Source organism: Chaetodon auriga, chromosome 7 (assembly GCF_051107435.1).
Source record: "Chaetodon auriga isolate fChaAug3 chromosome 7, fChaAug3.hap1, whole genome shotgun sequence".
NCBI lineage: Eukaryota > Metazoa > Chordata > Actinopteri > Chaetodontiformes > Chaetodontidae > Chaetodon > Chaetodon auriga.
This window is the reverse complement of record NC_135080.1, coordinates 12,736,641-12,980,409: the sequence shown is the minus strand read 5'-3', so window position 1 is coordinate 12,980,409 and position 243,769 is coordinate 12,736,641. Positions and strand designations below refer to the sequence as shown.

The window sequence follows — 243,769 nt, the reverse complement described above, 5'->3', positions numbered from 1 at the left end:
CTGGTGCTGCTGCATTTCCTCGGATGAAAGACAAGAAAATCTCTCTTATCCTAACTATTAGAAGACATAAAGATCTCAAAGTGAGTTCTGCTATATTTCCTGATCTTGATGCGGTATATTGAGGAGGGTCCCACTGCTCTGTCCAGATGTTATGTTGCACATCCACGAAGTGATGCATTTGATCATATTAGCACACAGCAAATCTAGATCTAGTTAAGAGCAGGAGGAACAAGGGGAACCTAGAGTCCCCATGCAGGTTTTATCCATAATTTGGTCAAGTATGAGTTGTGAGCAGGCCACTGCTGTATTCCTGTCAATGAGCAGTGTGAAGGTGACTGACAGGAGCTGATGACATCTGTCCAACTTGTCAAATATCACTTCAGTCAAAGCAATATTTGCTTGAGGTTTTGACAACAGTTTTGTGATACTTTGTGCCTCTACTCAGCTATTGTTCCTATTTTATCTTCCAGTGCAAAAAACTGTCTACAAAAACACATTTCAAAGAGGAGTTTGTAAAAAGCGATTTGTCGCATTTGGCTTTCCGTAGCGCCACGCTTAGTGGGTGGAGAAGTGCAACGCAAAGGCAAAGAGGTCAAGAGGAGGGGAGGAGAAAACCACGTGTGATCACCACCATGTACAGCACTGTCCTTCCTCGGTAGACTTGTTTTTGTAAGCTTGTACCCTTCGCATGTAGCCAGCTAGCCTGCGTTAGCCGAAGAAGCAGATTTTTTGTATTTCTTTTACAGACTCGCATATTCAAGCAAAACTGCTGGGGGATTTCTTTTGCCACACTGACTGCCGACCATGGTGAGCAAGACAGATGACATCCCGGCGTCAGTGCCCAACTGTAATCCGGTTGATCTTGCGGAAGCCGGGGATGGAGCCCAGGACAGCAAAGACACCAGCAAGACAAGTCTGAAGGACTCCTGCGGTTGTGGTAAGACTCTGCAGCAGCCTGACCCATTCATGTCTGCTGTTAAAAAACCTAAAGTGCATAATAAATACACCGATTACACCTACCATACATTCAGTAGCAGCACAGCTTCATGTAACCAGCATCACTGTGCATTTACTGTTTTCAGTGTGGTTTATTGAATGTTTTGTTGTCTTCGTCTCTGCATAGCATCCACTAACATTTATCTTCATGCCTCTTTAAGTGCCTAAAAAGTCCTCAGACCCAAGGTGGTGGTCTGTCTGTGGAGTTTACCCCCTCCTCCTCCCTACCATCTCCTTGGTAGCCTCTGCAAGTCTAGTGAGTCCCCCTGGCAGCATCTGCTAAATAAATTAGCTGTCCGGGGTTAATGATGGGATGTATCTTGACTCATCTAAGCTAATTAGCACGCTGGCAACCTCCACGTGATCAGATCAATGTCTACATCCATGCAGAGTTAGAATGGCCATAACTTTCAGCATGTAGCTCAACTTGACACTGCAGGCACACAAGGCTAACCCAAACAGCCGGTATGCTAACATTAGCCACCTCAGCGAGTGTGCAGCTAGTTAGCTCTGTGCTAAATCAGCTAACTAGCAAGTAGCCGGCGTGTCATGCCCACAAGACGAGCACGATAAACGGATTTTTGTAAGTAAAGCATAAGCCAGATATGTAGCACATGATTTGTTCATTTAGTACACTGCAGCAGGTTGTATTGTGCTCACTCGTATTGACGCACATGTTCGGTAACAGCATGTCAGAGGACTGAACTGAAGGTCACCTTCAGTGGAGGCGCACACTGCTCATATGAACACAGGGGGGTTCGCACACATGGTGTACTTTATAACGAAAGGACATATGTCCGACAAGCTATGTGAAATACGCGTTACCTCGTTTTTACGTTTTTAAAATGAACTTTTGAGATGATAATTGAATGAAGTGCCCGGCGGTCGGTGATAACACTCCAAGCGGTCCTCCTCTTCCTCCCCGCCGCGGAAGATTACATCGAATGTCCCTACTCGACCGGGAAGCGGAAGCGGGTTGTCGTAGAAAAAGTCATGATGGTGCGTGCACTGTGAGAGGGAAGGTTACGCTAATAATACATGAACAGACCTGTAAGCTGGTGAGTATACTGTGAGATAAAAGAAGTGGTTGCGGCTCGCAGTGGACTGTTTTCGGCGGAGGAGGATTAAACAGAGACGTGGACTGTCAGCCGGTGAAATTAACGTTACACAATTTAGAGAGCACCAAAAGTCACTGCTGCAGCCCGTCTCTGTGCCACATGTGGGACCTTGAATTGTCTCTGCCTGTGTCATTTCATCAGGAAACTCAGGAGAGAGTGCTGACTGCTGTAGCTGTCAGGGGATGAACTTACGCAGCTTTATGGATGGCCCTCTGTGCTGGTTGCATGCTTATTCCTCCGGTTATTTGGCTGGATGATGACTTGGGCATGTGCTGTCCAGTCTTTCAGCTCTTCCACGAGCCCACATGGAGCAGTGGATTCTGCATTTTAGAGCTGAAACAGTGATTAGCACCTATTTGGATAATTGCAAAGTCACATTATGTGGTTCCTGCTTGTCTTTGTCTTTATTTGTTCTGTATTTGTTGTCTTTGTTCTGAGCTGCATGTCAGCTCATGTGTTACAACATTGAAATGAATGAAAAAACAGCCTAGATCCTGGTACATGAACAGACCTTTGGCTAATAAAGCCAATCATGATTCTTCTGAGTAGTTAACGCCTGAGGAGAATAAACTGCAGACCTTTAGAAGAAAAAAGTTGGAGAAGAGACTGAAAAATATAAATGAATGTAGAGGAATTTTGTTTTTCTTGTTCCCTTTTCATGTAATCATCTCTTATTTTTTTAGTCTTAAAAATGTCCGTCACAAATTCCTACATTCCAAGATGTAATCTTAGAATGGCTCCTTTTGTTTGATTAGCAGGTGAAAACTCAAAGACATTTAATCGCCACTGATGTGAAACTGAGCAAGGGAGCAGGTGATCATATTTGAGAAGCTGAAACTAGAGGATGTGTGGCTTTTTTATCTGAACGCTTTGAATTAATCAATCAATCAAGTTTTCATTTTCATTTGGATGAACTTAAATGTATTTTACCTCTAAATTGTGCAATAAAGCTGTAGCCTCGCATGCTCTCATTTTATGTCGAGCTGAGGAATGTTTTTGTTATTCATTGCTGGCCAGTATTGATTCATTGATATTGTTCAGTCAGACGCATGTCTCAGGGTCTGTCTGTCCATCAGGAGGTTCCCTCCTTGTGCTGCAGCAAACCCGATTACAGACAGACCTTGTCTGTTGTTGTTGTTGTTGTTATTTTCAGGGTTGTCTGGCTGGTTAGTGTTGCCATGGTAGCAGCCAGTGTCCCACCGAGTGGGACTGGCTGGCAGCTGGATTTATTATTTTGTTGTTATCAAGAGAAGTGGGCTGAGGTAACAAACTGAAAGAGATCTTCTGAACTATCACCATGAGTTTGCGGTTTGACTCAGAGAGAGGTTGAGTGGGTCAGTTACAGTGTAAACCTGGTGTAAAGCTGACACAAGTGTTTCTTTGGGTCTGTTTTTGGGCTCTCTCCTGTCTTTATTTGACTGGTGTCCTTGTTTCAGTGATTCCTTGCATCACCTCATGCCCTGGAGGTAACTGTGCAGCCCTGTGTGTGTGTGTGGGGTCGTGACAGTGTTCGCCTCACGGTTTAATGATTCTGGTTAAAGAGTCTCTCAGATCTGTTGTTTTGTGTAAAGTTTTTAACTCTTGTCAACACTTGTGGTTTCAGACGTGAGGTACTAACAGGGAGTTAATCTCTTGGTCTCTCAATAATTTCCATCAGCCCGATACAACCGAATGTTACGGGAGGTGCCACCTCAGTAGAAACTGTATGTAAAATCTCTAAATTGTTCCTTAAAAAATCTAGATTTACACCTTTTAATAAAAAACAAGACAAATAACTACAGGAAATGAAGTCTTTGGTTGTCTAGCCCATCATGTCTTTAATTGGTTACCGTGAATGTTTCCTTATGATTACGCTAACTAGAAACGTCACATCTTGGGCAATCCTGCTTCTCCCATCAGATGAGATTAACTGCTGTGTCATCCCGTCATTCACCACCATCAAATCATTACGTCTCACCTCCATATCTCATTTCAACAGGAAGCGCATGGAGGAAAAATCTCAGTGCTTCTTTATATCCACTTCCTTCCCCTTTAAACAATAGCAGACGTGAGATTTGTCCCGTTTGCTGTTTAACTGTAGCCTCTCCTCTCTCCTCACCCCCATTCCCTTCTGAACTTTCTGAGCCTCCATTACTGAGGGACAAATTGGGTCAGTTTTGCAACACATGGGCTGCTGGATTGCCTCATCAATCACAGTGCTCCTGGTACTTTGTCCTCCTGCTTCTGAATGAATGAACGCTGCGAGCTGACAACTTAAAGCCGCTTTACTTGATATTCCTCATTAAATAGCACCTCCCCACTTTATTGCTTTATAACTGATTATAACTGCAGTTTGTTGGAATTAAAAGAGAGTTAAACTAAAAAGACCGTCTCGAAAGATCACTGAAGAATGGCAGTTTAGTGTTTGCCTGTTGAAGTGGCTATAATCAGTATTTCATTGGTTTGCTGTTTTGAAGCCATGTTGAATTTTTGGAGCCAGAAGTGACCATATTTGGACCAGAGGGTGGAGCTGGGGACGATATGCTTTGCTATGCTCCAATCCAGATGGGATCTGACTGACAACATGAGGACAGGCTGCGGTAGCGACTTGTCAATAACAAGGCAGCCACGCCCTAACACGTACCCTGATTTATTGTCTGGTTTGTCTCCAAATGAGACCATAATTTACAAAACAAACATCCTGCTGTGTTGAAGAAGACTTGAAACAAGTGATTGAGATCGTAAACTCATTAAGGGACTGTTTACTGAGGCCATAAATCAAGTGAGAAATAGGGTCATTTTCTCATAAGCTTACACACAATCAGACTTCTTTTTGCAGCCAGTGGAGTCGCCCCCAGCTGGTCATTAGAAAAACTGCAGGTTTTAAGCTCCTTTGACATTGGCTTCCCTTTCAGACCTGCAGGCTCTGACTCCAAATGACTGATAATGTTTGTCTCTAACTTCTGTATTATGTAAATAAGCTGACAAGTTAAAAGGTGACATGTTAGTGTTGCGTTAGTCAAAAAAAATTCAGGTATTGCAGGTTTAAGAAGGAGAATTACTGAAGTAGCTGTTGACATTGTCTCAATCTGTCAGACATTCAGAGCTCAGATCTGATAAGAAAGGACACGTTTCTTTACTGATGCTGAAAACAAAGGCACTTAACACAGAGCCCGTATTGTGTTCTGGGGTGTAACATATCAACTTGCATGTCTGCTGTGGAGCCGCTGTTTGTTGTTCAGAGCGTGGCCCCTCTCTCCTCCCCCGCTCCTCCACCATTTCAGTGCGTTCCTTCCCACCCGGGGCCGGTTATGAGGCCCCACCCCTCCCTTTGGCCCCTTCTCTTCAGTAACCCTCACACTGTTTACCCTTGACAGTGAGCAAGGACGCGCTGGCTGGCGGCAGTTGTGTCCCAGCGAGAGAAAACAGGTGTCGGACATCCACGTACTCAACCCGGCTCCCTTGAATCGAAGCACCCGAGAGCTTAATTTTTATTCATGTCGTTCCTCCTCACCTTCACTGTCGCCTTCTCGAGGAAAAGTGGGAAATGTAACGCCTGCATAGTTTGTATAATGAGTCCAGTTCTCATCTAGCCGGCCCCTCGTTCATGAACTCAGATTTTACACATCATGTTTACTTTATTACAATAATGAGTAACTGTCATTTCTGAGAGTTTGAATGTTATAAAAGAGTTAAGAGCAGCTGGTGAATGGTTACTAGCTAACTTTGCAGATGTTATTTGCCACAATCAGTCCTGAAAGTGGGCAATAATTCCCTCTTGTGAAGGCTGAAATCGTTCCTAATCAGCCCCTCAAGGCTTCTTGGCTGAACTCCCTCCAGTGTTGCAACAGTGTTGGTTTCAGCAGGTTGGTGTTGGAAATAAGATGCTTTTTGTCCAGACTAGCTGAAAAGAACTGCTGGTTACTCATTGTTTAATGTCTTGGTACAATAATTTGTACAATCATTGTAGTTTCAGCTTTCTTCTGACAGCTTGTCCAGTTGATTATTGATGAAGGTCATCAGCCTCTCGCTCATATTCTGTTTGTGTTGAATTCTTTTATATTTGACTCAAACCACCACGGCGCAAGCGGTACTGTACTGTATCTGAGCTCTGCTCACCCGTTCATAAATGTTTCATGGTAAGGTCATCCAGCCTGTGGGTCTGTGTGCTTTGTTGATGACCTGGCTGTCTGGCAGTGTCTATATGTTTTCATATGGTCGAAGACAGTCTGCTGTTTGTGTTGTCAGGATGACTTACTCTGCATGGCTGACTGTCTGGACCTGGACAGTAGCTTTCCTTGAACTTTAAATATAATTCAAAAGAAAAACCGAAAAAATCCAATGTTAATAATAATAATAGTAAGACTTATTTAATAGAGTATGCATTTTTTTTCTTTTTTCCTTTCTATATAAAATGTGTGAAGCGATTGCTGAAATGCGACTGTCATCCTTTTTGAATGCTTCGTTCAGAGTTGTCAGATCCTCCATCCCTACATGCTTAGCAGACCGATGACCTCTGTGTCTCATCCATCACAGGGCACAGTGCAGATACAGCCATGGTGAATGGTGACGGGGCTCACGGTCACACGGAGGAGGCAGAGTCAAAGCAGGATGGCAACGGCGAGGCGGACGGAGGAGAGGAGTCTAACGAACAGGAAGTGATCGTGATCCAGGACACAGGCTTCACCGTTAAGATCCAGGCACCTGGAACAGAGCCATTTGACTTGCAGGTAAGGATTGGCGCTTCACAAGCAGGAGCTCATTGGGACAGGTGTTGGGACGGACGATGGCACCGCCTGAAAGAACTAAACTGTATATTTCTGCCATTTACCCTGTGACTGTCACTGGATCTAACACTGAAACTGACCTTCGTGGATCATGTGACATGGGAACGGGTGCTGCTCCAGGGCTGTTTTTAGTCGGAACACTGTGTTACACCGCAGTATGAGCATGAAAGTGTTTTTGAAGCTGTTCTTGGCTTCATCACGTCCTCTCCCTCCCTCCCCGTCTGCACCAGGTGTCTCCCCAGGAAATGGTACAGGAGATCCATCAGGTGCTGATGGACCGCGAGGACACCTGCCACCGCACCTGCTTCTCCCTGCAGCTAGATGGAAACGTGCTGGACAACTTCGCTGAGCTCAAGTCCATCGAGGGCCTGCAGGAGGGCTCGCTGCTCAAAGTGGTGGAAGGTCAGGCCCAGAGGCTTTTCTTCACACTTTGTCTCGCAGCTCTTGTGGTGCGAAGAGGCAATGTGTTGCAGCTTATTTCACAGTTAACAGAGAGCTGGATGAATTGATAGTGTACTAAACTTCAAATAAGTAATGTCAAAAGGCTGCAGATTGTAACCTTCTACACACTGAAGCAAAGGTGAAGTGTTGCATTTCACTTCATCCTTGCTGGTGTGCAATGAAAATGTCTTTGACTAACCAGGTTGTGCGAAGGCAAATATACCTTTTAATGAAGCCTAGACGGCATTGGCAGGTGAAACCCGCGAAACCTGAACATTTCTCAACATCGGCCACATGTAGCTGCAGGCAGCGGCTAAAGCAAACGGAGTTATAGTTCATTTCAAGCATCCATTAGCCTCATCTGTTACTTGTCAAACCACTAATTGCCTGCTGATCGTTTATTTTCTTTCTCTCCAGAGCCCTACACAGTGCGCGAGGCCCGCATCCATGTGCGTCACATCAGAGACCTCCTGAAAAGCCTGGACCCCTCAGACGCCTACAATGGAGTGGACTGCAACTCCCTCTCCTTCCTCAGCATCTTTACTGACGGAGACCTCGGAGGTACGGCACTGTGTGAGACCTATAGGTTGCCTGTGTGCTGTGTGTTCAGCCGTCTGAAACGTGCATTTCAGTGTGTGTTTGTTTGTGCGTGAATGCAGCGACATGCAGGTGGACCGCAGACTTTCACCACGCTTGTTTTTGTGTGACTGCAGATAGCGGGAAGCGGAAGAAGAAGGGCAGCGAGCTGGAGCAGATTGACTGCACCCCCCCAGAGCACATCCTGCCCGGCAGCAAAGAGCGCCCCCTGGTGCCCCTCCAGCCACAGAACAAGGACTGGAAGGTGAGGAGCTGGAGACCATTTATAAATAACATTTATAAAGAAAGCCAAACTCAACATGAAAGCAGTCGAATGAGAGGATGGATTTTAAAATTCTTTCCTTTGGCTTATTCAACACCCCCAACAGCCCATGCAGTGCCTGAAGGTTCTGACCATGAGCGGCTGGAACCCTCCGCCTGGAAACAGGAAGATGCACGGTGACCTCATGTACCTGTACATTGTGACTGTGGAGGAGCGCCATGTCAGCGTCACTGCCTCTACACGCGGCTTCTACCTCAACCAGTCAGTCAACATCCATCTCATATCCATGTTGTCACTGCAGGGACTTCTCTGACATTAAGCTCCATAATCTCTTGATGTTTGTACAGTTTTTACACAAGACGAGACAAGAAGTGCAAGAGTGCAAACTATTCAAACATTTCAATATAACAGACATACTTCTAGTTTGACTCTCTGCATTAAAATACTTATGAGTACCCGGATGTCTGGAAAATCTGGGATTTTATCCAAGTTGTGTTACATTTGGTCACCTGTCTGTGGCAATATGCTGAATGAAACTTCAGAGAGAGAGGGGGGAAGGAAGTCGGTGAATGTGACTAAACGTTGATAAAACTTTAAATCTTTACCTCCTTCGTGAACTTTTCTGCATAACGTTAGTGGTTCCTTGCCTAGGAAGACAACAACTCCCATGATTCCACGCTACTTGAAGTGTTGATAGAGATGCAGGCACAAGCAGTGGTGTATTAATAGTCTCAGGATCCTGATTTTGGATTTGTTTTGGATGCCAGCGGGGACTTAACAGTCAAATTAATGAGCTGTAATTGGATTGCATTGGAAAGTGGAATTGGTCTGTGGAGCAGGTTTATCTTTCTGTTTCTAACAACTTGATCACAGCCGTTTGAAGTTCCTCTCATGTTGTACTGTCTTGTTGTTTCTAGTTGGACATTTGTTGGAGAAATTTGGGAGAGCTACAGGAAAAGTAGTTCCTATCCAGATTTAAGTAGTCGTTAAGGTTTGAAGTTAGTAGACAACTTCCTCCCCTCTCTGTTTTCATTGACATGAACACTTATTTGTCACAAAAAGCCTTTATAACTAGCCATAATAATTTGAATAATAATGGTGATGTGTGTGTTCCAGATCTACTACCTACACCTTCAACCCTAAGCCAGCCAACCCCAGCTTCCTGAGCCATTCACTGGTGGAGCTGCTGAGCCAGATCAGCCCTGCCTTCAAGAAGAACTTCACTGCCCTGCAAAAGAAAAGGTACAAACGTCTCTTTCCCTCCACTTTAGCTCATGTTTCCCTACCCTTCATACTCAGTGACTTTGTGCTTTAGCATTCATCGTCCATCGTCTGTGTTTTTGCTGCAGGGTCCAGAGACACCCGTTTGAGAGGATAGCCACGCCTTTCCAGGTGTACAGCTGGACAGCTCCGCAGGTAGACCACGCCATGGACTGCGTTCGAGCTGAGGACGCCTACACCTCCCGTCTGGGTTATGAGGAGCACATACCTGGACAGGTGAGCACAGCTGAAGACAGCAGCCCATCAGGCAGATGGATATTGTGGCATTTTTCCAATTTTAATAAGTGTTTTTGTGCTGATTTGTCTTCAGACCAGAGATTGGAACGAGGAGCTGCAGACCACCAGAGAGCTGCCCAGGAAGAACCTGCCTGAACGCCTGCTGAGGGAGAGGGCCATATTCAAGGTACTGCCATCTGGTCTTTGTGTCCCCTTGTGTGAATCAGGTCACAGCGGCTTGATGTGTTAAAACAGATGAGTCACAGTAGAGTGCAGATGATACAGAATCATTTCTTGTCCTGCAGGTCCACAGTGACTTTGCAGCAGCTGCCACTCGAGGCGCCATGGCCGTCATCGATGGCAACGTCATGGCCATCAACCCCGGTGAGGAGACACGCATGCAGATGTTCATCTGGAACAACATCTTCTTTAGCCTGGGCTTCGATGTGCGGGACCACTATCGTGAGCTGGGTGGGGATGCTGCTGCCCACGCCGCGCCCACCAATGACTTGAACGGGGTACGGGCTTACGGGGCAGTGGACGTGGAGGGTCTGTACACTCTGGGAACAGTAGTGGTGGACTACAGAGGCTACCGTGTCACCGCTCAGTCCATAATCCCTGGTATCCTGGAGCGTGAGCAGGAGCAGAGCGTCATCTATGGCTCCATTGACTTTGGAAAGACAGTTGTGTCTCACAGCAAATACCTGGAGCTGCTGGAGAAGACCAGCAGGCCACTGAAGGTCAGTAACACCAGTATTGTCTCTACTCAAGGTATTATTTAACTTCACTTACTGCACAGTGCAAACCTTTTGTCTTATTTGATAAGTCTGGTGATGTTCATGATTTTTCTTATGGTCAATAACTTTCATGAACAGACCAAATCCAATAATGGATTGATCCCACTAGTAAAAATTTCCCGTGTAACCAAAGTCTGATATAGCTTACCCCTCTGTGACCTCCATTCATATCCAAAAACAGTTAAGTCTATAACTTTAAACTGGGTGACATAATACTCTACAGCGTCCATGTTCATGAGTCAATCCCACATACCTATCATGCTGCAGTAAATACTCACTAGAGCACTAAATGTGTATTAATAGATACTGTGTATTCTGATCCTTTGTCTCTTAACATTTCCATGTACTGGATGCTGGTTGCAGGTCCAGAGGCACAACGTGCTGAACGAGAAAAACGAGACGGTGGAGCTGTGCTCCTCCGTCGAGTGTAAGGGCATCATTGGAAATGATGGCAGACACTATATTCTGGACCTTCTTCGCACCTTCCCTCCTGACCTCAACTTCCTGCCTGTGGATGGAGAGGAGCTGCCTCCAGAGAGTCAGCGCCAAGGCTTCCCCCGCCAGCACCGCCACCGCCTGGCTTGTCTACGCCAAGAGCTCATCGAGGCCTTTGTTGAGCACAGGTGTGTGTTTGTGTGCGTGTTTGTGTAGTCGCATTCCCATCATCAGGAGAGTTTCTACATGTGTTAACCTGACTGTGTCCCTCCCCTCAGATATCTTCTCTTCATGAAGATGGCAGCATTACAGCTCATGCAGCAGAAAGCAAACAAGGACACTAAAACTGACGCACTTGCCATCACAGAAACCTCTGAAACCCCTTCAGAGAGCAATGCTGACACAACGCAGACACAGACCACTGCATCAGAGTCTTCCAGTGCAACAGAGGTCTCCACGGACAACACAAGCCAGACAGACAACAGCACCTCTGCTGCCTCACAGGCAGAGACTGACGGTGAAGAGAGCTCCTCGAAGCCCACCACAAACGGGCCTCTTGACCTCACAACCACCCAGAACGGGGAATGCAAGAGCCCACTGGAGGGTAAGGAGCTTGAGGAAAGTATTCCAGGATTAGCTCAGGCCAAAGAGCTGGCGGAGACCTTAGTTGCCGAAGACGGATCTTGTATTGGTATGTCCAAACAATACCCCAAAGCAATATGGCCAGGGCGGCGCGGGGGGGCTACTCTGGTGGCTAGTGGTGTAGAAAAAGTAGTGTTTATTAGAGCACTAGTATTTAACCAAAAATAGTTGTCTTAATGTCAGAGAAAGAGTGTGTGTGTGTGTATGTGTCCATAGCATTACAGCAGTCGCTTTCTCGTTTGTCGTGGCTTCTTCCCACCAGACTAGCTGCCCCTGCTCAGCCCCCAGTCAGCCCGCCTCTCACTGTCCCAGCCTGTGGTGCCTTTGCTGTGGGATTTGACCCAATAAAGGGACTAATCATTTGCTTTGTCCATTAATCCAAATGTGTTTTAGAATGCAGAAATAATCCCATGTTGGTTGATTTGTGTGATGCTCCATTGATCCTAAATCAATCGGTAATCTGCTTGTCAAACAGACTGAGCTAATCTGTGGTGTTTGGAGCCGTTTATCTGCAGCTTTGAAATGATGGTGGTGTACTCGATTCAGGCCATGTCTACAATAAGCTCATCCGACCACTATTTTATGACTGAAGCTGTCTGGAATTACAACATCAGTGATATGGTCTGTGCTGTGTGATCAGCTGTATTGACTCATTGACTCTTACTGTGAATGTGCTCGGTCTCTGTCAAACAAGACAAATAAGAAATTGAATAAGTGACGACACAGTTCACCCCAAACAGACTAATAAGAGCAGTTTTGAACAGCAGTTTTTGGGAGGACTCTGGCTTAATGTGGACATGGTTTAAAGTGCCAAACATGACACGTCTGTCGTCAGTCTTTAACATTTTTGCATCTACATTCTCATCAAAAACAGACCCCAAAAGCCGTGAAGTGGTCCTCAATGCCTGCAAGGCGGTGGGCTCCATCAGCAACACATCTTTTGACATTCGATTCAACCCAGACATCTTCTCCCCTGGTAAGCACGGCGAGGACGATTCATCGTATGTGGAAGCTTGACAGTCGCTTTGTAATGTGTGTGATCAATGGAAGCTATATATAACCAACGATTTTACTGATATTGAAATGAGCTGTAGCCAGAAAAGAGGAGGCATTCAAGAACCCTCATAGGTTTAGGATATTTGGATTCTTATTCTTCTCAGGCATGAAACCTAAAAAGCAAAAGCAAAAACACTCATTTTCACTCACTCCCTGAACTGTCGGTGCCTACTTTCCTTCTTGACTGTAATTATTTTTAGCGCATTTGGCTCCAGATTATTTTTGTTGGAAAGTATAAGCTCAGAAATGACTCTGTGTGTGTGTGTGTGTGTGTGTGTGTGTGTGTGTGTGTGTGTGTGTGTGTGTTGTTGAACCAGGAGTACGGTTCCCAGACGACAGCACAGATGACGTCCAGAAGCAGAAGCAGCTTCTCAAAGATGCTGCAGCCTTCCTGGTGTCCTGTCAGATCCCATCACTGGTGAGTGACACAGAACCAGATCACGCAGGGGTTGAATTTTCTGGTTGTGCATCTGAGTTTAAAGCCATGTATGTGTGTTTGTTTCGTGACCAGGTTAAAGACTGTTTGGACCACAGTGCGCTGCCCATGGATGGAGCCACACTGACCGAGGCCTTGCACCAGAGAGGCATCAATGTCCGCTATTTAGGCTCCGTTCTGGAGTTTGTGGACAAGACCCCTGCCAAAGCCCAGCTGGAGCACTTCTATGTGAGCCATGACTCCAACCACCACCATCACATACTTTTGCGTCATGTGTTTTGTCATTTTAATATTTTCTTTTCCGTACCTTTAGAGAATAGGAATCAGTGAGCTGATCACCAGATGCGCTAAACATATCTTCAAGACATACCTCCAGGTTGGTAACATTCAACATGCATCTTCTAGCCTGTTTAAAAGAAAAACCTAATTTATTTCGATGTTCACGCCTTAAGTTGAAGTACACATATTCAGCATTGACTAGCTGCTTGTTAGCATGCATATTAGTAGCATATTGGTTCTTGATTAGTCATTATAAAGCACTTATTAACGCTTTATTCTGGGGGTGAAGGCTATTAAGGGTTAGGTTATTAAGATCTTAATTCATGTACAGCAAGTAATTAGGAGGTTATTCAGGGGAAACTCTTAGTTAATGACTTAGTAGTTGGAGAATATGGCATTATTACTTGCTTTCTAATGACTGACAAAGAGCCAATATGCTGCTATTATGCATGCTAATAAGCAGCTACTTATTGCGAATATGTGTACCGTAGTATAAAAGTGTTTGCATTTTGATTTTGTATTTTCTGATCTCCGTAGGGTGTGGAGTTGTCTGCCCTGTCTGCTGCTGTAAGCCATTTCCTAAACTGCTTCCTGAGCTCCTTCCCCGATGCTGTTGCCCACCTGCCTCCAGACGAGCTGGTGTCGCGCCGCAAAAGCCGTAAACGTCGCAACAGGGTCCCCGGCGGCGGTGACAACACGGCGTGGGCCAGCCTGACGCCCAATGAGTTGTGGAAGAACATCGCCTCAGAGGCCCAGAGCTATTATCACTTCACCATACAGTGGTGAGGGCCCCCATCTGTTAGTGTGAAACAAGTGTTCAGGCTCTTTTTTTTTCCCATTTTGTGTGTTTATTTGTTCAAATATCCTGTCTTGAAATGTTTTATTGTGCAGTGAAAGTGTGGACCAGGTGGTGGAGAAATACGGCCTCCAGAAAACCACACTGCTCAGAGAAATTTCAATCAAAACTGGCATCCAGGTAAGGCTCATTTAGCCTATTGTGACTTCCCAACACCTCTAAACCAAATGGCCTTTATGATTTTTCCTTTATACTTTTCATTTGCCTTCTAGATCCTGATAAAGGAGTATAACTTTGACAGCCGCCACAAGCCTGCCTTCACGGAGGAGGACATCCTGAATATTTTCCCTGTTGTAAAGCATGTGAACCCCAAAGCCTCAGATGCCTTCCACTTCTTCCAGAGTGGACAGGCCAAAGTGCAGCAAGGTGAGAGGTGTCACATAAATATTTACGGACCTGAACACGTGAAGGTTTTGGAATGAAAATCTTCAGTTTCAGACCTCTTATCGCTGGCTTTGATTAAATGTATCCATCTGCTCTTCCTTTTCATCTCCAGGTTTCCTGAAGGAGGGCTGTGAGCTGATCAACGAGGCTCTAAACCTCTTCAACAATGTGTACGGAGCCATGCATGTAGAGATCTGTGCCTGCTTACGCCTGCTGGCACGCCTTAATTACATCATGGGAGATCACCCTGAGGTAGGCAGAAATATGGCAATTCCTACTTTAATTTGTACTCAAGCACCATATTGATTATTTTGTGGTTGTTGCTGAATGATATTTGTTCCCACAGGCTCTCAGCAACCAACAAAAGGCAGTTCTGATGAGTGAAAGAGTCCTTGGCATCGAGCACCCCAACACAATTCAAGAATATGTAAGTGACCACACCAGATGTGGGAAGTGTTTAACTCGAGCTAAAGATTTTTAATGTCCTTCTGACCTGTTGTCCCCTTCACTTCTCAGATGCACTTGGCTCTCTACTGCTTTGCCAATGGCCAGCTGTCGACCGCCCTGAAGCTGCTTTATCGTGCCCGTTACCTCATGTTGTTGGTTAGCGGGGAAGACCATCCAGAGATGGCACTGCTAGATGTGAGTGCCGTCTTTACTGGAGCATCGATTTAAGTCTTTGGTAAAACCCGACCTGCTGTGGGAACAAAGACGTTTTGGCGTACAGTGCTGCTGACTGCTTGGCTCTCTTTCCACAGAGTAACATCGGGCTGGTGCTGCACGGAGTGATGGAGTATGATTTATCGCTGAGATTCCTGGAGAACGCCTTGACCATCAACACAAAGTACCATGGACCGCGGTCCCTCAAAGTGGCCCTCAGGTGGAGAGAGCGTCTTCATCCATATGCATATAGCAGATATATTACCAGTGACATGATGATTTACGTTATGCCTTTTTTTTCTCCAGCCATCATTTGGTAGCGAGAGTTTACGAGAGCAAGGCCGAGTTCCGCTCCGCACTGCAGCATGAGAAGGAGGGTTACACCATTTATAAGAACCAGGTGGGCCCCGAGGGACTGATGGGAACTGGCACACTTTTCTACGTCAGTAGAAGTGATATCCTCAATATTTCTTTTCTCTCCTCAGATGGGTGAGGCACACGAGAAAACCAAGGAGAGCTCAGAGTACCTGAAGTATCTCACCCAACAGGCTGTAGCTCTGCAGAGAACCATGAATGAAATCTACAAGAACGGCTCCAACGCCAGCATCATGCCCCTCAAGGTGACTGCTCCGAGTCAAGACACGTTGTTGTCCGTCCATCTGTTTCATCTCCACCGTTCAGCAGTGATGCTATGTTCTTATTTCCTCCTGTATTTCAGTTCACTGCTCCCAGCATGGCCAGTGTCCTGGAGCAGCTCAACATTATCAACGGCATCATCTTTATCCCACTCAGGTAAAGTTAGACGCCTGCAGGTTGTTTGGAACACTTTGACGGACACTGCAGGCTTCAAATGGAAGCTGTAACAAGGCTGCCTCCTCCTGGTTCTGGACAGCTTCCAGCACTGCATGTTTTTCATCTCACGGCTTTGCACCTTATTAGAGATTGAGATAATTAGAGATTGATTCACATAACACCTGATCCAGGTAACTGGGTGTGGACAGAGCATGCAAAGATGAGAAACATGCAGTGCAGGGGCTCTTCAGGGCCAGGAGTGGGCAATTTTTTTGGCAACAGCATCTTTGAATGAGGAAATAAGTAAAAGAGAGGTCAGGCTGTACCGTAAATTTATTCTACAGGAAGTCACGTTTTCATTTTATTTTATGTCATTTATTTATTTGTTTGTTTGTTATTTCGCTTCTAGCCAAAAGGATCTGGAGAACCTGAAGGCAGAGGTGCAGAGGCGGCAGCAGCTGCAGGAGCTGGGAAAGAGTGAGGAGCCCACTGAGGACAGCCCACTGGAACTAGAAGACAAAATTCCCATTGATTAATGTCTGAAGGCCCTCAACACAGCTACTGTCTGCTACTGGGGGGTAGGGAGAGGCTGTGACACAACAGCCATGTCACTAAGCCTGTGGGACCTGAGAACCGAGCAATTGACCGAGCATTGAAATAAACAGGGGGAGGGATGGGTCAGGGCAGTCCAGAGAACAAACTGTATGAACTGTAGGACAAAGGAATACAGAGCGACAGTTTCCTACAAGGTAGGAAGGGAGGGAGGAGAAAGTACAAATAACATAGAGTCACTGTAATGTGCAATCTGAAAAATCCCCGGCCCAAGAACCTGGTGATGGAGGTGTTAGCTGCTTAGAAGTGTGACTGCATATGAAAGAGTGGTTGCAGCCTGGGGAGGGGAGACCAAGGATGACCATGACATTGTAAACCAGAGCCTTATCCACTGTACCATAGTCCCCCAGTAATGCTTCTTCTCAGCTCAAACTTCCCTCAGCACTATTAGCCCAGGACCATACTTTTTCCCCACCATTCCCTAAAGAGCCTCGAAGACCCCCGGACACGTAGCCCCCCTCCTCCCCTCCCCAATGGTGCTCGAAATGATAAAGCACCGACCCTGTCCTAGAACTCAGGGGTACTTTCTACTGTGCACTAAGACCAGGATACAGTCACTAAATTTGAGATTTTTCACGTGGGGCTTCAGAATGTAAATCCCCTTCTTTGCGGCTTCTTTGAGCCACCTTGCAGCAGTCACCCATCATCCTTCCGCAGCCTCCATGGTTAATTAATGCAATCGTTTGTATCGTTTGTACTTACGACATCCCAGGTGGGTGCCTGCTGTGTCCTATGGTTCCTGTTTCTCCAAGCAAGCAAACAATACAGTGACACATGAGTGATATTTCAACCGGTTTGATTTCAATTGCTGGATTTTTATTTTATTTTTATTTTTTTTTTGTAGTAAATAAGATGGATTTTGTAAAAGTGCACAGCAGAATTAAGAAGGAATTTTAGGCCTCTTGATCATCAATTAATTTAAGCCATGTCTGTTTTATAGAAAATGTATAGAAGTGGAAAAAGATGTATAAATCTATCAGATTTAGACAGATACTTGATTGATGTTAATGGCAAAACGCAGATTTGAAACGTCCACCTTTAAGCAGTAGATTTATCTATCTATATACTAGCTGTGTTCAATCTTCTATTTTTACACATTGAAAGAATATGTGCATGTATGTTTGTATGTGTGACAGTGTGTGTGTCTTTGTGTAGTCCAACCGAAAATCTATTGGCCAGGGCTGTTGCTGCTTTTGCTGCTGCGTAGTTTGAATAGAGGCTATGCGAACATTGGCTTTCCAAATGTTTTATTTTTCTACTCATGGTAAACCTGTTGGATGGCTGATGCCTCTTTTCTTAAAACATTCATGGCCACCAATGTTGTAAATCTGTTTATGTGTGAATTGGTACTGAAATGAAGCTCCTCTCAAAGTTGGACAGGTGCTCAGCATTGGCAGTAGTGAATGATTTTTCTTTTTCCATTACTGGTTCATCGTTTCATATGTAACCGAGACAAAACCCAGGCAGGAGCGTCTGTTCATTGAGCAGTGTTTAGTGCACTTTCTCGTGCTGTTTTGGATGTGTGAGCATGTTCACAGCACAATCAAAAGTGGACAAAAGAAGGGCTGCGTCAATGTGATGTACCAAAAAAGACTGATAAAAGGTTTGTTTGCGCTTGTATACATGCAATGTATCCCTCCCATGGCAATTTGTTACTTAATTGTTGCCGTGTCTAAATGTATGTGATTAAAGCAATAGAGAGATGGTGCTGGAACTGATTGTTTTTCAAAAATGCTGTTTTTACTCGGCACAAGATGTGCAAGATGGACTGCTTACTGTACTGCCTGAATTGTCTGAAAATAAGGAAGCTGTGTAGAGGAAAAAAAAAAAACTAAAGGTGAGCTCTTCAGACTGAGTGATTCAGTTATTGCAGTGATTTTTCCTTATTGTGCTCCTAAAACTTGTTGCCATAACATCAATAGCAGAGCGTGGTGTGAATTGTGCCTCTTATTTATGCTTCTGAATGGAACCAGGGTGATAACAGGTAATGACTTTACGATTTCTAAAGGGTTAAGCTATGCTTCTTTATACTCTTTTTCTGGGTTTCATGTATCATATTTTCCCCCTTTCTTCATCCCCCTCCTCCTGAAGTCTTGCTCAACAGTAGTACCAACAGTGTCCATAAGGTGGCACACCAACATTTGTCTTATTGTGAGGGATTTACATTGCCCTGAATGACAGAAGATGTTGCAGAGGAAGTGCACACAAACACATGCCTCATTTGACTTGGACAAATGTAAATGAGGGAGATTTCATTTCTAGCGTTTTTCTAATAGAACATTAGTCCTGTGCTCCAAAATTTCAAGGACTGCTACCTGTTGAACGCGTTCTGAACCTGTTGAAATCCCCACAGTAAGTATTGTTGGGGTATTTTCATAGTTTATGGTCTAGAATAAACTCACTGAGAACTGTTTGAATGCGCAGATACTCTATGTTGCTCTTTTATGCTCTTTTAACAGTGCTTCCGTTAAGTTGGAGGCAATAATCTCACTCCATTAGAGTTCAGTGTAACATTTCTGTTTTGAATAGTTCAGCTGTGCTTGATATGTCATCTCATCTTATTAGATGTTAGCATCAGAAGAGGGGAAAAAAAGAAGGCATGGTGTAAAACTAAGAGCAAAGCGTATTCTCTCACACATCATTTGCACATATACCATTTGCAATTATTTTGCAATTTAAATGTTTAACATGCAAAATGTGGTGTGTGTGTGTGTGTGGAATATGAATATTAATGGAATTACCTATACGTACAGACAAAGGTCAAATATTCATTTAATTTTTGGATATGGATCCTGTGCAAAATAACTATTAAAGGTATGAAAAAAGTAATATCTACCCCAAAGTATGCATTTTGCTGTTCACTAGTCATTTTGCATTTTCTGTCTGTGTGTCACCTGAAATGATGATTGACTGAGGATTTTGTGTTTTCTCAGCTGATGAAATTTCTTCTGCACAAAGGCTTCTTATGCCAAATGTTTGGGTCTGCTTCCCCGATGATGTGTGGTATTTGTGTGTTGCTCTTTGCAAAATAACAACCTAATTATATTTTGGTCTGAGTATGCTTTTTTTTACATTAAAATGAATAAAATTAAACTATTACAAAGTTTTGTTTGCAGTTTTGATAACTCATTCAAGTAGCCAGTGGCGAAACAAGTATTTAGATCCTTTGCTTAAGTAAAAGTAGTAATACCAGTCTATAAAAATACTTAAATTCAAAGTTGGAATTATAAAGTATAGCCATAAAATTTACTTAAAGTATTAAAAGTAAAAGTACGCATGCAAAAGTATGCTTTATATTATTATTGATGCATTATTGTATAAGCAACACATGTGCAACCTATTCATATGTAAAGTAGCTGTCAGATTAATGTAAAGGATTAAAAAGTACAACCTTTACTTCAAAAATGAAGTGGAGTTGCAGTATTAAGTGTTATGAAATGGGAAAACTCAAGTGATATACAAGTAACCACCACTACAAATTCCGTTCAGCATAGTGTGTATTTTCATTGTAAAATCCGTAACTCATTTCTTTTTGTTTTTTGTTTCAGACGGCATTTCATTACGTCGTATTTAATTTCTGCAGTTCAAAATGAACGGTGCTCAGAAGTCATGTAACAGTTAATACTCCAAAAACGTATTAAACAACTAGAAGGGGTTTTTTTTTTTCCCGATTTTGCTATGAAGGGCGTGCGCGCTCCCGCCAGAGCGTGAACGCGAGCTTCGTGCGCGCGCCCGACTGAAGGCGAATGCGGTAGGCTACGAAAAAACAAGCAGGCAGCGCTGGAGAGGCAAGAAGGGCACAGTTTACCTCCACATCACAAGATCATAGTTTGGAGCGGAAATTTCACGCCCTGTCGGGTCGTGTTACCGTTGGAGACGGCTGAGGATATTCACGGGCTTAAACAAAAGGGTGAGTGGAAGAAGTTTTCAGTGGCGAAGCCGGTCAGGGTCGAAGGAATCAGGCGTTAGGTGGGGAAAATGACGATGTGGCTGTAATTTGTGCACCTCCTTTTTATGTCTCAAAATGGCGGACAGGCCGCTTGGACCGGAGCAGCAGGTACCTTGTCAGCGGAGTTTATCCTTGTGTCCAGATTAGCAATCTTGTGCATTTACAAATTTTCCAGCCGACCACCTTTAGCTGGCTGTGTAAGTTAATTGTGGCTAATTAAGCTTGACTGTATATTATGAGCCAGTAGTTTTCAGTGAGGTGAACATACGAGCTAACTTTCTGACTGCATCGCCGGGAAGCTAACTTAGCTAACGTTAACTTTAGCTAACATTAGCAACTGGGCATAGATAACGTTAAGCCACCGGCTGGCACCGTCGTCAAGTCGACCAAAACCATTAGCGACCATCGCCAGGAAAACATGTCAGTGTGTGGGGTATGACAAGGCCATCGTCAATTACAGATGCATTCAGCCTCTAGCCCAAGTTAGTAATAACCAGTAATTAGCATAGTTTGAAGCAGCGTCGATGCAGACACTGTGCTTGCATGTACAAGGAAAAAGCTCGACAACAAAATCAAATGTAGGCCAGACGACGTTACCGCTGACATCTAATGTCAGCTCTGTTTGTGTTGACTCGCTTGATCAGTTCATTGCTATCACCGTGTGGATATATTTTTTTCACAAATTGGCGCAAGCGCTGCAGCTTCGCGTCATTGCTGTATCCAGTGTTAGCATTTTGAAAGGGCGTAAAGGGATATTCGTCATTTGGCTTGCGTTGTGTATTTGTTGTGCAGATATCATTACAATGGAACACGAGACAGCCTTCTTGCAGCTCTCTAACACGACGCGCTCCTGGTAGTATTTCCTCTGCTGTTTGTCGCTGTCATGCTGGTGGATGCTGCCATGCTCAGCTTAAGTCCTCATCATCTCCACGACTCTCTGTGCTTCATGCGGTTTGTTGGCACAGTGTTAGAAAATCAGGGTGGAGCACATCGGAGGCAGTGAGTTTGTATGTACTGCGTCGACACAGTGCTCAAGTGTCTGCCTTGTTTTCTACGTTTTCTCTCTCATTATGTGGATGTGTGATTGAGCGGTTGGTGTAGGGAATTGGTGGACCGAGGATTAACATTGGGATGAGCGCAAATCACGGCTATGGTGGCTCACAAGGTTGTGCACTGAGTCCGACAAGTTAGTCCCTTGTCATTTTGAGCAACATTGTCGTGATATAAAATATCGGCTAAAGCCGGGATCTTTGGCTGTATTAACATTTCCAGCCACGCCTATAAGGACCGCGTTGCAGCTCATCAGCTGGAGTTATGGGATATTGGTGATTTTTCTTTCTTTTTTATTTTTTGAAAACGTGTTCGTCTTCAAACAGAAAGTTGCTCGTGTGCTTTCCTGTCAGGTAAGGGTGTTAGTATGTTTTGGTCTGTGACTGACTCAAATGCAACCATTTTGAAAAGGGGTGTGATCCGTGCTTCATCCTGTAGATATTTTGGCAGATCCTGGGGCTTTTGTGAATCTACTGTGCAATCATAAACACAACTATCCCTTAAACAGATTAGCTACTTAATTGATTGTACTGAAATGGCAGTGATACAGGCTTGACTTTTAAAATTTTGGTTAAATGAAAATGCTGTACAGTTTGAGTAGACATGGTAATCAGGGTCTGTTCTGTAGCACTGTTTGACAGTATTTCATGTTAGAAAAGCCAGATTTACAGGCTGACCATGATGTTGAAATGACTGAAAGTTAGCATGTACAGCACATGAGACAGGCTCAAATTTTGTTTCCAGGTCCAGTTTCTGTGTTGAACTACTTGGAAAACATGACAAGATCATCTCTCTTTCTTATAAAACACAGACATGCTTCATTTCTCTAACAGTAACAGGAGGAGCCAGTGGATGTAGTCTGCCGTTTTTACTTGAAAGCGTTCTTAGTCAGTCCTGAGTTTTATCAGAAGTTGATTTGAATAAGTGCATCCCAGCAGCCAGGCTCTATTCAGCGCCGTCAGCAATGGAAATACAGCAACCTCGATTGTACAAGCTTCGGCCATTACAAGTACTGCTCTGCTGGCACTTGTTGCCTGTTCAACAACAGTAAAGCAAAGGACAGTCACAGATCCTGTAGGGCGGCCACTCCTCTCTAATGACATTTGTAGTAGAAGTGAAGGCGGAAGTATTGAAAAGAGCAAAATGTACAGTTTTGCCAAGGGGGCCTCTTTATTTTGTGTCAACAGACGATGAAAGTGAGAAGCTGTTCGTCTTTGTGATGGTGCCAAGCTCAAGGGCAGATACCCATATTACTCTCCTTCCCTGAGCTGACAGTAGCACAGAGGTTGACCCTCTGGACAGGCTGCCCACCAGCTGGCCGACTTGTCATTACTGACCTGCTGCCAGCAGCAACTGCCTGTCAACCTACACATGACCGCTTTGACACTGTTTGGACAACTACATTTCATAAATTGTGATCAACCGTCTGACAATGTTGGCATGAAACTAACAGCACTGTCAACAAGCTCCAGAGGCTGTTGAATGTAATTTTAGCAAACAGTTATGGTTGTTGCCAAAGTAGCTTGGAGAATTGAAAGGTTTGATTAAACACGTTTGGCAACAGCAACGGATGTTCACAGCATACACCTCCAGCCTGAATTTTTATCATAATATCAACTGGTAATGTGTTAGCATTAAGTGCATGTCCTGGAAACATTCAAATCTGCCAGAGTTGAATAAGCATCTAATGGCTGCCAAGTGTAACTTTGCTTGTAATGTGCAGTTAATTCAAACATGTATTGAGGAAGGAGGCTATGTTGTGCTCACCTGTGTGAGCAGGTTGGCTTAGGCATGTGATTGATTTGTTGTTTCTGTGAGCTCCCTGCCTCCTCAGTCTCTTTGCCCTCTGTGTGGGCTTCCTTAGTGGAGCTGGGCTCTGATCTGCTAATCAGGCCTTGTCCATCAGGTAACACAAGTGTTAATGGACTGGCAATTTGATTGGCAACATACAGTTGTTGGTATGAGAGATAAGTGGTTTTTCCATTTGTTGACAATCGTGTTAGGAGGATAAAACAGCCAAGGCTGATGAAACTGGGTTTTGGTGTTCGACAGAATAACTTACATCTGCTGCTGTATTTGTTAATAGATGCTCCTTTTATTAGCCACTGAAGGAAGGGTTCACTAGCTGTGTAATTTAATAATGTTGGCTGATTGTTACCAACCCGCATAGCTGACACAGGCACCTTGTGGGTTGTAAAGGCTGCAGATTGAAAGCTGAGCCAGATGTTCACTCAGTTTCATCATCAGTTAGCGATAAAGCTCTTTGGATGAATTCTGTCTGAGTGCTTTACCAAGAACAACCATTCATTGAAATGAGCTGATTTACAGAATAAGAAGACTTTCAGTAAATGATCCCAGTTCAGACTGTTTCAGTTGTCTGTTTTGTTTTTTATGTTGTTGTTTTGTTTTGTTGCTTCTTCTTGTTTTTTATAAGAATAGGTACAATTAGTGATGAACTGGCTTCTACACAGGTCATTGACAGAGCTGCACCTGCTTTAGTGCTTGACAGAATAAATTATCCATGTTTCTCTAGATGATACAGCACAGTGATGCACTCTTGGTTGGTTCACTACTATGTGTGTAGCTCTCCTCTAATGGATAGGTTATGCCAAATGATCTTTTGTTGTAATAGTCTTATTGTCAGTGCTGAAACTGTGATGTTAAATTACTGACTAAGAATAATCTCATGCCACATTTCAGTACAGTTAATGATCTCCACTCATCTGCTTGTATCAGTTGTGCATTGGTCAGATTACATGACTGCTTTTGCTTTTGTTTTGGTTAGTAAGTTTATGATATGTCAGTGGGACGGCCGAAAGATAAAACCACCAAATAAACAGAAAATTGCATTGCTGTTGACCAAGTCTGAGCTGAATAGTCCCCCAGTGGTGATTACGAAACAGATCTTTGATTCTGACTAAAAGTTCAGTTTGGGTTCTCGCTGCTTAAAAGTCCTGGAAACTGCTGAAATGTCAGTGGAATAGTTTTACATCCTCTTCAACATGGTAACAAACAAGCAGTGTTATGTTCTTAAAAACCCACATCACAAATGTTAAGAGAAGAGTTTGAGCCAAAGAAGAAAAAAACTGAAGCAACTACTGCACAGCAATAGTTATTTCCTCACCCTAATTCAAAATACTGTCACCGTACAGAAGACTTTTGTCTCCCTGTTGTATTAACCTGAAGTGTTTGTATTATGTGTGAACATGCAGATAATACTTTGATGTCCACATAGTAGAATCATTGTCCTGAAACACACATGGAACCACCCTTTGCTATTAATTTCAAAGCAGTTTTGCAGTCAGGGTGATACTGAAGCATTCTGAGGACACAGGTGGTACGAAGGTGAAGTCATTGACAGAAAATGAAGTTGCTCCAGATTCCAGCTGTTTGAGAAGACACTTTTGAAAGATGGTGACATAATGACGCGAGCAGAAGTCTGTGACAGTGAGGTGATAACTGTCAGCATTGCTGTGATGGTATGTTTTGCAATGAACTGCACCAGCAGTGAGACTCAACCTTAGACTCTGGTTTTTTATTTTCCTCCTCCTGCACTACATACCACGGGGGCGTGTTGCCTTGTCCAGATTGTCAAAAATGTTGTACACATACCTCATCTTGCACACATACCTCTTCTGTCATGGGCAGAAAGTTGGTTGTAATGTAGTAGAGCAGTGAATGGGAGATCAGGTGCAGTCCTTAGTTTATAATGAACAGTGTTTGCAATGTGCTGTGCTGAAGACTTGTAATAGCTCTTGAGGCTTTCCACTGTAAGGAACACCAGACACTGCCAGCTGGGTCACAACAGTACCGGGCTCCTTGCACACTGCTGACAGCCCTGCTTCACCAAGACCATCCTCTTTGTAGTGGCAGGTGGTGTGATGCAAAGCTGTTGACTTTGCACTGCTGTCTGATAATGTATGTTCCATTTTGACCAGATACCTAATTTGTTTGGATATTTACAATCCTCAGAAACAGTCAGCTTCAGTGTTGTCACATTTACATTTACCATAAATTGATTTTTAAGATATTGTCTCTTGTAAAGTGCTGTAGTAGTTAACAGCTTTTTTTTTGGACCAACCTCTTTGATAAATTAGCTGGCAAATTGCTCTGTATTCTAACATGGTTTTCCATGTATTAGTGGCTTGGTTTGATCTGAGTCTTTTGACTCAAATCTTGTATCATCGTTTTAAAAATTTAGAGTCCATAAGCCTGATATAGAAAAACAGATTTTGTGCACAGGGAGTAATACAGTGGGTGTGGTTCATTACAGTGTCGACTTGGCACTTGGTTGTTGCATTCTGAAAAAGACGGACGGACCATGTTTTTCTATTATTCAGTAAAAGTGGGGTTTTCACTAAAGCTGTCAGCTGTTTCCTCCTCTAAGCTATTGTTATTATATTGGCCTTTATAAATCCACTCTTGGTCGACCTCTAATTTTAACAACAGATGACCTGTTAGGACTCATCAGGAAATTAAGCATCATCTCTCAAAGCAGTCAGCACCATGGCTGCAAGGGGCCCGTCACTGTGCAGTTTGAGCTGCTACGCAAAGACAAGAGAATCAATGGGAGGAAGGCACATAACCATTATTAACCGTCATGGAGCAGATTTATGGATGCACTGTGGCTCTAGTCCATTCCCCCTTCCAACAAGACACAACCACATTTTGTGCTGAAGCAATTAGCCTGATTACATGATTGTGCAAACATTTTGCTCAATACAGATGCCGCAAATGAGGTTTGCAGAGTGGGGAGTCTCGCACATTAATGGATACACACAGTGATGACAGCTGCCAACAGCAGAGAGGGAGGTATCAATATATAGTAGATGACCTCGTTTCACACACTACCACGGTTGCACAGGTTGATGTGGTGGGCACTTGCCTTTTAATGCATGTTTTGCATGTTGAGTTTTAGCAGGAGCCATTTTTAGCTTCAGTGCAAGTGCCTTATTGTCTTGTTGTACTGCTGTGACCCTGAACCATAGCAGAGTTGTTGGGCAACAGCCAGAACCTCCCTGTGCGGTGTAATCCTCACACGGTCAGAGGTAAGCAGACATTTTGACTGCTATCAGGTAATGACATCATGGTCCAGAGGTTAGCTGTTGGCTGCGTTTGGTTGCTTTCTGTTCAGCATTTTTTCTACAATGTCAAGGTGTCTAGTTAGCAAGTAAGTAAGCAAATACCACAGTTTAACTATAAATTTGGCAGAATGGACTCCAGGTAGGTCAGTCTTCTTCACGCTTCATGTTTGAATATACATATTAGGTCCCTGTGCTGCTGTGCTCGTTTTCTGAAAACAAATGCAGGAGTAAAAAGGAAGAATTTCCCTTGTGGTAATGTCACTCTTGCATCAACAGCTGAAATGAGGAATGTGTGAATCTTCCTTCATTGCAGCTTCCTGGGTTGTTTCCAGTCCTCATGCCTACTCCAGACGCATCAGTGTTTCCTTCACCGCTCCTTTGCCATGCAGCAAACCTCATGTCTGACACACAGTGTCTCCTGTACATGGCTCTGGACATCTGTGCCTTGTTGTGGTTTTGTCCGTTTGTTGCAGGTCTCTAGGAGGAGGTAAATTGGCTTTGTTTGTTCCTTTGTTTACTGGTCTGGCAAAGATTTAGTCAGGCTCGTCCCAGTAGACTAAGAGGCTTATTGTGGCTCCCAGTTGGTATTCTAGTGGGTACCTGCTTTTGGTAAAGTGCTTTTCAAGACTTGGATGCAGTGTAAAAATCGACTTCATTACAGTATTGTTAGCTGTAGTGCATTTTGTTGACATTTATTGTTCCTCACATGAATACACAACTCCTGACAGTAAATTATTTTTCACACTAACACTAATAAATGTTTTGGTGGCACAAACGGTCATAGTGCTTTCAGCTTGCTATCAGTCAGGCCAGACTGAGGTATCATAATGAGGCGATAGGGTTGGTGAGTTTGATAGGGAACACTGCCGTTGCTCGAGTCCGCTCGGCTGTGTCCTGTTTTTTTTTTTTTCTTTTCTGTTGGCAACCTGGGAGTACGTTGCTTGGAGAATGTGGGTCAGCTCTTGTATGTTCATGGAGAAAGGAATTTGCTGCAAGAGCAAACCAGACTGGTGACGTGACAGACAAATTATAAAGGTACATCGGAGCGGAGTTAAAAAGCAAATAGAGGAGTGGGGTATGGAAAGGAGGTTGTTTTTCTGACAAGTCTGATTAACAGGTTTATACTGTCAAAGCTTTGCTATGGGAGTTATGTTCTCTTTCTGGTAGAAAATAACTGTACGTATTTTGTGCTTCTGTTATTTTTTGCATTGTTGACAGATCCTTCAGCCATTTTACTTGCGTCTAAACTGGTGAAGATGTTGATGCAGTACTCCTCTGGCCTACAAACATTTTCATCCCCACCCACTTGTCATGTTATCTGTCATGCATACCTAATGTTGACTTTCCCCTCTCTCCCTCTCCTCTCCAGATGCAGTGTAGACTTGGCTGGTGACTGGTCTGCAGGCTCTCACTTCTCTTGTCCCTGGAGTCAGGCAGCTGGGGGGCAGATTCCTGCGTTCCCCTTCTCTCAGTCTGAGTCTTTTTGTCTGGACAAAACCAACTGCCTGCCATTGGAGTACACAGCTCATCCTCGCCCGTGTTGCTTGGATCAGCACAGCTCATCTCCTGACTGAGGAGAGCGCAGCAGCTGCACAAGATTCACCTTCTACCAACTGATCCCTCCCGGCCCCGCCCACACTACCCCATCACCATGGTGCTGTCACAACGGCAACGAGATGAGCTGTAAGTTGCAAACACACCTTTCATAACGTAGCCGAGATGAAGATGTCAGATTTTAGATATATGGATTTATACACTGTGGTTGAAATGTTGCACGTCTGTTGCATCATGGGATGAGACATGTTTCATTTCACCTTCATGCTACATTCACTTTTATATAGTCACACGCACACACTGGCGCTTGCACAGCTGCCCAGTGCAACTACGTTCTTCTGATGTTACTGTGCAGCTTTGAAGGATTGAGCGTGGTTTTCTCAAAGGTACTTTGAAGGTGTTTTTCCAAGGAAGGAAGAACATTATTCATTTCAGGGCTGCAAATAAGAATTATTTTTGTCATCAGTTAATCTACTGAGTATTTTCTTTATTAGTAAAATAATTGTTGGAGCTACAAGATGTCAGGAAATGATGAAACGTGCCCAGCACCGTTTCCTAAAATCTAAAATAATGTCAAATTGCTTATTTTGTCTGACCAAACGTGCAAATTCTCCAAAGTTATTCAGTTTTCTATCACATAAGACTCATAGCAAATCCTCACAAATGAGAACCTCGAACTGGGCAAAGTTTTGCATTTGTTCTTGAAAATGATGATGATGATGATGCAACAACTTTGAAAATAGCTGCTGATTTCTTTTCTAAACCGGACTGTCAGCTGAGTAGAACGCCCAAGATATCAGCAGTCATTTTTGTGTAAGAAAACAAAAATGTTGGTTGAAACAACAATTAAGGTTACATGTATGTTGCCCCTTAATCAGAGATAAAATCATTGGCTAGTGAATAATGCTTTGATTTAAATATTTTGGGTGGAAATTTTTACCATTGTGTTAGATAGGAGACAGGGGAGAGATAAGGGAACTACGTACAGCCCCTGCCAGGTACAAACTTCTGCCTCATTGTCTGCTTCTGCTTGCTTACATTATTATTGACACGTTGTGGCTCGGCATATTATTCTGACTCATCTTATTGGATGTGAGGGTCAAAGGAGCTAAAGCTGAATCTGGTGTTTTTTGAAGCTGCCCAGTGACATGGTTGCCAATTACAGTATCAGATAGCACTGTAAATACAGCAGCTTAATGTGGGCCTGCTCCATTGAGCCTTATTTGTATACCTATAAGCGAAAGAGACTATTCTGTGAACTACTGATGTTTTGTCAATTGTCTTGAAAACCTAAAAAGAAACACCACCTGTTTGAATTGTCCTTCTTATGACACTACAGTGTTTGTATCCAGGCAAGAATGCATATTGGTTACTAGAATCAGTTTAAATGGGGAAATATTGTTGTTTTTTTTCTCCTTGGTACCCCTCAGGAAGAATCAATGACTTCTTAAAGGTTCCTGAGCTCCCCTGAGGTCTTGTAGGACAAATGCACTGATCCTCCACCTACACTACCCACTCATGAAAATGTTAAGTATTCACCATTTGCCCCATGTGGCCTTAGTAAAAGCTTAAAATGTCACCATTGCCCACAAAATAAATGCAATGATGAAAAAACAGGGGTCCAACGTGTTGTACCAAGCTGTATGCACTCACTGTGTGCACACTGTCAGCACACAGTGATTCCTTAGGGAAACTATGTGTCCAAAATGTCTGAAATCTGCCCACAAATTGTCTGGCACAGGCACAGAAATGGCATACAGACAAAGAAATATCTGCACATGTGCGTTTAGTGTATTTTAAGCAAGTGGGAAAAGTGAGAGATAATGGGGGAACTGTAATTTGGCCCTGCTGAGTCTGTGGGTTTGGTAATTAACCCCTGAGGCGGAGGATAAAAAGTTAAGGCAGCTCGATGGCAGATACAAGGTCATGAGAAAGAGATGAGATGATATTTCTGAGCTTTAGTCCGTAAGAATTCCTCTTCACTTAAGAAGTATGTTAAAACGGCATATTTTAAAAAGGATATGAAAGAGATATTTGGCCCTGAGTTGAAATGAGATGAGGACCCTTTTGATTGGAGCAGAAATGAATAGTCAGGTTATTGATTGGTCAAAAGAAAGTCAGTCACCAACTATTCTGATAGTTTCGTTTCAATTATTTTTCAAATATTATGTTATATATAAACTATTATATATGTAATATATATAAATACAGATTCTTAAATGTAAAGATTTTCTGCTTTTCTTTGTCTTTGTCACTTATATAGATACTTTGACAAATTAATCGGTAGATTAATTGAGAATGAAAATAATCGTTTGTCCCCCCCCCCCCCCCCCCCCCCCCAAATCTTGCGCTCTGTCAGTGAGAAATGCAGCAGCGTTCACATGACAAGGCTCTTAACATTCCCAACTATGTTTCTGTGTTTTTAGAATTAGCGCTGTGGGAGGGGTCTGTTGGTATGGAGAGATCTATTGGAATGCTAATCTTTCAAGCTATTTGCTATTCAGAGGAAGCTGCCAAGGCCCCCCCACCCCCCATCCCTCTTTTCTCCTCTGTTGCACAAGTCTCTGGCCCTGTAGCTTACAGGAAACTGGTGCGGGACCATCACACCATTTGAGTTCCATTCAAGCATCTGTTGTATTCTTCCCATTGGAGATGTCGCTTGGCTCAGTTGGCACTCTCATTGAGTTTGTCGGCTATGAAGTGGCCCCAAGATCTTATTTCCTAACTGGCAGCCTCATTTTGGGAAGCCTACTTGGAAACCCAGTGGCCGTTTTTTAGTCAGGCATAATAGCAGAGAGGGGGAAATGGGAGCAGTGACCGGTTGACTGTCTGCTATTCACGCTAATTTTTCATTGGGCCCCCTCCTTTCTTTGTCACAGCCTTGTTTACCATCAGGCTGCAAACAGAATGATTTTGTTCCCATTGCATTCAGGCCTCCTCTTCCATGTTTTTAAGCTCAGCTGTCAGAAGCAATCAAATAACTGCAGGGATAGTGTCAAATCTGCACTAATTTGTTGTGTGTTCCATCAGTGGCTTTTTTTTTTTTTTTACATGACAAATTTTCCAAATTTACAAAATAATGAAAACAGTAAACAAGAGAGGGCTCTTTTTTGTCTTTCCAGTTGACATTGACCTGCTCTTTGACATAGGCCACAAAGACAGCAAAACAGTTTTATTGCACTGGTGTGGAAGAACATGTTCTAAAAAGTAATCTTTGTCCCCTAAACTGGTGCTATTGTGTCAGCACTGCAGTCAGATGCTGTGATTGCGTAGCATCTTCACAACAACTGTATTTTTATGAGCATAGCCAATGAAAAGCACATTTGTGTTTCTTTCCAGGGTCAGGGGACTCGTTCCTGCTGGCGGGTAGTAAAAATAGATAAAGAACACAAATTGTCTGCTCCCCTGAAAGACCTGGAGGCACCCATGTGCAGATGTGTCTTTGTAAAACAAAAACAGAGTTGAAAAGCAAAGTAAATCCTCTCATCCTTCTCCATGTCTTGGGCTACAAGATACTTCATGTGATTTTTGTCCTTTTTCCTTCAGCCTTTGGCTGTAATTGTGGTGACATAACAGATCAAATGCAGAGACTTCTGCCAATAAGAAGACATAAAGGTGACTTGAACGAGATACAGTAAAAGACTGCAGTATAGAAGGCACTCAGTCAAAGCCCCGGCATGAGGAATATAATGTTTAGTTAAATGTTTGTTTAATGTTTAATCCTGAAACTCTTTCATTCTCAGTCTCAGAGAGACAAACAGATATTGTGTGTATCATCTTCATTTGAATGATATGCTGTTTACATGGACATTTACCAGTCCTCTAATATTCCTGTGATCATGCACATGCAAATTGGTACATTTATCTAAAGCTCTACCTCCCTCTTCTGTCTTTTGGTCTTTCTACATCCACCTGTGCACATGTGATGGTTCTGTAACTGGGAATGTAGTGTTAACATGTCGTGATTGAAATATAACCGTGCAAGCAAAATCAGATATTGATATTGTGTCTTTTGAAAGCAGTCGGCCAATTTCAGTTGCGCATACCTTTTTTCCTGGCATGGGATTAACTAAGTTGTATCTCATCTTGAAACCATGATTGCGTGGTCAGTTTTGAGTGTCAGCGAGCAGATTTATGGATAAAAGGTTAAAGCTTACACCTTTTTCATTATTTGCACTGATTGCATTGATTATTCGCTGGGTCAGTCCAGAGATGCAGTGTTTCAAACAGTTGTTATGAATCTGGAAGCGCTTTACTGGTTTGGTATGACAGGAGCCTCCAGAGGGGGATTGCACACACATTTGTTGGTGGCACACACAGACACTGTTCCTGAGCCTCACTATTGGAGCTCAGTGTACTGAACATGGCCGGGTGCATCTGCAGGGGGTCCATCAGCAATACGGATCTGATTTTGCCTCGAGACACAGATGGATTGGCATGGTAACAGTCTCTGTGGTCTTGACCGATCATCCCATGTCAATCATGCACTGACACCAGTGTAAAATGAACTTTGTTTAAGGAAGAGGACCAGTCTACAGGATGTACAAACTTTAATCCACTGCACATTTGAGTTTCTGGTGGTTGCCTGATCAAAGTGATCTGACTTGATTCACCCTGATTCATGATCTAAGAAAGTGCATTTGACTCTTTAAAGCTCTGGCTTCAGCTCAACCAACAAAGCTCCAGCATCAACATGTCACAGAAAATATGTGAATGCTTCACACACCCCCACTATAGAAAAAGAGTGTGACTTCTTTCCGTAATTTGGTGTGAAGCCCAGATACGTAGCATTTCAGCTCAATGCTCCTTTTTGTTCTGCAACTATACTGCACACTCTCACCTTCTTTGTGGTTGTGTTAAGTCTGAATTCAATAAAAAGACAGTCCTGCATGGACCTTTCTTCCTCTGTGAAAGGGAGTTCCCCCCTTTGAAGCCTTCCTCTGGCTTGAGCACTGCAGTGCTCGTAACTTATTGGAAAGACAGGTGCTTTTTTCCTCTTCACAGTCTACTTGTTTCACATTTGAAATTAGCAACATTATGATAATCTGCCCTCTAAGAGGCTTTGAGATGATTGAGATTTGGGAATCAGCTAAGACGTATAAACTTTTATAGATAAAGCAACTGCTTTGTCATTTTTCCCTCTGAAATCATGTGGTGGATTAACTCTGTGGTTAATCTATGTAGAGATTGTCTTCAAGTGATATGCTTCATGTCTCCAGTAACCATTAGCTTGAGCTCTTCCTCATCAGTCAAGCAAGAGAAAATTTCTGGTGGTTGATTGGTTACATTTTTCATGGAGATCCAATTGTAACATGACTGTTAAGTAACCCTGTCATATGATTTTTGTGGAATGTTTCTGCTAACAAGTTCCCCTTGAGAAGTTATCAGCTGTTCAGTGCTCAGCTGTTAAGACGGAAGAATAAGCTTAACTTTTCAGCTCCCTATGGGCCTCCTTCTCTTTACACAACTTATGCTTAGCTAAACATTTCTCTTGTGACTTGGACACATTGCACTTTTAAGGAGAAGTAGTAGATTACACTCTATAAATGTTGTTTTTACCCATCTGACTGTCCTGGACATTTGACATAAGGCTTGAGGTACCCGGTAATAAGGTACCAGCTTTTTTTTCCTACTGTTAATGTATTACTGACATGGTTCTTTCACATGTCAAGCTTGAAAAATGCTCACCTTAGTAGTTTCTAGACTTTCCATCAACTCCAAACAAATTAGTGGCTTAGGTAAATTGCCAGTCACACCAATTATACAAAAGATTCCCTGATTGTTAGGTCTTAAAAGGAAGAATTAAGGGAGTGTTGCACCTGTTCACACATGAATGAAACATTAAAAAAATCTGGAAAGTACCTGTAGATGTAGTTTTATTTTAGTCCTGAAGGGAACTCCCTCACTTGCCAAGTTAGCACAGTCTTTAACTTGAAGGTGGGGGTAAGAGAAACATGAAATTCACCATGAAGGCTTTTTTTTCTTTGTCAGTACTTGTATAGATCCTGGCCTTGTCGCTTGAATATGTGTACTAAGGCCAGTGCTATGTGGTGATGTAACCACTGCCTCTGCTGCCATCCACTGATGTTTGCTCAGTGGTTATCATCTCAGAGAACAGCCACTGGGTACAACCTTTGTAAGCTTTATGAAACACAGTCAGGACCACCAGAAAACTGTCAGCCTCATGCCAGTGCAGTGGTTTTCAGGCAGTTCATGTCTATGGGTGTGGAAGAGTAGAGAAGTGTAGAGCGTAGAGAACAATGCAGCTGCGATTGACATTCGTCAGTATTTTTCACATTTTTTAGTCTTGATAGTTGACTAATGAAAAATATGCATTGATACTTTGGAAGTGATTGTTAGTGGCTGCAACAGACACCTGTGTTGGGCAAGCTACTCAGTAAATGTGGTGAGCTAAGCTACGTATGTAAATAAAGCCTCACAACGCCGAAGCTACCCCCAGAGAAATGTTTGGAATCTTTTTGAGTTCTTGCAGCCAACAGCTGAGAAATTAGCGAAGACTCTGTGACTCTGGTTCTATGAGTACAGCCACAGTAAAGCACATTATTTTTCATAAGCTGAAACTTTTGTCATGGTAATGACGTTATTGCAAAATCCTTGTCGTGGCATCCGGTATCAGTTGATGGTGATGAAAACGGCGTATCGCCCACCCCTACCATTAAGTCACTATTGCAGAAAACTGTTCTTTGAACTTGCAGTATTATTCTAGTAATACTCAACTGTGCTGTTCATGCCAACAAAGCACAAACATGAGTTAATGTTGGATCATAATCCAATAATCATTGAAACAGAATGGCCCAGCCACCACTAGGCACAGTTTATCCTGTTTTTGCACTACATGAGGTGTGCTTGACATATTATGCAGCTCACTTCACAGCTTAACATAGTTGAATGTTTTAGATACTTAAAATGGTCACATTTGTATTATGTACACTGAATGTAGTGAAATCTAGGAAAAGTTGGAGGTTTTTAGGAAGTGTTGCTCATCTCTAAATTGTTGTGAAAGTGAATGATCATGTAGCAGGAATTGGGAGGAAGTGATGTCACTGGCAGACATGCTGGATGGCTGACTCACCTCTCTTCTCAGAAGGATGAGGTCATGCATCTCTCCCTCATTTCAGCCCCGTCCCTGTTTGTGTCACTGGCTGCTCTTTCCATTTCCCTCTGTTGAAGGTTTATAGTCCGTGAGAGAGCGGCTCTGTATCAGGTCTGACTGACCGCAACATTGATATAACCCATGGGAGACACCCTAATCTTTACTGAATGACACAAGATTGCGTGCACTTTTAAAAAGGGGCTACTGTTGTAGTTGAATAGTGGTTCATACGGATTTCATTCATGATGTCTTCAGAGAAAGCTTCTCAATCTCACTGAAGAGACCAAGTTTAGCGTTACGATATGGGCTTTAAAGGCTTTCTATTGTTCTTTCCCCCGTACTATCTGTCCTTTCTGGCCACGTACTCGCCCTGCCCTCTTTATCACTATCTCCCCATCACGTCATGTAGCTGTGGGCTGCTAGTAACCATGGAAACCAGCCGGTTTGCTCTCCTTCTGTCGACATTAGTACACATCTTTTCCCCCGTTTTCTTGCCCTTTCCCCACAGTGTTTGGGGTTTCGACATGTTCAAAACTGCCCGTTAGTCTGTGGTTTGTTTTTATTTATTATTTTTGCCATATATGGGGTGACAGGGGGGGTCAGGAGAGCAGTGGGGACTTTGTCTTCATGTCATTACTGAGGCACTTTGACAGCTGTCTACTCTCAGTATTGTACACTGCTGCTTAGCTATGCTTTTAAGTGCATATATTTGACAGTATGCATTGAAAAACAGAAACAGGAGGTGTCGATATAGCGTGTGCTCTATTGTTCTCGCAACATGCAAAAACACTCAAAACACATTGAATATGATTCATGATTACCAACTCATTCCCTGGAGCTACATGAACTGACTACTCCACCGTGTGGTTTGCTACAGCACCATGCAACATAGAAGTGAAGCATAAACCTTACATCAAAGTGACTTTTCTCTGCTACCATGTGCTCTCTTTGCCAACATTAGAATAATATTACTGTGTCCCATTGCTGTTCCTTTGTTGTTCATGCAGATGGCTCAAGAGTGTTTTCTCCATTTCGCTTTTTTTTGTCTCTGTCTCACGCTCTGCTTTGTGGTTACAGGCTGTTCTCAACCCTACTGTAATAAATGCATATTACACTGTTGCAAACTACCTGTTTCTTGCAGTGATACGAGACGAAGAGGAGACTAAAATAGAGTTCAATAATTCCCAGTTTGCTTACATTCTCCGTAGAGATACACATGATTCGTCAAATTGCAGCGAAGTGATTTGATTTTGTTCCTTTTTCTTGTTCTAAAGATTCAGCTAATGTAGAACCATCGCACAATTTCAGACAATTGTTGTCGTATTGGCACCTCAGAGTGTGGTCTTCCTGGTACTCCCATCCTCTGAATTGGATTGTAAAAACTGGTGTGACATGGAGTCAGTGGGTTTGGTGGAAACACACCTTCTCACACTCACTGACACACCCACACTACACCACATCAAAGCTTCCTCTGTGCCGCAGCTCCCCTCACCTGCAGCTTCACTCAGCTACTTATACACTTTCTCAGACATGCTAGCACACCCCCGCCCTCTCCTCTAGTTTTCTAGACTTATGGCAGGCAGGCTGTCAGAGGAGTAGATCACCTCCTGCTAACCTTGAGCTGTAATAAGGCCTGCTCCTGTTGTCATGGGGATTCAGGTGGGCAGAGGCAGACGAGGGTTTCAGTGCTCAACACTGACCGAGAGGGCGCAGGGGGCACAGACTGGGCCGACAGATTGTACCCCCCACCCCTTTCATATTGGCACCTCAAAGCCTTGCCTGCCTGACAGCTTGTCTAGCTTCTCCTGGCATTAATGGTGGGGTTTGTTATGTGCAAACACAGGAGGGCTGGAATCACGGAAATATTGTATTATCATCAGAGAAAAATAGCATTTTATCAGACATTCATGAATTCAGTGTCTTTTTCGTGTCTTTATTAAGTCTGTTTTTGCCACGTCTGGTGTGTAATAGTAATACTGAAAGCATAAGTAGGAAATAAAGAAGAAAAACAAATCCAAAACCAACCCTGTGTTCACATGAGTTACATGGTTAAGATTTTCTTTTCATGAAGGGGTATTCCAGTGTTTTATTGCTGCATGTTAATGAAGCCGTGTGGTCACAAGAGATCAATTAACATTTTTTTTTTTAAAAAGTAAGAAGACATTTATACAGCTGTATTCACAGACCAAACACTACTCCCTCCCTGTGAACACTGTAAAAGAATTCAGTTTCCTTTTTAAGGGTGACTTTAAATTAGTATTTTTATTTAATACAGTATAACACATACAGATCAAAAACTCATAAAGTTTGAGGTTCACCTGGGGAGTTTTAGTAGTGTGTCTTCTGTTGAATATTAGCGCAATCATGCTAATCAGCTTAGCACAGCCTGAAGAGTTAGGCTGGTATTGCAAACACAAATGAGTAGCAAGAGTATGAACATGTGTTTGGCAGCAATATTGAAAAACTGCCCAGCCCTGAATCAAAGCATTGCTTTCCTCTACTTAGAATATAATTACAAGATTGTATGAGCTAAGTGGAACATTTTGGATAAAAAAAGGAAGTAAAATAAATTACTTTACAGCACCCTCATGAGAATGTAATTAGATGGAGAATAAAAGCTTGAACCATTGAGACTAACTGACTTGAAGCTCATTAATAACTGGTGGTATATTGAACTGCTGCTGAGGCGACAGTCATAAACCAAACCTGTGTGTGTATGTGGGTGTGTGAATGTCTATGTTAGCTGTGTGTGTGTTGTAAGTGTATGGGTGGCCTCCTTTCTCCTCACTTTCAGCTCTGCCTGTGTAGTCTATTGTCTGTCTATCTGGACATCTCTCCTCACATATTTGAAATAGTAAGACAGCTACGCACCTCTGCTACCATCCTCACCACCTTTGTGACAGCTCCCTTTAAGGTCTGGTTGGTGTCTTTGAATATCAACTTGTGTTTGTCTAAAATTTATGCATGAAAAGGAGATGACCTGGAGTAAAAGTAAAGTGTACAGATCCTTCTCCGTGACTTGTCTGTCTTCTCTTTTTATATGGAGGTGATGGTGGGATGCACACTGACTCTCATTTTCCCCATATCTACACCATGGGGAGTCATCCCTTCCCATTATTTGCCCACAGCAACAAGAGCTCATTATAGAAGCCAGACAGATGTGTTCTCAATTTGTGTCAAATGGGCGGAGAGGGTTTTGTGTGTATGTGAGAGAGTAGGAGACTGTCTGTGTGTATTGTTAGAGGTAGTTCTAAGTGTTAGACTGCATTTATGCATGGCAAGCATTTTTATTATATAGCTAGAAGCATGATAACAGTCTGAATGTGTGAAAAGCTTGTAAAATGTACATCTTTGTCTGACAGGTTTCCTGAACATGCTTATTTTCTCTCTTTGTTTTACAGCGGTGAATACAACTCCATTAATCGCGTTGTGTCCCGCGGTATTTAACAACTATCTTGTCTGCTAATCAGGAGAACTAATTATGGGTCCTCTTTGTCTGTTTCAGAAATCGAGCGATAGCCGATTATCTACGTTCCAATGGATATGAAGAGGCATATTCCACTTTCAAGAAGGAGGCGGAATTAGATAATGTGAGTAGATTAAGGGTGGACACATACATCCGCACAGCCAATCAGACCAATTTACACAAACAATATGCCTTGATTTCCACTTCATTTGTCATTTTAGTCAACATGTTCACAAGTGTGACTGGGAGCACCTGCACCCAATTATGTTGATCTGGCTGATTAGGGGTCTGTGCTACATGCTCATGCTAACTAATGTTGAGAAAAGCCTTTATTCACTTGGAAAAGTTGTTTGTGATATATATACTGTTTTTAATTTTACATTATTTGCTTTACCTTCTGATAAATTTGTATTGCTAAAGCTAGTAGCACAGGAATGGCAGAATAAGCGCAGCCAAAATTTCCCAATACCAACATGCCCCGAAAATGTCGAGAAAGGAAATATCCTTGTACCTGTTGTTAGCTGTTTTATTGAGTTGCCCATTTGTGAAATGTTCCCAACAACTTTAACCTCCCATTGGTAAGCAGTTGTACAGTGTATATGTCAAGGGCTTTTCATCCTGTGCACACCTTCACTCACCCTTAAAGATGGAAGTCAGCACTTAAACCTCATAGACATTGTAGTATTTCAAATGTTCTGGAGTAAAGAGTCAAAATGTGAATGAAAATGTTCTGTTGTCTGTGCCCCTTTAAAATCAACCTTAAGTATTTTAACCAATCGTGCTCCTAAAAAGTTGATTCCTTCGAACGTTTCAGGAGCTCCAGTGTTCATGTTAACTCACAGCCCTGCTCGTAATGTCATTTCTGATTCATCTCCTTTTCATCTCACTCCTCTTTTTATCCTCTCTGCCTCTCTGGAGCACCTCTTCTCTCACCTTGTGTTCACATGACACCCCACCCCCTTCTCCTCTGTGCCTTTATTCGCTCGTCTTCCAGACGTTTTCTCTGTGGCAGCCCTATGGAAGCAGACTGAATAATAGATGAATGGCACAGAGGGATAGGTGCACCCTGTTGGGTATTACCGCTCAGTCACACACACAACTTGGCAGCACCATGCTAAACAAACCAGCAAAGTATTTTTAGCACAATTTCCCTGAGGCAAAAATGTTTGACTTTGATTAACATGGCATTTTTTTAATGCCTGTTAAATGTGGTCAGGTTTTATTCAGAGTGAATTTCATGTTTTTGCCTCGGCTCTTTGTGGCTACTCGAATAACAGTTTAAGGTTAATGCTATTCAAGATGGTGTGCAGTAGCAGGTTTTCAGAGTAGGAATAATTAATAAGCTTCATGCTTTAGTTTTTCTGTTTGCCTCATTAAAGAAATATATATACCTGCACGTACACACAAACACACACATACATGGATACTACCCACTGTCAAGAGACTGGCAGGCTGCAGTGAAGTCTGGCACAGTGTGTGCGCGCATATTGCATTGGTGTGTACGTGTGTTTGTGTGTGTGTGTCTGTGTTGGTGTAATGGGCAGAGTCTCCAGGCAGATGGCAGATTAGATGATGGCAGACTTGTCCATACTGGCTCCCCTGCTCTCCCTCCATGTTTTCTTTCTCCTCCATTTCTCCACAGTGCCTCAGTTCACGTCTTTGTCTTCGTACACATCACACTGTTAGTCTGACGAGAATCACCTCTTGCCATTGAGAAGTGTTAAATACAGCCGATTCTGATGCCTGCAACTCTCCACACCTCGAGGATGTCTGCTTTTGTTTCCAGCCTAGGCTGAGGAGCTCGCTGTGAAATTGGAAAGCAACGCTAATTTTCTCCCTCACTGACACTCGTAGCTGTCTGTCAATGTGGTTTTTTGATGCTTTGGTAGTTAGTAACAGCCTCAAGGTATCGTCACACACAGTGGCACCAAAATGGTTTGTGTTAGGTGTATAGAATAATATTAACAAAACCAAGCTTCACTCTTCAGTTTTTCTGTTTTATTGAGAGCTGAAACTGCTAATGATTACAGAAAAGCCTCTGGGTGATGGTGTCGGATTTTCCTTGGACTGAATGATTACTTCATTAATAAATAATAATTCTTAGGTTGATTATAATAAAAATAATCATTATTTGCTGCCCCAGTTTTATTTTTAGTCTGTATGAAACAACAGAAAACATCCCACCACTCTATGTTGTTCCTTTCTTGGCAGTAAGAAACAGACTGTATGTGCCATGAAGTCTGTTATGTAAAAGGTAGTGGCCAGCTCGTGGTATTAGCCTGCAGGTGGAATCAGGCTGCCGTCTGCCAGCACTGCCACAAGTTAACTTCCACCGCTGCCTCCAGTACCGGGTGTGTGGCTGTAAGCTGCCTAAGCCTTTCTTGTCTGCAGGAGATTAGCCTGTGTGAGAAGGATTAAGACTAGGGTGTGTGTTTATATGTGTGTAGTATGTATGTGTTTGTGTGTGTGTTGTACAGTAGGTTGGCAGTGTCTGGCAGTCACTGTTGGCCTGTGAGGGGTGTGTAAATAATTCCCTGTTCTTTCTTACTATAGCCAAAGACCTCAGCATGCTACCCCAGCTGGCCCCCCTCCCACAGGCCTCACAGATTATGCTGAGCCCATGACTTTGATTGGCTTTCTTCGCATGTTTGTCTGATACCCTTTTTTTTGTGTTCCTCTTTTCTCCACAGAATGAAGAGTTGGATAAGAAGTACGCCGGCCTTTTGGAAAAGAAATGGACCTCAGTCATCAGATTACAAAAGAAGGTTTGTGGGTTTTTTCCTCCTCAAAGAATGCTTGTGGGGATTGAAGTCTTGTGAAAGGTTCATGACATTACTGCTGAATCCACTGATAACACTGAAAGGAAGGAGTAAAAAGCATTGATTCAGCTCTTAATATATTAATCATTTGTTTAAATCACACACTTGAGCAAACTTGCCACAATTAAAAGCCTGTTTTATGAATCTTTCTGTTCCCTCTTCGGTATAATTGTCTAGATGTGTGCATATTTCTACATACTTGACTTTCTGCCTCTATATTGTGAACTTGTACCTGTGGACAGGTGATGGAACTTGAATCCAAACTGAATGAAGCTAAGGAGGAGATCACACTGGGTGGGCCCGTAAGTCAGAAACGTGACCCCAAAGAGTGGATCCCACGCCCACCAGAAAGGTATGCGCTGAGTGGCCACCGCAGTCCAGTCACCCGCGTCATCTTCCACCCAGTCTTCAGTGTCATGGTGTCAGCTTCGGAGGACGCAACAATAAAGGTCAGTCATGCTGGATGGTGGGATTGATGGTTTGGCAACATTTTTTTTACCTTACACCTCTTGGCGATACAGCTGTTTTTCAGGATTGTCAAACCATGTTCTGCTCAGAGTCTGTAGGTTTTCCAAATAAAAGCTTTGGTTTCACTAATTCGTTCATCATCTTTGGGCTGAAGGTGTGCACATCAGCAAAATTGCTGCTGAGGTCTCTAATGAAAACCTGCAGGTTTTTTGTTTCCCCCTTTGCACATGATCGGATCACTCTGATCTGTTGCATGCATCTATTGATGTTTGTTTCCAGTTCAACACAACCATGTCTTTTATGTACTGTATGTACATACACTTCAGCACATGTCGAGCTTTTCCAAAGCCACAGTAGCTTTTATAAGTCTTATGATGACCATGAGACATTACACGTTTCCAGGCATGAAAAGCTGCTATGCTGATCTGACATTTTTTGCATGAGACTAATTTATAATTCACTAAAAAAAACTGTCAGCAAATATGCTGTCGCACATAACTGATGAAATGAGAACAGTATTTTTGAGATCACAAATGCCATCCTGTGTTGCAGAGCTGGCTCTAGAATGAGGCTGTTTATTAACCAGTGTAAACTGAGAGTATAGATGATTATGGTAAGGCTGTCTTACACATCTGGTGGTAGACTGGATTAACGATCAGAAAAGATGAGATAAAACTTAATTGATCGCACATTGTGGAAATGAAGTTGTTACAGCCAGCAAAGTATGACACGATAGGCAAAAGCAGTGGCATCAAAGGATCAAGATAAAAAGTCAACTATGTTTACGTACAGATTATAAAAGGACATTTTTATGTGATGGATGCATAGATGAGTTTTCAAAAGAGTTAGCAGGCAAACTGACTTAAAGGCCTTTCTTTCACTTTCCCCTCTCTGTGAATCTTTTCCTTGAATCTCCACTTTTCTACCTAAGAGGATGAACTGACCACCTTCTCCCTCTGTTTCGTCTCTTCTCTATTAATTCAATGTGTGCTGCCATTTCTTTCAGGAGATATAAACAAAACTCAGCTGTGCTGAATGTCCAGTTACTATAGTAGCAACTGAACTATAAATACAATACTGTCAGTATTAAAGAGTCACATTGTCACGTGACTCTTTAATTTAAGTATAAATAGAGCAGTGCACAACACTTATAGTAGTCACCAAGACAAGATTTGCTCAAACCATTATTCAGTGCATGATGCCCTCCAGCTGCACACACTCAGCTTGCGCAGATAGCACAGCTGTGGATCTGTATGGGTATTATTTGACTATGCTAATGTTTTCATTGAAGATGTTTGGACTGAAGCAGAAAAAAATACTTCATAAAGATTTATCTGTCGTGTGATTCTGGAGCTTCCTCAGTTCATCTTTTTAGATGTTTGCATAGGATTCAGGTTTTTACTATTATTATTTTTTTAATGTAGTGCCAGCTTGATTGCAGCTCTACTGCACACAGCTCTTGCTCAGTATGTTGAATGGTGCTCCTTTCTCTTCCTCCTTTCCTTTTCCATTTATTATGCCACCCCTCTAGACACGCCCTGGATTACACTCTCTCTATTGTCTATGTATCCCTGGATTCCATATATAAACTCCATGGTCTGTCTCTGGGCTATTTTTGCAATAGCAGCCCTCCCTTGCCTCACTGAACAATGCCAATACTCTGTTGAGCTGTTTGTTCTGCATATTTTATTCATGAGACAATAAGAGACACATGTACATCTCCTCAGCTAAACCCACGCAGTAGGGATTCCTCTCTCCGTTTTGGCATCTTCTTCCTTTTCCTTCCCCACCCGTCACTCCCACTGCAGCCTCACCTCCCAGCATCCTGCCTCATTTATCTTTCACTTAAAGCATCAGCAGCCCCGCCATGACTGCCCACCATCCCTCAGGAGGAAATCTAAAATTCAGCCCTGCTTTCTTGCACCTTCTCTTCTGGCCGCCTCATCTCTCAGTGGCCTGGCCTCGCTCCCCCTGTGTCCTACTTTTCTCCTCCTGAACAGCTCTGTTAAATTTTTAACTGGGGAGGAGACCTTGTGCTCTTTATTCTCTGTCACTAACTGAGAGACGCATCGGCTTTCCACTTCATAGCAGTGAGCCTGCCTAGCCTCATGATCAGATTGAGCTGCTGCTTCCTTCAATTTCAGTCATTCAGCCTGATACTGTGCTCATGATAGCCTATTTCTTGTTGAGAGGAGAGGTACTTTTGTTTTGTTTTGCTCAAAATCAGTTAGTATTGAGTGACATATCCATCCTGTCAATGTAATTTACAGGTAATACAGAGGTTGCAGGGATAGCTAGGATCTACCTGGAAAGAGTTTGAGTTTTTAAACCAGTGGTGTGGAAACTGACAACGTTTCATCTGGTCTGTGGGGCAAATCATAAATACAAAAAAGCAATTACTTTTCATCAGCAGTAAAAGAAAATAACATAAAATAGTAGATTGGATTTGTGAAGGAAGGTGTTGTTGCTGCTGCAGAGCTGCTTGGTTGTTTGAAATGGTCCTGGTCCTCCTCCACCTCTTTCTTTCCTCATCCTCTCTTTTCTACCAATGTGGCAGATCTTTGCATGACAAGATGTAACCTTGAGTTCAGCTCTAACCTTTCACAGTATGTAAATCATCAGGTGCTGGGTGTAGCCCTGTGCTCACTCAGACATGTCAACCAGAGGTTAGGTTAATTTAAACAAAGGCGAAGAGCTTACATTTCAGCTTACTTATTGCTTCATACATGGCATACACAAAGACAGTCTTTGTATTATTATTGTTCTTTGAATGACAGATTGGAGGCGTTTCCCTGAAAGAATGTAAACTGTTAATCAGGAAATGGGGCAAGTGTTTTGGTTTTCTGCTCTAACAGTGCCCTAGAGGCACGCCGGTAGGACTCAATGGTGACACAGCACTGAGTTGCAGGTAGCTAAATGGATTAATCATGCTTCAGATGCTGCTGCTAAATACTGTTTTATGTGTATAGACTATTAAACCTGGTGTACCTCCAAACACATTAACTGCATTGATCTTCTCCAGGATAACCCCCCACCCCCGCACTTTGTACCTCGCGGCCATCTGTAGCTTCCTTTGGGGAGGCAGAAGGACCAGAGGGAGGGGGGGAGGAGAGCGGGGGTCTCCTGTCACCGTCTGCCCAAAATCCCCCACCCCAAGAGGGGAACCAAGGAGGGTTTATCCCTCCGTGACAAACCGTCTGTCTGCTTGAAAGCCAGAGACATATAACAGCTTTCTCAAGCTAGAAAATCAGGCTTACTGCTGTCCCACTCCATATTCTGTCTGTACTCCAACTGGCAGTGCCATGCTGGATGCAATAAACTGTCTCTCTGTTTTTATCAGGCCTAACTGTAACCCTAATCGGCATCCTGGCACATGCAACCCTGCCAATAGCAACAGTAATGTGCCACAGATTCTGTAATTCAATATACATAGTGTGTGGTGTCTGCAAACAGAGGCCCGTAATGAACTCTTAGATGAGTGTCATTGCAGTACAGTAATTTTTAATCACTCTGCCATCAGCATGTCTTGTTCTTTGGACCGTAGTTTGACTTCTCTGGACAGCTCGGCTCTCTCTTCTCAGCTTGTTTTGGCTGCTGAACTGTTGCTGCTGAGAAACGAGGTGATACAGGGCCACAGATGATGTGACATTTGGGGGCTTTGTTGGAATTTATAAAGGGATTCAGTTTGAGCAGCATAAGTGTGTTTCCCAGTGATATACAGGTAAATATATTGACTATGCATGTTCTCTTCTGCAGGTCTGGGACTATGAGACAGGAGACTTTGAACGCACACTGAAGGGCCACACAGATTCGGTGCAGGACATCTCTTTCGACCAGACTGGCAAACTGCTAGCATCTTGCTCTGCAGACATGACTATCAAGCTGTGGGATTTTCAAGGCTTTGAGTGCATCAGGACCATGCATGGTAAGAAGATAACATTGCTTTGTATTCCCACCTTTTTTGGCAAGAAAGGGAAAAAATTGGCAAGGATTTGCAGCTATGCATCACAGCTGGTACCATTTGTGTTCTCTGTGTGAACTTGTTCTATAATGGTTGCCACATCACTGCTGTATGACTGCAGCTTGTGACTGTACGAAGGGCTCAGGTGGTGCAGATGCTGTTCGTTATCACATTTGATGCTGTTGATGACTCTCAATCTGCTCCAATTCACAACACCTTACGCTGAGATTCAGGACTAGCTCTGACAAAAGGACTGTTTTAGCTATCTTGTCTCTCTTAGTACCCACACTACTCACCACCATCCATCCAGCTCTTCTTTAAATATAATCATTTACAGTCATTGAAATTGGTTCAGCTTTTTTTTCTTAGTCTATCTACATTCTTTTTTACTGATGTGAGAATCTACTATGCCATTGGTCATGTCATCACGGAAGCAGCAGCATACACCCCCTCTTTTACACCCTAATTGCCAAGTAAATGATGGCAGCGGAGTCTACATGTTCCCTCAGGCCCTGCTGATTTTAAGAACCAGTATTTGAATAATTTTTTTCCCCTTGTTGGAATTGTGAGAAGGCCCCCCATCAACCAGCCAGCAGCAGCCCAAAGAATATGAAGCCTCAGCATTTCTCATTTTGTTCTCCTCTTCATACGTATGCTAGAAGTGCCCGTTATTGTCTGACTGGGCGGGAGACATGAATGAATATCCATGGAATAAATAAGCCTGCTTGGCGCACACACAAGAAATGCTCTGGCATTCTTCAATTTATGCTGGAGTTGTAAATCCTGCATTTTGTGCAAGTGAGCAACAGATTTCACTGGCTGCCAATCGTTTTTTTTGTAAATGAGGGTGTGAGCTCCTGGCACACTTCCTCTAGCAGATGAGCTGTGTTCACACTGTGCAGAAAAACATTTAAGTGCAGAGATCACAATCTAAAACCATCTATTAAACAGCCTGCTGTCGAGTTTTCCTCCCCTCCATTTCCTCTCCATCCTTCTTTTTACTACTCAATTCACTTTTTTCATCCACTCCTCCTTTTTTCACATCTTAGAAAAAAAAACATAAGGCCGACTGGTGAAGTAGATTAGTGCCGATTTGGGCAGCGGTTTAATTATCCTCTTCAGCACCAGATAGCACTTTTATGCGTAGCTGCCACCCATTATTATAGCCTGATGGCATGTGTATGTGCGCACACACACACACACACACACACACAGTTAAGCTGGCCTTTTAGAGTGTACTTACTGTTGTCTTCATCTGTTTAGCAGCTTAAATATGGCCCAGCATCTAGGTAATTAGGCATCTCTTATTCTCCATGGAACAAAGTAAGCCCCAGCAAATTGGCTGCCTCGCTTGTCATTTAATTGGCTAACCCATCGTTTTTTGGTGCTGTTGGTGGCGGGAAACGTGTCTTCAAAAAAATAAAAAATATCATTGCTGAATTTTGATTCCTGTAATACCTTCCTCTGTTTAAAGGAGGATAGATTAAAGGGATCTTGTGTGGCCGTTACACTGGCTTGAAGTATTGCATTGGGCTGCTCAGAAAGCTTTATGATGGTTCCTTGCTCCATTTTGAGATCTTGTTTTTGTCTCTTGTCCAGGACATGACCACAATGTTTCGTCTGTAGCCATCATGCCCAATGGAGACCACATTGTTTCTGCCTCAAGGGACAAAACCATAAAAATGTGGGAGGTGGCAACTGGGTACGCAGCCGTCTCACACATTCTTGAAACCACTGTGTTTTTTAAGTATGATATTCTGTTTGATTGTTCACATTCACATCCACCATGACAACTCCTTATTGTTTTCTGTGCATAGCTACTGTGTGAAGACCTTCACAGGCCACAGGGAGTGGGTCCGTATGGTGCGGCCAAACCAGGACGGCACACTGATTGCCAGCTGCTCCAATGACCAAACGGTGCGCGTGTGGGTCGTGGCCTCCAAAGAGTGCAAGGCTGAGCTGCGGGAGCATGAACATGTTGTGGAGTGCATCTCCTGGGCACCAGAGAGCGCCTACCCCATCATCCTAGATGCCACAGGCTCTGAGGTAAAGGATCACTCAGACCTTTTCCTGTTTTTCCCAAAACATCCTCAGACCTTGACGGTTCAGATCATATCTCTAGATAAATCTCTTCAGCTCTGCAAGTCTTTTAGTTCACACCAACTAAAGTATATTCTTGTGTGGACCAGTAGCACATCAGTTGAAGTGTGCTCACACAAAGAGGAAGGGCAAGAGGCTGTTTCCACTGCAGAAATATTCCTGAAGACCTCTCTCCATCTTTCTTTTGGAAATGGCAAAGGCAACTGGATTTGTTTCTTCTTCTTCTTCTTCTTCTTCTTTGAGGTTTACAGACACGTTTGTTTCCAGCTTGTTATATTTACTCCTTCTGCTTGTCACAACCATGCATAGCATAGCCTATACCACCACCTTCTAATGAAACTATGCTTTGTGTAGCCAACTTCATTTGCGCCAAAACAGTTGTTCCAAACGCACCTAATTGATATTAATCTTTTCTTTTTTTTCTTATCCCTTGCGGTATTTTAAAAGTTTGTGCTTCAAATTCGCATGGCAATTAGATGGAAACACGGCTAGTGAGTCTCCTACGTCACTGCTCAGACTCACAGCCATGTGAACGGACCAGCTTGAAATGAAGAGTGTGTGCATGCTTACACAGATGGAATATCAGCATGGCCTCGAGTCAGCCCCGACTCCCTCCTCTTGCCTTGTGATCTCAAGTGTATCCAATTGTAGCCTTGTCAGATTAAAACAATATTTGCCCCACAGCAGTTGTCCCAGTCTAACCAAAGTGAAAAACAAATATTCCATTTTCAAAGAAACTGTTTTTTTCTGTAGTTTTTGTTTCTTGATTCATGCATAGAAGTTGTAAATTACTGCTGGATAAATGGACTGATGGACACTTGATGCTAGAGAGGCAGCTGCTGTCACACAGATGCACAGTGTTTGCCTGCTTTTTTTAAAATTCTTGCTTTTAAATAAATCGTTTTTGCTTGATTTATTCCATTAATGCCTCCATGCTGGCACCAGCTGTGGTACAGTATTATGTTTTTGGGTTGTCTGTCCATCCCATTGTTGTGAGCGCCTTCAGAGAATGTCTTCAAAGTTTGCCCAAAAAGCTCAAAGATTAAAGGTCAACCTCACAAAACACCTTTTTGGCCCTCGCTCAAGGATCCATATGCATATTATGAGAAAATTTCACACAAATGTCTCATAGTATAAAATGATGAAGTTATGACATTTTATATCCCAAAGGTCAGCTTCACTGTGACATCATAAAGTTCTGGAGAATCACAGTTTCTGGCCAGTATTCAACACCATAACTCAGGAACAGAAGGGCAGATTGTGACCATATTTCACATTTCAGATACTGAATTGACGACACTAATCTTGAGTGTCCACCTTGAAACTCTGGTGATTGTATAGATCTTCTGTGCTGCCTCACTGAAGATGCATGTGAAGCATCCATGTTTCATAATATGTCACTTTTATACTGCAGAATCCACATTGAAGCATTGTAGTCCACCACAAGCTCATTGGTTCTGCTGATATTGAGCTTCAGGTGATTGTTGTTGCACCATGTGATGAAGCTCTCTATCAGTCCTCTGTCCTCCTCTGTAAAAATAGTCTCTAAGTGAAGACAACATGTTTCTCACTGGATGATTCTCTGGAATCGTACATGTTAATATAGTGATCACTTCCATATCACCAAAAAAGACACATAATGCATTTTATCTTAAGTCTTCACTACATATATTATATGAGTCGGGACAGACGTGGATGTAGATGCAAATTGACTGGTTCGCAGAGGCATACAACCATGAGGCCAACTTAAATAAGTTATCCAGCTTACTAATCAAGTTAAGCCCTCTGTAGAATTATCAAAACATTACATTAAAACTTATGGTCACCCATGCAACCATTTTGGTGATAATGTAGACCCTGGCAAGAAGTATTTTTTAAAAAACTGATCAATGAAATACAGCCACTTTGCAAAATTGTAAACATCCAGCTTTAAGTCATCTGACATGTCCGCTGTGTCTGAAATTCAACACAAAACAAGGTTACGTTTGGAAGAAACTTGAGAAATCTGGCTTTGTGAATGTGATGTTTGCCCAAGAGACAGAGCAGTTCTCAAATGATCAATGTCATCGTTGTCTCATTTCTGTTTACAACTCAAACACCAAAGCAGTTAAAAACGCAGCTTCATTGATCCTCTGGTTTGTGCTTAGATGCACCTGCCAGCCTGTTTGAACACAGTCTCCACTCATGCAGTTGAAACTATTAGGCATGTAATGACTGTAATGACTGTTAGTTCCGGTGTGCCTGACACAGCCTTTAAGTGTCTTTGTTATTGTGTTAGCGGTACTTTGTGGTAAATGTAGCAGGTAATTAATTAATTTAAGCTAATCTCTTTCCCCATGGTGACAGAGGATGCATGGATTTCACGTGTGCTTTACTTCCTGTTTTTTTTTTTTTACTCTAGGGAAACAGAAACTAACAAACAAAGCCACAGTACAGTTCCTTAAAATTACGTTACTTTTTCAAATAATTTGTAGTATTTGGTCTTTGATTTGACTTTTGAAATATTTTAGGGGAACACTGTTAAGATGGTTGTAAAAAAGGCTTGTATTCAGAATTTCAGAAGTATTAATAATGAATTACACGTGTTGTATTGTGTGTAGGTTTGCACCATTTTTCGCCATACTTCATGTTTTCCCTCTTTGTGCCTAACCAGACCAAGAAGAGTGGTAAGCCAGGCCCTTTCCTGTTGTCTGGCTCCAGAGACAAAACCATCAAGATGTGGGATGTTAGCATTGGCATGTGCCTTATGACACTGGTGAGGACCATCTTAGGCTAATAACCTTAAAGTAAACCATTTTATAATGTGTATGTATGTCTTGATATTTGGGTAAAATTTCTCGAATGAAAGCATTTTGCTTCATATGTGTAACTGGTGACTTGAGCAGCCTCTGTTTGATCACAGGTTGGCCATGACAACTGGGTGCGTGGTATCCTCTTCCACCCTGGAGGCAAGTTTATTGTGACCTGTGCAGATGACAAGACCTTAAGGATCTGGGACTACAAGAACAAGCGCTGCATGAAAACCCTGTGTGCCCACGAACACTTTGTTACCTCTCTGGGTAAGCAGCCCCTCACCTCCTGAAAAAAATACTATCCTTGTTATTGCTTGACCAGTCGGTCTCCTGAGGCCTTTATTCCATCCTCATTGGACAGTGGAGCTGGTTTCACAAATATCTGCTTTAGCCAAGAGTTGAATAATTGTAAAGGAGCCCAGATTCTCCACCGGCAGTGTGTGGAGCGTCCTGAGGGTTGCTGGCAGCTGGGGTTTAAGAGGTAGACAAGTGCTCGAGGATTTTCCCGCCTCCCCCTCCTTGTATCTGCAGCTTTTCAGCAGATCAAGGCTTGAGAACTCTCTTGAGGAGCTCTTCCGCCAACTTTTCCTTGGCAAGCCGTTTGAAACCCAGTCCTCTTAAATCCTGCTTCAACCAAAGAGGATATCGCTGTGAGCTATTGATGTGATGAAAAGACAAAGCACCTTTGTTTGAAATCACAGGAGGAGAAAAAAAAGTATTATTTTCACCCATTTTCTAAAAAAAAGTATTGTCCTGTCTGTTCGCCCAATATAGTACCAAGTACGTTTCTTCAAAATTGTTTGTGTTCTGCTTTTAAAGGACCAGTGTGTAGGATTTAGTGGTATCTAGTGGCGAGGCTACATATTGCAAGCCACTTAATACCCTTTGCCTCCTCCTCCCTCCCTTTCTGAGCACGTACGAGAACCTGTGGTGGCTGCGAAAACATGAAAATGAAATGGAAACATCATTATGAATGTTATATTCCATTCCTGACAATAGATACCCCTAAATCCTACATGCTGGTCCTTTAAATAGCCTGATCATTAACATTTGGACATTCAGTAATGAGTGATGTATCAACGCTGCCAGCGTCACTTTCAAGAGCTCAAAGGAACAAATGCTGCAATTACATTTTAAGCATCTTGGCCAACCAGACGCCCCCACTAAGGCGACTTGCACATTGCTCCAGTAATCTCATGCACACTTCTCTCTTTTAGGCAATCTTTCTGACATTATTTTCAATTAGTGCAATTATTTCTCTGGCTCTGGAACAGGAAAATGATTCTTAATCCCACCGACAAAGCTCTGATCGGTCTCATTCTCTCCAGCCATCAGAAACAGTTGTCAATGACTGCTGTTTAAATAGCTGGAAAAATCTGAGATGGCCAGTATGCTTCTCACATTGCCTGGAAACACTGTTTAGCGTGTGCAGTGCCCGTGTTGCATTAATACTTCAGTAACTCTCATCTTAAGGAGAGCGTATGTCCTCTCTGTGTCTTTGTTCTGATGATCTTTTGTCTCTTCCACAGATTTCCACAAGGCTGCTCCCTACGTGGTCACTGGGAGTGTAGATCAAACAGTAAAAGTGTGGGAGTGCCGCTGATTTGGACCTTTGGAGGATTGGACCACCACCCCAATTACCCAGGCGCTCCTCTGGATCCCACCTCCCCTCCTGCCACCCCACCTCCCCCTTCATCCCCCCCCCTCCCCCTCACCTAACCTAAAGCTCACCCACACATCATCATCTCCTCCGGCTGCACTTACCACCATGGTTATTTACCCATCATTCTCTCTGGTCCAATAACTATTGTCCTTCTATGTAAATTATTCCTGGATGTAGATCGAGCTATTAAATGTTACACAAAAAAGTATTCTTGCATGGTAATCCAAAATTGTATACTGTAAATTTACATAACGTCTAGAAGTACCATAGGTTTACCACGGGGCTGACCGTCTGTCACGCAGCCTTACCGACCAACTGAAGGCAGATGTTTTTGACTGGGTGTAAAATGTAGGGCACTAAAAACCGATAATTTAAGAAATGACAGTGTCTTTATGTGTAAGATTTATTTTTGTCTATTTTTTTATTTAGGATTTTTTTTTCTCTGTTATTTCTCTCCTTCACTGTCGTAGTCTGTTGGTGCCTAGCTTGGTGAAACTTTCGAGAGATAAGGCAGGAAAAGCATATATGATGCGATAAGATATGATTGTCTGTGGGGCGTTGTTATTGAAATAATCTGTAGCTTTATAACATCACTTCTCAAGTGTGCATACCATTTCTCTTCATGTGGAACTAGGTAATATTTTAATGGCTGTATATACGAATGTTTCAAACTGTTGTCCTTGGACCTCGGGGGCTTAAAAACAGCTTTGTACTCTTGTCATGGTGGCAGATGAACCACTGCTAGGCTTTAGATAAATTATCCCATTTAATGAATCTGCAGAGAAGAATAAAAAGTTGAAATGTTTCAAAGTGGCTTTGTGAGAAACCGCAGAGATTTTCCACAAGAAGCCCAAATGTAGAGAGCAGGTTTGTTTGGTTTTCGCTGTCAGTGAGCGCCCTGGGTCACACTAACGCTTGAGCAGAGTTCAGGGGTTACGCCTGTTTAATCTCTAGCACTTGATAAAGACCTTGGGTGTGTCTCCCTTTAGGAGACAATTTCCTGTGACCTTGATGTCAGACTTCTATTGAACGGAAACCTCTGTCCACTTGTAGACCCCTGACCAGTCAGTCTTGGCAGGGTTTGGTGTACCATAGGAATTATGTAAAGTCAGAAGATGCTCAGTTGTCCCATGGGCGCTTCCGAAGACTACAAACAAGCCTTGTGTGAAATAAAACCGCCGAAGAGACGACATAAAGGCACGATGAGGAGTCAAAGTGAGCCCCCCTGGGTTTGATATCTGGGATGTGCAAAGATCTCTAATTTCTGAGGGGTGAAAATATGGTCTGCTTAATAAAAATGCTTTTAAGTAAAAAAAAAAAGAAGAAAAAAAGTTTTCTGTGAAAATATGAAATGTAAATTTAGCTTGTTATTAAGAGATTTGGCAATTTTGTATTATCGCACTAAAGGATGAACTGGATGGGAATGTAGGATTAGGGAGGAAATGCTAGCAGCAGACATGCTAAGTGAGCTGTTGGTGCTGTTATGTCTGTGGAGGGGTCTGATGCTGAGGGGGCTTTTTGTCCTAAAGAGCTCTTCACTGTAAAAAGAGGCAGTGGCAGCTCCTGGATCAGACACGGAGGGGAGTGCTGAAGCCTGAGCATCTCCACAAACAAACCCCACAGACCACTTCATACAGTATGTGCTGAGTGGCTTTCCTCGAACTGTAAAACAGGAAGATTTTTTTGGAAAGACTGGAAAATAACCAAACCAGTCCACGCTGTAGAAACAACCATTCCACTCCCCTTGGAGGACAAAAAAAAAATGAAACATCTTGCTTCTAACTGTAGCTGACAAGGTGATTCATTAATCTTGCACATCCCTGTTTTCACTAAATCTTCGGTCGTTTAATGATGATCAAAGACAACATTGAAAATTTAATGATGTTGATAAATGCATAAACCTATAATTTCTGATTAGCCTTTTCATTCCAATGCATACTTGGCTAATAAAGAATTCCACTGCTTAACTGATCTTCTTATCTTCGCTTCTTTGCCACGTTTTTCCTCTTCCTGTGTGTACTGGATGTGGTGATCTGCTGCTCAAGCTCCTGCTAGTGGCTACTGTGAGCCTACCGTGACCTGTTGATGTAGCATTGCTGCATGTAAACCTGCACCAGCAGCGGAGCTGTCAGAACAGTCGTCTTTAAATCTTAAACACAGGAGCCCTTTCATCAGAGATCAATTGGTTTGAACAATGAGAGATAGTGTCCCTGTGCACTTAAAAGTAGATCGACATGTGGGGAAATACGCTTATTTGCCTTCTTGCTGAGAGCCGAATGAGAGTATTGATATCACTCATTTGTATTGGAAATATGAAGCTACAGCTAGCAGCCACTTTTAGCTTATCATAAATGCTAGAAATGGGGAGGAACAGCTAGCCTAGCTCTCTGCAGTCTACCAGCAGCTGTAAAACTGAGAATTACCATATTGAATCTCATTTGTTTCAGCCGTACAAAAGGTTTAAACAGTACATGCCGTTTTCTGGGGGGATTCTGTGCCGGTCCTCGGTTATTTTTCAACCGCAACAGTTGATTTGTTCGAGTCCGCAAGCGGTTGCCGGAAAACCAATTTACGACTATGTCTCTGATTGGTTTACTATGATACATTTACGCTAAGTCTAGCCAATCATCACTCATGCCTACACCTGACTAGCCCAACCATTGAAGGCAGCCAATCAGAGGCAGAGATGGGACGGGTCATGCCGTAGAATTGTAGAAGTGCAATTTGTGAAGATGCTGGTTTTAATGGATGTTTGATCAGAAGGACACGTTCACAGCCTGCTAAGCTAAGCTAAGCTAAGCTAAGCTAACTGGCTGCTGGTGTCAGCTACACATTTATCATACAAACATCACTGAACAGTCTTCTCATCTTAACTCCACAAGAAAGCCAGAGAGCGTAATTCCCCATGTGTTCAACTGTTCCTTCTACATTGGTGTGTCTTTGGTTGGCTTGCCTGGTGAGTTCAGACAGCTCTGTTCACTGGTTGTAGAAAGGCTGGTTTTGTTGTGTGTGCGATGCTATTTGAAGGAGGTTTGCCTCCTCTTCTGTAAATGCATTGGGATTGTGGCAGACTAGGATGTCCCAAAGGAGAAACCCTCTTTTTCAGGGAATAGTACTCACGTCTCCCTTTGGTGTGTGCCCCCTTTACAAAGGTCATATTTTTGTCTACAAGCTGTTTTCTCTCACAAAAAACTCTGGGTGGAGAATCAGCTAATTTTGTAGTACAATTTGGCATGGCTAATGAAATGCCAATGTGTTAAATGTTCTAGCTGAAGCCAAAAAATAGAGACATTTGTCAGTACAATCTGGTTTATCTTGATAAATCAGCCTCCTTTTGTTGGTCCAACACAATGTGATCAACTTCTGAAAATGATGCTAGTCTCTACAGGATCACGCTATGACATGCCAGACCATTAAATGTAAATCAAAAACTTTTCCCCTTCCTTGGTTTCACTCAAGGAAGGTGGTCAATCAAAGGTCAGGACGATGTGTGTTCTGTTTCTTTTGTGAGAATCAGTGCGGAAAGCTACAACACAGTTGCTGGTGTTGTCTGCAAGTGTGTGCCCTGTTGAAGAAAATCCCCTTTTGCCATTCACAGGTCCCAAGCAATCCCTGTGCTGCTCTGGTCTGGTGTGTGAAGGGACTGACAGACAGAGTTTTGACTGTCTGTGGGTCGTTTCTTCCTGCCTCAAGTCCACCTGTCCTCTGTAATCTGCCCGTGAACCAATCAGAGGGCTTCAGACTGCACAACAGGCTCCTACAGGAGAGCTCATGATGTTTTTCGCCACTATGGTCTCAGTCTTCACTCAACAAACTGTTAACAATATACCTGGATGTCATTATTGTTTGCAATATAATAAAATAAGAAAATCTGCATCTGTGTTGTCCTGCTTATTTGTTTAGAGCTGTTAGTTATTATACTGAAGACCAGTGTATCTTAAACACCACTTTATTTGAACAAACTATAACCAAACTTCAACGTGGAGTGACAGATCATTTAAAGTTAGGTCAATAAAATTATGGTTAACAGTTGACAGACACACCTAGAGGCTGATTTTACTGATGCATTTAAGTTCATTTGATTGTATTATTTCTCAAAACTTTGTTGGATCAAAACATGCTTTCCATTCATTGGAAACATGTTAATGTAAGAGCCAGGTGCAATCAAAGTTTGTATCTGTAAATGAAATTAAACAAAAATATAAGCAACAAGAACAGTAAAGAAAAATAATATTTAAACAGTGGGAGGTGGATTTTAAAATGTGTAATATTTAATTACACTATTTTTTGTAACATGGATATTATAATGGAAAAACTAATGAGGAATTCCCACTAAAAGCACGAAATATTTTCAATAAAATTCATCTTTGTTCTTTACATTCAAAATACGACATCTAAACAGAAAAAAAAAATTGTTACTGTAAACGAGATGAGTGAGTGAATTTGCTTATTTTATTCTGAAGAGTTAAATTCATAATCAAACTGTATACATGGATTTCTTAATGACGTCAACACGCTAGGACGTAGACGGTGACGTCGCGGGCAACCAGGAAGAGAGTTGCAGAAACTGGACAACGTTTGGACAACGTGAGACGCGCCAGCGCTTTCTTCACAGTTGTTTAGTCCGTTAAAGTGTTCACCAGCCGGGAAATATTAACAGGCTTCATTACAACACGGAACACCGCACTGAAGGTAGGCACACACAGGCACTGGCGACACGTTAGCTTAAAATGTTAGCTCCAAAATGAGCGAGTCCGCTAGTTTTCACTCCGGTTTGACCAATCAAAATAAGTTCTTCCCCACATTAAAGTCCAACAAAATCCAGTCATTTAAAACACAGAAACCAGAAACAGCAGAAAGGTGCCAACAGAAGTTAAACTAGGTCCCTGTGTTGAAGAACAAGTTTCATGTCAGTGCATAACGCCCATAATTTCACCCAAAGTCAAACTCTCTGCTCTTATCAAAATGATTTATTATCATTATTTCTTTGTGCCTGTTGTTGCAGCTTCATGTCTATGTCTGTCTCTTCCTCAGAGCTCCGGTCATGGCTCTGAATAAGTCCATGCATCCTCGGAACCGTTACAAAGACAAACCGCCGGACTTTGGTTACCTGGCCTCCAAATATCCTGACTTCCAGCAGCACGTGCACACCAGCCTCACCGGAAGACCTGTGTAAGTACCTGAGAGCGTCCTGAGAGTGCATGTGAAGAAAGTAGTCTGCAGTCTGTCTTATTGATTGTTTGTCCGTGATCTTAAATCTCTCTCCATTATCATCATCATCACATAGCAGCCCTGGTATCCTGTGGCTTCTGCTTTATTACACTATATAGTTCCTGTGTGTGTACTTTTGGATCCCTTCATCTTTGATTTTTGTATGGTTTGTATTGATTGAAATGGAAGAAACCATAAAGAAATGTTGTTCTGAGTGTGGTGGTGAAGAACCTGAGTGGGCGACATGGCTCTCGCCTCAACCCCGTCCAACACTTTTGGGATGAATTGCAATTTGAGTTATGAGGTTTGATTTGAGGTATCAGCACAGATATTGAGAAGAAAAACAAAGGTTGGATGCATCTCTAACAGTTGTGACAGGGGTAATCAGATGCCAGTCAGTATGCCAGAGTTTTGCCCTGAGGATCCCATTCATGCCTCAGCTGACTCTTTACTGCTAGTTCAGCTTCTGGCAATAGCAAAGAAGAAGAAACCTGGACAAATGATTAATGGACCCAACATCAAAAGACTTTTTTTTTTTCTTTTTCACTTCATCCTCTGTATGCTGTTCTCTTTTCATTAGAGAGACTTCACAAAGTATGTGTGTTCAAAACCAACTCCCAATTTAAAAAATAGTTTGGTCTGTCAATCACTGCCCTGCCAGGTTCCTGTGTTTCACCTTCTTCTGATGCTGGAACCAAATTATGGGACTGAAACACTGCATTTATGTGTGTGCTCCTCCCAGTGAGGTGCTGCTGATCAAGTCATGATGGTGAAAAACTCCATGCAGGAGAACAAAGGAAGAATATGTCTGCTGGGATTAGTGGCGTTGATGGGGAGCAGTGTGAGCTCCCGGTTGCTTTTTTTTGTTCTGTACAGGCGGATGTGGGGCTGCGAGTGGAGGGTCTTAGTGGGTCCCCTCTCCCTGTCGTTCACTTATTTCCAGTTTAACTTAAAGATGAACACTCATGTGAATCTAAGTGGATGTTTGGACTTCTAGAGTGGCAGGAGATGAGTTAGAGGAGGGTGTTTAACCACGAGGCAACAACCTGAATCGGGTCCATGAATAAGTTCCTGGTGTTTTTAATGTTAATTACAGTTAATTGACATCTTTGTGTCTGTCTTAATCTTTATATGATTAATAATGCTGTTTTACTTGTAAGTGTTCCTTGTGGTAAAAATAGGTTTGGTATCAGCTCTAAAACTCAGGTACTATAATGCACCGAGATCTAAAAATACCAAACAGTAACCAGCCTTAATTTTTGAATGGCATTCACAGTTTATGTTGGTTAAGTAGGTTCTAGTGCTCTCAGCGAGACATGTCAGTTTGTCAGCTTTGATTTTAATTATTCAGTTTTTTTGAAGTCTCCTCAATTGATACAAATGTCCGTCAAAACAAAGCAAACTCCCAACGAATGTTAGAGCTGACAGTTATTGTTGGACTTGTATTTGAAGTCTGCTGTTCGTCTGTCAGGACCGAGACACTCTCCTCCCTCTTTGTTTGTGTTTTTCTGAAACAGGTACCACGTCTGCTCAGCGAGGAAATCACTTGTTATTGTCTGTGTTGTGCAGATGAATGCAGACGTGGTTTCACTGCAGCCTGTCTTAACATCTGCATGTGACTGTGAACATATTGGTGTGGGCTGATCCTTTGTGGTTGTGAGGTGGCCAGTCAATCATCTTATGGCGGAGCGAGCGTGCATGTGTGGGCACGCTGTAAAGCTCGACTTGATGTCCGTCTGTGACAGGTGTTAATTATCAGTTTGTAATGTCTGATTGTCTGTCTGCGGCTCACCAACAGACAGGCAGATGACAAACGATGGGCTGGTAGCGTCAGGGCTGGACATCCTATGTGGAAATTGAATTTAGACAATGGGGAAATTGGACAACTCGCCAATTGTTATGTGTGACATTTTTGTATAAAACAAAAAATGTGAAAAAACACAGAAATTAACGTTGGTACGTTGGTTGATAGCAATAAAGCAGGCCGCATTGTGCTTTAATTGAACACGAGTCTATTTAATGATGGAACATTAATAGATTTCAGTGGATTAATGACAGAAAATTATTGGATTAACAATTTTGATTGATTAATTAAGTTATGAAAGAGTTACAGTTCATCCTGAGGGGGGCATGGACGTCTTCTCAAAATGTCATGACAATCCATAGTTTTTAAGATATTTCAGTCTGGACCAAAAGTGATGGATTGTCATTCCCATCCCAAGAGCCATGCAGGTACCATGGCAAGAAATGTTCATTGGGATCACCTCACATGGATTGTGAACAGTCTTCGTTTCTTAGGACAATAGTTCTCAGCAGCACAGTGATCAGACATTGACTCAGACTGGAGTCAGTTGCCAGTTTTTCTCTTTGCCTGCTACATGAACGGCTGTCCAGGATTTGCGTCTCACTTTGTGCGTGGCACCAGCTCTGGTTAGCCGTCTGCAGAAATTTGGCTCCCCTTCCCCATCAGTCTGTCATTCCATCAGTGGAGGGATTAGGCTGGTTTTGTATTTCCCAATGAATTCATCTACTGGGTTTTTAAGTATTTAAGCACTGGGTCGGGGATGAGAGTAATCTTGGGGAGACACTCACTCAATCCTCAGGGGAGATATGTCTCCCTTCATTTAGGGATCGTCAGTGGAGAGGACTGATAGCAGCGGGCCGAGAGTCGGGCTCAGACCAGAGGCAGCAGGAAAAGAATTAGGGGGGATGTGATTGGAATTGAAGTGTGGAAGAGATAAACCCCAAAATAGTCTGAGTGTTGGTTTGTTTCAGTTTTTGGGGAAGGGGGGCTCAGATCAGGCAGATAGAGGGGTGGGATTAGGAGGCATGAATGGGTATTAAAAATGCAACAGCCTGGGTGACATTTAATTTGGTAGTCATATTTTTTTTGGCTGCGAGACCATCATCTGTGGAAGGATTTTCACTTCTGTAATTAATGACATGTTACATTTTCACACCGTTTTTTTTTTTCTCAGATATATATTATTAAGCATGTTCTTAGCAACAGAGGAGAAATGAATCAGTAATTATAACCTCTGGTGCCAAATTTTCAATTGATAAATGTCAACCTACCAACAGCACGTCCCCAACTGGCAATCTCAGCAGAGCTATTACCATACAGATATTTTTTATTACCTGATTGGAGAGAGAGATAAGGGAAACTCACTGCCTCAGGTAGGGTATTATTTTTACATATTTCATTTACTAAATCTGTGATGAGGCTGGCGTCTGCTGTGTGGCTTCAGTGCCATGCTCTTAATAACCAGGCGCAACCATTATCCTGCTCCAAATCGTTTATCTGAAAGCTGTTTGTAATGAATTATAATTTGGGTTGTGTTGGGGCTGGCCACAGGGTTTCCAAGAAGCAGCTCCAATAAGCTTTCTTTAGCTGCCTTCTTCTTTCAATACTTAGGTCCCAGTGTACCTAAACTCATGTGTAATGAAGTGAAAATGTGTATGTGTCCGTGTTAAACTGGCAGTCTGATCCCAGGTTGTCTGTTGGTGCCTTATGTTATTATTTTGTGGCTTTTGTTCACTATTACATTTAAAGTAATAATAGAATCCATTTTAAAACAAAATGAACAATGGAGGAAAAAATAGATTTTAACCTAAATAATCATAATAATCATCCTGATCTAGAAACATAATCATTGCAGCCTGTTGGGTTTTTTTTTGTTTTACAGCATCAGCATGTCTGTAGAACTGCAGAATGTCAGTCAATGAGCTCAGAGATATTCAGAGAGTCAGTTTAGCTTTAAATCTAAAAAGAGTCATAAGTGATGCACTTGTTTCTGCTCTTGTGTGGACTCAAAATGGACTTTTCCCAATGTGTAAAACAAAAAAAAAACAAACAAACCACGAGGTAAGACATTGCTGCTAATCAGCAAAAAAAATGTCTCCCAGCACATTCAGAGTGAAGTAGATGTACCTTGAAGGTCAAATCTCTGTGACCAGAGATTACTAGTGTGTGTGTGTGTGTGTGTGTGTGTGTGTGTGTGTGTGTGTGTGTGTGTGTGTGTGTGTGCGCGTGTGTGTGTGCTTTCAGCTGATCATGTAGCGTGGAGGTGAGCGTGAGCAGTGTCTCAGCAGTAAACTCCCCTCCAATCTAATGATGTCGTCCTCTTCATCCACATGGACACTTTTCTGCTCCTCAGCACTTAAATCTCCTCTTCTTCACCTGCAGAGTCTCGCTGTACACTTTTTATTCGCTCCTTCTCACCTGGGCCCGTTGTTTTACCTGAACGTGAGCTGGCATCAAGCCTGGAGTTGTATCTGACTCCTGCTAACTTTTCTTGTCTACACAGTGTATTTAGTCCCATCCCGGCTTTCGTTCAGGTTTGTCCCACGCTGTATCCCGTCAGCCACTTTAATGTCGTAAGCACGCAGTGGTGCACCTACGTGGCAGCAGACGCGTAAATCGCGGGCGCGCTCACGCTCCGTCTGGCATCAGCCATTGCTCCAGCGTGGCCGGATTTGCGTGCTCCCCTCATCTGTTCAGTCGGTGGGGTTGCCATGGAGATGTGGCATTCGCAGTGCTGCTGATGGGAGTGATCGGTCTGCACTGCACACACACACACACACACACACACACACACACACGCTACCATACACACACTCATCAGAGGCTAAAAATAGAGGGCTGGCCTGAGCAGCCTCCCTCTCTGAATATTGATCCTTATCTAATGGTGCCTCTGAGGAGAAATGAAAGAGAGGGCAGAATATTTGAGAGCCGGACAGATGCGAGAGGCAGAGCTTTCATTTTGGATGAGAGTGAGCGTAATGCTGATGTATCACTTCTCCCTCATTAGCCCGATTCCTCCCCAAAGCTCAGGCCATTTTTAAAGTGCAAATTTCTTCAGTGGCTCGTCTTCTGAAAACATTTTGCTCGTCCTCGAAGGAGCCAGGTGTTTCTCCAAGAGGTCACAGTCCTTCAGCCGCTGATTAACCTGGACCATTAACCTAATTTGTTCATTAGGTGGGGAGACACTGGGTAAGATTGATGTTAGACTCTACAGGTAAATCACTCCTCATTTGTATCCATCTCACACCTGGCTGCTGGAGGGTCATTTGTCTTTGTTATCGCTCCTGTATGAAGATGCAGAGTTAAGTGATCAGAGTCACCTCTGCGGCAGGGTTTGTCCTCTGTTTTGCTCTCAGTCTTACTTCTGACTAGAAAATCAGGGGATAGTAAGTTTTAATTTGACACCAGACAGTAGAGAGACTGTTGGAAATGAGGGGAGAGAGAAAGGGAGAATTACCTGCAACAAGGATGTCCAGGCAGATGTGAGTCAGTGGAGATTGTGGCCCTAAAACCACAAATCCAATAAAGTTGACATATACTCAAATGGAAACAGTACAAACACAATATATGTAATGTTTTTCCTCATTATCTTCATTATTTTCTATAAATATCTGCTTATTCTGAATTTGATGGAGCAACACGTTTCAAACAAGTTGGGATAGGAGCAACTACAGACTGGGAAAGATGTGGAATGCTCCAAAAACACCTGTTTGGAACATTTCATAGGTAAACAGGTTCACTGGTAACAGGTGATAGAATCATGATGGAGTATGAAAGGTGCATCCTGGAAAGACTCAGTCGCTCACAAGCAAGGATGGAGCGAGGTTCACCACTTTGTGAACGCATGATTGTAGAATGGATATTACTACATGGGCTCAGGAACACTTTGCAAAACTGTTGTCAGTAAACAGTTCATGTGTACATTGACTGCATTCTGTTTTTATTTACGTTTTACACAGCGTCCCAACTTGTCAGGGCTGTAACTTGCTTTCACATCTGTTGTTCGTTCTAGTCCGTGTGGACTAAAGACACAACCCTCCTTTCACTCTGAATGATAAAGAAAATCCTTGTACTTGTGTCCTGACCTGATACATGTTGCGGTCGAATGACCAACCATGGCTAAAATAACATGTACTGTCATTAAATCTGTGCTTGGTCTCCTTTGCTTTAACACCACAAACGACCTGCTCCAGAGTCCCATTGGAACCAGACTGAGACGCTATTAGACCCTCAACACATGTTCATCCAACTCAATTTGAGTCAAGTATTTCTACACTTCTGGATCAGTTATTTTGTGATTACTTGATTAAACACAAATAGGTTTAAGGATATGCACTCATGTGATTAAAATATCTGGAATAGCTGGAAAAATTAAAGTCATTAATACTATGTTTTGACACAGAACCCCTCACAATGAAACAGGTACTTAATATCAGGTATAATTGCTGAATCTACCTGAGGGCTCCGACTATTTCAGCTTTTAATTGTGCTTTAACTGGTGCTCAAACTGACTTTGGCCCTAACACGATATCCTCCAGCATGATGCTGATAAAATGATCGCTGTCATGATAACTTTACAGAGTGAAATCCTCTTGGTTGTACTTGTTTTTGTTGTGAAGTATCACCGACAAGGAGCTGAATACTGAGAGAGAAAAGCATTTATTGCTCACGTGTAATTGATTTGTGAGATTAAACAATGAAAATTAAAAAAATAAAATAAAATAAAGTAGGTCAGCTGCCCTGGATCTCAGAGTTGTATCTCCATCTCTGCCAGCAGCAGACTGAAAATATGCTCGCACAAAACTCGTGAGGTGCCAGACGCTCCCATCACCAGGATGTGTCTAATTACATCTGCCAAGGTGCGAAAGCACTCGGCAAAGCTTTAATTATACGTATCTCGCCCACTCGTTTTGTCTGCCACACTCGTGCCGCTTGTGTGACAGCTGCAATCATGAAACACGTCGAGAGGAAAAGACGGGAGAGCCGAACGGGCTGGACTGAGGATTGGGAGTAAAAAGTGGGAGGTTTTCACAATGCTGTAGATGTGAATTTCATTGTCATTAGCAGTGGATTGTGAATTGATGGGTTGCTTATCTCCCTATTGTCCTGTGTGCACGTGTGTGTGTGTGTGTGTGTGTGTGCGGGCGTGCGTGCGTGCGTGTAATGTGAAGTAATGAGGTTGAGTGCAGAGAGCTGCAGAGGGTTAATGAAGAGCTGCATTAAGAGCAGTTTGGTAAATTGCTGTCGGGTCGCCTCATTGGTAAAACAAAGAGGCTGAGCAAGCTGGTAAATTGAAATCATACTTAAAGGAAAATTCTGGTTTCATACTTGGTTTTAGTTTTGTAGCTTTATCGGCCATTCCTATCAGTGATAATAACATCGTATTCACCAAGTCTACAACTAACTGATTTGGTTTCTAGTCATTTTTGTTGGGAAAGCTGAAGTTATCAACATTCCTCATATTACATAGCTGTCTATGAGGAAGGAGGACAATTCATGATCAGTTTTCACTCCTTTCAAATACCACAGCTCTCTCCATCTGTTCAATGACTGTCCAAGGTTTTTGCTGATCCAGCCCCAGTATCTGTCATAACCACAAAATGTAACAGAAAGTGAGTTATCCTAAAGAAAAATCTCCTCCTGCTTCCTGATAACTGGCTAATGCGCTTCTCACTTTGAAACTTTGTCTGAGAAAATGTAAACTGCTGTCATGAACTCATTCAGCCATGTCTGTTTCTCCTCTAGAGTGAATTTCAAAGAGCCGGAGGCAGTGCGGGCGCTGACCTGCACCCTGCTGAAGGAGGACTTCAACCTGACCATAGACATCCCTCTGGAGCGCCTCATACCCACCGTCCCCCTCCGCCTCAACTACATCCACTGGGTGGAGGACCTCATCGATGGCCAGAAGCAACCACGAAGAGGCATTGACATCGGTACCACCACCGCTATTTCTGTCAAATGCTGCACATCTTACAGTGTGTGCCATAGGTATCACTTTCATCGTCACTTGGTGAGGATGCTCTGGATAGATTGAGATGACATTACCTTTCATGAAAGTGATTCTCTCTGCAATTTTCTATATTTGAAAATCAGTGTAGAAACAAAAAAACCAAACAAAAAAACCAAAAACATGTTGAGAGTTCAAGTGAGCGGCCCCGGGTTAATTAGACTTTGAGATCCGTGCTCTTGTTTATTCTTGATGTGGCTGCCAGCAGCTCAGAGCAGCACACGAAATGTCAGTTGTTGCTTCCAGCTGGTACACATGAGCCCAGTCATTCCCAGTGTTCCCAGTACTTACTAACCAAATCCCCATCCACATGTCACAGCTTGTTTGCTATTCTGTCTGTCAAAGAAAAAAGGGTGTGTGTGTGTGTGTGTGTGTGTGTGTGTGTGTGTGTGTGTGTGTGTGTGTGTGTGTGTGTGTGTGTGTGTCCTCAGGTCACTGATTGGTGGCCCTGAATCTTTCTGTAAGCAGATTGAAGCTGTCTGCGCTCTGATGGATCACCACTGGGTGTTTCCTTTACAAACGAGTGCCGCCTCTGTCTGAGCCGTGACTGAATTATGCAGCCTGTCATATGTGAATGATTCAATAACGGCTGTTGGAGCTGACATTTATCGTCCATTATGGCCACTAAGTTAAAGAAGATGCAGTCCATTTGCCGTTCATTTTAAACAGCATCACAGTGTCTTTACACATTGTTGAATGAAAGTGTGTGTGTGTGTGTGTGTGTTCAGGCACTGGGGCGTCTTGTATCTACCCCTTGCTGGGAGCCACAATGAACGGCTGGTACTTTCTGGCTACAGAGGTGGACGACATCTGTTTTGACTATGCTACGAAAAACGTGGAGCAGAACAACCTGTCTGACCTCATTAAAGGTATGTGCGGTTGAAGAACAGTGTTTCTCCAGACATTAGACTGCTCCAGTGTAGTGTTCGTACATTGTCTCACCTCATGTGTCTTAAAGGGAAGCTGTGTAAGTTTGACTGAACTGTGGCTACAAGTACTTATAATAGTAGTTTATAGATCAAGCAATTAATTGATTAATTGAGAATATATTCAGAAGATTAATCAGTGATAAAGATTTGTAGTTGTTATTTGCAGCAGTCGACTGAATGGTAGTTGAATTGTAGCTCTAGAGGTAAAACAAAGGCTTCTTGCTTAGTGTTGCATCAGTCAGCGCGTCTGTGTCATGTCGTACCATATTTTGATTGGTCACAGATGTCATATTGTCTGTCTTTGGTCAGCAGTTTTAAATTGCATAGTGTCTCACAGTGTGATCCAAGGCCACGGTTTTGGACTGAGAATCAAAGATTTGACCACGTTTCTGTCATGAACTTTTTTCTTTGTTTGTTTCTTTTTGGAACAGCCTGAAGTCGCACATTGTCTTTAGCTTTGTTTTGTTCTTTTCAAGAGCTAAAACATCCAACTTACAAATCCCTGGCTCATCTCTATCCCAGTTGTCAAAGTCCCTCAGAAGACTCTGCTGATGGACGCCTTGAAGGAGGAGACAGGAATAGTGTACGACTTCTGCATGTGCAACCCTCCTTTTTTTGCCAACCAGCTGGAAGCAAAGGTAAGAGTTTCCCTGCCTTTGACATTTTACTGGTGTTCTGTCTGAACATTTATATCATAAAAGGATAGTCTTCTTTGAACATACTGTTTGGCTTGTGGAGAGCAAACACACTTGTTGAAGGGCCAGAGCGAGCCTGACATGAAACACTATTTGTTTACACGATAGTAACTGGCTTCTAATAGGATTTCATCTTAATCTCTGTCTGTCCCCTGTCCAGGGGGTAAACTCCAGGAACTCACGGCGACCTCCTCCCAGTTCAGTGAACACGGGCGGGGTGACAGAGATCATGGCGGAGGGCGGGGAACTGGAGTTTGTCAAGAGGATCATTCACGACAGCCTGCAGCTCAAGAAACGCTTGCGGTGAGAAAAAACAGCAGGACAGAATGAATCAAACTCGATGTTTATCCCCCTGGTTGCAGGTGTATTTTTTTGTGAGCCTAAACCAGATTTATCAAGCCCAGTCAGAGACAGACGCTGTAAGTATTCGTGGTTACACAGCAACATAATGGATGAACCAGAGTGCTGCAGTTTTGTCCTCTTTGGAGAGGCTTGGAGAGGCTTAAATGGCCGCTGAGAGCACCAGTGGAGGGGAGACACTGAGAGGTGAAATGGGCAGACGGGTTGCTGCACATAGATGGAGCTGTCATCCAGAGTTGGTTTAATGATTTTGGCGCACGCTCACCCTGTGCTGTATCCGGGAGCCCACAGGGAACAGCTGTGTTTGGCTGGGTAGGTGGGGGTGTCTCCAGTGGCCGTCACTTTACCCTCCCCAGTTAACCAGGGCTGTCACCGGGGCAGCAGAGTGAGACACAGATAGAGGGAGCTGCAGAGTGGTGCTATTAAGACTGATTAGACATGCCACACCTGCTTGGCCTACAGGGGAGCACAGTGTGTGTGTGTTTGTGTGTGCGCGTGCACACTGCGTGCAGTGGTGTGTGTTTGCATAATGCGTCACTTGAAAGACGAGTGGCCCTAAGAGGGACGTGATCTTAACACCTGCCTGCTCTTGTGCGGCTCTGTGTTTCACTCGTGTAGCGAAGACAGGAAGTGCGAACGAACCCAGTCTTATTGAGCAGGTTTGAGGCTCGGGCCAAACCAACTGGAGCCGGCTGTCACTCCCAAACGCATGCTGGGACACCACAGCCACCAGGTGTCCATGGAAACGCTGCCAACTTCACCGATTGGTCCTTTGAGACGCCCCACACCACCCCGCCTTGCTCCTCTCTCCCTCTCCTTTCCACTGAAGTGTAATTACTGTCAAACAGGGGCAAGCAATCTTAGTTCCCAGTATAACACATCCAAATGGCCAAAATCCACAGTCAGAATGAGGTAATACTCCTCATTTATCATGCCATTGATATGAAAATTACCATCTCTGGTAATAAGATTGTAATCATGCGCCTGTGCTTCAACATGTGAAGAGAGACAGATGAATATGGATGCTAATGCAGCTGCACACTTCGGGATGTTTGAAAAGCCGCTGGTGGAGGAGGGAAGCCGGGGAGCCGCTCTGGGTGTTCCTCCCCACTGAGACCAAAAGTGGAGGAACATCTGTGAATATTAGAGCTGCTCAATATTTCATTCTGTCTGCTGAGGCTGACATGTTGCTCTCTCCTCCCTGTCACCCCTCTGGGCATCTTCATACCTCCCTAACCTCATTCCAATCATCGTCCTTTCTCACCGTCATTCACACGTTAAAACGGCTTTTTAAGGTGCGATTTCATCTGCAGGAGTTTGGTGAGACTGTAGCTTTGCACATTCAGGGATGTGGCTATTTACAAGGGCTCAGCTTTGAACGCAAGTCAGAGGTCCTTCCTACACTTGTTAACATCTATATAAATCTACCAGAAACCATGCTTTACATAAAAATGTTAGTATATGTAAATTACTGTGCTATTAATTTATTAACCCAACTGAAAATCACATGTCCTTGATAGAAACCTGATGTTTAAAGATTATGTTGCGTTTACATCTTAAGCACAAAGAGCACTGTCCCTTATCCTTGACTGAGCTTCAAGTCTACAGTTTTTTTTAGGAATATATTAACTAGAGCTGCATCTGTTTTATCGTCAATTAATCTGTCAGTTTTTTCTTAATTAATTTATGAGTCCTTTAGTTTATAAAACGCAACACAGATGCCAATCAAAAGTTTCCAGAGCTCAAGGCCATGTCTGAAGCTGCAACCACAGACATTTTTTCTTGATAAATGATTTATTATAAAGATTGTTGCTGATTAATTTTCCGTCAACTGATTATTTTCCCCAATAATTATGCAAAGGAGGTTGCAGTGCTTTGTTTAAGCCTGAGTTGAGCCTGCAGTCTTCCCTACAGGCTGCACACGACACCAGTAACCTCAACCAACAAGTGGAAAAAGTTTGACCCGAGAGGCAAAATGCCGGGCAAGAAAAACAGCCTGAAAATTCCTTGTTGCCACTCCAAAAGCTCATTGCTGTGACGGGACATTTGAAGGCAACTCAGACGAGTTTATCAACATTTTGATCAACTCAGAGCGTCTCAGAGTTTTGGACAGTCAGAGGACAGTCAAGATATATTATCACTTGATATAACGTGTAGTGAAAGCTACGCTAACCCTGACTGGGTGCCTTGGCCAGGCCTCCTTCCAGACTGACTCCCTGATGTGTTCATCACCTCCATCTTCCCCAACTGGACTCTACTGCTTATTGATCAAGACCAACCTCATCTCTTTATTGCACAGCCGAGATTATTGATCAGGCCTCCACCACGGGGCGACTTCAAAACAGCTTTTTTTTCCCCCGCCTTGGACAAAACTCACCCGGATATTTTTCCTGTCTCTCATGTGTTGCTTCCCAAAGCTCACCTTGGCTCGTTTGATCTCTGCTTGGCAGCTCACGCCCGCGCCGTCAGCCACCAAAACGCAGCTGGTTAATATGGATTCTTCTTTCTGCAGGTGGTACAGCTGCATGTTGGGGAAGAAATGTAGCTTGGCACCTTTGAAAGAGGAGCTGAGGAAGCAAGGGGTGAGTACCCAGAAAGGCAGACGCACAAATACATCCTGCATCCACATCTTTTGATCTCAGTGTGTTCATGCAGGCATGAACCCCTCCTGTGCATGGTCAGATAGTAGCTTGTTAAAACAATCTTTGCCTCCCCTCTCAAACCGGCGCTCTTGTGGGACTGCGTATTGACGTTAGAAACAGATGGTTGTCAATGACAGGGCAGCAGATACCCAGAGAAATATAACACATCAGCTCTTTCTGATATATGCCAGCTAAGCAGCATCACAAATGAGCCGTGAATGAGCTGGTTTCTGTTTGCAGTGCATGACTGGATCACATGGCACTCTGTAGCTAACGTGCATTAGCTTAACTAATAATCCGGCACATGACTCCTGACTGCTGCTGGCCTCTGGTCCTGTGCCACTCACTTCCCTCACATGCACACACACAAAAAAAAGAAGCTTCAGCACGCCCTCCACGTCTGCACCTGCCATCTCTCAAACCTCCTCCAGAGGTTTTAGGGTGCTGTCGATGCTCATCACAGTGAGTACAGCTTTGGCTGGCGTCCAGAGAGGAGACTGCAGCCCCATTTTAAAGTGTGTGTAAACAGAAACCTCACCTGGTTAATATGCTAATGCTTTTATCACCCATTACTTGATCTTCTCTCCAGTGCCTCCTCATCTCTCTCTTTGCCTCATCTCTCTCTTTGTGTTTTTTAATTTAGCAAATGTGCGTGTTGGGTACTGTCTCAGATACAGAGCTCTTTGACCTCCGGCCTTTTTTGTCTTTGTGACCCTCCTCCTCCTGTTTACTGAAGCAGTTAAAGTGCTCTGTTAGCACAAAGGTTTCCACGCCACATGTGTATCTTTTTCACATTATGGATCTTTGTTGTCTCTCCCACAATTAGAGATGCTCACAGCAGGAGAACTGAGTTTAAATTAGACTGTAGTTCATTCAGCTTCAGCAGACCTGCAGACTGAGTGTGCCCAGTTCACTTTGCATCACGATGTCAAAGGTCATCATGTCGAGGATTCATTGAGCGTTTTGGAGGATGATGCTTCAGAGTCAATTCTGTTGAAAGGGTTGTGGTTATGTTGAGCTGTTTTATCACATCTACGTATCGTAATGTCAGATCTCTGCCTCACTCAGAGCAGCCAGCTGCTTCAGTGGCTCCAGCTGTTTGATAGTTTAATGATGGAATATAGTTTTATGTTGTTTTTATCTATCGCTTTATTCTATGGCTAATACTTTTGTTATCAGCGTTAATTTGTACCGGCATGAAATGACCCTTAATAGGGAGGCAACCATATTTCTTCCAACAGATGTAAAGTATTTAAGATAATTAGAGGAAGAAGGGGAATTGTGTTTTTGCAGTAATTTCCATAGTATTCAGTGTTTTTGTACTGTAGAAGTTTTCGTTGTGCAGTCATCTGCTGCATGTAGCTCCTGTGACTGTTATCTGTTTTGTTTTTTTTTTTATATTCTTTTTTCCTCAGGTGCCCAAAGTGACACACACAGAGTTCTGCCAGGGTCGGACCATGCGGTGGGCGCTGGCCTGGAGTTTCTATTATGATGTGATTGTTCCGGTGAGTCTGTGCAGGTTTCATTTCTGTCCCATATACACTCCTGCTGCACTCTTGAGACCCAGCAGATTGTTTTTTGGTCATTACAGCTGAGTAATGAAATTCATTGTACCATCCAATAAGCTTTGACACTTTAGAATATTGAAAAGTAGACTTTGGTACCTTAAATCAATGCACAGGTAAGTAATCTCAGCAGTCATTTTGTTGCTTGAGCTGCTCCGCTGCTGCTGGATGTTTCCAAAACCCCAAAACCTCCACCTCAATAATGCACCGCCTCTGTCCCGCTCCATCCTCTCTCTCCTCACCAGACTGTATTCTCTTTCCCTCCAGCCCCTGTTCCATTAGAAGCACTTATTCCTCCCTCGGGGGAGATGTTTATGTGATTTTTAACATGCTGTATCCAGGCAACAGTCACCAGGGCAGGACTGTGTGCATACAACACCGAAGCATTGTCTTTGTCTGGACAGTGAGAGAGTTGGAGAGACAGTGAAATAGCCAGAACAGTTGAAGGACTGAGACTGTGTTGGAGTGATGACAGGTTGAAAATGAAGTGTGGTGGGAGGCGGTCAGCAGGTGCAGCAGAGGCTGTGTAATGAGGACTGTTTGTGTTTTGCTGGACTCGTCTCTGTTTTGGCCTTTTCAGCAGAAATGCAGTTGAGCAGAATGATTGGCCTACATTTCCTCCTTCAACACTCCTCCTCCTCCTCTTCCTCCTCCTCCTCCTCCTCCACCATAATTTACACTCACGAGCTGCTCGCCATCATTACAAGGCACACCCCTCAAGCATGTGTGTTTACTGTGGATGTGTGCGCGCATGCTTGTGTCGACAGAAGTTTCCGCATGTGTAGTTCCTTGCATGGTTGACTACCTAATTCTGCCTCATGCGTGCGTTCCTATGGCCGTCTGGTATATATGTATGCACAGTATATGTGCATGGGGGTGCTCATTAATGTTACATATAGACTTTAACGTATGTGACATGTATGCAGCCGTGACCTACTTAACCCTCTTATTACCAGGTCAGCCTGCAAACTACTATTACTTCCATGACTTCACATCTTCTCGCTCTTCCCCTGGTCTATTAAAACTTTATTTATCTGTGGAGTCACAATGTTAACCTATATCTCATGTAGGGAGCTGCTCCCAGTCAGTAGTGTTTGATGTAGATGGTCTGAAGCATAAACATTTTACAATGAATCATGGAAATGATCAACTTTTTTGGAACCAGCAGTGACCATATTTGGATGAGAGGGTGGAGCTTGGGAGTCTACACATTGCTATGCCTCTATCGTGATTGGATCTGAGTGACAACCCCAGGAGACGCTGTAAACACCTGAGCCACGCCCTAAAGCATACCCGCCTTTATCGTCTTATTTTACTTGAAATGGACCCGTGAATGAAGAAATGAACAACTGAGACCATAAACTCGTTAGGAAAATGTTTAGTGGGGAAATAAATCACGTAAGCTCATTTTCTCATAAACTTGCATATAATCGTTTTCTTTTGAGAACCAGTGTCGCCCCCTGCTGATCTTAAGAAGGAGTGCAGTTTTTAGGCATTTCCGCATTGGCTTGACTTTCCATACTAAGAAGCTCTGTCCAGTCATTATACTGTCTATGATCCACAACCAAATCTCTGAGTGAACTGTCGGCAGTGGAGTTTCTTTATGGCTAATGTAGACACCAGGTTTAACAATGAAGGAGATGTGTGGAGCGAAAAGGATATCTGTGGTCCTGCTACATCGATTTTGATCTTGAACTGTCCATTGGGAGTCTGACAGTGTTATCGGAGTTCCGTGCTAAATAATTGGTGTACTATTTAAAATCAATATCTCGTTATAGCTTTTTTTTTGTCTGTATCTGTCACTTCCTTGTGCAGCCTCCTCCGTGTTCCCTTGGCACATGACAGCACAGTTGTTTGGCGTGACATTATGTCATTACGTCCCATAATGTCTGTTATGGTTGGTGTTTCCCAGAGAAGCTTTTGTTTAGTGCAGCTCCAGAAGGCATGAATGTGGTTTGACCTCCAGGTCACCACAGAGCCTCCAACACTACTACTCCAGCTGTTGAGTACTTCGATTTTGATCTGGGTTTCATGAAGAAATGGAAACAGAATTCTGCTTTTTAAAGGTGTAATAATATACATGAGGTCCTGATTTTCAAGGTAAAGATGCAGAGGATGGATTAAAGGGAGAGAACGGATGGACTGCATTAAAGAAAACAAGATGCTGATTTTTTTTTAAAAATCCATAAAAAACAGACAAAAGGATGGAGACTGTGGACTGTGAGATTAGAGCACATGCAGACAGAATAAAAGGGCTGGTAGATAGAATAGACTGCTCAAGGCTGCCAGGCTTTATCTGAGCCCCGGGGTGTGTTGTTGATGCTCATACAGGCCTCTGACAGGAAGGGGGTTCAGGAAGGTCCAGAGGTCAGGAGTCCATGCAGGGGTTTGGGGAAATGGGGGTGGGAAGGAGACGGGTGATCAGAGTTTACAATGTTTGCCTGAAGGTGAAATCTGCAGTGTTTTGTTTCTCCTTTGTGTGTGTGTGTGTGTGTGTGTGTGTGTGTGTGTGTGTGTGTGTGTGTGTGTGTGTACACTCAGGAGGTCAAGATGGATGATTGGATGACATTATATCTAGAGAGAACAGCTCTTATTGAACTTGTAGGCTTTTACCGTGCCTGGTTTTCAAAATTGGACCGGGCTTGGATTGTGAAGTTGTGATTTACCCATATTGTGTGTGTTGGTGTGTATATGTGTATGTGTGTGAAAGTGGGAGGGAGATGAGAGTCGGTAAGTGGGATTAATAATGGAGCAAAAGAGCAGCAGAGTCAGGAGAGGATGGGATTCAGTGGAGAGGTGTGTATGTACAACTGTACACGTGGATTTCTTACTTTTTGTGAAGCTGTGTTTGTGTCTGTGCACGTTGACTCTGTGCGTACGTGCGTGCGTGTTTGTGTGTGTGTTTGAATCTGTGTCAAGGATGCTCCATAGAAAAAGATTTGTTTGGCTTGATGGATTTTATTGATTTCCATTCCTCGTACAATGAGTGAGCTGCAGGGTTGGCAGAGTGTGGAGGAAACGGGGGGAGAGACGTCTGTGAGAAACAACAAGAGATAAAGGAGATCTAATAAGCAGCCACACAGGGCAGCGTCCATTGTCAACCCATTAATTATGCCTTCTAAACATGCATCTACATGGACCATAATTTTAACTGAAATCAGTCAATCAATCAATAGATGTTCAATCAAGATTGAAAAACCTTTTACTGAAAGTGAAGCTTTTTTTTTCATGAAATTGAAGCAGATGCAGGGAAGACATGTCAATGTATTTATTATGCTTAAACTATTAAATAAAGAGAAAACATATATTATGAACTACAATTAAAAAAAAAAAGACTGCAGAGTCTTTGGATGCACTAAATTGAATGAGTAATCCAAACTTGACTCTCAGATCAGTGTAGCAGTGTGAAGGTCACAGCCTGCTCCTTCCCTCCGCTGTTTGTAGGTCAGTCGGCCATGCTGTCTGCTCCGTCACAGTACAGTGCAGCTGCAGACCCCTGCTGTCTCCCCACTTTCAGTCAGCCTGCAGTGACTTTGCTAGTGCAGCGATGACATATTGGCTGCAGTGGAAGCGTCGGGGACGGTCGCTGCAGAGCGTCTGTTGTGCTCAGACACGGCTGGGTAATGACCTCCACCGCCATCACAGCGTGACATTAGAGGGGATTAGAAATAAGGAGCAGTGTTTAATTCGCAGCCGGTTCAGGAGGAGCTCGTGTGGTTGGAGTGCCCTCTTGTGGTGCGTAGTGAACATGCATTGATGCTCATCACAGCTTGTAAGGTGTAACGATGTGTGTCTCTTGCTGAGCTACAGTTAACTGGGTTCATTATTCATTACATTTGAACTTAATACAGAAAAAGGAGAAAGCTTTTCATGTACAATGTACTTCAAAGAGATAATAGCAAGATGAATGTATAGTCAGAAAACATTGCAATCCAGGTTAGTAACTGGATGGCATGTCATAAGATAATAAGGTAATTATAGGTTGTAACTACCGTAGATGTAATCCAGCAGTGAAAAATAAACAGTAAAAGGATCAAATGCAGACAGCCATGACTTTTTAATGCCAAGCTGTTGAGAATTAAGGAAAATCTTAACTTGACATAACTTGACAGCAGCTTTGCTTTCAAAAAGAGAGACAACACTCAGATAAACGCCACACAGTTTACAAGTTCATGCATGTGTCCTGTGGAATTAAAATCACAGCTAACTGTGGTTTGGACTCGAGTGATAGATATGTGACAGTATTGAAGTTAACAGTGTGCAGCAAGAGTGTATCTAAAGTATGACATGAATGAAGTGGACAAAGTCAAAAACGCAAGAGCTGTAAATATTTCCAAGTGACGGGGGCAGATATCAGTGGTATCTAATCTTCAGGATGTGATACTGTGTTTTCTTTGGCTGGAACATAAATTCCCCTCTATTATCATTTGTAATGTTGACTATCTTATTGATCTCAAATCTATGTTTTCATGCATATTTCAGAATGAATCATGTGCTTATCAGTCTTGTTGGCCGTGGTACCACAGGTATCTTAAACAGTGTTGACTCGTGCCTATGGTTCTTCTGTCTGACCCTCTGTTTCTCTATTAAAATACACCACTTGGAGCTGTTTTAATTTGTGTCCTTTGTATTTTACATGTCCAGAATACTCTCTGTTACAGACTGTCGTTTAATTTTCTCCTGATCTCCCTCTTTTATCTCAGTCTCCTCCCAGTAAGAAGCGTAAACTGGAAAGGGCACGTAAACCCCTGTCATTCACACTTCCAGAGGCAGGACTGAAGGCGCTCCAGGCCAAGGCCTCGGCTTTAGGCTTTACTGCACACAGCCCTGTGGACAGCATCGCTGCTCTGCTGGAGAAAACGCTCACTGACCTGCGGGTAAGCTTTAGGGCTGCTCTGGCACCGTTAGGAGAGGATTATCCCAGTCTCACCCTTGCTGAAGTGGTAGATCTGGGGGACATTACTGGTGCTTAAATATTCTATCAGGATCTGCTTCATGACCTCGTAACACTGAACGTTTGCTTCAGTAAAAACAATGGATGAGTTTAATACATCAGACTTCTTAAATAAACCTCATCGTCTTCTGTATGTGGCTCTGCAGGTGCTGCACAAACGTGTCCCATGCAGGGAGCAGGAGCATAGCCTCTTTCTAACGGCTGTGGAGAACACTTGGATCCACGGACGTCAGAAGAGGCGTGAAGGTGCGCGTCAGTTGCGAGAGCTTCCCAGAGCACCTCACTGTACTGGAACCAGCTCTCAAACCACTGTGGCCACATCTGCTCCTGCCACAACCCCAGCAACGCAAAACCCATCTGCCTCTGTACAAGACAGCAACACTCAGGGTGACAGTGCTCAAAACAACACTGTGTCTGCACAGGAGCTAGCTGGTCAGCTGCAGCCTGCAGAGCAGGTGGGCAATGGTGCCTCTTCAACTGAGACAAGTAAAGATGTAATGCACAACCCAGCTGGAGAGCAAACAGAGGACTTGAAAGCTGTATCGGAGCAAGATGTGGACATGGAGTCCTCTACCTCCAAAGAAACAAGGCAGGAAACTGGCCCAAAGGAAGCACCTGCTGCGGCAAGTGAGCCACCCCCAAAGCAACCCCTGAGCCGTGGTGCAGTGGAACACTTCCTGTTAAAGTGTCTGCTGAATGTGATGCTCGAGGACAGCAACGTAGTGATTGAGATGCACTGGGTCGAGGGTCAGAATAAAGACCTGATGAACCAGCTCTGCACATACCTGAAGAACACACTTTTAAGGTCTGTCGCAAAATCCTAAATGAGAAAAACGGATCCTTTTCTTTTTAAATAGCGAGATGTGAAAATACAGCGGCTAAAATTTCACAAATTATTTTTAGAGATGATTATTGACTGTGCCTGTTTCTTTTTGAGCAGTTAAAAATGAATATAATGTACAAAGCTGTATACAGCTTTTGAGAAGTTTGGAAAGCATCGCGTTAACTGTGATTTCTGGACGTTTATTCCAGTAAATAATCACAATGACATGTTGTTCGTTAATCTAAGTTTCTTGTACAGTTGACCTAACTGTTACCTAGTACATACTTATACTTTGGTATTTTTTGCTCAAACATTTGCAATAAATTTCCATTTTTCTAACATGTTTGTTGCTTCATGATGCATCCTTTATGCTATGTCATACATTTTTGGTGTGTCATGATTTTTTTAATGATGCAGTATCCTAAACTGACCACAAGGGGGCAGTATGGATGTCTTCGATAAGCCCCTAGTCTTGTCAGGATATTTTCTATTAAGATTAAATCCTTTAATTGCTGCTTTATGTGACATCATCTTTATGAATGGCCTTGGAATGACACACTGAACCCAACGCTGCTTGATAGTTGGCACACCTTAAATTTACACGCAGCCTGTGTAATACAGGATGTTCCTGGAGTCCCTCAGTCTTTCCTGTGCCTGGAGAACCTTTAGATTTGTGATCCATTATTATCACTCTGTTGTTGCTGACATACTTCCTGCCTGGAGCTGAGTGAATAACAGGAAAGGAGGCCTAAATATCCAGGGTCATGTGCATGCACGTGCACATTCATTGGTGTGTTGCAAGCAAAAACACAGTTCCCATTTGTACTACATGTCCCTTGGTTTTGGCAGGACTTTGACTCCAGCAGCCCCTGTGTGTGTGTGTGTGTGTGTGTGTGTGTGTGTGTGTGTGTGTGTGTGTGTGTGTGTGTGTGTGTGTGTGTAAGTGTGAGGGTCATATGAGAGCAACATCAATGTTAAAAACAGGCACTTGTCCTATTGTTTGATTAAGTTACTGATGATAACAATAATAAAATAATAATAATATGATGCAATTTGAATGCTGTTTTCAAACAAAGGTTACGATAACACGCGTTTAATCTGTACTTATTTGTTCATGGTTAGATGTGCTGCGGTGTAAAGAGGAAATTAGTCTGGTTATTCCTGGAATTGGTCTAATGTAATAGTAATTACATGAATAAGTCAACTAGAGCTGAAATGATTATCTGATTAATCAACTAAGTGACAGAAAATTAATGAGAAAGAAGTTTGATCATTTATTTAGTTTGCGTTATTAATCAAACATGCCAAACATTTGCTGGCTCCAGCCTGTTTAAGAAAGTAATTTGAAAACGTCACCTTGGCCTCCGGGAAATTGTGAGTATCTGTCCCAATTTTCTGATATTTTAGAGAATAAATGATTAATCATTCACTGAAAGATTTATTTAAAAAATTGATTAATAATTGTTAATTGTGACCTTAAAATGAGCAAATACCAATGAAATGTGTTGTGTGGGCAGGTTTCCTGCGCATCATATGTCTACCTATCTATATTTGAATCCCCCCTCCAAGTAAATCTGCTTGGTTTACAATAAATATTAACAGTTCGTGAAGTTAGAGCCCTCATTTGTTGTCCTGTGTGCAGCAGTGGAAGAAATACTATGATCTTTTGAGTAAAAGAAGCAATACCAAAGTGTCGAGATGCTCTGTTTCAAGTAAGTCCTGCATTGAAATGTTACTTCAGTAAAAGTACAAAATTAACATTAAAACATTAAAATTAACATTAAAATTTACATCAAAAGTAAAAATACTCATCATGCAGAATGGCCCGTTTCAAAACATTATATTACTGGATTATAATTATTGATGCATGAACATTATATAATCAATAGATAAATTCTGTACATAAATACAGCATTTATGTATTATATTTTTTATTATTAATCAGAATCTGCAAAATAACTGTCAAATAAATGTAATAGAGTAAAAATTACCATATCTCCCTCTAAGATGTGATGTGGTAATATAAGTACGGGAGCAGAAAACAAAATGCTTGAGTAGTATTTAGGATGCAGGTCTTGAGTACTTGCTGCCTCCGTGCTTGTAATGGAAACGTAATGCAGTGAAGAATGCAGGTCAGCACTCATACTTCACACTACAGCCCCTCCCACAGCTCACACTGTTTAATTTGGTTTCATTTTGAGCCTCACTGACTGGCATCATTATCAAGACCACCTCTGACTTATCTTTAATGTGCTCTGCGCTGCTTGCGTCTGACGCTCTCTGGAGCTCTCAAAGCTCGGACGCGGGAGAGAAAGCATTACAACGCTTGTTTCCATGTGTGCCGACGCCATACCTTGTTGTTCTTCACGCTGATTGGTGCTTGAACAATACATTAACCAGATGTAAATTTACTGCAGTCATGGTCACTTGTAAATTGCGGAGAGTCGAGGCGCTGCTAAACAAGCGTTGTATTTTAATACATTGAATAAACATTGGCGCTAGCTTAGTGTTTCCAGAGTGAATTTTCATGAACAAGCCACAAGTAGGCATTTGATTTTAACGCAAGAGAGTGTAAGAAGAAAATATAAGTTGTGTAACAATCCCTCGATCTTTAGAAATCCTGACCGTCACTAAACGTGTCTGTCGTGCCATGTAACGCTGGGCTATAGAAGGCTGTTTACTTGACTAGCTCAAGTGGTTACTAAGTGACGCATTAGGGACAACAGCTAGCACTTAGCTAGCCGCTAACAGTTTTTGGCAACATTTTGTTGCGTTTTCGTAAAAACACATATTAAAGTTAGCGCTCAGGCGAGTGTTGGATCAGTTAAACAACTGTAACGGACGCGACTCCGCCGTTTATAACACAGTTGTTACTCGCATCCGATTCATTTTCCGTGTTTTGTCATTTTCTCTCCGATGTGCACGGGAGGGAGTGTGTCTTGTCGGTGGGCGGTTACAAACGGTGCGTGATTCACAAACCTTATTTGTTCCCACTACTTTGAGCGCCATCTTGTTTGTAACTCTCCTACGTAAGTGGTAGAGTTTCTACTGAGGGGGTATCCGATTACCCTTTTTCCAGCTTTTGACTGGGAACCTCTCTCCCTGTTGTGCCCAGGCGCGTATTGCATTTGCTTTATCGCCTTTCTCTTGAAAAATCGAGCCACAGTCTTTGCTACTGGACAGAAATGAGCATCGAAACGCTTCTGGAAGCAGCCAAGTTTTTGGAATTGCAAGCCCAGCAACAACAGAAAGCACGTGGTAAGTTTGTATTTTATTAGAAATATTCTTTATGTTTTTCAAACATTGGCAACTGGGAAATATTAAAGGCCAAATAGTCAACGATTCAGTGAAACGTGTTTCTGAAAGATTTATTTCCTGAGTTAAAGTCAAATCCTGTTTATGGTTGATTTATCGGCGCCATTCATTAGCTAATTCCAGTATAAAAATCACCGTTTTGTTGCTTTTAAATAAAAATACGACTGCCTACGGAGACGAATGTGTTTCAGTCGCTGTGTGACATTTTACTTTTACTTTCATATTCGTTTTTTTATGTGAAGACGCGTTGCAGGATTTGATTAATTCCTTAATTAAGTGCGGCTTTGGTTCATCTGTGTTTGCCTGTGTCCTAAATCAAAGCTGCCAACAACGGCTAATAAACATACACGGGCTGCTGCGGTATCAGGGGTTACTGCATTGAAACCTGCTGCATTGACGGGCTTGTTGAAGTGGGAGGCTGCACGGTAGCATCACTGTAAAGTTCGCACATCCTTTCTCTTTCTGCCTTTTCTTGTCACTATATGTGAGACTGACTGCGCGCACTGCTGCGAGACATTTAAAATCAAAAAACCAAAACACGGGGCGATAAAGGGCGGTGGCGCAGGGAATGCCAAGCTCGCTTTACATAATGACCTGACGGGGGATCAAGTGACTCAGGCTTTCAGGCTTCCCCTTCATGCATCTGTGCTCTTCAATCATTACTGCGGCTTCAAAAATACAGTGTGTTGTGGTGTTGAAACAGCGCGTATCTGCATGCTTCATGTCTGCTTGTCTCGTTAAAAAAAAAAAAATAAGAAAAAAAATCTCCCTCGCCTTTCAGACGCTCGTAGAGAGCTTTGAATGTCTGTCGATGACGTGTGCCAACCAACCACGCCTCCATATGTTAGCAGCAGGTGGGGGGTGGTCCCGCCCCTTTCACCACGTGCGTGCTGGGCAACCCCTCCCAAAGATTGTTTATGAAGAAGATGAGTCACTACAGCACGCAATCTGGAGAAAAACGAATTGTGAAATGGTCCGTGTCTCAGTGGCTAAACCCAAGACATGTTGTGGGTTTACACTAATTGTAGTATGTGCTGTATTGAAAGTCTACTACAACATGTTATTACCAATTCAGTTTCACAAATGTTTTTTCCAAAGATTGAATACCTTTTGTTTTGTGTCTGGCTACTTCAGGCTGTATTCCTCAATGTGGCACCAACTGAAACATAATGCAATTCATAATTGCAGAAATGCAAATCGTCTTATGATAACCAATTTCCAGAATTTAAACAGGTGTCTTATTGTGTAAGGAAATTGAAGGAAATTACTAAAAAAGAAAGCTGAGGTGTGTTTAATCAGTAAAGCATGTCCTTGAACCAGCACATGTAGAGCAGAGTTTCCACAACCATAAACTCATTAAGCACCTATCACACCTGGACATGTTGCTGTCTGCCAATTGGCCGACTTAGGCAGTAGGAACATTTTTAGGTTGTGTTTTAGGGTTAAACTGCTTTCATGATTGAAATTGGTTCAAGGGAGAAGAAGAAATCTGCCCTCCCTAAATGACCCCCCCCCCCCCCCCTTGTTTTATTCCTATTATTTTGCTGAGGTGAACTCTATCCAAATCCCCATCAAAACTTGTCATTTTCAGCGTGTTGGTTGCCAGCACAGACATTGTCATTGTTGCAAAGCTGAAGCAGAAGTAGAGGAAATACTGACTGAAATAGTCAGCCAAAGGTAGGCTTATACCACCAGCCTACTTCCTGTGAGTTGGACTGTGTTGCAGTAAACAAGCTCACCTTGCACACCGTGCTTGCTTTGGTGTTCAAGTATATTTGCTCTGTCTGTAAAGGCTGTGAAGCAGACCTGTGCGACTTCATTAGCAAACGGACGAGTCCAGCGACTTTACAAACTCTGAAATGTGAAGCTTTCCAACCTTAAGCATTTGTGAACGTTGGAAAAGCTCAGAGTGAGAGCTCTTGCATCTTTCCACTCCCAGCTCCTCCAGCCATGCTGCATTGGGAGAGCAGAGTCCTCCTCCCTCCTCCCCCCTCCTCCTCCTTCCCTGCTACTGTAGAGCAGGTCACTGTGTGGAGAAAAGTAGGCCAGTGTTTCCAATGTGCTGCTGCAGTTATATAATGTCTGTAGAAAACCCTTTTGTTTTTATAAGTGTTTCTTAGGGTTTCTCTCAGAAAAGGCAGTCCTCGGCCTGGTGTGTCAACACCACACTACAAAGTTATCAGTCTCTCATAACATGCCGTCAAATGTCTTCTGAAAGCTGGTTTGCACACAGTACAGAACATCTTGTTCTTTTCTTTCTTTTTTCTTTTTTTCTTTTTACTTTGAAGAAACATTTTATCAGTAACAACCAACACACTTGACTGTTGAATATGATACTGTTAAATTGATCTCCAGAGTTATTTGGAGCTAGACATGTCCCTTCCTCTTCCACATGACGTTTACAATGCGTTTGTGTGTATCTGCTTCACATAATATCTGATTTGCTGCTTTGTTTTGTCAGAGTTGGGCAAAGCTTCAGTGAAAGGTTTGTTTGTGTGTGTATAAGGAGGGTTATAATGTTCCTAAACTTTGAACTCTAAACTGCTGGACAAATACAACGCTGGCAGGTTGAAATCTGTGGATGACTTGCTATTCACAGGAGAAAATATTAGTAGTATCCATCACATCAAAAAGTTTGCTTTTGTAAAGAGTTCATCGTAAGCTTAATGACCAGCACTGAGTACTGACTTTTCAATATTCCAGATATTCAAACGACTTTAAATGTGCATTTGAATTATGTTGCATTATACTGACAGGTGTTTCTATTGTTTTGTCCACCCCATTCATATCAGTAAATGATAAACTGTCAACTGAGCATAAATGCTAGCTACAGGTCTGCAGTGATGAGACATGTTCCCCATAAAACGATAATACAGTGCCATCATGCACCATTCATCTTTATATTTCATATTGTGTCTAAGTGTTTTTAGTTTGATAGTTTTGTGCTGGTTATAATCCTTAACATCTGTATTATCATGTTTTCAGTGGTTTGTAAAAGGCTTGTGTTGTAATATAATTAAGTCCACTCTGCCACTGAATCTTAAGTTGTGCAGTAAAGGGACCAGTATGCAGGGATGTTTGGACTCTGATTGGACAATACAACAAGGCTGATGAATCTCTTTGATTCCAGCTCCTCTTTCATCACCGAAATACTGCAATATTTCACCTATTGTGAAGCTTGTCACTTTTTTCCATACTTAAATGTACCTAATCTCGAGATCTGTTTTGCATATCCGCCACAGACAGAACTCTTAAATGTAGGTGCTGCTGTTACTGAATGGTAATAGCTGTGTCAACCACGTTTGCAGCTTGACATCATACGTAATGCGACACAGTCAGCAAAGGAACACAAAGTTGCCTTTAAATGTCGTTATACCTCCACCCTCCTTACCTATATTGTACACTTACTTCCAGATTGACAAGTTTTCCTCTGCTCTGTTTGCTTTCACCGTCACTTTGCTGCAGCTCACACGCTCTTATTCGCTCAACTTCGCGCTCTTAGCACACACTTTATACACTGGCCTATTCCGTAAAGGTCCAGACTGTAGGATTTCATCATTAGGTTTTCATTCGTGTGTAATCATCTGAAGATAAGAATTGTTTCTAGCTACAGAGGGAGCAGGTCTTTCGTGTTGTTAGCAGGAAGTATTGGGGATGGTGGGGTGAGGGGTTTTCAGCTGGTTGTAATGTGCAACCTCACAGCTAGATGCCACTAAATTGTTCACACTGGACCTGTAAAGCGTCAAATGTTTTGTGTTCTTTCTTCTCGATGTGTGGCTGTTTAGACGGAATCAAGAAAAGGCTGCAAGCAGCGAGACAAAAAAACTGCTGAAAAAACAGGGGATTTGGAAAGTCCTACATCAGAGTGCAGACGACGATACAGCTTTGCTTACTCTGATTCTTTCTAACCGATCAATGGACTGCAGTGTTTGTAGCTCCATCTTTAAGTCCCAGATCAGTGTGCTTGGTGCCTCAACAGAGGGGTAACGAAAAAACAGGATGGAAAGGAATGACTCTCTTGGTACCATTCACAACTTTTGTCGATGCAAACGCAAAAGTAATTGTTCCATTGTGTAACAAACCGAACTGAACCAGGCTGCTTGGTGGAAACACGGCTTCACTCAGACTTTGATTTCTCCCCAATTGCTCATATTGCATTCTGGTAATGGTTATGCTCACTGCTTGACCACAGAAAGTCATCATATGAAAACTGACCATCTGCCAGTGATTGAGCGCTCACTGCTGTTGCTAGAAGATGTTTGTCCTTATCTTTTTGGTACCATTTATTTGGCATTACTGCTGTTTTGAGACACAGAAATCTGCTGTGAGCTCCTGACATGTTACATGAGTTTTGGGTGATGAGGGTCAGTGTTTTCTGTGTGGATATACCTGCAGCTTTAAATCTTAAACACTTTAATCTGTTAACCTTTTTACTATAATTAGGATAATCAGGATGAATGTGTCGAGTTGTAGGCCTTGGTTTGTGTGTTTTATGTAGATTACCAAGGACTGATTTTAATGTTTTGTATGCATTGTAAGCATGTGGCAATCCATCAGGACAGTCGAAATTGAAAATAGGCCTGTTTTATGTCCCATCACATACTATCCCAGATATCTTAATCAAGGTCATATTTCTAATAGTGATGTTTCTCTATCATTGAGCGAGTATGAAGGGTATTCATATTTTGTTGTGTGATCTATAGTACTAGTCTCTATAGGAGGAAACAGTTATTTATTCTGTTAACTTCCTTCTTTCTTCCACAGAGGATGAGCTAAAGGAAAAGCAGCGTCTGGAGCAGCTGACAGAGCAGAAGCACTCTGATGTGAACTATAACTCAACAATCCACATTAACAATGTCTCTAAAGCAGAGGAGCTCCGCACCGAGCGCCACTCGGTGCCCATACCACCCTCTCTGCCTCCCCCCTCCATGCCCATTACTGTCATCCCCATCCCAGTGGTCACCCCCAACCCCACAGGCTCACCGACTCTCCCTGTCGCCACGCTCTCCCCTCCAGCTGCTCCACCACCTGCCGCTACTCTGCCACGCTCTCCACAACCCAAACCTGACCCCCCGAGCTCTGTGCTGACGGCCAACCACAAGCAGCTGATACAGAACCACCACCATCACCCACAGCTCATCGCCCAAACTAACAGTACTAAGCTACAGCAGCAGACACACCAGCAGCTGGTTCAGCGCTATCCTGGTTCCATCGTCTCACCCCCCCAGCAACAGGCCTTACTCCCTCAGTCGGGCCCTGTGCCCCAGCAGGCTCCTCTACAGAACGGCCCCATCAGCCGGGGGAGCCCTCCTGATGACGGCCGCCACCTAGACAAGAAGAGGCCTGGAGGGTAAGTCTAAACTGATGAACTTGTTTACATTATAATTGAAATAGGGTTGCAGCTGAGTATTATTTTTAATTGATCTGTTAATTTTTGTCAGTCAGTACTTAAGTCTATTAAATGTCCTTAATCACTTTAGAGCTGCAGACTCCTAAAACCCCTCAAAGAGTTTATTTTTTTTGAATGATTTAAATAGAGAAAAACAAGCAACAGTTTGCATTTGCTGTTACCTTATGAGTATATCACTGCTAAAATACTCTGGTTCTGCTTTGAATCTGACACGCACAACTGAATATTACCACTAAATTATCAGCTTGCAACAAAGCAAGAAAACCCTACTTTGGTTGATTTTGATTATTCTTGTCACGTTGCCCTTTTGGACACCAAATTCTTACTGTGCTCTCATTTGTGCTCTTACAGGGCAGGCACAAGAGAGGTGCATAACAAGCTTGAGAAAAACAGGTGGGTTCAACCTGTCTACCATAGGGAGCTCCTTAAAGAAAGAGAGATCTGAGGTTATCATCGTTACATCATCTGTGTTTTTTTCCCCAATGGCTTCTGTTCTATAGATTTAAGTTTTCCTGCTTTGTCTATTTGTCGCCGTTTAATTTGAATGCTAAGCTTGATCTTTTTTAGTCAAGAGCACCAATTGAAAATGTTGTTGTGTAATCTAAAATAGAACTGAGTGTGGCTCTACCATTTCTGCTGTCTCAAACCCCCTCTCCGTGTCTTGTGTCTGTCAGACGAGCACACTTGAAGGAGTGCTTTGAGACGCTGAAGAAGAACATCCCCAACATAGACGAGAAGAAGACGTCCAATCTGAGCGTGCTGAGAAGCGCGCTGAGATACATTCAGGTGAGCTGCTGGTTCCTGAGGTCTGATTCGAGCCTTACTGCAAAATGTGTGAATTTAATGAGTGATTGAAAATGTAGTGGGTGTGTGTGTACTGCAAGATCATATAATGTTTTACCAAGAGGTCATATCAGGGGCATCTGGTCATATTATGAATAGCTCTGACGTTTTTACTTGGAGGAGAAGTAGGTCAATGCTTGCCCTCTGCATGCCCTCTTTTTAAATTGTTTTATTGCGGCTTAATGGTGGTGTAAACTAGAGTTGCGACAGATCCAATCCAATGTATGTATCGGATGCCAATTCCGTCTGTAAGTCACTCACTGGAAATGGGACTGACATCGCCAATCCAGATTCTGTCTGATGATCTTGTGAATTATATATTGTGGTAAGCGTGTGGAAGGAGAGACAGGAGCAGCTTTCAGCGTTGTCAACCTTGTAAAACCCAGTCAACACAGCGGACAAGATCTCATAAAAACATTAGTTAAATGCAGCAGGGGTCAGGCAATGGAAGAGCCACCTCACAATTTTTCAGCCTCAGAGACTTGGCATGTCCCAGGGCGGCAAACTGCAACAGCAACAACATGAAGATATCTGCAGATATCCAAATTCTGGTATCAGAATCAGATTGGTACTCAGAAATATGCATCAGTGCATCTCTAGTGTAAACTCCAGTCTAGTTTGCTGATACAAGTGTTGGGCAAGGACCTATAGCTAAACAGCTATACTATACTGTACCAGAGCTTAAACGCTCGAGTTTAGTTTATTGTGTCCATGGTTGAACAAAATATTCTAGCAACTAGCAATTATCAGCCTGTAAGATTCAGCCTGTGGACTGCATTTCTCAGATGTTTGTGAGTCTGGTTAAAACTTGTTTGTACAAGTTTGTTGACACTCATGATTACTACTGAACAATGGATCCTCCATTCTTTTGGAGCCATGTGAGCTGAGGTGTTCGGCACAAGAGGAGGGGCGTTTGTTACAAAGAACAGACGAACAAAGAAAGCATGTTCCTTTGTAGTAGCGTGATCACGTATGAGGGTGTGCCATGGTTGTTCTTTACCTGATGTAGTCCTGTTTCACCCAAAAACATTGTAGGAAAAAGTGCAGTGATTTTTTTTTAAGGGCTAAAATTGATTTTTAAGGACATAAAGTATAAGATGGATGTTGGATTGACTTATCATCGTCTGTCTCGGATAAACAGTTATCACCAATAGTCAGACTGAAAAGGTTTGAGAATATTTTCAGCTTCCTGTTTGCTAACCATCACTCGTATTACTTTTGCTTCTTCTTGCATTTCCTGTCTCCCTGTGTTTAGATCCTTCTTTGCTGGAGAATATCTATCACTTCCCCCTTTTGTACCATTTTTTTTTAAGTAACTCTGTTTTTAATATTTGGAATGTGTGCAATGCCCACAAGTGACTCACCGTGTGTTTGAGTCAGGCACTCCCTCCAGAGTATCCTGGTTGTAAACAGCTGGTGCAAAAGTCCACCACTGGCCTAGTTTAACTCTTTCAGACTGTGACTGTGAACTGTCCAGCACGTCAGAGTTTGACTTTTTTCTCCCATAGATAGGTACTGTAGGGTGACATGTTTAAATCTCAGAGTTCACCCGTGGGCGTCAGGTGTTGCAGGTTAAGACCAGCTCTCATATTTCTGTGTGTGTGTTTGTGCTGTAATTATTCTAGTTACCTGATCCAGGTGTAAGATGCACCCAGTGTTCTTGTGGTAATGTTATTGTATTTCCATTTGCTTAGTTATGATTGGGGTTTGATGTTAGGCCTACATAATAATTGGGTACTTATGCCAGTTGATAACCCTGCTTGCTTGTGAGCTTTTAAGGCCTCTGTGAAAGAACCAACCCTGTAGTTGTTCCCATCCCATATTGCTAGATAGCTGTAGTGCAGGTTTAGTCATGTACATTTTGTGCGTGCTGCTGATTTGATACTCAAAGTAGCAGCAGTTTGGTTATTCCACTCTGCGCATGGATACTGAGGGAAACTAGGACAGCGTGGGTGCAGAGCTCGTCACCCAGTCTCCCTCCCTCTGCCCCCTCCTCTGTGCGATTAAGCAACGCACTGTTCAGTGTGTTGTGTTCAACTGGCAGACTGACCTGCCTTTCTTTTGCTCCTGTCAACGGCCGAGCGGGACGAGAGAGGTGTTTAAAGCAAACAGACTGAGGAGAAAAATCACAACTGTTACACTTTCTGCAAAAACGTACCGTCTCATCACGTGTAGCTACGCAGACGCAGCTGTTGACGTGTCTTATTAAGCTATTTTTTGACAAGCTCATGAACTGTGTCATCAGAGCCGGACAACTCTGCATCAAATTGAAAATGAATTTCTGAGAAGTGACACACACAGCCTGGTGCTGTAACAGTTAATCTGTTGTAGGTCAGAACAGTTTACTCGTGTCTCTTTGTTACAAGGTGGAGGGAGGGGTGGGATGAAAGAAGGGAACTTAAGGTGATGGGAGGCCAGAAAAAAAAACAAACCAAAAAAAAAAAACAACACGTGTACACACTGTCATCTTCGAATGGGTGGTGCAGACGCGTGTCCTGCCTGCATACGTCTCTCTCCCTGAATGCTCCCTCCCTCCCCACCCCTGTCCTTGCCCTCCTCTCGTCAGCAGCCCGCACACAAAAACACAGAGCTCAGGAGAGGTTCAAATAAGAGGCTTTAGGCTGGGCATCACATTTTGTTTGATTTATCTCAAGTGTGAACTTGAAAATGAGTGCCCAGTCGATACTTAGGTCAAGTTCCACTTCCTCATTTCATTTAAAGTGCAAATGATTGCAGATACGACCAGGAACCTCCCTGCAAACTGTTGATTTTCCTTCTTTGATTGTGTCAGTGTTTTGACAGAGCTATACATGGGCTCAGATTTTACTTCAAACATATTACATCTTGTTCCTGAAGGCTTTTCCCTGAGCCTGTAGTGGCGCTGCTAAAGCCAAGGCTGTAAAATAAGCCCCAGTGCATCAGAGCTCCGCCTCTCGACTCCCTCTCCCTCCATCCTGCTTCTCTGAGCTTTTAAGGCCACATGAGCAGCAAGCACATGGCTAGCCTGAGCCGCGTGACGTCAGCCCCCCGTGCTGGGCCCCCGCCCAGCACTGCAACAGGCAGGACTCGCTGTGCCACCAGGCTTAGCTGCCAGCAGCAGGGAGGGAACATGGAGCGGTAAACACAAGGCTCGGTTTACTCCACTCGTGCTGAATTTCCCCCTCAAAGCTGACTGAACCTGTTCCTCCTCGCTTTTGCCCAAATACCAGTCTGAAACGTGTTGTGCCATCTGGTGGGGAAATAGAGGGTACAGAGGTGGAGGAAGGTGGATATGTGTTAAAATATTTTTAGCATTCAAAGTAAATGACATTTCATTGTGCACATAATGGCATATTTCCTTGGAAGGCTTGCCTTAAAACAAAATTGCACTGATTGCTTTGACATTTTGGTATTCATTCAGCCTTGAACATTAAAAATAATCAGCCTCTCTTGGCAGTCGAGGTCACTGCTCTTTAATATTTCAAGGTTTTTAAGGGTTCGGCTTATTCTGTGTGAAAGTCTCTGTGATAGTCAGAATCTTCTTTTGTGGTTTTGAGTCAAGATGACGGTCAAACTCATCGACTGTTACATTTGCTATGGGTACATACTGCAAGTGTGTAGTATCTTTCTGCAGGAAAACTATTTTTCTGCAGGAAAAAGGACAAAAATCTTTATCAGAAGGGTTGTTTCCAGCCCAGGTGTTCTGCATGAAAAGAACAGCTATATTACAGACTGCCACAACACACCTACGCACAGTCAGCGCAGTACACGTACTGAAGCATGGTCTGGACTATCAACCAGTCCTAAGACACGATGAGGTAATGAGGTCAGGTATGACCAGCACAAGCTTGCACACAAGGAACGGTGTGCAGAGATAAGGAGTTATTTTCACAGACAAGCCTTTTATTGTTGAAGTCAGGCACCACGTGGAGGTCTCTGTTCCAGCTCGAAGGCACAGTAAGACAAGGGTTTATGGTTACCACACTGTCACAAGACCTCTGTGCAGAAGCGTGATCAGTCAGCCAGGCTGAGCGGCATGTCTGCAACGTGGCCCCCGGTGCTCCTGGCCCTTTAAGAAAACCCAGCCTTGTGCAGTCTGCTGCAAAAGTGAGTCAGTGAGTACAGCTTGTATTGCTCTCTCTCAATCCCCCGCTATCTGCCGCCCTCCCCCTCCCATTCTCTGTGGGGCCATGTGCTTGGCACTCGCATTGCTTGTGACAACGCTTGAGCACTGTTTACCTTCCACATACACACACACACACACACACACACACACACACACACACACACACACACACACACACATAATGCAGCCTATCCCTGCACTGATCTAGATTTTCACATACAGACAAGGCCAAGGTGGAGCCTCGTCCCTCTGGAAGGAGGAGGTCTGGAGGCTCAAGGGGTGCGGCCATGTGCATAGAACCAACAAGGTACTTGGCACCTTGTGTCCAACCAACCTGGTGACATTATTAACGTGGTGGTGAAGTCATGTGGGATCCATCCGCGGCAGACTCTCTCATCAGGTTTACATAGTTAATCTCAGGCTAGCTGTTTCTGCAGAGACAAGCGCAGTGTTTGCTCTGTCCGCCATCAGCTCTGCATCAGAGAGAGTTCAGTGGGTCTCGGTGTTTGTGGAGCGTTTTCTCTCTCCATGAGTCATAGTATGTGGCATGCACAGTTGTGGCGCCACTCACGTAAGGCTGCTTGCTAATACATGAGTGTAAAAGAGAAGCAGCCAGCCCTTTTCGGTCCACGTGTCACATATTTTGCACACTCTCTAATTTAACTATTTCACTCTGCCACACTGATGATCCTGTTGGATAAGCACTCAGTATTTGTATCAGAAAATCGATTCTACGAGGTGGTGAATGATCGTTTTCATCCCTACAGCCAGGCTGAGTTTTAAAAGAAACACGCTCTGGGAAAACTAAGGAGCACCTTCGGCACATGATGTGGTGTGTGTGGTCTTTTAGGTCACCTTAAGGAGGGTTTCAGCTGTTTCCATGACAACCAAAGATGGGGGCATTTCAGTACATTATGTGTTGAGGCCGAGGATATCGTTAACGTTTTCATACTGAACAGCTGCTTGACAGATCAGCGGCTCTTCTGGCTGACAGTGGCTGTTGATGGCTGGTCACGAGTTGCACATGTGTGTCCAGATTTTGTTATTCATTACTCAGTGGAGTGTGTGATTAGCCCTACTCTGTGTGCTTCAAAAGACAATTACAATACAATAACTTCATGTTTCTGACTGAGAAATGGTGCAGTGCTCGAAGTCTTTTGGTCTTCCCGAAGCAGCAGGCGACAGTGTGTCCTCCTTGTTTGTCTTTAGCAGTACTGAGTGAAAGCCATTGTGATTCTGCTGCAGACTGATTAATCCACCAGGCTAACATTAGCTTAGCCTCCTGCAGTATATTGGTGCTGCTGTATATGTCAGTATTGTCTTATAGTTTAAAGTTCTTCACCTTCCGTGATAACAAAATGAAATGGCTTGTTTATGTGGATTTAATTGGTCTTGATTGTGTTCTTGTTGCATCCTCCATCTGCCAAACCGATGCGTGAACAGGACTTCCTCTGAGTTTGTGTTTGTGTGTGTGAGTGACTGAAAACACACCCAGTAGGATGCAGTCCAAGCGCAGACTGCTTGACCCGTGCATTTCTAATCCTGGATAAGGACTAGAGACAGGTGCTGAGGGCCCGCCTTTTGTCCCCCTTTGCTATTTATGTACATGTATGTATATATTGTACTGTAGATGCACACACACTGACCGCACTGATACAAGTCTCTCTACATCCAGCTACAGTAAGATACACACAACACTTCAGTCTTACATACAGATGCACTTCTCTCAGTCCCACACTCTCACACATGTCTGGCACATGTACACACACACACACACACACACACACACACACAAACACACACATACAGATATCTCTCACACACAGATCCAGGGTGGCATGACTAACAGGAAGTCCACCCTTTGGGGAAATGGCTTTATGGTCCTGAGTCATGAGGTTGCTGGCAACAGATTTCACACATAGTCATTTCCCTGAGCTTCTGCCACCGAGTCCAGAGTCTGTGTTAGATAGTTTCACCAAGCTGAACTTGACATATGATAAATTATATAAGGTGTTTGATGTCAAAGCACTAATCCCCAGCAGAATAACATGTTGCCTTGGCCAGGGAATAAGTTCTTAATGGTTTATATATTGTTTGACGTTTCTTCATTATTCTAGCACAGTGTGCTGCTGTTTGTTTTAGTTTTCATCCATTTTTGAACCTTTTCCTCGTGGTGCTGTGTACAGGGAGGTCCAGCTCAGTTTGTTTGGTTTTGCCTTGTGTCAGCTGACAGGTTAAGGGAAATTGGGTCACAGAAAGCCACTGCCTGGAAGCACCTCCTCCTTTCCATACTTGTCGCCTCCACCTCCTCCTTCCCTCCTGCTTCTGTGGCTCTTTTATTTTGCTCCCTGCACACAGGCTCTGGTTTCAGGTTTATTTTTAAATTATTATTTGATGACAAATTCCTTATTAATCAACGACAAAGACGGCACGGACATTCATGCAGATGTTCTTACTGAGGTTTATTGGAGGGTTGTGCTTTTGTTTTTGGACATTCTGTAGGAATCCATGGGTTGTTGGTGGAGGCTTAACTAACACGACTAATACATACATTAATTAGACAATCTCCTGACTGAAGCGTAATGTCTATAATTACTATAATTGGATGGAAAAAAAGAATCTGGAAAAATTAAAATGGATTTCATGGGATCCTATGATTCTGATAAATGATGAAATGTGCATCCCATGAATGCTTGCTAACCCTCTCGATATGCCTGCCCCCATTCTCCTGAAGTTTCATGATGAAATATACCAGCTGATCCAGAAACATATACAAAACTTTACCGTATAAATTCATGAGGTTATTATAAAAACTGCAGAATCGCTTGGTGACTGGTCCGGAGAAATGTGCTTCTGGTTTGATCAGGCAAGCTGCTGCTCGCCTGAGAATTGACCTGTTGTGGTACTTTAGCCCCCGTGTGTCCCCGGTGTTATGCCTCTAATAGTGTGTCAAACCCCCTTTGAGGTGAACATAATTCAGGATGTCACAGTCTAATTCAAAACCACCAACTAAGGCTTCAAACATTTATATTGAGTTGAATCAACACTTCTCTGACACTGTGTCAACAAAAGCAAAGCTTCACAAAGACAGGATTAATTGTGGGGTTGTTGCATTGGATTATTGCATTACACTGTACTCCTGAACCTAACAAACCGGTAACAAGGTGTCCATTCACAGGCAGCAGCTCACACTGTCATGGAGTCACTCTGTTCAATGATTTGAGGGTTTCACCGACTTCCGCTTTCTCCTTTCAGACGTTGAAGCGGAAAGAGAAGGAGTACGAGCACGACATGGAGCGACTGGCCAGAGAGAAGATAGCCACGCAGCAGCGATTAGCAGAGCTCAAGAATGACCTGAGCCAGTGGATGGATGTGATTGAGATCGACCGCGTCCTCCGGCAGACAGTGCAGCCAGAGGAGGACCAGGCCTCGACCTCCACTGCCTCAGGTAGGCTGATGGTCAGGGTGGGATTACAGGAGGCATACTGGTCTGCCCCTGCATAAACATCAAGTAAATATTCAAAGTAATGTTAATCCAAAATACATTTTAATGCTCCAACCTGCAGAATGCCCCATCAACTATAGCACCAAACCACCTTTTTTTTTTTTTTTTTTAAATCTGAATGTTAGTAATATGAATACTGTGAAATCACATTGCCTCTCATGACAGTTCATTCTCTCCTCTGCTGATGTTGCAGAAGGCGAAGACATTATGGATGACGACCTCGAAGATGACACTGCGCCGAGAGCACAGACTGCCTTACCCACCGTGCCTCAAACCATGAAATCTGAGCTGCACAAGACTGCTACACCCACTCAGACACCAACCCTGACACCCACCACCACCACCACTACCTCCTTCATCACCCAACACATCTCCATCCAGCAAAAAGCCCCCCTCCACCAGCCTCAGCTCCAGCCACTGCCAGTGACTCCTCCACAGCCGGTGTCCAAGCCTGCAGCCCCACTAACACTCACAGCCACAACATCCAGCGCTCCCACCACCCTCAGTCAGCCCCTGATCCCCACCCAGACACAGATGGTCACCATGCCCAACCTACACCCCACAGTTATTGCCCATGCATCAGTATCACACCCGTCAGTCATCCAAGCAGTCAACCATGTCATCCAGGGGGGTGGTCCCAAACATATTACCCACCTGGCTCCCTCCACCACCACCAGCTCTGTCCAGTTAGCCCCCAGCCATCAACCCATCAGCCACATCACCGTGCACCCTGTGGCTCACCTGAGCCAGCATCTACCTGGCCTCTATCCCCAGCCTGTGGCTGTCACACAGCCAACTGTTGTGGGTCACATCACCCACACCATAAACCACGCCCACCCTCAGATGAATGGCACTACACCTAGCCAACCAGCCGCCACCATTGTCGGCAAGCAGACAGCAGTGAGCACCCAAATGGTGACCCATCACCCGCAGCTGGTGGGTCAGACAGTGCTCAACCCTGTGACAATGGTGACCATGCCCTCCTTCCCCATCAGCACTCTGAAGCTGGCCTGAACACCGCCAACAGGACCAGCAGGCTGGAGGACAGAGACGCCCCTTGCCAGGGGAGAACCTCAGACCAGGCCATCAAGGAGGCCACAGTGAGGGCAGGAGAGCTGCCGGACACTTCGCTGATCCACAGAGTTTCAGTATCATTCAGAAGCATTGCAGCTGATCTAAAGCCGGGAACATTCCTAAGACAAAACGCAAACCTCTTTCAATACTAGACTGCCAGTGTCCTGAAATCTTGATCCTGAATTTAGGATGTGCCAGGCTGCATGTGGTTGATAGTCATCCTGTTGAGTGTATGTGGCGGTGTACAGTGGACAGATGTGTCATTTTAGACTCTCACTTGGCATCTGTTAATGGAGCAGTTATCAATGTCACATGAGCTTTATGGCTTCAAACTGGGAAATGTGCTGCACCAGCACAGTGTCCATGACAGCACCCTGTTACAGTGTTCATGTAGGTTCTGGCTGGTAGTTAGATTCCTTGCCATCACTGTGACTGCTGTGGATTAACCAGTAGTTGATCATTGAGTGAGGGGCTACATTGAGTTTTGAGGGCTGTGTCAGTTAAGGATCAGAGTGCTCAACCCGCCATAACCACCAGCACATTGGGAATGTGATCAGGAGGAGCTTCTCCTCTCTGGCAGAGGCACATGCTGCAGGGCTGGAGCACAATCATGGACTGAACTACAGCTCCTGAACTGGAGCTGCAGTCCTCAGTGATAGCGCATACAACAATAGCTCCCCCTGCTGGCTGATTATGGTCAATATAATACTGCTGCTGCCCCTGCCACAATGAAGAGTATGTTGCTGATGGATGTCATTCAGACAGCGGCCACATAAATTAGAAAAATACACAGATTTTTCAGGGTTTGGTTGTTAGTGTTGGAATTAAATGACTCAGTTGTTACTTCGCTAGTACTTGTCCTTCAAACATACTGGCAAGTGTACACTGAGAACAAGTACAAGATAGTGTTTTATGATCATGTTATGTTTTTGTCACAGCTGCTAATATATTTTAAAATATTTTTGCCGAATAGGATCACGTGTACATCCACTTGCCCACTAAGTGTCAGTGTCACAACAGACAGTGGAGTGTTTAAATACTAAACCTGCAGCATCTGACCAAATGTCAGTCCGATGCTACAAAGTGAGGGAGTTGACTGTTCAGAGATTTTGAATGTGAATACCTAAAAGGTCCATAAAATATAGAAATAGAAGAATAAAGTGTGTTTCTGTGTCGTCTTGCAAGGCAAGTGGTGGTAGGATGTGTGTTTGCATGCCGTGAATGCATTCATGCCTGCTAATTTAGTGATTGTGTTTGAAAGCGAGGACCCACAGCAGCGCTGCCATCTTTGACATGTTGCAAGATTTTTGACACAGAATTGAAGCTCTATCGCCGACAATTTTGGGTTGGGATCACTATGAAGTGGTTTCAGCAGTTGACATGAATCCAATCAGTATATGTCTTTTTCCAAAGCGAGCACTGTGAATATTTCTTTTCGTCTCAATGAGCAGCAAAACTGCAGTTTAGCATAGCACTTGCTAAAATAGCAACATGCTGTGCTCTCCTAATTTAATCTGAATGTACTGGCCTATGAAAGCCTATGGAGTAGCGCACTTATCAGAATCTAAGCCCTTTTTTTTTTTTTTTTTTAAAGAAAACGTAATTACTTTATTAAAGTATCATGTGTATGTAAAGTGTAACATTTAAAACTGACTTTGTGTTTTAAGATTTACTGTTGCTTGTTTCATGTGGAGAATAACTTCTCCTGTTCAGTGTAAATTTGATGATATAGTTTGTTTGTTTTTTTCTGGGACCATGTACAGTGACGTACATCAGGGGGTGACGACTACACAGACCTCTTCCCATGTTCATATCACATTCAGCCACTTTGGAAAGTATTCGGCCCTGAATGTTTTTGCATTTTGCTCTGATACAGTGTGATTTCAACAGGGAGCAACTCCTTAAGTGCAAAGATAAATAAGCCCTTTCTTCACCTTCAGATTATATGCAAATGATCCAGATCAAATGCATTTTGAAATCATATTGCACCACAGCAAAATGTGTCAGAAATTACAGGGATTCAGATACTTGAAGAAGCAACAATACACTTGTGTGTTTTCCCTATGGAGAAAGTTTAAGTTGTATATAGCCTGTAAATGTTGGGCTGCATTTAGATCTAACTGTATTATGTAAAAAGATGGGGAAAATATGTAAAATTCAAAATTTATAAAAAAAAAAAAAAAAAAAAACTTAATAAATTGTATTATGTTTACAAATGTCCAGTGCCACTTTTTTGTTGCCTCAATATAACACCATACAGCTCCACAACCTAAAGCTTCCAACATGAAAATGATAGTTGTCTTGAAAAGTGAGGGACAAAACTACGACCTATGGCGGCGGTGGGAAATGAGAAGCTCATTCGGGAGGTGGTTCGTCGAGGTTCTAGCTTAGCAAGTCACTGGATCAGCTCTTGGCTCAGCTGGTCTTCACCTCCTATGATGTCATCACCTACCTATCCTCAAGACCTTGTATCAATAAAGTCAGATGACATCAGGAGGCTTGGCTGCCACCCTTAAAAGCATCCAGGCCAACACCTTCCTTCACTTGCCTCATCAGAGACCTGCAGGTACGATGTGTGTGTGTTTGGGACTCTACTATTAACAATCTATCACTGTGGTGCAGGTGCTTTGTGTACCTGAGAACTGTACGTGGTTTTTCTCTTTCTGTGTTTAGACAGCAGAGTGTTAACAGGCAGTTTATGTGAGCTTTGTCTGAATTCAGTCACAATGTCAGCGCCTCTCACCCCTCACAGGGTGATGAAAACTCCAGCTCTCCTGGACCAATTCAGCCTTGGCAGGCAGTTAGAGATGATCTGGTTTCAGAGGATGTTGAGCATTTTTTTCAGCCGCTGAGGCTGTTGTTCCTTTGGGCCTACACAGGGCTGAAAACCCTCAACCTCCACCGAGGTGGGACAGACACACGAAACTTTGGTTGACACATAGATGTCTTCAAGCTTGACAGGGTGGAGGGACATGGTGCTCTTGCTCCAGGGAATCCCTCTCAGGAGCATTCCATGGTGAAGGACGGGTATGGGAGCAGCCTGATAAGGCAGGATGGTGGAAAACCACTTGGGCTGATGATCACATCCATCTTGCAACTGAGAGCAGTTCACCTTGGTAACTCGCATGCTGAGGCTGGTAGCTTGCACCAAGCAGCAACCTCTAGGGCTGAAAAATGAAAGTAGCAAAAACTGCAGTTCCTCGAATGGCCACTTGAGGCTGGCTCTAAAAGCGAGTCAATCCCATAGAACCCATTATTAAAATGCCCACCTTACAAGCAGATATAAACATGTTTACACTCTGGTACAAAAACAGTTATTTTATTTTAATTTTTTTTTTTTTTTTAAAATATACATATATAGGTTTTATTTTTTTGACAGTGCATGTGTGACATTGCTTCTTAGAATGTGCATGTGCACAAAAATAACTTGACTTCAAATATGTTGTTGTTGGCTGCTCTCCATTTAAGACCATATACTGCCAAGAAAAAGTTATATTTAGACTGTAAGCCTTTACACTGTTGAATAATTTTATCTATTAGATTTATTTTAGCGAGACTGGATTGTTCATCTGAGCAATTATTTAACTGATATTAAACTGGCATTTATATTGCACATTTGCATCTATTTCAACATTCAATTATTAGTTACACTGTAGTTATTTAGTGTAGTGTGATGCACATTTTTTTCAATTTTCTTTATATATTGTGGTATAATGCAAATATTTTTACATACTTTTTTTCTTACTTTCTATTTTCTTTTTGTTTTAATCTCTATGCTGTTACATGTTGTACGCCTGTGTGGTTTCTTTTTAGCCCGTTTGTGAATGTAGTATTTTCCAAACAATAGTCTTTTACAATTAATATCATTCTTATCTTAAAAAAAAAAAAAAAAAAATGTGTTAAGAGGAAAAAGTGCAATCTGAAAAAACTGCGCGTGCAGCGCCATTCTCACGCAGTTGAGTGGCGCGAGCTGTGAAAACGGGTCAGTAAGATACTACTTCCGGTTCAAACACCGTTTGTTGTTGTGGTGCGATTCATTCAATTAATAGGTAAATATTAAAAAGTGGTATTTTCATAACACATTTTCCTTTATTAACTTCTCACAATATCAACATCATATTTTAAGTAACATCTGTTTAAATCGTTTGCTTTGGTAGTTTCGTGTTTGTTTGTTAGCTAACCGTGGACCGAAGCTAATGTTAGCTTAGTCAGCTTCAACATCAGTTAACTTCTGACATAATGTCGTGTTCAAAACTTTAAATTTACGACATGTGCTCTAAGGTGTGTTAATATGTTGTGGAGATTAGCCAGCAGCTACAAAAGTTACACCATCAATTAGTACTGAAGTAATTTTTGGTGTCACTTGGTAACTTTAGCGGAGTTGCAGAAGTAATGTGAAGTATCAAGACGTGCTACTAGCTTGTTGTTGTTGCTAACAAAACGAGTCATCTTGTAATTTGTTGGCTTCTGTATTTTGACAGGTTTCCTTGAGAAATTCGAGTACATGTCTCCCAAGACCCCACCTGAGACACCAGCACTGATGTAAGCTCTAGGTAAATGTCTGTTATTATTTAAAAACATTTGTGTTAAGCAGAGTGGTCTTTAACTCCAAACAACAACGTTTAGTCTTACCCCAATTTAACTGGAGTGAAATACTTATTTGGACTGGTTTGAATCGTATACTGTTATAATATTAAGTTTTATCACTCAAGTCTGTCTGCAAATTATTAATTATTATCAAGCACCAGCATTCAATCCCACTTAAATTTCCACAACATAAAGTAAGACCCGGTGTCTGATGGAGATGTGAAATTATATTCATATTTATTACAATATTAGAATTTGTACATATTGCCCTCCCCATCCGCAGTTCATTTATAAATTTATTACATAAATATACTCCAAAAAAGTAGAATAACAAAAGACAAATTTAATATAAAAAAAATTCAAAAACTAAAAGTAATACCTGACTCTGGGACTGAAGCTCAAGGAATGTCATTTTTGTTTTTTACATAACAAAGGTCACACAATAAGGCAGAGTCATTTAATATAAAGAAACAGGGGCTTGTACTTGGAACACAGAAACACTTTGCAAGAGAATCAAGTTCATTCAATCATTTCGATCATAACTCTTGGCTTTGATTAGTTTTTCAAAACAATATTCTTCTTGTCAAAACAAAGTTCACACAAATTCCCAAATTTTGGACATTTAAGTTTGTCATTGTTGGCTTTCGTGATTAAGGTTACATACACATCCAACTTATAAGTTCCCTTGAAATGAGGATATAATTATAACCAACAACAACAAAAACTCCTCAGTATATTTCCCCCAACAATTGAGTAGCTACATATTTTTATTGCCCATAAATAACCTTAAGATCACTTAGTTGATCTGAAATCTGAGTAACCTTCACAATAACATGCAAAAATAAATACACTGCATGGCCTTTGATGCAGCCCTTCCTTTGGATACTTGCCTCATGCAAATTAAGGGTCTTGTCTTAACAAAGTCCTAATCATCTCTAACAGCTAACAGGTGTCATGTCATCAGCTCTCACATGTGAACCATTGATGGTCATGATCAGCTCCCATGAGACGAACTGACTTTGAAATTACTCTGTTTTGGGGAATTCTCCAAATAATAATGGACGCCTTTGTCATGTAAAAAGTTGGATTATTGTTAAATGCCGATATGGCAGTAAGCATTGTAGTGAGTTAAGACTGGCCAACACTGAGCAGAGCCACAAACATCCACGCTGTCAGGCAGCAGAGGTGGCGACTACGCTATGATAAACATGCAGAGCCTGATAAAACAAATTTTAATGGAAACAATCCTTTCATAAAGATGAAACCAAATGAACCAACAGGAACATGAGCTGAAGGGAAATCTACATCAAACAATCAACCATACATAATGTAAAGTAGTGTAGCGGAGTGGAGTTAAATAAAACCAGGAACACATCATAGATGAATAACAATATAATGTAAAATAGAAAATTAAATTATTACAGTATATATGCATGTTGACCTTTTAAAGATAGTAAAAATAAACGCTTGCACCAGAAAAGTGTGCTTAACAAAATCTGAGCAGGCCACCACATTTAAAAAAAAAAAAAAAAAAAAAATCATAGTAAAACAACAACCCTGTGATCATGTGGCTAAATAAAGTTCAGATAGTTGGAAAAATCACTGTCCTTAGCATTAAAGTCGACTAAACAAACCCCCAAACTAGAGAAGAATGCAACAAACCTGCTTTTGAAAAAATGTATTTTAAACTTTCGACAGAGCTGAGAGGGTTGAGTGGAGGGCCGAGTGTTTTGCAGCAGTGGTGTCGTAATGTCAGAGACTCTAGAGAAGGTAAAGGGAGTAGTTGAGCTGCAAATGTCAGAGCATCTTACCACCACCTCGCAGGTCCCTGCTCCGCGTGAAACGTGCTGTTGATGAGGTCGAGTGGTGGTTTGGTGAACACGTAGGGATGTCAGTGTTCTAGAGAGGAATAAAGGTTTCCTGGGTGTTTTTTTTTTTTCTTTTCATATCCCAGTTAAAGAGAGTGTGACTGTGGTCCTGTGTTAATAGGCGTCTTTCTGAGTGTGCATCTGATCCTGGATCCTCTCCAGCATCTCCTGCATCCGCCGCAACTGTGAGGAAAGATGAGACAAGTGCTGGTTAGTGCCCAGTGCAGCTAATTATTTGCACATGACTGCACAGACAACAAATCAATAACACTCGGGAGATCAGTCCGTTCTTTCTAGATCACGTGACCTGTAATGACCAACTGCAGGGAACCACTGGCACCTGCAGCCACCGCTTCACCTCCACTACAGAGTATTTTATATTACAAAAACAGAATTTCACGGCATGAAAATCTACTTGTATAAGTTTGCTGGTTAACCAGTTAATGACACTGAGTTCACATTTAGTTTTAGGGAACTCAAAAGACTTGTTGGAAACTAGCAAAACTGCCGTTGTTTCAAACAAAGCACTCACTGGCAAAATATTTGACCTTCTTCTATCTTTCCAACATGCAGTGAGATTGTATAGTGTCAGAGTTAAGATTATTTAGTTATTTTAAGATTATTTTCTTCACAGATGAATCAGATTTTTTTTTTTCAATTAATACTCCTTTGGTCTACACAGCTTCAGGAAACAGTGAGAAAATACAGTACTCATTGCAGTTTCCTATAGCCCACAATGACATCATCAAGTACCTAATATGTTCATTTTGATATAATTTAATACAAGGACAAGCAACAAAGTAATAATAATAATAATAATAATAATAATAATAATAATAATAATAATAACAATAATATTTAATGGATGGATCAGCAAATTGTTGCAGCTCTATTGTCATGTCCAACCATGTTGTAAATGTTGGCTACACACACACACACAAAAAAAAAAAAAAACAGCTGAAGAGAAATGATCCCTTTATTTGGTAAAATAAATAGTTTTAGTGGGAAGAAGGAGGGAAGCATGATGGCTGTGATCATTCACCATGAACAGATGAATTTCTGCCTGCTCAGTTCATATTAACTGAGAAGGTTTCACCATGACAGGACTCGTACTGTATGTGACCAATTTAAATATTAGGAACCTAAAAGAAATATTTCATCTAATGGTATTTCCTCACCCTTGAATATGATTGTTGGCGTACTGAAAATTATTGTTGAATTCTAACAATATTAGTACCTTCGTTTGGTGTTTGCAACCGCACTGGCAGCGTTGAACCTTAGTAAACCTAAACTCTATGAGTATGTGCATGTACAAAATAAACAAATCATGCCTATGTGCATAGTCTTTATGTGGAAAGCTCTTTTCCTACCCACAGTTCAAAGGTCCAAAGGACTTGAGAGGACAGGGGGTTGGGGTTTGAATGTATAATTGCACCAGTTCATGTTTTGTGAGGCTACTCATTGTCAGCGCCATAAAACATGACTCGTGCATTTCAAAGAAAGCTTATGGATAAACAACTCAGAGGGCTTCATCGCCTTTATAATCTGATTGTGTCTCTGGGTTGGGTCGAGGGTCTGAGTGCTCGTGGTGGTCAGAATTGTGTTCAGGCTCGTGCTTGTGGTCGTGATCATGGTGGTGTGAGTCCGGTTCGTAGTCGGCGTGCCGTACCTCCTCGTCTTTCTCTCGGATGAGCTTTTCTGTCTCGCTGTCAGCCACTCCGGGCGCCACAGGGATAGGGAAGTCTGTGCCGCTTTCCCTGGTTAGTTTACTGCAGAGAGATGTACATTGTAGGGAAGCTCAACATTTAATATTTAAAGTTTGTTTTTGGAAAGCAAAAATGAATGAAGTTGATGAGAGAACACTTTAAATATATTGTCTTTGTATTGTTTTCAATTGAATATGTGTCAAAAAGGATTAGAAAATGATTGAGTTCTGTTTTATCTATGTTTTACATAACGCTCTGTTTGGGAATCAGGGTTGTACCTGAGCACGCACCTGGTCAAGTCTGCTTTTCTCAATCATCATCACAAACTCAAAAACTGTCATCTGCACAACATGCAACCTAACTCTTTTGTGCCTTTGGCTCTGTGTAATTAGTTGCTCTACGTTGTCTGCCTAATGGTGTTGACAGACCTCATTAACACTTTACAGCACTTTACCTGTGAGGGCAAATATAGGAAAAAACTCAACCTATTCAATACACTGAAAAATACCAAAGTTCCAGTTATGTAAATCTGAATGTCTTAAACGTGAGTAAAGCAAGTAATGTCTATATTTTCTATAGTTCTTATCTCTTGATATTTAATAGGTATGCACGCATTTAATATATTCATCTCTTGCTTCAGTGTAAGCATACTTGCGGTTGCGTTCCTTCACCACCATGCGGGTCATGCTCTGGATGCAGTGGGCCCTGTAGTTCTCGTAGTGAGTCTCCCGGGTCACGTCCTTCAGATCTTGCATATGTGTGCGAACGAGCATGTTCCTCAGCTTCACGAAATCACAATGAGCCGAGTTCTCCACTGCAAACCACGGTGTGATGATCAGTTTCAACACGTCGATACAACATGTAAATGCGACAATTAAATTGGACAAAGAGAACGGGCCTACCCTCTACGATGCCCCACGGGTAGAGACGGCCTCGTACCCGCTTCCCTTTGGCCTCCACCACTGTGTTGCTGCCAATTACTGCAAAGGGAATGCTTTCCTTGTTGGGAGAACAGAAATGATCATAAAATGAAAGCAGTGTTTGGCAGGGTGGAGATGAGTTGGCTGTTAAGGATGAACCAGTGGGTGGTGCAGTGCAGATGTGTTTATTGTCCACATTTGTCTCCTCAGTACCATCTTTCCTTTTCGTTCTCATTTCACTTACTCTCATTTGAACCAAAACTCCACATTTATGTTACTTCTTATTTCTAATCATTCAGCCTTTATTTAACTTGAGGTAGAGATCTAATTTCCAAAATAGCTGAATTAAAAACAGACAGGTCCTAGACAACAAGAAATGCAAATATGAAGGTTATTTAAAAATGGTGATTCAAAAGTAAAAGTAATAAAAATCCAAATCAATAAAAAAATAAAATCTTTGCAATAAATAAATTAAAATGTAAAGCAGGTGAATTAACTAAACCAAGAACAAGTGGAAGTGAGATGAGATTAAAGATTGAAACTGCACTCAGGATAAAAATGAGGTAAGATGGATTAATGTAATCAGAAGAAACCCTTCCCATTCAATATTTAAATTCCTCCATCTTTCACTCCCATTTTTCCTTTCTCTGCTTCAGTTATCATAATCACAGGCTACTCAAGGACAGAGGCAAAGAGAGATGTACTGGCACACTGACTGTCCTCACTGCCAGCTTATGATGCCAGAGGAGCAAAGAACGGTTGACTCATCAAGACTGCAGTTAGTAGTGAATTGACAGCCAAGGTCTTCTGTTACACAGTCTGTATATTCACTTTAACGTGTCTTCACTCTATTAAGCAGATAATTATCTGTGATGTGATCAGAAAAATGAAAATGTATCATGATATATCTGCTATTAGTGCATATCTTTTCTTGAATGGCTTTCAAGCATTAATATCTGATATGCTGTGTGTTGCAGTGCTGACTGCAGCCTGCACACCCCAAATGTGGAAAAGAAATAGGAAGTAAATTTCTCACCTTCAGCTCACTGTCCTGCTGTTTAAAATCCTCATCTTCGTCAGAGTCACAGTCAGGGAACTGGTATATCTTGATCCCATACTGCTCAATCTCCTCTCTGATCTGTAAGGAGAAAGAGCAGAGTGAAAACCTGGATTCCAACACATGTACATATTGACAGTTTATTGACAGATCAGTCTTGCCTTGATTTTCTTTTTCTTGACTTCACTGGGGGTGAGTGTGTCTGCTTTGGCCAAAATGGGGACGATGTTAACCTTCTCATGCAGAGCTTTCATAAACTCCACATCCAAAGGCCGGAGTCTGGAAGAAACCCACCACATAAATACACATGTAGTACACAGTGCCCTCAAAGGAACACCTAGAGTGTTTTTGAAATTCATTAATCATTTAATTATCTGTATCACTATTGCAGATGAAGTCTATAACTTACACTAACAGTGTGTTTTTCTCCTAATGAACATGTTTGTTTTTAGCACACTGATAACACTGATATGACATAAGATTTAAGACTATGAGGAGGAGGAGGAGGTGGAGGAGGCTTGCTCTCCAAGGGACCTCTAGGTGTGGAGTGATGACAGAAGCTCATCAACAGAGGGCACCGTTTCTCTATCACAACGACTTTAAAAATGCACTGCAGCATTACATGAGGTTTATGGTATATCTGTTCTTTAACGAGCACGGTGATGTGGAACAGTGCATGTGCACAGATGCACTGAAAAGCGCCACATCAGCGCTCAGCACAAACAATTGATTAGAATGAAAGCACTGCAGCACGATGTGATTTCACCTGAAGGCAGCGGAGAACTGCTTTAACTCTCAGCAGGAGCCCCACTGCATTAACAATTTATGGGGCTGAATGCACTGTGAGTAGAATACTGCTGTCCGAGATATTTACGATAAGATACTCAGGTGGCTGTGTGTGCGCTGCACAAAAAAGCTGTGCATGAGCAGGCAAGTTGCTGTGATGTAATTTAGGCAAAGTAAAAGCAGTCACTGATCTGATTAGGATGCCAGCACAGACATTACATGCTACAGTAGAAAGGGGTTAATAGTCCCTATTATTAGGACTGATAAAAGAGAGCGAGAGGCTAACTAATCCCTATGAGGGCACTGCAGATTTGTCATACCCATGACCAAAGGGAGAGATGAAATAGAGGCAGCAGTGAACGCGGTTGTCCTGGATGTTCTTGCGGTTGAGGCCACTCTCGTCCCTGAAGTACTGCTCAAACTGCTGGTCGATGTAGTCAGCCACTGACTTCCAGCTAGAGCAGAAACACACAGGGACGTTCAGTCTCTGAGGCAATGCAGACCTACTGCACAGGAGTTTTTGAACACAGCAGGGCTAACCACTTTGTTTTTTTTGTTCAGGTTCTTATACTAATGAAAGATGTTTAACATTTACCATTCAGTGTTGTTTACAGCATCCCCAAACCCAGGGGTGTCCACGATGGTGAGCTTCAGTTTGACACCTTTCTCTTCTATATCCACTGTGTGTTTAGTAATTTCTACTGTTTGTGTGATTCGCTCTAGGGAGAGGATGCAAACAGACCGGTTTTTAATACTGTAGGACAAATATTTAAACAAAACAAAAAAAATGTATATATATTAAAAGCTGTGGCTTCCTCACCTTCAGCATTGAGCAGCTTCCTATCTTTGTAAAGGTCTGTGAGAAAGAGACTGTTGACCAGGGTGGACTTTCCCAGGCCGGACTCCCCTTCAAACAAAGAACAAACAAGAGAGGTTCAAGATTTTGGGATTAGCTGTCTCTTCAAAGTAATAGGTGGGCTTATGATCACACGTCTACCAGTGTGAAAACAAGGATTTACCTGCCACCATGAGTGTGAAGTCAAATCCCTTCTTGACTGACTTGCGGTGCACCTGGTTTGGCAGTGTCGCAAAACCCACATATTCTTTGTCCTGGTCCTAAAAAAGGGAAATAATACATCAGGGAAGCACACATTACCATGCATATATATGACCGTGTAAAACCCATGTTTCAGTTATGAACAACTCAAAAATTCACAGTATTTTAACTTTCCCACAAAAGGTGTCAGTTAAGTAAACAACACAACAAAAGCAACACTACCACCACAGAACCAATCACAACCTGTTCAACCAACGGACCAGAGGAAAATAAGCACAAATCAACCTTTTCTTCTCATCAAATGAAGCAACATATTAGTTTTAGACTTTTTCACAATCTTACACAAGCTCTATCACATCCTATGAACTCTCCTCATCAGTCTGAAGACAAACACATTACAGCACACACACAGCATTGCCTTGATAGCAGAACTAAACCACTCGGATGTTGTTTCTCCTTGCTGGGTTTTTTGGCTGGGCTTCCCACAGTTACCTCATTATTGTTGTACGGATCAAAGAGACCCCAGGGACTCTTGGGCCTGGAGGGACTGACGGGGGATGACATGTCAAACTCCACACTTCTGCTCTGCGGTAAACTGGGGTCTGAACCTGAATCTGACTGCGCCCTACCAGCCACAGGGGGCCGCAAATATGACGGGGTGTGGGGGCGGTCTTCGCCCTCAGCGTCCCTGTCTGCATCATGAGGCTCATGGCCATGATGGTGGTGGTGCTTGTGGTCATGGTGGTGGTGGTCATGCCCTCCTGGGTGGTGAGGGTCTTGCATAATGTTCTCCACCTCTGAGTCGTCTGAAGCTTGGCCTGAATGCTAGAGAGACGCCATGGTTGAAGGGGGCGGATGAGGAAAAAATAGAAGGTGAAGGCAAAGATAGGAAGAGAGGTCATGTGTGGATGTAGAAGGGAGGGGGATGGAGATCCAGAGGGCAGAAGATTCACACCTTTAGAAACAGTTGTCTCATTTTACGCTGATGGAATATAATGTCTTACTGAGACACGTTACGATGATGAATACGCATTGCAGAAGTCAAACAAGAAGGAATTTTTTTCTGACAGAAAGTTTTCTATAATGTGATTATAATATGATCTCAACCAGTATAGCATGTAGTCTCATAACTATTAACCTTCTGAATGTCGACTTTACTAATACTGATACTTTAAGGCAATGAACCTGTTTAATTAATTATAATACATGCTTATGAGCCTTTAAACTGCAGTTCCAAATAGACACTGGTCCATGTAAGGTTCAGTCCAGCTGGTAATCACTTTCATTCATGAAGTTGGATCATGTTTGAGGTTAACAATAATACTGTGTATCTAATCTGACATTCATTTTTCCTATATCATGGATTAGAAATCTCCTTACCACTAGAGCTAATGTGAGGCAAAAGGCAAATCTTTATGGTTGTTATTAAAGGACTACCTTAGGCACTAGGTACATAGTTCATTCTTCATTCCCAGATTTCCAGGGGTAACACAAAGCTGCCACAAAGCTAAAATAAAAAATGGCAAAGTGTGGCTTCTCTTGTAAGAGGATCCACAGTTGAAGCGTAGGCTGCTATGCATATTCTGGACTCCAGTTACCACCCAGCCCCACAGACTATAGTCTTCCTGCTAGTCGAGCACAAAGATAAATAATGCAGTGGCCCTCAGAAAGCAATGAGGCCATTTAAATTCAGTACGGGAGACGTACTGTGACTCATGTTTATGCACTATACGTTAGCTGAGGGGTAAAAGCGGAGCGGGCTGCTCACATGGCAGGACACATGAAGCACCAAGGTAGAACTTTTGGCCTGAGTGAAAAGTACACTTAGAGAAAGAGACAGTTGAGGTTCAATGGGTAAAGTTATGTTGACCATAACTTCTAACTGTACAGTATGTTTGTTGTGGCCAAATCAGTCAAAGACTGTGACTAGAGGGGGAGTTAAATAAAGAATTCAGGAGTTTTGAGGGGTACCTGTTCAGCATCATGGTCCCTGCTGTGATTAGGGGAGGCATGACAGGAGTCCTGCTCATCTGATGAAGAGTGAACCTCGTGGTCACTGTCCTCCATTGCGATGGGGGCTACAGTGCACTCTGCAATCTCCAACCAGAAGGGAGCACACACGTGGAGAGGTTTTATCAGGGTAAAGAACGGGGGGGTCATGTAAGGAAAGGATGGAGCAGGACCCCCAAGAGTCCGCCATGAGGAAATGAGGTGCACGTGGTTCAAGAGGCAGCATGGTGCGAGAAGAGGAGTGGATGTGTTCAGGCAAGGCAGATGAAGACAAGAAAGAAGATGAAAAAAATCAAATGATTAAATAAAACCAGACTAAGGAGATATGAAACAAAAACATACCATTTACCACAGGAAATGGTATGATTGCAGAGCAGATAAGACGACCGTTTGGTTGAGTAACCAGAGAGATGGTTGGGTGATGAATAATGATATTTTGAGGGCAGTTGTTTCCACAGTCTTCCCATATAATGTTGGCCTCCTGCCATTACAGCACTGCCTCATGTTATTAGTTCCTCTGATATGCCCTGGTCAGTGTTTCAGGCACCAGCAAAAATGCACCAGGTCCAGCTGATGTCAGTGCCAGCAGATAAGATTATCTGTGCCAGCTGCAGTTACATAATGCAGGGAGTCATTGAAAGTTTGATGAAAATTCAAAGTAAAACGCACTGAGACACACTTGCCCAAAGATTTCATTTAAAGTTTAGAGCCACTCTGGATTTGTTTTATCCCCTTAAACGTTAATATCCCCACTGGATAGGACTTTATGTCTGATGCTAATTCTTTCCAATTTTATGTTTGATATCCCTCCATCACTGTCAGAGTTAAAAAAGCTTGTCATGTAATCCCTACATGGTTTATGTCCTCCATCCATGACCTACAGTTCTAATTATGCTGGGATTTAGAGCTTTAGGGCAGAGGAGAAATTGATAGTTTCACAGTTTAGGAAATCAGTGACCTGTTTCCTGTGCTACAACCAAAGCACAGAGATCAATGTCCAACATGGACGATCCTGTAACCTACATAGATGAGATGGTCAATTGCAAAGCTTTGGAGTGGAGCAGAAATGCCAAAAGGTTTACCTCTCAATTTCATACTTTTTGCTTGATTATGGTGTTAAAAAAGATGAGAGAACTATGCCTTCAGCAAACAGACCTAATCTCTTGCTAAAATCAGAGCTACATCGTATACAGAAACATTACAACACAAACACCTTCGGCAGATCATAAAAGTTGCAGCACAAACTCACAAACCAGCCCCACCCTCCGTCCACACAGAGCCTCACCTCCTATCTTGCAGTGCCTCACCTGTGGTACCTTTTATCAGCGCGTGAAGCCTCTTCTCACTTGTGTGTAAACTGCTCCTCATGCCCACTCCAGCAGGCAGCAGGAGGCAGAGACCAGAGGCTCCCACATTTATATGCCTCCATCCCAGAGGACACAGCGTCCTTCAGCCCTATCGAGCCACTCAGCGCCCTAGGGTACTGATCAGCAGCATTGACGAGCCCCACGTCATCATTCACAGGCTACACACTAACCCACATCAAGTATATGCTCTAATGCTGAATCTACTCTGTTGGGGTGTTATCATCACACTCACAAGTTGTAACTGTACAGAGCTCTTTATCAGACATGACAAAAATAATGCCATTCACACCTATGGTTCCCCATCTAATATTAGCTGTGACTGCATCAGACACACTCCTACATACTTGGCTCACTCTAGCAAAGCAAGTCCTAAAGTTATAACCAACAAACAACCTAAACAGAGAGTGAAGGTCATATATCCACCATATTGTAAGACGAGCCACATTAGCTGCCTGATGTCCCATTATAATCACAATTGATATATTAAACATAACCTGCCATGCTAATGAGTTCACTAATTAAGCTAATGAATTAATTTAATAGAAACTATTTATATGCCAGCGTACTTGTCTTCACATACTATAATAAGCTTTAAGCAGCATTCCTCATTATATGCAAATGTATGCAGCAAGTTGCTCCAAAATGTAATCGACTCTACAGACATAAAGCACTCATACACTGATGATAAATGCTTAACAGCTTCACCAGATATAACACACACAGAATAATCTTAGATTTACATGTTCAACCCCAATTTCACACTAGTTGGAACGTTGTTTAAAACAGAAATAAAAACATTGCAGTCATTTCAACAAACGGTGTTTACTGACATTTTTCCAAAGTGTTCCTGAGCTCATGTAGTAATACCCTTTATCCAATCATGTGTTCACAAAGTGGTGAACCTCTCTCCATCCTTGCTTGTGAACGACTGAGCCTTTCCAGGACGCCCCTTTCATACCCAATCATAATACTATCACCTGTTACCAGTGAACCTGTTTACCTGTGGAATGTTCCAAACAGGTGTTTTTGGAGAATTCTACAACTGTCCCAGTCTTTGCTGCTCCTGTCCCAACTTGTTTGAAACGTGTTGCTGCATCACACTCAGAATAAACATATATTTACAAAAATCAATGCTGATGAGGTAAAACTTTAAATATATTGTCTTCGTACTGTTTTTGTCTGAATGGATGTCAAAAAGGATTTTATGTTTTATACAGCGTCCCAGCTTTTTTGGAATGGGGTTGTACATTCCTTCCTTGAGGAGTGTGTCTGTACTGTTCATTAAATTTAGAAGTTTAAGCACTTTTGTTCAGCGGCATTCCTGAATGCTGACCCTACCTTTTGAGCTTTCCTCCCTTAAGGCACACATACTAGATGGTTACGAGGTTATGAGGCAGGTAGTACCTTCACTTTCCAGTCAGCACTCTCAAACCTTTTCCTCTCCCGCTGAGCCAAGCCATCATTTCATGATGTTATTAGTCTTGATATTAAAGGGTTTGTGGAAAAAAAAAAAACCACAGTTACAGCTGAAACTGCTTTACGGCATATGAGAAGGAATTTAACTGTAAATTGGATCTTTATTTTTATACATGCCTGTCTGGCTGCCCAGGTGGCCAAAAACACATAAAAGTTCTCTAAAGGTCCATATTTGATATTATGACAATCAGCTGGGAGAAAAGCACAAAATGTAAAGGATCTCACAAGACAGCAGATGAACAGAGACAAACACAGCTCAACAACAAAAGTGTTTCTAGTCTAATTGATGACATCATGATTTCCAACAGGACAGACTGTCCAGTCAGAGCTACTTGGTGTTTGTGGCATGCGGCTGTGTGAAGTAGGAAAAGATCAAGGTTTGACGTTTGTATTCCCATTCCCTGCTTCAGGAAAAAGGAGATTTATTACGCTTAAGTAATCTTAGAAGTTCAGTTCAGATTTTACTGTGTTCACTTTTTCCACATGCAAACATTTCCACTAGTCCAGATCCTAACATTGAGCCGTTCAAGGGTCTCCTGTCACACAGAAGCAGTAGGACTTGATCCTTTGCTTGAATTTAATGCCACTGAATTGATCTTTTGCATTACTCACTGAACTCCAGTTTTCCACAGATTCACCACAACCCGGGTGGAGGTCTGACTGCATGGTGTTGAACTATAACTAGTCCAAAAATGACACAAAAACTAACATTGGATAAAAAAATTATTTGGTCTGGTTGATATCATCAAAAGAGTCTAACATCCGACAACAACTGTGCATTTGAGATCAGCAAAAACAACCTCTTAGAAGTCTCGTAGGCATCAGTCAGCCTGTTCAAAATGTAAAGCATGGCTATTTCCAGACCATAGCCAATAGAAATCCAGTGTCAGACTTCCATGTGTAAAGCAGATAAATCAATATACGGTGAAACACACGATCGACTAGCAATAAAACATCAATCCAACTCTGATGAGCCATATCAACACACAGAAGCCACACCAAACACAGTAATGGATCACATTACACTCTTCCTTTCAAAATAAGAGCAAAACCCTGCAAGTTAGTTGATTAAAAGTTTCGAAAGAAAACCAACAAAGAAGATGCTCAATGTCTAAGACCCTGACCTGTTTTACAACAAAAAACTGTGGCCTAACTTTGTGTAAGATTAACAGAAGTGTCCCTTCGTCCCTATTCTGCGATATCAGTTATATGATATGAAAACAGTCATCTATAACTAGAATAAAACCTAATGGGTTCTGACATCAATTTCACACATTTTCATTAGGCTACCAAACAGAGTCTCCCACTGGAACGAGTCACAGCTGAGACCTGAACCAATTACAATTTCCATAGCTGGCCGAACTGACATTTCAGTTCCTCTTGAGGGTTGGTTCATCGTGACTAATGGGCAACCTTTATCATTAGTGATGCCATGCAGTGTTTGTCAGCGATGAAACAGAATAAATAAGCCTCAGACCAGGTGAAACCACAGTGTGTCTGGTTCAGGTCCAAAGTGGCAGAGAGCATCTGAGGCCGTGGAGTGAGACACATAACTGGAAATACCTCTGACAAGCTAAAAACACAAAGGCTTAACAACTACAGTGTGACAAATAAGCCTTCAGATATTGTGGGATGACTTTGCTTTAAAGACTTCTTCACATCACTTACAAAAAATGTCACATTCAATCACAAATAAGTGAGACGGGAAATTAAACAAAGGTGTGTGGACAGGAGCATTAACCCTTTGGCAATGACAGCATTTGTTATATTGCACATGTATTGAATTTCCTGTGATACATGTGTTGATGTATGTTAACAGATTCACTTCAGCTTGTAACCAACATAAGATCTCCCCTCTAGAGGAGATGCCAGCCTGGAATGTCCTGTTTATCATGTGAATTGAGTAAAGTGGGGCTAAAGCAACAATTTGACCACAGAGTAAATTACATATACAGTACAGATCAAGGGATCCAATCATTTTCATGAAATTTAATAAGCAGTCTGGGGGGCAAATGGTAAGCTGGAGCACGACTTCAGAAACAAATAATACCCTTTTCAGGTCAAAGCTTATCAAGGGGACCACTGTAAGAAACGTGGCCTCTTGAGTATGCCAGAGAGATTATGATAGGCCTAAAACCTTTATGGCTAGCCCATGTAGTCCCTGAGAACAATTGAAGGACATGAAACCCGATTCAACATGAGCAAGTTGCGTGGTTGACTAGGCTGCTTTGTTACTGTTGGATGGTGGTAGTGGGTTTGGCTGCCACAGCGCTGATGGATGATGATTTGTTACATGAAACACAGCTCTCAGGGGGAAGCCCACTTCAAATTCTCCCTGTATGACATGGGAAATGCAATCAGAAGCTGCCAGAAGTCATACAGAAGCTATATAGCATGTTCTTCTTGACCATCCGTGATGACAGTAGATATCAGCTCTGGAGGAAATACACTCGTTTATAATCGAGCTAAAATAATCACTGCGCTATTATTCAATGAATGTAAAATCATCTTTGCTTGGCAGGCTTCGCCCTTGTTGGCAGGAATGCTTACTTAACTGCATGCTGGTGATGTGTGGGAGAAGCATACAGTGGGGTCGCAGTTTCCAATTTATATGCACTGTAGTCTTAAGCTCCTCTTGAATTTCAGACTGTGTTTCTCGAGAAAAGCATGAATCTAAATGTGGCTATTCAAAGGCACTGAAACAACGCTCTATGTTTATTCCCCTTTAGTGAATGTTGTGGAATTCACAGGCTGAATACCAGTGAGGTTTCCCCTTGTGGCGAGGCCAGTAGCAGGTGGTGAAGTGAGCCATGTGCGCTCTGTGTGAATGCTGTGGTTGTTTGGATAGTTATAGCAGGACTCTGTGTGAAGCTGGCTCAGTACAGAGAGAGAGAGAGAGAGAGGGACAGAAATAGTCCTCCCTCTCACCACACTCTCCTGCAGTTATAGAGCTGATGCAAATTTCCACGTGACCAAAACTCCACATATTCAGTGCTACAGAAAACACAATTAAGATTTAGAGGTTCTCTGTCCTTCACCAGTGTATCTACTTCAAGCCAGAAGAATATAAAAAGATGTCAGTACCTTAGTGCAGGCATCTCTGCCCCAGATGGATTCCTGTCAGTCTGAGCAACAGTGCACACTAAGTGGCTAGGACACCCACTACACTCAATGCATTAAGCTGTCATACCTGATCAATATACCTGTGTTTTAACATCTTAGAGATGGGCAACAAGGAAAAGCTGAGAACCTAATCAACTCCACTGTGTTTTGCAGTCATGTGGAAAACACACATTTGCGCTCCTCTCAGTAGCTTAGCAAAAAAATTGTTCTGACTTGGTGCAAAATCATAGTCTGGTCACATGCGTGTGAATGTCCCAGCTTGTGTGGATAATCTATTCTCTGACACATGTATATGCACAGGGAAATCCTGCAGCCGCAGACAACTATGTTGGAAGGTTAGGAGGAAAACACACAGAGCAAATCCCACACAGAGAGATACACTTAATTGCAGGGTCAGCAAGAGGGAAAGCAACAAGCACATACCTCTGTGTCACTGTTTGTTTCTGCATTTGCTGCCATATTATCCCTTCAGAACCAGTAGTATTCCTTCAGCCAGAGAAGACACAGAAACCAGGAAAAAAAGGCCTTGGAGAGCTCCTCAGAACGAGTATCACTTCTTTAGTTTCAGGGCACCCCGTGTTACATAAGCACACCTATTTCCCCTGCCTCACCAATCAGATGGTATCCAGTTTTTTTTCCAACCCCCCTCCCTCCAACTTGAACTGGAGGAGTCTTTTAAAACAGGTACACCTTCAGTCTCTGCCACTCTGCATCTGGAGCACTTCTATAGCTCCACCCTGTTCTCGAGTTCTGTCCAATCTGCAGCTGAAGTGTCGGCAGCTTGCGTCTGCAGAGCCGTCCTGACTGCAAGAGAGGTGATGCTCTGTGGGGAGCTCAACAACATCTGCCCTGTCGCCTGGCTACAAGCCTCCCGTGCCCTCATTTTTAGAACCACATGTGAGAATTTAACACACAAACAATCACACACACACAAACAAAATCTTTGTCACAAACGTGTGTGCATAATTAAAGAGTGTAGGTGTGTTTCAGATGATTCAGAAATAATTGAAATTAGCTATAACTAGAATAATTAAGATGAAGAAACATAAATCTATTAAATCAGTTTTTAAAAATCAAAGACATGGGATCAAAGGCAGACAACAGCGGTATCCACATAACTTCTTACAATGGCCGTCACATCCAAGTCAGACCTCCCAGCTGGCAGTACCAGGGCCAGAGTGGCACAAGAGGAATCAGTGTGTGTGCGTGTGTGTGCGCGCCCATGATGGGAGGAGTGGTGACTTGTGGCCTACATGCTACAAATAATCTTTTTATCTAATACACACTTTCTCTGTCCCTCTCTCTCTCTCACACACACACACACACTTAAGTGGGCCACAGCACAAAGCTTTTCCATTAATCTCGATAGATCTCTGTGCTTTGCAAGACTTGTAATACTCACTCATTCTTAAGGAATTAAGATTTTGTGATTAAGTTGTTGCTTTGGGTTTTGTACAGAAGTGAATGGGCTCAATGAGGCTACGCTATATGCTGTATGACTTTTTACACTGTGACTTATCATAGCCTGGCACTGTCTGCACCACAAGATGGAGATCTAGTTTGAAATTTGTATTTGGGCTGGGATCTAATCTTCGGCATTTTAGTTTAACATGAGAAAGAAGGGGAGAGCAAAAACAGAGGCAGAATTCAGCTGAGAATTCATTTTCTGCCTATGGGAGGAAGAACTCAACGTAACATGATCCCAATCTTAATAGCTCTCACTGAAGTGTGCCAACTTATACAACAGTAATAACTACCATAAGTAGTAGACAGAGAGTAACACAAATAGTATCAGGTCAACAGACATGCCAGTCTAACAAACCACACAGTAGGCAAATCTCACTAAATCTCCTTTTAATGTGACACATGTACAGGATAGGGCTGAAAAAAACGTAGGCTAACAGACAGGAGACGTTACTTCCTGTAAGGAAAGATGGTGTCTAGGGAGATGACTTCAGGTCTACTTTAATCCTCTCTGGCTGGCCCTCATCATGAGGGTGATTATCATGGACCGTCTGAAAGGGCTGACAGTGCCCAAGGGATGGATGGCTTTAGATATACAATCTCAGGCTGTTCGCGCATGCACACACATACATGCATTGAATTATATGTTGGCCTGCACACACACAAAGGTCAGACACACCAGACATGACAGTAAAGTGCAGTCTATGGTGCTGTGAGGATCATATTCCCGGCTGTAATTAAAACGTCTCTTTGTCCCTGTTTACATTGTGAGGTCGTCTGGCTCAGGTCCAGCAGGGCTGGAACAAATTCCTTGATAAAAGCTACTGCACACAGACCAGCATCAGCGCCAACAAACACTGGTATTCAAAAATGTCCAAGACCCCATCCAACAAACCAGAGAGAAGTCTGATTTACTAATTGCATCTGGACAGAGCATGACTGTGTTATTTGAGTATGGAGCTGTGTAAGTGCAAAATGTCATTTACTTATTGCAGAGGATGCAGTGTTGGCTCTGCGCCCCATGGGGACAGACAGTGGAGGCAGGGCAGTGCCACCTGCTGCTCATGACTGGAAAAAATTCACATCTTCATTTGTGTATCATGCATAGTATTGTATGTGTATGTGTCATTTTGATTTTTAGTAGCAGAAAAGCAGTTAAAAAAAAACAAAAACTTTTGAAATGAAAAAGGTACCTTAAAATTATCTAACTGATGTTTCTTATAATGAAGTGTGTGCCGTTATGCATTAAATCAGAAAAACACTCTCATCACATGTGTAAAACAAAATGTTTCCCTTTATTTTGTTAGCTTTTGGTTTCAGTTTGCTCATTTATATCATCATATTGTCCCAATAAGATTACACATACAATTCAGCCCTTAAACAAAACCCTAGATTATGTTCCATGTCCAACACATATGGCAAGTTGTTCTCTCTGATGAGAGCATCATCCGGCAAATATTTGTAAATCAAATATTGGTTTTGTACTGCAGGCAGATGCATACCATACAAACCAGCTCTGAACATGAGGACAATTTTCATCCCAAGCACAAACAGTCGAGATACTGTCTACAGCAGACAGTTTTAAACACTTGAGGAAAATCCAGTTAAGGGTGAAAACCTGTGTAGTTAGAGGCAGATGGGAACATGCAGAAAATATGAATTGGATATACATTTCCTGAGCGGTCTGAGCAACTGGATGAAATGTCTTCATGGCACAGTAACATGCAGTGGACACTGACGCCTTCTGAAGCAGATATCCACCACCGCTGCAGGAACATAAATATTATTTCACAATAGCGAGGAATGAGGAGACGCTGGATTTGCTGAACTTACACTTCCTAGACTTCCTCCTCCATTCAATTAAGGCCCTTTATCTGACACAGAGAGATTCCTGTTGGAAAGCAGCTAAAGCATTTGGTCACTTTGTTTTTTCCCCCCTTAAAAAGGTGGCAATGGTGCAACAAAGGCTCATGTGGCTCTGGGGGGAGGGAGGGTTCCGCTGGATGGCTTAAAGAAAGGGAGAGGCATTTCCAGATTTCAAGCAAGGAATTCCATTGTTCAATTTAATCAGACCCTATATGACATTCAACAGTAGACTTGGAGGGACATAGTTGGTGTTTACAGTATATTGACATGCTGGATGTATGTGCTGTCTATGGTCAGGGGCTGTCACCTGTGGCTTGTATGTACACTGATCTACATGGACTCACACCATCTCTACCTGCAACAACCAGCTAGCCCAAAATCTGTTTAAAGAGTATTTCAGCATTTTAGATTTTCCTGATAACTCTTGAGAGAGCTACAAAACAAATGCACAAAGAGTCAGAGGGGACAACAGCGGAAAATAAGGCAATTATGGCCACATGAACTGCATTCTCAGTTTTAGGGTGTTTGCACTGTTCTGTCGGTAATCTTTTCCAACAGTTTGAGAGGACTGAACTGCATCATTAACAGACGCATAGTGGTATAATATAACGTGGATAAATTAAGCAAGAATTGTTTAAAATAGCAAGCATACTTAGTTCTTATCAAAAGCATCTGACACAAAGTGCTGAAATTACACTTCAGAAGCCACAATAAAGGGTCTGGTTTCCCCTGAACTCAGTCATTACATTTTATTCCACCACCTTTGGCAGAGATATGGACATCTGAAAGACTGTTTATTCTCAGCCATTATTCAAACTGAAACCAGAAATTATTATGTCTATTGGTTTCCACTGAATTCCAGAGAGCGGAACGGACTGTTGTTGAATCACGAATAAACCACTGAACAAATTGTATGACTTGGATCCAGTCTAGAAACGTGCTGTTAATATTAGGGTTGGTGTGTCGCACCCAAACAGAGAGGAGAAAACACCTGTGAGGCAAAAGGCGACGGCAGACAAAACAATCCCAACATCTGCTGGGTGGTGAACTCTGTTTGCTCTGGTGAAAGGAAGTCAGTGGGTTGTTGTGTGGCCTTGCTTCTACAACACTGAATTCCAGCCCATCTAACTCCCACATTACATGAACACAAAACCACCTTGTGTGATTGTTGGCTCCAGCTCGGCCTTATCGCAATGCTACTGAAGAGGGTGAAGGCTAAAGTAAGTGCTGCTGAAACACTGTTGGCATTGTGTCTCAAACAGATTCAATAAGAGAAATTACATCAGTGTCTGCACTACTTTTCCTGTCTTGCCAAAAGGTGCCAATTGAGTGGAAACAAACACAAAGTAGCTAAATTATTCTCAGATTCATTACTCTTGCAACAGTAGATTAAGAAACTGCAGTCGGCAGCCCCCAGGGCAGGCAGTGTTGGAGGTTGACTGTTCATTACATCATGTGTAACATGCAGAAAAAAGTTTGACTAAAGGATAAGTTTGCACTACAATCCAAACATATGCCTGGGAGATAATCTGTGAAGTTTAGAAACTTGCAGCTTTACGACTACATTCGCAGCACCATTTTGTCAAATTTGAACTTGATCTCCCAAAGCTTTGTTGAATGTCTTAAAATGCAAACATGTGCTCGTATTGTCAGAATTACACCTCAAATTGACCTCAGAGGTCTGTCACAAAAAGCAGAATTTAATGCACAACCAAAACTGTGAATATACTTTTAAGGACCAGTATGTAGGATTTATTGGCATCTAGCTGTGAGGCTGCACATTGCAACCAACTGAATACTGCTCACCTCACCCCTCCCTTTCCAAGCCTGCAGGAGACCCTGCTGTGGCTGCTAAAAACGTGAAACTCGAAAGGCCTCGAAGCCAGTGTTTGGTTTATCCATTCTGGGCTACTATAGAAACATGGAAATGCAACATGGTGGACTCTATGGAAAAGGATTTGCTCCCTCTGTAGATATAAAGAGCTAATTCTAAAGTAACAAAAACATGATTCTTATTTCCAGGTTATTATACACTAATGGAAATAAATATTATAGTCCATATTCTGCCAATATGTCCTCCTAAATCTTACACACTGTTCCTTTGAAATTGTATCCCAGCATCTATGTAACTGGTCTGCATTTCTGCAACTAGAAGCAGCACCTTGAACAACCCCTCTGCCAAGAAATGCGGCTCAGCAGGAAGAGCACATCGCTCACTAATCACAGGGTGGTGGTTCAATTCCCGACTCCTCCTGTCCACATGTTAAGGTGTCCTTGAGCAAAACACTGAACCCCAAATTGCTCCTGATGGTTAGGCCAGTGTCTTGCATGGTAACTCACATGACACTGGTGTTGGGATGAATGACAGGCAAATTGTACAGTGCTTTGGATAACAGCAGTCCTTTAACCATTTAGAAGCTACTGCATGAAAAAGGTTTCTGAAAGGTTAACATTTCTTCTGCGTAGAAGAGAAGGTGTAGTGTCAAAAGATCAAACAAGTCCACCTGGTTTCCCTTGTCTTGACCCTTTACCACACCACAGGCCTCCTGAGGCCATTTCCATTAGCACATTATCTTATAATGTCATTCTAGAGAGCAGATTCAGCTCATGAGTGAAAGTTTTTGATTAATTAGTGTAGTGTGGATAGCCATTGTGTTTAAATGCAACATACTACAGTATAGGACAGACCTGGTTTTTATCTGGTATTTAATTTAGGTCTTATTCATGTCTAACATTTGTCCTGGCTCTGCCACTGGGGCACACAGGATTTACTATGCTGAGCTGACATTGATAAAATTTGCTTGTCAGCAAAAATGTAGAATCACATACTGTATCACTGCACACGTTTTCATTTCATAATGTTCCTGCAACACACACACACACACACACACACACACACACACACACACACATCTGTAATAAATGAAAGAGAGGAGGTGGAAGGATTTACAATGCACATTATTACAGATTACGTTTCTGATACCAGAATGCTCTCTGGTAACATACTGACCAAAGGAGAGGTAACATATCACTGCACAAACAGTCATTTATATTTGATCACATAGCACAAGATAACACACGCACAGACACGTGGCTACACACAACAGGCGGTCAGATGGTCAGTGTACATGTACACTCTTGGTACAGCCATTACACAATAGTTCTCACCATCGCTATACAGTGAAAGTGTTACTTCAAGTGAGAACAAGTCAGATATTTGAAAGTGTTAAATTATAAAGGAGAAAAATACTTGAGTGTGTGTGGGAATAATCCTCAGTACCAACTCCTTTCCAAAGAAAGCACCATTTTAGAAATCTACCACCAATCTACATTTGGTCTGTAGGTATCTAAGGAGATAAATATACAACAGGTTAACATTTCTTTCCCAAATAAACAATTATGATGTTTCAACTGGATCACTGTAATTTAGGGAAGAAAGGGACTGACCAACATCCAAGAGCCTGCTTTTCAGCAGTCATGTGAAATAGGTGGCCTTCATGATGCAAACACTTCCTTCTGGACAAAGGTAATCTTTCTTTCGTCGAGACGTTGTGAAAAGGTACTGCTAATATAAATGGAGTATTTTAAATGGATTTTTTGTACAAAAAAAAAAAAAAATATATATATATACTTGGAAATTCCTTGGAGCATTTGGAGCCATCTCAATGGTGATTGAACTGTTTATCTCATATGTCAAAGACTGTTATACCCCTAACAGCATCACTGAGTGACGAGCAGCGGCCCCCAAACTGAGTGTACAAGAACCTGTGACTGACACTGCAGACACCACACGAGGAGTCCCTGTGCACTCAGGATTATGAAGCTAATAAGCAGGTTAGCAGTTCAAAAATCTCTCTATACACCAGGGCTAAGAGCTGTTATAAAGGTTTGAGGTTGTTTAACAGCCAAGCTGTGCTCGAGGAACATGGCTGTTAAATCTGGGCTTCAACTGTGAATGAGCCAACTAAAGCTGATTTCCCACCATGTCACTGCTCTCCTATGTGTTAAGCCATCTTTAGCCAGATCAGTCTGACGTCTGCAAGTGGGTTAAGAAAGTATTATTATTTTATATTTACATTTAGGTGACATTTAGTAAATGATTTCTGATAATTCTTCATAATGATTTAGAGATATGCATCAATCCTTGACTTGTACCCTCAACAGATGGTGTTGGCGACTTCTGGGGTGGTGCCTGACTGGCCTGGGCTCAAACATGAACTACACATAATTGTCCCTTTCCTGCTTCTCTTTCCATCTGTTCTCCACCCCCCGGATGTAATGCGTTTCTCTAATCTTGATGCCCAAACACACCAAGAGTGACACACATGCACACATACCCACCCACACACACACATGCGTGTACTCCTATCGTTATGACAGCTCTCATGGACATCATGCATTGCCTCAGCAGTTACCCAAACCTTAACCATCACATCTAAATGCCTAACCCTAACCCAAACCAAAACCTGATTCTAACCTTAATTCCTTAACACCAAGTCTTAACCTTCAAACAGCCCTTTGAAGTCATGAGGATTGGCCAAAATGTCTGCACTTTTCCAAAACTGTCCACAAAAGTGTCCTTGGTTCACTAGGTAGTAAGTACAAGTGCACACACGCACACAGAAAAAAGGCTTGGAAACCTCAACACAAGTACCCACACACACACAAATGGGATGCCTTGCCAACTGACTCATTTGTGATGCCAGTGACTTTAGCACATGCAGCTTGAACATACGTTGTGCTAACTAATGTGCAATCAGCATGCACCCCTACATATGGGATTCATACTCATCGGCTACATGGTTGATTTCCCTTACATACTGTACAGCTGGAATGAAACTATAGGAACGTCTGCCTGCCAGGAGCAGTCCCATACAGATGAAAAAGCCCTAGCATTCACTAACATACATCTTTTTGCCTCAGTAACACTGCCACCGGGAAATAATCAAACACAAGGCATGCACATTGCAGATAGAGTAGACAGTCCAGACAGTCATTATTAAAAGCACAGCTTTCCTATGAAGGACTCCTGACTGGTCCAGAGGACACAGGGCTGGGTGAAACTAAGATAAACACATGGTCAGAGCATCAGACTGTAAATATCATTGTCAAAACAAAAGGCTGACTGATGCAAACATCATCAGTCTGCACAGGAGTGGTTGCCTGTGATAGACGGTCTGTGCCATTTAGCCGAACTCACATCTCATCACAATGCAGATGTCACGCTGCACTTACCATTCTGCAGATGGCTAAGACACACACACACAACCCAGTAGAGGACAGCGACCGACCGCGAGCTGCTCCAGGTCTGCACAGACAAAACCTTTTGCGCCTCCAGCTCCAGCAGAGCTACGTGATCTTACAGCCTGACATTAATAACGTAATGCTGCACACAGACAGACACACTCTGCATCCTGGGCTTGACTGGCTAGTGCTACTGCAAAGGGGCTGCGATAGTGGAAAAGGAGAACAGGGAGAGAACTGCTTGAGTGTGAGGGTCTAACAGTGGGGGGAAAGAAAAGCTCTGTGTAGTCCAGGCTTACTGACAAACCTTAAGCAGAAAACAGGTGGGAGCTGGAATATCAAACACAGGGCACAACTGTGGCTTAACTTTCAGAGAACTAGGGTCACTAAACTCTATTAATCTTTATCTTAAAATATATATATAACAGAAAACATGTTCTCACATGTTTGGGATAATCATTTAATCCTAATGTTGTGTTTGGGGTTGTGTAGACCCCAGGCCCTCTGTAACCACTCAACTCATGTAACAACTCATGTTCTTCATGGCATGAATTACAACTTACAAATCAGTTTGAGAAGGCTGCTTTTGTTCCCAGCTGTAAAACATGATTAAATACAATGGACATCCATATTATCTACACCTTTGTACTTTTTAGCACTTCTGTCAAATAATTCATCTCATAATCACAGTACACATTTTTATGGTTTACTGAAAGCAAATAATAAACCCAGGATTACTACTGTGGGATCACTGCTACCAACTTTTACAAGTTCAGATTTACCACAATGGATTCAAATCTGTGGAGGAGGGCTGTCACCTCCAGTTTGTTTAGGTAACTCCTGCCCTGGCTAGAGTGTGTTTGGGTACATCCAGTGGGGCATGATAATATTTATTTAAGCTGTGCATAGCCTGCTCCCTTCACTTACACATGAACAGAACAGTAGCTATGGATGAGTCTGACAGCCTTTGATGGTGCAGTGTCAGAAGTTAGCGCTTCCTCTAAGTTCCAACTTGTCATTTGACTTGTAGGTAAAATACAGTGACGGGTGGGCTGGAACTTTTTTCTCTTTTGCTGATTACGTTCATTTTTGTAACCTCAGTTTTGCAAATATATTCACTGTCACCATTTCTACCAAGCATTCCTGTTCAATTATCTGTGAACCAAAGAAAAGTGCACATCCAAGTTGTGAGAAGAAAACTGCTGCAGATTTCTGGAACGAGCTGCACGATTCTTGAATCTAAATCAAAGAGCATGAAATTTTGTATAACACATGGCGTGCGTCATCAGCACTCACACCTCAAGTGAACGAGGTGCAGAAAGAGTGTCAGAAGGAAATGGCTCAGGCTCAGTGAAACACCTGGCATCCTGCAGGGTCTCACACAGTGTGAGGTTTAACCCAGAACTCAGGGCCAGCAAATGGAACTGAATTATAAATTGCACATTGTGACGATGATGATATTGTCATATAGTTCATTTGTGTTGCTATTTTATATTCATTAGTGTTGTTAACATGTATAACACTGTCTGCTGCAGCACTCTAGTGCGAGGATTCAAGTGCAAGAACAAATATTAAAGTCTAAGTGGTTGCTCAACTGGTGTCCCATTAAAGCTGCCAACTTTTAATTTGGAAATACTGTGTTTCAGCATCAACATTTTGATTTGAGCAGACGGAAATATACTGAGACACTGAGTTTTAAACTGGGATTTTTGCAGATGTGAGAACACTTGAGCAATAAATGTCGGACAGTAGCTAGCGTTATACTATGTGCTCATTGCCCGCCAGTGCTAAGTCAATAACTGTCATGGCATGTGTCTGTGGAAAAAAACAGTCAAAAGCAGAAAACAATTTAAGTTTCCCTCATTCTTAAAAGTGGGTCATTGTAGCACCAGAGAGGTTCTGTGTACAGCTGAGTAGATGTAGGATTTAGTGTAGTAAAAGGCAGGAAATACCTGAGAATGCATGGATAAATATGATAAACTACTGAGACTCTTAAAAATGTATTTGTTGTGAAAATCTATTTCTTCTGATAATGATTGGGAAAAAACATTCAGATTTTTTTTAATACTAAGTTCAATTAGTCTACTTCTGTGCAGTTTACTCTCATTTCCTCAGTTGGAGGTAAACTTTCTTTGCTTTTATTTTGCAGCCAAAGGCCAAACATGCAAACCTGGCAAGTTTGGTGAGAAAGTGAATTTTAACCTGGGAGATAAATAACTTGTCAGTTGGCACCGAGGTAATGATAAATGAGGCAGCATCTCCCGGTGAGACATTTTCAACTCGTCTGGGACTGTAAGAAGCCTGTTTTTAAGGGAGCTGCAGTCAGAAACACTCTGTTCTGTGAGTCAAGCTGACTGGAGTGATGAGCTCCACTGTTTAACAGCCTTGGGGTCTTCATGGCTGCTGGGAACAGCAGGGACCAAGCCACCATGGCACAACATGACAGTGATGTGGAGAGAAGGATGCGGGTGAAGGGCAAGTTTGGGGGAATTAACAACAGTGACAGGAAGATAGGAAGAGGGGGAGTGAAAAAGCTTTGAGCGCAGCAGAGACTGATGCACAAAGATCCAGAGATCAGAGGCCCAGAATCAAATAACATCTCATAACTATCCATGAGGGCTGTTTTTGCTTTTTTTCATTGGCTCTGTTCACTCTATCCTTTGGAGGCATGACCCCAAAAGGACAAAAATAATCAGCTTGTCTGTGAAGTGCCTGCATAAAGTTCACATTCCTGCTTTTCATTCAACTCTGTTCAATTAGAAAAAGTTCAATATGGCTATGATAACCATAAAAATGGGTTAACTGTGCATAGCAAAAGGCATCCTCTGGCATTCTGTTACTGCATCTGCTGCAGAGGCACTCACTGTGGCACTCAAAAAGCCATTTGGCCAGATGTTCATAGTATAATCTCCATAAACCAAAAATAGCAGATTTATGTTACACAAAGTGACGGAAGCACACACTCAAGAACAGAATGGATTGCTGTCACTGATACACAGTCATACACTAAACTAATGGACAACAAACGCTCAGATAATAGTCTCAAAGGTTAACTACTGTCAAAGTGACACTCATGCAGTATTTAATGCTTCAGCTGTGTAGATTTGGAGTGGATTGTAATCTGTGTGGGTCATGATGGACAGACTGGGTGGACAGTCAGTGACATTAATCTTGTCTGGGCTATATTGGGTTCATGCAGACCATCTGTGACTGAGGAATAAGCAGTCCTGTGTTGGTATTTGTTTAAATTAGTGTGTGATAGCTGAGTTAACATGTAAACCCCAGATGTGTGTGACTGTGTTTATATTCACTGACGCTTGTGTGTCTATTTATCTATCCGTGTGTGAGTGGACAGATTGCTGACAAAGCTGCCATCGTCTAGCCAGCAGCTGTGCTGTGCTAATAACAATAATCCTGTCACCCACATCTGTAATGTAAAGACGACCACAGCTGTTTTAGAGGAGAAATAAATGAAATGCTATCTAAACACTAATGTCACATGTGGCCAGTAGAATTACAAGAATGTGATGGTGTCTGTGAACGCTTTTATATCCACTGTTGAAAGAAACGGACATTTACCAGATACGTTTTTCCAGAAGGTGAAAGGACTTAAGGTGAATGTGCACAGCATTTCCACATAATAGAAAATGTAATGAATCATCAGCTTCAGCTTACAGATATTCACAGAGGAGAACATTAGGCCAAATGCCAACTGGGAGTGATATCTAATAGCACTGGCGCAGGGCTGATCTAACTTTTTTCAAGAAATTTCCTTCCTTTCCAGTGGTGTTTGTTAGGAAGTGGTAGTCATGCTGTCAACTTAATTTACCATAAACACAGATGCCCTCAGATAAGCCACTAGTGTTCATCCATTATGTTCATTAATAAGGCTGACAGAGTTAATGGAGTGCACCTGCAACACACACAACCAAAACACAGACGCCTGCCACTTGTTTACATCAGTCATTTGCTTACTTCTTGAAAGCAAACTCATGCTAAAGCAATGAAGGAGGACACGTAGGAGGGACATTTCTCCCACTTTGAAATGTCCACAGTATAACAGCTACAGTGAAGCACATTTCCAGCACACAGGCTAAAAATGTTTCACCTCATAAATTTAAAAAGTGTACTGTAATGTAGTTGAGATGCTGAGGACATGTCCAATGGATAAAGTACTTTACACTGTGTGAATCATATAAAAAGCTTAAAGCAGTGACCAGATGTAGACAGCAGGACACAACAATTGGCACCTTCTGAAGGGAAACCTGCTGCAGCAAGAGTAGATACCTTCAGCTCACAGTATAGACATCCTGCATGAGGGGAAGTTTACATACATGAATAGCAATGTGAAAAATGCATAATTTCTGGGAGGGACTTTTCCTTCTTGTTCCCTTCTACTAGTTGGGAGCAGGAATCTGATTGCTGACCTTAGTCTGAATTCTCAGGCTTGCTCTATTAATAGCCCAGACACCAGCGAGCGCAAGACTCCTAAGTCAGCAGCCAGAGCTTGCTCGCCAGGCCCCACTTTACTCTGACTCTGGATGGATCAGGCAGTTGATTAGAAAGAAAAACAAGGCTCCCGAATCGCCTTCTCAACTCATTCAAGGTAGTCATTCGTCAGTGTTTATGGGAAAAAGTACAATGCAGCTAAAAATATAGCATACAGTCCAAACATGGCAAAGATCATACATTTCTGTCACCGCACATCATGCACATTCTGAGACATCATTATCTGCAACTGCACTGAGAAACCTGTGTCTCTTCGAGCAGAATGGTATGTTTGCAAGATGACAATGCACAAGCTTTCGATAATTTCCCTGTAATGCTAATACCGCAGAGAGGGGGGCACCCCTTTTGGCACACCTCCCAGGGAAACTGGGCAGCGATGCGAGAGAGACACTGCTCATTCAGAGTGGGGAAACTTTTGTCTCCACAAACTCTGAAAACAGAAAGTTATTTAGAGAATATTGGTGTACTGCAGCTCCAACACTAATAAGCACTAGTTGTAAATCACTCAAAAACTTGCCTAAATCCAGCAAGAGATTAACAGCTTCTGACAGGCTTCAGAAATATACTTTTAGACATGCCAAACTTCCGTCATGCTATTAACTATGACTCTGTGTTTTATGGTGACAGAAATGTATTTAAGCGTCTTCGTGCCACGCAGGAATTCCTCCCCATATGTTTGTGTGAGGTTTGCTTTCTTTAAAGCACCGGGGGAATGGTACGCATTGTCTTTGGATGTTATGCAATGCCACGATGTCTTTTTCTCAACCCACTCGTGCTGTAGCTTTCCCAGTGAAAACAAAGTCATAACCAAAGTGGCAAGTGGAAAAGGCCACAAGTGTCATTTTAGATAAACATGGCCTCAGAGCTACATCTCACTGTCCGCCTACGGAGTTTCTCTCTGTTGTCTTAGGACCAAAATGACAAGAAAACTACACTACTTCTGGTGCTCTTTAACTTTGACATCGCCTGAAATATACTCTATTGTCTACTTCATTACCCATAAACAGTCTCAATGTCATGCGACGCCTCTCGAGACCTCATAACTGCTTAAATGAGATGTTACACTGTGCCCCTCACTGGTTACAAGGTCACATCGTTTAAACACCAAATTTTAAATGTCCTCAGTGTGTGTTTTGTAATTTGATCCAATACATCATCAAAGGTTAAACACGTTCCTCCTCCCCCAGGGTGCTCCTAAAATATGTCACATTCCTCATAAACATAAATATCACAAACGGGCGGCTGGCAGTCTACAGTGGTTAACAGGTGGAGTGGAAGAGCAAGGACACTGAGGGCATTTACTTACACTGGTCTAAACTTGACTTTAACTGCGGATGGAAGGGAAACCAAGTAAACACAAGCATCAACTTACTCATGTACCTTCTGTGATAAACAAAAGAGAATCACACTCAGCCTGAGCCAAAATAAATACTAAACACCAGTACAACAAATTGTAGCACTGCAATGAAAAGATAACATCCTGTTCAGTTGGTATATATTATTCTTTTCAGGTGTTTTAATTTACCAGCCCTTTGCAGGTGAGCCAACTGATGCTGCATCAGTAAGTCAGGGAAGGGACCTCCAGTTTAAATATTATGTGCCATCTATTCAATATCTAATCAGAAGCTAAAGTGGGCTTCCACAGCAGTTTCCCCAGCTTCTCTGCCAGCAAGAAGAGAGTTAAGTTTCTGTTCTTTCCCCTGACGCCTCAAGGAAACAGACAGTTCCAGGTCAACTTATCCTCTGGTTGAACAACCTCTTTTGAAGGAATACATGTGCACATACACACACTCAGATGCGCTATGATAATGTCATCTCTGAGGGAAACACGAGTAGAGTTTACAGGAAGCGCACACTAGAAATACTGTGAAGCAGCTCAGCATTAAGTGCATGAAGACAGTGACGGACACTTAGATTTGTTTACAGCTAAAGAAAGCCCAGTCTAGTCCAGCAGGTGGACGTGCACAATGGGTAACAGTACGTGAGCCATTTGGGAGCTTGAAGTCAACTGAAAGTACAGTTGACTTCCAAGAGTAAACATTATTTTGACCTTGGAGGGCTCCAGATTTTATGGGAAATTGATTTGATTAATTTAGCTGGAAAAAATGTGGTCACCCTGAGCAACACAGATATTCTTATGTAATGGTTATTTTAAGATAAACAAATGCTTTTGGCTCTCCGGCCCTTGGTGTCTCTTCGGTTTCTGTTTTTACATCAGTGATTCTTAAAAATATCCCCTAGAGGCAAGTGTGACCCCATTCCTTTGTACAGATATTTTATGGAAGGCTTTGAGTACTGGGATCCACCTGCTGTAAAAAAAAAAACAAAAAAACAAAAAAAAAACCTGTTTCCTGTGTCCTTTGTCAAAATGTTTCATTAAAAAAAAACTGTAAAAACAAACACTATGGATACTCACAAAGAGGTTTGAAAACGCACTGCCAGTGTGTGTCACCCCATAAAGAGTTGCCTGTGGCAACCTGTTAATCTGCTAAAGCTACCGGATGTTTTTCTTGTTTCTTTTCAATGACCAGGACTCTAAAAAGAAGCTGGAAGAGGTTTTCCAACAGTAAAAATAAGGAAGTCATTAGCTGTATGGTGCCTAAACACTAAGGCCAGCTCCATAAAGCAGTCAGTAATGGGCATCCATGCTCTGTGCCCTATTAACCTTTGAAGATCATATGCACTCACACACACCCACCCACACACACATACACATACACACACACACACACACACACACACACACAGAAACAGACACATGATAAGATAGACACCTGTAATTAAAACCACCTCACACAGAGCAACAGTAAATGAGCATGTGGTTTCCTGCCAGTTAGAGGTTTTTGAACACTCTATATTTTAGCAATTTTGGTTAAATCTTAAGAAATATCACTGTAGATTTATTGTGAGCACCCCTAAATTAGGAATTATAAATGGGAGCACAGGCATGAGGGATGAAATATTTGTGACTTTTTATTTTATTGAAAGTTATCAAGACTGAATTACAAACAGTTCATGCCTTCATTAATCTTTTTTTAGGCAGCTGTAGTAAAAAAAAGTTAGGGTTTGGGTTTAAATATAACACAGCCATAATTAGTTGACATTTCCAGCCTTTGATAAGCAGAAAATCAGCATGTTAAGGTCCGTAATGAATAGGTCCAATATAACAAATGCTTAAATACAAGATACAACAGAGAACATGGGCGGTTCATGACAGAAAAAAGTCAAACAAATGTTATTCTTTGTCCTGACAGATTGTCCTTTACATTAACTATTCTGATAATGTTGAATGGCTCTTTCCTAAAAAACCAAAAACTTCAGGTTCAGAAACTCGGTCCTTGGCTTTGAGGGTGGAGACACATGGAGTGAGATGGGTATAAAGAGGGATGCTGGTGTGGTTTGAGCTCCTGGATAATAGGGAGCTCAACATGCCACAAGGTATGTGAGTGTGTTTACATGGAGGTTACAGAGAGAAATCCTGAAAGCCAGAGGGAGTGAATCCTACAAGACAGACTATTTCAGACAGACGGGGGAGCTCCTTTGTACTCCAGAAGAGGAGAAAAACTAGTTTAAAATGAAGGGAGCACTTACAAGGGGAGAAAGGTGAAGGAAAAAAGGGGGAGAAGGTTCAAGGGGTTGAGGGAGGTGGGATGTCTTCTCTTTGATCCTTCAATGAGATGCACATGTTGTGGTTCATATGATCCCAGTTCTTACAGGGGCACGCTTCAGACACTTCCGTCCCAAATCCCAGCACTGGCAACACCACCGTTTCAATCACTGATTCCCCAAAGACTTCGAAAGCATTTACCAGCTACAGAGGAGTCATTCAGATGACCTTACAGTCTGTTGACTCCAGACAACCCACCATGCTCACTGCTGTAATGTCACAGAGCAACATGAAACCAGTCAATACCCAGACAAGTGCCCAAACATGTCACAAGATGATCCAACCAGACAATGATCCTCATGTTGGCCAGATATAATGTTGTTGTAGTAGTAGCAGTAGTTGACACTTTATGCCCCATTTAAATGGGATTGTCTAAAGCAGCTTGAATTTCCTTCCAAGAAGACTTCCAATAGAAGAAAACATCTCAATAGAAAAGCTTAAAGCTGTCAGATTTCAAACACAGTTATGCACACAGACATGCCAAGAAAGATGAAAGAGATTTTAGCGTGTGCGGTAACATCACTATGCAGAAGGAGCAGATCACATCACAACTGAGTCTCAGTGGCGTTTGGATATTTGTACAAAACCTCAAATTCACAAGGAAAATCACCTACAGTCATCTGCAGCACCAAATCTACTAAATCCATATTCAGACTGTTTCCAGATTGAGAAAAAGAGTAGAAAATAATCGCAGTTAGTTTTGACTTATAGAGCTCCACAAACTTTTTGCATGAAACTGCTGAAAGAGTAGTGAATATTTACTGAATGGTGGCGTGCCAGGTCTGTGGTTATTTCAGTGTCTGGTTTCAAAGGGCTGGCTGAGGGGTGATATGGATTAAGCCACACGTGCTCACACACACAACAGACTCAGACTCCAATGTGATGCATGGAGGAAGGAAAAATTCACACATTGTGCTGATGGTCAATAAAAGTGCACCTGGTCTCTGCCTGAACCCCCCTCCCATTTCATTTCTGACACCGTTTACTCACTCTGGCCGAGCAGCTACTCTGCCTGTGTTTGTTTGTGTAGTGCCTATCTATCTGCTGCAGTTGGGGTCTCCTGCTTATGTTGGCTCTAAGGTCCGGGGGGGCTGTTTCTGATTCAAAAGGCCACTCAAATCCACAGCCACAACTGATTAAACAACTGCCTGACTGATTTCGCTCATGCTGATTTCCTCACTCTCTCTCTACCTCTCTCCTAAACCACTTCCTAAATTGCACTTACAGTTACATTCTCTAAATGTTGTGGTTGTGTCTTAAAACTCCCTGCCTCCTCTCTGCTCCATCTATCATCGTGTCACAGCATGCTGACACATTCCATGCTTTACTTACACCCAAGTGTTTATATCTGATACCGTCATCTGTGTAAGTATGTATTTTGTCTGTGGGCCTGCTGGTCGTGTTGATGCGGATAGAAGAATACAAGGATGGGCAAACTGGTTTCTTTACTCCCATGTTGTATTTTAGATATGGATGCTGGATGCCAGTGGGTGTGTTGAGCTGCTTAATTGAGATCTGGTAAGAAGCTGTCCCTGAGCTTGCTTATCTGTTGTCATTTGAGTTTTTACAGCAGTCTATCAACTTTCATGCTTTTCATCACTGCTCGCACTTTCCACATTTCCACATAGTTGTTTTGGGTCAGATCCTGAAGATAAGGGCCTCATTTCCACTGTCAGGCTGCACTGAGATAGAAGTTTTACGCCCTCCAGGGACATTAACCATCCTTTACTACATCCCCTATCCTCAAGATCTCCACCATCTTTCCTGTGCTTCCTTTTGGCTTGCCTGGCATTTCCTCTCACTATCCTGCAGCATGGTGGGTGCATCTGGAAGTGTTTTCTTCAAGGGAACAAAAGGTGCTGCAGCTGAGGACCATGCTGCAGAACTGTCATCTCTATGCACTAGCGCATTTGCACTGGCTCACACACATGCAACAATTTTCATACACAGACTTCTGCACCCATGGCTTCCATCAGAAGATGTCAAACTCATGTAATATTTAAATCTTAGGTCCCAAAAGTAACTAAAAGGCCAAAGGCAATGTCACTGATCTGCTGCTGCTGAAGGGTGGTGGATGTGATGTTGAGTAATTACATTACTTGGCATTTGAAAAACATATAAATGATGGTCCTGAGGGCTCAAAATGTGACCTGGAAAACATTACGTAAATTCCTACATTACACTAGCGGTCATACACAATCTGCTCACTATTTCTGTAGGCGTCACATCACATTTCAGACACGTCAGCTTCTTTTCTTATGACCATTTGTATGATGCCGATCTGATACCAACATTGTAATGATGCCTAACGATAGTGTCCTAATTTGTTATCTGCCTGATGTGTAGCTTGGTCTTCACATTGCCTGCAGTTTAAGTAAACTCCCTGACTTTGCTTGCGGAAGCAAAAGCAAAGAGATTAGATCGAGGCATCTTGGCTCTTGGCCCGGGTAACTGTCCATTCTAACGAACATCAGTCTAGTTGATGCATTGCCTGAGCCTTATAGAGCTTCACTGCAACACATGTAATACGGGAAGTTAGAGTAAGAGAAAAATTCAGAAGGTATACTGTAGTTCAGAGTTTAGACATTCCCTACATTTGCTAAAATGCCTTTCAACAACACTTGCAGAGCAGGCCTATAATCATCACACTGTATGTTTTATATGTATGCAGCAATAGCTGAAAACTGACTGAACAGCAAGTCTGTGAATCTGGGGAAACACTCAGTGTCCTTTATGGAAGGGTTGCCAGTGTCCTTTCTTAAACATGCAGCATGTCTTGAGGATTAATGAGGCTATTGAGTCTGCTGAAGTCTTGTCCAATGAAATACTTTCTACATGCCTGTTGAATGCTGATAAAGAGAGAAAAACCTCAGTTGTTTAACTAATAGCATTTTATGAAGCTTTTTTCTTTATTAAACTGAAATGGAAATGATGTGTCACCTCTTCTACACCAAACCACAAATAAGCATGAATAAGACTAATAAGCCACCATGCCAAATGCTAATATTTGTGCTAATGTTTTAGCTGAGCTATAGTGTATCAGGATGATGCCAAGACACCCTTTATGACATGTCCTGTAGTCACAATACTAAATTATAGCTTAACCAGGCACACATATGCTAAACTATGAGCACATTTTCAATAGGCTGATCCCAGAAGGATTAGACATGACTGCACTCCAAACCACAGATTGAAAAACTGGAGGCATTTGAGAATCGTCCCACAGGGGTTAGAGGTTAGGAATGGATGCTACAAATACTACAATTGCACAATGTGAACATGGAATCTGGGTATGGCGAACAAAAAAAAAAAAAGCAGCCACACTAGAGATGTACATTCAAGCGTAATAACAAACCATGCAACCATTTCCACAGCTACATCACTGATTGTCAACATTGTAGAGGACATGCAGTCCTTAGATGGACAATTCAAGTCTCTCAAACAAACAACAGCTGGAGCACAAAACAAGCTGTAGCACAAATCTATCTGTATACAGAAAGAATCCTTTACTCCCTTTAAACATGGTGGTCAGACGGATTTCATAACCACTGCCATGACCTCAACACCTGCCCCACTTCCAACCAGAAGGCTCGTCATCCCTGGCTTGGTACAACAGGGTGGCACTCTCTCTGGTGTCACCATAGCATTTTATGCATTGCTAGCTGAGTACTGGGACCTCGGTGGGGGCCATGGGAACTGGGCTGAGATTATTTATAGCGGGTGGGGGGGCTTGGCAGGGGCCACTTCTATGAGGCTTTAGAGGAATGTCTAAGGTCGCCCTCTGACCAAAACTTCTGCAGATTGCTGAGGCTGGAGGTTGGAAGGCTAGCTCGGGCTGACGTGGGACATCTGCAGAGATGAAGACACGAGCCAATTAGCTTGAGGGTCTGGTGAGCAGACCCAGCAGGGACAGGAAGGAAGCGGTGAGCATAGGAAGTTTGAATGTCAGAGGAGGACCAAATAGGGCAATTCAGCAAGCCAAAGCTAACCGTTTAAAATGATGAAAAGATTATTACGTCCACCAGCAGTCTCCAAGCAGATATTCAGCAGAGGTTTGCAGAGGAATGCATAGAAGGAGAAGGGACAGCTAGTTTAAATAGCCAAAAATCACATCCTTTCTGTGGTAACCCTACAATTGTGGCACATATACAGTATGTGTAGATAAATATAGAGTGTTTGTTGTGTAAGTAAGCATCAGCTCTGTGATCATTTTAAAGCTGTAAGTGGTGGTGTTGTGTAGATCTTTTTCAGTGAACACAGTAGGAAGAGCACAGGTGTTGTAAATATCATTAACGATGGCTCTGCTCTATCAAAGTGTCCCACTGCACAAAGGCTCAATGGAACTCAGCCATGATTAATTTTATCATTTACACCTGTCCTTGCCTTACTGTGACTCATCAAAGGTTTCTCACTGTGACGAGTCTTAATGCCTTTCCTGAGGAGGGCCTATTGGATTGCATTATATTGATTATGCTGCATGGTGTATCTAATCATTTTGCATTCTCATACAGTGAATGAGGTTAACAAAATATTACAACCTCCTTCAAGGGTCTGTACAAGGTAAAATTTCGTTGAAAATCAAGCATCTTTCAAGGAGTATATATTTGGATTCAAGCATATTACTAATCTTGGAACACAAGCATTAAAATTAAGTATTTTTCAAACATAACACTTTGTATGAACCCTGAACTGCAGCTGTAATCATACAAACTGGGTGGGCGACACAAAACAAAGTATACACAGAATTTCCCTCTGTAATGTGTGGAGATACTTGGTTAGACAATTACACAGTACATTAACCTTTAGAATTCATAATGACTGAAAGGTACATTTTTGCATTAAACTCCAGCTTCTCTTCCTGTGGAAAAAATGGCTTTAACACTAGAATACTGAACACATGGTGGCGTTTCATGTTCACAACAAATCCCTCTTTGAACACTCATCTTTCACCATCCCTTTATTGTTGTCTTACAGCAGCCTCGCATTCAGTCAAGTGTTGCGTGCCTGCTCCCTAACCCGATTGTTTGCCCTCGCATCAAACTGGAAAAGCCCAGAGGGCTGCCTGTCAAAGCCAAACCCACAGGCCAAAACCCCGCCACTGCTGCCTCTGTGTGTACATCACTGCTGTGCCATCACACACTGAATCTCACTACATGCACAGAGAATGAAGCCCACACACTTTACCCAGTGGAGAGTCCGACAAAATGATGGGTCGGGTTTCACTGATGAGCGATATGCCACCCTCTCTCTCTGAAGGGCTCACTGAGTAGAGTGTCACTATTGTTAGCGTGCAGATTCAGTGAGATCATGTAATGGATGATAGAATTACTGTACAGGCAAGAGTCTTATGTTAACATTTGATACTGAATATAACCAGATATATGTGAAGGAAGAGAAAGAACTTATAATCAAGCACAACTGCACAGCACATTAAACTAAACTATCAAGTCAATATACTGTGAGTAAATGTTATTAGGCCATGTCTCACACCCATCCTTTGACATTTCCATGGTTCAATTACTTACAATGTTCTGTTCACAATAATATGTACAGTATGTGTTTCCCCAACAATGAAATGTCAATCAGAAGACGAACGGGTGTGGTGGAACATATCTTTAGATTCTGCCATTCCAGTTTGCGGATGAATGCAATGAGTGTGCAGACACTAGCACTGACAGCAAATGAGAAAAGCAGACACGGCTACAGGGGAAACAGAGGAAAGGGGAAAAACAGCATCCACTGCAGTAGCTAGCAAGCTAATGGGCTAATAAAGTCCAAGTATAGACTGCCTACACTTTGGCTGCAGTGGCAAGCAGCAATTGAAGGCACAGGAAGCTAATGGCTAGTTGAGTAAAAGCCACAGAGGAATGCACCATGGTGAATGTGTGTGTGGAGAGACAACCGTCTCAAGACAGACAACCGTCCCCCTCCTCTGCTTCTCTGTCCACAGCTGGCACTGCCCATAAACAGTGACGTCATTCTGTATTTCTGTGTGTGTGTGTGTGTGTGTGTGTGTGTGTGAGGTTATGTGGCATTTTCAGGCTAACAAAAGGAAGCCACAGCCACCCTCTTGCTCCACCACACCCCAGAGCCCTGCCTGGTTTACAACCACGGGGTGTGGGCGCAGGGGTAATGCACTTCAATTATGTTAACCTGGACTGAGTGATTGCTTTCAGAGGAGAGATACATTGTGTTTATTGAGAATCACACAATGGGTGTGGTTTGAAAAGCAGGACCTAAATTTATGCAGACTTGGACATCTGCTTATTTAATCACATATCCAGCAGCGAGAGACGTGCCAAATCATCGTGAGAGTAACCAGTGAGTACCGTCACCTAGCTTGGGGCGAGCAGCAACAGCCTCTGGCTTAGACAGATGTTGACACTTTCCTCACAAGGTGTTCACCCTGTCAGCATACACTGCAGCTTTGTCACATAGGCTTGGAATGTTTCTGAGGAAGGAACCAGGGTTTGTCACACCCATACAGATCCACTCCTCTCCACCCATCTGTGAACTGTTTGGGCTTGAAAACAAACACGCCCCCCTTTCATCCCCACTTAGCCGGGCCAAACACAGCTGCAGGGCTTTGGATGTAGACAGTGACATGGAGAAGAGGAGTAAAGAGGAGGGGGGGGCAGTTTTGACACTGAGGTGACAGGCCACTGGCTACTGGAAAGGCGATAGCAGATCGGCACCATTACTCTATTGAAACTATGATACCCTACAGGCGAGCTGCTAACTCTGCTGAAGGATGATCAAGCTGTCAGCTTAGAAAAAAGGCAGCAACAGCCACTAAAAACTCTGACAAAAGCAGCAGGGACACAAACAAAGCTGACACACAAGGCAGATACTCAAGTTGTCACCGTGCGAGACAAGGAACAAGAAAATCTGGGCTTTGAGAACACACCTGTTCTCACCCAGCTATCCGTCTTTGGCTGCAAGTAAAACCCCAAAGCACACAAATATCAAGAAGTCACACAAGCTCACTGCACTGTATTCACTGCAAAAATCACATGCTCAGTTTCAACACCGTGTGAATAGGAAACATTTGTCATGTGCCTAATCATAAAATATTTCACATTACAGCTGAATAGTAGGCCTGTGATTTCACCATATTTTGAAATACTAACATTTCAAGGTCTAATGACTTTTCCACTTGTTTAAAACCAATGCATAAACTCCTTTCAAATGAACCAACTGCGCAAAAAAAACCCTTGAATAGAAGTGGCCATCAGATATAAAATGGGCTGACATCAACAAACCACAATGTCCTCCTTTTGGTGAGATAATTGAGGCCAAATCTCCCTCCACAATGACCTACTTGGTCTTCAGCAGCAGGAATGAGAAAAACTCTGGTGTCTTACCTCATCATCTGGTCAGAGGAGGATGATTGATCAGCAGGAGAAATCATTTCAAAATCCACATCCAACAGAGGTCAGACACATAGGAGAGGAACAGAGACAAATTACTGTCAACATGATGAAACATGTCATCTGAAAACAAAAACAAGTTCGGTGAACGTTCATCATGGGAATAAAAATCTACTAGTAAACAACTGGCTGATGTTGAGGTAACATTTAGAATGGCATCTAGCATTTAACACCTGGATCATCCGGTTCCAGGATCTGCCAGACATAATTTATCTTTCTTTTTGAAGAGACGGGGACCCTGCAACTGGCTTACACATGTCACATTAAACAAGGCCTGCATGATGGACCAGCTACACTTCTCCCTAAACAAACCATCTATGCCGTGACATAGATGACATACACTAACTGGCTGTGCACACTTATTTAAATATATACAGTATAGTCAACTAGTTACTACTGAGCCTTTCTTTAAAAATGAAACTTCCACACATCTGTGGACCAATTGAACAGTGAATATGTTTGGATTTGGCTCAACACCAGCTTTCTACACAATAGTTTTATGGCACTGATGTCATCTCTGCAAAGCTGTCTACACAAAGATGTTTCAATTAAATGTCTCAATCAGTATTCACACTTCAAACACATGACATATGACGAGCTCATTTTTCATTTCAAAGTGTTGAGATTTTGGACAACAGCGTGGCTCTGAGAGTGTGTGTGTGTACATATGTCTGTGATAAAGCTTGAGTGATGTTGCAAGTGTCCCAGCATGCTTCAAAGATTACATGAAATGTAGTCTTCAAAGGCTGAGCGAGCTTGTGTCCCCCAAATAAATTGGTGCAGGGGCTCCTGGTAGGTTTTCAGATTTACAGTGGCTGATTACAGCATCATCACTTCTCCAGGAATCTGGTTATACTGAAAACAAGGAGAATGGGTTGCAACAATAGAGGGCATTAATTATTGCTGTGATACATTTGGAAAACAACCATTTCCACACTGAGAAAAACACCCTCTGCAGTAATTAGTCAAGAGCAGATGCCGGTCCAAATTATTCATGATGTTTGCCATTTACTGATTCTGTCAGTTCTTAAGAGGCAAAACAATTTTCTTTACTCCAAGCTGCCTGTCCCGGGAAACTTACTGGCAGTGTTACAAATATTGATTCACTACTTTAAACTCAGGACCATCACTGCCTGCAAGCTCACAGAGTAAACTGTGCTGAGACGCAGGGGCCGCAGGTCAGGGGACTGAAATATCATTATAGCCTCTGCCACCATTTACAGCCACCTCAGGAACAGCAGAAATGTTACAGCTGACAGGCTCTGCTCGAGTAGTTCCTGCATGTGGACAATATATAATGCATGAGCTGCATATTGGTGCTTCTGCTGCTCTGTAAAACAGGATTGGCATCAGTATGCATCACTCCAGCTGCACTTTGACTGAAATTACTGTGGCAGGATGACATGCAAATAAGACTCCTGTGTACTGTTGACAAAGCAAACAAATGAACGGATAAATTAAACATCCTCGACCACAGCGCCCCAAAAACGTCTGCAAATTTAGAGCCGAAAACATCTCATTACAGAGATACAGAACATGTGATCAACGTTAAATTCCTGTGCTGTACTATAATGTCTACTTGCTTGACTTGTTAATTTTTCTTGTGGTTCATCTCTTGACCTACATGCCGAGGTGCTCCACCAGTGATGCTGTCAGTGCAGCCACAGGCAGCAGCGAGGCTGGTAGCATCTCTCCACAAGGCTTTCTCTGAGGAATGTTAGCCACTGCTGACTGTGCCACCCATCCACACCGCTCACTTCCCTACTGGGAGCCTTTTACTCGTTGTTTTTAAGTCAAACTGGGCTGATGTCAGGGTCTGGTGTTTTTAGAAAAGGAACATGTTGCTTTATTTGTTAAATGGGCTGTGGGCTTTTAATAAAGCGGGCCTAGATTCTTCTTCTACGCAGGTCAGTTCAGCTAAAAGTGGAGTGTAAATGAGGAATTGCATTTTAAATTTCATAAAGTCTTGCTTGCATGGTTCCTAATTCCCCAGCTGATATCTGTCAACAGTTCTGCAAAGAAATATATATTTTCCAGTGAGCTGAAACAGTCATTAGTTACACCCGTCAGACATGGAAAAACTAACATTTGAACTTAACACCAAGATGTGAAAACTGAAGTTGTTCCAAACAGAAATGATTTGACAGAGATGCTTAAGGTGGATCTTAGGGTGTACAATTTCATTTTCTGGTTAAGAAAAGATAAAATGACTAACCAAATAGAGCATAAATTCCATACAACATGGATGTAAAATAAGTCTGTTTGCCTGCTTCATGATTTCTGGTTAAACCAATGCAGTTATACATACAGTTATATTCTGATCTATTCATGTACTTATGTAAGCCATATATCTATGAATAGAGCACTAGTGTATGAGTAAAAGGAAGCAAAGGAACACAGAAATGAACAAGTGAAAAGCTTCTACCACAGATTTTTGCACATTCGAGTTCCATCTCAACATCGGTTGATGTTTGAAATCAAATATAACCATCAAAATCGAGGTGCAGTAAGAGATTCAGCACTATCTCTGTCCACTATCTGCATTAGAGCTCTCATCACCTCCCACTTTCTCCTCTTCCATCTTTGTCTCCAACACAGTACGCCTCTACTTATACACCACAGGGCAAGAGTTTCAATGAGCCAGATGTTTCAGCGTGACTGCAGCCCCCAGTGCTCCGTATCATGAGACTGATGTACCTGATAACAAACTACTCTTTTTGCCAGAGCGGGAGCTCATGAGATGGGGATAGGCTCGCAGCTAACACAGCTTTCAGACATGATAAGAAACAGGTGATCTCTGTGTGATACACTTTGAAACCGGAAACCAAATCTCTTTGATGGCTCTGGACTGAGAAGAAGTATGGAGCAGAGCTAGGCTATATGTCAGCTGATATTAGCTCATTGCATATATCTATATATCGCATTGCTTTCCTCCTCTAAACTCTCAAATATTGCTATGGGTATCTGATAAAAGAAATCCAGTGTTAGTAAGGTTATAGTCTGAGAATGAGGCAGATGAAAATCTCTAATTTTCTGCAGCTTCTTGACACAACAAACTGAGTCAGGACAGCTTGTTTTTCGACTGCTGTGGAGTAAATAAGAGTGATGGGGCGAGTCTCTGCAGGATTGCATGCAGAACTCGACCATCCGGCTGCAGCCCCTTGCATATCAATGCAATCCAGCTCCATCTTCATGGTCCAGAAATAGTTTAGTGTGGCGAGTCTTGGTGCCACTTGCATAACTGTGGAATTACAGTGTGCTGCTGCCGTGTCCCGTGTGGCGCTCAATGCCAGGCTTTTCGGGGCTTTTCGTTCAGCAGAACGCAGTGTACCCTGTGTCCAGTGAGAGTATAAATTATCAAATCTATTAAAAAAGCTTACAAACCTGGATAAAAATCGACCTGTAGCCAAGCGTGGCCGGTATCGAGACAGTGGCGTGTAGATGTGTTTTAACGGTAAAAGTCCCGTATGTCTTGAACCGATAAAAACACGATTTAGAGGCGTCGAAGGCTTAATTTTGGGTCAGTCCTGGCAAGAGTCAATTTGGGACACTAGGCGAGCATCACCGGAGTAAAACAACATCCCACATGCAGATGTGGTGGTACTCACCGTGGTTGAACATTGCGGAACGAAACCGGTTGTTGCTGGACGAATTTTCCATCTCTCAAAGTTTCAGTTAACGCAAAGGGCTGCGACCTCCTTCTTCTTCTTCTTCTTCTCCTTCTTCTTCTTCTTCTTCTTCGTCTTCCTCGGTATTTCCGTAATTTCCTCTCTTAATCTGAACACAGCTGCGGTGAAATGACAGTCTGTGTGTTGTGTTTGACCGGACAAACCCGTCCCCCCTGTGTGAGAGTGTGTGTGTTTGGTAGCAGCGCGCGCGCGCGCGCACACACACACACACACACACACACACACACACACACACACACGCAGCCGTTTCAAAACTGACGAGCCAGTCAGGCCGGTGACGTCAGAGACAGCAGCCGTTGCAGCAGCAGTGTCGGAATGAAAACAATCGCACGTGGATGCAGTGGCAGAAGGGTCACGTGCACCTGCGAGGCAAAAAATGCAGCGTTCCTCGCGAAACGTAACTACAGAGGTCAGGTGACTGTTAGCGTCAGAGGACCAGGACACAAAGAGAAGAAATTAGGGGTGTTTAAGTGTTGTAGGTTTAGGTTTACTGTCAGTGCAGCTATAAACTCACCTCAAGTCACTGTTTGTTCTAAGTATCGTTGGAATATTATTATTAATTATCATTAAGGCTACAGCTATAAAATCCTCATGCTGTAAGATGATAGGTTAGCTAATATGCTGCAATATCATCCACACTGTTATTATTATTCGTAGTGGTACTAACACTAATTGTATAAAATCAGTGGGGGAATGTAACAAAACGCATTTACTCAAGTACTTCACCTTGTACGATCTTGATTGTGGTAAGTATCCTGCAGTACTTGGGTACCTGAGTTCAAATAATTGTAATCTACTATATTTTAGAAAGAAAATGTGTACTTTTTACTCTTTCTTTGACAGCTGTATTATGAGTATTTATATTTTGATACTTTGGTTAATTTTGCTGATAACACCCTTGTACTTTAAATTAAAATCAAATGTAGTATTTGTAGTGCAATTGTAATTTTAAGCATTTAAATAAGTGATGTGAATACATTTTCCACCACTTGTATAATGCAGTATTTGTAATCGTAGACATTTGTCTATATACATATTGATGGGAGATGAGCTGCTGTAATTATTATTATTACTATTATTATTATTATCTTTGATAACTTTAATTCCTCCCCATATTTCACTATAGACATGAACAGCAGAGGCATACAGTGACATCTGGTGGTCAATTTACTTCCTCATTTCTAATCCAGTTACCTTCTCTATTCCAAGTACATGCAAACCAAATTTTTTTTCCCACTTTACTGTAGCCCACACATTTTCTCTGCTGATAATGCAGCACTCTTCTAGTGTGAACTTGGTGAGTGAAGCAGCGTTTGCACATATAATTTGAGCTGTCATACTACTACAGTAGTACAAATGGAGAAGGTTAATGACAAAACTGTGGTCTTTCTGTGGCTCCTTTTGTCACGCAGATACAACAGACTGAGAGAGACGTCATCATTAATGAACAAACAGTTTTCACTTTGTTTTAGAAGCAACAGTTTTATTTTTAGCTGTGACAAAAGGGAAAAAAAAACAGTCGCCTCCTCAGAGTCTAAATGTTCACCTTCAGGATTAAAGTGCAGAATTGTTTTCACAGCTTGTGTAAAAAATTAAATAGGACAAAAAAAGAGAAATATTAAAATATCAAAACTGACAATGGAGATGTGGAAAATATAAATATAATACAGAACAAGATGAAATCTCATACAACATATCAGCAATGATATTCAATCCACTTGAATCAGGCTTGCACTTATGATACATTAAAAAAGGAAATCAGTTCACGTTTTCGAGTCGTTGGCAAGGCTAGCTTACAACAAAGGCACAGCATTGTTCAGAGGTAACGATCCTTTGCAAAGAAGTGCTGCGGCAACATTCTCATTGATCATCAACACATCCCCACAGACACACCTAACATGCTCAACATGGCTCAGACAGGAATGGAGACAGAAACATGGCAAAGCCACTCATGTACAGTACATGCCCACGGACGAACACATCAACCAGGAGGGGCTTGTCTTACAGAAGCATATTTTGTGTTATTAGCCTATACAGTGACAGAAAGTTGCATGCTCTTTGAGTCTCACTATTACAGTTGAATGCTGCTTTCCTATTAAGCTGCTGAATTAACTGAATTGTGGAGAAAGCTCCAGTAAAGTACGGCCCTGAGCCAAAAGAGTATGATGAGGAGGTGAGAGGTGAGACAGACCAGTTTAAGTGCTCTATTACCAGAAAGACCAGCAGTGGTTGCTGCCTCTGTGGGCATCAAATATGAAACCAAGCAGTCAGAAACAACACAGAACATCATTCACAAAGGACCAGTCTGTAGGCAGCAGGCAGAGCTGAGACATCACATCCTCTTGGCAGCAAAGACCAGAAAACTGGACATGACTGTACTTTAAAATTTGGAGGTTGTTGTTTCTAGATCTATGATTTCACTGCCAATAAGATCACAGAGGGATCAAACAGGTTCCTGCCATATTTAAAAGCTGAACCATACAAAAAGACACAGAAACTTCATGAATCCTCACTGGTCCACTTTGCTATCAAGAGGATGAGTTTCCCAGATCCCATTTTAACAGTTGAAAGGCTCTATCAGTGTCTTGCATTCATTTATCAACCTGAACCGACATAATTTATTTCCTTTTTACAAGTTAGCCCAAGAGATGAAATTAACAAACATGGCTTCAACCAGCCATTTGGTAATATAGTGCAAATTAAAGTACTCAAATCTATACAAAAAGATTTCAGTGGTTATATAGATATTTATACAAAAAAAACAGAAGCTGTGTTTTTTTTCTCATTACCTTTTCTCTGTTGACTTTTTTGTCTTTCATTCTTTGTCGTCTTATTTAAAATGACAATTTAGAGACAAAAACAGCTCCATTTAGTGAACAGACCTTGCTAGTACGTCATGCAGCAAGTTAGAAAAAAGAAACAGCAGGAAATTAAAAAAAAAAAAAAAAAAAAAGAAGATTTTTAGTCTAGACACAGAAAATGTATGTTACACGGTGCAAGAGAGAAATTTGACAGTGGAAGAGATCATTTCTGAGGAGTGTACATATTTATGCAATGCACGCAGATGGAAGTAAGGACACATACATACAGTGACGTATATACAGCTAGCATTTACATGTAAACAAACAGTAGGTCATCCACCGGAGGAGAGACAGATCTGTGGACAGACAGCTGACATGATGAGGCAGTACCTGGTGATGTTATTCCGACACCTGAACTGTTGTACAGTACATGAGATGAGAGTGAAGAATTAACACATTGATTGCCCTCAAAATTCAGAAATCACATAGAATTATTGTAATATGCAGATTTACTTCAGCAACTTTGATCTGATTTGATCATCCAGAATTGCAATTAAGTTCAATCGAACGTTGAGAAACATTTTTTGGATGGAGGGAGACACAGTCCTTGAACTGGGCTTGAACTGAGGGTAGGAGATATTTTGTGGTGATAAGATTCCTCATTTTCTCAAATGCTAAACCCCAAAATTTGCCACAGTGGTGACAATGTAAAAAAAAACAAAACCAAAACAAAACAATAAAGCTTTCAGCTGTGCCCTATTAACTGCAGTCAAACTTTAACTCTCCTTAATTTCAACTGGTCGGCCAATAAAAATATGGCAATGTAGCGTACGTATATAAAATATGTCTGTACATTTACAATATTTAAAACATTTACAATGTCTCCAGCTATGTACACTGGTATGTGTTTGAATGTAGAAGATGCCACGTCAGGATGAACGAGATACGCTAACAGCTCTTAAAATTGTGAGAGAGCGTCCTGATTTATGCTAAAGATGTGTACCTCAATGCTAAGTCAGTGCTACATGATAAATGATAAATGAGGGAGAGGGGCAGCGCCACAGACACATGTAGGTCTAGTAGTGTCTGACCAAATGAGGTCAGAGGGACACGATGAACCAGGATATGACCTGACAGCATTATTTACAGTCATGCACTCTTCAGTGAGCTTTTTAAAGCTTGAAAGGTTTTGTTTGACTTGTGTGAGTGGGCAGCATGTTGATCTAACCTTTGACGGGCCCCTCTCCTTTGCACTGTGCGTAAGTTCAGTTTTGATATCCAAACCAAAAGCAAAAATCAAACCAAGCCCACACAGAAACACCTGCAAACACGTACTGCACAATGTACTCTGCAGAGGCCCAACGTGAGGAGGCTGAAGGTTTGCCTAATGCCTTGTTTTTTTGGACAACTTTATCCACATGAATATACACACTACAAGTATTCTTGAATGGAATGAGCACTAATCAAATCTACACGATTCAATAGCTGATTTGAAAGTTAGGTCTAATTGCATATGACATGTTCCACTTTAGCTTCGGGTGCAGCAGAATCAAGCTATCGCAGTTAATGTCTCTTGATTTAACTTTGTGTGTCAGTGTGTGTGTGTTTGTGTGTGTGTGCAGCTCACACAGGTGGCTTTTTAGATCCACATTTCCCCCCCCCCGAGTCTACTCGTTGAGCCAGCCTATGGCCGCCGCTTCAAACATGGAGGAGTATTTACACGGCTCCTCCAGCAGACCCGAGGCAGGCTGTCGCTGCCCTGTGGGGTTAACTCTAATTTCCCACTCCTCCAGCCGTGTTCAGCCTTACTCCGGCTGTTCGGGGTGAGTGTGCAGGCCGTTTTCAGGGCGCGAGCTGCTGTGGTTCTCCCAGAAGGCCTTGTGCAGCTGGTCTACTTCAGACACCAGGGGTAGACCAATGTCCAAGTGCATCTTCAGGTTCTCCAGCCACTCCTCCAGTTTGGAGAAAGCAGGCCTAAAGATTAAGAAAGCAGATGCAGATCTCAGTTTTTCCATTTATTTACATTCACTCTAAACCACCCAGAATTATAAATAAAAATATTTTTTAATGTTAGGTGAACAGTCCCTTTAGGTAATGCTTCAATGTGAATCTATGGTTGATGTCTGACCGTTTGTCTGCATCAAGGTCACAGCACACAGCAGCCATGGGGAAGAAGGCGGGGGGACAGTTTGGGGGACAGTAGTGCTCCAGGAAGCCAGACACGTTCAGTCCAAAGTCCATCCCCCTGGGGAGGTAGTCTGGGTCTGCGTTCACCCTGCCAATTATCTGGAGAGAGCGAGAAAAACAAAAAGAGACAAAGAGGGAGAGGAGTTTAAGACAGAGATGTCGGAGTAAAGGGAATCCTCCTGTGCCGATCTGCCGAAAACCAGGAAACCCTCCAAAGTGAAGCCGGTCGTTCCCGACAGACCACAACTACCGTTCGTCTGCCTGTCCGTAGCCACATGAAGACAGCTTTGCTTTTCTGCTCTCTCTAATCACTGCAATATTCTCTGGCTAATGGTGTCCATCTGGGAAAGTCATATTCTGAGTGATTGAACTAAACTGTTAAGCTCGAATTATGTGGATGGTGTGTGGCCAAGCCCAAAGCTCACCACGCTTTGAGGCTGGGCTTTCATTCAGAAAACAAAGATTTTTGGACTTTTTTTGGGGCTCTGGGGCTTCCATGACGACTTTTCCCTCATAAAATGATTGTTTTTAGATTATTTTTTGGACATGTTGACAAGTGAGAGGCAGATAGGAAACATAGGGAGGGATGGAACATAACCAATAAGGCAACAACAACATGACTGAATTGTCTGTATTTTGCAGAAAACCTGGCCAAATACAAAGTTTAGTACACTGAAGCTAGACCAAGAAGTGAAATCTAGAAGTTGTGCACAAATAAAAATCATCATCATCTTTTACCCTGCTGGGTAAAAACTGTGAATACAGTTTTGAAAGTTTAAAGGATTTAATGTTCCAGTGACAATCTGAAAAAACCTTATCAGAAAGCCTTGTTGTCGGTCTGGGTTTTAATGAGTAGCAAGAGTGGAAGGTCACTCACCTCGCAGAGCATGATACCAAAGGAGAAGATATCTACTCTCTCATCGTAGCTCTTCCCTGCAAAGGGAAAAGAGCAAAATTGGGCTGCTGAGTTCAAGAAAACATGAACAGTGACTGTAGTTTTCTTTAGGCAACTTAGGAAAAGTGTGAATGGCTTTTAATAAATAAATCAGTGTCTTAATATTATTGAAAAAGGAGCAACTGCACAGCGTCCCTGTAGATCATACCGTGGATCATCTCAGGAGCCATCCAGTAGGGGTTTCCCACCACGGTGTACCTCTTTCTGCGGTCGGGCTTCTTCAGGCCGGGCAGTTTACCCTGCGACAGCTTCTCCTCGTGCTTGTCGTCCACCATGAGCCGAGACAGCCCGAAGTCTGCCACCACCACTGTGTTGTTCTACACGAAGACAATTAAACATGAAACTGCATTGTTAGGCTGCAAGCATGGATGCTGCCAAATACAGTGAGAGAAAGTGATAAAAGAGATAGAAGCTTAGAGGTAACAGCAGGGTTCAGCTGGTTTTAAGCTTGAAATTCAACTCCAAGCTTGTAATTTCTCTTCGTGTGACACTTCAGATGTGAGCTCCATACAACAAAGCTTTTGTTTCCATGTGACAAATGTACGATGAGGGTAAGCTGGAGGTTACTGCTGCAGCTGACTTGTGTGCGACATGTTTTAAGAGGGCTTAGTCTGTCATAGCTGCTGCTAACAAAGCTCCCTTTGTTTCTGTATCTGACGTGCCCCAGCAGATGACAGATGAACTGTGTTAGATCCTCAAAAAAAAAAACACACAAAAAAAACATACTGTATATACACAGGTATGTCCATATGTCCATACACACACACACACACACACACACACACATAAGTGTACAGGAACACACAAGTTTTTACCTCTCGGACGAGACAGTTGTGTGAGTTCAGGTCCCGGTGGATTATGTTCATAGAATGCAGATAAGTCTGAATGATAGACAGACAGATGGGAAAAGACAGAAAGGCAGGGAGAATAAAAAATATGACTTTAGTGGTAATCTACAACCAGTGCCAAGAGGAACAAGCTTGCTTTGTTTCATCTTAAGTAGCTGCTGTTGTAAATACAATAATCCAGTCATGCACGACATTCATCATTGTACTCCTATCAATGGTCTAATCCTGCAGGAATTCATGCTTTAATTTCCATAGAGGGGGATGGCAAAGATTGTGCACATTATGAGCAGGAAGGTTGTAGCACACTCAAACGACCACTAGAGGGAGACAATACTACAAGTAACAGGAAGCCCTTTGCTGCAGCATATCGAGGATTTTTTGGTCTTTGAACTCACCATCCCAGCAGCTATGTCGGAGGCAAAACTGACCCTCTGGTTCCAGGGATAGTTGCTGTCCTGTGATCAAAAATCACAATTAAATATCATTGTCTCCAGTTGCTGCTGATGGCTCATATTACTTCAACTAAAACTTTACATCATTAACCTACAAAGACCTGAGGCACAGCAAGACTAAAAGGTCTACCCCATGCATTTTGAATACTGATCGCCCGTGCACACGCTCTAAGTCTGCTCTCACCATTTTCTTGATGATTTCCCTCAAGGTGCCACCCTTTATGTACTCTGCGATGAAGTTGAGCCTCTTGTCCTTGTAGAGAACTCCGATGAACTTGAGCACGTTGGGGTGATCCAAGCAGCGCATGACCTTCACCTGATGAAACAGCGTCACACACACACATAAACCTGACATGCTACCCTTCATGTCTCATGATGTCTTTGTCTGAAATTTTTGTTGTGTTCATTTCTAATCTTTAGAGGCTCTGGAGCACCAAACAAGACCACAAGAGACTCAGTAATGTGAGACCTGGGCCACCTACAAACAAACAGCCAGGAGGAGTAATAGTCATGCCTCACTGTGGTCGGTTTGTTTTATAGCCGCTCTTTCTACTCTGCTGTCGTCTACACCAATTACAAAGCAAAGACTTAGTGTTGTTGTAACCTCATACTAAATCTAACACCCCACACATACACTCAGCCAGATGGGAACAATTTTTCTAAACTTCAAGCATCCCACTTAGTTAAGTGGATGAGTGAGTCTATGGTACTTAAACAGGAAGATCAGGAGTAATTCAGTTCAAGGGCGTCAATAACTCTGAAAGTCTTACAGAGGTCTGAGCTTCTGTGTATGAGTCATTCCCTGTTATCTTTTGAACAGGGAGGGGGGGCAGAGATGAAGCTTTATGTGGGAGGGAAAACAAGTTCTGCTCATCCATCATTTCTGGGAGAAAAGACTGTGTTAACTCTCCCTTTTGTCCTGTTTCAGAGGTCATTTTGTGTCTTTTACTTTCATTTATTCAGGCGAGAGACTTCTTCCTTTTTATTCAGCCGTGCCCTACATTTGCACAGAGGAGCTGCTAATTTTAACCACAATGTTCAGCGTCTGGTCGTGCACAAAAACATTTGTCTTTTACTTCCTTGGCACAGATTTTCCCAGCTGGTCCAGGAATCCATACCAGGAACAAAGTTGGTTCACTAAATTTAGGGTACTGGCTGCTCGCAGTTTAAGAATCCAAATCATCACTAATATCTGACTAAAACTGTGTGGATTCAACATAAACATAATGATTATTCTTAGATTTGAGGATCAGCACTTCCTGATTTCAGATTTCAGCTCCTCTGAATAGAAAACTGACTCACCTCTTTCAGGAATGTTCTCTGTGTCTCGTCATCGAAGCGAATCAACTCCTTCATCACCATCACCTCGCCAGTCTCCTTGTGGGTCACCTACGAGAAGACAGACAAATCAAGTTGAGCCACAAGCTGGGACACCTTATTCTGATGCAACGTTAACCAGAAAGTGGTTGAGATCTTCACTTCACCTTCTGTATGACAACATGGGAAACAGAAATCTTGAGAACTCTAGGATGCGCAATAACCACAAACATTTCACCTCCTGCTTCACCACACTTCTCCTCCTCATCTCAATGCTGCCATCTTCTGGACAATGTAAGTATGACTACATTTGTTCTCAAAAGCGTCGATGCATGAACTTTACATACAGGCTGGTATGAAACATGCTAACAGTGTCTGACCTTGATGGCCTGTCCAAAGCAGCCTTTCCCCAGCACCTCTCCATGGATGAGGTCGGATGGGCGGAAGATGCGGTGCGTCCGATTGGACACGACGCGGAGCGACTCTGATCGATTGATGTCTTTTCTCTGGGAGATGGGGGACGCTGCATTGCTGGAGCCTGGTGACTTATCAATACTGTAGCTGCGCCTGGAGGGAAGATGAGAAGGGTGACAGGGAGAGAAGGGGAAATGAGAGATGAAGAGGAATGAAGAGCAGACTACTCTGATTACTGTTTGCTGCTGCAGTAAGGATTATTTATCTCAGCTCATCTTTACGAAGGCTGGATACAGAATTCGCTAAAAGGAAGTCAGGATTAAACAAGCAGCAGCTCTTAAGTAAGTTTCTTACGTGATGATGCGGGATCTCAGGCTGCTGATGTCCGGGTGGGGGGGCTGTGTGATGGGCAGGATGGGGCTGGGGCCCTCTGACAGAGGGCTGGACAGGCTGCCGTCCACTTGCTCTTCAGCCCCCGAGGAGCCTCCCTCCTGCCCCTGACTGTGAGGGTCGTGCTCAATGGTGAGCTGCAGGAGCCGGCTCGTCTCCTGGATCAGCAGGTCGATCTGGACGGAAGAGGGAGTTCAGGTGGGCTGATCAGTCCACAATTAGAACAGCAGAGACGGCTGTTATAACTAAATATATGCTCTAATGCTTCACAGTGCTGCGATAAGTTCAAGGTTTGAGAGGGAAGTATTTTTTAGGACACCTCTGAGATTCTCAGTAATTCTCAGAAATGCTGGCACTTTTCTGTCCTCAACCACATGACAATTCAATAATGCACATGTACAATATTTCACTAACAATGTTTCAGGGATGGTGTGTGAATACCTCGTCCAGAGGGACGTTGTGGATGGGCGTCCCGTTGATCTCAAGGATTCTGTCTCCCACATGAATGGAGTTTTTCACATCTGGACTGATGCAGTCTGCGTCCACCCTGAATAAAGAAGAACAATAAGAACAATAAGCAGAGAAAAAACACCTTTCAAACCTTTGTGCACACATTTTCCTTTGGACACACACCTGAGATAAAGTCTCAGCTCATTTGAACAACAGCGCCTTCAGCTCATTTCCTCTTCCTTCCACTCTGTTATACATTTTAAATGAATCTCATCTATCACACTGTCTTCCATTTTTAATCTACCATTCTTCTTCTCCACCATACTGACCTCTGTTGGTGCAGTCTCTCCTCCTCACACAACAACATCTCATCCACAAAACGTGCAAACACACACCGAAATGTGGACAGACAGACAGACAGACTCACTGGGAGACTCTGACGGTGTGTCCGTGTTCAGGGCTGTAGCCGTTGGTTGGGCTGAGCGGCTGGTCGATGGCCACAGAAAAACCTCGCCCTCTGCGTCCGTTGTTGCCCTCAGCGGAGGCTGGGATGGACACGAGCGTGACGGTGTGAGGGATCCGTGAGCATGGCGAGTCCGGCAGCGACACCGGGGTGACGATGGTCTGGTAGTAGCAGTGACCGCTGGAGCCAGACAGGAAGGGGAGGTGGGATAGAAAGAAAGGACGAGGGGAAAATGTGAATCTTATTGAGGTTTCTGGCTCTATAAACATCCATGCAATCATAAGGGGAACGTCAAGCTCTCATTACAACAGTTATTACAGCGTCACATGTTGTTGACAAGATGTTGCTCTAGCTGCTTTGTAGAGAACACTGTGCTGTCATTGTTCAGATTTGAGGGTCAGCATGACCTCTGATAAGTCAAAATCTGTTTCATGAGTTTGGCTTACAAACAAGACTATGTTTCCCTAAAACACAAGGAATGCTGGGAATGTATGGAGGACTCATGAAATAGCTATGAAATGATTCAAAACCAACACACCACTGCTAAATTTTCATTTTAATTCATTCGATTTTCCTGCATGATGTGACCCGATCTGGTAAATCACTCAATAAATGTGATGAACTGAGATAATCATCCACATCCACTCAGAGAAGAGGACAAAGGCTGGTCTGTCTGTCTGCAGCTCTGTGTAATGCAGCTTGTTTGACTTTCACATTAACACAAGCCTACAGCGACAACAAGAGCAACCTGAGCCTGAAACACACAGAGTTGTTGATATGTTTATGCAAATGCTCTGAATCTACTGTGTCTTGAGTGATTTGTTGCAGTACATCGCTATCAGCACCTTAAAATAACTGTAATTAGGACAAAATACCACAAAAATGCACCAAATTATAGAAAATAAGCTCCAACATCTGCAGTAAAACTGTTGCTGCTGTGAATTTACACCGTGCTTTGAGTCAGCTGTCACCACAGTTGGTCATGACGTCGTCAACGAGTCCCTTGAAGCTCAAAATAAGCCGCATGAATTTAAGACTTTGTCAATCAACTGCAGCTTTGGCCTCGTCTTCATTTTTTGTGGCTTTGGTTGCACTTCAAAGGGGATTGCAAGTGGATTAGTTTGCTGCAGAAGATGGAATTATGAAAATTACCTAGTTAAGTTAATAATTTGGTAAATTAGGGAGGACCACAGCTACTGTACCACAAACTGCACAAGGGTTTTTGCTAGTGTTAAAACATTAGGCCACTTAAAGACTGAGGAACAAGGTTTACATCTCACACCTACAAGCCTGATTTGATTGTGACATTCGGATGATAGCACATCTCAAATATTGTGTTTGAGGCTCACCAGTAGAGTTTGGATCTCTCCACCAGAGCGTACGTGTCTCCATCACCGATGAACGTCCTGCAGTTCAGACAGGTGAAGCATTCTGGGTGATATTTCTGTTCCCCTGCGACCTGTTGGAGAAAAACCAAAAACACAGTTAAAAGGGAATTCTGCCTCCTATGTGTTGTGAAAATTTGATGCATTCGGACGTCAAAGGCGCTGCTCTCTGATCTCTCCTTAAAAACACAGCGGGGCAGGAATTCACAACAGTGCTTTTGATATGACTGGAGCAACAGGGAACATGAGGATTTAATAACTGGTCGGAGAAGTAGGGCAAGGTCTGGTCACTTTGAGCTGGGAGATTGAATTTGCTGCTGCCAGATCCCCCTCCAGAGCTTAGGGCAGTTTTGCAAACAACAGAGGGAATTGAGTTATGGCCAAAAAAAACAGAGCAGGCAATGAGCAGATTAATCACACTGGCAGATCTGAGGATGATGCAGCCGCTGGAGAGTTCAGCTCTGGGTGTTCTGAGGACCAACGGGAGAAAAGCGAACACTGTTAAAATGATGAGATTAATGACGCTGAAAAAATGATTCGACTGTGTATCATCTCACTTTCACTGCTGCTCATTAACGCTGTTTGCCCGTGTTGTCACTCTGATCGACTAAGAAATCGATGAAGTGGCCCCGCATCTCCACACATATAGGTATCGACCCTTTTTAAGTCCTTCAGGTAATTTGTGGCCATCCATGCAAATGACCCGCCCACTCAAATACCTAACGACTTTTATGATTAAACATGAGCCACGACGTTCAGCGGTAAAGGTCGAGTCCGCCGGAGCTGTTCGCTCCCCTGAGGCTTTGCTTGTGGTTTCATTTTGTGCTTTGAGTGGCAGAAAATTTTGGAGGGAGTGGGCCCTCCTGACAGCACTTCTCAACTGCAATGATCTGCAATGCAAATTCACTATACCAGGAGTGAGGAGGGGCACTGCACGGACGAGTGCCGAACAAAGAACAATCAATTCAATGCAAAGGTAAAACTGAGAAATTGAATGTTGTGTAGTCCTGTTATTACAATGCACAATTAAAAGATTTCTGCAGCCTAAAACTTTTACTAAATTTTGTTCGTAAAACAGGCTTTTGTGTATCAAAACCAACATTACTGAGGAGCAAAATGTGAGCTCATGGATGAAGCCCCGACTGTGAAAATGAAAGCAGAACTACTTATCGTCCCAAGAGAGGAACGCTCCTCATAAATGGTCCATAAAACTGAAACAAGATGGGGAAACTGAGACAAAAGGGAAGAAAATGTGAGGATCAAAGAATCAATAAAATCATTGCACACGGCCATATGTCTGCTGCCCCACCCTCCTCAGAGAGCAGCAGTGAAACCACGAGCGCACACAAACAGATAAACACATGCAGAGGACCCTCCGGCTGCAGGCAGGACGACACTGTACAAGCATATTAATTAACTGCTTTTTAAGTTATTTATCTGAGTAGCTCCTTCCAGCCAAATACCAGGAAAACATGCCACCACTTGGCTTTGATACAAAACATCCCAAATTACTGTACTTCTGAGGTTCAATCATCTCTTTTCCTGTTTTTGGAGTCAAAACAGCAACGCTTGACCATGCAACAAATAAAAGGAGGATTTTCCACCTTTTTGCTGGACATGTTGTTTAATGGTCATGCTGACACAACATCATAGCAGAGAGAGAGAGAGAGAGAGAGAGAGAGAGAGAGAGAGAGAGAGAGAGAGAGAGAGAGAGAGAGAGAGAGAGAGCAAGAGGGAGGGAAAACAGATGTAATGGCTTTGTAATGGACAAGGGAACATGGCAGCCGTAGGGCTTATTGACCAACTTAATTTCTTTATTTGTCCTCCAAGTATCCTGATAAAAAGGAGACATAAACAATTACTGTCTGACATCGACAGTGAGTGTAAACACAACACAACAAAAAACAACAGCATGAGAGAGCGAGGAGTAAAAGAAAGAACCTTTTAAAGTTAAATACAACAAACTTTGCATGAACTTAGCATCATGTTTGTTTGTGGCTAGCTGAGAATTGTCTCTGTGTGTGTGTGTGTGTGTGTGTGTGTGTCACTTCCACAAATGGGAAAGACAGGAAGAGAGGACAGCTGGACGGAGATAAAAAGGGTGTGTGGCTCTGCACAACCTGACACTGTGGCTGCCATTTGCTTGCCATGCAGGCATCACACACACACACACACACACACACACACAAGCGCGCACACACCCATATGCACACACCCTCTCCAAAAACAACATTAGACAGGCGACAGCTGCTGTCCTCACATTTAGGACATGCTTCCTCTCCAAAGTGGCAGACGGGGAGAAAGGGAAATTTCAAAATAAATCGTCATCCAATGTGACATCAAACCATGTGACGGCTTTCAAAAGACAGATTCAAGAAACATCACGTGTTATAAACACAGCACCGCTTCCACTTTTTATCGTCACGCCCCACAGAGGCCGAGTGTGTCTTCAAGCCTCTGCGAGTGTATTTCATTATCTGTCTATTAGCTCATCATGCTCCTGAGTGTGTGACTGCGCGTCGTGCAGCCTCGCCGCCTCTTCTAGCGACAGCAAACCAAACCGTGTGCACATGGCCGCCTGGGGGAGGGGTGAAGGGTGGGTCAAGCTGCAGCACGACGTTCGGCTGCCGTGTGTGATGGAGATCTAGGCCACATAGTTACCTTGACTTCAGAGACAGTGTCATGTGTCCCTCGTTCAGGGGATAACTGAGAGAACCGTCTTAGCAAATGAATAGTGATGGCAAACATCTGAAGCTTCATTCAATCAAAAATTAGCAGCAATATGAACGGTAGCATCACGAAGTTGAAGCATATCTGACAAAAAACACAGTTTTAGGGGCCAAAAAATCTTCAATTTAATCCTTTGTATATGCAGGTGTTGTTTTTATTATCATTTATGCATTTCAACGTTAATATTCATGCAGATTTGAATGAGAGGGGAATATGGGATTATGCTAACCTTGCTAACCGTATTTGGTACTTTAGTGTCACATTATTTGCAAGGTGTTTTGTAATTTAGTTTGGTTAATTTAGTGAAATGTAATTTAAAATCCCCCCAGTTTTCAGTTCTTGTCTCTGACTCCTGTAATCTTCTTATAAACCCTTCAGGGTTCCTGAGGACCAGGATAGGAAACCCCGGTCACTCCTCAAGTGCTGGAGTAGGATGTATCATTACCAAAGAAAAATAAAATTGGTCAGCCACAGAGACTGTCGGCCTTTAGTGTCAGGGCTTGTTTTTTAATGATTTACATGTGTGACCTTAAGCTGACTGGAATGTGAGCACACCCTTTTTAGCCATTTGGAGGAATTTACGATGGCGTAATGCTCTCAGCGACACTAAACAGTGAGGAAACACGTTGGTAGTAAGTCAGGGAACTCCTTCAGTCACCCATGTTGACCTTTCCTGAGCTCAGGTCATCACTTCATGAGAGCTGGTTCACACGTAATGTTAAGTGTTTAGATTTGAGCCGAAAACTATGAAGTGACTCTCATACATGCTACCAAATGACTCAGAGGGAAACTTTAAGATATGAATAATAACAGAGGTAAATGATTTAAAGAAAACACTTCATACAATCTGCTTCTTAGTTATTTGTCATGTGTCAAACTCAATCATTTCTACATGTTTTGGATTTCCCCCATGACATCAGCTCATCCTTGTTGATTACATCTGCTAATGAATCTCAATCTCATTTTCATAAAAGTAACATGGAAATGAGGACGGTGCCAGAGGGAAAAATTAAACATTCAACATATTCAGTTCTTAAATATTTTTACAACCTGCTTAACTTCTATAATGTTTAAATTATTCATACTGTTTGTTTCTGTATTCTCTTGCAGTATACGCTTGACTAATCAGACAGCCTGTTACTTCTGGGGACACAGTAGAGAAACTTGTGTTAAGTAGACCTTATCGGTGTGTAGACAGTCAATTAATCAACTATTTTGAAAATTGAGAAATCATTATTTTTAAGCAAAAAAAAAGCCCAAAAATTGTCTGCTTCCAGCCTCTAAAATGTGAATATTTGCTGGGTTTTCTTGGCCCTCTGTGACAGTAAACGACATATCTTCAGGTGCTGGACTGTTTCATAGACCAAATTAGTACTTTAAAACTTGTACAGTTTGGTGTTTTGTTGAACACATGGCGAGGTTGATCACATATGACTTCAGCTCTACAGTTCATGTGTTTATATGCAGGAGGACCTCATCAGGAACCTCCAACATAAACACCCGTTGGACCCTCTGACTTCACTCCGCTCCGGCTAAATGCAGAACCATGACCTCATAACAACACTGCTGAAGGTGCTTCTGAATGGCCTCGCTAAATTATGGGAGATCTGGCTCTGCTTAACCTCACGTTTGATGTAATGAACTTTGCTCGAAAGCCTCCTTCACTGGCTAAACTCAAAAACACAGTCCATATGTGACCGAGCTCCCAGGTTCAACAAATAACCTCAGAATTGTGTTCATGAAGTTACCTCATGCGGATGTTTTGAAGAAATACTGAAAGCAACGCATGCAATAGGTACCTGATGCTCCCCTCAGAGAGAGCTACAACTGGGTCAGACCCCAAAATCCCGTCCAAGGGAATTCTTCAATTAACTGATAAAAACACAATATATGAACAAGATGTTTCACACTGCTGCAATCAAGAGTGCTGGAGGAGAAATAAAGTCAAAGGAAGACATGATCCTGAGTCCCTTTCAGACTTTCTACAGTACACATCGTTCAGTCAAATACAATTGGCTGGAGAGCCTGAGAGGGGAGACAGAAGCCCACATTGATGCCCTCTGAATGGAAACCCCCCTTCAGCTACTAACAGTACAGTACCACAGTGCACACAGGCCGTAGCTTTAGAAATGCTGCTCATGTATTCAGCTTCTTCCCTCTTCTGAGCAAGTCTCACATCCACGGTGGTTTGCAGTGCATGTAGGAGGTAAATAAAAATAACACAGCGCTGTGACACAGTTTTTAGACACGACTGCTGTTCGTCTCTGAATGCCCGCACACACTTTAAATCCTACTTTTGTCCGAGTATGAATGCTCTCTAAAAATAGCACGCGTGCCATGGCTCATCAGTTTTTCATGACAAGAAAAAAAAAGAAAAGGAAGAAAACTAGAGCACCGCAGAGAAAAAGGGGAACAGAACTGTAATTACTAAGCAATACACTGACCCACTTTAAAAGGACACACAAACACTGCAGCACATGGGACCACGCTTCAGCTTCAGCTTTAAAATTAAAGAGAAAAAGACGGAAGGAGTGTCTGCAGAAGCAGCCGGCAAACCATCTGATCAGCCTGCCTCCCGGCCTCCTCATGTACGACAGCACAGCACATCAGACCCCCAGCAGCCCGGAGCAGCGGCAGTGAACGCCTCACCTTCTTATCCCTTTTCCACAGCCTGAGACAGCAGAAGCTCCAGAAAAACAAGTCTCCCACCATGTCAGCGAGAGCTGGCGTCTCTCCTCGCTGATCTAGTTCATTCTACTGTGGCAGGCGAATCCCCCGCTGTCACAACAAAACACTGGCAGCGGCCAAACCGGCCGGAGAGGCAGAGCAGCAGGGGGAGGGAGGAGAGAGAGAGGGAGCAGCCCACGCCTTTGCAGCTGAGCTCATCTCTGAATCAATGTCACTCCTCCTGGCTCCCCCCCCTCCCTTCCTCTTCTCTCTCACTTTTGCTATGACCTCATCGTTTCCTGTTTGGCCCCGCCCCCCCTCCCCTTGCACACGCGCCACCCGGCTGCTTCAACCGCACACACCCCCCTCCACCCTCACCCCCTGGTGTCTTCAGAAAATTCCTCACTCCTCCTCCTCCTCCTCCTCCTCTCTCATGCTGCCATTCCTGCAATCACACTTCGAAACCAGTGAAAACAGCTACAGGCTTGACTTACAGGACGTTATGTGGGGCAATAATGTTCTTCATTAGCTAATTATTGAATTATTCATGTTGACTTTCATTGGTTTTGTCATGCTGTAGTGAAACAAAGGCATAACAGCATCACTTCAAGCATATCAATGGTAAAATAATTTAGAGCTGCACACTAGCAAATAGCTTAACTTACAGTTAATTATGCTGCTCCTCAACATGTCCTTATTAGAGCTCAAAAAGATCATCTTCATTATTGATTAGTCTGTCAATTATTGGAATGAACTGACCAATTGTTAGGTAAAGAAACAGGTGACAAATGCCTGACTGATATCTTCAAGTAGTTCATTTTGACTGCATGGCAATCAAAAAACCCAACTTACAATGATGTGAAACCAGCGAAAAGCAACAAATCTTTAAATCTGAGAGGGTGAAACCAGAAAAAGGAGGACATCTATGCTTTATAAATGACTCCAGTGAACTACATAAAACAATTATGATCGTGATTTTTTAGAGCGCTGAATGAAATATTCAAATAAACAGCCAATAGATGAACAGATCAAGTAAAAGTTTATTCGCTTGTCAGACCATTGTCAGATGGCACCCCCCAGGATTTCACTAAAATGAAAATGAAACCAAGAAAATGCCAAAAATGCCCACTTTCAACAGAGACACAGTCCTCAGTCACATGTGGACTTGTGTAATTGTTGTTCTCTAAATGTAGAGGACACGTCACAGTCCCACAGCATTGAGCATTAAGTAACACTGTCTGATGTGCTTGTGTTGTCTTTATTAGAGCATTCGGCTGGCTTGTTCGCCCTGTCCTTCCTCTCTACCTCTCTCCTCCACTGCCTCGTATAATCTCTCTTCCTGGGGTTATCTCTGCTGCTGCGTCACTCTTTCTTCCACCTCTCTCACTTTCCTCATGTCCCTCACATGGCCTGCATGCCAACCGTCCCCTCCCCTCGCTACAGGCCAGTGGTGGAGGGCCATCTGAGTGGGCAGATATTATTAGACGGTCAGATGCCCTCTCGCCACTGCCTCCTTGTTCTTATGTTAAATTCTTAAATAATTGCAGACAGGCTGTAAAGAGAGGCTGGTACAAAAACATGAAACATCCTCTGCTCGCCTCCTTCAACACCTTCATCACCTCGGGTTACCACAGTGGGCAGATGAACCCCTCATCCGTCCCACAGAGGGTTTGAGGTGAACACTGAAGACGCACTGATGCACCGTGCTGTTGCTAGCAAGCAAACACGAGTCTTAGCTCTGTACTGCTAAAAGTTGTAGATTGATTGATTGATTGTTATGATATTATTGGTTGAAATTGGTTGTTTCAAGCCGACATAAGCACATGTCTATTTTGTTTGACAGGAAGAAAACCAATTTTGATATAAGACTCCAAAGAAATGGATTTTTTGTGATTTTTTTTGTCTGTAGATGCACAATATGACCAGGGTTAGGGTTAGGTTTCAGCTTTGACTTCAATTACATCATTATGAGCTTAATACCTTTAAACATCATCTGTCATGTTCACTACATTACCAGTAAAAAGCATCATTCGTGTTTAGGGTTACAGTCGAGTAAACTGTCCCACATCACAAACATGAGAATAAGCTTGAGCTTCAGCCCACATACAGACTTTCTCTCTGTATAATTAATGGTAACGGTGAAAAATAGCGAGTCTCAAAATACATTCCTCCTCTGTAATTCTGACTCTCTCTGTCTCTAGGCAGCTGATAATTTGTCTCCCATCACCAGTGTACAGTAGATTATAAATATCTTACAACCCTCTGCATGTGGCCAACGATCTGAGGGAACGACAGACAACACACCACGATAACACAGATGCAGGAATGAAACTTTCATCGTCTCTCTACCTGTCTGCAGGTATTTCATGGAGTACATTTCTTTCAAAGCAGGACGGCATAACTCCTGAAGACAAAATAAGACTTTCGTCTCCTGAGAAATTAAAGTTGACATCATGAATAAAACAAATTCTTGCTCAAATCATTAAACTGAGGGTTTACGCCACTTCAGCTTTACTTGTATGGCATGACCAGAGTCTCATGGAGGCTAAAGTCAGCTAATGTTAGCCAACTTTAGGTGGATATAACTGGAAAACACACTGAGTCATTGTGTTAACCTAATGACTGTTTTCTACTTTTGCTACTTTGACATAATATTTGTGCATTTTAACCTGCAATAACTGATTTTGCTTGGCACAAAAACAAGCGGTGAACACAACAACGCTGACAGTGTTACCTTTGGAGTTGATATGGAAATCTTGTTAGCAAACAGCTGCCACATCCAGCCGATGATCATCCTGTCCAATGTTCAATCTCTGCTAAGCTCTGTTAATGGTCTCCTCCGATGCTGACGGGAAAAATATCAGGCTCGTTAGCTGCTAAATGCTCCACTGTGTTCACCAGCTAGTTGCTAACTGTCTGTCTGCCATTTGGTTTGGTGTTTAGAGCTGCTTTGCTGAAAACAACTTTCTGCTTCAGCAAAAATGACGTTTGGCGTGAAGGAGGAGAAATGAAATCAACGAAACCAAAACAAAAAGCTCTGAAGTCTGTAGAGCTGAGGGGAAATTTCAAGTTCTTTGTCCATTGTGTAACAACTACAGTGAAGCAGTCACTGGCAATGAAATTCTTGATCTCAGGCTCCCTTCAACAATGCTCATACAACATTCATAAAAAGGAAAATCACACTAGTAAAATGAGAATAAGAAAAAGAGAATACATAAAATAGTGCATAAGTTAAAACATAGGAATAAAATCAGTATAAAACCGAATAAAATCAATTTTATATACAATCTAATGCTCTTCATGTTCAATGAGTCTAGTGAAATCCACTCAGAAGTGAAACCCAGCAGCCCACAGCCGTGCCACGGGGGGTTTCAGCCCACAGAGGCTGCTGCTTGCATCAGTGTTTCCACTGTGGAAAGAGGAAATGCTAAACAAGGTTCAAAAAAACATTTCAGTGAAGATCACCGGCCAGGGTATGATCTCTCTAAATGTCAAGTGTTATAACTCCAATATTTAAAGATCCTCTCTTCTCTTCGCATTGACTAAAAACTCATGTCTGTACAGCAAAATTACATATTTACAATTTATTTACATGAAAAAATCCCTTGATGCCTTGAAATGGCTGAAATGTAAGATAAACTTTCATTGAGTATGTGTGGATCTATCGCTCGCCTGGGTTACTGTTGTCCAGTGTTTTTTTTCACTACAACAGTGAAACTTAGCTTGTAAAATACCAATAGTCTCCTCTGATGCCCTCCGTAAAGCCCCCACAATTTGTCGGGATTGGTTGTTTAGGTATGTGACATATGAAACCATGAGTGGTTTGGTTGTTGGTTTCCTGCAGTTCCACAGTAGAAATACTCTTATTTCGCTCATGATTTGTCTTGAAGCTTATAGGAAAACACCATAAGGACATTGTCATTGGAGGGGGTCTTAAAATTAGAAACACAACATTATCCAACATCACACTGAGAGCAGAAAATCAACATAAAGGCTAAAGTTTGAGCCTCCATCACAACATGGAGCCATCCAGCTCCAGTGGATGAGCAGCGAGGCCCCAGCAGCTGCATCAGTACAACCCTCTATATGTGAGCCTGACCTCTGACCTTTCTGAGGTGTTGCAACGAAAAGAAAACTCTCCCTTATCATAAATATCATGTGCAATAAGCTTCTACTGTGACAGAGAGCTGCGTTCAACGTCACCGATGAGATCATCAACATCTGATCCTGTTGCTAAGAAAACAATGTCCCAACCTCGACAGCAACAACATCTTAACAAATACCATTTCACAACACTTATTACACATGTGTCTGTCTTCACTTAGAGGCAAAATAATCATCAGGCATTCACAGAAACAACTGGCAGATTCCCACTCAACCACTGAGCTACCTCACACCAGTGGGAGTTGATAAAGTACACTGCAGATCTGGGACTTTCCATTGGTTTGGTAGCCAACCCACAAGCGTTGGGACTGTTCTGGTTTCATCTTTTAAGCTGTTAAATTATGACAGTAGCAAAAGTTAATTAACAGAGCCACTACAGGACACACATGTATGTGTGTATCTGCCAGGAACAATCGGGTCTGTCATTTACGACAACTCACAGCCCCCAGTGATGTCCATGTTTTACTTGTTCTTTTCATCTTTTGCTTTTTTGCTTGTCTTTGTTTTCCCCCTTTTTCGTTTGCAAGAAAATATCCTGTTTCTAATCATATTTACAGAAGAGATCCAACTGTATCAACCGGCTTGAAACGCAAAACATTTCCTGGTAGAAAGGTGATATGAGGGCAGAAGTACAGCACATGATGGAACTTGCAGAACATGTGCTGTGAATTTCATAAGGGTACATAGGATGCCAAAAAAACCCCCAAAGAATCTTAAGCTTGTGTGATTTCTGGGAAACGTCTTGGATTTCACCTCCAACTGTTTCTGGTACTTCTTGCAATCTCTGAAACACAGAAAGAGACAAACAAACCATAGAAAGCCCCCACGATAAGGAGCTTTTCTGTCAACCCTAACAAATGAAAGCAAACAAAACACAAATTCACGCCTGGTCGTGTCGAAACAACAGGGCCCTGATGGACTAACAGCCAGTGATTCGGTGCTGTGAAGGTGACAGAAAACATGACAGTTCAAAAGCCTCATACAAAATCACTGACATGTGGGGCAACCAGGATGAGGCAGATTCATCATTTCCATGGATCACTGGAATCACTTACATACAGGTACCTCGAGGCCAGGGCTTGCTGGGACAATAAATCTAAGCCAGTGGGCCCCCATGGCTGAATGACTGCAACTGACTGCAGAAACACTGAATTATATGATGATACTGACAAAGAAACTGTATTTAATGTGGATCGGTCAGAGCACAGCCGACATCGACTGCCCTCTTTGGCTCTTCAGAACACCTACTCTGCTCTTTTGCAGCATAGCCTCGCCGTTACATGTGTCAAATATGTCTCCCAAAAATAACCCCACGAGTCCAGATCCTTGACTGGCTAAGCCTCAGCGATGATGCTCCGCCTTCAAGTCCATCATCAACTACATCATCACTCAGTCTTTAAGTTAAAGAAAGTTTGATTCAAGGCCATGGTAATGAATCCTTAATGTCTTCCTGGTCAACACTGAACTGATGTCCACGGAGCTTTGCGGCAAAGATAACGCAGTGAGGGTGAAACCAGAAGCTTCTCCCAAGCTCCGGACATCTAACAGGCCCAGGTCGATGCCTGGCCCCGCTCCCGTCAGCTGGCTTTCAGCCCTGACCTGTTTGCAGAAAGGCTGACTGATTCTAAACTGAATGTGGAGATGGGATTACTGCACATTTGTCTGTCAGAAGGAGGTGGATGGATCGAGTGAGGGGAAGAGAGAAAATTAAATGACATCAGTTATCTCAGTATTCAGCACATAGATCAGTCTCAGCAAGGGTACTAAATAACTAGTCGCTGAATTACGACTAGATTACTCAAGGCTGAAGTTGCTGACAGGAGCAGAAGCTGCAGACACACACCTGTTTGCACCTAAACATACACACACACACACCAGCATCCTCACACTGTACAAGCGTCCTCAGTATAAGAGATGGTATTCAGTTAAGACAACGGCTCCATTCACAGGGCTGCTGTGACAGAACAATATAAAGGCATACACTCACACTTTCAAAGGTGTTCACTGATGAGCAAACAAGTCATTTTAAGCTTGATGGTTCACTCTTGAACTTGTGAAAAGCAGCAATCTGCACTCAAGGTCCACTTGTTCTGAAGCGTTCAAAGGCTGCGAAATTTAACCAACAAAGACGAGAACTTCTAAAAGTGCTCAGAATGATGGAAATCATGAATGTCTGTGGTTCAGCAGCTCTCACATCCACACACTTCAATCGCTGCATGAAGCCAGCATGGCCATGAAGCTACACATCAGGTCAGATCAAGTGAGCACAGCAGTGAGACAGAATAGTGAAAAAATGCTGAAACTGATTTTTTTAAAGGAGTAAAGCAAGGGTCAGCTTGCATGGTGGGCATCACTGAGCCAGGACTGACAAAATTCCCTTGAAACGCAAACACAGTTCATACTTGTTTCTATCTGGCTGACCATCAGTTCTACGTCTGCAGACTCTGACTCATTGCTGCATCATGGAGCTCGATATGTTTTCTCTGGCGGTGACAGCAGCTTTTCAGGTGCAGAGGCGTCACTGGATTTTAAAAATATGATTGTGTGTCCCTGCTAGTCTGCACAGAGTGACTGTGCAGGACTGGAGCAGGCATCTCCGTCGTCCTGGGTGTGGCACAGAGGAAAGGAGCTGACCTTGGTCTGCAAGTCGACACTGTAATACAATTGCTCTGACCACATTGGCAGCTAAAGCCTGACTGGCTGACCGATGTCAAATTTACTAAAGTGTAACAGCAGAGACAGTTAATCAGCGTCTTTGCACTATAAGAGGAGCAATAAAGCAGAGAAGGAGAAAGAAGAGGAGAGGTGGTGCAGCAATCCCCCCACCTAATCCACTTTAGACTCTCCTACATGTTTCATTACTGAGATTGCACTGCAAAGGGCAAGCTGTCTGTAGGCGATGATAAAACACACACACACACACACACACACACACACAGATGCAGAGAACGGCATGAATGATTTCTGTTCATTGCGGCCGTGACACATGACCTGCCAGAAGCTGCTGGCTGCTGCATCTGACCATGAGGCAAATGTGTCAGAGAGGATACTTTATGTGCACTGAATGAACTCAGCGTTTTATTCGAACCGGCTTCTCTTTTTTTATTGGAGGACAACCGACAGTCAGTCAGTTAGTCGATAGTCTCGGTTTTCTCAGGTTTAATCTAAAAAGGACATTTAAATAACAATTTGACAGCACTGATATTTTGTCTGAAATTAAACCTAAGAATTGAAGTTAAACACTCATACGTGTGTACAAAGTTAAATTCCACTTCGAAAAGCACATCAGCACACAAACCTTTCACTGTCAGCTTCTAATGACGCCTTCTGAAATGCAAATGGTTAGTTAGTCTTTCTCTGTGGACGATTTCCCTGTCATATAAGCTTCATGCTAAGTAGACAGGCGGTGCTTTTCCAGAATATGAGCCTCACGTATTTCCACGCACAGCTGACATAGTTTCCATATCGTCTGCTGCTGCGGCTGATAAGTCTAATTTTACCTTGGTGTGCGAAAACAACAAGGATTACCAAAACCGACTCTGCAAAGTTTACCAGTGATGAATGAGCAGGGAGGAATATGTGCTTCATAAATCCTGCTGTTGTTGAACGCTGATACACTGCACACACATTTCTTAACACACCCAGCAGCTTGTGAAAAGCTTCCTTTTCAGACGCTCTGTCACTTTTCAAACAAACAGGACAAACTGGCAAAACACCTGATAAGTGACATGAAAATACATGTGGAAGAAGGGCTGCAAGGAAGGGTTGTTTTCTACTCCGAATTCACAGATTCATTATTGCATCTTTAATAAAAAACAGAAAAACTGAAGCTTCCCTTCAGCTAAAGTCCTTTAAATGTCTCGTTTTGTCTGACTCCAAACAGAAATTCAGTTTATTATCGCATCAGACAAAGAGACGCAAATCCTCAAAATGGAGAAACTAAATGGCTTAAATGTTTAACTGATTATCAAAACTGTTGATCAACTAGTTCATTAACAAAGAAATCCTCTCAGCTATATCGACACAGACACAGCTTCACTGCATAGCAGTTGTACTAATAGAGGCAAAATTCTACTTACGTTCTGGGTTTTTTGTGTGTGATTTTGGAGAGGTGAGCCTCTGAAAACTAAAACCCTGAAAATGGCCTTGCATTTGTACTAAGAGGTGGTCTGACCAGGCAGAAATGCAAGCCTATTTTCATGCTGAAAAGACCATGAAGATTGCTCTGCCCCGTCTATTCAGCATGAACACGGCCTCAGCTGCACCTCTCCGACCACCGCAGCAGAGGTGAGTTCATTTGGAGCCAGACTACCAAAACCCCACAAAAAACAGACTAATGAAGCTGGCTTTCCTCCCGGCAGGGAAATAGGGTCGTAAGAGATATAAAGATACATATTTGATTACACAGACATGCAGTATTAATCAGTTTCTTCAAGCTTTGAATGTGTGTGATTCCATCACTAATCAACAAATAGACACAACTCCCCTTTGACGCTCTTGTCTTTTCTATAATGCAGCAGCACTTAGCCGTGACCACATCTATTCTGCACATGAAACTCTCTGCCCCGTGTCACAACAACAGCCTCAACTTTCACTGGTGGTCTGTAACACAATCTGACAAAGCAACCAAAGCCATCAGGGTCAGTTACAGGTCTGGCACTGATCCTATGTGCATGTTGGCACACACTAACCGGGGAGCCTGAAATCGTATGGATTCAGGTGTGTGTTTGCTCTCCTGCATGTATGTGCATGCTGTGAGCGTCACAGCTCCAAGCTGCAACCCGAGGTCTATCAGCAAACAAAGAACCAGGATGGTGATGAGAGATGAGAGTCAGCAGATGGATCCTCTTACCATGATGAGGCCCGTGGTGATCGGGTCATTGCAGCCGTGGCACAGCTCCCCGAATTTGGCCCAGTAGTCCTTCTTGCAGAAGAGTCGTCCATCTTTTTCATAATACCAGTGGGACAGCGAGGCGCTGCACTCACAACACCTGACAGAGGAAGAGACGGAAAGAGATTCATGAGCAGCTGAGCAATCAATCAACACTTTTTAATTACCACTTGAAGATAAAATCATGTCATTGCTCCTCTGGATTAACACTGAACATGAGTGACATACAAATCCAGAAGAAACGAGAGACAAATGTGGCACGATCTACTGCAATTACTGCATCCTGATTGGTCCATTAATCACTGATTTTCTGTCATAAACAGTGACCTTCTACCATAATTATATGTTAGTTAACAAAACAATCCCCACATCTTCACATTTGAAAAGCTAGAGCCAATTTTTTTTTGCTTTATAAACAGCTTAAAACAATTGATTGATAATGAAAAAAGCTGATCGCCTTTCAATTAAAGATTCAATCAATGAACTACCATTTTCAGTCACAACTGTAACATATATCCAAATTTGTGTGAGCCAAAAAAGCAGAAAACGTGTGTGTCACTGAATCAGCAGTTTAGACCTCCAGGAAATGAACGCACCGCACACCAAACGAAGATGTTACCGTGTTGATAGAATATTATGGTGTACGGCACCGTACTTTAACCTTCCTAATGACATCCTGCAGGGCCTCAAATGATAGTTTTCATGGTGATAATAAGTCCCTTTGCAGTTCTATCACTCACCACCCCAACTGAGGTGGAGCAGGCAAATGAGATCACACCAAAACACACATCTATGACTGGTCATGAGACAAAACCACGTCATTGCAGTCGAATACAACAACATGCTTTTCCACATGAGTGTGCATCGTGTTTGTTTTGACTTTGGCTTAACGTGTAGAGACGGATAACATCAGAGTGCTGAGGTTACAGGACGAGCATACCTGTTGGGAGAGTTTCGACAGTCTGTTTATTTTGCTTCACCTCAACTGAAACCATGAAAGAAAGGCAGCTAGCTAAAACTTGCTAACCATCCTTCTTTAAATAATGTGGGACAGACAGCACTGTGTGCACAGAAGCTGTCAATGAATCAGCAGGTGTTGAAATACCATTAACAAGAAGCAATGTCTATCGCTAGCGGTCTATCAGCTAACGTTAGCAAGCTAGGCTAACTATCTTCCTCTTTCTGAGTGAGGGCTAACTAGCCTAGCTTGCTAACTTCACTTTCAGGGTTGCATACAAATGCGAGTCCTGCCAAATGTTGATTGTAGTAAAGGGACAGACTTTTTAAAATGTCATAGAGAAGTTAAAAAAAAACTGGAAACATTAATATTTTAGAAGTTGGATTCGGAGAAATTATTATTTTTAATTCCTCAAACGCAAAAAAAGCAGAAATGAAGGTAAGTATGTGCAGTGATCCAGGAGCTGACAGCAGCATTACGTGTCTTGATTTTCTTAAAATGAACCTGTGTTGTCGAGTGTTTCTTTCCAGGTTGTGTTAATCAATATCGTGTTTTAAGTGCTGAATTGGCTGAACATCTACTTTTTGCACAGGCAGTCTGCTACTGAGCCCCATCAGACATGTTCATGTGTACAGCTCTGTCTGGTCTGTCCATCTGTCACCAGAGTTCAACAGCAAGCTGCTCTGACGTCAGCCTGATAGACATCAGACGCTGACAGAGTGAAGGGCGGATGACGAGGAGCTGGAGACAGACGGGAGGAAATAATGATGCAACACGCTTTGAGTTCATTTACAAAGCAAATAATAATAACAGAGACCTCTACTGATGCTGGTTTGATATTCAAAATAATACAGAAACAGGTGAGTAAAGGTTAGTTCCTGGTAAGTGATGATAGATGATAAGAATGATTTCAGAAGAAGGATGACGACAATCTGATATGACTCAGGCCCAATCTGTTGAATACACCAGGTGGAAGTCCACAATAGATCAGGTGGCACCTTTCTGATCTTCCTATTGTGAGAAAATGTGTTTCCACCTGTGTCACTGTAAACATTATGTCTTCATACATGTGTCGATGTGGGCAGGCAGGCACATCTGCTCTGCATGAGGCCAAAATGTGTGCTAATCCCTTTGCTTATGATAAAAGCATTTCTGTACGTGTGAGTTAGAGCACTTGCATGTGCGTGTTTGTGCTTGTTTGTAATCTGGATAAATCTCTGTGTCTAATGGCCATGACTAAGTGAGTGTCTCCACTCCTTCCCAGCGGAGCTTGCCTCCAATCAGCCAGCCGTCTGGCCTCGTCCCTGCTTGGAGCAGCTTAAATCCAGGCCTGTTTGCTCTGAAAATATCAAACAATGTGCATGGCTTCGAAGGCTGGAGTAGAAGCATTTACTTTGCCCCTTGTCTCGTCCCAATTTCCTGCTATGTTCATTTACATAAATTTCAAATTTCTTCATTTTCGTGATACGGCGGAGTCTTTAGTGTCTGGCTGTGATGTGATAAATGTGCTGGTTGCTGCTACTTCGCTGCTCAAGAAACTAAAGATATCAGGTTTATATTTTTTCTTATCTTCCTGAAAATGCGTTCATTTCTCCAAACATGTTTCATGTATGCACTCCTCAGGACAGGTTCAAAGCCCGAGAAACATGAAATGTTAAAATGAAGTATTACTTTCAGCCATAAATAACACAGTGATTACAATGCATACTTTGTCCTTAACATCACTCCATTTCATATAATCAATTGATTGTTTGACAAACACATCCTGATTCGAGCTTGTCATTAGTGAGGATTTGCTGCTTTTCTTCATCTTATTCGACAGTTATTGAATATCTTCAGATTTGGGACTCGTGGTTGGACAAAACACAGACCACTTCTGTAGGAGAATTGGTCTTCCTTTCCTCTTTGATATTCATCACACAAAGACGACACTTTGCTGAACATGCTTGTGGCACGTTGGTAAAATAATAACTAGTGAAGGGCTCATTAATATATTCAGCAGAAGCAGCAACTCTCCATGACTTTGCCCCAGGACTTGCACCTCGAGTAAGCCTGCACATACACACACAGCTACACACATTGCAACACATACAATTTATTTATTAAACAGACAGACAGACAGACAGACAGACACACCCACTCTTGTCGGCATCTGCATGCAGAGCTCCACTGCAGCTCAGCAGATTGAAGCAGAGCTGCTTCAGTATGCAGCATGTTTGGGTGTGCGGGGGGGTGGGGGGTGGGTGGGTGGAGGAGACTTGGAAGTGGGTCAAGGCTTTCAGAAGACGTCCGCAGCACCGAGCCAGGAGCTACTCAGCTGTCTTGGCTCTCTGCCACTCAATAACTGTCTTTCATGGCACACGCACACACACACACACACACACACACACACACACACACACACACACACAAACATCCCCTGCAAACCCCTGCTGGGGCAAAGTCATACCTGAGGTGGGAGCACACAGGAGTGATCTTAATGCTCTAAGGTTCCTTCAGAGTAAAACCTCTTGGAGCAGAGCTGGGACTGGGAGTATTAAAGACATGAGTGAATACATTAGTGACTCCCAGATGGAGATGCCTTCAGGACAAGAATCTTATCTCAGAGGTGGAGGAGACAGGCAGCAATGCTCAGTTACAACTCAGGGCCCCCATGAGTTAAAAAAAATAACAACACAGCACCACAATGGAAAAATCAAATGCTTTTTTACAGTTAGTGTGTCGAATGTGTGCTCACACTTGGGCGTTTTTGGGTGACTGTGTTTGTGTGTTCATCGGCACAGACGAATAAGAGGATTATCAGTGTGAAAAGACTTAGAGAGAGTCTTTGCCCACTCTGCTATGATGCCCTGAAAAATCCCAAAATCTAGCTGGATGAAAAGCTGAAAAGCTTAGCAGTCTCTCTCACCTTACTGTGGAGAAAATACAAACTGCAGGAAAACCAAATATTACAAAACCTACAGCAAAGCGATCAATAATGATGCTCAAGGTCAGAGGAAGAAATGAGTTTGAGAAATCTGTGAGAGAGTCTGTGAAAAGACTAATATCTGAAGACACAATGACTGTGGACATAGACAAAGAAAAAGCTGCACAGGGTGCTCAGACATAAATAACTCCTATGAGGAGCAGAGCAGATTTCTAACACCATGAAACCCAGCTGGATCCCCGAGGGTCAGGAGACAGCCAATGACAGAGAAGATGAGAGCGAAGGAGTGGAGCTAGTAAATCTGCAACTGCCACCCCAATGCTCTAATCCCTGATGCATTATCTAAAAGTGCCTGAGAGAGCAAGAAATTCCTTTTCAGGGTCAAACGGAGGCGGCCTCCTCCCTGGCCTCTCACCTTCCTCTGTCTGTGCTCAACCACATGTGAGTACAGTTACAGTTACTCTGTGTCTGTAATCTGCAAAGGCTGGTTATCATATTCTTTTAGGTCAGTGGTTCACTCCAATGCAAGCATTCACAAAAAAACTGTAAATTTGAGACTGAGGTAACTGACAGAAGGAGTCTACAGACATGCTAGCTGCTCTGTGAGGCTTTGAGCTAAATGCTAACATCAGCATGCTAACATGTGCACAATGCCAATGCTAGCATACTGATGTTTAGCGGGTGTTATGTTTACCATGTTCACCATCCTAATTAGCGTGCTAATATGCTAACGTTTGCTAATGAGCAGCTGCCATGTTAGCAAATGTTAGCAAATGCTAACATAAACCACAGAACTGGAGAGTCATACAGATCACAATTCAACCTCTGGGGACCACAAATGTCAGTGAAGGATTTTTTAGCAATAGTTAATGTTGAGATAGACACCTAAACATATTTCTTTTCTGACATTTATCAAATCAAAGCTTTTTTCTTGTAAATTATTAAACAGATATTTGAAAAATATCACCCTCTCAACATACATAACATGTGATGAGGGTTCAAAAGTTGAAAAAAGCAAACCAAAAATACATTTAAATCAGTTTTAGGGTTACATATGTAAAATTTATTGACATAAACAAAAAATGTACTACATATAAGTGTGTGTGTAGGATTAGGATCATTTTTTAAATTATAGTACAGCAGATGAGTTATCCATGTGCTGCTCTTCAGTCGTCCACCATCATTCATATTTATTATTCTCAGTGAGATTTCCTCATTGGACAGTTTCATGATGTAATATGTTTTGAATGGCTCTGATTCCTATTTATCACGCTGGCAGTCTGACCCGGGTCAATACCTAACATGATTAATTTGTCCCCAGGTTGATATGAATGAGCTGAGGTTGAATGAGGAAAACATCAGGTCTAAATGGATGAATGGAAATCAATTCTCAAAGGGACCAAAGTGCTGAAGAGGATGAAACGTAAATATACTGAGAGAAACGGTGACTCACGGTGCCTCAACGAATGAGGAAAATGTCTCATCTGCATTAATGTACTGTATGTAACCATGCAGCATATACAGCAGATGCATAAAAACACACAACACTACAGTATATCATTATTTCTTGTTTATATGGGTTTAAACTAAAACGATGAGTCAAAGAAAATTAATCTGTAATTATTTCACAGCTTCAGTCACATTTAAAGCAACCTCTAAAATGTGACGACTTGCTGCTTTTCTCTTCTTATATGATAGTAAATTAAATATACTTGGGGTTTTAGACTGTTTGTCAGACAAAAGGAGACAGCTGAAGACGTCACCTCGTGCTCTAGATAATCTGCAGACGAGCCAACAATAGAAATAATCCTAAAAAATCCCAAAATAGGCCTTCAACAGTTAACTGCCTATCAAAATGAATCACACTCAGGTTGTACACACACCCACACACAGGGGGAAATGGCAGACAGGCAGATAGGCAATTAACTATTAATGAGGCCTAAATGTTTCTGTTATTTCAGTTGTGTGTCGGTGAAGTGAACTGATATGCAGATCTTTGTTTAACACGTCAGCTGTGCCTCAAATACGAATCTGCCCTGCAGCTGCTCAGCTAAAATGGTTGTGAGATGATGCACCGTCTTCGTTTTCTGCCACATGCATCCACGCTGCAGTACGCATCTGAACTAGGGCTGCAACTCAAAAAATGCTCTTCACTGTGCCACAAACACAAGATGACATCTTAAAACTCTCCAAATCCCAAAGATATTCAGTGTACAACAACATATGACAAAGAAAAGCCAATTCCTCACAGTTGGTATTAAAGAATATGGTATTTTTTTCCAAAATACAACTGAAAGGATTGATTATTGTAATTATTTACTGATTATTTTTCTTTCGATTAACTAATTTGATCCATCAACTAATTGTTGCAGCTCGAATCTGAACAAAGAAGTATGTGAAGCTGCAAACATGCAGCTCTTCTCTTTCTCTGCTCTGATCTCACTGAGAATCCTTTTAAGATGAGTCCTCGAATGCCTCACAGTGAAATAAAACCAAACCACAACTTAATCTGACTCCCACACAAACCTTACAGACCATCCAGCCCTGGTCAGCGTTTATGTTGTGTGTGTGTGTGTGTGTGTGTGTGTGTGTGTGTACATGCCGCAGGTCATTAAATGACGCGTGGGCTGACACTGCTAAAGGAAGCAGGAGCAGTCAGAAGGAAATGGTGTGTGTGTTCTGGTGAAGGTGTGAGCAGGTTCATGACTAACTGATAGATGCAAAGCTGAAAGATTTACCAGGAACCACACCTCTTAAATACACACAGACGCAGACAGACACAGACACACAGGCACACAACAGGCACACACACACACATGTTTCCTCATTAATTATTGAATCTTCCATCATCTGAGTGAAGCTCAGACGGTCATCCATCTCCTTTCTATCCGCAAAGACAGCAGAAACGCTTTTGAGTACTTCTGATCAATAAGCCAATACACTGGTCTGCCCAGCCCCAAAGTAAAATCATGAAAATGAGACAACAAACGTCGAGTGTATTGAGCCTGAAACAAATGTGTCTACTGCATGAAAAAGTGCTCAGCTACTTGCAGGCTAAGCTGAAATCCTCACAGACAAAGAGGAAACACAACCTCTGGGAAAGAGATGAGGGGGTTGTGGGCTGGAGGGATGCACACACACACACACACACACACACACACACACACACACACACACACACACACACACAGAGTGAAAGTCAAGCTGAGGAAATGGCAGACATGTCTGGGGGAGACCCCTCTCTTCCCCCTCACAGCAGACATAAATAGACAGAGATTCCTGGTCCACTGCCAAGATTTCCACTGCTGATATTTTCCAGAAAACTGAGGATTTCCCACACGGACTCAGCGCTGAATGTACCCGTGTGACAGGACGCCGCACCGACAAACACATCCACCTACTGATTTGACTGATTTGGCTGAATTACTTTGGTTTTGATACATTGAGCGCTCACACATGAACACACACGTTCAAGGACACATTCGTCCCATTCCCACGCACCCCTTTTTGTTTCCCCTTTATTACCACCCCCTCCTCCCCTCCCTCCTCCTTCTCCATGGCAACGCAGAATGCCACAGCGATGATGTCACCCTCTCACATAGAAACAGAGGCATTACCTCATCACCTCATCCTAACCCCCCCAGTCTTTCTCTTTAGGGTGGTTTCAAACTGTTCCCTGCACCTTCACAAACCCAAGCTTGGCCACACACACGCATTACCCCCCCCCCCCACAACCTGCTTTTTGCTACACTTAACAGAAGTAAAGCACAGTGGAGGAAAGTGGGTGGTGCATTTTAAACAGTGGCTATAATTGCGCCCTCTATAGCCTTGGCTCTGCGCTGGCTGCTGAACAAATGTTTCAGACTGTGGGAGACAATCTCTTTATTTGTGGCCTGGTGGTCTGTTCAGCTGGTAAACAGGAGCCCTGGCAGACTGTGAGTAAATGATGTGCACGGCAGCAGTTTCCTTTGTGACTGCTAAGCCCCCTGAAACTGACAGTCAGTCTGGGGCCGTCTCACTTGTTCCACTGCGGGGAAGTGATAAAAGGTTTGAGCAAGCTCTGGGAACCACGATGAGTGTTGTTCAGCAGGATTTAGGAGGGACAGCAGAGCTCCTATTCATGATCAGGGCTCTTTTACTAAACAGTTTAGAGGGTCATCTGTTTCTGCAACAGCCTGCACACAAACAGAGGATACTAATACAGGAAGTGAGCACGGTGGTGTGAAGAAGGTGCACCAGTTCAGGCAGCAGAAGCTCAGTGCCATGCAGGGCTGAGCGTTTAGGACTGGCAATTAAGAATCTAATAAAAACAATGAAGCAGGAATTCAGAAACAAACAGCCTATCAGTTCACCTCAGCGTATGTCTGTCAGGTATTTAGACCGGCCAGGCTTGTGGAAGTTATCGTTGTTTAAATAGTGTCATAAATCTGCCATGCAACAATCAATTGTGTGCACGACTGGCTCATCTCAAACAAGCCTATTGAAACACGTATCTAATTTAAAAATACAGGAAGTCCAGCGAGAGAACAGATTAATGTGTTTCACGATTTATCAGACATCAAAACACAGGATTTAACAGTTATCACGGCAGCAACTATTATCACTCATCTCATTGACCGTGAGGTAAACAGCAGAAATACAGCGTTCAAATCCCAAAGTGTAATAATAATAATAATAATGTGAATGTGCTCTTTTGCCTTTTCAGCCAACATGGAAGTCCTAAAGGTGCCATCATGTCAACAGATTTACCTCCATGACACCTGAGCCAACTCCTGCTGATGAAGACAGTCTGATACAGCTGAAAGCTCCACAAAAGCCAGTAAGTGGACCTTGACTTTGTGCAGCTCGAATGTCACATGATCTCTGTTTTATTAACTACAATTTGACTGAGTGAGCAGGTGGAACAAGTGTTTTAAATGAGACAGTATTTCAAAGTGGCCAAATGCTGACAAAGACTCCATACTGTTTATGCAGTCATGAAGGTCAAATATGACAGTGACAGAAAGTAGGGAGAAAACCAGGGTGTTAATCTTCCTTTCTTTAATCACATGCAGGGTTTAAGTCTGGAGTGTATCCGCTCCAAACGCCACAAAATTGAATTTTCAAAGTGCGATTAAAGTATTGTAGCGAGAGCCAAAGGTCGGAGCTCGGGAACAGGTGATTAATCAAAAATGCACCGGCACACAGGACGACTCCTTTCTCCTCTCTGCAAATGTTATCGGCAGGTTTGAACCCTGGGACGGTCTGGTGAGGAGGAAGAGGAGTTCTGGGTGCCGACACAGAGAGCTGGAAAATGACTTCACTCTTCAATCACTCCATTCATTTTTTTATCTTAAAATCGCTCTAAAATGACATTTTGTAGTGTTGAATTAAGTTCTACATCCTGCTGAAATATCGTTAACACTCAGTAGTTCAAAGGAACAAAGTGTGTGCGTATAGCAGGACACTTTCAGGTTTGTGAGGCTGTTAAAAAAGAAGAAATCATAAATCCAAACAAAGGGAGAGAACAACACTGCCTTTTTGATCGTTCATGTAGGAAAACGTATAAAAGCTGTATTGGAAATGTTTAACACACAGCTACACTGAAATTTAGCTTTCATGCTTGTTGCAGTTTTATAGGACGCGCATCACATCCTCCTGCAGCTGGCTGACGATCAATAATGAAACAAGTCAAGCAGAAAATCTGACGTACATGTTGCATTCTCAATGAATATGAACGAATCATCGAGTGTAGGGCCAAATGTCCTTCATATGTACAAATGTATAAGCACAATGTAATTTCTGGCTTCTTTGGATTAACAGAAGTCAAACTAGACGTCCAATGAGACGAAAAAATTTTCCCTTTTAACAGCCTGGTTGTGCTGGATAACAGGCTTATCTGCTTTACCACACACACACGCACATGCACACACACACTCTGTGTTAAAACCAAGACTAGCAGCCTCCTCCCTGCAGTGAGGAGTCATCCTTCAATATTTGGGCTCATGGAAATGTAAGTTTGGTTCAAGCCGATGATGTAAGCGCGTGTGGACTTCGGCTAATATGACGAGGACAGAAACACTGAGTGAAGTCAGTCACATGTAGGGCAGCAGGGTTTGATTCATTGTGCTGCGTTCAAAAAAGAGGGAAGTCACTGATGGACACGAGTTTGTGGATCCACAAAGACAGAAGTGTGACTGATGTGTCCTCTGACATGAGGGACGTGTGAGACAGCTTCAAGAGATCATCTAAAGCCACAGAGACACGCTTCAGAGTGTGTTTACCGCAAGATACTGTCCATCTGCATGAAGACGCTGGGTGTAATTTGGCCATTTCAAACACTGAATGATGGCGTTTTGAAGCTGCTTTGCATTTCTGCCAGTTTAAGAGCTGCCGTGTGAAACCATGAGGGGAAGTGACAGTCGGCTGAACACCTGACTGATCTCACACAAGCAGAGCAGATCATCAGCGTTTACTTTACTTTAACGATCAGAAACTATGATGTTAATATTTAGCACTTTGGTTAAGGGTCATCTTTAGGTTGTCATCGTCTTCGCCGTCATTTTATTTGAGTACTGTGTGGTTTTGGACAGTCTGGACAAGTTTCTGATGTTGTATTGCCCAAACAATTCATTAATGCACCAAAAAAAAAAAAAAAAGCAGATGAATCAATAATTAAAATAATCATCAGATGCAACTTACAAATTAAGAATCGTGAAAAAGCCAAAAGCTTCAGGTGAAATTTGTTTACATCAAAGTTCACTTATTTGACAAAAATTTACAAGAATCTCAATTTAATCCATATTTCCTGTTAAATTCACCAGCAGATCTTTTACTCAATTAATTGATTAGTCGATTGAAAGAGAAAATCTAAAATACTAAATGAGAATAATAACTTTAAGTCCTTTTTTAAGCACAAATGGGAAACATCTGATGGTTCCAGGTTCTCAAATGAGAGAATTTGCTGATTTTTCTTACATATTACAGTCAGTTTCACAGCAACACACAAACAGCAGGTCATGTCCATCACAGTAAATTTAATATTGTTGGCTTTGTTCTAATGTCTAAGAGACCAAATGATTATTCAGTTAATCCAGAAAACAGTTAAATAAATTAAAAGAAGACAAAAAATCCTAGAAGTGCTCAGAAGATGGAAAGTTTGAGTCTTTAACCCCATTTCACGAACTCCCTCTGAGGAAGACCATGTGATGCGGTCAAAAGCCGGGAACGGGCCCGTCAGTTCAGACTGTTTTCGTTAAAGCTGAGTTTGATGGGTCCACTTACTGCGTGTGTTGCTTCTTGCTGCGCTGGTTCTGTGCTGACTCGTCTCCTGTGGGAGCGCCGGTCTTGTTTTGACAGTCAGAAGACAGACTCATGTCAGCAGCTCTGATGCTTAACTCGCACAGCTCCGCCAGCCTCGCCGTCACGACCATCAGCGACTCTGCCGTCTCTCCCTTCCTCTGCTTCCTCTCTCAGTGCAGCTGCACAGAGGGGTCACGCTTCTGCATCAACTATTTCCTGTCCCCTGCCCCACCTTCCTCATGGCTGCTCATTTCTCCTTTTGGACCTCATGAACACTCCACATAGACTCCTCCCTTGTAATGTTAACTGCTCATTTCCTGTATTGTTCAATACATTTAAAGACGCTGGCAGCACAAATCAAATTTTCCTCTTATCCATCATCTATTAAAGCCCGTCCACCTCCTCTCTACTCATCTGTCTTATCAACGTAGGACAGTTTTCTGGGAATGAGTGTAACCTCACTCACTGCGGAAGACGAGAACGGCCTTGCAATCATTTATTTAATGACGCAAAGCTCATTTTCTCATGATAATAGATTAATTTGTTTCATTAACTTAAAACATAAAGGCCAGTTTCTGTAGAAAATGACAAAATGACTTGTTTTCTCAGCACGATCACTGAAGTGCACTCGGCTGTGAGGCTGCAGCTGGATAGTTTCCTCCTTAAATGACGAGAACTGATGTGATCTGAAAGTGATCTCTAACAGAAAGACCAAGAGTGACGTTCAGTCTGACACGTTGATCAATAACAGGTACACCCAGAGTCCAAAATACACTTTTTCCTCTTACCTGTGGTGCTCTTAATGCACCTCACATCTCTGTTGAGCTTTTCAACACAAGCCGAATGTCACCTGGTTCCATTATGTTCCAGAGAGGGCAGACATCTTTACAGCTGATACACTCAGAAATCAGCATCTCATGATAAAATTAGATGGATAAATAGCTCAAGAGGCAAGACGAAAAAAAGTACTTTGGATTTTGGGGTGATTTGTCTCTTTAAATGAGTTGCTACAGCTGTCGAGATACCATCTATGTACACAATAATATTTATTTTTATACACTCTTTCTTACACCATTCAAACACCCTCCTGTGTGGGCAGCCTCTTTTTCTGTTCCCCTGTGCAATGCAAATCACCTCATATCAAATCAATGTGGAAAATATTCTTACAAAGCAAAAGTTCAGAAGACGTTCATACGTTCAGACATTCGCCCGTCAGAGCAGAGTGTGTTTGTCACGGTCCACTCTTACGAACCTCAAATCGTCTCATCATCTTGAGAAACTGGCCTTTTGTTTTCCTGAGATAAATGAAGCCATTGTCACGACAAAACGAGCTTTGTTAGCATGAAATAATTAAATAATTAACTTGTGATCTTGTGAGAAAACGGCAGTAAAAAAAAAAAAACATGGCCTTTCTGAGCTTCTGTTCATTCAGATACCCAGAAGTCTGATTCAGCCGGCAGCCCAGCAGAAACACGTCTATCAACATCATCAACGAACTGCTCAGACCGAACCAAAACCATTTAACTGCAGAGAACTTTTACTTTTATACATTTTGCTGATAGTACTTTTGTACTTTTATTATTATAGACCTTTTAGCTTCAGTTACTGGTACTTTGCTTCATCAAAGCATCTGACTGGTGATTTCTGCCATCTACTGGAGTTCAAGTGTCGAGGGGCAAAGTCTACAAAATGATGGAGTAGTCAGCTGACTACTTTTCACTTCAACATGAAGACCCAAATCTTCACACTGGAGAAGCTGGACCATCAGATATTTGGCATTCCCGTTTTCAAAAACGACTTTAAAGGTTTATTGATTACTGAATTATCGATTAATCAACTATTTGATGCAGCTCTACTGATCAATACTGAAACTAAAAAGGAGCTTCGATAAGGAGACGTGCTGGATACTGTGTGTGTGTGTGTGTGTATCAAAGCTCCTCTGCTGTGATTATTTATAAAACCTCCGTGCTAATGAGCATCCATAATAACTTCAGAGGAACTGTTTTCACAGTCTCACCTCATTAACGGAGCCATCAACACTGCGAGAGCTCAGTGTCGAAGTTCTACGTTATTTTCCGACTCAGTAAACAATCCGACACAGCGTGAATCATCCGTCGTGTCCTGCAGCGTCTGTCGCCAGGCAGAGTTCATCTGCAGGTAGAAACAGCTGAGTCACTGCAGCCTTGTGTGTTGTCTGTTTCTGAGGCAGACTTTAGCATCGCAGCGCTGGAAGGCAAGATGTGCTGCAGATGAGATTTCCTTCTGTTCATGTTCCATCTTTTGTTTCAACTGTGCGTTTTCAAACGGCACGTTACCAGGAGCCATTTTTCTCCACGCAAGTGGCGGCAAGGCTGGTCCTGCAGACGTGATTCAGGGCGTAGAGGGACAGACGGAGACAGAAATGTGTGCTGCAGCACAGGGGGGCAGTTGTAGGCTTTGTGTCAGCTCGTCCTTGAGAAAGGGCAACCTGGCCAAAACAACGTTAACTCAGTGTTTGAGAACAGCTGCGTGTTTGTGGACGTGACAGCAGAACATGCACATTAGTGAACACCGTCTGATCAGAAAGCACATTCTCCACGTCACCAGCACACGAATGCTGGATGCCATAAAAGAGGTTGCTAACTAAAGTGCTAACACAGCACAAGCCTTTGCAGTCCTTCGGGACGACTGTTGGGGCACTGAGCGTCGTGCAGGAATAGTTTGGACAGTGCTGCACTGTGCTGCAGAGAGACTGCAGCACGGGGCGACTTTTCACAGCTGGAGCGAAGAACAAACCCACATTGATAAGATGATGATTTTCTAGAGCTGATTTATTATTCATGACGCCACAGAACAGTGGAAATGAACGTGAAGACATTAATTTGCAATAATCTGGTGACCCAGACTCCATATAATTTAAATAATGATTATACTCTAATAAAGAATACAGGATGCAAATTGCATACAGTGAATAAAAACCATGAAACCAAAAGGATCACAGAGGGTGCAAATAAGCGTGAGACTACAAATCCTCTTATTCGTCACTCCCAACAGGCAACAAGAGGTTGGGACCGACTCCACAGCCCTGTCATAATGATGCTACACACCTTCTTACTACATCTGGTGTCTTGTCTCAAATGTCAAGAGCTACTTTAGCTTAATCCCCTCAAATCCACGGTGGTGGCAATAAAACTGTTCCTGAGAATCATCCAGAGGGCCTTTAGCCTGAGTCCTCGCGGCCTTTCCAGAAACAATGCATGAATGAATAATTAAAAGTAATCAAACACTGCGAGATGTAAAAGAGGAGCAAGACGGACATATAACATCATACAGTTTTTTAATGATGTGCTTTGCTTCCTTGCGGGTGCTTGTTAACTGTAAAACCTGCCTGATTGTCTGACTGTTCGCGTCCCAGATTTCAGGAAATAACGTGGTGAGCACAAAGTTCAGAAACCAGCAACGAGCTGAAAACAACCAGCCGCATTTATGAAACAAGTAAAGTTCTGATCAAATGTAATTTCCCTCTCAGCAAAGAGTCTGGGGCTTCTCCTTGGTGGTATTTACATTATTTCGCCGCCATCTGTGGTGCTGCTCCAATCTGTGACACGTTTCTTCAGTGCACTTCACAGAGAGTTCTTTCTGGTCGTGTTTACTGCCTCATTCTTCTTCTGTTTATTATAAACAAACTACTGCTGCAGTCAGTTTTATTATGCCATTTTTTATTTACTTTCCCAGGAAAGCATTGCTGAACCTCCCGAATGTGCATATCAACAAATGCTGTCAGAGCTACGTTCAGGTGAACCCCTTCCCATCTGCCTCTTCACTGTCTCTATCCAATAAAAAAAGGCTGAAAATGTCAAAAATGTAACTCCCCAGAAGTCAAATAAAATAGCACAAAACAGCTACAGTAGGAAAATCAATACGTTTTGTTTAATGGTGCCGCAGTCGAATCATAAAGCGAGGCACCGGAAGCCCGGCCGGTCATTTAGCAGTCAGTGCTCACAGTGAATAAACGCTGTGGCTGCGCTCCTAATAAAGGAAGCACAGTCTGTGTGGTGTTCGGTGTTCAGAGGAGCTGTGGGACAAACAACACGGCTTCATTTTCCCATGAAGGTTACAGTGTGTACGGAGAGCTGCTGCTATTTTCTGAGATGTTTTCTTCTGCGCCCAAGGGACTCCCTACAGTCCTCAAATAACGCTCCGAGCCCTTTCATTCTGCATTCCCCTTCCTCTTATCATTCCCACTTCCTTTTCACTGGAGTAATGCTGCGTTGCGGCAGCGGGCCCTGCAGCTGGACATTTTGTTTTGTTTGGTTTTAAGCTCCATTCCCGCCCGTCAGTTTTCCACAAAAGTCTTGTCTGACTGCAGAAGCCATCTTAAATCCTCCTTCTCTATGACAATCCCGCTCTCCCGCAGGATTTGGATCTGGGTCAAGAAATTATTCCTTTTCAATTCTAGACATGGTGAGGCATGCAGGGGAACATTAGGATGGCTTCTAGGAGGATGCAACACTTTTTAGGAGACTGCAACTCTCTTTTTACAGCTTTAATTACTCACATGGCTTCACTCTGATTAATTCAACACTTGCGGTGTGTGTTGTGTCACTATGTGGTGGGTAGAAGGGCTTAAAGCTGCAGGCTGATATCCAACACCTCAAAAGGAGCGTGAGGGAGCTGGCACAAGGCTCAGGTCTGAGTCCGCTACACAAGGCTGCTCTGCACCTAATGGTGGCAGAGAAATGCAAAGCGGTGGTTTTATTTTTGCAAACAAACAAAAGGTGAGAAATGAGTTCACACACACAAAAGAGAGAAATCCAAAAATGCAAACAAGCCTAAAAAAGACTGAGACCTGCTGCAATGCTTCATCCAGCCAGATGTAACTGCCCGTCTGCACTCTCTCATCACACACACCCACACACACACACCACAAAACCATTGTGGACTCTGCCCTGTGCCCAGAAACCAGTCTCAGATTTCCCATTCAGACATCCGGCCGGGGAAATCATTAACGACACAGCGAGCGGTGAGTGTTCCACGCAGCGAGAGCCAACCTGTCGAGCGGCTCGGATGAACGAGGCGAAAGGAGGGGTGACAGCGCATCAAAGTCTGTGTGCAGGTGTCGGGGAGTTTATGTGTGTGAAACCCAATCAGCTGCCTCAAGTGAGGTCAGCTGGGTCTGAAGACGGACAGTCAGAAAGAAGCGAGTTCACCAGACCTCTGCAGCCCACCCCTCACCACCAACAAACCAGAGTCTCTGACCAAACTGAGGATGCTGAAGTTGCATTGTGGGTAATGTAGGCACCAGGTTTTGACAACAAGGAAGAATGTGCAGAATAAAAAAAAGACACATTTTCAATGTGAAACTGAGGTTAACAGAGAGAAGCCAGTCAGTGAACGCAACATGTACATGCCCTGTTAATGTGTTACAGTGCAAAGAGACAGTAAACATTAATGACGGTGCCGTTACATTTATAGCTGTCTCTTTTGAGGAAGTAAGGGTAAACAACAACAACACACTAAATGTTTCAGTTAGAACTCCTCAACAAAAAGCTGTTTTTATCCGCTGCTTGTCAGAAACAAGGTTGACGAAAGACGTGAGAGAAAGAGGAGGAGATGTTACATAAGATCATGAGAAACAAAAGCTGCAGCAACATCAACAACTGCGTCCTTATTAATAGAACAGCCTTGTAAATACTGTCCCACTTTCAAAGTAAATAACTTCCCCTGGCTCAGCTTAATGAGATCAGCGGCACTGATCGAGCTTGGTGATGCTTTTGCTGCAGTGTCATCTCAAAGCAACACAGAGGCTGAAAGGCATTAGCACGATGCTAAACAGGAGCAGCCTGAGAGGAGATGCATCCAGAAAAACAAACACTACATCTATTGTTGTTGTTCAATTATCGAAGGCTATGTAAGATAATGATCAACGTCTTTTAATAAAGAGAGATTAAACCATAAAACCTCGTACTTCTACAGACTATCTAAGAATGTAAAATCTCATAAAAGGACCAGAGGATGCGCTCTGGCAGAAGCTGCTGGTGGAAGTCTCAAATTGCAGCTCAGTGTGCTGCAAGAATCGATGGCCATTAGTCTCAACCATCTGTGAGTCTCCTTTTTATTCATGTGCTCAGATGCTTCGCGTTATATGAGCTGAGGTGAAGATAAATCGATCTGAAGATTTAATGATCTTTCTGATGTCCAGTCAGAACATCACGCGAGGAGAGAGGAAATCTGATCATCCCCACTTCTGTGACAACCGGGCAAACATCGAAAGACCCAGAACAATCACCAAGTGGATGTAAAATTCATTCTCGTTGGGAGGGGTTGTCGAACAATATAATCATAATTAAATAACAATAAATGTAATTTATAGTTTTGGAGGCTCCTAAAAGCCAACAGGTTGAGAGCTCCTGTGTTTTTCTCTACTGAGATCAGAGCAGCTCCACGGATAAGATCAGTGCTCCATATTAAATCTTGAGATACTGGTTCAAACCTAAAAAATGTGAAAAGACTTCTTTCAAACAGAAACATGCGAACTCTCACTGCCCACACACACAACATGCTGCCGTTTCATGCTTCAGTGTCAGATATGTACGCAGAGCTCCAAACGAGGCTCCTCATGTCGAGAGAAACCTGCTGCCAGCACAAACCTGCCTGTTCTTCTCCTCCAGACAAAGTAAAACCAAACACACCGACTGCTGTGGAAATGTTCATCATGGTGGGAGACGCAGTTTCGATGCTGGAGCTGCACATAACCGAATAAAGATCTTATTGGCTCATCAGGAGGAGGCTTGAGCCGCTTTGAAATCAGTCAAAGCAGTAAATGCTCAATAATGATGCCTTAACGAGCCGTGGCTGTCAAGGACATCATCGCAACACAAATGACAGGAAGCTGTGAGACACTTAAGAGGTTTAAAGTGAACCAGTCAAGACCAGTTCAAAACCACCGTGATGCTTCTGCTGCTTCTCTTTCAGCATCCTGTGCATGCCAGCTTCCTACGCCTGAAGGCCGGCTGGTGCTGCGATGTTGACAGGTGATGAAGGCGAGTCACAGGAGCGTTGCCATAATGCATCCTGATTATAAATCATGCTGACCCAGTCCCCAGGCTGAGTGATGTCACTGGATTGACCTACACGTGTGTGAGCAGCAAGTGGGTCAGAAATCATCAGCCCTCAACTCACCTGAAACCAGTGTATTAAAGCTTTTGCAGGCTCAGACTTCAGACTTTAAGTCTGAGTTCAACTCAAAGACAAGAAAACCCAGAGAAAACAAACTCTGACCACTAAAAGCAAAGTCCCATGAGGAAGAAGAAGAGAACCAATTAAAGCTGATTTTCCTCTCAAAAGAGAAAAGAAGTGTTACCAGTGGAGTAAAAGGTCAGCTGACAGGAGAGGATTTAAACAAGGAAGACGGTGAGAACATGTGCACTAATATGATAACACTTCCTCTCAGACAAGTTAGCGGCTACAGGCGGGCCTGATGTCATACAGGGGGAACACAGTTTGGATCAGCAGCAGCAAACTGTGCCGTCAATAATGTCCAGGTTCAATAAGAAACACGTCTAATGATTTGTTTCTTTACTGATTAATCTACCAATCATTTTCTCAATTAAAGAACTCATCATTTTGGCTATGAACAGTTGGAAAACAGTAAAAATCTTGTTGTAATTTCCCAGATCAGAAGGCCAAATCTCCAAACTGCTTGTTTCATCCGGCCAGCAGTCGATTTACTGTCACTTATGACAAGGAAAACATCGAATCCTCACGTCTCAGAAGCTGAAAACAGCAATATTTTCACTCGAACAAATCAATTGCAAAAACTGTTTCCACAGTCTTTCATCACTCCCTCTCTGCCCTTTTAAGGACACGTGAGCTCGTGAAGTGTGTGTCAACGCGTTGGCCTCGGTGAGTTGGTGCGGACCGTACCTGAAGCAGACGGTGTGCCAGTCAGTGTTGAGGGCCTGGAGGTACTGCTCATCGTAGATCCTCTGTTTGCATCCCGCGCACACGGGCAAACTTCCTCCAGCTGGAACAACAGAAACACGCGAGGTCAGAGGATGGACCGACATCCACCAGTTTACAGCTCATTAGGCAGAAAGGCAACAAGAGCTCTTTGATGAGTCGTAGTAATTGCTGATGTGTGTTTGCATGTTATAACCTTTTCTCAGCTTCAATGCAAATCAGCACAGCTGGCTAATAATCCTCACTGAAGCTCCAAATGATAGAGAGGGACTGCATGGTTTTTGTACATTCAACACACACACTCCCTGCTTCTCTTTAAACTTCAATATGCTCAAAAGTGCCGACAACACAAACATTAGAACAGCTGAAGTAAAATACAATTCTTAGTTTTTGTGGGAAATATAGAAACTCAACAGATACGTTTCTCCTTTGACTTGAACACAGTTTGATAAGAACTGCTTCCACGAGATGATCCTCCCACTCTCTAATGAGGAAAATGTTAATTATGATTAGAGTTTCAGGGAAAACGCATTAAAGAGAGAACAGCAGTGTGTGTGTTTTCTGCTGATGTAAATCTGTTCATTGGAAAGGACGAGCTGACAGCAGCAGCACATAGCAGATTACACGCTACATACATCAGATTTTTTTTGTTGCATCACACACTCCTCACATCCCGAGCAGGAGGCGGTGAGGCATCGACACGCTGAGATGCAAACTAATGACACACATGAACACGGCGGACAGTTAATGATACATTCTCTGTTTGCAAATGTGTGTGTGTGTGTGTGTGTGTGTATGTGTGTGTGTGTGTGTGTGTGTCTGATATGAGGAGGACTATAATCTGTGAGAGGAACAATAAGCTAAAGAATACTGTAATATACTGTAGTTTCCTATGGAAGTCCATCACTGCCAATGGATTTAAAAAAAAAAAAAATCCTGAGTCATTATAATGAGAAACTTTCCAAAAATAAAGACTTAGAGTCTCAAAATAATGAGATACTTACACAGAAAAATGACTCAGTATCTAAAAATGGCAAAGTCATTGTTGAGCAAATGATGACTAATGACAATAAATAATAAAATAATGATGGAGTCATTATTTCTAGAGAGTTTAGCACCTTACAGGATCATTTTTCTCCATCACATTGGCAGAAATGGGTTTCCACACTGTTAGCATTTCAGTAGCATCTCTGCTGAGTTCTTTCACTCCTGAATCCAAGTCCCAAAACCGGCTGAGATCCTAAACCTGCAGTGCAGAAACACCATAAACATCTTCAAAAGCCTCTTTGTCAGTATTTCAACATGAAAACTGTTTTTTTTTTTTAGATTGAAACTTTTCAGATGAGACTTGATTAGCATGAATCATCATGTTTCTGCAGCTGAAAGTAAAACCCTAAAACAACTGATCATGCACGGTGTTTATCGCAGACACCTCTGCCTCCTGCAACACAACATCTGGATGTCGGCGTATGGACGTCGCATAACAAGACGAGGTGTCCCTGCACCTGAAAGCTCTGTTGGCAGAGGTTTTGTGCAGTCGGCTCATTACTGTAACCCTGAGTGAGCTGCCCTGCTGTAGTAGTTTTATTGATCATACTGGCTCATAAGCAGGTCTGGGTTGTGCTAATGCCTCTCTTCTCCTCTCCCTTCACCTCACCTCTTTATTAATTTACATTCTTCACCTCATCTCTTTATTGTGGAGCATTCCTCTCCCTGATAATCGTGTCCTTTTGAACTCTGCTGCCTGCAAAGGTCTCAGAGAGGACACAAATACCTCAGCAAAGGCACAACAGCACACATACTGTACTGTGTAACCTGTGCAGGCGTGCGATCGGGCACCCCGCCCCCCAAAATTCATTTCTCAGCAGTTTCTCCTGCAGATGAGTTGAACTCACTGTAATGTGAAGTGCATCATCACATTAAGTGTTTATTGTGAAGTTCACTGACAGCGACAGTACACTGCTACTGATCGGCAGCAGGATAATAACACAACACTAACAGCATCTCTAAATGCAAACAGAGTGTTCATTATGTCTTAATTAACCGCGATGCACGATGCATTATGAGGATCTCTGTGAGTCATTTCTGAGCTCTGAAACCGGTGTTTTCCCCTTGTTTTAAAGTCTTAATGAGAGAAAAGCCAGGATAATTCTGTGTATCACTGTCATCTCCCAACCCCTCAGTGTTTATCTTGTGAAGCGTTGTAAAGGTCCCAGGTTGCAAACCAATGTTCTTGGGTGATTTCTCCATTTAATGTTGAACAAACTGGAATGAGGTGGGGTGTTATCACCTACCACATTATCAAATCCTACACTAGAGAATACATGAGGAGGAAAGTTGGGGGAATTTTAATATTCTATTTGATGTGCAGCTCCAGGTAAAGAAAATGCCCCTAATGTGCATTTCATCTAAATTCAACTTGATTTCAGCTCATGACTGCACCTGATTAAAAGGTGTAATTTTGCATGAATCACCTCACAGAGCCCTCACTTTCTGGCATCAATGTAACAACATGCGCTATAAGCAGAATATGTTTGGCTATATTAGAGGATTGCTTACAACTGAACACCGTGCATGGCCTGAGGGTGAGCGCTGCATCCAAACATGACGGGTGCATCAGCGGCAACATGGCTTCAGTTGCAGCACAATACGCCGCCTGCACCAAAGCTACGCTGCTGACTGTGTGTGACAATCAAACGAAAACAGCAGAAATAGTAAAGAGGTTAGTGTTAACGGTCAGTCCGTGTGTGTGGAGCAGCAGAGGACGCGCCGCTGTCTCCGCGTCTCCCGCCCAGCCGCCGCATGCAGCCCGCGGCTCTTCCCACCCAGCGGCTCCTTACCTTCCTCCTCTCCCATGCGTTCGTCCTTCCAGGTGCAGCAGAGCAGCATCAACCTCATTCACTCTCCGACACCGAGCTCCGGGAGAGAGCCAGCCGCCTCTGGTCGACAGATAACCGGTGTCCGACCACCACCGCAGCCCGCCCGGCGGTCGTGTCGCTGTGCGTCGTTCGCTCCCTGCGGCGGTCCACACGGCTTCCTCCCGCACGTTTCTGCGGGGCTTCATTCAAGAGAGCGGCTGACCAATGGAGCTGCTGGAGCGGGGAGAGGAGGCCACGGGCCGGCCAACCAGGAACACTCCCCGGTTAATTAATGCATCTCTTCAGGGGCGGGGAGGAGCGAGCAGGAGGAAGGCAGTGCAGTAAACACCGCGGTGGGTTTAATGATTGAAGTATATCATAATCTAATCCGATTGGTCTCCCAGCTATTTCTTAGTTTCATCTGGAAAAGGCAACATTTCCTGCACAAGTTTTATCATTTGAAACAGACGCAAATTACTATGAAGTATCCGATAAAGTGCAGGTGCTGAAAGCAGTTGAAATGTCACTTTGACCTATTCGATAAAAGCAGAATAAGGGATGAAAGCAGCTGAAGTGTGACTTCAAGGCCAGGGTTTGGCTACCAAATTACTGATGGTAACTTTCAAGAAAAGATGACAACATCTGCTTTGATATGAGCTGAAATAGTTGCGATAAAGCCACAAAGGTTTGTAGTTTCAACTTATTACAGCATTGTACTGCAGTTCTATAGCGATACTGTAGTATTCCTGAAGCGGAACAAGATTATGAGACTAAAGGTGATGAAACAACAGTGGAAGCTCTCTGCAGGATGCACATCACGGTTCAGTGGTTCTCCCAGACGATCCTCAGAGAACGTCAACATGAGTTCATTATTTCCAGCTGGCACAAGAGCAGAGTTTGTTGTCACTGCTGAGACAAAACATCTGCTCTTATGCGTTTGCTGCAGAGATCAAGAACTCTACAAAATCACCAACATCAGGTTTTAAAATACACAAAATCATTTTGCCCAGAGTGAGAAACAATAAAGATCTGGCAGAAATGAGATGAGACAAAGGTCTCGAGCAGGTAGGCCTGATATCAATGCTCTGTGGTATGTGGCTCACAACAGACTGATAAATCAGGACCCCCTGGGCCAGGTGGTGTTCATTAACTCACAGGAGAAGCTGCTGCTGCTGCTGTGGAATGCACCTCCAAAAAGAAACACAAAAACAGAGGAAGACACTTTTAACACATTTTATTTTGTTATTTAATGAAGCAAATAAAATGCCAGGATATCCGGGAACAAGTCACACGTGTGTCGTGGAAATATAAAAAGTGCAAAACCACACTGTTCCTCCTTATAAAAAACAGTTTTAAATAAAGATGAAGAGTATCCCACGGCACATAAGACAAGGTCTGACCCAGCGAGGCTCCAAGACAGTTCTTACACAGCACCGAGTGAAGGAACCGAAGCCAGCCAACATCAAATTAGTACAAAATACAGTACACAATTACAGAGAGAGATGGGATCACTTGGCAACAGCGCTCATGAACCTTTGGTCAGTAAGCCTTTTTAAAAGCAGCTCAAGTAAATGAAGAACAACGGGAGCTTATGCCGCACATAAACACACCCATTACACAAAGTCTTATTCTGCATTACACTTCTAAACACTGAATAAATGAATAAAAGCGAAGGACTGTTCTTGTTTTATGTTCACACGTTCCTGATAACAATGAAGCTATGAGTCAAAGCATGGTGCAAAAAATCTTGAATAATCACAAGGTACATAAATGTAAATAACTGCTACAATGAGACTAAACACTCGAAGCAGACTAAAGCGCACAGTGACAAGTAATCAAACATTCATACATACATCGTGTAAATGCCAGAGTAGTATCTGAAACACATTTTAATCTGCTTGGAACTGAAAGGCAACACTGCTTTCCCATGGTTTCTAAACATCCTGCAGCGAATGACTCTTTGATTGTCTTCAGCATACCGTTCCTCAGAGCAGAAAATGCTCTTCATACATCACAAGTTTGGCGACGCTAAAAATGCTGAGAAAACTGAACTGCACAGCAACTAGAATCAGCAAAGTTACAGAGAGCAGATGGGTTGGCTGGAGCCCCAATTCCCGCTGCTTTATACCCAGCAGATCTAAAAATAGCAGCGGAGAGGACGGGGAGCCAGAGACGACGCTGAGATTGGCCAGATTTCATCAGTTTTTGGACGAGCCTGGACCAACTCAGCCCTTGTGACATGTCAGAGAGGTGATGAGCTCCGGACAGCGAGGTGAGACAGCGAGGGCTGTGACGCTCAGGGCCGTTCACCTCGCATTAGGATTAAAACCCAAAGGGAAATCATTCATAGGTCACATTGGCAGCTGATGGTTCAGACAGTCTTTCGCACAACAGTACAACCACACAAAACACACGCACGCACACACACACATTCATGCACAGGAACAACACACGGTGACACAAACACACTCTTTGTATTGTAAGTACGCTGATGCAGTACAGGGAGTTAAAGCCGATTAACTTGATCACATTCATGATTAAAGGCACTATCAATAGCATACGTCACATCAGAATGTGTACAAAATTCTGGGTCGGTGGGTTTGTATAAAAACAGACGTTGAAGTCAAGTAAGTAAAAAAAAAAAAATTTAAAAAAACCTCTTTACACAATTTGTAATGGGGTTTGTTTGCATATAAAATGTACATTCTAGATCATGCAGTAGCACCATGGTTTCTTGAGGTCACCCTGGATCTCAAGAGATCCTCTACTTCCTCCTCCCACAGTATTTGCCCTGGCATCCTGCAACGCCACCTGCAGCAAAGACCAGCAGAACCACAGTTCAGTCTTTTCACTGGAGATATGTTCACACTCACATCTGGAATTTCTTTTGCTGTAGCAAGCGATTCCTTTACCTCTGAAGACCCCTCCTCCTCCTGCACCGCCAAGGAAACCCTGCAATGGACCGTACTTGGCTGCTTTGGCTGCAAAGCAACACAAGAACAGCCACTGAGGTATTTACTTTTACCAAAAATGCCTTTGTGGTGTTCTGCTGGTATGGCTGAGTGAAGTTTACAACTAGTAGGCATGTGGTGTTTGACCACAGCATCCATCCAGCAATTATACTGCACCATTAGCCTCCCAGAGAAGCTGTTATACATTAAAGACACAATAATAAAGCTGATATTCAGTCACTGAACCAGGCACAGGTGCTGTGGATTAAATTACAGATATATTTATTGATAGAGGTGACAGCTACAGAGCAACTCGCACCCCATGGAAATAATGACCTTCATCACGTTGATGAGACAACATGCACATGTATGTGGCACCTTACGGACAAAGAGGACAACGCCTGTGCTCTCAGGAACTGTCAATTTTAATTTAAGGTCCACTTAGGAGCATCTTTCAAGCACATCTCACAGTCTTTATCAGCAGATGGAGATTGGAAAGCTTCAAGAATGGTAGTAAGTCGACCATGAGGTACGATGATTTGGTCAAATTTCTTTAGTCGTTACTCGACTGAAATAAGATGTGGATTTGTGATGTGAGCGGGACGTAAAGTTAAGGGCAGCTCTAAGATGTGAAGTTGAATTGTCACATCATGGTTCATAATTTTACACTGCTGACAGTTATAAACCAGACTGAAGACTGTTTCACTGGCTCACAAAACTCTACGGGCAATAACATCAGTGCCAACTCTGTGCTAATGGAGCGACACCAGATTTTATATCTCAAATTACGAGGATTAGTTTGCTAAGAAACAGACTAGTGTAACTTCATAAACACTGACTCAAGTGTCCTGTGTCACAGCTAGACCATGAATTTAGATTAAAGTTAGCCATCATTCATTTGGCAGAGGGGCAAGAAGCAAACATCGACAGTCTGCACCTTCAAAGGTCATCAGTAATTCATGCAGCGTCAGAGTTTAAACCAGTGAAATGCAGTTATCTAAGAAACCAGACGTGTTCTTCAAATAATCCGTCCAGCAGTAATCTCAGACGTTCAGGAAAATGCAGATTATCATGCATTCATACTGGTCGTGTCGTGCCATCTGCACTGACAAGCACACCCAGTGCCAACCCACACTCCATCCTTCTCCAATCTCATCCAAATGACACGTTGCTGTCCTCTGCCAACGAGCAGAGAGAGAAACTGGAAAATGGTTTGAGCTGCAGGGGACACTTCTGTGACTGAAACGACTTATCATCCCTTCAAAATGTGATGTTTTATTTTGGTGCATGGAGAGATGTTAGGAGGTGGGTGTTTGTTACCTTGTTGAGGAGTCAGTGGGGCGGGTACATATCCACCTAGACGAACACAAAAGACAAGTGAGAGATGAGATGGTGCCATTAGCACTAATGCTAAAGTATTAGTGCTAATGGATCTGTCACAGTGGTCGATGTATGTGTCCTGGCCAGCATGTGGTGAGGAAAACCTGTTGACTTTAGGGCAGATCACATGGGAGGCAATACTGAGGAGTCTGATTTAAATAACCAGACCTGCGCACACACAGTAATGGTTTCCTGTATTTTGCATTTAAAGACACAAAAAAGCAATCTTAGCTAAAGCTCGGTGGAGGGAAAGTGCTTGTGGTTTTGTTCATTGAAGCTGCTGAAATTTGGAAAAAGTGAGCTCTGACATAGACTGCACAGCCAATTTGCTTCAGAAGTATTTTGCAAATGGGAGAAATTTTGTGTTTAACATCAATACCATTGTCATTTGCTCCACTGTCTGTCATAATCTAATGAATCTCTTTGTAATTGGGTGCTCAGAGGAGAGAAATGAAGGTCATCATCATTTAAACACAATTGAATTCCCTTATGCAAAGTCAGCCTCCCATGTGTTAGCGAGTGTGAGAAAATAGAAAGAAAAATGTTGGTAAAATTGAAAAGCCCTCAATTGCAATAAATGAATCAAGTGAACATCAAGTACTTCATGTAAATGTGTGTAATCAGAACTGTTTTCATGAGCAAATTCAATCATATCACCAAAATTCAGGGCTTCCCAAGTTTAAAGTATTGAGGTTACGATCGCACTACTGTATGTCAAGTAGTAAAATGTTAAAAACACACTATTTTTGGATGGGCGATTACACAGAAACCCACAAGTGTGGAAGTGTAGAGAAGCTGGAGTTGTATTGAGTTTAGGTGAAAGCGTCCAGCATAAAGCGAAGGAGAGACGGGGACGAGATGACTTGTCTAAAATGCAGGGCTAATGAGCCTTAAGCTAAAATTTTCAAAATGTGGTTTCCTTCTTTGAATGAGAGGAATCGTGTTAAATTGAAGGAGATATAATTTGCTGTCATTCTGCAGCAGGACTCCTCTCCCTTTCTTTATGCTCTCAGCTCTAATGGGGGAAGCAGTGGGTCAGTTTTCCCGTCCTTTCATCCACCAGCTGTGTTACCTGGCTGTTGGCAGCTGTGCATTAATCCGCCTCCTGATCCAGAAACAAGGACGAAAAGTTAAAGAATCTTCTGTTCTCTAAATCCTCGTCTATTTGGAGGCAGTTTGGATGCCAGCTAATTTATCTGGGCTCATGTTTAACCTTACCCTCTAAACCTAACCTTACCCTGACCCTAACCCAAGTCTTCATCCTAAAATTTAATGATTCACCTTACAGGGACCTGCATTTTCTCCTTATAAGGAAGGTGAGTCCCCACAATGTGACCATATAAACAGATTTATGTCCTCGCAACGTGAGGAATACATGGTACACACACCCATCCTACGACTGTTTTCTTCTGCCTGCTCCACCTTAAGATAAATGGCTCTATTCTGTCTTCTGTTGGGCCCTTGAACTGATTTATGACACAACAGAAGCTCCTCAAAGGTCACTACACAGAATGCTGTTTACCACCAACACAAATATGCTGTTGTTGTATTCTGTGTCTATTGATCACAAACTCATCAGCAGAGAAAATCTAACAAAATCCTCATTGGTGAGTGAAAGTTTAAACATCTGCTTTATGCAGTACTAGTACCTGGGTAGTACTGTTGGGGGTAACCAACTCCATAACCAGGTACCACAGGAACCCCAGCTGTAGAAATAAAAAAAGGCAGTTACAACGGATACTCAACAGCTTCGAGTGATACAAACAGGGACTGTGAAAACTTGACCTGACACTGATGAAGCCAATAATTATTCAACCCTCTCGGCTAAAACTGTCCTGGCAAATGAGGAAAGTTATCAAACCATCTGTGGAAGCTTTTCACACAGACAAATATCTCTGTGGCCACTGGGAGAAGGATTAGGGCCACGTGTTTTAATAACTAGCCTGTACAGCGTCTGTGCTGCTGCTGTGTGATTACACTTATCCCTCACTGATGGGCCGAGGAAGAGCAGGAGGAGGAGGAGGAGGAGGATCAGGGGGAGGAGGATCAGGAGCTTCACTGCTCAAAGTGTGCTTTGGACAGCCACAATTGTGTTTTTTGAAAGAGGATAATACAGGAGGAGACAGGGAGGAGTAAGTCTTGAACGTGGTGCTCCTCACCTTGCTGAAATCCTCCAACGCCTCCAAGACTGCCGTAGCCTGTTCAAACGTGAAGCAAATAAAGAAGTCATGATAATGAGACTTACTCGCAGTGTTTCTGTGTCGGCAGTTGAAGTGACACAGTGGCTCAGCTGAGGTCACAGAAACAACCTCGTCAAACTTCCTCTGGCAGAGTTTGGCTATTTCAGGGCAGGACTCTCAGGGGGTTTGTGTTATCTTCAAACAGTTACACTTTGATGTTGTACACAGTATAACTAACGGTAATCAGTCTCCATCGGGAAATTTCGTGTTGTTCACTTGCTCCATTTACAAACTCTTCTAACGGCTCTGTAACACTACGGGGATTACCGCCTCTGGTGGAGCTGTAAGATCTTTGACAATATAAGCAGCGTGGCAGATTTTATACTGTGATTGTTAAACTTCTCCACATGTGTTGTACATGCTGTACACATCACTACTGTAAGTGCCACTTGTACTACAGAAAAACACACTTAAGTTCCTCCATGTGTTGTAACAGCAACAGGCCTGTTCGACTACCTGGTTTGGGTGGTTTAGCTCCAACTCCAACGGCACCTCCTTGTCCAGCTGCAGAGGGATACGTCAACCCACCTGTCACAAGAGACAGAAGAGTGGCTTAGATGTGGCGATAGCAGACATGGTTTTCTGACTGTACGGCTGTCCTGCACAGAACAGTGATCAGAACAACTGTAAATGCTGCCTCCACTAAAACACAAGTTGATTTCCCTCATCAAAGTGTCCATCTGGCTTCTCATTCCTGACACTATGCCCCAAAGAGACACTTATCGGCATGTTGGCCAATTTCCTGTACAGGAAGTGCAATGCGATGGCATCTCCTGACCAACTGTCACTTTGAGCACTGGGCAGAACATTTTTTCTTTTTTTTTTCCTCCCCTCCTCAAGTCAGGGGAGCATTGTGTGTTAGTGCAGTCAGCCTCCTCTCCTCCCATACATACCCTGGCCATAACCATGATGATATGGCCTGTATCCCCCTGAATCATGATGACAGAGAAAGGTAGCATTATTGTCTGGTAGGTCAACTCATCACCTACAGTTTGTGGCTGCTCAGCCAAGAAATGGAGACGATTAAAATGTTTCTTGAAAGGGGGAAAAGGCAGTATGTATACTTTTCATGCTTCGTGTTTCCCAATAACTAACGCCTATGTGTTACTCGGGTTCAGTTGTGTTCTTACCCTGATAACCTCCTGCTGCCAGTGGGATTCCTACTCCACCTCCTGCTCCACCCACTGCAACAAAGAAGCACAACACAGCAGTATGAGCTCTGCATTCAAAAAGATAAAAACATCCCAAAAACATGAATATGCAATAAGAAATCACCCTTTGGTTAAACTTGGATGGAGCGGTTTGTTCAAAGCAGAAATACATCAATAAAAACACAAACCTGGAGGTTTCAAAGGCTTTGCTCCAGGCAGCGTTGCAGCTCCAGTGCCGGGACCAACGCCGAAAGGAACTGAAGCACAGAAGGTGTAGACATGATAGCAACTGCAATTAAAACTTACAAATGTTAAATGGAATATAAGGGGAACTTACCTCCAAAGGTTCCACCGTAGGGATATCCACCCACGCCTGGACCGACACCTTTGGAGTCAAAATGTTAGAAGTCTCAAGGTGTGAAGACAAAAGATACAACAGAAGATTCCCCTTAACAATTAGGAACAACAGGAAGGTGTCTCTATACTGGACCATGCTGGCTTCATCCTCTCCAGCTACATCTTCATCACATCAGAAACAACTGAAGACACCAAAAATCAATAGGTCTACTGATTATGCTTTAAAGATCAATGTAATATAGATTTTACTTCCTACTATCATCATAATTATAGATTATTGCATTGACGATGTTACAAAGGCCACATTTATTGAATGTTTCCCCCTGTGTGACACTGTATGTAATGCTCTAACATTTATTTTCCCCTGTACTGTACGTCTTTAAAATTACTATACTATGCGTCTTGGTTTGTTTTATTGTCTTGCATGGATGCTCCTTTAGCAAACGAAATTTTCTCTCAGGGACAACAAGATTTACCCTGATATTTAACTGACTGAGTTGAACTAAATGAAATGCAAGAAAAACACCTTGGATTTGGTCTCATGTCCCTCACAGGTAGAAAATACTGCTCAACAGCAAAAGTACCCTAAAACTGCAAACCCACAGATGCACAAAACTGATGACTGTTCAGTCTGTCGGAGGTATAATTGGGTAAAAAAAGGCCTGATGCAGCTTTTCCTTATCTATTAACCGCTGCTTGTATCGCTTCAAGTTCTAAACAGAATGTGCACAGTAAGACAGATACAGTCCACTGTGAGAAAGCATGATGTATGAAGCTGAATAGGATCATAAATTTATTGATAAGTTCATTAGGATGTTTTGACTCAGACATGATGAGCCTTGATGGAGCTAAGATGCTATGTGTGTGTTTATGTGCTGCTCTAATCCACAAACGAGGGAGTTCTGAGCTCTGTGGAGATCAGGACATTTCAGGAAAAATTAGGTTAACATTCTGTATTATTGAACAGATCTTGAATCATGTAACTGCGCTCTGTTTCTGCGACAGTGTGACATAGATAAGGGACGTTTCTTTTTACGGTGACGCTAAATATTCAGTACCTATATGTACGATTGATTTAAAGTCAACTGTGTGGCAATGGAATGAGCAAGATCAGCTTTATGAATAGTTAATGCACAGCGGGCCACAAGCAAGAGAATCACAGATAAGGAGGCTGTGTCACACATTTTACACAGTACTGAACAAATTAACATTTACCATTTAATCCACATTTACCAGGATGATGAAGATTATGTTTCAGTTTGGTAAATATTAGCCATAATTACCCGGTATGACTGGTTTAGGTGCTTTGACGCCTGTGCCAACACCAACACCTGAAAACAGTAGCGTTGCTATCATTATTATTAATCAATTATCATTAATATCAATATTATTAATCACAGACAGCAGCACACACAAATGATTCGTCTTTGAGTCCACCCTATGGCCAGATGGGTGTATTGCATCCCATTTAAGGTCAAGTGTGTAGGATTTAAGTGGATCTCTTGGCAGAATTGCAATATAATATTCATTGTTATGTGTTAATTAGTGTATAATCACCTGAAAAATAACTGCTGTGTTTTCATTACCTTAGAACGAGCTCTTTATATCTAAAGAGGGAGCAGGTCCTCTTCCATATTGTACATCCATGTTTCTACAGTAGGCCAGAACAGACACACCAAACACTGGCTCTGCAGAGGGCCTTTTGGGTTTTTCACTTTTCAGCGGTCACCGTATGGGAGGGTGAGGAAAGGGGTACTCATTCAGTTGCAACCTCACTGCTAGATTCCACTGAATCCCACACGCCAGACTTTTAAGTTTCACTAACAAAACGTAGCTCAAGGGCTAAAAACAACATGGGGTGTCAAATCAATAAAAGTCTAAATCTTGGCCTACCTCCAGGTTGTTGGACTGCAGTTCCAACTAAAGGAGAGAAGAGTCCAGTACATGAATTATCTAACACTCTATAATGCAAAACGTGTTCATTAATACAAAAATGAGCCGAGCCAGAAGACAAAAACAAAACTGAACATACAGTTTAAACACTGTAGGACAGTTTAGCTGGCGACCTTATGACAGTTCTACTGTAAGACTAAAGGATTTTTACTATTATTATTAAACTGCTTTTAATTAAGTTTATTCAAACATAATAGTTGATTTGTTGTAATAATTTGTTTATTTAGGCTTTCTTTGAACTATGAAAGTGACATTACCAGGTAAACACAGAGGTCGTCAATGGGCTGCTAGTCTGATAATTGTTACTTATCATTGAGGGATCTCTTGGTAAGTATACCATCTGTGACTTTTCTTGTTATGGATTGCTTGTTCTTTAAAGATCACAGTAATGGCAGCACATTTTAATGGAGCTGAGAGCAATTTTCCAAACCAGAGAGACTGTGCAACAGAAAAGTGCTCTTACCACCAGAGGGTGCTGGAACACCTGCTCCACCTGAGACATATAAACACACGAGACACTTCATGTGAAGTTGTGTCACATACTGCATCTAAAGTCCAAATAGAAGCTGTGCAAAATAATGGATTATTGAATATTCTTTAATATATTTCAATATCAGAAAATCTGTACATATTTACCGACACTTGTGCCAGCTGTAAAATAAAAAAAAGCATCATCAAGTTAAGCTATCTACCGTGAGTATATCATAAGTGCATCATATTGTATATATGATTAAACTTACCGCTAGGCTGAATAATTCCACCAGAAACTGTCAAAACATTCGGAAATAAAGGCACATTACGACAAATTGAGACATACAACAGAACTAAATCAAGCAAATGCAAAAATATGCACTTATATTGAACTCACCGCCTGTTTTCACACATCCACCACAAGAGAATGAAGTGCAAAAAAGAAAAAAAAAAGAAAAAGAAAAATTAGTCACACTCTATTTTAAAGTGCTAAATTTAAATCATTTTGTTTGGTTTGATTACAGTAATATTAATGAAATATACAGTTGCTGTTAATGATGAAACTATAAAACAGAGCCTAATTTTACATGATAGGAAAGGAAAGAACGAGAGAAATAAACAGGAACACAAAGAACAAGACTTTCAAAATAATATCAAACAAACATTTAACATGAGAAGAAACTCGTGTCAAGACAGCAGACATACAAAACAACAATCAACTGAAAGGTAATATTCTACAGCAGGGGCTTCACAGCTCATATGTAAACACAGTTATATAAACCTGTACATCAAATGTCACATTATCATGCAACTTCCATGGTAATGATTTTATGAACTTTAAACCCTGGAAATATCCCAAAAATCCCCTGCTGTAGAACTTAAACTGTAACACACAGGGAAAAGTGACTTGTGACTGCAAGCATTCATACTATCAAAACCAACTTTTCAAAGCAATCAAATGTGTGAAGATGACACCCAGCATGAATCTATAACTACCTTATGAACTTCCTTTCGGTGACTAAATTAGATGTGCATTATGTTACAATTAAAGCTATTATATGCATGAAAGTAATCCACCAAGAACAGTGAGCTGTTAGTAAAAAGCAAAGGACTGCACAAGACAAGTACTGCTGAGGAAAAGGACGACCTATAGCCACGACTGACATGCTGTAATAATGGGTGAGTGGCATGGAGCAGACAGGCTATATGAACGTCTCTTTCAACACTACATCAAGCCTGGCGTGTAAGGACTGTGTCAGAAGCACAGCTGTCATATGTATATGTTCTTGTATCTGACAGACGACACAACGCAGGTGGCAAAAAATTTCAGTTATTACTAATTACTATTAATGTAACGCTGAAATGCTAAAAGAAGTGTCTATAGTGCCAACATGAAGCAGAATACTACTTGGTAAAACTGCTCAAGTATATTAAAGACAGTTTTCTACAGTCTATCCAAACAGGGTTTAAGAAGTTACTGTCATTAAGGTAGAAATCAGATGATTTAAGCCCCACACTGCAATTCTTGGCCATTTGAATTATGAGTATAGTCATATATCGTATAAAATAAATAAATAAATAAATGTGGATTTAGATAAACAGATGAAAATACACTGTAGCAGTGGAGGCCACTGGGAATATAGCAAAAGAGTCAAGCAAAAGCCCTTCAAAAAGGGTGGGGCTGCTCTTTTGTTTACATTTGGATGACACATTGTGCTTTTAAGATTTAAACTATTCAGATGTTTAGTCTGGATGCTGCGTAAGACATTGATGTAGACCTGCAAAACACTTGACTGAATAAACAAAGTATTCTTAAATTTGTCTTTTGGGAGGAGCAATCGTATTCACAAATACTGAGTGGACTGTCCTGGATGACATTAAAGTAGTAAACACATTACAGCTCGACTACACTTTATGATAACAAATTTCATGCAAACAGCAAGTCTTACTGGGCTGTGGGACCTCTGGGGCCTTGCCAATTTCGGCAATAGGCGTGGGCCCTGCCAAAAGACAACAGGTTCCAGTTTCATCCAATGTGCTTTAAACAGGCGCAGAGTGAGAGAGGGAGACTAGAAAAGGCAGAAGCTGTAAAGTGAACCCTGACACTGCCACAGCTGGGAGGCTGTAAGCTAGAGGGAGTGAATAGCTGGTAGCACTAGCAATACAAACAACATGTGAGCTTTGTGGGCAGGAAATGGGTGATGGAAATGTACAGTACAGGGGATAAATGATGTCCCAGCTCGGGTGCAGTCACCCCAAGATAGAGTACACTTGTCATATATGTGAGAAAGTGAAAATGTGAAATTGGCTTTTCACTGTACCTGGTTGAGGAGTTCCAGCAGGACCTACATCCTTTGCTGTAAAAGCAATAAAAACATGGCTCACAATGAAATATTAATTTAAAAAAAAAAGTCTCATCTAAGAAAATAAATTGTATTCTAAACCTTACCTGGTTTTCCAGGAACACCCGTTCCACCTGGTACCACAACGACAGAACCATCTGGAACACCACTGACACCTGTACCTGGAGTCGCTCCTGGCACAGCAAGTCCTACTCCAGTGACACCTGAAGTGAGAGGGACACATGATGGTTGAATATTGTTTCAAAATACCACATCTATAGGAACCATTGGTCTTGTTCAAAGTTAAGCATTGGGATGGATGAAGGCTCTATGCTTGTGGACCTGGAGAAGGCTTGTGATCATGGCCTCCAGGGTATCTTGTGGGGGCACTGTGGGAGTACAGGGTACCAGGGCCATTACAACAATCCGCTGGGCACATATGTGTCCAGACTGATTATTGGATGGATGTCATGCGATCTCAGTGGACATTGGATTCTGCCAGAGTTGTGCCTTGTTCAGTTAGTGGTTTTCATGGACAGAATCTCAAGGCGAAGCTAAAGTGTGGAGCACTGAGTCTCAGGACTGCATCTCTGCCTGTGCAGATGAAGTGGCTCTGGTTTTTTCAGACCATGACCTCCAGTGTGCACTGGGATGGTTTGTGACTCAGTATGAAGTGACAAGGATTAAGGTCAGCTCATACAAGTCTCGGGACAATACGGCTGGGGAACGGTGGATTGCTCTCTTCACGGTGTCATTGTCTGACTACATGATTATTATAGTTTCAAGGTTCTCCTTACCATATTTTGGTGGTTTCACACCGCCTGGATATCCTGCATAAAAACATACCCCATTAATATCACTGACGACTAAATTCTGAAACAAATAGTGACAATGGTTATCTAATCGTACTTCTGTCTTTTCATACAAATGCACATGCAGTACCTTGTGCCCCAACACCTCCAGTTCCTAACCCAGTTCCAGCTCCTCCTGCAACACCTGATAAAGGGAATGGAGCACGTTGGATAAATTGCACAATACCCTGAAACTGCGTTCTATCAATTAAAATTAATTGAAACACTAGAAAATGAGTATGAATGTGTAGTTTATACACCAATGAACAAAACTAATAAGCACGATTAGATAAAGTCAGTAAGAAAATAGATTTGTAATTATTGACAATTCAACAGTTCCTATTATACCGTATTTAGCAGCTTTTGCAGCAGCAGGGTACTGTCCAACTCCTAGTCCTCCACCAGGTACTCCTCCTGCTCCTGCTGTCCCTCCCAGTACTCCAGTTCCTAACCCAGCTCCAGCTCCTCCGGCAACACCTAATTTAGGAAAAATATCAAGTTAGACAAATTGTACAATGCTCTAAAACTGTGCGTCACCAATGGAAAAAGTTTAAACATTACAAAATGATTATGAATGTGTCATTTATACACCAATAAACCAAATCTAATAAGCAGAATAAGATAAAGTCAGGGACAAAATAGACCTGTAATTATTGAAAATTGAACAGATCCTGTTATACCATATTTAGCAGCTTTTGCAGCAGCAGGGTACTGTCCAACTCCTAGTCCTCCACCAGGTACTCCTCCTGCTCCTGCTGTCCCTCCAAATCCTCCAGTTCCTAACCCAGCTCCAGCTCCTCCTGCAACACCTAATTAAGGGAAAATAACATGTTGAATAAATTGTACAATCCCATACAACTGTGCCTTTCCAATTAAAATTAGCTTATATACTCAAAAATGATTACGAATGTGTAGTTTATACACCAAAAAATGAAATGTAATGAGTAGAATAAGATAAAGTGAGTGAGAAGATAGATTTGTAATTATTGAAAATTGAACAGATCCTGTTATACCGTATTTAGCAGCTTTTGCAGCAGCAGGGTACTGTCCAACTCCTAATCCTCCACCAGGTACTCCTCCTGCTCCTGCTGTCCCTCCCAGTACTCCAGTTCCTAACCCAGCTCCAGCTCCTCCTGCAACACCTAATTAATGACAAAGTAGCAGGCTGTATCATTAAAAGTAATTAAATCTAATAACAAATACAATAAGATAAAGCACGGGAGAAAATAGATTTGTAAGTATTGAAAAATACACAGCAAAGTCCGACATTTGTATTTGTGTGCTTATTCATTATACCATATTTAGCAGCTTTGGCAGCAGCAGGGAATTGTCTGCCTATTTGTCCTGGTAGTAGGCCAGGAACTCCTCCAACTCCTCCTGTCCCTCCCAGTCCTCCTGAAATGGTGCAGGTTGCATCATTATTTTACAGTTAATCAAATCTAATATAAGTAGGATGAGTTGCAGTAAATAGTGAAAACTGTACCCAACCAGCAGAATACATTTACACATGAGAAAATGTCTCTGAATGTGCAGAATTTTATGCTTATTTCTGCTGCTCCTGTAGGCTCCTCCCCAGTCATTTGGACTGGACCTGCACTGGGCCCATCTCCTACTGAAACTCCTTTCACAAAACACTAAATTTGCAAATGCACTAAAACCAGTGCTGCTAAACTTTATTTTTCTTCATTTCTCTACCAGAGTAGCATCTCATTAAAATATGATCTAAGGTTCAAAAAGAATAAAGATGAATGTCCAAATTTGACAATAGAAAAAATCAACATTAAAATATACTGGGAAAAAAACAAACAAAAAACATCTTACCAAACTTCGGGGGTTTGACTCCTGCACCAACTCCATAACCTGTCGGGAGACAACATAATATTTGTGACTGAAGATTAATCAGATCACATTGAGTTAATTAAAAGGAAGAAAAGAGCAGAAGCAATTTTACTGTGCATAACCTTTTAGTCTACACTGACATGTCATTTAACAACTTACCACCGTAGCCAACACCAGGAAGTATCTGTCCTGCTCCCCCTGGAACTCCGGCCCCTCCTAGGCCTGCTCCTGGGACTCCTGTAGTCGAACGAATAAAGAGCTAATCTTAGCAATCCAAATTAAATGTATTAATGCATTTAAGGCTCAAGTTCCCAAAATGGGTGATTGTAACATTGCCATGTATTTAATAAAATGTATGCAGAAAAATGGGTGTGCTGATCAGCAATATATCATCTGGCTATACCTTAAGACATGATATTCATCATACTGTATCGAATGATAAAGATCACAGTCTCACCATATTTAGGAGGTTTAGCACCAGCTGCCAATGCTGCAACATAACATACCCAGAAGACGTTTGATTAAAAATCGATCTTAGAAGTAATAAAATGAATTATTTAATTGCATTGTTCAAGCAGGTCAGAAGTCTCTGAGACAGGCTTACATCCATATCCTGGTAAAAATGGGACTCGTCCGGGAAGTCCTGCCCCACCACTTGGAACTACCCCTGCACCACCTGGACCTTCAAAGCGACATGAATCATGTAATCGTACACACTCACTTAAAACACCACATGACATACAGAGACTTTGTGACTTATTTTTCCATCATTTTCAATAGATTGATTCAATTCCAGCTACAGTACCATATTTGGCAGCTTTAGCAGCAGCAGAGTATCCTCCACCTCCCAGTCCTCCGGCTCCACCTAGTCCTGTGCCTCCCAGTCCTCCTGCTCCTCCAAGTCCTCCTGCCCCTTGAAAGACAAATTTATAAAGTTGGTGGTATGGTTAAATATACTACATCTGGACTGACCTAAAAACTTTTGAGATTTGATAATACGAATGTATAATTACCATATTTAGCAGCTTTGGCAGCAGCAGGGTATCCTCCTGTTCCACCCAGCCCTCCTAAGCCTCCTAGTCCTGTGCCTCCCAGTCCTCCTGTGCCTGCCAGTCCCCCTACTCCTGTGGAAAACAAGTTTAAGCAAGCAACTGAAATCACATTATGTCATCTGTTTAGAGTTCGAAATAATATCTACATGCTCATATAAATACTTTAATGCTAAGATAAACACTAAATATTTTTTCATTATTAAGGAAGAATAAAAAGTCTGAGGAAATATCAGAAATACTCAGCAGCTGGCAGGCTGAGCTCAGTAAGTCAGGAAATGAGACAAAGTAAACAAATTACACTGTAGCTCACAAGCCATTGGCAGACAATGACACTTGAGTAAAGCAAAAAATAACACTGTATCTGATTTTAATTGGAAAAAAAATATCATACCATATTTAGCAGCTTTGGCAGCAGCAGAATATCCTGCACCTCCTCCTAGTCCTCCATATCCTCCTACTCCTACTTGTCCCGCTGTTCCTACTTGTCCTCCAGTCCCTCCTAGTCCTTCAGTGCATACGGCAAAGGAAGGGCAAGACAAAACATAATTAAAACATCATTACTCAATAAGTAAGTATTTTGTACTTGTGAGGACATAAGTACAAATTTTAGAGCTCATAGTGCAACAAAATGTTAAGTCAAAGAAAGTGCATTCCATAATGTCATTTATACACCATACCAAGTTTAGCAGCTTTAGCTGCTGGTGAATATCCACCAAACGCTGGGAATCCTGGAACTCCTCCTGGCACTCCAAGTGGTGCCCCTCCTGGTAGTCCTCCAGGTACTCCTCCTGGTACCCCTCCAGGTACTCCTCCTGGTAACTTTCCTGGTACCCCTCCAGGTACTCCTCCAGGTACTCCTCCTGGTACCCCTCCAGGTACTCCTCCTGGTACCTTTCCTGGTACCCCTCCAGGTACTCCTCCAGGTACTCCTCCTGGTACCCCTCCGGGTACCCCTCCTGGTACCCCTCCGGGTACTCCTCCTGGTACACCCCCTGGTACTCCTCCTGGTACACCCCCTGGTACTCCTGTCCGGGAACACCAGTGCAACAAGCAGGTCAGTATAAATTGTGAGGTTCTTATTTGAGGTAAAATTAAGTGCTTAAGACTTTTCAGATACAACAGGATGAGATAATAGGTCATGTAGAAAACATGTGTGACAGTATGATTACATACATGAAAGTTATGATTACCATACATGAAAGTTCTCACCATATTTAGCAGCCTTGGCCCCAGCTCCATATCCTGCTGTAAAAGGACATAGAAAAACCAGAGAATGGCACATTCAGAAAGACAGAATGATTTTGGATAATAGTACTAATTTATTGAAAAATCAAAGTTTACAATGTACATTTAACTGGGCCTCACATGCCATTACAGCTATTTCAGGATCTAAGATTAGCAGATTTGTCTTTTTATTTTCCACCAAGCTAATAATTCTGCTTTCTGGTGTGGCATGAACTTTACAATCATTGCTGTAGACCTTTAGTTTAGTTTTTCATGTCTTTTGCTGGATGTCATACCTCCTGGAAACTGTCCTGGATACAGTCCACCAGTGCCCGCAACACCTCCAACACCACCGACACCTCCAACGCCTCCAACGCCACCAAGGCCACCAAGGCCACCAACACCACCAACACCACCAACGCCACCGTAACCTGGAGCAGAGAGCACAGACAATGGTAAATACAAATATGTTCTGTACTGATGTTATACAATTTCTATCATGTCTGTCTTGGTAATGAATGTGGTAGACTACCATATTTGGCAGCTTTTGCCTGAGCAGGTGAGATGCCCCCGGGCCCTACTCCTGCAGAAAGAAGAAAATACATCAGGCATTTGTATTTTCTACCTTTCTGCTCCATATCAATTAACAATACTTTCGCGAAAACACACACCAGTTCCAACAGGGTAACCAGGCTTTGATCCGGGGCCAGCTTGTCCTCCTGGAAGTCCAGTGCCACCAGTACCAAAACCGCCGTAACCTGAAACATTGTAACAGAACACATCATTATGCCTTGATAACAATTACACCAAATATACACAAAATTTATGTAAAAAAAAAAAAGGAATTTGTACCAAAAGGTAGTTTGCCACCTGCAGCTTTTGCTCCATAGCCACCTGAAAAGAAAAGAAACCCTGATGAAGATGGTGAGGCAGAATGATTCTGTCTACGCACACTTGATCATATGCAACAAAGCACTTAAACAACATCTCTAAAGAAATCAACTGGGGAATTTCTCATACTTCAAATACACCAAAACAGCTGTTCACAACTACATGTAACCACTGAGGAGGTTAGTGGGTCACATTAAAGTGAATATTTAAGTGAAGTAGTTCATTGTCACAGCAGAATTATGTCAGTATGTTTGTAAACAGCTGCTTTTTGTGCATGATGTAGTGTTTCATTTGAATCAGCCGTTGGATCCAGAAAGTTATTTATCAATTTGTTTCCTTAATCATGGACAGCATAGAAAAGACTATAGATAACGGTGAAACAGAATCATCAGGTTGCACTCATTCAGAAATAACCCATCAAAAAGCCATTTTTTGACAGTAATTCTCACATACTAATCTACTGTATACTAGATTCTTGAGATGTGTATGTGTATGTAAATAATCTAAGCCACATGTTACAGTAAAATATTTTTCATGTACCAGGAATCTTTGCAAAGCACGCAATGGAGGCGATGTTCTGCTTTTGGGGCCATCAAAAAGGTGACAAGCACAAAAAAACAAAGGGACATCTCAAAAGGACAACTCTCTCAAGAATCAACCAGTGACACACCCGCCGTTGGAAACCTCGGGGTGGTACTCACAGAAGTGCCCATTGGTTAGACTGCACGCTGGAGAAAAAAGAACTGTAACCTCGCCAAACTTCAAATTGTCGCAATGAACATATTTCATGTGAATAGATTCAGGTCACACCTTGCACTTTGGGTGATTTCAGAGGGTATCCATGGAAAACTCCTGGCTGCATCGGTCCACCAAACCCGCGGCCTCCTGTGACGAGGGAAATCGATTTAAATCCTGATGAGCTAATACCAATAATACCGAAAAAAATGCAAATATATTTGTTTGTAATACAGCAACTTTAACAAACAAAGTTACCTGGTCCTTGACCTGGTTGTCCTCCTCCTCCAACTGCATCAGAAAAATAACACAAGTCACATAATCTAATGATGTGTCTGTGTTCTACTGAAGATATCTTTGTATTATTATCTATTGAAGTATTATATAGTAGTATATAGCTGTGTTGCCCACGTTTTTATTTATAAAGTAAAGGCAATAAAAATGGTGTTAAACAATAAATTAACAGGTAAATGTCGATGAAAGACATTCAAAATCAGCCAACACTCATGAGCAATAAACTAAACCTTACTTGATTTGGGACTCAGGTCAGTACCAGTGGCCACCCCAGGCAGAACTCCACGTCCACCAAATCCTGAGGAAGCCATAAGCAACCAAAAACAAGACACATTAAATGTGTGTATAGTTTGTGAAAGCACTGACTATTCACATGGTGAAACACTTGACAGATAGTGCCTGAGATTAACCAATGAAAGGAGCAAACCTTTTCCTGGCACCAGTCCACCTTGATAAAGTCCAGGCACACCCACACCTGCCACAGTCAAAGACAGGATATTACTGCACTCACCACATTCACATTCAAAGTTATGGGAGGGATGTGGCATGAATGAGGAGCAACAATCCTGATGACGACACTGACTATGCCTGTCAATCATTATGACAAAACACTAATACAAAAAGAGCCAGACAGGATGCAGCAACAAATGGCTCCAAATCATTATTTTGCCAATAATTAGCATATTTAATCCAAAAACTTCCAGCTACACCAAACATCTGCAAAAACGCAATGGAAAACGAATTTGATGTGGTTCTCCTGCCAAGTGAGTCGCATCCTGTCTGCCTTGAGCGGTGTGAGTTTTTATTGTTGAGTCTACAAAACCTGGCACTTTGGCAGCTTTCTTTCCAGCAGCACCACCAGCACCTCCTGGAAGTCCTGTCTGAGGAATAACAGGTGCTGAAAAAAAGACCAAATGTTACTTGGCTCATCATACAGACTATGACAAATATACAGTGTGCAAAACATAAGAACATCTTTCTTGTGCGAATGCTGAGTCCAAACAACTGTAACTGCGATTCCTGCCTCCCAAGGACTGACAGCACTGTTAACCGCGGTCTTTAAAATTCGTAATTTATAACATTCAGACGAGAACTAGAGTTCAGAGCCCAAACTGGCTCTTTGTCAAAGAAACCCACTCCTCCACACCTGACGAAGCGCCCATTTGGGGTATGAAATGTTGTCCTTGTCCTAAAATAATAAATTAAACATTTTACAGGGAAGGTGAACAGTGTTGCAAAACCTTGGGAGGGAGAAACCACAGTATGTCAAACATAAAAAGCCTTAAACAAAATAAAGCATGAAAGAGTGGGCAGAACGATGTGTTGTGTCTGCGTCTTGCCTCCAGCGGGCACTGCAGCCCCAGTTCCTGTACCTCCTGGAACTCCTCCTGTCCCAAGCACAGTTCCTCCAGTCCCTGTTAGCGTGTGCACAGACATGAATATAAAATATAAGTTCATAATTTAAAGTTTGGGGTTATAGTCACATCTCATTCAAACTCATGAACACATTTGTGGACATGAGAGTGATGAAAACCTCGCAACACGAGTATTCTATAGTTGTATATCCAATGACCACTAGAGGGCCCCGTGATATTGAAAAGTAGTAATGAGCAGATGTGTGGCTTGTGCCAGACTTGACCTCTTCAGCGGGAAGCCAGATCCTTAGACTGCCCATCCATACTGAGAGCAGCTAATCTGGCCCTACTACTATGTCATCACCCCATGATCAAAAGCAATCTTTAATCTAATCGGGAGAGGCAGCCAGCATGCATGGCATTTGCCTTACCTCATCAAATGCCTCATTTCTTTGGCTATCCCCTCATGCAGGAAATGAGCTGTCAGTTTCACTTGTAAGGGAGCTCAGCATCAGGATAAAACACATTGGTTTATCTGTTTAAGCCTTTTTTTTTTTTTTTTTTTTTTTTTTTTTTACATTGTTTAATCTTAAATTCCCCATACCAGACAGACACTGCAGGACAGACATTGCGCACTGCTTGTAAGTATGTGGCCTCTGAGAATTGGTGAAGAAAAGTTTGGCAAGGCAAGCTTTTGTTTTATCTGTGCTCTTTCAGGGGAATTAATTGTTATTTTGAGTGTCAGGAAAAAGGCACAGGCTGATTCTTGGGACTGAGGTTTTGTCATTGCCAGCCAATACTTAAGAGCAGGCTCTTTGCCATGGTACAGCTCTAGCAGTGATTGGGCCCTCCTGAGTACATGCTTAATCAGCCTGCCTAATTTAAAGCCAATCGTGCACTAACACAGCACGGACTTTAAGGTCACGCCGGGCTCTGATGAAGTACAAACCATCCAAGGTTTGCAGGTACATGATAAAAATGTACCTGTGTTTGCCAAACGGTGTTTTTCACGCTGAGTTACCATTAATGTGAAACATCCATTTTGGCTTTCTCATAACATGCAAGCATGCAGATCTATCAGAGTTCTAAAAAACACTGTGTGAGTATTCAGCACAGTTCAGGTTTGTACAATAGTCTCTCATCAAGCCAAAAATCAGCTTACCTCCATGTGGTAGCAGAGGGCCTGCAGCACCTATGATTAGGACAACCAGAATTTCAGCAGTATTTGTAAATAAAAGAACAAATACAGAATAACCTTCAAGGAATCTTATCAAAAACATAAGGCTGCAGGGCAGGTGACAATGATATTGAAAGCAGTATTATTACCATTAATATGGATTATACCTATACTGATATCATGCAAACTTTCAAGTGCTGGAGTTTCACATATGGAAGAGATGATTTTTGTAAATGGCACACCATGACATTCCACCTCTGCAGGGTTGAAACTGAGGCTGGAAAGCCACATAAAATCACTGCAGCCATCGAAACAATACACTCAAAACAAGCAAATGGAACATGATCAGTGTCTCATTCCAACAACCAATATTCTATAATCATGTTTGATGACCCCCAGTTTCCACCATAGTCACTGAGCCAGTTTTTGACTCATTTTTTGAAGGAATGCTTGCTTAAAAATGGAGGAAAAAGTGCTTCGCTGCCTGTGATGTTTCACTTGTCATTGTCATGGCAAATGGAAGCACAAACAAAAAGTGGCAGGATTCAAACCTACAGTCAGCAGGCGATGCACACACTGAACTCACATTGTGCAACAAAGTGTAAATACACTCCAAGCAGCAAAGTCAACATATCTGTGCAGACATCTTCTGCCATCTGTACCTCTTTTGGCAGCCTTTTGTCCAGCTCCTGGGAAAAAGCCTCCAGCACCTCCACCATAACCAACTAAATAAAATGAAGAGGCATAAGTGAGGGAGTGTGCCGGTTTATAGTGCAGCGTAAAGTGTCAAACACACATTTCAAATACATCTCAGGACTTTGGTGTGAAACCTTATGAGAGGTTGAAAATGCAACTAAATGCGACACTCATGCACACACCACCAATTTTAGTTTCAGTTCCACGCTTCAAGCACTCACCTCCTCCCACTCCCAGGCCACCACCTCCAAGGCCACCAACTCCTAGACTGCCATAACCTGGAAAGAAAATGATAGGCAGGCCGGTAGAGCAGAGAGAAATACATAAAGTGAGAATTACTACACTGCAAACTGTAGACAGGCCAAAGGAGGGTCAAAGAAAAGAAACTGTTTTCATCACTGTGGCTGTGAGTTATTAGTGATTTATTCGGCATAATTGCCCTTCAATAAAAACAACCCATCACTCAATCTTTCATCAAAACATTTTCCATGACCTGTAAGTACGAAATACTGTACATTTCTTGAGGACGCACATGAAATATGACTCAATATCATGTGTGCTTCATTAAGTTTGATTGAAAACACTCACATTTATGTTTCTAGAGCCAAGGACTGCACCTTGGGTTTGAGTTGACCTCCACTGACTAAGAAACATGATAGACATCAAAAATGGTTAACCTCCTGGTTATGCTGTACTCTCAACACTGGAGGGAGCAGTCTCCTCTTTCTGAGACAAAAAGCCAGAAACTAATCTACGGGCGGCAAAAGAGTTTGGCTTTGACTTGACGCATGAATAAAGTCATATCCCAGCTTGAGTTTCTGCTTGCTGACAAGAACAAAAAACGTCAGAAGATGATATGGGAATGGAAAAAGTGTGGAAAGAGGGAAAGGCCATGGAATAAAATGCTCACCACCTGCACATGGACTGAAAGGGACTGGAATATCCTTAAAAGTAGGAACCCAAATGGGAAAGTGGAGCCCACCGTACAGTCAATCAATTGAGAGAATATTAAAATAAATCCCTTTTTAAATCTTGAAACATGCATATCTACAGGTGCCAATAGAAGAACTAAACTTGGAAAATACTCTTAACTGAAGGGTTGCTTTGATTTAATGGATGATATGAACTAAAAAAGCGAATAAGCAGTGGAAACCAACTGCAACCTTGCTGTAAGCGTGTCGGTCAATTGTCTGAATCAAAACAAAAAAGGTACTTTAATATTCATCAGGAAAACTCTGCCTAACATGCCAAACCTTTGATTTGCCAGACACTCCAAAAAATAAAATACTCTACAATTCAAGTGTAATCAATGTATATTAAGTATGGGGGAAAAAGTGAAGGCAGATATTATTCAACTCTAGATCACTGCCAAAGTGATATATTCCTGTTTTCTAAGGCAAACATACGAGACTCCAGGTTTTAGAAAATGTGGGGCACATCATTCTCAGAGCTGCACTAAATAAGCTGTGAGCCGAACAAGCTCCCCAATCAGAAACAAACATGCTGGAGTAATGACTTTATGAAACAAGAAGACATTTGAATACTGCCAACAGGCTCGTCCACCACGGAACTTGTTTTCATCAATACTCGTGAGCCAAAAAGTCTGAGGGGCGAGCAGCTAAGCATGGGAAACAAGCTGGATGAGTGAGAGAGCGAGAGAGACAGAGACAGATCAGACTGGGGGGTGAGTGGAATGGAGTGCAGCAATCTGCAGGGTGCAGGTAATGATACCGACGAGGAGGAGGAGGGATGTGCTGGGAGACGCACAGATAGATGGAAGTGTGGAGTTTCATGACCTAGTCAAAACAAATGCGGGCACTGGCTTTGCCAAGGGCTTGGCAAACAGAGAGAGCATGCAATGCAGCCCAGACGCTAAGCTATGCGCCCTTGCAATAATCCATCTCCTTCAAAGCTTTCAGCTCAATTCGCCTCGATTGCTCAACCGTCCCCGGACACACCTCGAAGTAATAACAACAGCAATCAATTCTTATATAAATCAGGCTAATCTAGGGCTTTCCCTTTTCCAGCGCAGTTCTGACACAAGGTCTGTCTTATTTGTCTCACTTTAATCAGTGAGCTCCACATACCATAAAAGTGTTTTGGAATTGACAAGAAACTGACGAAAAAACACGACAGTTACAAGATGTACTGAACGCTGCTGATGCCTACAACCCTTAAAATTACTAAATCAACTGAAATGTTCCTTTAAATCTGTACTGTCTGGCCTCACGCCCAGATCACAGAATGTCTCATTGGCCAGTCTGACGTGTATGTGTCTTTCAGTGTGAGTGTTGGAAATACACAGCACAGTCTGCGCAACAAAGAGCTTAATGCGTGTCACTGAAGGAGAAACATACAGAGTGAAGACAGCCAGTACTGTGGAGACCTTTAGCTTATTCATTCATCATCTGGCCCTCCTGCGCTCACATGTGCATGACCCAACCTGGCTCTGGCAGTCGCGCTCAGGGTCGACCAGCACCTGCCACGTTGAGCTAAACTCTCTGATTTGAGATCAGGAGACAAGATGCAGACATGCAGAAGTCAGCCTGAGAGGTAGCGTGTCTGTGTATGTGTGACCATGAGTGCAGACCTTGGGCAGACATAAGGTTTAGACAAGGAAAAAAAGGAAAAGAAACTTTATCTTATGTAGTTCTGACATCACCATACAGTGGGAAAATAAAAGGCTCTCAAGATAAAAAATACTACCCTGGGGGTTGTGTATTTTCAGGGTCAAAGTGAGAGAATGTGAACAGAATCTTGACCTTTGTCAGTTTACCATTCATCCACTGATTGTGTATTTGGGAGGTGGCAGCTCGAGTATTTGTACAAAAGCTCTCTGTTTAGCCGGATTTGTGCCATTTTGTCAGCTCAAACAAGTGTGCTTTTGTTGGACTACTATTATTACAGCACATTAGCTCACACAAATAGACCTGTCTTAGCTCAGACATTATTGGAAGTCTACACTGATGTTGTTTGTTGTCATGAACCACACACATGGAAAGTCTGCACCATAACCGTGATATCAAATCATCACTTTTCTTTGGTGCTGCTCCCAGTATTTAGCTGATTGCTGACAAGCTGAAGGATTTCTGTACGCTAATGTAGCAGCTAATGTTCTTGGTGAGACTCTCGAGGCACAACAGGAAGCCCGAGAGACCACTTGAAACCCCAACTGCCTTTGGACCTTGGACAAAGAAACCCTACAAAAGGTCAATACTCTTAATACAAGATGGAAGGGACCGAAACCCAATACTACACAGGAGGGAGAACTGGAGGCCAAGGAAATTGGAAGGTAAGTGATGCAGCACTGTAATGCATCATAGTTTCCTCCACTTAGATTTGTAAAAAAAAAAAAAAAAAAGTGTCAGAAACATAGTTTACTAGCCAGTTTCCATTCAGAAAAGACCACTGGCTTTCACAGCTGTGCAGTGACAAGTGCACAAGCAGGTTGTTGAGGTGAAATTTTGGATGGTGTGGCAGAGAGGAATTGAGCATCGCTCAACAGCAGTGATTCATTTGTGGTGGCCGCTATGAGAATGATCTCAGTGAAAGTACACAAGTAAACGCAAGTCTAGACCTCCTCTGACAAAGAAGCAGTCTTTTTTTTTTTTTCAGAGGAATGACACTGTGACGAGCGACAGGCTGCCATATTCGTTGCTTCCTGCTGTGCCATGCCATGTGCATTGGTACTTAAATTGAAGACTGACACTGGAATAAAACTGGCCAGACAGCATGGCCAGTTCTTTCAGTCACCAGTCATGTTCTCAAACTCCAGTCCAGTTCAGTACAAGTGATGGATAAGAGCCAGTGTGAACAGAAATATCTGGTTTCAATCTCAAAACTGCAATGTCTTGCTCATGCTCCATTGGGGTTAGGTAAGGTAATCCTCTGTTTCAGAACCAGAGGAATACAAGAAACATTAATCAAAACATTGTCTCTTTGTCTGAATCTTGTTCTCCCTATTTCTCCATCCTTTCCTCTCACTCTTTCCTCTCCAAAAGGTGTCTGAGGGGCTGCGTCGACCAGACATGAGGTGTTAATAGCAGCAACGGAGGAAGCCAAACGTGAGAAGTCAAAGATGGATTTGCTTGCTCCTTTCCATCTTCTCCTTTTTCCTCCCCCTCTCCCCTGCTCTCTGCTTTGTGAACCAGCTGGGCCTGGTGAAGGGTTTAATTTAAGAGCGCAAAGAATTCCATGGCAAAGATCCACCGTAACTGACGGCAGACGCACAGAAAGCAGACTTCGGAACTGGAGCTCTGGAATGTCCAGGAAATTTTTGGGACTTGTTTCTCACCATATTCTTTGTTTTAGCTCATATCTAATCAGGCAAGCGGTCTAAGAACAAATGTTTGTTTACTGAAAATCTAGGGGACAAGATTACAACTCCAGCGTCTGTGCAAAAATAATGGTGGGATCACAGAAGAATGATAGATTGTTAGTCTTGTGTTCAGCTAAACAGTGGATTTGCTCTACAAACCATCACATACCATCAAACCACAAACATAGAAAAAAGTAAAGGGTAGTTGGAAGAGGCATGCTATGGCAGTGCTAATGCTATAATTTTCTGTGATTTGATGGAAAATCTTCATGATAACTTAATCTTCAAAGTCTTTCTGGAGGTCCCCGGAGAATCAGCTTTTTACTGTGATTGACAGGCAGATTCTGTTCTTCGGCTGTGGTCCCATATAAATTTTCACTTTGAAAGCTAAGCCTATCATTATGTCCTTCATTGTCATGACACCAGATTTTTATCAGTATCAAATTATCACACTGTTCCACTTCCAAGTTGGTGGATAGATTGCATTCCTAGGAGGTGATGCAGGACAAGCTGGAAGAAAACAGAATGATGCAAGGTGCTGTCCTGATTCCAGATCGCGTGAGACAAGTGGACACACTGAAGCTCCCCGTGCTTCCTCTCCCCCTCCCTCTCCTGTGACCTCCCCTGCTCCTTGTCACTTCCAGGTTCTTTGTGCTGTCAGTCACGGGTACCAAGCTGTGAGAAGCAGGGCTAGTCACACGTTGGACTAATTAAGCATTCACTCAGTCACACCACTACATGCAAGCACTCTCCCTCTCTGGCTGGTGTGAGCCAGCCAACTTTGGCGGCAAGCCTTTTATTGTTTTCGCTTTCCTTTTCCATGGAGTCATTGACACTATCAAAGAGAGGTCCCAAAGCCTCCCTCTTTGCCAGATGACCCCAAGTGCACAACTGCCAGAGCTCCTACAGACAAAAGGGAAGGGATCTAAGGTTGCCTCATTCCCAAACATATTTGCTTGTGGGGCTGAGTCCAGGTCAAAATCAGTGTCATAAAACTGGACCTCCAAGCTGCCACATGACTGTAGTTAGTCACTGTTGGTATGGGTGGTCATTTTTTATTTTTATAGGGGACATTTGCATCATAGTGAAAGAGTTCTGCACTCTGTTTCGTTCTGTGGTGAGCACTTACACTGATGAAGCAACTCTGGCATACTTTGGAGGGTCTCACCAACCCACGCACTTGGCCATCAGAACACACACATCATCTCTAAGGCGTTGAGCAATTCTTAAAAATGGTTCCAAATTAACTGTAACTGTAAAAGTCACCATTACACGTTAGGTGGATTACACGCGCAGCCACAACCAGGCTGCCTTCCCAGTGACGTCTGTGGCTGTCTGACCACACCAGCCTGAGTCCTTGTGAGTCTCTCACCTCCACAAAGACAAGCCTTATTTCAAACACATCTGTGAAAAGACCATTACTGATGTCCCTTAACTCAAACTGTGCTAATTTGCACACCCTGCGTTACACCATATCCACTGAAATTATGATGTCACTGTTTATGCTACAGGTCATACGGAGCAGAACACGCTATGCTATAAGCTTTCAAGTCAACCAAACACTTCTCCCTTTGCCCTGTTTCAGTGAGAGCCCCAAGCGTCTGCTATTCTACTTTTTTATCCACTTTTAAAGGAATGTCACAGTTGCTCTGCCAACACTGAGCCCTTGAATATGTCTTAAGAGTATCCCTAACCCACTGCTCATACCTTTGCCGATTTTAGCTTGGCACACACACTCACAGCATGTACTGTACAGGCATGCAGACAAGACAGAAACACACTGTAAGCATTTGAGCATACAGTGGTGCGCAGAGTACATGTGCACATTTTGAAAAAAACGCTGATTTCTGCTAAGTATGCTCCATGTCTAGAATTCAATTGTGCAAATTATCCATAGGGTGAGAAAAGCAGTTAACAAACACAGCCTGTGGCCATGGTATGTAAAGTTGGCCAAGTGTGATTGCTCTCGCAGATGGTCCACATATGCATCTAACTTCCATTCCCCTGAATACTTTTCTGACAACTCAGGGTTGAGAAGAGAGACTTGTGTTCGACAGGTCGTCTCGACGCAAAATATGCACTTTGAAACACTGATGTTAGATTCATTGAGTCGGCCTCAAAGGCATTTTCTAAGTTCCTCTGTTATTACAAAGGCTATGCTCATTGTGCAGCCATCTGAAGCATTTTACCATGACAAACACATGGGATGCTGTACAAAGGAAAACATGAGGGAGAGATAAATTGCTTCGCTGACAGTGGAAAATCTGTTTACCAAATTGTACATTACATGTATGAAGTGGTATTATTACATGGACTAACATATAAGGTCTAAAGGGCCAAGGCTGAAGTGATTTAAAAACCATTCATCTTCACAAGTCATTTAGTCCAGTCCTGGATCTAGATGAGTACTGAGAACACAGAAATACAAAACATTGCACTGAGGTCAGATAATTTCAGTTCAAAAATGACTAACACATTAACACAAAAATAAATTACTTACTCCAGACACTTTCTGCAGTGAATATTTAAAAGCACTGCTCAAAACAGATGCATTTCATTTATCACATTCTGCCTCTGTCCCACTTGTCAGCCACATTCCCATTTAGTTGCCATTCCCCTCCTGACTGGTGAACATGTCTGAGACATGTTCACCAGTCTTCCTCATTCACCTGCTCACCGTTCTCACTTCCCCCATCAGTCACTCACTACATATATGAGGCCAGATCCTTTGTTCCTTTGCCAGTTTATCCTAGTTGCCAAGTGCCTTGTACTTTGGTATTCGAGCAACCTGAACCGACTCTGCTCCTTTACCTTTACCTGGACTTGGACTTGAATTTACCTGCCTTTCATCTTGTGCTCCAGTGTCTCTACCTGCCAACCTATCAACACCAGCCCGTGAGCTCATTTATATACAACAAATCATGGAATTGCACCAGTCTGCCTGTTTGGGTCCTTTCCCTGCTGCCTACACTACCAGCCATGACAACATCACACTCTGTGTTGGGCTCTGGATGAATCAGCCTTGCCATACCATGTATGTAAATACACTACGTGACCTTCTACCCCTTGCATTGCACATTTTGATCAGCTACAGCTACACTCTCCCAGTGTGAACCACATACAACTATTATCAACTTGCAAAACGAAATACCATCTGTAAAAGGAACTCTCAGCTCCTCCTGTAACTCAGAAAACATGGCATTGCTTACTACAAATCCAGAAAACAGGCCCTCAGATCTAATAGATTTCAGTCCACTTCTACTAATGACTGCAACACAGTCCTTCAACCGGTAATCCGTCTTGATGGACTCTTAGGGAAATAAGAGCAAGAAACTTCTCCATCACTACATAAACAACACTTAGGCTATGCTGCCAGATGGACGGGGATTGTGGTCCATGCTCCAGATCTGCTGGAAAACAAGCACAGGAGAGGTTGTGAGAGTATACCAAGGGATGGCTCATCAACTAACATGGTGTACATGGACAAAAATCACATTGGTGGTAACATGCTCTCTAGAGAACAGCCATGCAAACAAGACACAGCAGGCTGGTGAAAGGCTGAGGAGCTGTAATAGTCGTTGAATCAGTTCAATGTGGGGGGAAAATACCACAGTTAGAAACAGTAATGTGTGGCATGCATGACTGATTAGACACCAGTAAAAACTAATAAAGCCACATCTTATCTTGCTTTACGCCAATATCATTTTAATTGTTAAGATGAATTCATGAGATTACTGAAGAGGTTAACATCTGGTGACATCATCCAAGATAAATTGTTTGGGAAGCAATAGGCATTTCCAATGTTAACAAACAAGCTGTGTTGGCTGTGTGTATACTGGATGGGCTGAGTCAAGTGTGGGGGTGTTGTGGCTCTGATATTAAAAAGTCTCCTCTGCAGGCAGATCAGGTTCCAAGATATTGAAAGCTTGACGCTGATAATCGACACAGAACAAGTTGAGGGGAGGTGGAGGAAAGTTAAGTGGTTGAGAACAGAGGAAAATGCCATCTTTCATACAGTTCTTCTGTCTGAATAAGCTGCACTTCATTTATGGTGTGTGTCTGTGTGTATCTGTGTGCTGAAAGAAATACTGTATGCCCCCAAACCAATGTCAGGATACATATTCAATATTTATGTATCCGTGTGCATGTGCTCACACTTCTGATTACACGCATATGAAGACCATAAACATATTTACATACACTCTCAGTCATGCACATTCACACGCAGATGCTTCCAGTCTTGGACAGCTCAGAGGACAGGTCTAAGCTCCAGTAATGAAAAGCATGTGTGCTCCAGGAGACTAAACCTCCTCCAAACTCATCTTCTTTTGGCTAAACACTTTCATCCTCACCTCAATCTATCAGTCTCCTTTCTTTCGGCAAGCTCTTTAAGGATGTGTGTTGACCGAATGAATGTGTGTACAATGTGTGTGTGTTTGTGAGTGGTGGCGTACGCGGATGACACATACAGTATACGATATGTTCTTAAGAGTTATTGGTCCTTTCCGTTCTCCTTGCTTCACCCTGTCTCTTCTCTGTCCTCCCCATATCCAATCTGTCTTTCCATTTCTCTGCCTTTCCTCACTCTTCCTGTTGTGAAGCAGACAAGCACATTTTGTGCCTCTGCAAACAATGACCCCGATCTGAACCAGAGGCTTTGAAAATGAACCAAAGAAATCAGGTACGTTGATAGTCCGTGCGTTTTAAATCGCAGAGACATGCACGAGACATTCAAAATGATGAAGTTTGTTCTTTAAAATGAGTGGATGGGTGGTGAAATGAGAGTTTTCGTGGTACTGTACATGAGCAAGAGCCTGATGCACCAGATGGTTTGTTACACAGAACCATCTGGGAAGACGTCCTTGGAAACTGTTTGGAAAAGGGTGGGCACTTTCAAAAAAAAAAAAAAAAAAAAATACTTGGCAGGTGATTGGATGAACCATCTGTCTATCACGGATAATTCAAACCAATCAGATCAACGAACCACATGTTGTAGTAAGACTTTTGCTGAAGCAAGCCGTGAGAAGAACGAAAACATCTTCTCCACCAAAAAACGCCGTCAGTGCTGTTCTTTCCTCTGCTTTCAATGAAGAAATACTCTCCAGTTCTGATATAACTGATGCTATAGCAGCATCTACGCTAACCTCTCTGGGAGCTGCCATTGTTGTTTCCAAAATGACTGTGGTTTAACCACAAACGCATAAATTGAAGCCTGGCAAGATGAATTCTTGGCTCCCATGATTTCATGTGATCTCACAAAATCCAGCTGCCTTGCATAGTAACATGAGGAACATTTCTAGCAACAGCCTTAAAGTGAGTACTAGTTTCAAAATAGTGAAGTGGTGGTTGCAGGCTCTGAAAACTCAAAACCTCCTGCGTGTTTTCTGCAGTCAGAATCTGCAACTCCACTTGCGGTGGCATGTCGCTGCACTGACCAATGTAATCCATCACTTTAAATTATACTGTATGTGTGTTGCAGTTTTTCCAGGCGTGATGTTATCTTGAACTGAACTGTTGGGCTATTTTCACAATTTCCCCATTACTTCACATTGTTACATTTATTCTGTGGCAGTGAAGAGCCAAAATAAAGGTGAGATAGTTTGAGATAAAAAGTGAGGGTTATACACACTCAGTGCTGCTGATGTGAACTCGAGGCAAATCCCAGAAGACCCACCACCAGCCAGCCTTCAATTTCTTTTAGTCATTACTATTTTCTTTCACACACTTTACGTGCCTCTCATTCATAGCAGGGATGGACAAAATACACACACAATGGTGACTGCAGTATTTCATCCATCGTCTACATGATATCTATAATCTAGGCTGTGCAATGCTTAATTAAACTGCTTACAGATTCTAACTGATCACGCAGATTTTCAGTGCTTGATGTGGTCTTGTGTGACATGCTATTGTTTTTCAGACAGTGAGAGAGAGGTGGGACGGCATGTTATCTGTCTTCCTATCGTCTTCAATTTGGAGAGTCGACTGGCAAGGTAAACAAGGACACGTACTGTAGATATCTCACCCACACACATCCTTTCCCAACCTAAAACAGACTATTGTAATGGTATAATAAAATTATAAAAACAGCAAAAACAGTAACCTCTATGTTTCTTGTTAACTGCCTTCACACTGCCTGAAAGTGACAAGAGGCTAGCCTATGAAAGCCAAGTTTTGGCAATCACACATGAGGATTGAATCCACCTTTGCCTGGGGGAACACAGGAAAGGAGATGGTGTCCAACAGCTGTTCATAAAGAGAAAGTTCCTCTTTCCAGCTTTCAGTGTTGTCAAAGCTGGACGCTGACAGGCTTCACAATTAGTGTAACATTTACAAGGTCTTGCATGAGCTACGCTGCAATTCACTGCAGTCACGCTACTCACATAGCCAGCTGCTGTTCTCCATTACTGGCCAGGCAAGGTGCATATCTGTGGAATGCAATGTCACCGCTTTGCTTCCACACAGGAATGAACGGCAGCTCTCCTGATGAGTGTGTGTGAGTATGCATCAAAGAGTAGTTTACCTGTGTTTGCATTTGTATCTCTTTGGAAACAGAATCCTGCTTTATATATTGGAGGTTAATAAAAAAGGGTCAACAATTTTTCATATGCTGGTAGCACACAAGCCAAACACTGTCGAACTGATGCAGATGGATTCAACCTACCATTGTGAGAGGCTCACCTGCTAGTGAACTTAAGATGTACATTTGTGTAATTAGGGAAAATTCATACTTGTCAGGTATATATAAAGTTGTCATATCCAAATCTGGACAGTTTCAGACAATATTCTTCTGATGGAATGGAAATTGCTGATATGAAAAAATCCACATTTAGAGATTATTGAACACAATTATGACCATGAAGCGGAACATATTACAGCCCCTTAGTGAATTAAGTCTCTCCTCTCATTTAAAAGTAACCTTAGCTGACCCTTAGCTGTTCTCTATGTGTTTTCCATACACCAGAGATTAGTATGGAGTGTAGGAGGGAATACTCAGACCCAAAGGAGCTGCTTTTAACATCGTTTGCCTTCCGTTTTCTCACTAATGGAATTTCTGCAGTGTATGCCTGGTGAGGGAGGGGAGAACTCATGCATACAAAAGCCAGAGCCATACTTCCCAAGTAAGGCTCTGCTGATCCCAGCCAAAATCAACTTCCACCAAATACTTGATATTAGGTCATTTTCACAGAATGGCTCTCCTGCAACTCTTGTTGGAGGGTGGGGTTGTGGCACTCCAGAGGGACCCTTCTGTAACTTGCTCCATGTGTTATCAGGACTATAAGATGATTGCTTGGTTCCTTATCTTTCTAAACACATAGAGGTAGGCCGAGATTGTATCGGCAATGCTTACAGAAATTAAACGATAGCTAAACATTGCTGAAGCACCAGTGCAGCTCAGACTGTAATACGGCAAAGGAAAATATTTACTGTACTGTATCAGAGAGAAGGGCCGTGGTAAATTTCAACATGGAGGTTTCCAGATATTGTAAGGGTCTAACATTACAATAACATTAATCAGTGCTCTGGCACCATTGTTTGGCAGGCGTTGATGGCCGTCTGCACTCTGCCAATCATCACTCCCCAATACAGCTGAGGTGTAGGAGTGGAGGAATCTCTGTATGGACCCACCCAGTCAGGACGCCCCGAACAGCTGCCAAGCCAGTGTAAACCAACCCCGACGAAAACACAGGGTGATAAGAAAACCTTGGTGACAACCAATCAAAAGACTGTTTCTCTTTAGTGATTGCCCTGCGTCTGTGCAGGTCTCCCTGTTCTGTGGGTGTGTGAACTTAATGCCGTCTATACATTAAGCTACCCCATCCACCCCATACCAATACATTCTATTTCCTTCCTTTCAAGGTGCAAATGTTCCAAGTTTTAAAGAAACAGAATCTGTATTCTACACATTACTTTAATATAGTATGTACATACAACATAAAACCTGCGTATTCTATTACTTTAGACACTTGACACAAAATACAATAACATATGTGAATAAATGTTCCAACTGACCTGGTTTAAGGGCCTTTCCACCTTGTGCTGTTGGGTTAAAACAAGAAAAAAAAATAAGCATTTTCAATAATGATTTACTGGACAACCATTTTAATTTGGTCTTTCATGAAGTCAAGATTCGAGATGTCACTTCATGAGACCTATTCATGTGTTACAGGTACCATTTCAAACATTGGGAGGTGAACTGCTGCAGTTCGATTTTTTGTCAAATGTGTGTCTCTTTATTGAGGAAGGATTCGCGCCTGTTCTCAATTACTGATTGAAAAAAAAAAAAAAAGATGTTGGAAAAAAAAAGGCCTTTTCATACCTCCTCCCAGTCCTCCAATGCCAGCAGGACCAACTCCTCCTGGCACCAAACCACCTGGGCCCACTCCACGACCTCCACCTCCATAACCTCCTACTGTCAGGGTCAAACAGAGACAGGTGAGACTGTGGTCACTACTGTCATTCATGTTGTAAACCTTTATCATCTGCTAACAATGTTCATGTCATGTCGTCACGTCATTATGATCATTATTTAGGGTTGGAATTGTTAAGATCATGACAATCATCATCATTGACTACTGAGTTTGTATGAGAGAAATGTGTAACAGGCCTCAAATTTCCAAACCTCAAAATGTCTTCCAATAAACCAGCTTGACAAAAGTAGCTGGCCCTGAACGCAATGTTTATTGCCACAGCAATAACCCTAGGATTTAATTATTCTCAGCATGTGGTGGTGTGACAAGGAAGTCTCACCATGTGTTTCCTTCAGATCTGACCAAACCAGAGCTGAGCTGAGAGCAAATTTATCTTTATTACAGCAATCTGTTTCTCCTTGTTTTTGTTAACATAAATGTTACACTGTTACTCAGACACAACCTACAAACACGCGACGAACTTTCAACTCAGCATCTCGTTTCAAAGGTCAAATCAGTTCTTCCTTCAGTCATGGCTTTAGTACTCATAGCTAACAAAAAAGGTGGACAGGGTCAAACTTGTTCAACAAACGGCAGCTGATACCTCGCCAGGACACTGCCTACGGTTGGGGAACTGCTGCTAAGGTGGACTGTGTATGCAGAGCCGAGAGTATCTGCTACGGATGTGTGAAATGACAGACACAACATGGAATATCTGTGGCTATGCAATAAGCCCAATGGAGGCAATGTTGTTTCAACTTATCATTATTAAAGCAAACATTTCACATGAGAACCTCTGCAGCTAGTTCTGATTTCCAAATATTTTACACAATATAATTTACTACATAAAAACAGTTTCACATATCCGAATCACTGAAACAGTAGTGCATGCACCAGTTTACGATGAAGATGAGGCAATTCTTAAAAGTGCACTCTATATATGGGGAAAAAATCATAAATCAAATATCTCTCCTACTTACCTGCAGCTTTAGCTGGTTTATAGCCCGCAGGGACTCCTCCACCAGCCCCTTGTAAAACAACAATCATACAGAGTATTGAGTTATGGTATTCCTACCTGTAGTGGTGTATGAATGGACATGTTTTTGGCTCAGCAATTCTTCATGACAGCAGCTGACATTTGTTTTACTTTCTCTAAGGACAGCAGAAATGCACACGACATTTCATAGATGCACGCATTTAAGTTTTTATATCATGATGGAGCAGCAGTCCGCACAAAAATGTTTAATATTAAGTGTGACCATACAGTAAATAAAAGTAGTGACATATGTTGCCCACCATGCATGTACACACGTATGTATTTGTGCTTAATTATTTATAATTCTCACAGGATACTGTCTCATCCTCCTATATTTGTGGTTGTTGTGAGACTGCGACGTTGACAGTGCAGCATAATTACACCACAACTGAGTTACAACAAAATGCAGTTTGCCTACAAATATAAGGAACTTCATGTATAACATTTTTCATTTACTGTTTATTATATTTATGTTTATCAGGACAGTGTTCTAATGTGGGATGAATTATGCTAATAACACTTCCAATCTGAATAAAGGAAGCAATATGTATCAAATCATTATGTACAACATGCAGGGAGCCGTCACAGTAATAATAATAATGATGTGACAATAATCAGTTCAAGAGAGTTGTCATCTCATTGCCGTGAACATCAGGCTTTAATGTGACACAGTATCACATGAGGGAAAGACAAAGAGCACTTTAGGTTTCAGGGTTTTGCAGAAGAGTGAATTAGCACATTAACTGTGAAACTAAACTAACTAAACCCATCAAGGCAACTGTGAAATGTTTGTATTTGATTGCAAAACTCTGTCAATTACAGTTGTTTATACCCATAATTACAGTTAGCAATATATGTATATATTTTCTTTATCATTTATCTTTTGACATTCCCAACAGATTTTAAATTTCTGCACATTTTCATTACCTTTACTTCAACTTCGCATTCTGATATTTTCTAGAGTAGAGTTTTTAGCACGTCTGGTCTACAGTAGTATAAATTAACTGTTATAGCTCTGCTAAAGACAAACAGACTTTGTTGTCCCTGTGTTCTGGATTATTTTTGATTAAACTATCCAGGCAATCATTGGAGGCTTTGTTACCTGGAAAGTATCCAGTTCCTGGTCCAATCCCAGCACCAGGTGGTACATACACACCTGGAACACACAACAGAGAAAGCAAGAGGTCATCCTTGATCACCAACACATGTGACATGAGTTATAGTTGTGGCCAAACACTTCTCAGACATTAATGATTTTTTGTTTTGTTTTTTTTTTTTATTGCGATGCTTGTAACAGCATTTCTACACAATGACCCCATTTATTAGATAAACATTCTCAAACACTTTCATCATCTGTGACCCAGACAGCCAAACTCTGTCCTTGGCATACACATCTGCCCCAGTTCATAGCAGTGATGTGGTGCACAATGAAACGTGAACATAGCAGCTCCAGCCAGAGACTGAGTAACACAAAAAAATGAAAAAACAAAACTTTATAGGCTTGATTAGGAGAAAATTCCAATAGTTTTCATTCTGATGAGGTATTGCAGTTGGAGACATTCTTTCACAAAGTGGCTGAAGCACTGTGGACACCCTTAACCCCGAGCTGCATCCCCTAGCCTCCTTTCTTGCCTGATTTCTGGCTGCAAGCCAGAGTAACTCCTGAGATGGTCGTTCTGGATCCCAGACATGGTGGCCTCATGTGTGGAATGAATATCAACAGAAATAAAAGAAAGGGAGGATGAAAAAATCCTGCAGTTGTTCTGGGAATACTAACAGTTAAATCCAACGGGACCGGTGAGCTAAGGCCAAAATTACAAAGTTTTATTTTTTGAGGGAAAAACCTGGTTTATATCACTAAAAACACAACGCAATGTAGAGACCGGGGCTGCAGGATCCCAATGGTTATGTTTAATGGCTCTTACATGTGTTGGGAGGCCAATTAATTTAAACCACATGTCAAAGGTGTTCATGTGTTTATTAGCGAATACTGTGTGAACACTGCACTTTGAGTTCTGTCCACTGTTGCCATTAGGGGAAGAACATTACAAGGTATTACTGTCTAATCTAGTCAAATGAAAATACATGACACATCACATCCCTTTGAGAAATACCAAAAAGGAAACATCTATCTATAGTTTAAGCATGCCTGCATATTGCTACATTGCACTGAGGATGGCTTTGGTCTTTTCACTAACAAGCTGTGACATAATATATTAATGGGTTTGTGCTGCCATAATATCAGTATTCTTTCTGTGGAACCGCTGAGGTTAAGAAAATGAGCAGTTAGCGACAGTCAATGGAAGAACACACTGAGGTCTAAAATCTAGAAACGTCTTCAGCAGCAGTGTAAATGGGAACAATTATGGTTGAAGCTGGCTCGGACAAAAAAATGACTCCATGAATGAACAAATGGACAAATGACAGGGAGGTTGCCTTCCAACTCATCCTGACTGGGAAGATCTGAGAGCTGGATGATGGTGGAACTGATCAGATTTCTTGGGGTTTGGCCTTGTAATACTGAGGACTGACTGAAGAGAAATCCTTCAGGCTAAACTAAAAATTAGGAATAAATAATAATCTCCGGGGTTCTGCATTTGATTATAAAACAAGTCAATGCGAGTAATGTGCGTGTTTGTGCGTCGCCGTCAGTTTGCCCATGCCATTGGCTTCATGGCAGAGATCTCAGGTGCAGGCACTGCATGATAGAGTGCAGTGATTGTTCTCAATTCTGCTCCTTCATTTCACAATCAAAAGGAGGATTTCCTGTCTCGGCATTGCAAGTGAGGAAAGCGGGAGTGTGTGTCTGCTCCAGTTTTCCTTTTGCTTAGAATCCCATCATGCTACTGTGCAACTTTCACAGAGTGCATTAGGTTCACTGAAACCATTCATCCAAATATGGCACACTGTGACCTCTGCCAAGTGACCTGACCTACCTCAATAAATTTGACGATTTCTTCATGATTGTCCCAATTATCGTCATCAGCATCATACGCTTACGTTCTGCATAACCAAGCCAGGTCATGGGAATGTGCTGGAATGTGTGTGAAGGACAACACTGACTTGCAGAGCACAAGGGATTAGATGAGGCAGAATTTATTTCACAGTTGACTCCAGTCAAGAGTTTGCCCTGAGTGTTTGTGATATGATTAATGTTGGTTTATAGAAACCCTGGGAAAGAAGATTTGAAATGTATTACCATGTAGTGTAGTGCAGTGCAGTATTAGTGATCTGACTTTGCTGAAACAATGGCTCATCTATTGAAAGATAACAAAGTAAGAATGTCAAACACAGCCTTATGTGTACAAACTTAATAAACTTCAAGATGACAAATGGCAAGCCATTATTTAACACTGTACTATTCAGCTTGGGGCAGGTTCATTCCCCTGGACCACAGAAAGAAATGTGAGAGAATTTTACAACTTGTTAAGATGGACAATGTGGAAAAGGAAAGACAAAAGCAACAATAAATTATGGCCTATTACAGCATTCAGATACAATTATAAAAAAATAATTATTATATTGTTGTGGTCTGACCCCAGCGTTACTCAGAGTGCATTTAGAGGGTGATGATGTACGTGGACTCAGAGGAATCCTGAGAGTGATTTGAATTTATCATCAGTCCACTTTGCAGTTGAACATGGTCCAACTGGGGGGCTCACAGTTGACAGGGTGTCAGTAAGCTAGGAATGCAGCTGGGAAGCAACAGGGAAATACGCCAAACAGACATGTCAGGTACAATCTGGGAGTGACACACTGACACTACCTGAAAAGTCTTTATGTCAATCACAGCGTACACCTAGACCAAGTATTGGGCCTATTGTAGAAATTATTTCCCTGTCAAAATGCTCATATGTGTTTCACATGGGTTACTGATAGGTTGGAATTAGTGTCCCTTTTTGCCAACACAAGAGGGGCCCATTTTGGGTTAGGGTTAAAATACTCCACCAAATAACATGAGTCCTGCAATTCGAAATAAGTATAACAGCAATATGTTTTTTTAACAACTCAAAAGTGTGTCAGGGTGGACTTTTCATGAGGGAAAAGCTTATCAGCACTAAGACACTTTCAAATCATTAGCAAATCCCAAATCTAACTAGGCAGCCCCATTGCATTAGAAATGTCACAATCAGAATTCAGTTTCCAGAGGACTCAAATTTATACTTATACAACACAAAGAGAACAATGTGTGAAAAGCTCAAAGGCTTAGATAAAAATCATCTTCATACACAACATATGTGCATGCAAGTGTTTTGTTGTCTCAAATTCCCCTTGTTTTGAATTTTGATAAAATGACGTAGTCCACCAGACCAAGCTAACAGGTGGACAGGACCGTGTCCAGCGCTTTGTATGTTTACTTTTGCATCATGTCATGTTTTGAGTGTAGGCCCAGAAAGTAGGAAGTGACATGTTTATCAACTGTTTAGTTGGCAAGATAATTTATTTCATATTTTGCCTGAGCATCAAAACTGGTGATACAGCACTGAGAAAGGAAATATGAGTATGATTCATGAATCTATACACAAATTACAGTCTATGTGGAAAATTTATACTGGCTTAAAGCACTTCACTTTATGGGGGACGTGGGTTATTGAGCTCACAAATAATGACTGAATAGAAGTGAGGAAATTGTAAGTCAGAACTTGTTTTGTTATTAAATAAAACCAAAGCCAATGACGGGTTTTTCCGTAGTACCTCCCATGTTAATGACAGTTTTTACAATTGCTCTTTGTGACTTGAAAGAGTTTAGCTTTACCTCATTTACAACAAGCTAGTGAGTAATGTGACATTTCCATGACCCTGAGCAATGGCTGCTCAATAATTGGCCATTTACTAACTAATTAAATGCCTAAGAGAAAACAATTTACAGGATCCTTACAGTAGGCATGCAAAACCAACTCATGTGAGCACGTACACTACACTCACACATGCAATCTCATAAAAGTTCATTACAGCATTCCCTGTCCTTTACAAAAGACTTACAGGACCATTACCATTAATGATCACAGTGCTGCACTCCGTGTAGTTTGGGAAGTCCTAAAGAAATGTGTTTACACCACTTCAGCCACTTGACGTTTACACAAATCTGCACCACTATTTCCATCACTTTGAATAAAATAAAAAAATGTCTTGGCAAGCTAACAACTGTTTGCTGTGTTCAGACGGATCCAAAACCACTGTCCCACAAGAGGGGGTTTGGTTCTCTCTTCATGGAAAGCTCTCATACTGCAACCCACAGCAACAGTGCAGTGAAGCAAACACTGTGGTTCCTGGCACCCTTACGTCTCCCGTTATCAGACATGTGACAGCTGGCCTACTATCAGTACCCCTTGCACTGTCTATTTTCCACAGCATGTTGGAGGGTGGAGGAGGAAAGTGGGGAGCATCACAGAACGTAACATTAAATGTGAAAATCCAACTTATTCTTGCACTTCACCTTCCTTTTCTATACTTGCCAGCTTTGTCTCTATGACACTTTTCTGAAGTAGAACATCAGTTCGAGGTGCCATAGATGCCAATATTCCAATGACTAAGAAGACCTGATTTGAATTTTGTCATTGTTTAATTGCCTGCCATTGGGTATCTTGGCCAAAGCCCTCCCACTGGAAGCTGACAGGAATCATTACAGGATTAGGAAAGACATGTCTTTGAAACTAAAAAGAGGGTTTTGTGACAGCTGGGAATTCTGCTGTAGAAGTATTTTAGAGCTGAGTACAATGAAAGAATAAGCCATGGCTGAAGAACCATCAGCCACGTGAAATCACAAAAAGCTAGTGGAACAAACAGTTCACATCATAACTCCATTCCAGGACCTAATTTATGTGGTCATATCAAACAGTAGAACTGGCACAGTTACAGGTGAAATGTCAAAAGAACCATGAAGGGCTACATCTACTATTTATTGTTTATATAATTTCAACAATTTCATTTGCCTTGCATTTCTCATGCCTCTGTATAAAACATCCATCAAATGTGAAGTGTCAGACCAAATAAAATGGACTGTCTCTTTGTTTTTCCTCCAACTTAACCTCTTTCCAAAAAAAAAAAAAAGATAATAAAGATAACATAGATGTACTGCGTGATGAATCATCAATCAGATTTATGAAGATATTGACATTTTTTCTGCTTTACACAGCTGAACAAGGAAAGAATAAAATCTATGATTTATGTGAAAGAGAACAGAACCTTCATGATCTGTCCAGTCCAGTCTGCAGACATTTTACTGAGTGTGTGGGGGAACTGAACATGTTTTCCAGTGCTTGTGCTGCTAAAAACCCAACAAAACAGTTACAGACATGCAGTTTTGTTTGGTTTAGACCAACATATTGATGCAAATGGCCTAGAGGTGCCATGTTTACTCCCACCCTCTCCCACAAAGAAAGTGCACTGAAAGTAATACAACACAACATACACAACATTGACGTAATGTGTTTCATCCAAATTTCATTTTATTACCATCGTTTCAGTTCATCAGTAATAGATTTCATGTATGTATAAAAAAATTCTTATACTAATGTGTTCACGTTGTTTGTAAAGCTAGAAGAGCCTGGACATCAGTCGGCAGCAGTGGGTCAAGATGAAAACATTCCTGACAGGAGCCATTTCAGATTGCTGGCCTAGTGAGACTGCTCCCAGCAACTAACAGTCTGGTGAGGGCTGCTTGCAGAGTGGCTGGAATGAATCATCTGAGTTAATGTGGTTCTTTGTTGAAGACTTGGCACTGGTTGACTGCAGACCAAACATCTCTCTGGGAGATGCTAGGACTGGCATTTATACAGAACCAAAGAGTAAGAGCTAAACAAATTATCAACTGATATGAGTTTCTAGCAATGGTGAGGACTCTCTCTCAGTAATTGTGTACATGCTGTATCTACACATGTAAGGGTGATGTCATTGAGAAACCTGTAGGCCTTTGAGTCATAATAACATTGGATCGCAAATCAGTCATCCATTTATGAAGGAATTGGATTGCATTAAAGAGTCCATCACGATTACAGAGGTAAGACTACCGATAGTAAAAAATGATGTGTATAGTGCTAAGGAGTTGTACCCTAGACATTTGCAGTGCAGTCCTTTTGAATTATGCGTCTATTAAATCAACTCATCCATCCCAAATCTCTAGTCTGATCCCTACAATTCTCTTTAACAGGACTTACAGTAAAAATGGCGATAGGAAAACCTATTGGCCAAAATGTAATTGTTTCTGGCTTTGATGCAGAAAGTGACTTCCAGGCCAGGCAACATGCTTTGATGTAAAACTGCAAACTGTGGATGGAATTCTCCAATCACTTCACACTTTCCCAGGACACATGCCAGAGTAAGACATGAATACATGGAACAGTTCTTTCACAATAGCAAACCCTGGTCAGTCAGTGCCTGTAACCCAAAGGCTCCTTCTCAAATGAGTACTGAATGAGGTCACTTTACTGTAAATTACACCAAAGACCTCAACATCAACAAATTAAAATGCCTTTGTGGGCCCAGCATTAAAGAAGCTAAAGCAATCGAGCAAAAACCTCACTGAAGAAAAACTCATGTATCTTGCTCTGACGGCACTTCAAATGATCTATTTCTTTAATTGCGGTGCAGAGTTGTTGAGCACTGGGATGCCTATGTGTCACATTAATCCAGTATGCTGTGGTTGGCACTCAACCTCGCCAGAAGTGGGATTAGAGCGAGAGAGGTGTCCATAACACACACTCCCAATAAAGCCTGAAGCACCACTTGCTTGGGGAATCAAGACAATCAGTTTGGTTATCTACCAGCAATGCTGGGATAGTGCTGTAATTCATCAGTGGTTCATCAGCCATGGAATGCCATCCAATCTGCACTGATTTCATTTAACTTCACCTACAGCCAGGCGATTGTCACTGATTAATGCATTAAATTCCACTGCAGTCTCAGAGCTGAACCTGGCCAATACCAAATGAGGCAAGCTGGTTTCCAGCAGCATACAACCTCTTTAATGCTTTGGAGACTGTGAAAGAACAGAGCAGCTATTTTTCCTTCTTCATCTCCCACTGGCCTCTGCTCGTCAGAATTGTGCTATTAACTGCGTCCGTCATAAAAGCCAAACTAATGACTTTGGCAAAAGTCCACCAGTAAGGTTGTCTGGAGGAGTACAACATATTTTATGTCAAAGTAAGAAACTGATATATGACACACTTGAATTACTCTGGGCATTTCCAATGTAAAAGTAAATTTAAAAAAAGGCAAGTTTGCACCTCATGAGCTGTTCCTTCTTCCTTTTATTAGGAAAATGTGGTATAAGATTGATTAAATTCCTATGTTAAGAAATGCATTCAAATAATCTCATCAATGGCTAAACCTAGGTTTGATGCAGTTATCAAATGTGGCAATAAAAAACAGAGGCCACTGAGACCAAGCTGCGTCAACACCAATTTATTTTGATAAGAATAACATCCAGCTCGCTGTATCCATGTGACAGATGTTGTTTGTCTGTATAATGTAAAATCTGCCTCCTCCATCATACAAGGGAGAACCAACAAACATCCTACAGTACCTGTACAAGGTCACAGGGTAACATGACAGGGGGCATATTTATTAACAAACTCCTTCCCAGATGTTTCCTCTAGGACTGTAACTCATTTACACTTGTCGATGGAAAACATTCAGACAGGCTTTGCACTCCATCATAATTCAAGAGGTGAATTTCGCAAGTATAAGAGGCGTTTTCTGTGCAGCGGCATTTAATGAGTGGATTGGGTGTTAATGAGGTTCATGTTACTGACAGATAATTTACCCTTGGACCATGTTGAGAATTTGTATTCCAAGTTAGAGTGCACCGACACAGATGGAACTAGTTTGAGCGCCACAGAAAGGTTTGATATAGATGGATTCAACACTCACTTGAGATCAAAGTTGTGCTGCTAAGCCAATGTTGATATTTGTTGGCTCCTTTACCTGCTATATATTTTGCCTGAATGCACCTCAAATCTCAACTGAAATGTGGCTGGCACAAAAAAAATTTAGCTAGAAAGACAAATGTGCTAGGAGACTGAGGGAAGAAGGGCAAATAAATTTTTAGATGATACAATCTATGACCTGACAGAAACAGACTTGGTAGACTTTGTCAATAGGATCATATTAAAGGGGGCGAACAAAGCAGCTGGGAAAATGAGACTTTATATGGACAAAATATTCCTTTTAGGAATCTAACAATCTGAACATACTTCATCTGAAGGGACACTTGGATACTGGAAGATAAGGAACATAAACAGCTGTGACTTTTAAGCAAATAAATACAACTAGCCATTGACATGACTCCAGCATATGCAGGCCCAGATGCTAAACATGTTTTCCAGTTGTGGACTGAATAGCTCAGAGAATCTTAGCCAAAACACAAACCAAGAACTGAATCAAAGCAATGCCGAAAGGGAGAAAAGGGAAACTCACAGGTTGAATGAAAGTGGGAGGAAAGGCATGCTCACAACCTCTCTCTCTAACCCAAACTCATACAGGGAAGATGAAGCTAATATCTGAAATCTGCATGCTGCCGCCTCATTCTGTGCCAAACCGTCCTCCAACAAGAGCAGACCCAGTCAAAGCTGTTAAGGTGAAACCCACATACACTGTCTCTCCACCTGGGAGTCCATCAGGAGTGAATTTACACTATGTGATTTCACTAAGTGGAAAGAGAGACCAGCTGGAACCTTCACTGACATGTTATCGAATAAGGTCTGCAGCCATGTAAACATACACAATGTATGCATACATGTGTCTCTGCTGTATTTTAACTTTGGAAATGCTCAAAGTAATTTTTAATTTTAACAAAAATGGATGGTTGCTCGGTTAAGAATTTAATCTTAGATTGCACACACACACTAATGATATGATGGGCAGCATTATTACCTCTGCCAAGGAGGTCATATTTTTGATTTTGGTAGTTTTTCAGCAGGATTATGGACAAAGTACTTGTCCAATTCTCATGAAACTTGGTGGAAGGGTGTAACATGGGCCAAGGAAGGGGCCATTAAATTTTGGAACAGATCTGAATCATGGGGTAGACACAAATTATTTTTCACTTTAATGAACATGCAAACTGGGGCATTTAGCCTTAGCGGGAAAAAAATGCGGTACATCTTAAAATCCAGTAGATGGTAGTAAAGTTCAATAGTGGAAAATAAATAGCAAATAGAACTACGATGACCCCATATCACTATCCACAATCATGGGTACCAGTTATCCTCTGAGGTAGCCTAAACAAATAGCTGTTCAAACTTCATAAAGACTCAGGAACAGTGGTTTCATGGTACAACCAGTACAACTGTAACAACACCACAACTGTAACAACGCAAATTTGCATATCATACAAGAGTGGTCTATTGGCCATGGTGGAGGTCTGCGCTCTCAGAGTGCCGCTCTAGTTATTAAGTTATGATGGAGAGTTTTGCCATAAGCCATGGTACACAAACATCGAGTCAAGCTCCAGACAGTACTAATCTATATGATGCAAAGAGCAACTTCCTTCCTATTTATTATGGTGTCTTCTTCAATAGTAGTGTGATGGAAGACCACGATTCAGGGATTCTGTAAGTGGAGCCAGGCTAAACAATCTTTAATTTCATGAATGGGAGCTTTACAATGTCAAGGTATTTCAATCACCTAAACAGAGAAACACAGTAATGCAATTGCAGAAATGTTGTTAAATTACACCTCCAAATGACTGAATCAAAGTTTGCACTAAACACTACTATTATTGCACAAATGTCAACTGCAACAGATAAATAATACATAGTCACATGTTATATAAAAGGTTTCAAGTAAAATAAGTGAATGTACTCCCTGATACTTTATACCTAATAGGCATCAGCGAAGCTTTTAATTATTAGATGTTCAGTTTTAGGTCTCTGAGAGACATAGACAAAAAAATTGCACCTGTTCTAAGGCTGTGATTGATGCAGCAAAGATCACGGCTAAGCTCACCTCTAGCACACACTTACCTCCTTGAAGAGAGGGCTGAATCAGTGCTAAGAGGAAGAGTCCACAGAAGAGCAACAGAATGTTTCTGTTAGCCATCTCGCTCCAAAATGCACCACCCCTCTCCCGATCAGCTGGTTTTACTCTCTTCTAACTAATTACCACAAGCCCGATGTCTTAAAGAATGGAGAAAAAGGTGAAAAAAGGGAAAAGATATGGGACTCAACGTAATCAAGAGAGGGCAAAGACTCTAGTTCAATGGATCACTTTGCTTTTTTCCTCCTCTATGTCTGGTGTTGCTGTTTTTATTCTGGTCACTCCTGCCAACAGTACAGACGCTGCTGCCAGCAAAAGTGAGGGAAAGAGACACACACACACACAGAAAGAGAGAGCAAGAGAGAGAGAGAAACCCCCCCCCCTTCCATCCAGAAGGAATTGAACTGTCTGCCAAGCATTTGCATGGATACTGAGCGTACTTATCTATAAGAGTCAAGAGAGAGACTGAGGAAGAGCAAACAACATACCCAGATAATTACCTGTTCTCTATGGCTCTAGTTTTCAGCTGGTTGGCTTTCAACACAAGCAGTAACCTTATTTTCACTGTTTCTCTTAAGCAAGTGATCCAGAACCCTTTCAGGCAGAAGAAAAAGAAGACGGCAACGATCAGCATGTGTCCACAAAATATCAGAACAAGGCTGCATGAATAAGCTGGAAATAGCAGTGCGCTGCGCCTGGCAATCCATGCATGGAAGCCAGTTACAGGGGTTCTAGTAAAGAAATGAGAAAACTGTCGGCATCACACAGAGATGACAGAGAGCAAAGAAGCCGGGAAACATCAGGCTGCTAGACTGTGCAGTCTCTCAGACAACTCATCAAGATAATCGTCATTGTCAGTCTTGTAACAGAGATCAGACACAGAGCAAGGACAAACCTCAACACACTCTCATCTTTAGAGGGCTTTAATGACTGCTGGAACTCTGCATTTGTGAACAGGGGCTGATAGACTTGACCCCTGTCAAAAACCACACACTTTCTTCACAGCCAGCGTGCCTCTAACTTCAGAGTAGAGATCACCAATCCTGCATATGGCTCCCATAATTCTTTAATGGGTTTCCAAAGTTAGATTCAGCATTGTGGTGAGGGATCCTCCTCTTTCCTGCTCATACATGTACACCAGAGTTCACCTGTATCATCAGACCAAAACAGACGATTGGACCTTCATTTTCATGTGGGTAAACATTTTTGGCAGAGCATCATCCCATTCTGACAAAGGCCGTTTCATGCACTGCTACAAAAAGCCTTGCTAATGTATGTTTCAAGGCCCCTCTTTATTTACCAAATATAATATCAACAAATCACTTTAAAACAACTTTGCAAATGCTTGACCGATTAGCTGCTTCACAGCGTTTGTGTCAATAGGTGATTTTCACTGGAGTTCTTCCACTAATGGGACACCTGTTAGTGCAGATTCATCTTGGCTTAACATGTCTAGCCATTATTTTGGAAACACCTCAGCACTGACAAGACTGTCATTGTCCATCTTTTTGCTCAGCCCTGGGACACATTTTTGGGATTTCAAGGAGAAGAGGTTGAGCAGAGGTACTTTTTACTGGCAAGAGCTATAGCCCGAGTCATTACTCTCTCAGACACAAACCTGACAGACTGGGCTATTGCACACATGCTAATGGCTTCTGCTTTCCAAGACACACAGTATCCTTCATAGTAGTGACGTCCACCATTACTGTTCATATTCCCTCATGCTGATTTCCTTTAAGTTCAGTCAGGCCTCCCAACAATATCAGCTGTTTAAGGTTTGTTCAGACTGAATGCAAAACACATTTTCACTTGAATTATGAAACAGTCATACAGCAATGGAAAAACTTGCATTTTTCTTTCAAGAAACAATCTATTCAAGCCAATGCATCAATATGTTTAGTACAGAACAAATATCTTTCTCTTGTAACTTACATTTATACAATTAATTATTCATACAATTTTTTTTTTTTCTTTACATTTATTGTTAACACACTTTAAGAGACTGATGTACAGCATACTACTATTATTATCCAAGTTATTTAAGCTAATCAAATATAAGTCATTTTTAATGGCAGTGGGAAAATCACTTTGTTTCTACCACATACTGAGGCACTGCAAAAAACAATGCCAAGCATAATCTGACTGAACCTAAATCATGGAAAACATAAGGGTCTAACTGACTAGACTATGTGATCAAAATGTCAGGTGGCAGTTTAATTATTATTGTTCCTCTCAAAAAGTTCTTGTACTCAAGTGCACTGAATTATTTCGATTTTAGGCTATTTCATTTTGCTTTGCTTCGCTCAGGGCACACCTGCGATTTGACAGCGTGCACAATGACGCCATTAATAGCCAATGGTATCACATAACTGCTCACAATATTCCTCCACCATTCATACAGGAACTTAGACTTAGACTTAGACTAAACTTTATTAATCCCAATTTGGGAAATTCTTCTGTTGCAGCAGCAGGTTAAACAATACACTTAAACATAGAATGAAAACTAAGAGAGAAGAGTCTTCTTAAATAACACAACTAAGCATATAAACATAGAATAGCAGCAATTTTGAAAATATAACTAAGTATGTAAAATATATAAAATATGACAAAGTATGTAAAGATGATTTCAATGTGTGAAACATCTGTTTTTCTCAGCAAATTTATCAGATACATGACAAACCCACACTGATTAAGTCCAAGAAATCTATTACAGTTAATAACAAAGAAACATCTGAAGTGCTTTCAGCCCCTATGATTATTTACGGTAAATCATTAGTTACAAACATCAGGAGGACACTGACCTAATGCTGTATCCTGCATGGTACTATTCTTTCCATGTTTGATTTAAGACCAAAAGCCCCAGCTGACTAGTCTGTTTGGGAAGCAAAAGTGTATTCTGGATGAGAGTGGTGTTTTTCTCCATTTATTTGCAAGCCTAAATGTCTATTTTAGCTCATGTCTGGTACGTCTCCTTTGGGCTGAGTTGAATGGTGTTTTTGCCAAAAAGGCTGAGATTAAACATAGACTTTGGTGAAGGATGATGAGAGGTCACACAGAACTCACTGTTATTAATTATACTACAAACTGTGGGTTCTTTATAGCAATTATGTTGCTGTGATAGCTCAACAAAGTGTTGCATATTGTCAATTAACCAGTGTACCATTGAAAAACATGTTAAAGCCTTAATTCAATATAATTCATTTAACTGTACACAGCAACAGAGGTTATCTTAAAGTATCTTTTGTTTTTAAATTAAGATTATGGCATTTCATGTATTCCACAGTGACAGTGTTACTGTAGAAGCAGAAGTATCTGGGCTCACAGACAAATTTAGCTGCTATGTAAATGTGCAGTTAATAAATAAAATCTAGGTCATTCTTTCACCAGTCCAAGGTCATTGGCCAATCATAGCCCTTGGTTATGAGCCTGAAAACATGGAAATCAAGAGGATGACTGGCTTCATGTACCTAAATCTCTAGGACAGTTTGGACCTTCTTTGTGTCTTTGTCACATTACACTGCCCAACATGCCAGAACATGCAGGCATCCTTAGTTCTCTCTTGGAGACAACCAAAGATTACAAAAGACCCATGCTTTAATGGCTCTGCATCTGCAGGCACAGTTGGCAAGTACGTTTGGCTTTGGTAGAAGGGAAATTAAGTCTGTGAAGACAACTTTTGAGCTCAACGCCAGAAACCATATCAACTCACTGAGGTAGAAGTATATTAAATTCCAAGGAACTGGAGGCTTTAATTACTAACAGACAAACTACTTCTATGCTCTAAAATGTAATGACTGAGTTTCCCCAATTCAGTAACCAATTTATGATCCGCCTTGCAATTCAAGTCAGTTGCAATATTCCAGTATAATATTAAAATAACCTGGTCCCACAGACAATAGCATTGCACCAAAACCGTATTTAAGAAAACAGACTGATTTGGTGAAGCTGCTGAAAAGACCTAGAGTCTACTGGTCTGCTTTGAAATTTGGGAGGTAACGTAATGGATTTAAATTTCAATTTTCTGACACAAAGCAATGGTCAAAAAAAAAAAAAAAAACCTTCTTTCTATGTCCGTGTGTTCTCCTGTACACATCAGCCATGGTGACACCAGCAAGTACAGCAGGATGTCCTTCAATACTAAGCACAGGAAGAGGTACTTCCTGTAGGTATTAAATACCATGCATGTAAAACTGGTGTGTTTGGAAGAAGTAAACAGAAATAGCTCATCATTATTCAATGTTTAATATACAGAAGTGGGATGGTAATTTTACCAAAT

The 243,769-nt window shown here is 42.4% G+C and overlaps 8 protein-coding genes across 26 annotated transcripts; 4 read left to right on the top strand and 4 right to left on the bottom strand.

Moving 5' to 3' along the window:
- Positions 1-669: 669 nt before the first annotated feature.
- On the top strand, positions 670-18,343 carry cluha (CLUH binding protein of NUMT mRNA a). 4 transcript variants are annotated; one of them, XM_076735071.1, is made up of 27 exons: positions 670-937; positions 6,630-6,823; positions 7,111-7,282; positions 7,739-7,882; positions 8,035-8,162; positions 8,287-8,441; positions 9,297-9,422; positions 9,530-9,677; positions 9,772-9,864; positions 9,983-10,417; positions 10,838-11,097; positions 11,188-11,513; positions 12,426-12,527; positions 12,925-13,025; positions 13,119-13,271; positions 13,357-13,419; positions 13,860-14,104; positions 14,214-14,298; positions 14,391-14,544; positions 14,675-14,814; positions 14,909-14,989; positions 15,079-15,204; positions 15,321-15,442; positions 15,529-15,622; positions 15,708-15,842; positions 15,941-16,014; positions 16,424-18,343. In XM_076735071.1, exons 1-27 carry the CDS (start codon positions 805-807, stop codon positions 16,548-16,550), a joined length of 4,116 nt encoding a protein of 1,371 aa, XP_076591186.1. In that variant the 5' UTR covers positions 670-804; the 3' UTR covers positions 16,551-18,343. The 4 variants fall into 4 exon arrangements, with proteins under 4 accessions (XP_076591186.1, XP_076591185.1, XP_076591188.1 ...); XM_076735070.1 differs by having other exon boundaries at positions 11,188-11,600; XM_076735073.1 differs by lacking the exon at positions 670-937 and adding an exon at positions 1,965-2,054.
- A 2,009-nt stretch (positions 18,344-20,352) lies between these two features.
- Positions 20,353-56,522, top strand: LOC143323203 (lissencephaly-1 homolog). The gene is made up of 11 exons (XM_076734918.1): positions 20,353-20,536; positions 28,079-28,392; positions 38,883-38,967; positions 41,534-41,608; positions 41,905-42,111; positions 45,887-46,055; positions 47,691-47,793; positions 47,909-48,137; positions 50,845-50,946; positions 51,094-51,250; positions 52,513-56,522. Exons 2-11 carry the CDS (start codon positions 28,361-28,363, stop codon positions 52,584-52,586), a joined length of 1,233 nt encoding a protein of 410 aa, XP_076591033.1. The 5' UTR covers positions 20,353-20,536; positions 28,079-28,360; the 3' UTR covers positions 52,587-56,522.
- Positions 56,523-57,190: 668 nt separating this feature from the next.
- On the top strand, positions 57,191-77,979 carry mettl16 (methyltransferase 16, N6-methyladenosine). Of its 2 annotated transcripts, none has more exons than XM_076736075.1 (10): positions 57,191-57,338; positions 57,681-57,818; positions 65,407-65,594; positions 66,397-66,537; positions 67,120-67,235; positions 67,453-67,595; positions 70,165-70,234; positions 71,710-71,799; positions 76,563-76,736; positions 76,960-77,979. In XM_076736075.1, exons 2-10 carry the CDS (start codon positions 57,691-57,693, stop codon positions 77,635-77,637), a joined length of 1,728 nt encoding a protein of 575 aa, XP_076592190.1. In that variant the 5' UTR covers positions 57,191-57,338; positions 57,681-57,690; the 3' UTR covers positions 77,638-77,979. The 2 variants fall into 2 exon arrangements, with proteins under 2 accessions (XP_076592190.1, XP_076592189.1); XM_076736074.1 differs by having other exon boundaries at positions 65,386-65,594.
- Positions 77,980-80,616: 2,637 nt separating this feature from the next.
- On the top strand, positions 80,617-98,104 carry mnta (MAX network transcriptional repressor a). Of its 2 annotated transcripts, XM_076735454.1 has the most exons (6): positions 80,617-80,894; positions 85,716-86,301; positions 86,713-86,754; positions 87,036-87,147; positions 94,565-94,757; positions 95,008-98,104. In XM_076735454.1, the coding sequence occupies exons 1-6, from the start codon at positions 80,822-80,824 to the stop codon at positions 95,826-95,828; spliced, it is 1,827 nt and encodes a 608-aa protein (XP_076591569.1). In that variant the 5' UTR covers positions 80,617-80,821; the 3' UTR covers positions 95,829-98,104. The 2 variants fall into 2 exon arrangements, with proteins under 2 accessions (XP_076591569.1, XP_076591570.1); XM_076735455.1 differs by lacking the exon at positions 86,713-86,754 and having other exon boundaries at positions 80,691-80,894.
- Positions 98,105-100,695: 2,591 nt separating this feature from the next.
- septin4b (septin 4b) lies at positions 100,696-144,085 on the bottom strand. Of its 6 annotated transcripts, none has more exons than XM_076734912.1 (13): positions 111,187-111,262; positions 109,841-109,959; positions 108,362-108,694; positions 107,832-107,928; positions 107,633-107,719; positions 107,408-107,531; positions 107,133-107,267; positions 106,188-106,305; positions 106,006-106,107; positions 104,952-105,048; positions 104,701-104,863; positions 104,013-104,112; positions 100,696-102,526 (listed from the first exon to the last, which is right to left on the bottom strand). In XM_076734912.1, the coding sequence occupies exons 1-13, from the start codon at positions 111,245-111,247 to the stop codon at positions 102,458-102,460; spliced, it is 1,605 nt and encodes a 534-aa protein (XP_076591027.1). In that variant the 5' UTR covers positions 111,248-111,262; the 3' UTR covers positions 100,696-102,457. The 6 variants fall into 6 exon arrangements, with proteins under 6 accessions (XP_076591027.1, XP_076591028.1, XP_076591029.1 ...); XM_076734913.1 differs by having other exon boundaries at positions 109,841-109,966; positions 111,187-111,247; XM_076734914.1 differs by lacking the exon at positions 111,187-111,262 and having other exon boundaries at positions 109,841-110,146.
- Positions 144,086-145,176: 1,091 nt separating this feature from the next.
- limk1a (LIM domain kinase 1a) lies at positions 145,177-192,068 on the bottom strand. 3 transcript variants are annotated; one of them, XM_076734625.1, is made up of 16 exons: positions 191,775-192,068; positions 188,899-188,998; positions 169,790-169,928; positions 155,341-155,450; positions 153,956-154,171; positions 153,520-153,625; positions 153,043-153,254; positions 152,655-152,841; positions 152,260-152,346; positions 151,142-151,273; positions 150,901-150,960; positions 150,473-150,538; positions 149,806-149,974; positions 149,580-149,635; positions 148,644-148,801; positions 145,177-148,489 (listed from the first exon to the last, which is right to left on the bottom strand). In XM_076734625.1, exons 1-16 carry the CDS (start codon positions 191,830-191,832, stop codon positions 148,321-148,323), a joined length of 2,025 nt encoding a protein of 674 aa, XP_076590740.1. In that variant the 5' UTR covers positions 191,833-192,068; the 3' UTR covers positions 145,177-148,320. The 3 variants fall into 3 exon arrangements, with proteins under 3 accessions (XP_076590740.1, XP_076590742.1, XP_076590741.1); XM_076734627.1 differs by lacking the exons at positions 169,790-169,928; positions 188,899-188,998; positions 191,775-192,068 and adding an exon at positions 163,508-163,586; XM_076734626.1 differs by lacking the exons at positions 169,790-169,928; positions 188,899-188,998; positions 191,775-192,068 and adding an exon at positions 160,756-161,058.
- Positions 192,069-193,011: 943 nt separating this feature from the next.
- Positions 193,012-203,779, bottom strand: LOC143323420 (uncharacterized). The gene is made up of 18 exons (XM_076735257.1): positions 203,774-203,779; positions 202,693-202,771; positions 202,565-202,591; positions 202,461-202,475; positions 202,288-202,317; positions 201,765-201,791; positions 201,155-201,202; positions 199,852-199,899; positions 199,703-199,771; positions 199,494-199,547; positions 199,257-199,292; positions 198,820-198,891; positions 198,283-198,321; positions 197,773-197,829; positions 197,196-197,228; positions 196,064-196,099; positions 194,705-194,773; positions 193,012-194,603 (listed from the first exon to the last, which is right to left on the bottom strand). Exons 1-18 carry the CDS (start codon positions 203,777-203,779, stop codon positions 194,557-194,559), a joined length of 792 nt encoding a protein of 263 aa, XP_076591372.1. The 3' UTR covers positions 193,012-194,556.
- elna (elastin a) lies at positions 203,697-239,757 on the bottom strand. Of its 7 annotated transcripts, none has more exons than XM_076734384.1 (36): positions 239,481-239,757; positions 229,619-229,672; positions 228,461-228,508; positions 227,390-227,482; positions 227,083-227,109; positions 214,973-215,029; positions 214,718-214,780; positions 214,041-214,070; positions 212,864-212,938; positions 212,347-212,421; positions 211,951-211,998; positions 211,759-211,821; positions 211,488-211,520; positions 211,305-211,379; positions 210,456-210,497; positions 210,275-210,361; positions 210,136-210,186; positions 209,900-210,034; positions 209,589-209,624; positions 209,057-209,380; positions 208,771-208,884; positions 208,341-208,451; positions 208,133-208,240; positions 207,932-208,009; positions 207,785-207,817; positions 207,487-207,564; positions 207,310-207,348; positions 206,785-206,883; positions 206,502-206,630; positions 206,169-206,297; positions 205,837-205,965; positions 205,580-205,633; positions 205,435-205,467; positions 204,745-204,861; positions 204,617-204,652; positions 203,697-204,295 (listed from the first exon to the last, which is right to left on the bottom strand). In XM_076734384.1, exons 1-36 carry the CDS (start codon positions 239,554-239,556, stop codon positions 204,201-204,203), a joined length of 2,874 nt encoding a protein of 957 aa, XP_076590499.1. In that variant the 5' UTR covers positions 239,557-239,757; the 3' UTR covers positions 203,697-204,200. The 7 variants fall into 7 exon arrangements, with proteins under 7 accessions (XP_076590499.1, XP_076590498.1, XP_076590500.1 ...); XM_076734383.1 differs by having other exon boundaries at positions 209,057-209,404; positions 209,589-209,621; XM_076734385.1 differs by having other exon boundaries at positions 209,589-209,621.
- Positions 239,758-243,769: the final 4,012 nt, after the last annotated feature.

Coding starts and splice junctions, on each gene's coding strand:
- elna (XM_076734381.1), bottom strand. CDS start 239,556: ATGGCTAACAGAAACATTCTGTTGCTCTTCTGTGGACTCTTCCTCTTA. Junction 214,071..214,717: donor ACAAAAGGCTGCCAAAAGAG/GTACAGATGGCA, acceptor TCCTAATCATAG/GTGCTGCAGGCCCTCTGCTA. Junction 207,349..207,486: donor TCCTGGTGTTGGCTACGGTG/GTAAGTTGTTAA, acceptor GTCTCCCGACAG/GTTATGGAGTTGGTGCAGGA.
- LOC143323420 (XM_076735257.1), bottom strand. Junction 198,892..199,256: donor TCATCATGGTTATGGCCAGG/GTATGTATGGGA, acceptor CTCTTGTGACAG/GTGGGTTGACGTATCCCTCT. Junction 198,322..198,819: donor AGCTAAACCACCCAAACCAG/GTAGTCGAACAG, acceptor ACGTTTGAACAG/GCTACGGCAGTCTTGGAGGC.
- cluha (XM_076735070.1), top strand. CDS start 805: ATGGTGAGCAAGACAGATGACATCCCGGCGTCAGTGCCCAACTGTAAT. Junction 15,623..15,707: donor ACACCATTTATAAGAACCAG/GTGGGCCCCGAG, acceptor TTCTCTCCTCAG/ATGGGTGAGGCACACGAGAA. Junction 16,015..16,423: donor ATCATCTTTATCCCACTCAG/GTAAAGTTAGAC, acceptor TTTCGCTTCTAG/CCAAAAGGATCTGGAGAACC.
- septin4b (XM_076734914.1), bottom strand. CDS start 110,029: ATGACCCCCCCGTTCTTTACCCTGATAAAACCTCTCCACGTGTGTGCT. Junction 107,720..107,831: donor CTTCACACTCATGGTGGCAG/GTAAATCCTTGT, acceptor CTTTGTTTGAAG/GGGAGTCCGGCCTGGGAAAG. Junction 105,049..106,005: donor AGCAGGACAGTGAGCTGAAG/GTGAGAAATTTA, acceptor TCTCCCAACAAG/GAAAGCATTCCCTTTGCAGT.
- LOC143323203 (XM_076734918.1), top strand. CDS start 28,361: ATGGTGCTGTCACAACGGCAACGAGATGAGCT. Junction 28,393..38,882: donor CAACGGCAACGAGATGAGCT/GTAAGTTGCAAA, acceptor TGTCTGTTTCAG/AAATCGAGCGATAGCCGATT. Junction 51,251..52,512: donor ACACTTTGTTACCTCTCTGG/GTAAGCAGCCCC, acceptor TCTCTTCCACAG/ATTTCCACAAGGCTGCTCCC.
- limk1a (XM_076734625.1), bottom strand. CDS start 191,832: ATGAGGTTGATGCTGCTCTGCTGCACCTGGAAGGACGAACGCATGGGA. Junction 169,929..188,898: donor TGGCACACCGTCTGCTTCAG/GTACGGTCCGCA, acceptor TTCCTCTGTCAG/GTGTTGTGAGTGCAGCGCCT. Junction 148,802..149,579: donor TTGGTATCATGCTCTGCGAG/GTGAGTGACCTT, acceptor CGCTCTCTCCAG/ATAATTGGCAGGGTGAACGC.
- mettl16 (XM_076736074.1), top strand. CDS start 57,691: ATGGCTCTGAATAAGTCCATGCATCCTCGGAACCGTTACAAAGACAAA. Junction 67,236..67,452: donor CCAACCAGCTGGAAGCAAAG/GTAAGAGTTTCC, acceptor TCCCCTGTCCAG/GGGGTAAACTCCAGGAACTC. Junction 70,235..71,709: donor AGGAGCTGAGGAAGCAAGGG/GTGAGTACCCAG, acceptor TTTTTTCCTCAG/GTGCCCAAAGTGACACACAC.
- mnta (XM_076735454.1), top strand. CDS start 80,822: ATGAGCATCGAAACGCTTCTGGAAGCAGCCAAGTTTTTGGAATTGCAA. Junction 87,148..94,564: donor GCGCGCTGAGATACATTCAG/GTGAGCTGCTGG, acceptor TTCTCCTTTCAG/ACGTTGAAGCGGAAAGAGAA. Junction 94,758..95,007: donor CTCGACCTCCACTGCCTCAG/GTAGGCTGATGG, acceptor CTGATGTTGCAG/AAGGCGAAGACATTATGGAT.